At 43.3% G+C, this 288,358-nt stretch overlaps 1 protein-coding gene across 3 annotated transcripts; it reads left to right on the top strand.

Moving 5' to 3' along the window:
• The first annotated feature begins 62,594 nt into the window (after nt 1-62,594).
• On the top strand, nt 62,595-287,056 carry LOC129818807 (contactin-associated protein-like 4). Of its 3 annotated transcripts, XM_055875057.1 has the most exons (24): nt 62,599-62,962; nt 102,601-102,711; nt 128,648-128,841; nt 131,748-131,895; nt 167,328-167,537; nt 179,186-179,367; nt 180,551-180,691; nt 185,025-185,325; nt 185,548-185,697; nt 186,638-186,809; nt 219,470-219,576; nt 224,338-224,457; nt 229,131-229,328; nt 230,308-230,464; nt 233,035-233,162; nt 234,116-234,286; nt 238,846-239,067; nt 267,436-267,675; nt 268,674-268,904; nt 273,681-273,814; nt 276,793-276,880; nt 282,007-282,225; nt 282,698-282,769; nt 285,077-287,056. In XM_055875057.1, exons 1-24 carry the CDS (start codon nt 62,878-62,880, stop codon nt 285,274-285,276), a joined length of 3,981 nt encoding a protein of 1,326 aa, XP_055731032.1. In that variant the 5' UTR covers nt 62,599-62,877; the 3' UTR covers nt 285,277-287,056. The 3 variants fall into 3 exon arrangements, with proteins under 3 accessions (XP_055731033.1, XP_055731032.1, XP_055731034.1); XM_055875058.1 differs by lacking the exon at nt 282,698-282,769 and having other exon boundaries at nt 62,595-62,962; XM_055875059.1 differs by lacking the exons at nt 62,599-62,962; nt 102,601-102,711 and adding an exon at nt 124,609-124,785.
• Nucleotides 287,057-288,358: the final 1,302 nt, after the last annotated feature.

The raw sequence follows: 288,358 nt of genomic DNA, 5'->3' as shown, positions 1-288,358 counted from the left end.
AAAATATATAAAAACACATGAGGGAGGAGGATGTCTTCCCTGTAATACCCAGTGTTAAGATTGCTGCAATGACAACAAGCTCAGTCTGATGATGCTGTGACACACTGCCCCAGACCATGATGGACCCTCCACCTCCAAATTGATGATGGACCCTGATGATGGACCCTCCATGATGGACCCTCCACCTCCTACTCCAGGCCTCGGTGTAACGCTCATTCCTTCAACGATAAACGAGAATCTGACCGTCACCTCTGGTGAGACAAAACCGTGACTCATCAGTGAAGAGCACTTTTTGCCAGTCCTGTCTGAGCTAGCGACGGTGATTTGTGCCCATAGGTGACGTTGTTGCTGGTGATGTCTGGTGAAGACCTGCCTTACAACAGGCCTACAAGCCCTCAGTCCAGCCTCTCTCAGCCTATTGCGGACAGTCTGAGCACTGATGGAGGGATTGTGCGTTCCTGGTGTAACTCGGGGAGTTGTTGTTGCCATCCTGTACCTGTCCCGCAGGTGTTGTTACACATGGTCTGCCACTGCGAGGACGATTAGTTGTCCATCCTGTCTCCCTGTAGCGCTGTCTTAGGCGTCTCACAGCACGGACATTGCAATGTATTGCCCTGGCCACATCTGCAGTCCTCATGCCTCCTTGCAGCATGCCTAAGGCACGTTCATGCAGATGAGCAGGGACCCTGGGCATCTTTCTTTTGGTGTTTTTCAGAGTCAGTAGAAAGGCCTCTTTAGTGTCCTAAGTTTTCATATCTGTGACGTTAATTGCATACCGTCTGTAAGCTGTTAGTGTCTTAACGATTGTTCCACAGGTGCATGTTCATTAATTGTTTATGGTTCATTGAACAAGCATGGGAAACAGTGTTTAAACCCTTTACAATGAAGATCTGTGAAGTTATTTGGATTTTTACGAATTATCTTTGAAAGACAGGGTCCTGAAAAAGGGATGTTTCTTTTTTTGCTGAGTATATATCCCCTATTAACGCGCAAACAAGGAGCAAACTCCACACAAACATCACACAATGGGATAAGTGATCTGATGCATTCCTAGTGTTTTTTGTTGTTGTAGTTTATCTCTTTTATGACCAATTGTAACATTACACATATTACTTTCACTACATTGGCCTCACCAAACACGAATGGTTAGACGGCTAACCCTGAAAGCTAAGGCCCAATATTAGGATCGCTAATACATGTGCATGCATAGAGAAATGGTATATGTAAATCATTCTCCTACAGTTTACTCAGTTAGCAGACAATCTTATCCAGAGCGACTTACAGTTAGTCTTACAGGAATATGCAATAGGCCTACTTGCTAAGCAAGCAGCTTGACCTTAGTTTATACATGTGTAGTCCTTCATGCAGTAAAAACCTGTAACCATCAGCTAACACAATATGAACCCATAGCCCACACAATTGGCACAGTTCATGCTATGTAGCTCCATGTTCTTTAACATTTGCTGAAAATGAGATAGTGCCCTCAGAGACCAAAAAATGAATTTATTGGCTACAAGGAATATGGGAGGGAAGTCACTCCAGCAAAGTTGCACCAATCAAATTCCACTTAAAACAAACCGATCCACAAAATGACAATTGTGGCAATTGTTGGCACCCCATAGGGATTCTCACTTATGAAAAAGGGAACTGTATTTTGGCCTTCCATGGCTCCCGTTAACTGGGGTATAAAAAATAAGGCATTTTTCATCAATCACAATGTGGAATGGCAAAAACACTCACAAATTCAAAAATAAAAATGATTTCCACTATTTAACAATAGGTACACTAGTAGGGCAATAATTAAGAAGTTCAAACCCAGACTCAAACCCACACAACAGTACATGTGCACCGGAGGCAGTTGCACAGACCACTGATTTGACTTCTTGGTTCTGACTTGAAAGTTAAGACAATGTAATGAATTGTAGTTAATATAACATGTCATGTTTTGTCAACGCAACTGGGATCTTGTTTTAGTTAATTTGACTTATTAGTTTTGATATGAAAGTTGACTGAACAAAGTGTTCTTAGCGGATTCAAATTGATTTTGTAGGTTAAGACAGTGAAATTAATTGTAGTTATCATAACTTGAAATGTTTAGTAAACACAACTGTTATGTTGGTGTTGTTGATTTGACTTATTGGTCCTGACTTGAAAGTTAAATTAACACTCAGGTCTTAGCTGATTTAACTTAATTTTGTAGGTAAAGTTCATGTCAAGATTTGTAGTTATCCTAACTTGACATTTAAAGTCAAAGCAACTGTTGTCTTAATTTATTTCATTTGACTTATTGGATCTAATTTGAAAAAGTTATTAAATAAGTTATTTTGACTTAATCACAACAACAAAAAATGTACAATGTGTTACGGTCCTCATGAGAGCCAGTATCACCATAGCGCTTGATGGTTTTTGTGACTGCACTTGAAGAAACTTTCAAAGTTCTTGAAATGTTCCATATTGACTGACCTTCATGTCTTAAAGTAATGATGGGATGTCGTTTCTCTTTGCTTATTTGAGCTGTTCTTGCTATAATATGGACTTGGTCTTATACCAGATAGGGCTATCTTCTGTATAACTCCCCTACCTTGTCACAACACAACTGATTCGCTCAAACACATTAACCTCTTTGGGCTAGGGGGCAGTATTTTGACGTCCTGGCGACAAGCGTGCCCAAAGTAAACTGCCTGTTACTCAGGCCCAGAAGCTAGGATATGCATATAATTGGTAGATCTGGATAGAAAACACTCTAATGTTTCCAAAACTGTTAAAATAATGTCTGTGAGTATAACAGAACTGAAAACCCGAAGACTAAGCATCCAGAGAAAAAAATAAATCAGCCCACCATTGATCCCTATGGCTGTCATTTTTAATGGCTGCAAACCCGATGTCGGTACACATATGACAACAGCCAGCTCAGGTGCAGGGCGCGAAATTGAAAATATATTTTTTAGATGTAACGGCGTTCCTCTCTCTCTTCATAAGAAGAGGAGGTGTAGTGATCGAGCCAAGGCGCAGCGGGTTGTGAATACATGATTATTTATTAAATAAACAAAACAGACCAAACTAAGACGAAAACGAACCATACTTGATATAACTAACAAAATAACAAAACGATGTAGACAGACCTGAACAAACGAACTTACAAATACACGAAGCACGCCGACACAGGAACAGACTACATAAACGCACGAACAAACCGAAACAATCCCGTATGGTGTAACATTGACACAGAAACAGGAGACAATCACCCACAAACAAACAGTGAGAACCCCCTACCTAAATATGACTCTTAATTAGAGGAGAACGCAAAACACCTGCCTCTAATTAAGAGCCATACCAGGCAACCAAAACCAACATAGAAACAGATAACATAGACTGCCCACCCAAAACACATGCCCTGACCTAAACACATACAAAAACAACATAAAACAGGTCAGGACCGTTACAGAACCCCCCCCTCAAGGTGCGAACGCCGGGCGCACCAGCACAAAGTCCAGGGGAGGGTCTGGGTGGGCAGTTGACCACGGTGGTGGCTCCGGCTCTGGACGCTGTCCCCACACCACCATAGTCACCCAACGCTTCTGTCTACCCCTCCCAATGACCATCCTAAAACTCACATCCCCTAAATAAACGGCCAGCACCAGGAGAAGGGGCAGCACCGGGACAAGGGGCAGCACCGGGACAAGGGGCAGCACCGGGACAAGGAGCAGCACCGGGACAAGGGGCAGCACCGGGACAAGGGGCAGCACCGGGACAAGGGGCAGCACCGGGACAAGGGGCAGCACCGGGACAAGGGGCAGCACCGGGACAAGGGGCAGCACCGGGACAAGGGGCAGCACCGGGACAAGGGGCAGCACCGGGACAAGGGGCAACACCGGGACAAGGGGCAGGTCCCGGCTGATATACTCTGGCAGATCCTGGCTGAGGGACTCTGGCAGGTCTATGCAGGCTGACGGCTCTCGACGCTCATGGCAGGCTGACGGCTCTCGACGCTCATGGCAGGCTGACGGCTCTCGACGCTCATGGCAGGCTGACGGCTCTCGACGCTCATGGCCCTCTGACTGCTCTGGCTGCTCATGGCTTGCTGGCGGCTCTGGCAGATCCTGTCTGGTTGGCGGCTCTGGCAGATCCTGTCTGGTTGGCGGCTCTGGCAGATCCTGTCTGGTTGGCGGCTCTGGCAGATCCTGTCTGGTTGGCGGCTCTGGCAGATCCTGTCTGGTTGGCGGCTCTGGCAGATCCTGTCTGGCGGACGGCTCTAGCGGCTCCTGTCTGGCGGACGGCTCTAGCGGCTCCTGTCTGGCGGACGGCTCTGTAGGCTCATGGCAGACGGGCGGCTTTGCAGGCTCATGGCAGACGGGCGGCTTTGCAGGCTCATGGCAGACGGATGGCTCAGACGGCGCTGGGGAGACGGATGGCTCAGATGGCGCTGGGGAGACGGATGGCTCAGATGGCGCTGGGGAGACGGATGGCTCAGATGGCGCTGGGGAGACGGATGGCTCTGGCCGGATACGGCGCACTGTAGACCTGGTGCGTGGTGCCGGAACTGGAGGCACCGTGCTAAGGATAAGCACCTTGCTACTAGTGCGGGGAGCAGGGACAGGGCACACTGTATTCTCAAAGCCCACTCTATACCTGATGCGAGGTACCGGCACTGGTGACACCGGGCTGAGGACAAGCACATCAGGATTAGTAGGGGGAGAAGATACAGTGTGTTCAGGGCTCTGGAGACGCACAGGAGGCTTTGTGCGTGGTGCCGGAACTGGAGGCACCGAACTGGATACACGCACTACAGAGAGAGTGCGTGGAGGAGGAACTGGGCTCAGGAGACGCACTGATAGCCTAGTGCGTAGTGTAGGCACTGTAGGTACTAGGCTGGGGCGGGGAGGTGGCTCCGGAAATACCGGACCGTGGAGGCGTACTGGCACTCTTGAGCATTGAGCCTGCCCAACCTTACCTGGTTGAATACTCCCGGTTGCCCGACCAGTGCGGGGAGGTGGAATAACCCGCACCGGGCTATGTAGGCGAACCGGGGAAACCATGCGTAAGGCAGTTGCCATGTATGCCGGCCCGAGGAGACGCACTGGAGACCAGACGCGTTGAGCCGGCCTCATGACACCTGGCTCAATACCCAATCTAGCCCTACCAGTGCAGGGAGGTGGAATAACCCGCACTGGGCTATGCACTCGTACAGGAGACACCGTGCGCTCTACTGCGTAACACGGCGCCTGCCCGTACTCCCGCTCTCCACGGTAAGCCTGGGAAGTGGGCGCAGGTCTCCTACCTGCCCTTGGCCCACTACCTCCTAGCCTCCCCCCAAGAAATTTTTGGGAATTACTTACGGGCTTTTTGGGCTTCCGTGCCAGACGCGTTCCCTCATAGCTCCGGTTCCTCTCTCCGGTAGCCTCTGCTCTCCCCAGTGCCTCCAGCTGCTCCCATGGCTTTTCGGGCTTCCAGCCACGTCTCCTTGCTGCCTCCTCAAACCACCGCTCCTGGGCTTTAGCTGCCTCCCTCTCTTCCTGAGAGCGACGATTCTCTCCTGCCTTAGCCCAGGGACCTTCTCCATTCAATATCTGCTCCCAAGTCCAGAAATCCTTGTTTTCCTGTCCTTTACTCCAATTACTCCGCTGCTTGGCTCTGGAATGGTGGGTGATTCTGTAACGGCGGTCCTCCTTCTCTTCATCAGAAAAGGAGGAGTATTTATCGAACCAAGGCGCAGTGGAGTTTGAACACATATTTATTAAACGAAAACACGAACTTGAATAAACTATCAAAAATAACAAACGGTGTAGACAGATCTAGACGACGAACTTACATGAAACAAGAAGAACGCACGAATAGAGAAAACAGGCTACACAAAAACAACGATGAACAAAACAAACCGAAAACAGTCCCGTGTGGTGCAACGACATACACAAACACGGAAGACAATCACCCACAACGAACACTGTGACAACGCCTACCTAAATATGACTCTTAATTAGAGGAACGCCAAACACCTGCCTCTAATTAAGAGCCATACCAGGCAACCCAAAACAGAAACAGATAACATAGACTGCCCACCCAAAACACATGCCCTGACCTAAACACATACAAAAACAACATAAAACAACAGGTCAGGACCGTTACATTAGAAATATTTAACTTTCACACATTAACAAGTCCAATACAGCAAATGAAAGATAAACATCTTGTGAATCCAGCCAACATGTCCGATTTTTAAAATGTTTTACAGCGAAAACACCACGTATATTTATGTTAGCTCACCACCAAATACAAAAAAGCACAGACATTTTTCACAGCACAGGTAGCTTGCACAAAACCAACCAAACTAACCAAGAACCAACCAAACTAACCAAGAAACAACTTCATCAGATGACAGTCTTATAACATGTTATACAATAAATCTATGTTTTGTTCGAAAAATGTGCATATTTGAGGTATAAATCAGTTTTACATTGCAGCTACCATCACAACTACCATCACAAATAGCACCGAAGCAGCCAGAGTAATTACAGACACCAATGTGAAATACCCAAATACTCATCATAAAACATTTCTGAAAAATACATGGTATACAGCAAATGAAAGACAAACATCTTGTGAATGCAGCCAATATTTCAAATTTTTTAAGTGTTTTACAGCGAAAACACAATATAGCGTTATATTAGCTTACTACAATAGCCAACCACACAACAGCATTGATTCAAGGCAAACGGTAGTGATAGCGACAAAACCAGCAAAAGATATTAATTATTTCACTAACCTTCATAAACCTCATCAGATGACAGTCCTATAACATCATATTACACAATACATATATGGTTTGTTCGAAAATGTGCATATTTAGAGCTGAAATTCGTGGTTATACATTGTGCTAACGTAGCATCTTTTTCCCAGAATGTCCGGGTATATTTATGACACTCACCTATTCTGAAAAAATAACTATTCATAAACTTTACAAAAAAATACATGTTGTATAGGAAATGATAGATACACTAGTTCTTAATGCAATCGCCGTGTTAGAATTCTAAAAAGAACTTCAGTACGACATCCAGCTTACGTTATAGCGAGAGAGCGCACAAAATCTGGGCGCAAACTAATAGTAAACATGTTCGACAGATATATGAAATAACATCATAAATGGGTCCTACTTTTGATGATCTTCCATCAGAATGTTGTACAAGGGGTCCTTTGTCGGGAACAATCGTTGTTTGGTTTTAGAATGGCCTTTTTCCCTCTTGAATTAGCAAGCAGACTAGCCAAGTGGCGCGAAGCTCTCCTTCCTGAACAAATGCAGAGAACGCAACACGCCTAACCTCCCGAAAAAATTTCAATAATATGATTAAACTATATTGAAAAAACATACTTTACGATGATATTGTCACATGTATCAAATAAAATCAAAGCCGGAGATAGTAGCCGTCTATAACGACAGCTTTTCAGAAGGCAATCCCCGGTTCTTTCTCGCGCCTTCCTGAAAACAGGAAATTGGTGTCACGTCATGCCAAGAGCTCTTATTCGACCTCAGATCAAGCTATACACTCCATTTCTTCTCACAAAGCCCTGACCTCAAACCTATAGTAAATTTGTGGGCAGAACTGAAAAAGCGTGTGTGAGCAAGGAGGCCTAACGAACCTGACTCAGTTACACCAGCTCTGTCAGGAGGAATGGGCCAAAATTCACTCAACTTTTTGTGGTAAGCTTGTGGAATTCTACCCGAAACATTTGACCCAAGTTAAACAATTTAACGGCAATGCTACCAAATACTAATTGAATGTATGTAAACTTCTGACCCAGTGGGAATGTGATGAAAGAAATAAAAGCTGAAATAAATCATTCTCTCAACTATTATTCTGACATTTCACATTCTTAAAATAAAGTGGTGATCCTAACTGACCTAAGACAGGGCATTTTTACTAGGATTAAATGTCAGGAATTGTAAAAAACTGAGTTTAAATGTATTTGACTAAGGTGTATGTAAACTTCCGACTTCAACTGTACATGTACATATTACCTCAAATACCTCGACTAACCGGTGCCCCCGCACATTGACTCTGTACCGGTTCCCCCTGTACATAGCCTTGCTATTATTATTTTACTGCTACTAATTATTTGTAACTTTTATTTCTTATTCTTATTTATCTGCATTGTTTGTTAGGGATTGTAGGTAAGCATTTCACTGTAAGGTCTATGTACACCTGTTGTTTTTGGCGCATGTGACAAATAAAATTGGATTTCTATTTTTTAAAGGTTTCAAATTCTTCTTGGGGGTGTATATGAACAGATGTTAATACGATTTCATGTTGCTAAAAGGCTGTCGGTTCCACTTTAAAATGCATGCAATTCCCAATACATGAGTTTCTCATAGCTGTCATTACAGTAGATTTGTTTTATTTTTTTGTGGTTATGTCTATGTCTATACGGTCAGTATCAGAGTGCAAACTGTTGGTCAGGCTAGGGCCGTGGCGGTCATAACATTTTGTCAGACGGTTATTGTCATGTAAAAGTCTGCCGGTCTCACAGTAAGTGAATGTTAATTAACATAAACCCGTTTAGCATCTCCAGGCCTCTACACATACAAGGCGCTAATCGACACCTTTGGAACATCTACATTTTAAAAAGTCAAATAAATCAATTTCATATACACTTTCACAATAAATCCATTGTTTATTTTAGGCATATCTAAAAGAAACAGAAAATGTATTTCAGATGAACAGAATATGAGTTGGCCTACTGTACATTGTCTGGCAATGTGCCATGCCAAAGGCTGAATGCTTGTTCATTTAGCAGACAAGATATGCTTATAAGTCCTGTGCCGTTATTTTACATTATATCATTTTGTACTAATAATATAATTGAACATAAATTAATAAAACAGAAAGGATATTTTTCCCATTACGGATTGCCGGTTGTGGAGGCGTGTGTGTGTGTGATTGTGCTTTCGTGTGTGTATGTTTCACTATGTGTGTGCAATGGCGACGCTGTGGAACAGCTGTAATTTCGTTCCAAAATGTAATCAAAGATTTCCTTGAAGAGCTTTGATTGAGATGGAATAGAAATTACACGGCACATCCGCTGTCTCCGGAACAAAAAGAAAGAAAAGAATACTCAAAATCTGTGATGAAATGACTGCCTGAAGCTGACAGAGAGACATTTTACATTTCCTTATCAGCATTTGCAAGCATCAAACTGAAATGCTTCGAATCGCAAATGTACCAAGAGATAGGAATACATTGGCTTTGAAATAAGAATTCCTTTCGTGTGTCAACGCTTTGTGACGAGAGGCCATGCTTTGCACTCTATTGATAATGACAAAATGGTAAATAAAAAAACAATTTGAACAGTTCTGTCAATATTTTTTTTTTGTCAATATAAGCATCTTTGCTGCCAATTCTTCTTCTGATTACTAGTGTGCAATGTTTTTTTTAAACTATTATCCATTACTTTGCCTTTTAAAAGGGAAGTCTTACACTTAGGCAGAATGGTTGTCGTTTTCTTCCCAAGCAGAAGCAATGCAGATTCATTATAGTATGTTCTGGATATTCTACAGTTCTAAGTATTCCAATTGATTGCCCTCTGACTGCAGCTAATCATCCATACTGCAAGTGACTTAGGGTCCTTGAAAAGCACTAAATAAGTACCTTATACAGTATTATTATTATTATTATGCTTTCTTTGCCTGCAATATGGCAAAAAGGATGTCTGAAATTACAAATATCTACACTGCGTGTACAACACCTTCCTAATATTGAGTTGCACCCGTTTGTCACCAGAACAGCCTCAAGTCGTTGGGGCTGTGTCAAATGCACTCTACAGGGATGCTGGCTCATGTTGACTAATTTACATTTAAGTCATTTAGCAGACGCTCTTACCCAGAGTAGTGAGTGGATACATTTTCATATTTTTTCATACGGGTTCCTCGTGGGAATCGAACCCACAACCCTGGCGTTGCAAGTGCCATGCTCTACCAACTGAGCCACACAGGACTCCAATGTATCTACAGTTGTGTCAAGTTGGCTGGATGTTCTTTGGGTGGTGGACCATTTTTGATATACGAGAAACTGTTGAGCGTGAAAAGCCCAGCAGCGTTTGCAGTTCTTGACACACTTAAACCTGGCACCTACTACCATACCCTGTTCAAAGGCACTTACATCTTTTGTCTTGCCCATTCACCCTCTGAATAGCACACATACACAATCCATGTCTCATACGTCTCCAGGCTTAAATTCTTCTTTAACCTGTCTCCTTCCCTTCATCTACACTCATTTGAAGTGGATTTAACAAGTGACTTCAACAAGGGATCATAGCCTTCAGCTGGTCAGTCTGTCGTGGAAAGAGCAGGTGTTCCTAATGTTTTGGACATCAGTGTATATGTTTTATGGGTGCAGTGAAATGTGTTGTTTTAAAGGGTGAGCCAAAGTACTGTCGTACAGCGCCCCGTAGCAAATTGTCTTGCTCAAGGGCACAGACAGATGTTTCACCTGTTGGATCAGGTATTCAAAACAGTAACATTTCAGTTACTGGCCCAATGCTCTAGTCGATAGGCTACCTGCCACCCTATCAACAACTGAACTCAAACGAGTGAGATAAGAACGTCTCATGAGAACACTGCACTTCTTGGTAAGCTAGTGAAGTTTTCGAAAGAAATAACAAGATGTTGAACTTGTTGAATGAGCTATAATAACGGCAGCCTATAGATGTTATATATGCTACTGCACACTCTTTCAGGCAAGCTACAGTAGCATCAGGCTACAGTATCACCAAAGCAAAATCCTTTTCTGAGGTAAGGTGAAGAAAGAATCACTGCAGTATGCTGTTGTGTGGACTGGATAGCAGTGGTCAACGTAAATCATTTGAAGGGCTGATTCTACAAGTGTTTGTCAAACATGACTCTGGAGACCAATTCTGAAAATACTGCAAAGTACATCTGAGATTGATTTCTTTCTCTTTTTTTCATTGATCTTTTAAATTATTCCGCCTGAGTTAAACTTATTGCTCCCAAAAGGTAGAACTTTGCCCAAGCCTTGGAACACTCAGCCTTCCCATTGTGTTGTGAATACCTGCAGGAAACCCAAGGAGACTTTTCAGACTTGTATGGGAATCGATCCCATCATCTCTAAACTAAGTGCAAAGTAATAGAACAACCCAAAATCCCTCACGCCATTTCAGTGGGATGGGCGGTGAAGGAGGAATGATTGTCGGGAAAGTGCCTGAAAACATGTCATTCCTATAAAGAAAAAAGGATGTTGATTCTTTGCTCTTTAATCCAGACATGCTCTGACCCATGCGTCTGCCCTAAAATGTGAGCGGCCCTTCATTCCTTACATCTGATCGAATTATTTTTCTCAGCCCAACCAATGACCAGCCAGTCCTCATTTCTTCCATCTAAAGATATAGGGTATGTTTGATGTAGTACCAAAATTCAACGTTTCTGATTCTGAAATGTAGGAATTGCCTATGATTGGCTTTGTAATCCTGGCTTAAGAAGTGAATGACAGATAAACACTTATATCTGTGCTGTTATGTAAAACTAACGACTAAATCAATAGAGTCAATGGTGATGATAAATATGCACAATATAGAGAGAGCTTTATACTACTACTGACATGGTGATTAATGGCTTGGGAACTGTAGTACAGCTAGCCTGAGTCCTAAATGGCACTTTATTCCTTACATAGTGCACTAGTTTTATGCCCTGATCAAAAGAAGTGCACTACAGCACACACAAAAAAAATCCTCATCAATCTACACAAAATACCCCAACATGACAAAGTGAAAACAGGTTTAGCAATTTTTGCTAATGTATTTCAAATAAAAAACAGAACTACCTTATTTACATAAGTATTCAGACCCTTTGCTGTGAGACTCGAAATTGAGCTCAGGTGCATCCTGTTTCCATTGATCATCCTTGAGATGTTTCTACAACTTGATTGGAGTCAACCTGTGGTAAATTCAGTTGATTGGACATGACTTGGAAAGGCACACACCGGTCTATATAAGGTCCCACAGTTGACAGTGCATGTCAGAGCAAAAACCAAACCATGAGGTCGAAGTAATTGTCCGAAGAGCTCAGAGACAGGATTGTGTCGAGGCACAGATCTGGGGAAGGGTACCAAAAAATGTCTGCAGCATTGAAGGTCTATCTACTGTATATAAGGTCCCACAGCTGCAACATCGAGAGCATCCTGACCGGTTGCATCACTGCCTGGTACGGCAATTGCTCGGCCTCCGACCGCAAGCCACTTCAGAGGGTAGTGCGTACGGCCCAGTACATCACTGGGGCAAAGCAGCCTACCATCCAGGACCTCTAGACCAGGCGGTGTCAGAGGAAGGCTCTAAGAATTGTCAAAGACCCCAGCCACCCCAGTCATAGACTGTTCTCTCTACTACCGCATGGCAAGCGGTACCGGAGTGCCAAGTCTAGGACAAAAAGACTTCTCAACAGTTTTTACCCCCAAGCGATAAGACTTCTGAACAGGTAACCAATGGTTACCCGGACTATTTGCATTGTGTGCTCCCCCCCAACCCCTCTTTTACGCTGCTGCTACTCTCTGTTTATCTTATATGCATAGTCACTTTAACCATACATCCATGTACATACTACCTCAATTGGCCCGACCAACCAGTGCTCCCCCACATTGGCTAACTGGTCTATCTGCATTGTGTCCCACCTCCCGCCAACCCCTCCTTTTACGCTACTGCTACTCTCTGTTCATCATATATGCATAGTCACTTTAACCATACCTACATGTACATACTACCTCAATAAGCCTGACTAACCGGTGTCTGTATATAGCCTTGCTACTCTTATTTTCAAATGTATTTTTTTACTGTTGTAAAAATACATACCTTTTTTTCGCACTATTGGTTAGAGCCTGTAAGTAAGCATTTCACTGTAAGGTCTACACCTGTTGTATGCGGTGCACCTGACAAATAAACGTTGATTTGATTTGACAGTTGACAGTGCATGTCAAAGCAAAAACCAAGCCATGATGTCAAAGGAATTTTCCGTACAGCTCCGAGTCAGGATTGTGTCAAGGCACAGATCTGGAGAAGGGAACCAAAACATTTGTGCAGTATTGAAGTTTCCCAAGAACACAGTGGCCTCCATCATTCTTAAATGGAGGAAGTTTGGAACCACCAAGACACTTCTAAGTGCTGGCCGCCTGGCTAAACTGAGCAATCGGGGGAGAAGGGCCTTGGTCAGGGAGGTGACCAAGAACCCGATGGTGACTTAGACAGAGCTTCAGAGTTCCTCTGTGGAGATGGGAGAACCTTCCAGAAGGACAACTATCTCTGCAACACTCCACCAATCAGGCATTTATGGTAGAGTGGCCAGACGGAAGCCACTCCTCAGTAAAAGACACATGACAGCCCACTTGGAGTTTGCCAAAAGGCATCTAAAGACTCCCAGACCATGAGAAACAAGATTCTCTGGTCTGATGAAATCAAGATTGAACTCTTTGGCCTGAATGCCAAGCGTCACGTCTGGAGGAAACCTGGCACCATCCCCACGATGAAGCACAGCATCATGCTGTGGGAATGTTTTTCAGCGGCAGGGACTGGGAGACTAGTCAAATCAAATGTGCCGAATACAACAGGTGTAAACCTTACAGTGAAATGCTTACTTACAAGCCCTTAACCAACAATGCTTTAAGAGGTTGTTTTTTTTTATAAAAAAAGGTTTTAAGTAAAACATTTAAATCAAAAGTAACAAATAATTAAGCAAATAATTAAACAGCAGCAGAAGAATAACAATAGCAAGGCTATATACAGGGGGTACTGGTACAGAGTCAGGATCGAGGGAAAGAAACTGAGCAAAGTACAGAGAGATCCTTGACGAAAATCTGCTCCAGAGTGATCAGGATCTCAGACTGCAGAGACCTGAAAATAGCTGTGCAGCGGCGCTCCCCATCCAACCTGACAGAGCTTGAGAGGCTCTGCAGAGAATAATGGGAGAAACCCTCCAAATACAGGTGTGCCAAGCTTGTAGCGTCAAACCCAAGAATACTTGAGGCTGTAATCGCTTCCAATGGTGCTTCAACAAAGTACTGAGTAAAGAGTCTGAATACTTATGTAAATGTATTATTTAGTTTTTTTTCTTCATAAATTTGCAAAAATGTCTCAAAACCTATTTTTGCTTTGTCATTATGGGGTATTGTGTGTAGATTGATGAGGGGGGAAAAACATTTTAGAATAAGGGTGTAACATAACTATAACGACACAGAACAAGACCCAAATGCAGACACAGGAGGCAGATGGTTTGAGTCTCTGATATTATTAATAAACAAGGGGCAGGCAAGAGGCAAGTCGAGGACAGGCAGATGTTCGTAAACCAGGTCAGATTCAGATGGGTACAGGACGGCAGGCAGGCTCGAGGTCAGGGCAGAAAAGGGAGGACTAGAAAACCTCAGTACCTCCAGGCTCTGATCAGGCCCTACACCCAAACAAGGGCACTGCGTTCATCCACCTCTGGCCTGCTCGCCTCCCTACCACTGAGGAAGTACAGTTCCCGCTCAGCCCAGTCAAAACTGTTCGCTGCTCTGGCCCCCCAATGGTGGAACAAACTCCCTCACGACGCCAGGACAGCGGAGTCAATCACCACCTTCCGGAGACACCTGAAACCCCACCTCTTTAAGGAATACCTAGGATAGGATAAAGTAATCCTTCTGACCCCCCCCCCCCCCCCCCCCCCTTAAAAGATTTAGATGCACTGTTTGTAAAGTGGCTGTTCCACTGGATGTCATAAGGTGAACGCACCAATTTGTAAGTCTCTGGATAAGAGCGTCTGCTAAATGACTTAAATGTAAATGTAAATGTAAAACAGGGACTAGTAAACCAGGAGTATGGGGGAAAAAAACATGCTGGTAGGCTTGATGAGACAAGATGAACCAGCGACTGACAAACAGAAACCACCGGTAAAAATGCACAGGGGTTAATGAGAACAAATGGGAGACACCTGGTGGGGGGTGGAGACATGCACAACACAGTTGAAACAGATCAGGGTGTGACAGTAACAAAATGTGGAAAAAGTCAAGGGATACTTCCCGAATAGGGTATCATTTGGAACGTAGTCCAAAGCTCCCCTCTGTATTGTGTCTCACCCAGGCAGCTGTGTACGGACTATTTCACTCAGGATGCTTAGGACACCTGCCAATGCCAGTTAGCCAGTGGGTCTATTGTTTGAATGAGTTTACCAAGGACACTGATTCATGTCAATAGGCCTCTTAAAACAACTTTTTGAAGTATAGCGGCCAAAAAGACTCCTTAAAGTTACATGGTTATTTTCAATAAGGTATCACTGAAAAAAGGATTGGTGTTTCTTTGGTCACATATTAGGGTTAAGGTCTTTGTAGAGGATTTCCAAAGATACCTTTGGACAAGGCCTAGTTAGCCTTAATTATAATTTTTTTAAGGAGGGGTAAGGCTAAAGAGGATCCTTTAAACTCTTTAATTCAACTGTTGTTTTCACCAAAGGTCAGTGCACAGAAAGTAGTGACAAATTGCTTGAGGCTTGACCTTCCCATTCTCTAATTACCATGAGCAAGACCATGGTAAAGCTGGTGTTAGCCTGAGTCCCAGATCTGTTTGTGATGTTTTGCCAACTCCACTGCTCTACGAGGTGACAAGACAACACACACACACACACACACACACACACACACACACACACACACACACACACACACACACACACACACACACACACACACACACACACACACACACACACACACACACACACACACACACACAACAGAACACACACACAACAGAACACACAGATCTGGGACTCAGGCTAGGTATTAGCTATAAGGGCTAGCTCAGAGTATAGAGGGCTGAGTTGTCTGAGGTATGAATTCCGGCCTACATGCCATAATACCTTAAAGAGGCCTAAATACAAAGAGGGTTATTTAGAGATGCAGTATATTTGCAGTAGCTGGAATTTTGTCTCTCAAATTAAATGAGCTGTGAGGAGGCGCCTGCAAGTGTTCAGAAATAATTGGCCCACTTGCAAAGCTTAGCTAGTACATTGATGTGAATTGAGACATTCATAATGCTTTCAGGTACAAGCCCTATGAGCTGATGTTTTTGTCTTCTCGTTCGTTCATATTCAAGATGGAGCACGTAAACTTTCAAATGAAGTTAATTCAGAATTACACACCGGCAAGCCCAGCTTCAAGGCCTGTGTGATCTTACTGAACCCAACTGAGCTGTGCTAGCAATGACGCAGAGGAATGTTTTGCTACTGCCAAAACCAATGGCCATGGAGTCTGTATAAATCTATTTCACAGTGAAACGGAGACTACAAAGAAAATACTTTCAACTTCTGCACTAATGAACCTATATTTTCATGGGTTCAAAATTGTATAGGTCTATTACTTCATCCTCAGCTTGCAGGTTTGTTATTTGTCTCAAAGATTCTACGGGAAATTACCCATATTTAATTTTAGTTGACCAATGTATATGACTGAAGATAAGAAAAAAGTTTTAATATGCAAAAAAAAAAGGGCTTGCTAACATATAAAAAATGGCCCTATGGTGTATTCTGATCATAGAAATAGAATAATGTGATTATTTTTATGTGGTTCTGTTGTCCTCAGGTTGTTCTAGAATGGCAGAGGCAGTCTAAATGTGTTTTTAATTACTTTAGAGTCATGTAGACAATATACATTAACACATCATAGCTTAGGTTATGAACTGCAGAATGTGAATGCTCAACTGTCATGACTAATTAGTCAAGTTATACATGACCACTTAAAAAAAAATAAAGGAAGAATACTATACTGCTATTATTTGACCAAGCCACAGCATTATTTAAATACCATGACAAAAGGGACACTTTTATTTGAATTTAGTCTTGGGAGGACTACTGAATTAGCATGTTTTAACAAATTGACTTATGAATAATTGTAATAATGCAAAGCAGGTGGAGGAGTAGGTATTGCGATGCCATGTTGTGCTATTGTTCACCCTTGAGTAAATGGAGCAGATTGACTGATCAATGTTAGATTCCCTCTCCTCTCTGTGCTCATTTGTGGTTCACATCACAATCCTCACAGTCATTGGCTAATTTACATTTCTCAAGCTCTTGCTTTCTTTCCCTGGGTAATTTGTGGTTGTATTTCCTTGTTTTCCTTGATTTCTTGCCTCTGAGAGCACAAATAGATCAAGACTCTCCTGCATATGCTTTGCTTTAGTGCCTCCTCTCCCTCATCATCCTCCCCCTCTTTCTCGTCCTCCTCCTCCTTGGACATTTACAGCAGCACTACTTGGCTCTACCGACGTACACGGAAATTACATCATTAACCTTTTGACTATGAATCCAGTGGTGCACATAGGTAGATTTACTACCTCTGTAAAGTCGTAAAGAATCACAATTAATGTATCACCTCTCCTGTCATTAAGGCAATATGAGTCAACACACGTGTTAATTTGCCTTGCCTGTGGTCAGAATCACTGGCGTAACACCCAGTGATTCCCGTAACATCCGGACTCATTATTAACACCCGGACTCACCCGGACTCACCCGTAACACCCGGACTCATTATTTCAGTAATGAGTCCGGACTCATTACTGAAATAAATAAACATTCAGGTTTTCATAATGTGTGTCCTAAGATAGGAGATGTTGTATTACACTGTGAGGAATGATTGTGAAACCCATCGAGGTGGCTGAAATTAACAAAATTGTATCTCTGCTTTCATGGCCTTTTACAGAAACTTAGGACATTAAATGCTTAACCTGGAGTCTGTTTTGACATGCTCTTAAGAGGTAGCCACTTTAAAAGCATTAAAGCAATTTGAGACGATTAATGTCAGTCACGATTCTTAGCAGTGCAGCAGCTGGTTTTAAATGAATTAAATGTTTTGACAGGTCGCCGTGTGGATGGAAAGGTTTCAGCTCAAGCACACAATGTCGGGCTCGACTTTACAGCATGTCATCGTACAGTATGTCGTCCGTTAATCTATTTGATCTTATATCACACTATCAGGCAATGCCAGGGGACGGCAATGGGCATGTACAGTGCCTTCAGAAAGTATGCACACCCCTTGACTTTTCCCACATTTTGTTGCGTTACAGCGTGAATTGAACATTTATTAAATTTAGATGTTTTGTCACTGGCCTACACACAATAAATACCCCATAATGTCAAAGTGGAATTATGTTTAGACATTTTTACAAATTAATAAAAAATTAAAAGCTGAAATATCTTGTCAATAAATATTCAGCCCATTTGTTATGGCAAGCCTAAATAAGTTCAGGTAAAAACGTGCTTAACAAGTCACATAATAAGTTGCATGGACTCACTCTGTGTGCATTAATAGAGTTTAACATGATTTTTGAATGACTACCTCGTCTCTGCACCCCACACATACATTCATCTGTAAGGTCTCTCAGTCGAGCAGTGAATTTCAAACACAGATTCAACCACAAAGACAATGACGGTTTTCCAATGGCGCTATGCACAGGCAAAAAGCTGTGCTGGTTCAGTCTGCTTTCCACCAGACACTGGGAGATAAATTTACCTTTCAACAGGACAATAAATTAAAACATAGGCCAAATATACACTTGAGTTGCTTACCAAGAAGACCGAGAATGCTCCTGAGTGGCTGAGTTACAGTTTTGACTTAAATCTACTTGAAAATCTATGGCAAGACCTGAAAATGGTTGTCTAGCAATGATAAACATTCAATTTGACAGAGCTTGAAGAATTTGGAAAGAATAATGGGCAAATGTTGCACAATCCAGGTGTGGAAAGCTCTTAGAGACTTACCCAGAAAGACTCACAGCTGTAATCACTGCCAAAGGTGATTCTAACATGTATTGACTCAGGGGGTTGAATACTTATGTAAATGACATATTTCTGTATTTAATTTTCTATATATTTGCAACAATTTGTAAACACAGGTATTCACTTTGGCATTATGGGGTATTTTGTGTAGATGGGTGGGGGAAAAAAATCGATTTAATCCATTTTTGTAACACAACAAAATGTGGAATAAGGGGTATGCATTCTTTCTGAAGGCGCTGTAACTGAGATGTTGCATCCAAAAGTTAATTTGACAGGTCATTTGTGGATATAAAGGCTTATGTTAAAGAACAGGCGGGATGGGCGGAGGGTAAGATAGGCCCCTAATTGGCAGGTAAATCCGAGAAAGAAAAAAAGTAGTCGGCCAGTAGGATGCAGAAAACGTAAGTAAACTATTTACAGATAATATTTACAAAGAACACATGGGCAGGTGCTGATCAGTCTATGGTAACATAAGAAAAGCGCAACTGCAATGTTTCGACTGTAAGACTCTTCTTCAGGCAGCCTTTACTACATTTTTTGTACTAGCAGCCCAGTTCTTCTCTTTCTTCAGTTGAAGCACACAATGTCATTGGCCACAATACTTTTACTACAGCATGTCACCATACAGTATGTCGTCAATAAATCTATTTGATCTAATATTGTATACAGTGAATTGTACTGTGACACTATCAAACAATGTCAGGGGACACGCAACTTGCATGTTGTATCCCACAGGTTACAGTTGTGACAGTCAGCAGTGTTGTGTTGAGGAAATGGCCAACGCAGTTTGACAAGCCAGGCTGGGCTGGGAGGGATGCAAGATGTGCACAGCACAGGGCCCACAGAGTAAAAAAGGAAAAGAGAGAGGAGGAAATTGTGTTGGAGAGTTGAAAAAGAATTCAAATCAGATAATATACCCTTGGGTAGTGTTAAAGGGATACTTCGGGATTTGGAAATGAAGCCCTTTCTCTACTTCACCAGAGTCAGATGAACTCGTGGATAGCATTCTTATGTCTCTGCATCCAGTATGAAGGAAGTTAGAGGTTGTTTCACGAGCCAATGCTAGCGTTAGCGCAATGACTGGACGTCTATGGTATCTACTAGTATGCTAGCAGTTACCATAGAGCAGTTGCGCTAACGCTAGTTAGCAACTTCCTTCAAACTGCACGCCGAGATAAAAATGGTATCCACAAATTCATCTGACTCTGGGGATAAAGATACTGTAGATAAAGGGCTTCATTGCCAAAATCCTGAATTATTCATCATTTAAGAGTTACTCAAGAGTGAGAAATATGTTATTAAAAATGACTAAATGTCAAAATCACATGAACAAGACCAATTTCCTTTTTATAGGTATCAGGCAAATCTACATTTAAATTCACCACCATTTTGTGAATTGCTGCAACTACAGAATTCTTTAACATGAAGCAAAGTCGTTACAGAAACCCAATGGAAGTGATGAGGGCATGTGAGCATATTTTCATTTTTTAAATGGCCAAATCAAATCAGCTTAAAGTAACATCAAACCAAATAATGGAGTTGATTTCTGGTGATTTGGACATTATTTGCTCCCATCACTTCCATGGATTTTTAGCTAGCGGTGGCTAAAGATGGCTGAAGTTTGTAATGGCCGTTAAAGAAAACTGACCCATGGATTATAGTTTCTCCTGGCCCATAGACTACTTTCACGGTGAGGAACCATCTTTCAGGGTGAGGAACCATCTAACATAAAGTTATAAAATAGTGAACAACTCCCTTAACAGTGCATCTCCAAGCAGTACCACTACTGTTATGTATTGAGGTCAGTTTCTCCTGTGGGGGTCAGTCCTTTCCTCCGTATTATTCTGCCCATTGATCCACAGATGGCCCCCTGACGGAGGTTTGTATCACTGCCACCCCCTCCTTCCCTCACGTTAAACATATTGAAATTCCCCCAACTGGACCTCCTAGCTGCTCTAACAATGCCAACATCCCAAATGGCACACTATTCCCTTTATAGTGCACTACTTTGGGCCAGGGACCTATATAGGGAACAGGGTGCTATTTGGGATGCAGTCAATGTTCCACCTGAAGAGCCCTATCTGTCACTCACAAGCTGATACTGAGGAGATGACCAGGGGTCAATACGGCGCTGGAGCCCTGTGGTGTGTACCGTTTCGCTTAATATCATGCTCCATATCACACTTAATATCACACGGCCTCGTCAAACTCAACCTAAGTGCCGCTCACAACACAAAGTACACACACTCCAATCTAATTCTATGGTTGTCATTACCCTAAAGGAGTTGTTCTTTTATTGTGTTAATATATCCTTTTTTTCCAATTTATTTAATATATTTACTGTTTAAATCTGCATTGTTGGGAATAGGCTCATAAGTAAGCATTTCACGGTAAAGTCTACACCTCTTGTATTCGGCGAACGTGACCAATAAAATGTGATTGATTTGATTATGAATCAGTCGCAGAGACACACCACCATTTGGAAAACACTGATCTAGAAGTCACACTTGAATAATTCTGAACACCTCTCCCATCTTCTCACTATTTCCCATTGAATTATACTAAGTCCCAAATGTGGTTAAGGATAATTGAACCCTGACATAATTACTGTATCGATGTGTTTCAATTATCACAGACTTTTATGTATCCCAGCACCTATCCTGCATTGTCAATATGCTGACTATCCTCAAAATCGTACAGTTATGAACATAACTACTGTTCCCTGAAGGAGTAAACGAGGTTTAACCTGATGAGGACAGGGGGGTGCTGTTTTCACTTTTTTTGGAAAACGTCTCCAATTTAAACGGCGTCGTACTCAATTCTTGCTCGTACAATATGCATATTATTATTATTATTGGATAGAAAACACTCTCTAGTTTCTATAACCGTTGGAATTATGTCTCTGAGTGAAACAGAACTCATTCTACAGCACTTTTCCTGACAGGGAGTGAGATTTCAGAAATCTTGGCCTCTGCTCCCAGGTCAGTTTTTAGGTCCCTGTGAATGCTATGGGGATACAAACAATGCCTACGCATTCCTATAGATGTCAGTAAGTGGTGACAATTTGAATGGAGTCGATTGCGCAATCTGGGACTGTATAAAACACCAAAGGGCGGAAGTACGTTTCTTTTCCTCCCTGCGCCTGACGCACGATGGACGTCGGACTGGCCTCCTTCCAAGCTTTGGTTTAGCCAGTAATATATCTCCAGTCATGTTTTTACTCGTTATAGGTGTTAAAAACATCATAAGGTAGTTAATTTAAACCGTTTTATAGCAATTTATGTCCGTTTAGTGCGATTTTCTGGCATTTCTTTGTGACGCACGTCCAAGAGTTGGGCACTTTTCCAGTACATGCCGAACGTTAGTGGCCATTTCGACAGGACAAGAGGACATCTTTCGACCAAAAGACGATTAGACCGGAGAAAGGATACATTGCCCAAGATTCTGATGGAAGTTCAGCTAATAGTAAGAACTATTTATGATGATAAATCGTTGTTCTGTTGAAAAATGTTAAACGCATATTCCGCCATTTTCTTTGGGGTAGCTTCGCTTTGGCGCAACCTGTATTGCACAGTAAGGATAATTAAAAAAATGTAATTCCGCGATTGCATTAAGAACTAATTTGTCTTTCAATTGCTGTCCACCCTGTATTTTTTTGTCAAGTTTATGATTATTTATTCATTAGACTAGATCACTGTCCAAGATGGCGCCCGACATTTTCTGACCAGCTTGGCTACTTTTCTCATTGTATAACCACGATTTTTGTGGCTAAATATGCACATTTTCGAACAAACTCTATATGTATGTTGTAATATGATGTTACAGGAGTGTCATCTGAAGAATTCTGAGAAGGTTAGTGAAAAAATTTATATATTTTGGTGGTGATAACGTTATCGCTATTTTTGCCTTGAATCAATGCTGGGGTAATGTTTGCACATATGGTATGCTAATATAACGATATATTGTGTTTTCGCTGTAAAACACTTAGACAATCTGAAATATTGTCTGGATTTACAAGATCTGTGTTTCAATTACTGTACGCTGTGTATTTTTAAGAAATGTTTTATGATGAGTAATTAGGTAATACACGTTGGTCTCTATAATTGCTGTGGCTGCTTCGGTGCTATTTTTGACGGTAGCTCTGATGGTAGCTGCAATGTAAAACTGATTTATACCTCAAATATGCACATTTTTCGAACAAAACATAGATTTATTGTGTAACATGTTATAAGACTGTCATCTGATTAAGTTGTTTCTTAGTTTGTTTGGTTGGTTCTTGGTTAGTTAGGTTGGCTTTGTGCATGCTACCTGTGCTGTGAAAAATGTCTGTCCTTCTTTGTATTTGGTGGTGAGCTAACATAAATATACGTGCTGTTTTCGCTGTAAAACATTAAAAAAATCGGACATGTTGACTAGATTCACAAGATGGGTACCTTTCATTTGCTGTATTGGACTTGTTAATGTGTGAAAGTTAAATATTTCTAAAAAATATTTTTTGAATTTCGCGCTCTGCCTTTTCAGTGGAATGTGGGGGGGAGTTCCGCTAGCGGAACCCCGGGGCTAGACAGGATAACATCCTATGGGGACATACAATCACGCCCCAAGCCGGCTCTGAGGGTACCAAACTAAGAGGCCCACGTTAGACCAAGCACACACAGGTTCCAACTCCTTTTTCCCCAACACTGACCAAAGAAGCATGAACTGTCAGACCCTCATGAGGGCTGAACTGTCAGAGCCCCATATAGGGAACCAGAATCTGCTGCAACTTGGCTATGTGCACTGACACACTGCCCCTGCAGCCCAAGTCCATTGATCAAATAGGACTCACCTTGCTAACCTGAAATGTCAGAACTCTACAAGGAGCCGCAAGTCCAAAACAACAGAACACCTGTAAAGCACACACGGGGGCTATATAGAGGCGATGAACAATGGCAGCCCGAAACTTAAACCCACAGGATTTCGATTATTTTTTATTTTCACCTTTATTTAACCCTTTCATGCGTGAGTTCCAAATATCTCTAACGGTCTCCTCAGCGTGAGTTTTTTTATGCACGTGATGTTAGAACGTTCTCTCCATTCCAGAATGTGATTGTTACTCAACAGTACATTTAATCCACGCTGCCCTCAAACCATTGGCTGTTTTCAACATGTCAATTTCAAGTTATTTCAATTTTTAGTTTCTAAGAACAGTTTGAATTGAAGTGTGTTCCGCCTCCTTCATTCACATAAAAGTAGTCATTTTTACGGACCAATAAAAAAAAAGAAATTTCTGACCCGGACAAAATTCCCCAAGCACTTCCCAATTGTTTGTGCAGTATGCTCATCTCCCATCCTGCAAACACGTGTTCACATGTTCCATATGTTACCTGCATCGCAGTCATAGTTGTTTTTGTTACCAATAATACCTTTGGAAATGTGTGCGTTTCTATCAAAGTAAGTGCCTTATTACGTTATAAACGCTTCTGCATGTCTTGTTATGTCATTTCTACTGTAGCATAATATTTTTGTGTATATTCCTTATAACCACGGACATGCGAAGTAACGTAACTCATTTCATAACCTTTATGGTGTTATACTCAATGCTTATGTAGTTAGCTACATTCTTCTATTAGCTCTGGAAAACAATACTAATTGCGTCAGATAAGTATTAGCATGTTTTGTATTTTGAAGCTAACCTGGCCTTATGATTCCCAAGTGGCGCAGCTGTCTAAAGCACAGCATCTCAGTGATAGAGGCGTCACTACAGACACCCTGGTTCAAATCCCGAATGCATTTCTATCAAAGTAAGTGCCTTATTACGTTATAATAGTTTCTTTATGTCGTGTTACACCGTTTCTACTGCAGCTCACTGTATGTATGGAGCATAATATATTTGTGTATATTCCTTATAACCCGCGGACAAGCGAGGTAACGTTACTCATTTCATAACCTTTATGATGTTATATTCAACCGTGCTTATGGAGCTAGCTACATTCTTCTATTAGCTCTGTAAAACAATGCTAATTGCATCCTTAGCTTGTGTTGTATTTTGAAGCTACCCTGGCATGATGACTCCCAAGTGGAGCAGCGAGGCACAGCATCTGAGTGCTTGTGGTGTTACTACAGACACCCTGGTTCAAATGCAGGCTGCATTTCTATCAAAGTAAGTGTGTTAATAGTTTCTGCATGTGAACTGTATGTCCAATTACAAAAAATCCCTTGTTTGGTAATCTTCTCACCTGTTAGTTGGTGGTGAACTATGTGGCAAATGAGGGCTGCTGTCACGTTCGTCTTCCTCCTCGTCTGAGGAGGAGTAGTTGAAAGGATCGGAGGACCAAAATGCAGCGTGGTATATGTCCATCATGAATTTAATGAACAGAGAAAACTGAACAAACTATACAAAACAATAAACTAACAACGAACGTGAAGCTATATAAGAAATGTGCTGACACAAGCAACTAACATAGACAGTCACCCACAATGACAAAACAGGCTACCTAAATATGGTTCCCAATCAGAGACAACAACTAACACCTGCCTCTGATTGAGAACCATATCAGGCCAAACACAGAAACAGACAAACTAGACATACAACATAGAATGCCCACTCAGATCACACACTGACCAAACAAAAACATACAAACATACAAAGCAAACTATGGTCAGGACGTGACAGTACAAACCCCCCTCGCCACCCCCCCCCACCAAGGTGCAGACTCTGGCCGCAAAACCTGAACCTATAAGGGAGAGTCTGGATGGGCATCTGTCCGCGGTGGCGGCTCTGGCGCTGGACGTGGACCCCACTCCATCATAGTCTTAGTCCACTTTAGTAGCGTCCTTTGTGCGGCGACCCTCGCCGCCGACCTAGGACTGGCAACCCTACTAAAGGGCCCCACTGGACTGAGGGGCAGCTCCGGACGGAGGGGCGGCTCCGGACGGAGGGGCGGCTCCGGACGGAGGGGCGGCTCCGGACAGAGGGGCGGCTCCGGACAGAGGGGCGGCTCCGGACAGAGGGGCGGCTCCGGACTGAGGGGCGGCTCCGGACTGAGGGGCGGCTCCGGACTGAGGGGCGGCTCCGGACTGAGGGGCGGCTCCGGACTGAAGGGCGACTCCGGACTGAAGGGCGACTCCGGACTGAAGGGCGACTCCGGACTGAAGGGCGACTCCGGACTGAAGGGCGACTCCGGACTGAAGGGCGACTCTGGCAGCTCCTGGCTGACTGACGGCTCTGGAGGCTCCTGACTGATGGACGGCTCTGGAGGCTCCTGACTGATGGACGGCTCTGGCGGCTCCTGACTGACGGGCGGCTCTAGCGGCTCAGGACAGACGGGCGGCTCAGACGGCGCTGGACAGACGGGCGGCTCAGACTGCGCTGGACAGACGGGCGGCTCAGACGGCGCTGGACAGACGGGCGGCTCAGACGGCGCTGGACAGACGAGAGACTCAGGCGGAGCTGGACAGACGGGAGACTCAGGCGGAGCTGGACAGACGGGAGACTCTGGCGGCCCTGGACAGACAGGCGCACCTGTGGGGAGGAGATGGAGAGACAGCCTGGTGCGTGGGGCTGCCACAGGACCCACCAGACTGGGGAGACCTACAGGAGGCCTGGTGTTTGGAGGAGGCACCGGAAGGACCGGGCTGTGGGGGAGCACTGGAGCTCTGGTGCGCAGCCTTGGCACCACTCCCCCAGGCTGGATAACTACTCTAGCCCGGACCCTCCAGAGTGCAGGCACAGGTTGAACCGGGCTGTGGGTGCGCACTGGAGATCTGGTGCCTACTACGCGCACCTTTCCCTTGGGCTCCACTCCCACATTAGCCCGGCACGAGCGGAGGACGCACTGCACCCTCCCAGCGCCCCGGAGACACAGCACGCAGAGCCGGCGCAGGATACCCTGGACCGAAACGGCGTACCGGAGACCAGACACGCTGAGCAGGCACAATGCGCCCTGGCTGGATGCCCACACTCGCATGACACTTTCGGGGAGCTGCCCTATAGCGCACCGGGCTATGGGCACGTACTGGTGACACCGTGCACTTAACCGCACAACACGGTGCCTGACCAGTAACGCGCTGCTTATAATAAGCACGAGGAGTGAGCTCAGGTCTCCAACCTGACTGCCACACTCCCTGTGTGCCCCCCGCCAAATTTTTTGGAGGGCTGCCTCTCGTACCTGTCGCGCTGCCGTGCTACCTCCTCATATCGCCGCCTCTCAGCTTTTGCTGCCTCCAGTTCTGCCTTGGGGCGGTGATATTCCCCAGCCTGTGCCCAGGGTCTTTTACCATCCAAAAGCTCCTCCCGTGTCCAGGAGTCCAGAACTCGCTGTTGCCCGATACCACGTTGCTTGGTCCGGTTGTGGTGGGTGATTCTATCACGTACGTCTTCCTCCTCGTCTGAGGAGGAGTAGTTGGAAGGATCGAAGGACCAAAATGCAGCGTGGTATGTGTTCATCATGAATTTAATAAACAGAGAACACTGAACAAACTATACAAAACAATAAACGAACAACGAACGTGAAGCTATATAAGAAATGTGCTGACACAAGCAACTAACATAGACAATCACCCACAACCCACAATGACAAAACAGGCTACCTAAATATGGTTCCCAATCAGAGACAACGACTAACACCTGCCTCTGATTGAGAACCATATCAGGCCAAACACAGAGACAGACATACTAGACATACAACATAGAATGCACACTCAGATCACACCCTGACCAAACAAAACATAGAAACATACAAAGCAAACTATGGTCAGGGCGTGACAGCTGCGTTGATCAGATGGAAAAACATCTTCTTATACCACTTGGTCGTCAGGTGGTCCACCTTCCCTGTGGCCAACATGGTTGCTGTATGGACAGTGGAGAGGACATGGATGTCTTGTTTGTCATGCCACTTTACTGCCAGCTGTTGACTGTTCCCCTTGAACTCCACCTCCCCTCTCGGCATGTTCCTGCATCCGAATGCCAGCATCCCCTTCCTGTTTGACCTGACTGTGCCACAGGCTCCTGTGCTGTTGGAGAGCAGATGCTGGAAGAGTGTGGGATTGCTGTAACAATTTTCCACATACAAAGTGTGTCCCTTGCTGAGATGAGGAGCCAGCATGGTCGTCACCATGGACCCGGACACCCGGGTAAATGCATAGGTCCTTGTATGGCACAAAAACTCAACCAAATGCTATTGTCAGGCTGGTAAGAACATTTCTTATTTTGTATAATGGGTCATTTAGGATGGCAGTAGCATTGTTGACGAAATGCAGTCATTGAGGCAGAACTAGGAAGCAGTCTTGGGAAAAGAGGGTGGCAAAGAAGGGAGGTGCAAACATAGGATCTGTGCTCCAGCATTCTCTTAGGGAGTTCTTCTTTACTATCCCCATTAGAAGTACTGTCACCAGCAAGGTATACATTTCACTAATTGTGGTTGTTCCCTCCCACTCCTGGCTCTCTCTTCTTCTGTAGCTCCAAGGCATAGCAATTGGTCTCTACTATGTCTCCCACCAGCTCCTCTGTCAGAAACAACTTGAAGCACTCTGCCTCAGATGGAAATGACAAGGGGCGTGGAACTCCAGACTGGGACTCAAAGCAAACAGCAGGGCCAGGAGGGGTGAAATAGCTGGCAGCCTTCCAGCTACCACAGAACTCCTGTACTTCATCCACTGTCGGTCTGCCTCCATCACCACCAGCATCTTCAAAGGGAACTGGGACTTTGTCAGTGGACAAGGGGTCCTCAGATACAGGGTTCTCAATGGCTGGGGGGCAGCTCCTCACTGTCAGAATCTGATTCCTGACTTTCATACTCAGACTCATTGTCAGAATTTTAAAAAATCTTCAGAATTTCCGCATTTGTGAGTTGTCCCCTTCTGAAAGACATTGCTAATGCTACAGCTTAGCTCACTAGCTACATACATAAACAACAGCACTGAATGGCTCAGAGTGGGAGTGAGAGGTTACGTAATTGACTGCCGGCACACTCCATTTGTATCAATAAATCCCTATCAGTGACTCAGCCCCTGTAATAGGGTTTGAGGCAGAGAATCCCAGTGGAGAGAGGGGAACCGGCCAGGCAGAGACAGCAAGGGCGGTTCGTTGCTCCAGAGCCTTTCCGTTCACCTTCACACTCCTGGGCCAGACTACACTCAATCATATGACCCACTGAAGAGATGAGTCTTCAGTAAAGACTTAAAGGTTGAGACCTAGTCTGCGTCTCTCACATGGGTAGGCAGACGATTCCATAAAAATGGAGCTCGATAGGAGAAAGCCCTGCCTCGAGCTGTTTGCTTAGAAATTCTAGGGACAATTAGGAGGCCTGCATCTTGTGACCGTAGCGTATGTGTAGGTATGTACAGCAGGACCAAATCGGACAGATAGGTAGTAGCAAAATCATGTAATGCTTTGTAGGTTAGCAGTAAAACTTTGAAATCAACCCTTGCCTGAACAGGAAGCCAGTGTAGGGAGGCTAGCACTGGAGTAATATGATCACATTTTTTGGTTCTAGTCAGGATTCTAGCAGCCGTATTTAGCACTAACTGAAGTTAATTTAGTGCTTTATCCGGGTAGCCGGAAAGTAGAGCATTGCAGTAGTCTAACCTAGAAGTCACAAAACCATGGATAAATTTTTCTGCATCATTTTTGGACAGAAGTTTCTGATTTTTGCAATGGTACGTAGATGGAAAAAAGCTGTCCTTGAAACAGTCTTGATATGTTCGTCAAAAGAGAGATCAGGTTCAAGAGTAACGCCGAGGTCCTTCACAGTTTTATTTGAGATGACTTTACAACCATCAAGATTAATTGTCAGATTCAACAGAAGATCTCTTTGTTTCTTGGGACCTAGAACAAGCATCTTTGTTTTGTCCGAGTTTAAAAGTAGAACGTTTGCAGCCATCCACTTCCTTATGTCTGAAACACAGGCTTCTAGGGAGGGTAATTTTGGGGCTTCACCATGTTTCATTGAAATGTACAGCTGTGTGTCATCCGCATAGCAGGGAAAGTTAACATTATTTTTTCGAATGACATCCCCAAGAGGTAAAATAAATAGTGAAAAAAATAGTGGTCCTAAAACGGAACCTTGAAGAACACCGAAATGTACAGTTGATTTGTCAGAGGACAAGCCATTCACAGAGACAAACTGATATCTTTCCGACAGATAAGACCTAAATCTCTCCAAAAGAATGTGGTGATCGATGGTATCAAAGGCAGCACTAAGGTCTAGGAGCACGAGGACAGATGCAGAGCCTCGGTCTGACGCCATTAAAAAGGTATTTACCACCTTCACAAGTGCAGTCTCAGTGCTATGATGGGGTCTAAAACCAGACTGAAGCATTTGGTATACATTGTTTGTCTTCAGGAAGGCAGTGAGTTGCTGCGCAACAGCTTTTTCTGAAATTTTGAGAGGAATGGAAGATTCGATATAGGCCGATGAATTTATTTCAATTGACTGATTTACTTATATGAACTGTAACTCATCAACATCTTTGAAATTGTTGCATGTTGCGTTTATATTTTTGTTCAGCACTTTTGATACCCTTCCACTTATTCCGTTCCAGCCATTACCACGAGCCCAACCTCCCCAATGATGATACTTTGATATTTTTAAATCCCTGATGAATGATCTTGAGACTGATTCCCTGACCTGTCAATGTTTTTATTTAGCTGTTTTTGATTTTGTTATAGTCTTGTAAATTGTATGGTTTTTAATAGATTACCTATAGTTTTCATGTTGTTTGTCTGTAATTTTAGTAAAGACTTGGTGCTGCCTATCTTGGCCAGGACGCTCTTGAAAAATAGATTTGAAATCTCAATGAGCCCTTACCGGTTAAATAAAGGTAACATTTTTAATAAAACCACCAAGCTCCTGTGATCCAAATACAGTCGAAGACTGAAGTGTACATACACTTAGGTTGGAGTCATTAAAACTCGCTTTTCAACCACTCCACAAATTTCTTGTTAACAATCTATAGTTTTGGCAAGTCAGTTAGGACATCTACTTTGTGCATGACACAATTAATTGTTCCAACAATTGCTTACAGACAGATTATTTCACTTATAATTCACTGCATCACAATTCCAGTGGGCCAGAAGTTTACATTCATTAAGATGACTGTGCCTTTAAACAGCTTGTAAAATTCCGGAAAATGATGTCATGGCTTTAGAAGCTTCTGATAGGCTAATTCAATTCAGTGCACCTTTGCTTGACACCATGGGAAAATCAAAAGAAATCAGCCAAGACCTCAAAAAGCAACTTGTAGACCCCCACAAGTCTGATTCATCCTTGTGACCAATTTCCAAAAGCCTGAAGGTACCACATTCATCTGTACAAACAATAGTACGCAAGTATAAACACCATGGGACCACGCAGCTGTCATACCGCTCAGGAAGGAGACGCGTTCTATTATTGATGAATGTACTTTGGTGTGAAAAGTATAAATCAATCCCAGAACAACAGCAAAGGACCTTGTGAAGATGCTGGAGGAAACAGGTAAAAACGTATCTATAGCCACAGTAAAACAAGTCCTATATCGACATAACCTGAAAGGCTGCTCAGTAAGGAAGAAGCCACTGCTCCAAAACCGCCATAAAAAAGCCAGACTACGTTGTGCAAATGTTCTGGTCTCATGAAACAAAAATAGAACTGTTTGGCCATAATGACCATTGTTGGGTTTGGAGGAAAAAGGGGGAGGCCTGCAAGCCGAAGAACACCATCACAACTGTGAATCATGGGGGTGGCAGCATCATGTTGTGGGGGTGCTTTGCTGCAGGAGGGACTGGTGCACTTCAAAATAGATGGCATCACGAGGTAGGAAAATTACGTGGATATATTGAAGCAACATCTCATGACATCAGTCAGGAAGTTAAAGCTTGGTCGCACATGAGTCTTCCAAATGGACAATGACCCAAAGCATACTTCCAAAGTTGTGGCAAAATGGCTTAAGGACAACAAAGTCAAGGTATTGGAGTGGCCATCACAAAGCCCTGACCTCAATCCCATAGAAAATTTGTGGGCAGAACTGAAAAAGCGTGTGCGAGCAAGAAGTCCTACAAACCTGACTCACTTACACCAGCTCTGTCAGGAGGAATGGGCCAAAATTCACTCAACTTATTGTGGGAAGCTTGTGGAAGGCTACCCGAACCGCTTGACCCAACTTAAACCATGTAAAGGCAATGCTACCAAATACCAATTGAGTGTATGTAAACCTCTGACCCATTGGGAATGAGAAATAAAAAGAAATGAAAGCTGAAATAAATCATTCTCTCTACAAGTAATCTGACATTTCACATTCTTAAAATAAACTGGTGATCCTAACTGACCTGGAATTTTTACTAGGATTAAATGTCAGGAATTGTGAAAAACTGAGTTGAAATGTATTTGGCTAAGGTGTATGTAAACTTCCGACTTAAACTGTACATCCACCCGTCCCGCTCAGGAATCTGGGACAACGTCAGAACGTGCTTAAGGGCGTTGACTCCTTGCCACTCCCAATAGGGTCTGTGGTGCAACATCTAGAGCCCTAGCCCCTCTCCATAGGGTTTCTGTTCGCCTCAGAGGCTATCAGTAGGTTGCGGTGTGCACCTAGCCCTTCTCAGTAGGTTCCGTGTGGTGTGCCCCTCAGAGTACCTGGAACACTGGAATGAGGTCACAGTGGGTTAGTCGCTCTGCTGACCGGGCCGCTGGCTGTGATGAATTACTGGTCCGGAGGGCCAATGCCATTTTTCCCTTCATGTCAAGGCCTGTCAAGTCACAGACGCTTCTCTGGGACACAGGCTGTTTATTTAGCACCCCTCAAACAGTCTGGAAGGTGGATTGTGGCTTAGCTGACCTGAGGCTAAGCTGTGGGAATGACTGAAACTGGCTGCTAACAGGGTGTTCTCATGATCAGAGCTCACTAAATCTCCTAGACAGGCCGTTCAGAATGGTTATAGAGATCAATATCTTTATCGACTATTATTGTATGCTGTTTTTTTACTTTTTAAAAAAATAACAGCTTCCATCCACAAACACAATATTTCTCCAAATATTGGTACTCTGACACAATACTAAGGCTTTTTAGTAAAGGGAAGTGTAGGGTAACACTGTATATTAGCTTAATGCATAATACATTTGAAACACCTGCATTTCTTGTAAATGGCTCCTTGCGGTACAGTACATTCACAAAAGTGAAAAAGCATGTATATTCCAGTATCTACTGTGGGATGAGGCCGTCACTGTAGGCCATCCTTGTAAATAAGAATTTGTTCTTAACTTCCTAGTTTAATAAAGGTTAAATATATATATATATATATATATATATATATATATATATATATATTTAACCTGAATGGCCCACTGTTTTCGTAATTTTGACAGTACCTAGACTCAATAATTATTCAAATGACAAAAATAGTGGCAAAATTAACAATGCATTTAACTTCAATGATAAAAATAGTCAGGTTGATATAGTCTTATGGGAACCCTACTAATAGTTGTTTTTCTCAATTTTAGCAGGTATTAATTATGACAGCGATAACGAGCACTACTAAGTACAGTATATACTGTGCCAATGAAGTGCAGTACACAACCTCCATTGAGTAATACAATATCCTCACAAAGGTATCCTATTGATCTTTAAAGATATATATATATATATATTTAACCTTTATTAAACTAGGAAGTTAAGAACAAATTCTTATTTACATATATATATATATATATTATATTATATATATATATATATATATATATATCTTTAAAGATCAATAGGATACCTTTGTGAGGATATTGTATTACTCAATGGAGGTTGTGTACTGCACTTCATTGGCACAGTATATACTGTACTTAGTAGTGCTCGTTATCGCTGTCATAATTAATACCTGCTAAAATTGAGAAAAACAACTATTAGTAGGGTTCCCATAAGACTATATCAACCTGACTATTTTTATCATTGAAGTTAAATGCATTGTTAATTTTGCCACTATTTTTGTCATTTGAATAATTATTGAGTCTAGGTACTGTCAAAATTACGAAAACAGTGGGCCATTTACTACTGTAAATGCCCTTTCTTTTTAGTCATATTTTAGTCACATTTTTATGGCCTCATTAACCTATATTACATGTAAATCACAGACTTCCATGTGCACTAACATACATTGCCTTGTCCCATCAACATATTTTTGCATAACATCCTATCGCAAGATTTTCTTCCCAACAGCCACACTCGCAGAAGAACACATTACGCTATAGCAGATAAAAAATCACACCCTTGACAGGTCTCCAGACAAACATTTTCCCAAGTGCCACCAACATTTTCAGTGGCACCTATTCAACACTTTTATAAGCCATAAAATGTGTGTTCTGCCTACTTCCACTAGCGCTACAACCAGCACTGCATCTGCAATGAATGAGTTGGAAAGTGTATCGATAGGCTTGCGTTGTTGTTATTAGCGGCTTGGGTCTTTTTAATACCAAGGAATATTTCACTCTCTCTGGTCATAGGAGTAACAACATGAATTTGTGCATGAGGCAGAAATTGAGTTTTGCCATCAGCTGGAAGATGGTGTCCCTTTTTGGTCAGTGTCTGCTGCCCTCTACCTCCGCTGAGACTGACTATCAGATGCAGGTTCCATCAGCGCAGAAGAAAAAAGCGAATTATTTAAATGTATGCTCACTCAGCTGTGCCTCACAAGTAATATAACAACTGACCAGTGTGATCATATAGCCTGAGAAGAAAAACAATACATTGGCAAGGCAATTCAAGCAAATCCAACGATTTGTTTTGGGCCTACTGCACAAACCTCGTTACAAAAGTACTGTTTTAAACAGGTTAATTTTGCACATTCTTACATTCTTTTTTTAAAAGTCTTGTTAAAAAAAATCTGAAGCTTAGATCTCAGCTTGCATTTTGACTCAGAAAGTGATCTCGACTCAAAAGGTTGGTGACCACTGCTTTAGACTGTGTAATAGACCAATGAGATGGTAGCCTGTTCAAAAAATACACTATTTATACAAAGTATGTGGACACCCCATCAAATTTGTGGATTCGGCTATTTCAGCCACACCCGTTGCCGACAGGTGTATAAAATCGAGCACGCAGCCATGCAATCACCATAGACAAACATTGGCAGTAGACTGAACTTACTAAAGAGCTCAGTGACTTTCAACGTGGCAGCGTCATAGGATACCACCTTTCCAACAAGTCAGTTCGTGTCAGAGGAAGGCCATAAAAATTGTCAAGACTCCAGCCACCCTCATCATAGACTGTTCTCTCTGTTACCGCACGGCAAGCGGCACCGGAGCACCAAGTCTAGGTCCAAGAGGCTTCTAAACAGCTTCTACCCCCAAGCCATAATACTCATGAACAGCTAATCAAATGGCTACCCAGACTGTTTGCATTGCCCCCCCCCCCCCCCCCCCGTGCTGCTGCTACTCTCTGTTATTATCGATGCATAGCCACTTTAATAACTCTACCTACATGTACATATTTACCTCAATTACCTCGACACCGGTGCCCCCCGCACATTGAAACATTGACTCTGTAGCGGTACCCCCTGTATATAGCCCCACTATTGTTATTTACTGCTGCTCTTCAATTATTTGTTATTCTTATCTCTTAATTTTTTAGGGATTTTCTTAAAATTGCGTTGTTGGTTAAGGGCTTGTAAGTAAGCATTTCACTGAAACCTGTTGTATTCAGCGAATGTGACAAATACAATTTGATTTGAATTGTAAAGCTCGCTGCCATTGGACTCTGGAGCAGTGGAAACGTGTTCTCTGGAGGGATGAATCACGCTTCACCATCTGGCAGTCGACGGACAAATCTGGGTTTGGAGGATGCCAGGAGATTGTGCAACATTTGCCGATAATTTTTTTCAAATGTCTTCAATCTCTGTCAAATTGGTTGTTGATTGTGGCTAGACAACCATTTTCAGGTTTTGCCATAGATTTTCAAGTAGATTTAAGTCAAACTGTAACTTGGCCACTCAGGAACATTCACTGTCTTCTTGATAAGATACTCCTGTGTAGACTTGGCTTTGTGTTTTAGGTTATTGTCCTGCTGAAAGGTGAATTCATCTCCCAGTGTCTGGTGGAAAGCAGACTTCCGGGATTTGCTCTAAGATTTTGGTTGCACTTAGCTCTATTCCATTTATTTTTTATCCTAAAAAACTCCGGTGTCCTTAACGATTACAAGCATACCCATAACATGATGCAGCCACCACTATGCTTGAACATATGGAGAGTGGTACTCAGTAATGTACATTGTGCCCTTGGCCTGAGAGGATGGAATTTCAATATGTAGCTAGATGTAGAATGCTAATGTTCAATTCATGCATTTAGCTGTTGAAATTCCTTTTTGGCGGCGGGGGAGAAAGCCATTGGCTTTCGGCTAAGCAACCAATATCTTCATATCCTAGAAACGCCCTTGGTGTTTCACAAATATTTTCATCACTATTTTAGTTGATGAAATTAACACTGAAACAACACAGTATTTCTGTACTGTAGGTCTGTGCTCTTAGTAAGTGCACTACATTTGACCTGGGCCCATGGGATCTGGGGCTCTGGTTGAAAGTAATTCACTAGGGAATAGGGTGCCATTTGGGATTCACTTACATCTGTCCATACTATACAGCTGTTCTCCATGTTGTTCCTATTCTTGGCTGATCCCTCCAAAATATTCTCTACTTGTCTCTTACAAGAGTAATGTTCACATTGCAGTGTTCTAGCCTGGTCCAAGGTATGTTTGTGCAGTTGGCAATAAAATAACATAACAATGACCACAGTAGTTGGCAAGACAGTACAAACAGATCTTGGACCAGGCTATGTTAGTTCACTGTAGGAATAGGAAACTCCAGGTAGATACTGCAATCTACTTCTATTCAAAATACCTTTGTGATGAAAAGTTTATTTCCTATGCTGTTGCTGTTTTCATCTGTGAGGAAAGAGAGTTAGTAGTCATGGACCAGAGTGAGGCTCAGTCTCGCACTGGTGTCGGCTAATCCACGCTTTAAGAGTGCTAATCCTTGACATGGAGAGTTATGCTGGCCTCTTTGGCGTGTTGAATCAACAAGTAATAACATTGTTGAAGGGCTTATATGATTCTGCCTGTTTGTTGAACTCCTGCTAGAAAAGTCAAGGGAAAATAGGAAAGTAAGAGACCCCTAGCAACACAAACAAATAGGATTAACTAGAGGTGTTATTTTGGGGGTAAATATCACGGTTGACTAGTTACTGTGACTTATGTTTTCAAAGTAGAGTTCTCTAGACAAACTCTTAAGGATATCAAGGTGGTTAAATGAGAAGCTGGGAAGGGGGGTTGTTGGTTGTCGGGTATCATGAATACAGATTTCCCTTTTGTAACAGGCTGTAACCCCATAAGTGTGTTTTTTTTTCTTTCAGAATTAAATCTTATCATTGTTGTGCTATTGCTGTCGATTGCTATTTTGTTACTGTTATTCATCTGACAACCTTTTTACTGGTCAAGCATTTAAATCATGGAGAGGTATCTGTTTTGGGTGATTTAAATATTGACTAGCTTTCATCAGGCTGCCAACTCAAGAGAAAGCTTCAAACTGTAACTGATAACTGCAACCTGGTTTGGATTCTCAGTCAACCTACCAGGGTAGTTACAATGCATTTGAAAAGTATTCAGGCCCCTTCACTTTTTCCACATTTTGTTACGTTACAGCCTTATTCTAAAATTGATTAAAATTCAATTTTTCCTCATCAATCTAAACACAATACCCCATAATGACGAAGTGAAAACAGGTTTAAAAAAATTGTTGCACATTAATTACAAATAAAAAACAGATACCTAATTTACCTAAGTATTCAGACCCTTTGCTATGAGACTTTAAATTGAGCTCAGGTGCATCCTGTTTCCATTGATCATCCTTGAGATGTTTCTACAACTTGATTGGAGTCCACCTGTGGTAAATTCAATTGATTGGACAGGATTTGGAAAGGCACACACCTGTCTATATAAGGTACCACAGTTGACAGTACATGTCAGTGCAAAAACCAAGCCATGAGGTTGAAGGAATAGTCCATAAAGCTCAGATGCAGGATTGTGTTGAGGCACAGATCTGGGGAAGGGTACCAAAAACATTTGTGCAGTATTGAAGGTCCCCAAGAATACAGTGGCTTCCATCATTCCTAAATGGAAGAAGTTTGGAACCACCAATACTCTTACTATTGCTGGCCGCCTGGCCAAACTGGGCAATCAGGGGAGAAGGGCCTTGGTCAGGGAGGTGACCAAGAAACGGATGGTCTCTGATAGAGGACAAACCTTTCTGAAGCACTCCACCAATCAGGCCTTTATGGTAGAGTGGCCAGACGGAAGCCACTCCTCAGTAAAAGGCACATGACAGTACGCTTGGAGTTTGCCAAAAGGCACCTAAACAAGATTTTCTGGTCTGATGAAACCAATATTGAACTCTTTGGCCTGAATGCTAAGTGTCACATCTGGAAGAAACCAGGCACTACCCATCACCTGGCCAATACCATCCCTATGGTGAAGCATAGTGGTGGCAGCATCATGCTCTGGGGAAATTTTTAAACGACAGGGACTGGGAGACTGGTCAGGATTGAGGGAAAGATGAACCGAGCAAAGTACAGAGATCCTTGATGAAAACCTGCTCCAGAGCTTTCAGGACCTCAGACTGGGGCTAAGGTTCACCTTCCAACAGGACATCGACCCTAAGCACACAGCCACGACAACACAGGAGGGGCTTAAGTGGCCTAGCCAGAGCCCAGACTTAAACCTGATCGAACATCTCTAAAGAGACCTGAAAATAGCTGCGCAGCGACGCTCCCCATCCAACCGATCTTGAGAGTATCTGCAGAGAATAATGGGAGAAACACTCCAAATACAGGTGTGCCAAGCTTGTAGGGTCATACCCAAGAAGACTCGAGGCTGTAATCGTTGCCAAAGGTGGTTCAACAAAGTACTGAGTAAAGGGTCAGAATACTTATGTAAATGTCATATTTCAATCTTTATTTTTTTATAAATTTACAAAAAAATCTAAAACCTATTTTCGCTTTGTCAATATGAGGTATTGTGTGTAGATTGATGAGGATTTAAAAAATATATATTTTAGAATAAGTAATGTAATAGTAATGTAGTAACGTAACAAAATGTGGAAAAAGTGAAGGGCTCTGAATACTTTCCAAATGCACTGCACCAACAGCACAGTAATGAAATCATCAACATGTATTGACCACATATTTTCTAATGCTGCACAAGTTTGCTTTAAAGCAGTATCCAAATACATTGGATGTAGTGATCACAATATAGTAGCCATATCTAGGAAAACCGACGTTCCGAAGCCTGGGCCTAATGTAGTGTATAAGAGATCACAAAATAAGTTTTGAAGTGAATTCTATGTTGTTGGTGTAAATACATTTTTTGACATATTTATGAAAGTGCTTGTCCCAGTTACTAATAAGCATGCACCAATTACGTGGATTGTTGAGGAATTGAACAATTGTATGGTTGAGAGGGATGAGGCAAAAGAAATGGGAAATAAGTCTTGCTGCGCAACCAATTGGCAAACACACTGCAAATTGAGAAATCATGTGACTAAACTGAATAAAAGAAGAAGGAACTACTCTATGAAACAAAGAGAAATAACAAATAATGATAGTAAAAAGCTTTGGAGCACCTTAAAGGAAATCAACAATTTTTCATTGGCAAGATTAGCAAACATAGGCATGACATGCCAGCAAAATATTCTGACACTACACATCCAAGTATAACTGATAAAATTAGGAAAGATAAACGTTACCATTTTGAATTTGAAGTGAGTGTTGTAGAAGTGAAAAAAATATTGTTCTCTATCATAAATGACAAGCCACCCGGGGTCTGACAACTTGGATGGAAAATTACTCCGAATAATAGCGGATGATATTGCCACTCCTATATGCCATATCTTCAATCTAAGCGTACTAGAAAGTGTGTGCCCTCAGGCCCGGAGTGAAGCAAAAGTAATACCGTTACCAAAGAATAGAAATTGCCTCCTTTACTACTCAAATAGCCAACCAATCAGCCTGTTACCAACCTCTCGTAAACTTTTAGAAAAAATTGCGTTTGACCAGAGACAGTGCCTTTTTACTGTAAACAAATTAACAGACTTTCAGCATGCTTATAGGAAGGACATTCAACAAGCACAGCACTTACACAAATGACTGATGATAGGCTGAGAGAAATCGATGATAAAAAGATTGTGGGAGCTGTTTAGTTAGACTTTAGTGCAGCTTTTGACATTATCTATCAAAATATTTATGTGTTACGGCTTAACACCCGTTCCTTTTATAGTGGATAAAGAGTTACCTGTCTAACAGAACACAGAGGGTGAATATGTAATGGAAGCCTCTCCAAAATAATCCAGGTAGAATCAGGAATTCCCCAGGGCAGCTGTCTAGGCCATTTACTTTTTTCAATCTTTACTAATGACATGCCACTGGCCTTCAGTAAAGCCAGTGTGGCTTGTATGTGGATGACTTATCACAATACATGTCAGCTACTACAGCGAGTGTAATCGTTGCACCACTTAAAAAAGACCTGCAACTAGTTTCAGAATGGGTGGAATAAGGAATAAGTTAGTCCTACATATTTCAAAAACTTAAAGCATTGTATTTGGGACAAATCATTCACTAAACCATAAACCTCAACTAAATCTTGTTATAAATAATGTGGAAATTAGCAAGTTGAGGTGACTAAACTGCTTGGAGTAACCCTGGAGTGTAAACTGTCATGGTAAAAACATGTTGATACAACAGTAGCTAAAATGTCCATATTAAAGCGCTGCCCTGCCTTTTTAACAAAACTATCAACAAGGCAGGTCCTACAGGCTCTAGTTTTGTCACATCTGGACTACTGTTCAGTCGTGTGGTCAGGTGCCACAGAGAACTCGCAAAATTACAATTGGCTCAGAACTGGACAGCACGGCTGGCATTTAAATGTACACGAAGAGCTAACATGAATAATATGCACCGAGGTGTCTGTTTAAACTACTAGCACACAGCTCGGACACCCATGCCACCAAAGGTCCCAATCCCCAAGTCAAGAACAGACTATGGGAGGCGCACAGTACTACATAGAGCCATGGCAACATGGAACTATAAGTCACATCCGGTAACTGATGCAAGCAGTAGAATCAGATTTTAAAAACAGATGAAAATACACCTAATGGAACAGCGGGGACTGTGAAGAGACACACACAGTCATATATACACATGATAAGACACTAACTCTACACACACGTACACATGGATGTGTATTGTAAATATGCGGTGGTGGAGTTGTGGTCTGAGGGAACACATTGAATGTGTTGGGTAAGGTGTTATGAAATGTAATGTCATGTAATATTTGAAACTGTATGTAATTGTCTTATGTTTCTGGACCCCATGAAGAGTAGCTGCTGCCTTGGCAGCAACTAATGTGGATCCATAATAAATACAAATTGTTCATAAGCTGACCAACCTCACTGGAAAAGAAAGACCCCCTAGCTGTATCGGTGGATCTATCTCCTATGTTGAGTTATTGATACCTTAACACAATGATGTGGAGGCAACAAATTCAGTCATATGGACAATATCCCGTTAAAACTCAAAAACCTTTTACAGTGGCCTACAGCACCATCATCTAACAACTATACCACCAAGATCTCTGGACCGCCTAGGTCAGACATGTCCAATTCAATTCCTACTGTTTTGTCATGACTTCTGTGAGGATCCCGAAGGATCGGGTTACAGTGGGTCCGCGCTACAGTGCCCTCTCTCCCACACAGATGGGGAGAGGAAACACTTTGAAGTTTGTGGAAATATTAGATTAATTTAGGAGAAGGTAACACATTAGATTGGGTAAAAGATCATTTTCATCATCTTTGAAATGCAAGAGAAAGGCCATAATATAATATTGCAGTTTAGGCGCAATTTAGATGTTGGCCACTAGATGGCAGCAGTGTGTGTGCAAAGTTTCAGATTGATCCAGTGAAGCATTGCAATACTGCACAGTATTTTATATCAAGTCGGCCCAAATGTGCTGAATTGGTCATTTGATACATTTTCAAGTACATAACCATAGAGAACATACAACAATGATATGGTACTAAAACATTTAAGTTTACACACTACCAGGAATGTCATACATGATGGATCGTTAGCTTATACACTAACTTCCACACATCTATATGGCCAGGTGGGGTGGGTGTGGAGCCAGAGACAGCAGGGGTTCAAACTGTAGAACCCAGTTCCTACATTTGAATATAAAAATGAATTTTGTCAAACAAAAATATGCAACATTTTATCTCTGGGACCCTCAGGATGACAAATCAGAGCAAGATTACTGAATGTAAGTACATTATTTACCTTCAGAGGTGAATGTATCCAACCAGTTGGCGTGATACATTTTTTTTAAATGTATTTTTCACTGTAATAGCTACTGTGAATTGGACAGTGCAGTTAGAATAATTAACAAAATGTAAGCTTTCTGCCCATATAAGACATGTCTATGTCCTGGAAAGTTTGCTGTTACTCACACCGTCATTCTAGTCATATTAGCGCAAGTTAGTGCACGTTAGCATCAACCGTCCCGGTATAGAGTAACCAATCTCGTAGAGGCTAGCTAGCTGTGTTTGCTGTACCTAAAATGTACTGTAGTCTAGCGTTATAGCTAGCTAACTACCCTAGCGAGCCTCAGTGCCTCTCATTAGGAGAAAAACTGGATAAATGTTTTGATGATGGCAGAGTAAAGGACTGACATAGGAATGATTACTCATTAATCTTAGAGTAACTATACCTTTGTGTTGTAAATATTTAGCTAGCTAACATGTGTCTGTGAAATGTCTCATATTCTACACCATGCTGCTACAATTCACTGCACACTTTTCAGTTGCTAGTTTTGATAGCTATATCTCTTAAAGTAAACAACAAAAGAACTTGGAAGATGGCGAATGGTGAAGCTTCTTTGGTTTTGTTCAAATGTAAGTAGTTTGCTCTCCTTAAAATAATCACAACTATTTCATCGTACATCTTTGAAAACAGATTTGCAGCCTGCTGGCGTGCCTTTAGCTAGCTATGTGCTTTAGTAGGACTAGAAGTTATAACTGTTAGAACAGTTCCGTTATCTACGGGGTTACTTCCTCTTGATCGACAACTTCATATTTAACATTACCCTCGTTAGCAAGCTAGCTAGGTTTATTGCAACATAACCTTTTAATGTGAAAGTAATGGTAAGCTGCGCTCATTACTGTTTCACTTTGGCACTACAATTTGATAAAGTATGTGGCAGTCCAGCTACAGAAAGTTCACACAACTCTACTTTGGTCATGTTTTGGTTAATGTTGTCCTTCATCTTGTGTCTTTTCAGGATCTACGTGTAGAAGTGTGAGCAGGAGGGGCAGCTGTCACCTGCAAAAGAAGTGAGAGATGTTTAAGCATAAATACACAGTGCTCTACTGTATGTTATCTTGATATTTATCGCTGTGCTTACATCCATTTCCTATGCTTCACCGGCACATCCATGTAAGTGTGAACATATACATGTTAGAAAGGTACAGCTATTCCAGATACATTTACTGCAATTGGCATAATACCTTTAATAGGGCTTTACATGTAGTAGGTGTGGTGCTGACAACTATCCGTTTCCTTATTTTTTCAACAGTTGAAAGCTCCCCCCACCAGAGTCAGCAAGGAGAGAGGGGAGGCCACAGCCACATCCTGGAAGTGGTATGCCGTGATGGATGAGGCGCTGCAAGGGCTGCCACTCCATCACACCACTAGTCATTATCTCCTCATCCTCCCAAGGTGCAGCTGTGGGCTCCTCTCCCTCCCAGAACGGTCAAGATGTGGATGGGAGAAGGAGGTGACTGCCACATTGAAAAGTGTTTCTTTTTTGTAATGAACCTTTCAAACCAAGAAGTTTTTCCACCAACTTTAGCATTCGGCAAACTTTTTGCAGACTTTTCTTTACATAGGAAAGGTATTGCCGGCGACAAAGCCTATACTTTAATTTCCAACAACTGACCTAGTAACGACTGCGGTAAAGTTCTGCCTACGGCTTAGTATGAAATGTAGCCGTAATGCTGAGGCGGCATTGGCACACACAACGCTCTTAAGCACTTGATGGTCGCGCCCATCACTACTATCCTCCTGGCAGTTCTAAAATTCACAGTTCTCAACCACAACTGGATGGATCCATAAAGAATAACTGAGGGAATAAATTAAGAAAATATTGAATGCATCAAATTGTTGCTTTCTGGTACTCCCAAAGTCGTCCTTTTGATATTGACATTTGAAGCAATAGCTTATCCGCATGTGCTCAACTATTTCAGCACTGTTTTGCGCTGCTTTGAGACAAGTGTGAGGACTTCATTGATAAATCAATCAATGTCAGATATTTCTTGGATATAATCTCTGTTTGGATATAGATTAGGTTACAATTAGGTTGTGGAAATGCTAGCTAAATTGAGGGGAGTGCTGCTCATGATCATCTTGTCTAGTTGGCTCGTTTATTAGCACTGATCAGAACATTTGTCCAGCATGTTATGTATCTTGGCAAATGGATTATTTTGCTCTTTACTCGTAGTTGCTTAGTAGCCTAGAACTACTCTCGACCAAAAGCCTGTGACTTGTTTTAATCAATCAATATGATTTGGTTTCACTGAATCTCTGTCTGTATACAGTGTAAACAATTTTTCCACGTTTTGTTACGTTACAGCCTTATTCTGAAATTGATTAAATTATTTTCCCCCCTCATCAATCTACACGCAATACTCCATAATGACTAAGCAAAAACAGGTTAATATCTTTAGTATTCAGACCTACAGCCTCGAGTCTTCTTGGGTATTATGCTACAAACTTGTCATTAATTAAGATGGCGCCGAAGAGGATGGCTGACGTTTTGCATGATCCTAACCAACGGTGCTATTTTGTTAGTTTTATTGCATTATTTTTAACTTATTTTGTACATAATGTTGCTGCTACCATCTCTTATGACCGAAAATATCTTCTGGACATCAGAACTGGGATTACTCACCTCGAACTGGAAGAAGCTTTTTCCTTTAACGAGTCCGACGAGAAGGATATACTGCTTTCCTGGGAACAGGCCCAAATGAAGGAAAGACGGAGAAAAATGGGGCGGAGATCGGGCTGCCTTCTGAGAATGTGCAGGCGCGCGAGTAAACTCCCACTGCTATCCGTTCCATTGGCTAACGTGCAATCATTGGAAAATAAAGTTGATGATCTAGATTAAGATTATCCTACCAACAGGACATTAAAAACTGTAATATCTTATGTTTCACCGAGGCGTGGCTGAAAGACGACACAGATAATATAGAGCTGGCGGGATTTTCCATGTACCGGCAGAACAGAGAAGCTACGTCTGGTAAGACAAGGAGTGGGGGTGTGTGTCTAACAGCTGGGGCGCGATGTCTAATATTAAAGAAGTCTCTAATATTAAAGAAGTCATAAGGTAGAATACCTTATGATAAGGTGTAGACCACACTATCTACCAAAAGAGTTCTCATCTATATTATTCGTAGCCATCTATTTGCCACCACAGACCGATGCTGGAACTAAGACCACACTCAACCAACTCTATAAGGCCATAGTGAACAAGATAATGCTCACCCAGAAGCGGCACTCCTAGTGGCCGGGGTCTTTAATGCATTCAAACTTAAATCAGATTTACCAAATTTTTACCAGCATGTCATGTGCAACCAGAGGGGAAAAAAACTCGAGACCACCTTTACTCCACACAAAGAGATGCATAAAAAGCTCTCCCCGTCTTCCATTTGGCAAATCTGACCATAATTCTATCCTCCTGATTCCTGCTTACAAGCAAAAACTAAAGCAGGAAGTACAAGTGACTCGCTCAGTACGGAAGTGGTCAGATGGTGTGGATGCTATGCTACAGGACTGTTTCGCTAACACAGATTGGAATATGTTCCGGGATTCAACCAATGGCATTGAGGAGTATACCACCTCAGTCACCGGCTTCATCAATAAGTGCATCAACGATGTCGTCCCCACAGTGACTGTACGTACATGTCCCAACCAGAAGCCATTGAGCTAAAGGCTAGAGCTGCCGCTTTCAAGGAGCGGGACACTAATCAAGACACTTATAAGAAATCCCGCTATGCCCTCAGACGAACCATCAAACAAGCAAAGCGTCAATATATGGTCACCGGACTATTTACATTGACACTCCCCCAGTTTATAGCCTCATTATTGTTATTTTATTGTTACCTTTTATTATTTTTTGCTTTTAGTTTATTTGGTAAATATGTTCTTAACTCATCTTGAACTGCACTGTTGGTTAAGGGCTTGTAAGTAAGCATTTCATGGTAAGGTATTCGGCGCATGTGACAAATAAAATTTGACTTGATTTGATACCTGAATTTGGGGAGTTTCTCCCATTACTCTCTGCAGATCCTCTCAAGCTCTCTCAGGTTGGACAGGGAGCATCACTGCACAGCTATTTTCAGGTCTCTCCAGAGATGTTAGATCGGGTTCAAGTCTGGGCTCTGGCTGGGCCACTCAAGGACATACAGAGACTTGTCCCGAAGCCACTCCTGCATTGTCTTGTCTGTGTGCTTAGGGCTGTTGTGCTGTTGCAATGTGAACCTTCGCCCCAGTCTGAGGTCCTGAGCGCTCTGGAGCAGGTTTTCATCAAGGATCTCTATGTACTTTGCTCCCTTTATCTTTCCCTTGATCCTGGCTAGTCTCCCAGTCCCTCCCACTGAAAAACATCCCCACAGTCCTTTAGGTGCCTTTTGGCAAACTCCAAGAGGGCTGTCATGCGCCTTTTACTGAGGAGTGGCTTCCGTCTGACAACTCTACCATAAAGGCCTGATTGGTGGAGTGCTGCAGAGATGGTTGTCCTTCTGGAAGGTTCTCCCATCTCCAAAGAGGAACTCTGGAGCTCTGTCAGAGTAACCATCTGGATTTTGGTCACCTCCCTGACCAAGGCCCTTCTGCCCCGATTGCTCCTTTTGGCCAGGCGGCCAGCTCTAGGAAGAGTCTTGGTGGTTCCAAACTTCTTCCATTTAAGAATGATGGAGGCCACTGTGTTCTTGGGGACCTTCAATGCTGCAGAAATGTTTTGGGTACCCTTCCCCAGATCTGTGCCTTGACGCAGTCCTGTCTCGGAACTAACGATTAAATTTTCACTTACTTTTTGAAAATCTTCCTCTGATTTGTCATTCAAAGGGTCCCAGCTATAACATGTAGTGTCATTGTGTTAGATAAAATCCTTCTTTATATCCCAAAAAGTCAGTTTAGTTGGTGCCACCGATTTGAGTAATCCACTCGATCAACGTGCAGAGAAAATAATCCGAAAATCTACGCCTAAACTTTGTTTCAACAAATCAAAATATGTTTATATTTACTCCTCAGATACCCTAAAATGTAATCAAAATATAATTTTTCTTATGGAAAGGAGTATGTTCAATAGGAAACCGATTTTAGCAGGTGCGTCCTGTTTTCATCGCGTGCGCACACACACATTTCCAAGACTGTCCCTGTACTAAAACTGATATTTGTTATTCCTTTTGGAAGTTACAAGCCTGAAACCTTGAACATAGACTGCTGACACCCTGTGGAAGCCATAGGAATTGCATCCTGGAAGCTAGAATTCAGTATGCCCCTATACTTTCCATTGTAAGAGCATGGGCTATCTCCCCCCAAAAATTCTGGTTGGTTTTTCTTTGGATTTTCTACTACCATATCTATTGTGTTATATCATCCTACATTATTTTAACATTTCTACAAACTTCAAAGTGTTTTCTTTCCAATGGTACCAATTATATGTATATCCTGACTTCATGGCCTGAGCAACAGCAGTTTACTTTGGGCACGTCATTCAGGCGGAATATGAGAAAAGGGAGCCTAGTCCTAAATAAGTTTTAAGGGGAAACATTTAAATGTCTTGGAATGGCCTAGTCAAAACCCAGACCTCAAACCATTTGAGAAGCTGTGGTATGACTTAAAGATTGCTGTACACCAGTGGAACCCATCCAACTTGAAGGAGCTGGAGCAGTTTTGCCTTGAAGAATGGGCAAAAATCCCAGTGGCTAGATGTGCCAAGCTTATAGAGACATACCACAAGAGACTTCCAGGTTGTAAGGCAACAAAATAGGAAAACTGCCAAGGGGGTGAATACTTTTGCACGCCACTGTACGAACATGAGACTCACATGCTTTTAAAAATATAGATTTCTATTATTTCTATCAGTATCATGATGTAGATACTAACAATGTAAGACTCAAAGCCTGCTCTGTAACAAAGCGGAGTGGGGGTGGAAAAGAGATGAAACATTGATCAGAAAGGCATGGGCTGGCCTTGGGCTCTGTTTCAAAACATCACTTTTTTATATGACAGCTGTTCCACAAGTTGCCGTGACAAATGTTTTGTGACATAATATTTTATTATATTTCATTATATTCTAGTCAGGGTGTGTCTTGTCTGTTTAATTAACAAAATAACTATCCATTTCATGTGCATGGCACAGCCATGTATCCTAAAACAAAAAAGTTTTATTAGTCTAACAATGTTTCTAAGGACCTAACAATCAACAATAGATATCTTTGTGATGGTGTATAGTCAATGGATTTATTTAGATAGATGTCCTCGGTCTCCCGAGTGGCACAGTGTCACAGTGTTGCTGGTTCACTAGAGCCTGGGGTTCGATCCCAGGCTGTGCCATTACTTGGCTCATTGCGCTCTAGCGACTCCTTGTGGTGGGCTGGGCGCCTGCAGTCTGACTTTGGTCATCAACTGAAAGCTGTTTCCTCCAACACATTGGTTAAGTGGGCGGGTGTTAAGAAGAGCGGTTTGGCGGGTCATGTTTCGGAGGACGTTAGACTCGACCTTTGCCTTTCCCGAGCCTGTTTGGGAGTTGCAGCGATGAGACAAGTTTGTAATCACGAAATTAAGGGAAAAAAATATTTTTAAATTATCATAATAATAGATGTGCTCCCACATCAGCCTACGTCTTCTCCCACTCCTAAACTTGCCAGCATGTGCACGGGAGATATAAAAGGCGTATCCTGGCAACAATGTGGTGAAAATTGGACTCTTTGAATTGGGTTTTATAAAACATTGGCACGTTTTTTGTCAGGAAACATATACCGTAAAGTCTTTCTGTAAAGGGTTTAATAAAATAAAATATTTGATACCGGCTACAGCCAGTAGAGGCCAAGTCTTGCATCCTCCAAAGATGGAGAGGGAGACTTCATGGTTTGATCAGAGGAAGGAGGTCAGGGAGATGTTCAATGAAGATATAGTCTAGTGACAGTCTTGTAGATGCCTAGCTACTCTGGGAACCAGCCTCTGGGAACCAGCCTCTCCTTCACAATTTATGGCACCACTTGGGTGATGCCTCAGCAGCTCTGGGCACCAGAAAGCTCTTCATTACGACCCCTCTGCCCTTAGCACTGCATTCCTCTACTGCATCACTCATTCCTCTCAAGCCTCAGGTGACTCTTCAATCAATACATGCTTAGGTCCACGGTACAGTCAAGTTTACTCATAACATGTCGTTCCAAATGCTAGCTACTTAGCTCATGTTAGCCCAAAACAACAAATAGAAAGGTCACTGGGTTGGGCTACGGATGATCCTTTCCGGTTCATATGTGAAGCCGTAACTGATGGTGTGTTCAAGAAAACAGGGAACTCTGGGGGAAAAAAACATTTTCAACGATCACCCAACTCGGAATTACAAATCAGAAACTGGGGCATCATCCTAGAGCTCTGACTTCTCAGGCCTGAAGATCACCAATGGCACAATTTTTCCCAGTCTGAGCTCTTTTTGTTTCCGAATTCCCAGTTGTCTTGAACGCACCAAAAGTAATACGTTTCGGCCGTGTCATACTGCATACTTTTTCTAAACAGTACATTCTAAATAGTATGTAGTACGATTAGTACACAGTGTAGAGTTTAAGTAAGTAGTAGGCAAACCAGATTTCGGACACGGACAGATAGTCATCATTATGAGATAAGTTTAAGCGATCTGTATTGAGACTGATCACTAGAAATAGACAGCGATTTCGTACATTTGATAAGGTCCACAAAACGTTGATATATGCCTTCCTCCGCTCCAAAACAAGTATGTTTACCCAGAACTGGAACTCGTGATGCTCGGAGCCAGAGTGCATTCATTACAGAACTGCTCTACTGCACTTTTCACAATGGTCTAGCTAGCCGCGAGAATACTTGATGTTACTTGATGCTAATAGCAGGTCGTTTTTAATTATTTAGTTTTTAGCCTTCCCCAAACCCTAGGCCTAACCTTAACCACTCAGAACGAATACATCAACTTAACCCTTTGAGTTGTGTCTCTTTCAACTCTGTAACCATGCAGAAAAATGCGTAAAAAAATAGACGTTCATCCATAATACATCGAATTTCGAAGGGAATCTATGAGATCATGTTGCTGTATCACATGAATCCAATGTGCACTTTGTGTAAGGCCCTTTTCAACTTTCAAAGATAACCTTGTATATCCTACAAGGTTTGATTGATATTGTCAATCACACATTGTGTGTTTTTGTGCGTTTGCATTTGAGAGAGAGAGAGAGTTTGTGGTGATATTGTTCCATGTGGATTGGATTTTTCCCTTAAATAATGTACAGTCCACATAAGTACTATAAAGCCGATTTGCCATCATTTTATTGTAACATAATTTCATTTTTAGAATGTTGAAGTAAATACAAATTCAGTCACTTATGTGGTAAAACCATTTGTAATTTAAAGATGCGGTACATCAACATTTTAAATATACTTCATTTTGTTGACAAAAAGTGATTCATCCATTGATCCTTATTATGTTATTAGATGTTCGAAAGTGGAGAGGGGTGTAATCCCATCAGCTGGTGATATGTGTTAGTATTGTGGCTTAAGGCACATTCATTCTACGGTCTTTTAAAGTGTGTGTTTTGGCAGTGACATCAAAAGGGGGCACAGCATTTTTCAGAGAACCATGTTTCAAAATAAATCAAACGAATAATTAGATTAGTATCTTTCAATGTAGTAATGGACCTACTCAAGATGTTGTATTTGAACAATAGTTGTATTTAAACAAAAATCATTGATTTTTGAAGTTAAGGAGTCAGGGTTTGGGACAGCCACCTGTCAAATAGAAATAGGTGTATAAACAAAGACTTTGAACTATATTAATTAAAAAAAATATGTTTGTTATTGCCTTGGATTGAATTAGAAAATATCACGTAAATAAATCTCCTAATTTGGAGACTTAACTGTTTTTTAAAATACTTTTTTTGTGGGTGGAACAGCAATTTACACCCCTTCTATAGAATCACCTGTACAACATTTCCTGTAGAATAACATTTTTTTTATAGAACACACACCAATACAGCACTATGTGTACATAATACAGATGTTTCTGTATTACAGGTCTACCAAGTATTCATACCACTGATATACTTTTAGGAGCTGTTTTGACTGAAAATAAGCATATAAGTAAGGTCATTTTGATTTTGTACACGGTCATACCTAGTTAGAACCAGTTAGAACCATATACGAGTACATAAGGTGCTTCATTTCTGCAGGTCATCTGTCTTTCTGGTCCAAAAAATTACATAAGGTAATTTTGCTTCTGTACACAGTCATACAATACGTGTTATAGAAAATTACAATCTTAGATGAGTACATGGGGAGCTATATTTGGTCAAAATCACTGATACAGATCCCGCTCCACCCTCTGGTGGTATGTAAAACTTGTTATTATGTCTCCAGAGAAACCTGGATTCAAATAAAAGGTCCTATCTATCAAATTACTATAGGATGAATTAGGTGTTTTTGGCTGCGGTCAAAATGACACTAAAGGACACCATTTTTAAGAAAAAGTATATATTGATACAGAAACAATAAACAATAATTTATATTTATTAGGAACCATTTGATTGATGAAGCCAAGAAAAATGTGAAGAATTGAATAAACCACCTTTGGGCTATGATCAAAAATATGCAGTCGATAGTATGTGTCACACCCTGATCTGTTTCACCTGTCCTTGTGATTGTCTCCACCCCTCCAGGTGTCACCCATCGTCCCCATTATCCCCTGGCAATCCTCCAAAAGTCGTCACTCACTGTGCGTGCAGATGCACTCACACCTGCCTGCTGCCATTCCTGAGCAAGCTCTGTTCTGGTGGTGCCCCGATCCCGCAGCTGAATCAACTTTAGGAGACGGTCCTGGCGCTTGCTGGACTTTCCCACCCTGAAGCCTTCTTCACAACAATTGAACCGCTCTCCTTGAAGTCCTTGATTATCCGATAAATGGTTGATTTAGGTGCAATCTTACTGGCAGCAATACCCTTGCCTGTGAAGCCCTTTTGGTGCAAACAATGATGATGGCACGTGTTTCCTTGCAGGTAACCATGATTGACAGAAGAAGAACAATGATTCCAAGCACCACCCTCCTTTTGAAGCTTCCAGTCTGCTATTCGAACTCAATCAGCATGACAGAGTGATCTCCAGCAGTGATCTCCAGCCTTGTCCTCGTCAACACTCACACCTGTGTTAACGAGAGAATCACTGACATGATGTCAGCTGGTCCTTTTGTGGCAGGGCTGAAATGCAGTGGAAATGTTTTTGGGGGATTCAGTTCATTTGCATGACAAAGAGGGGCTTTGCAATTAATTGCAATTCATTTTATCACACTTCATAACATTCTGGAGTATATTCAAATATCCATCATACAAACTGAGGCAGCAGACTTTGTGAAAATTCATATTTGGGTCATTCTCAAAACTTTTGGCCACGACTGTAGATACTTTCCCACAGAGAGATCTACATGGAACCCAAAAGGGTTCTACTTGGAACCAAAAGGGTACTTTTATGGGGACAGTTAAAGAACCCTTTAGGAACTATTTTTTTCTGTGTACTGTATACTGTAACCTTAGCTATTGAACTTCACTATAAACCATTTAGCCCGCCATTTAGGTCTATCTTAGATAAGGAAAGTAAATGAAATTGAGTACATTTGAATATACAGCCTCATTTAGAGTGAGCCTTCAGTAGAGTTTGAGGGGGAAGTTTGTCAGGGCTCGTTGCTGTAAACCAACTGGACCCCACTGCTCTAGCTAAGTATCAGCTGCTCAGCTACCTAATCTCACACCACCCTCTCCTTGAACAGCAAAGTAGCATCATAAATTACTCTATTACTTTCCTCTGGCTTTATTTCCTTTCATTGTGTTCCCTGAATTGTGGTCCCATGAATTTATTAAGCCTGTAAAAGGCCACATTCAGTTAGTCTACAAATTACAGACAGTCTCCTTCTCGCCATACATTTAGTGGTTCTCTGCCCCTGACTCTCTCTTATCAGGTCACATCACAATGACCTCCCCTGTTGAAATAAAGCAGTTAATTTACAGTACGTTGGGTAAAAACACAAAGGACCTTCGCTCTCCCAACCCATGATTTACTCCTTATTGTTTCTGAGTTCCGGCATGCCAAGTAGAGGTGCTAGAAACGCCTTGATCTCTGAAACGCTACGCTCTTACAGAAATGGATACTTTCAGCTAACTGGCTAAGCACATTCTTCTATGTCAGTTCATAAATATAAAACACAGTAAGAACACAGACAACAAAAACACAACTCTACACAGCACAGCACAGACCAGCTGGTACAGAGAGGGGATATGAAGCAGAATAAGTGTGCATCGATCGCCATCGATTATAGAGTGGTTCAATTTAGTACGCAAACAAAGACAAGGTTGAAACCAGTGGACCGCTTTAGAACAGCTGCCAAGCCAAATGACTCATTCACTAAAGGAAACAACCTAACTAACTAATGGCAAAACTTGCGTCTCTACACTGCGTGAGCCTAATGTCCGCTTAATTATTCCATAACGAAGAACTCCTTCAAATTGTTGTGCTGGAAAATGTTACAGCAGCACACTGGACAAGTTGTACCTTTTGTTGATTTTCTTTACATGAATTCGCGTTTCATATGTGAAAAGACCTTAGATCCGAAACATTTGAATTCATCACACAAAGGACTTAAACCGAATCATAACATATTTAGAGTTCTGATAGCACACTAAATGAGGAAGGTTCTGATTGGAGGTTTTGCACTGAGGAAACGTCTGATGTGCATTTTTTGCACTCTGAGCAAGATTATGAGTATTTTTATTGTTATTCGCAAAAACTACCAGCATAATCAAGCAGACGGGATTACTTCTAAATTTGTAAAGATTAGCAAGTACTGTACGCTGTATTTTTTGAGTTTGAAGGCGTTTTGTCCAAATGGCTTAGCTGAAGAGCTTCTTTAAAGATTAACAATGTTCTATTGAAGAAGATTTTGAGGCACAACACTACCAACAAATCCTGAGTAAATGTTTTCTGAATGAGTATGAATATTCAAATTTCATATGCAAACTATCCCCAAGTTTACATTTATTAAACTTGTGTGAAATATAAATGAGTAGAGATGAATGTAGGCATACCAAATGTAGATCAAAGACAACCTTTGGATGTATACATATGCATTAGCTACTGTATGTTTTCTCAGAGATTTCTCCAATGCTATTTTAGAGATATTTTCTGTCTTTGTTGTCCAACTTATTTTACAGAGCAAAGCTGTTTCTCATAGCAACCAGTTTTCCTTCCATTCCACTGAGCTTGGTTAAACAAAACTGCTCCGTACTCCTTGTTACGAAACCATTTAGCCTCAATTACTAGCACTCCTAAAACTAAAAGTGTGTGTATATTGTCCACTATAACACTCCATCTTGCCCACTCTTATGCAGAGAGCCCTTTACGAATTCACATTCTACTCACATCTCTCTTTTTTAGGACCCTTTTCAACATCTCTGTTCTATGGGATGGGGAGTTACCATGGGAAATGGGCATCTGAAAGTGAAGAAACAGCAACCTTGATGCCGAAACAAAGATAGGCAACCCAGCAGGTATGTATTGTTACAGGACTCCCTTATTTTAATTCAACCAGTAACTCTGACTGTTTGAGTAGGAAACTCCTCCATTTCAACGTTTGTACGAGTGTGCATTGCAAGTACACACTGTGATACATTCGCAGTGTGGCTTAAGGCATGCAAATAGATATCGATAAAAGAGATTTGATACTGCTGTTTGTACAAAAATGAGCCTTGTTGTTCTCTGAATCACCTTAGCATTTGGTGTAGTGATTGATTTATTACTAAATCAACTACAGGCAAACGATTAGGAACTCAATGTAAATATCAAAATCAATGCAACAACACAATACCCAACAGGCTGAGACACAATATCTTAGAAATGTCCTGGATATTGTCGACACAGGAGGCTGGTATAGGTTTGGATTTAATCTTGTTGAAAAATAGAAAATGAAATGTGTATTGAGCTGTATACAAAAATGTTATACATTCTACACATGAGTAGAGAGGTTTTCAGCTACAATATCTTGAAGGAAAAATCGAACCCTTTGGGCTTCCCAGCCTTAGATTAGGTCACGGCCGTCGTAAGAACTGGACCAAAGCGCAGCGTGGTGAGCGTACATATTCCTTTTTTATTAGAAAATACGCCAACAAAAACAATAAACAACACAAAACAACCGTGAAGCTTAAGGGCTATGTGCCACAAACAAAGTCAACTTCCCACACTGAAAGGAGGGAAAAGGGCTACCTAAGTATGGTTCCCAATCAGAGACAACGATAGACAGCTGTCCCTGATTGAGAACCATACCCGGCCAAAACATAGAAATACAAAATCATAGAAAACTAAAACATAGAATGCCCACCCCAAATCACACCCTGACCAAACCAAATAGAGACATAAAAAGGCTCTCTAAGGTCAGGGCGTGACAGATTAGAAATAGTGGGTGCATCCAAAATGGCACCCTCTACGCTAAGTAGTGCACTACTTTTGACCAGGGCCAATAGGGATGCATTCAGTGACTTATACTCACACCCACAAACATATAGTCTACACAGAATCGTTATGTTAACCTATATTGCAAATACAGCCAATGAGGTGTGCTGCTAGTCACATACAAGGTAATATGAAACTAGAAAAGGGAATATCCTCTACCTCCAAAGCTGATTTTATATCTCCCCAACATTCTTTCCCAGGTCATATAAAGGAAATCCTACATGGGGAAACAAGATTTACATGGGGTTGAATCAAGAGAGTGGAATGTGAAAATATTTTCGAGGCGTATTTATCCAAAGATAAAGTACTAGTTCCAAATAGATAGACGGAGCTGCATCATGAAAGAAGAGACACAAACATTAATCGTCAAGTGATTTCCCACAACATGGTAATAATAAGGAAAGTTCTGTCTGTGAATTTACAAAGTTGGTCAGTAGAAAGGCGTTTTGGTATTGTGGAGGCACGTCACTCAACACAGTGATGCGTTTCCATTGACAGAATTCAGTCTTTAGTAAGTACAGCAAATGGCTGGAAGCTCAGGTTCTCCATGTCCGTCAGTCAGAATCCCATGTATTGTACAAAAGCCTTTTACCTGCCAGGACATCCGATACGGCAATTAAATAGCCCAGTGATTCCTGTATGTAAGTGTAGTCTGTCAGTGGTGCACTGGGGTGTGATGATGAGGGCTAGTGCGTGTGTGTGTGTGTGTTTGAAATCCATCCCTCCTAGGCAGCGCCCTCAATACAAAAGGTATATTATTCCGTGTCGTCTTTGTCTCAGTGAGCTCTCGACATAACGGTTTATTGGCCTGTATTATAATTAGTTAGTCTATAAATACGTTATGAGTCCGTGTAACTCCTTTGTGTGTGATGAATTCAAATGTTTTGAATGCAAGCCCTTTATACCTTTTACCCTCTTAACATATGAACTGTGGAATCATGTGAAGGAAATCTGGGGGTAAAAAATGGTTCAATGGTGGAAGCAACAGGCTTGACCTAAAGTACAATACTACAAATTGCCTTCATCCCAACAATACAGTGTGATCTCTTTTATGTCTGTGGGTGTAAGGCATATACAGTTTGTGGGCTACTGTCTGTCTGTATGTGTCCACGGGGGTTGGCTCTAAGGCACATTCGCACAGCTAATATTCCATACGTCGTCTTTCAGTATGTCTCCAAAAGAATATGCTGGAGGTCTTTCTCAGATGATGGATGAACTATGTGGCAGCAAAGCAGTGTCTTTACCATTATTACCATAGAAATGCTACATGATAACACCTCTCCCACCAGTGGAATTGTTGGAATTGTTGTTTTTATGTTAGATGTGATATGACAGGGGTGGAGTTGTTGCTTTACAAAGAGATGGAATATATATTATAACCAAAGGGCGACATAAGTGCTATTGCTGTGTGTGTGTGTGTGTGTTTGTGTGCTTGTGTGTGTGTGTGTGTGTGTGTGTGTGTGTGTGTGTGTGTGTGTGTGTGTGTGTGTGTGTGTGTGTGTGTGTGTGTGTGTGTGTGTGTGTGTGTGTGTGTGTGTGTGTGCGTGCGTGCGTGCGTGCGTGCGTGCGTGCGTGCGTGCGTGCGTGCGTGCGTGCGTGCGTGCGTGTGTGTGTGTCAAAGTTTTGGTGCACGTGGCCAAAAAACGCATTAAAAGCTATTATGGAAACATTATGGATGACTCAGCTAGGACATTGCTTTTTTTTGAGCTGGCTGCAGCAATGCATTATGTCACTGAACTATTCTTTATGTCGTACAAATTAACGGTAAAATTAAACAAAAGAAATGTAACTACTTACTTTGTTTGTCCTTACAGTTTTAGAGGTGTTCATGTTTCCTGGTTTAGTTGGAGAGTGAGAGGATTTGATTAAGCTATCCGATTAAGCCGCTCGGTTATGTTGTGCAGCATGGTGCATCGTTCAGAAAGATTTTTTCCATAAAACACACTGAACAAAATATACACTCAACATGAGAAGTGTTAGTCTGTAATGGCTGTCTTCGTCCTCCTCGTCTGAGGAGGAGTAGGAGATATCGGACCAAGATGCAGCGTGGTGAGTATTCATATTTATTTAGAATGCTTGAAACTAACAAAACAAAATAACGAATAAACTAACGAACACGAAACAGTCCCGTATGGTGAACAAACACAGAAACAGGAACAATCACCCACAACCCACAATACAAAACAGGCTACCTATATATGGCTCCCAATCAGAGACAACGACACACACCTGCCTCTGATTGAGAACCATATCAGGCCATACACATAGAAATAGACAAACTAGATAAACAACAAAGAATGCCCACTCAGATCACCCCCCCAAGGTGCGGACTCCGGCCGCAAAAACCTAAACCTATAGGGGAGGGTCAGGGTGGGCATCTGTCCGCGGTGGCGGCTCTGGCGCGGGACGTGGACCCCACTCCACCATAGTCATTACCCGCTTCAGTGTACTCTTTGGAGCGGCGACCCTAACCGCCGACCTTGAACTGGGAACCCTAATAAAGGGCCCCACTGGACTGAGGAGCGCCTCTGGACTGAGGGGCGCCTCTGGACTGAGGGGCGCCTCTGGACTGAGGGGCGCCTCTGGACTGAGGGGCGCCTCTGGACTGAGGGGCAGCTCCGGACTGAGGGGCAGCTCCGGACTGAGGGGCAGCTCCGGACTGAGGGGCAGCTCCGGACTGAGGGGCAGCTCCGGACTGAAGGGCAGCTCAAGACTGAGGGGCAGCTCCGGACTGAGGGGCAGCTCCGGACTGAGGGGCAGCTCAGGACTGAGGGGCAGCTCAGGACTGAGGGGCAGCTCCGGACTGAAGGGCAGCTCCGGACTGAAGGGCAGCTCCGGACTGAAGGGCAGCTCCGGACTGAAGGGCAGCTCCGGACTGAAGGGCAGCTCCGGACTGAAGGGCAGCTCCGGACTGAAGGGTAGCTCCGGCGGCACAGGCGCCTCTGGACTGAAGGGCGGCTCAGGCACCTCTGGACTGAAAGGCGGCTCATGCGGCTCCTGACTGAAGGGCGGCTCAGGCGGCTCCTGACTGAAGGGCGGCTCAGGCGGCTCCAGACTGAAGAGCGACTCAGGCGGCTCCTGACTGAAGGGCGGCTCAAGCGGCTCAGGACAGACGGGCGGCTCAGGCGGCTCAGGACAGACGGGCGGCTCAGGACAGACGGGCGGCTCAGGCGGCTCAGGACAGACGGGCGGCTCAGGCGGCGCTGGACAGGAGGGCGGCTCAGGCCTGCCGAGGCGCACTGTAGGCCTGGTGCGTGGTGCCAGAACTGGTGGTACCGGGCTGGGGACACGCACCTCTGGGCGAGTGCGGGGAGCAGGAATAGGGCATACTGGACCCTGGAGGCGCACTGTAGGCCTGGTGCGTGGTGCCGGAACTGGTGGTACCGGGCTAGGGACACGCACCCCAGGGCGAGTGCCGGGTGCTGGAACTGGAGGCCTGGTACGTGGTACCGCCACCGGAGGGCTGGTGCGTGGGGCTGCCACAGGAGAGCTGGTATGTGGGGCTGCCACAGGAGAGCTGGTGCGTGGAGAAGGCACCGGATAGATCGGACCGTGGAGGCGCACTACAGGTCTCGAGCACAGATCCTGCCCAACCCTACCTGGCTGAATGCTCACCGTAGCCTTGTCAGTGCGGCGAGGTGGAATAGGCTGCACTGGTCTATGCACACGTACTGGAGACACCATGCGTAGGGCTGGTGCCATGTACACTGGCCCGAGGAGACGCACTGGAGACCAGAGGCGTAGAGCCGGCCTCATGGCACCTGGCCCGATGCCCACTCTAGCCCGGCCGATACGAGGCGCTGCTATGTACCGCACCGGGCTGTGCACACGTACTGGAGACACCGTGCGTATCTCTGCATAACACGGTGCCTGCCCGGACCATCTCTCTCCACGGTAAGCACGGGAAGTTGGCTCAGGTCTCCTACCTGACTTAGCCACATTCCCCGTGTTCCCCCCCAATACATTTTTGGGGCTGCATCTCTGGCTTCCAGCCGCGCTTTCGTGCTGCTTCCTCATACCACCGCCTCTCGGCTTTAGCTGCCTCCAGCTCTTCACGAGGGCGGCGATATTCTCCAGCCTGTGCCCAGGGTCCCTTGCCGTCCAGAATCTCCCCCCTGGTCCAGAAGTCCTGCGATCGCTGCTGCTGCTGCCCGTTACCACGCTGCTTGGTCCTTTGATGGTGGGTGATTCTGTAACGGCTGTCTTCGTCCTCCTCGTCTGAGGAGGAGTAGGAGATATCGGACAAAGATGCAGCGTGGTGAGTATTCATATTTATTTAGAATGCTTGAAACAAACAAAACAAAATAACGAATAAACTAATGAACACGAAACAGTCCCGTATGGTGAACAAACACAGAAACAGGAACAATCACCCACAACCCACAATACAAAACAGGCTACCTAAATATGGCTCCCAATCAGAGACGACACACACCTGCCTCTGATTGAGAACCATATCAGGCCAAACACATAGAAATAGATAAACTAGACAAACAACACAGAATGCCCACTCAGATCACACCCTGATCAAACAAAACATAAAAACATACACAGCATACTATGGTCAGGGCGTGACATAGTCTCATGTTTCATGAGTTGAAATAAAAGATCACAGAAATGTTCCATGCACACAAAAAGCTAATTTCTCAAAAATGTGTTTACATCCCTGTTAGTGAGCATTTTAGAGAATTTGGCAGTATGTCCAACTGGCCTCACAACCGCAGACCATGTGTACCCACGCCAGCCAAGGATGTCAATGTTGTGAACGGACTGACCCATGGTGGCGGTGGGGTTATGGTATGGGCAGGCAAAAGCTAAGGACAACGAACACAATTGCATTTTATCGATGGCAATTTAAATGCACAGAGATACCGTGACTAGATCCTGAGGCCCATTGTCGTGCCTTTTATCTGCCGCCATCACCTAATGTTTCAGCATGATCAGTGTTGTAAAGAACTTAAGTATAAATACTTTAAAGTAATACTTGTGTCATATTTTGTGGTATCTGTACAACTTTTACTTTAATGTACTTTTTACTCCATACATTCTCCCTGACACCCAAAAGTACTTGTTACATTTTGAATGGCTAGCGGGACAGGAAAATGGTCCAATTCATGCACTTATCAAGAGAACATCCCTGGTCATCCCTATTGCCTCTGATCTGGCGGACTCACTAAACACAAATGCTTCTTTTAGAAATTATGTCTGAGTGTTGAAGTGTGCCCCTGGTTATCCGTTAAAAAAAAACTATAAAATGGTGCCATCTGGTTTGTTTAATATAGGGAATTTGAAGTGATTTATAATTTTACTTTTACTTTCAATACTTAAATATATTTTAGCAATCACATTTACTTTTGATACTTAATTATATTTAAATCGAAATACTTTTAGATTTTTACTGAGGTAGTATTTTACTGGGTGACTTTCACTTTTACTTGAGTAATTTTCTATTGCGTTATCTTTACTTTTACTCAAGTATGACAATTGGATACTTTTTCCACCACTGAGCATGATAATGCATGGCCCCATGTCACAAAGATCTCTACACAATTACTGGAAGCTGAACATATCCAGTTCTTCCATGGCCTACTTTACTCACCAGACATATCACCCATTGAGCATGTTTGGAATGCTCTGGATCGACATGTAAGACACTGTGTTCCAGTTCCCGCCAATATCCAGCAACTTCGCACAGCCATTGAAGAGGAGAGGGAGAACGTTCCACAGGCCACAATCAACAGCCTGATCAACTCTATGCGAAGGAGATGTGTTGCGCTGCATGATGCAAATGGTGGTCACACCAGATACTGACTGGTTTTCTGATCCACTCCCATACCTTTTGTTTTTAAAGGTGTCTCTGACCAACAGATGCATATCTGTGTTCCTAGTCATATGGAACCCATAGATTACGACCTAAAGAATACATTTCAATTTCAATCGACTGATTTCCATATATGAACTGTAACTCAGTCAAATCTTTGAAATTGTTGCAGGTTGCGTTTATATTTTAGTTTGTGTTTATGTTCGAATTTTCTAACTTATTTTCATTGGGAAGGTAGATAAAGGGGTTTTATGAAAAGCAATTACTTTTGCATGTGAAAACACCGAATCCTACGTTACTCCACGTGCTTAACCCAACGTCACTTATGTTTTGAGCCGACTTCACCTTCCGCCAGAACTGGGCACTCGGCTCACCCGCAGGAGGTAGCTCGAAGGCATACATTTGTTTTATGCCCGAGCTACGTAAGGCAATATCGGACCGCTAATACAGGACTAGTAAAGGCCCAATGCACTACTTTTGTCAACAATATTTGTATTTATTTATTGTGATTTCTTTTTTATTCCTACCAAGACAACATTGAATTTTCCTGAGTGGCCTAGTTACATTTTTGTCTTAAATCGGTTAGAAACATCTATGGCAAGACTTGAAAATGGCTGTCTAGCGACGATCAACGACTACCTTGACAGAGGTTGAGGATTTTTTTTTAAGGATTTGCAGATATTGTACAATCCAGGTGTGCAGAGCTCTTTGAGACTTACCCAGAAAGACACACAGCTGTAATCACTGACAAAGGGTGATTCTACTGTAGTACGTATTGACTCAGGGGGGGTGAATGCTTATCTAACAAAGATATATTAGTGTGTTATTTTTTACATTTTTTTTCTGGGTAATTTGTGTGGGTCATTGACAACAAAAAAAGACAAATTAAATCCATGTTAATCCCACTTTGTAACACAACAAAAATTGGGAAAAAGTAAAGGGGTGTGAATACTTTCTGAAGGAAATGTATACAAAAACCATCCTCCATGCGTCCTCACAGCAACCGCCTACCTCATTAAAATATCAACTCATACAGTAGTTCAGGCTAAATGTTGGGCTAAATGATGTAACAATACCTGTAACTGAGACGCAGCGCCAGAAGTTAGTTATATAGAAGACTAAATTCAGCCTAGGAATTTTTGGTCTTGAAGGCATTGCTTAGTGGACACAAAAAGTCTGCTGACTTAACGCCAACGGAGGCTGGGGCTGTAGAGGTGTGTCTCAGCCTGCTCTCTCACTCTCTCTGAGCACTCCACAAAGAATGCATTCAATTGTTCCTCCTCGAGTCGGACTCGGCAGCAGTTGGATGGCGTGAGCAGCAGAGCACTGCACAGGACAGAGCAGACGCACAGGCAGCACACAGAGGCGCGCGATTAATTGACGGATCTAGAGGACACCCTGTCCTCCAGTAGCATCCTTTCGTTTCGAACATGGATTTGGAGACCAGAAGACACACTGGAATGCTTTTACAGCTAGCAGTCCTTTTCTGCTGTTCATATGGGGCACTTGGAAAAGGTGAGCGCCGTGTGTTTTCTCCACACACGCACACACCGTTGCGGACCTGCTGCTTGAGTGCATGGAAAGGGATGGAGTGGAATTTGCAGTATTGACATTTTAAAGACAAGTTTTTTTCAGCTTTGTGTAGCCTACTTTGCTTGTATGTAGTCCGGGTGATTTAATATAGTGGCTTATGTTTTACTTTCAGTATGTCTACCTTGACGGGGGATATTCGCCTAGACGACTTTTTTTGACAGATTGCCACTGTCAGTAGTGACATTATTGCTATGTATTCGTTTGGACACCCACAATCCTCTGTAGTTAATGTGTTTAAACCTCTTTTGCGGAGTGCTTAAATATGTTTTCCAGAATCCTTTATTGCCCACCCCTGTCATTGGTTAAACTGAGCTTTCCCCTTAGCCATGTGTGTAGGATACCGGCCGTTGATGATGACGCTTTCACTTGACAGAAATGCGCAGCAAGCACATCCAGTGTGTCAGAGCGAAACATGGACTGGGCTATCCGAGTTTGCAGTGCAGGGCAGAGCAGTGCACTACAATGTAGCAGCTGTTGTTATTGTTATAATCCTGTGGTTAAGTGGAATGGTTATGGTATCAGTGCTTAGTCCCGCAAATTGTACTTGCTACAACAAATACGCCAGTGTAAACAACGGGTAGACTACAATTAGACAGTTCAAGATATACCAGTCGATAAAGACTCATTTCACAAACATGGCAAATGCACATAATAGCCTATAGTTTGAGTTAACCAACATCCAGATGGGAAAATGTATGTATTATTTCCGTCCACTTTATAGGCTGGATTTTCCACATACTGCGTAAAATGCACTGAAGAAGCTCTTCTGAACGGGGTTCCACGGAATGGTGTGTGTGTGAATAAGAACGAACTGGTCTAGTAAGCTGGTGCGTAAACTAACCCTCTCTGGACATCAGTGCGGTGCACAGCACAATGTGTTTCCTGCTGATTCCCATCAAAGGTGGATGACTTCACTGAAGCCAGTGTTTTGGTTTTAAGGGCATGATCCACGAAATCTCTCTCTCTCTCTCTCTCTCTCTCTCTCTCTCTCTCTCTCTCTCTCTCTCTCTCTCTCTCTCTCTCTCTGTGTGTGTGTATGTGTTTGTGTGTGTATACGAGATTAAGGGAGGGAGACATGTTCTTTGCATCAATCATAATGCATTACAGGATGTAGGCAACTACAGATGTCAAGAAAACAGAATTTCAGAGACAGTGGAAAATACGAAAACATTTGTGTGTGTGTGTGTGTGTTTGTGTCTGTGTGTTTCCGTGCACACACGTGTGTGTATGAGAGAGAGAGAGAGAGAGAGAGAGAGAGAGAGAGAGAGAGACAGACAGAGAGAGAGAGACAGAGAGAGAGACAGAGAGAGAGAGAGAGAGAGAGAGGTTTGGTGGTTGGAACTGTAATGAGATGCATCTGTATTGTAATTGGAGCAGATGGTTGTAAACTTTGCAAGCCCCTGGCCCTCCACTTCACTGCCTGCACTGCTCTGCTACTCAGTGCCCTCATGTCCCAAATAGCACCCTACTCCCTATATAGTGTGTTACTTTTGACCAGGGCTCATAGGCCTCTGGTCAAAAGTAGTGCAGTATGTAGGAAATAGGGTGCCGTTGGGGACATAGTCTGCTGCTGTTTCACGGACACTGCCTGATTCTCCATATCCAGTCAAACACATTACACACACACACACACACACACACACACACACACACACACACACACACACACACACACACACACACACACACACACACAGGCCTATTTTAAGGGGTCAGACATAAATTACAAAACTGCGTTTTTTTATGCTTACACGTCAGAATGTATTATATACAAATCGGCACATTTACAAAACATAAATATTCGTGACATTCTAATTTATCGGAAATACACTTTATAGTGATATGCAACTTTGTTCTGCCTGACAAGTGCATATGTTGATGCTAATTACTCAATTTTCTGTCCTCATTTCACCTCATGCTTTGCTTACAGTTGAAGTCGGAAGTTTACCTACACTTAGGTTGGAGTCATTAAAACTAGTTTTTCAACCACTCCACAAATTTCTTGCTAACAAACTATAGTTTTGTTAAGTCGGTTAGGACATCTACTTTGTGCATGACAAAAGTATTTTTTCCAACAATTGTTTACAGACAAATTATTTCACTTATAATTCACTGTATCACAAATCCAGTGGGTCAGAAGTTTACATACACTAAGTTGACTGCCTTTAAACAGCTTGGAAAATTCCAGAAAATTATGTCATGGCTTTAGAAGCTTCTGATAGGCTAATTGACATAATTTGAGTCAATTGGAGGTGTACCTGTGGATGTGTTTCAAGGCCTACCTTCCTGCCTCTTTGCTTGACATCATGGGAAACTCAAAAGAAATCAGCCAAGACCTCAGAAAGAAAATTGTAGACCTCCACAAGTCTGGTTCATCCTTGGGAGCAATTTCCAAATGCCTGAAGGTACCACGTTCATCGGTATAAGCAATTGTACGCAAGTATGAACACCATGGGACCACGCAGCCGTCATACCACTCAGGAAGGAGACACGTTCTGTCTCCTAGAGATTAATGTACTTTGGTGCGAAAAGTATAAATCAGTCCCAGAACAACAGCAGAGGATCTTGTGAAGATGCTGGAGGAAACAGGCACAAAAGTATCTATATCCACAGTAAAATTAGTCCTATATCTACATAACCTGAAAGGCCGCTCAGCAAGGAAGAAACCACTGCTCCAAAACTGCCATAAAAAAGCCAGACTTTTTGTAGAAATGTCCTCTGGTCTGATGAAACAAAAATAGAACTGTTTGGCAATAATGACCATCACTCTGTTTTGACGAACAAGGGGGAGGCCTGCAAGCCAAAGAACACCATCACAACCGTGAAGCACGGGGGTGGCAGAATCATGTTGTGGGGGTGCTTTGCTGCAGGAGGGACTGGTGCACTTCACAAAATAGATGGCATCATGAGGCAGGAAAGTTATGTGGATATATTGAAACTACATCTCATGACATCAGTCAGGGAGTTAAAGCTTGGTCGCAAATGGGTCTTCCAAATGGACAATGACCCCAAGCATACTTCCAAAGTTGTGGCAAAAGGGCTTAAGGACAACAAAGTCAAGGTATTGGAGTGGCCATCACAAAGCCCTGACCTCAATCCCGTAGAAAATGTGTGGGCAGAACTGAAAAAGCGTGTGCTTTTATCACCTGGCTGTATCACCTGGCTGCTTCAGTCCATGGCCATCTGCAGATGGAGAAGACATTTGCGTCACAAGGGCACCCTGTAGTGCACTGCTTTTGACCAGGGCCCATTGGGCTCCGGTCAAAAGTAGTGCACTATGTAGGGAATAGAGTGCCATTTGGGACGTAGCCCAGGACTTTGATGTTTGATGCCTATTGACAGAATGTATCATCAAACGACTTGCTGACTCATCATACTCTGCCTGCGTATGGCTGAGTAGTCCGTTCAGTCGTCTGTCGTTTTCATGAGAGGGCCGGCCCTCCACTGTGAATTTAAGGCCCTGTGTGGCTCAGTTGGGAAGAGTGGGTTGCTCGCAATGCAAATGTTTTGGGTTAAATTCTCGTAGCGATCACATACACATATTGCGTAGCTGTTCGTTTCATCAGAAGGTCTGTATACTGTACTGCCTGTTGTGTAAGGACGCGTATCCCTAATATATTCGGAGGTTATTTCATGAGAGCGTCTGCCCTCGCCCTCCGCTGTCAGGTTAAGGTCTACCATATGCGGTTTGTGAGGTTGTCCATATTATACCGTATGTTGCAGAAGATGCGTATCTCTAAAATATGCGGAGGCTATTTCATGAGAGCATCTGCACTCGACCTCCACTATCAGGTGAAGGTCTCCCTGGTTGGTTATGCTGTTCATAGGGAAGATGGGGGGGGGGGGGGGGGGGTACTGCACAGTGTGCTGTGTATTGTATAAGGACTAGAGTATCCCTGGATTATTCCGAGGCCACCCTCTTATCTGTGGAGGGTCTATGAGAGCATCAGGCTTAATCAGAGCTCTGCAGTGTTTTGATAGAAACCCCAAGACGAGAGAGAACACTACAGAAGCAGAGCTGTAGCCGGGGGTAGAACCTCAGTAGTTCTCAGCTGGCGACCCACAGTCAACTGTTTATAGTTCACTCGTTCGAGTGACCCACTTTTCACTGGTGATTTTTTTCATGCATGTACCCAGCGTCCTTTACAATTAAGAGCCCAAAACCCAGCTATGTGAATCACTTCTATTCCATATGGGATGAATAATTAATGAAGTTGATGCACAACTCAAGTTTTTTTTTTATATGACCCAATATATAATACAGTAAACACGAGACAAGTTTATATAATCAAAATAATGAGTTGAGAAGTAGGCTACTCTGCATTGACCTGGTGATAAACCATGTAACGAGCCTCTTGTAGAAGCATTGCTCTGTTAGCAGTGGTGGTACAGTACAGTAGTTTACCATCTGTGTGTGTATGTGTGAGAGACAGAGAGACATAGATAAAGAAAGAGAGAGATGGGGAGAGAGAGAGAGAGACGGAGGGAAAGAAAGAGACCGGGTGGGAGGGACAGAGAAGAGGTAGGGAGAGAGCGAGCGAGAGAGAGGACAATATCTCCTAATCTCCTTAACAGCTCACAGTAAACAGACAGAAAGTGATTGAGAGTCGATAATCCTGCATCTCTCCACTCTCGTTAACACAAAACTCATATGAGCCCCATCATTTTGTCATGGACAGATATAAAGGAGAGATGAAGGAGAATGTGCTAGTCACTCTGCAGTGCTGAAAGGACAGCACCGCTATCCTGCCAGCTATGGAGTTGTCATGTTTGTTGGCAGTGGAACAGTTTGTCACATAGGTTGTGGGAAAATAGTAGTGATGGGGGGGAAAAAAATCGATACAGAGTCCGTCCGTCCCCCCTTCCCCCCCGTGGATCTGGAGTCAGTGGAGCACTCCTTCTAATCATGGCCCAGTGGCAGATAACAACATCTCACTTGCCAGACTCATGTCGCTCCAGGGTCTTTATTAAGCTTCATAACTGTGATGTCGGTAGGCTTTTTAGTCAGACTACACAGGCAACATAATGAATTACAGTGGACCAGCGAGGGCAGGAGCAAACCAACCGCGGAGATGCCCACTTTGGCTGTGAGTCAGCTGAATGTGTCCCCAAGGTGTTTAGGAACAAGCAGAGAGGTTGGCTTGTGATTGAGGCTGCAGGGAAACTTTTTATTCCTCTAATTTAGACTGTTAGCATCCCAAATGCTACCCTATTCCCTATATTGCATTACTTTTTACCAGGGCCCATAAGGCTCTAGTCAAAAGTAGTGCACTATGTAGGGAATAGGGTGCCATTTGCGACACAGCCTTAGCCTTCAGGCAATGACACCCTCCCCATCCACTCTACCTCGACTATTTCCCACAGACAGGGGTTATTAATCAAGTAAATAAATATGCCTGGACTGGAAATTATGTATATTTGGCCAGTAAACCGACCAACTGGGTGCTTGCTTGAAATGCACCACACAGCTCCCTGCCTCATCAGAATTGATTCACTTTTCAATGAGCTGGTTGCTTGTATTGTGAAGAACATAAAGCAGTGAATAAAAACAATTTGGGGCAACTGTCTGTGTGACGTACATATTTCCCCGCAAAGCCCATTGTCCATTATGATTCATGAGAGAGGTGGCGTCTTATAGAGGCTGAATGACGGAAGGGGAAAGTGGATCGCGAGGAGAGGATAAATCGGCCTCGTATTTTCTTCTTTACTGTAATTTATGAAAATGCGTGTTGGAGAAGTCGAGGCATGAATTGGATCTTATGAAGTCAAGGTTGCACAATGGTAGCGGCGGGTAGCGCCGGCCGTTTTTACTGTGTGAACTTGAGGCGGGCTCCGGCAGTCATGAATCTAGATTATTAACGGAGAGAGCCGTGTTTAAGCAAGGAAATTGACATGAAACGGCAGTCCATCTATCTTTGAGTCTGACCCATGCAATTCTCTAATAGCTCAAGGCAAAAATTATTTTAAAAAATCGGGAACCCTCAAAATGGACACATTCATCACACAGCCCTCATCATCGTAGATGAGTTGGTACTGGACCAAATATCTGTCATGGTGGCACTGTTCATAGTGTGTCCAACTGTGCTCTCACCTTATGTTAGCTTCAGTTCTACTTTGCTGTCATAACTAGAATATTCAACCTTGTTTCTACAGATTAGGCTGGATTTAATTCACATTCATACAGTCATCATTCAACACTTGATTTGCTTGGGCTTATTTGACCATTTTCACTCATCTATGTTACAGCTGTGACATTTGCCAGGGTATGCTTTTCTAAATGGCACCCTATTCCCTATTTAGTGCACTATTTTTGAACTGGGCCCACGGGAATAGGGTGCTATTTGGGATTGGGACTCGGAGACAGGGATAAAGCGTGGGTGTGCTTCCTCCAATTCAGCCATTTGCTATCATTCACCTACCGCTCACCCAGCAGCTATCAGTACTACACTTCTGTATATGCAGTTGAGCTAGGTGATGTCATTTGTGAAAGCGAACCACTGTAACTATAATGAACCTGTGACCAGAAAAATCGTGTGTTCAACAACACCAGGGCTGTTGTTACATAGCTGATATTGTCCTTGTTGCCGGCTGTTGTTTGCAATGATTAAAGCATTGACCCTAAATGTCATGTCCAAGTCACCTGGCAGAAAGACATAGAATCATTAGCGTAATGATCAGATTGACAGATACGTTCCTGACACAGTATCTGTTCTGTCATTTCTATTCATTATGGTAGATAATTCCCACTGCCAATGGTGCTGTTCCACTGTTATCACATCTCACACCTCACTCCACACATTCTCTGACATTGGCAGAGAGACTGAGGGATCATAAATTGTGTCCCCAAAACTCCCAGTGACCTCTGTGACCTGGCCACTGATAGGTTGCTAGGGTCAGGTGGTTGCTGGGAGCCGGACAACCGACAGTACTCTTACCTGCTCAGGTCACACAGCCTCCTCAGTTTCTCTCCAAGTGAACATGTGTGACGGAGTAGCGTGGACAGAAGTGAGTGGTGTAACTATTGTAACTCGTGTGTCCATTGTTTGCTGTTGTAACTATTATTAGTTGGTCATATTGTGCTTTGTGCTATACAGTCCTTGCTTATGCTATAGTGTTATACAGTCCTTCATTTGTCAATACCCTCATTGCTCTCATTGTGCTATCATATTGTGTACAGCCTATGCATTGCATTCATGTCTGTTTATACAGAACCACATCCATTCTCATATGTCCTCTGGAAATAAAGTTTCTTAATGTCTGTAACTCTCTGCGAAGTTGCCTTATTCCTCTGACCGGGAAACGTGCCAGTGAGTCACAGACCAGCCCAACTGGAGAGCCGCTCTCTTTCAATGATTTAGTTCAGTCATTCGTGTTAAAGGCTACAGTCAGGAGCCTTATGTAGAGAACAGAGTTTGACGTCTGAGGAGGTGTAGTGGAAAGACAATTTCGCAACTCTAGCAGGACAATGGAAGATAAAAGAAAGGCTTCTTTATTGTTAAAAGCATTGGTTTTAACATGAAATAAGCATTTTATGAAGTTCCACTGTTGGAAGGGTTGTTGAATTTCATAATATCATATATGTCATGTAGCAGGTGCTTTGATCCAAAGCAAAGCGACTTAAAGGCGCTGCATAGTCAATCTGACGTCTGCATTGACCATGGAGCGTTTGCGGGGATACGGCCTCTGCAGAAGTCAGGGCACCCGTGCTTCTTGCTCTTCGCTGACCAGTGCGGTTCTGTTGAGCAGAGTTGTTGAGCAGAGCTGTCGTGAAGGAATTTGTCAAGGAAGTGTGTTTGTGTGTATACAGGACCTCCCATGTCAATGAGGAGCTATACGGAGCCCTCCGCATTGTTACAACATTTGTGAGGCGCTCGGCGATGCGGTACAGAGCTCAATTTGTCTTCTGCGCACACAACCCTTATGGCGCCTCCGACCATGTTTTCAGATCAAGCAGTCATGCGTGCAAACATTTTACGCACAGGTGGTCTCGGGAATCAAACCTACTATCCTTGCGTTGCAAATGCGATGCCATTTTGAAGTTGATAAAAACGTGTTTTTGGTAAAACCAACACGTTTCGGGTCCAAGGTAGCGGCACTGTTCCTTTCCCATTGAGCAGTTGGAGTGGAAAGGGCAGAGAAGAAGGAGAATCGGCAGGGTGTGAATTACAGGGAGGCCAGGTGGGGGGGGGGGGGGGGGGGAGGGATAAACCCCCCTGAATGAGAGATGAGCTCCCCTAAATGCAACAAAAATTTAACTTATCTCTAAATAATGTTATTATTTACCCTGTTTGTTTGAAATGCAATTTGTACTGCTACAGTGGTACATATGAAAATTAAAAGCTTATTCCAAATTAAACGAAAACCACCCACCTCTGTGTCATGTGTCTGCACTTGTCATCCCCGGACAGTCCCATATTTCAGCTCCTTTTCAGGTGTCCGGACTTTTCTTTCTACAAAAAAGGTCCTTTTGTCAGCAAGACGCGTCAATTCATTCAGGCTACAAGAGTGCAGACCCAATGACAACTGCCAAATGTCATTACATTTTTTGGTGTTTTGTAACAGATTTCTCTTTCCATTTTTCAAACGGTGTGAGTGCAAAGTGCACTGTCTGGATGATGGAATTATTTTGGAGTGTACGAACAGGCTAATTCAAAAAATTTTAAGGGATTTGTTTGACAATAAGATGAAAACGTCCTGACTGACAGTGTTCATACCAAATTAAAAGGTCATTGTCACGCCCTGACCATAGTTTGAGTTGTATGTTTCTATGTTTTGTTTGGTCAGGGTGTGATATGAGTGGGCATTCTATGTTGTATGTCTAGTTTGTCTGTTTCTATATGTTTGGCCTGATATGGTTCTCAATCAGAGGCAGGTGTTAGTCGTTGTCTTTGATTGGGAGCCATATTTAGGTAGCCTGTTTTGTCTTTGTGGGTTGTGGGTGATTGTTCCTGTTTCTGTGTATTTTTTGTATGTCACGGGACTGTTGCGTTTTCGTTCATTTGTCCGTTTATTGTTTTCTTCGTTGGTTTCAAGTTTTCTAATTAAAATGGATAATCATCACGCTGCATTTTGGTCCTCCGATCCTTCTTACTCCTCCTCCTCAGATGAGGAGGATGACGAACGTGACAGTCATGCATTTTTTTACCGGTAAATTGCATGTCTTTACTATAAGGCCCATAATTCTTTGGTTGTAGGTCCCTTTAAATAAATATAGTTAATTTGCACTCTGAGAATCGGTCAGCGCATCTTGCCCTGCCTGGTGGTCACCCTCCAGCTCCCGGCCCTTCACTGACACATTCTGTGCTCGTACCCCCATTTCACTCCCCAGTGGTTTCCTCGGGAAGGCCAGGCAGAAAGGCTGACCCAGTGCCAAATCTAGGTCAGAACTTTAAAAAAGGAACCCTCTTCTTCCAGCTCTGTTCTCTTCTTTTGAGTGCTCTACAAGCTCCTGGTGCCAAAAAAGTCAGGGGACTTCCAGATACATGGGGCCCTGGCTACCAACAGTTGGTTAGGGCTGTCGATTCTGCTCATTGCCTGAAACTGTTCAGCATGTATTCTCTGTGTACGCTGATGTGATACCTTTACTGTCTTTGTTGGACCGTCTGGGTGAGAGGTTGGAGGTTGGTAATGTGGTTTAGTACAATGAGTGTTGGCTCATTAAAGAGAGAGTCACATATTGTCTCCCTCCCCTACTCTCATCTGCTCAATTCTGAGCATTCTATAAACCGTACCTGAACACTCCAAGCCCAGGTGTACCACTGCTCCGTGTGGAGGGCAGGCACCTAAATCTTTTATGAGTTACCTCAGGCTCCCCAAAAGACTTCATTTGTAAACATAGCACATCCAGGGGACCTTCTGTTTTAATGAAAGGCTTGTTCTGGATTGGCAAATAAATAATAATAATCACCTGAAGCAGTATGGGCCTAAATACTCACTCCATTTTACTGTCTCAAGTGGCTCCTTCTTAGCAGTAGAATAATATAGTACCTATAGTGTAATAATATAGTAGTACCAGCTCATCATCTAACACCATAGTACCCTCCAAACTTGTCATCAAGCTCGAGACCCTGGGTCTCGACCCCGCCCTGTGCAACTGGGTCCTGGACTTCCTGACGGGCCGCCAACAGGTGGTGAGGGTAGGTAACAACATCTCCACCCCGCTGATCCTCAACACTGGGGCCCCACAAGGGTCCATTCTGAGCCCTCTCCTGTACTCCCTGTTCACCCACGACTGCGTGGCCATGCACGCCTCCAACTCAATCATCAAGTTTGCGGACGACACTACAGTGGTAGGCTTTATTACCAACAACGACGAGACGGCCTACAGGGAGGAGGTGAGGGCCCTCGGAGTGTGGTGTCAGGAAAATAATCTCACACTCAACGTCAACAAAACAAAGGAGATGATTGTGGACTTCAGGAAACAGCAGAGGGAGCACACCCCTATCCAAATCGACGGGACAGTAGTGGAGAAGGTGGAAAGTTTTAAGTTCCTCGGTGTACACATCACGGACAAACTGAATTGGTCCACCCACACAGACAGCGTTGTGAAGAAGGCGCAGCAGCGCCTCTTCAACCTCAGGAGGCTGAAGAAATTCGGCTTGTCACCAAAAGCACTCACAAACTTCTACAGATGCACAATCGAGAGCATCCTGTCGGGCTGTATCACCGCCTGGTACGGCAACTGCTCCGCCCACAACCGTAAGGCTCTCCAGAGGGTAGTGAGATCTGCACAACGCATCACCGGGGGCAAACTACCTGCCCTCCGGGACACCTATAGCACCCGATGTCACAGGAAGGCCATAAAGATCATCAAGGACAACAACCACCCGAGCCACTGCCTGTTCACCCCGCTATCATCCAGAAGGCGAGGTCAGTACAGGTGCATCAAAGCAGTGACCGAGAGACTGAAAAACAGCTTCTATCTCAAGGCCATCAGACTGTTAAACAGCCACCACTAACATTTAGTGGCCGCTGCCAACATACTGACTCAACTCCAGCCACTTTAATAATGGGAATTGATGGAAATTATGTAAAAATGTATCACTAGCCACTTTAAACAATGCCACTTAATATAATGTTTACATACCCTACATTACTCATCTCATATGTATATGTATATACTGTACTGTATATCATCCACTGCATCTTGCCATCTTTATGTAACACATGTATCACTAGCCACTTTAAACTATGGCACTTTATGTTTACATACCCTACATTACTCATCTCATATGTATAGACTGTACACTATACCATCTACTGCATCTTGCCTATGCCGTTCCGTACCATCACTCATTCATATATCTTTATGTACATATTCTTTATCCCTTTACACTTGTGTGTATAAGGTAGTAGTTGTGGAATTGTTAGGTTAGATTACTTGTTGGTTATTACTGCATTGTCGGAACTAGAAGCACAAGTATTTCGCTACACTCGCATTAACATCTGCTAACCATGTGTATGTGACAAATACAATTTGTTTTGATTTGATTTAGTGCACTACTTTTGAATGGGGTGCTATTTGGGACACATATAACTGTTTAATGGAGTACAGGCTGCCACTGACTATCAGAGTCATATTTCACTTCATGTATGTTATGACAAAATCCCAATGAGTATGGTTAAAATAAGCGATTTATTTACAGCATGTGTGTGAATTGATATGCTGCTGCTAAGTTGTGCACAAACTAATTCTAGTGTACATAGTAAACCATTCTGTGTACGATGGGTCTTCTGGAAGTGTAGCAGCGTCTGTGTCTGTTTCAGGCTTGGGCACAATGTTGGTTATACTGTATACCAGGGTATTTAGAAATATAGTATGATTTCACGGTATGATTTTCAATACCGTTTAATATTATAGTTAGTTATAAGCAGTGGCTCGTGCAAGGCGGGGGTGCCTCCAACCATTAAAACACACACACATATATATATATGTATATATAGAACACCTACTCATTCAAGTGTTTTTCTTTATTTTTTACTATTTTCTACATTGTGGAATAATAGTGAAGACATCAAAACTATGGAATAATGTAGTAACCAAGAAAGTGTTAAACAAATCCAAATATATTTTATATTTGAGATTCTTCAAAGTAGCCACCCTTTGCCTTGTTGACAGCTTTGCACACTCTTGGCATTCTCTCAACCAGCTTCATGAGGTACTCACCTGGAATGCATTTCAATTAACAGGTGTGCCTTGTTAAAAGTACATTTGTGGAATTTCTTTCCTTCTTAATGTGTTTGAGTCAATCCATTTTGTTGTGACAAGGTAGGGGTGGTAGACAGATGATAGCCCTATTTGGCTTTACTTTATTTAAGACATGAAGGTCAGTCAATTCAGAAATTTTCTGTGCTGTCGCAAAAACCATCAAGCGCTATGATGAAAACTGGCTCTCATGAGGACCGCCACAGGAAAGGAAAACCTAGAGTTACCTCTGCTGCAGAGGATAAGTTCGTTAGAGTTAACTGCACCTCAGATTGCAACCCAAATAAAATTATTCAGAGTTCAAGTAAAAGACATATCTCAACATCAACTGAGACCACGTGAATCAGGCCTTCATGGTCCAATTGCTGCAAAGAAACCACTAATAAAGGACACCAATAATAACAAAAGACTTGCGTGGGCCAAAAAACACAAGCAATGGACATGGTGGAAATCTGTCCGTTGGTCTGATGAGTCCAAATTTTAGATTTTTGGTTCCAACCACCATGTCTTTGTGAGATGCAGAGTAGGTGAACGGATGATCTCCACATGTGTTTTTCCCACATGAAGCATGGATGTCACGATCGTCGTAAAGATGAGACCAAGGCGCAGCGTGAGTAGAGTTCCACATATTTTTAATAAATCGAAACTCACCAAAACAAAACAAATAAAGAACAAACGAAACGAGAAGCTACTGGTATGCACTCAGGCAATTCAATGTGGGACAAGATCCCACAACACAAACGAGGAAAATGGCTACCTAAATATGATCCCCAATCAGAGACAACAATAAACAGCTGTCTCTGATTGGGATCCATATCAGGCCAACATAGACATACAACACCCCTAGACATACAAAAACCCTAGACATACAAAACTAGCGTACCCACCCTAGTCACACCCTGACCTAACCAAAATATATAGAAAAACAGAGATATCTAAGGTCAGGGCGTGACAGTACCCCCCACCCCAAAGGTGTGGATTCCCGGCCGCAAACCTGAACCTATAGGGGAGGGTCCAGGTGAGCATCTACCTTTGGTGGCGGCTCTGCTTCTGGACGCAGCTCTGGAAGCTCCGGACCGTGGGTCGTCTCTGGAGGCCCCGGCCCGTGGATCGTCGCCGGAAGCTCCGGACCGTGGGTCGTCTCTGGAGGCCCCGGACCGTGGATCATCGCCGTAGGCACCGGACCGTGGATTGTCGCCGGAGGAACCGGACCGTCGATCATCGCAGGAGGCTCTGGACTGAGAACCCCTGCTGAAGGCTCTGGACCGCCGACCGTCGCTGGAGGCTCTGGACCGCCGGAGGCTCTGAACTGGGAACCACCACTGGAGGCTCCGGACTGCAGATCGTCGCTGGAGGCTCTGGATTGCAGCTCGTCACCGAAGACTCCGGACTGCGGACCGTCGCAGGAGGCTCCGGACCGTCGCTGGAGGCTCCGGACTGGGGACCGTCGCTTGAGGCTCCGGACTGGGGACCGTCGCTTGAGGCTCCGGACTGGGGACCGTCGCTTGAGGCTCCGGACTGTGGACCGTCTCAGGAGGCTCCGGACTGTGGACCGTCTCAGGAGGTTCCGGACAGTAGCACATCTCAGGAGGTTCCGGACCGTAAACCGTCTCAGATGGTTCTGGACCGTGGACCGCCTCAGGAGGTTCCGGACCGTAGACCGTCGTCGGAGGTTCCAGACTGTGGAACGTCACCGGAAGCTCTGGACTGGGAACTGTCGCCGAAGCTCTGGACTGGGAACTGTCGCCGGAAGGCGCTCTGGAGGCCTGATGCGTGGGACCGGTACCGGTGGCACCGGGCTGATGACACGCACCTCAGGGCAAGTGCGGGGAAGAGGCACAGGACGTACTGGACTGTGGACACGCACTTGAGGGAGAGTATGAGGAGCAGGAACAGGACACACCTGACTGGGAAAGCGCACTTGAGGGAGAGTGCGAGGAGTTGGCACAGGATGCACTGGGTTGTGAAGAGAATTCAGACTGCCAGAGGTCCGGACAACAGGCCCTCCGATTTGACATACTGAACTCTATCGGAGAAGTAGTTGATGAACCAAGTGTGGCAATCATTTGAGAAACAAAGGCTGTTGAGTCTGCCAATAAGAATGTTGTGATTGACAGAGTCGAAAGCCTTGGCCAGATCGATCAATACGGCGGCGCAGTAATGTCTCTTATCGATGACGGTTATGATATCGTTTAGGACCTTGAGCGTGGCTGAGGTGCACCCATGACCAGCTCTGAAACCAGATTGCATAGCGGAGAAGGTACGGTGAGATTCGAAATGGTCGGTAATCTGTTTGTTAACTTGGCTTTCAAAGACCTTAGAAAGGCAGTGTAGAATATATATAGGCCTGTTGCAGTTTGGTTCTAGAGTGTCTCCCCCTTTGAAGAGGGGGATGACCGCGGCAGCTTTCCAATCTATGGGAATCTCGGACGATACGAAAGAGAGGATTGTACAGGCTAGTAATAGGGGTTGCAACAATTTCGGCAAATAATTTTAGAAAGAGAGGGTCCAGATTGTCTAGCCCGGCTGATTTGTAGGGGTCCAGATTTTGCAGCTCTTTCAGAACATCAGCTATCTGGATTTGGGTGAAGGAGAAGTGGGGGAGGTTTGGGCGAGTTGCTGTGGGGAGTGCAGGGCTGTTGACCAGGGTAGGGGTAGCAAGGTGAAAAGCATGGCCAGCCGTAGAAAAATGCTTTTTAAAATTCACGATTATCGTGGATTTATCGGTGGTGACAGTGTTTCCTAGCCTCAGTGCAGTGGGCAGCTGGGAGGAGGTGCTCTTATTCTCCATGGCCTTTACAGTGTCCCAAAACCTTTTTGAGTTTGTTCTACAGGTTGCTAATTTCTGTTTGATGAAGCTAGCCTTTGCTTTCCACACTGACTGTCTATATTGGTTCCTAACTTCCCTGAAAAGTTACATATCGCAGAGGCTATTCGATGCTAATGCAGTACGCCACAGGATGTTTTTGTGTTGGTCAAGTGCAGTCAATTCTAGAGTGAACCATTGGCTATATGTGTTCTTAGTTCTACATTTTCTGAATGGGGCATGCTTATTTAAGATGGTGAGGAAAGCACTTTTAAAGAATACCCAGGCATCCTCTACTGACGGTATGAGGTCAATATTCCATTATTTCTGCCTCATGCACCAATTCATGTTGTTACTCCTATGACAAGAGAAAGTTAAATTTTCCTCAATATTAAAAAAGACACAAGCCAGTAATAATAACAACGCAAGCTTATCGGAACACTGCTATACTCAGTCATTGAAGTGTGAGTGGAAGAATGGAGAAGGTGCATTTTATGGCGTATAAAAGTGTTGAACAGTGTTGACAGCGCTGAATAACAACAAAAACATGAACGTACTCATAAAAACAGCATCTCGTTGCTGTATTCGTTGAGTCTCTCGCTTGTTACGATTTTAAACGTTTTGAAATCTCATAATATCAACTTTGCTGTGCATTCAAGGTTTCGTTTTACAGTCAACGGCTTGAGGAAACTGTGCACACACGGTGATCTGAGCTATCGGATTGACCAGCACTCGGCCTATAGGTGCACTTGATTTGCTCTCTGGGCCTGCCGGGTTGGCAGAGGTCTACCTTCAGACACATGAAATGCACATTCCTTCCCGGCGCAAGGGCCGCTGAACAGCGCGAAACAAATAAAAATAAATAGGAATGCAAAGCTTTATCGTTCTTTTTTTCACAGAAATGTTTGGTGATCGACTAGGAATGGATCGACTGGTTGGTGACCACTGGTATAGTGTGTCCTGAGGAATAGACCTATACCTATCGCCTGGATCAGGGCTGGGTGGCTATAAAGCTGTCACTCTTTTATGCTCACTCTGGAGAAAGTACACTGTTCACCCACACACCAGACCACAGTGCTGAGGATGGACATTGAAGGCTTATGTAAAATGTAATCCTCACCGCTATAGTGGGATAATGACTACATATCACAAGACAGGTGTATCTTCATGTCTTCTTCATGTCCAAGCAAGGCCCATCTGTCACACCCTGGCCTTAGTTATCTTTGTTTTCTTTATTATTTTAGTTAGGTCAGGGTGTGACATGGGGGATGTATGTGTTTTGTATTGTCTAGGGGTATTTGTATGTTTATGGGGCAGTGTTCAGTCTAGGTGTATGTATGTCTATGTGTAAGTTGCCTGTGTCTGCACTTATTGTTTATATAGCTTCACGTTCGTCGGTTCGTTGTTTTGTTTAGTTTGTCAGTTTCATTTCGTCTTCAAATAAAGAGATGTATTGTTATCCCGCTGCGCCTTGGTCCTCCTCTCTTCAAAGTTACGACGAGCATGACAGAATCACCCACCAAGATCGGACCAAGCAGCGTGAAACAGAGGAACAGCGCGTTGTGGGAAAACAGACTTGGGAGAAGGATCTGGGCTATACAACCTGGGAGGAAATAGAGCACTGGTCGATGATCCAGAGAGAGTGCCGGAGCCCGCCTGGGATTTAATGGAACAGTGCGAGGAGGGATACAGGAGAATGGAGGAACGGAGACGTTATAAAGGTACGAGGTTAGCACGGAAGCCCAAGAAGCAGCCCCAAGATTTTTTTTGGGGGGGGGGCCACACGAGGAGATTGGCTGAGTCAGGTAGGAGACCTAAGCCAACTCCTCGTGCTTACCGTGGGGAGCGTGTAACTGGTCAGGCACCGTGTTATGCAGAGATGCGCACGGTGTCTCCAGTGCGCTATTCTAGCCCGGTGCGCTCTATTCCAGCTCCTCGCATTGGCCCGGGCTAGAATGGGCATCCAGCCAGGTAGGAGAGTGCCAGCTCAGCGCTCCTGGTCTCCAGTGTACCTCCTTGGACCAGGATATCCTGCGCCGGCTCTGCGTACTGTGAGTCTGCACAGCCCTGTGTGTCCTGTGCCAGCGCCCTGCATTTGCAGGGCAAGTAGAAACATCCAGCCACGCCAGACCTCCAGTACGCCTCCACAGCCCAGTACGTCCTGTGCCTGCTCCCCGCACTCGCCTTGAGGTGTGTCTCCCCAGCCCAGTACCACCAGTGCCAACACCACGCACCAGGCTTCCTGTGCGTCTCCAGAGTCCAGTATGCCCTGTTCCTCCTCCCCGCACTCGCCCTGAGGTGCGTGTTCCCAGCCCGGTACCACCAGTTCCGGCACCACGCACCAGGCCTACAGTGCGCCTCCAGGGTCCAGTATGCCTTGTTCCTTCTCCCCGCACTAGCCTTGAGGTGCGTGTCCTTAGCCCGGTACCACCAGTTCCGGCACCACGCACCAGGCCTACTGTGCGCCTCAGCAGGCCAGAGTCTGCCGTCTGCCCAGCGCCGCCTGCGCTGCCCGTCTGCCCAGCGCCGTCTGAGCTGCCCGTCTGCCCAGCGCCGTCTGAGCTGCCCATCTGCCCAGCGCCGTCTGAGCTGCCCGTCTGCCCAGCACCGTCTGAGCTGCCCGTCTGCCCAACGCCGTCTGAGCTGCCCGTCTGTCCCGAGCTTTCAAAGCCGCCTGTCTCTCCTGAGCCTTCAAAGCCGCCCGTCTGTCCTGAGCCTTCAAAGCCGCCCATCTGACCTGAGCCTTCAAAGCCGTCCGTCAGTCAGGAGCCGCTAGAGCCGTCAGTCAGGAGCCGCTAGAGTCGCCCGCCAGTCAGGAGCTGCCAGAGCCGCCCTCCAGTCAGGAGCTGCCAGAGCTGCCCTTAAATCATGAGCTGCCCCTCAGTCCGGAGCTGCCCCTCAGTCCGGAGACGCCCATCAGTCCAGTGGGGTTAATTTGGAGGATAGCCGTTAAGAGGAGGCCATGAAAGCGGGGATTGACTATGGTGGGGTGGGGTCCACGTCCCGCACCCGAGCCGCCGCCGTGAGAAGGCCCACCGGACCCTCCCTTCTGTGTCAGGTTTTGCGGCCGGAGTCCGCACCTTTGGGGGGGGTGGGGGGGTGGGGGAGTACTGTCACACCCTGGCCTTTCTTTGTTATCTTTATTATTTTAGTTAGGTCAGGGTGTGACATGGGGGATGTATGTGTTTTGTATTGTCTAGGGTTTTTTGTATGTTTATGGGGCAGTGTTCAGTCGAGGTGTATGTATGTCTATGTGTAAGTTGCCTGTGTCTGCACTTATTGTTTATATAGCTTCACGTTCGTCGGTTCGTTGTTTTGTTTAGTTTGTCAGTGTCGTTTCGTTTCGTCTTCAAATAAAGAGAAGATGTATTGTTATCACGCTGTGCCTTGGTCCTCCTCTCTTCAAAGTTACGATGAGCGTGACACCATCACAGAGGAGTAGAGGTGAAGGGAGGGCAGGACCCTGCTGGCTGCAGTAATGGTTGAAAACATCTTAGAGCGTATCCCAAATGGCACCCTATTCTCTGCACTACTTTTGACCCGGGCCTAGGGCACTAAAGGGAAAAGGGTGTCATCTGGGCCAAATCCTTAGTCTCGTCGCTGGGTTATAGAGCATCTTAGTTTCTTTTTGATGACCCATCATTGGTAACTATTAGCAGTGGTGTGTATTCATTGATGCCAAGGGAAGGCAGGCTTCCCCAAAATATTGACCCCCAAAAAATGTGGAATTTCATCCCTTTATGTTTCATAATTTTCCTTGAATTCGCAAGAGGCTTAATGTATCTCACAGGAGAAAGCATCTGAGCGAGCGAAACAGCGCCCCTCTGTCTCTCTATGTGTAGGCCATCTATCTGATGCTGTCTGGTCCAAACTAGTATTACATTGTTGCTCCCTGTAGCATTGAAAGCAAGGGAAGCCAGTGAATATTTGGCCTCCCTTGATAAAAAAAAAAGTATAAAAAATGTGCCAATCAGCATTGAGCTAAACTGAGCGAGCTCAACTGTGAATGGTCCTGGCGCACCAAAGGAAGTGTCAAGCCAGCTTGCATTGTTGAATTGTTGTGTCTCGTTGTGTTGTTGTCCTCTGGTGTCTAGCTAGCTAAAATGATCCCTTTCCTAAATTAGCCATGGATGGAGATAGGGACTTGGACTTGTGGTTATACTTAATTATCCGTACTGGCTAATGATTGTAACGGCGATTCTGATCCAACCATGAATTTATACATTGTTGTGGCCCTGGCCTGAAAGGATGGAAGTTCAATATGTAGCTAGATGTAGAAGGCTAATGTTAACTAGATAACTTTGCCCATGAATCAAAGTTAGGCTAGCGAGCAAGCATTTTAGCCAGCTAGCCTAGGACAACAAAAATAAAAGTGTACCGTATGACAGAGTGATAGACCGTTTCGTTAAGACCTCTTGGCGCACGGATCCCTTTAACGGGATCATTTTTGGAAAAAAACGCTGAATTGCAGAGCGCCAAATATATATGTATATATTTTTTAAATATTTATTTTCATGAAATCACAAGTGAAATATACCAAAACACAGTTCAGCTTGTTGTTAATCCACCTATCGTGTCAGATTTTGAAAATATGCTTTACAGCGACAGCAATCCAAGCGTTTGTGAGCAATGTAAGCAATGTAAACTGGGAGTCTCGTGAGTGCAAACATCCAAAGATCATCAAAGGTAATTTGATTGCTTTCTGACTTTCGTGACAACAATGTTTGCACTCACGAGACTCCCAGTTACACAATGAATATTCCTTTTGTTCGATAAATATTATTTTTATATCCAAAAACCTCCATTTGGTTGGTGCGTTATGTTCAGAAATCCACAGCCTCGAGCAGTCAGGAACGGCAGACAAAAATTCCAAATAGTATCCGTAAAGTTTGTAGAAACATGTCAAACGTTTTTTATAATCAATCCTCAGGTTGTTTTTAACATAAATAATCGATAATATTTCAATGGTATGGTAAACTATTCAATAAAAGAGATAAAGAAAATGTCAAGCTACAACTTTCGCGCGCATTAACTAATCGAAGGACATTCAGCTATCCACTGATGCATTTAGATAAATCTTATTCATTTTTCAGAATAAAAGCTTGAAACTATGTCTAAAGACTGTTCACACCCTGAGGAGGCCATGGGAAAAGGAATCTGGTTGATATCCCTTTAAATGAAGGAAAGGCAGGCAATGGAACAGGGATTTTTCATAATAAGAGGCACTTCCGGGTTGGATTTCCTCAGGTTTTTGCCTGCAAAATCAGTTCTGTTATACTCACAGACAATATTTTGACAGTTTTGGAAACTTTAGAGTGTTTTCTATCCTAATATGTCAATTATATGCATATTCTAGCATCTGGGCCTGAGAAATAGGCAGCTTACATTGGGAACGTTATTTTTTCCAAACATAAACATTCTGCCCCCTAGCTTCAAGAAGTTTGAAAGAGAGGAGGATGGCATTGGCATTCCTCTACAAGTAGGGTGAGTCAACATCTTTTTGTACTTGCACGAACACGCACGCACCCACACACACAGAAATCAGAACCATGGACCCAGATCATATTTAGCTTACTTTGATTGGACTCAATTGTTTTTGGTATCTTTTAGGTCTCAATGTATTAGACTAAGCAGAGGTGATTTGATGATGTTGAAATGTTGAAGTTGAAATGGTGGTGGAATAGCGGAGGCTGCTCCTGATTTCTTTGCGACTTGCGGTAACTCTCTGTGGTTCTAAATCAATAGTTGCTTAGTTGTCCAAAAATGTCGGAAACATGAACTTGCTTGACATTACATTACATTTACATTTAAGTCATTTAGCAGACGCTCTTATCCAGAGCGACTTACAAATTGGTGCATTCACCTTATGACATCCAGTGGAACAGCCACTTTACAATAGTGCATCTAAATCTTTTAAGGGGGGGGGGGGGGGGCAGAAGGATTGCTTTATCCTATCCTAGGTATTCCTTGAAGAGGTGGGGTTTCAGGTGTCTCCGGAAGGTGGTGATTGACTCCGCTGTCCTGGCGACGTGAGGGAGTTTGTTCCACCATTGGGGTGCCAGAGCAGCGAACAGTTTTGACTGGGCTGAGCGGGAACTGTACTTCCTCAGTGGTAGGGAGGCGAGCAGGCCAGAGGTGGATGAACGCAGTGCCCTTGTTTGGGTGTAGGGCCTGATCAGAGCCTGAAGGTACTGAGGTGCCGTTCCCCTCACAGCTCCGTAGGCAAGCACCATGGTCTTGTAGCGGATGCGAGCTTCAACTGGAAGCCAGTGGAGAGAGCGGAGGAGCGGGGTGACGTGAGAGAACTTGGGAAGGTTGAACACCAGACGGGCTGCGGCGTTCTGGATGAGTTGTAGGGGTTTAATGGCACAGGCAGGGAGCCCAGCCAACAGCGAGTTGCAGTAATCCAGACGGGAGATGACAAGTGCCTGGATTAGGACCTGCGCCGCTTCCTGTGTGAGGCAGGGTCGTACTCTGCGGATGTTGTAGAGCATGAACCTACAGGAACGGGCCACCGCCTTGATGTTAGTTGAGAACGACAGGGTGTTGTCCAGGATCACGCCAAGGTTCTTAGCGCTCTGGGAGGAGGACACAATGGAGTTGTCAACCGTGATGGCGAGATCATGGAACGGGCAGTCCTTCCCCGGGAGGAAGAGCAGCTCCGTCTTGCCGAGGTTCAGCTTGAGGTGGTGATCCGTCATCCACACTGATATGTCTGCCAGACATGCAGAGATGCGATTCGCCACCTGGTCATCAGAAGGGGGAAAGGAGAAGATTAATTGTGTGTCGTCTGCGTAGCAATGATAGGAGAGACCATGTGAGGTTATGACAGAGCCAAGTGACTTGGTGTATAGCGAGAATAGGAGAGGGCCTAGAACAGAGCCCTGGGGGACACCAGTGGTGAGAGCGCGTGGTGAGGAGACAGATTCTCGCCACGCCACCTGGTAGGAGCGACCTGTCAGGTAGGACGCAATCCAAGCGTGGGCCGCGCCGGAGATGCCCAACTCGGAGAGGGTGGAGAGGAGGATCTGATGGTTCACAGTATCGAAGGCAGCCGATAGGTCTAGAAGGATGAGAGCAGAGGAGAGAGAGTTAGCTTTAGCAGTGCGGAGCGCCTCCGTGATACAGAGAAGAGCAGTCTCAGTTGAGTGACTAGTCTTGAAACCTGACTGATTTGGATCAAGAAGGTCATTCTGAGAGAGATAGCAGGAGAGCTGGCCAAGGACGGCACGTTCAAGAGTTTTGGAGAGAAAAGAAAGAAGGGATACTGGTCTGTAGTTGTTGACATCGGAGGGATCGAGTGTAGGTTTTTTCAGAAGGGGTGCAACTCTCGCTCTCTTGAAGACGGAAGGGACGTAGCCAGCGGTCAAGGATGAGTTGATGAGCGAGGTGAGGTAAGGGAGAAGGTCTCCGGAAATGGTCTGGAGAAGAGAGGAGGGGATAGGGTCAAGCGGGCAGGTTGTTGGGCGGCCGGCCGTCACAAGACGCGAGATTTCATCTGGAGAGAGAGGGGAGAAAGAGGTCAGAGCACAGGGTAGGGCAGTGTGAGCAGAACCAGCGGTGTCGTTTGACTTAGCAAACGAGGATCGGATGTCGTCGACCTTCTTTTCGAAATGGTTGACGAAGTCGTCTGCAGAGAGGGAGGAGGGGGGGGGGGGAGGGGGAGGAGGATTCAGGAGGGAGGAGAAGGTGGCAAAGAGCTTCCTAGGGTTAGAGGCAGATGCTTGGAATTTAGAGTGGTAGAAAGTGGCTTTAGCAGCAGAGACAGAAGAGGAAAATGTAGAGAGGAGGGAGTGAAGGATGCCAGGTCCGCAGGGAGGCGAGTTTTCCTCCATTTCCGCTCGGCTGCCCGGAGCCCTGTTCTGTGAGCTCGCAATGAGTGGTCGAGCCACGGAGCGGGAGGGGAGGACCGAGCCGGCCTGGAGGATAGGGGACATAGAGAGTCAAAAGATGCAGAAAGGGAGGAGAGGAGGGTTGAGGAGGCAGAATCAGGAGATAGGTTGGAGAAGGTTTGGGCAGAGGGAAGAGATGATAGGATGGAAGAGGAGAGAGTAGCGGGGGAGAGAGAGCGAAGGTTGGGACGGCGCGAAACCATCCGAGTAGGGGCAGTGTGGGAAGTGTTGGATGAGAGCGAGAGGGAAAAGGATACAAGGTAGTGGTCGGAGACTTGGAGGGGAGTTGCAATGAGGTTAGTGGAAGAACAGCATCTAGTAAAGATGAGGTCAAGCGTATTGCCTGCCTTGTGAGTAGGGGGGGAAGGTGAGAGGGTGAGGTCAAAAGAGGAGAGGAGTGGAAAGAAGGAGGCAGAGAGGAATGAGTCAAAGGTAGACATGGGGAGGTTAAAGTCACCCAGAACTGTGAGAGGTGAGCCGTCCTCAGGAAAGGAGCTTATCAAGCTTGACCATGCTTTGTAGGTCATGCAACTGTCTGTTACATGCAATATGCTTTGTGGACTTCACTAGACAGAGGTTGCTATCCGGTTTTGTGATAAAACAAAGGTGTGGTTGAATTTATTCTTATTGTCTCGGCTGCAAGGCATATGAAGTAACAGGTTTTGTATTAACGGGAATGGTGTGGGGGCTTGGCTTCCCCAGTGATTTTACTCACACACCTCTACTGACTATTAGTATAAGTGAAGTTACCTGAAGGATTTATTTTGCTGTAATCGTCATTAGCATGATAGCAAGGCAAAGTGTTGCAGTCAGTGAATGTTCCTTAGTGTGGCTGTCCTCTAATAATAAACGTGTTTGAAGTCGGTTACGTGAGTGACATCCTCACAGCTGCTGTCTGCTTGTTTCAACTCTGTGTCTGCGTGGTATTGTAAAGAGAGTTAAGACTGGGCAGACTGACAGATTCAGGATAAAGAGTTGTTTATTCATCCTCCCTTTGAACGTAGCCTCCTCTGATTACATGTGACTTGGCTGTGGTCAACCTTGGTGCTACAGTATGTTGTTATTGTAAAGTACAAATTGTTGTTTTCATATCATTTCAAAGACAGAAGATAGTTTGTTTGGTGAGCTGAGCGCGATTTATCCATGGACGAGGATAGCTATTGTCAGCTATTGTTAACTATTGTCTTGCTGCATTGTTTAACTGGATCATTTTGGTGGAAGCTGAAGTTATGAGGCGTCACAAGGATGCCAGGTGTGTTTGCTGAAGGCCACAGCGATGAGGATCAAACACCTCTCTCTTTGTGTTTGTTTTCGCATCAGTACACGCACACGCACACGCACACGCACACACACACACACACACACACACACACACACACACACACACACACACACACACACACACACACACACACACACACACACAGTTTGTTAGCGCAGTAGCAGAGCTTAAGCTTGCCATTTGACGGCTTCCAGAAAGGAAAGTGAGAGAGGGGGAGAGAGAGGGAGACAGAGAGACTGCTGGGAGAGGTATCTGACTGAGCAGCAGTAAATGAGAAGTTAGAGGAGAGCTAGCGAACATTTCTGTCTATTAGTGCCAGTAACAACAACATCAGAGAGAGAGAGAGAGAGCCCTGTTTGCTTGCTCACAGTTACAGACACTCTGATTATGCGTCGGTAGTCTAGTGCAGCTATCCTCCTGTGTGTGTGTGTGTGTGTGTGTGTGTGTGTGTGTGTGTGTGTGTGTGTGTGTGTGTGTGTGTGTGTGTGTGTGTGTGTGTGTGTGTGTGTGTGTGTGTGTGTGTGTGTGTGTGTGTGTGTGTGTGTGTGTGTGTGTGTGTGTGTGTGTGTGTGTGTGTGTGTGTGCGTAACTGCTGCAAAGCAAATGACCTCTGAAACATAGCAGGGTTCCAATACAGATTGGAGAATTGGGGCTTGATAATGCCCCATTACAGGCTGCAGCTATCATAACCTCTCAGTGATTGGATAGTTTTGCTCTGGAGAGCCAGATCTTGCTTTTGTGTAATAGCAGTCAATGACAGTTCACAGATCACACTACAAGGCAGTTTGCAGGCCCATTAGTACATTATTTAATGCTCACTCACCACTATTTCTGCAGAGCCATCCTGTGCTCATGTAACAGTATTACTTCTGTCCCTCTCCTCGACCCAACCTGGGCTTGAAACAGGGACCCTCTGCACACATTGACAACAGTCACCCTATAAGCATCGTTACTTATCACTCCACAAAAGCCACGGTCTTTGCAAAGCAAGGGAAACAACCACAGTACTTCAAGGTCTCAGAGTGAGTGATGTCACCGATTTAACTAGCTAGCTAGCCTTTTCACACTGGTCACACTCACATGCTGCAAAGAAAGGAAATGGTCACTCCTTCAAAAGACTGGCTCACAAATCGTCTTCAAAAGCCATAGACGGGACTAAAGTTGATTATCCATGTTTTTGACTGACTTGACGTTTGTGAACTTTTTCCCTTTGACCTATGCTCTAGGTCATTCACAAACTTCCTCCATCGGTTCCATATTCAGGCGTATTTTGTTAGAAATTGACTTCCGGAATTTTGTATTATTGTAGATGCGTAGATGTAGATGTGTTCAACGGTGGTAGATGTGCAGAGTATCTTTTGGGGCCAATATGAAATATGAAAAACAAGGTCTAGTAAGTACATTTTATTATTTATCTATTATTATTTACATTTACATTTAACATTTACATTTAAGTCATTTAGCAGACGCTCTTATCCAGAGCGACTTACAAATTGGTGCATTCACCAAATGACATCCAGTGGAACAGCCACTTTACAATAGTGCATCTAAATCTTTTAAGGGGGGGGGGGGGGGCAGAAGGATTGCTTTATCCTATCCTAGGTATTCCTTGAAGAGGTGGGGTTTCAGGTGTCTCCGGAAGGTGGTGATTGACTCCGCTGTCCTGGCGTCGTGAGGGAGTTTGTTCCACCATTGGGGTGCCAGAGCAGCGAACAGTTTTGACTGGGCTGAGCGGGAACTGTACTTCCTCAGTGGTAGGGAGGCGAGCAGGCCAGAGGTGGATGCACGCAGTGCCCTTGTTTGGGTGTAGGGCCTGATCAGAGCCTGAAGGTACTGAGGTGCCGTTCCCCTCACAGCTCCGTAGGCAAGCACCATGGTCTTGTAGCGGATGCGAGCTTCAACTGGAAGCCAGTGGAGAGAGCGGAGGAGCGGGGTGACGTGAGAGAACTTGGGAAGGTTGAACACCAGACGGGCTGCGGCGTTCTGGATGAGTTGTAGGGGTTTGATGGCACAGGCAGGGAGCCCAGCCAACAGCGAGTTGCAGTAATCCAGACGGGAGATGACAAGTGCCTGGATTAGGACCTGCGCCGCTTCCTGTGTGAGGCAGGGTCGTACTCTGCGGATGTTGTAGAGCATGAACCTACAGGAACGGGCCACCGCCTTGATGTTAGTTGAGAACGACAGGGTGTTGTCCAGGATCACGCCAAGGTTCTTAGCGCTCTGGGAGGAGGACACAATGGAGTTGTCAACCGTGATGGCGAGATCATGGAACGGGCAGTCCTTCCCCGGGAGGAAGAGCAGCTCCGTCTTGCCGAGGTTCAGCTTGAGGTGGTGATCCGTCATCCACACTGATATGTCTGCCAGACATGCAGAGATGCGATTCGCCACCTGGTCATCAGAAGGGGGAAAGGAGAAGATTAGTTGTGTGTCGTCTGCATAGCAATGATAGGAGAGACCATGTGAGGTTATGACAGAGCCAAGTGACTTGGTGTATAGCGAGAATAGGAGAGGGCCTAGAACAGAGCCCTGGGGGACACCAGTGGTGAGAGCGCGTGGTGAGGAGACAGATTCTCGCCACGCCACCTGGTAGGAGCGACCTGTCAGGTAGGACGCAATCCAAGCGTGGGCCGCGCCGGAGATGCCCAACTCGGAGAGGGTGGAGAGGAGGATCTGATGGTTCACAGTATCGAAGGCAGCCGATAGGTCTAGAAGGATGAGAGCAGAGGAAAGAGAGTTAGCTTTAGCAGTGCGGAGCGCCTCCGTGATACAGAGAAGAGCAGTCTCAGTTGAGTGACTAGTCTTGAAACCTGACTGATTTGGATCAAGAAGGTCATTCTGAGAGAGATAGCAGGAGAGCTGGCCAAGGACGGCACGTTCAAGAGTTTTGGAGAGAAAAGAAAGAAGGGATACTGGTCTGTAGTTGTTGACATCGGAGGGATCGAGTGTAGGTTTTTTCAGAAGGGGTGCAACTCTCGCTCTCTTGAAGACGGAAGGGACGTAGCCAGCGGTCAGGGATGAGTTGATGAGCGAGGTGAGGTAAGGGAGAAGGTCTCCGGAAATGGTCTGGAGAAGAGAGGAGGGGATAGGGTCAAGCGGGCAGGTTGTTGGGCGGCCGGCCGTCACAAGACGCGAGATTTCGTCTGGAGTGAGAGGAGAGAAAGAGGTCAAAGCACAGGGTAGGGCAGTGTGAGCAGAACCAGCGGTGTCGTTTGACTTAGCAAACGAGGATCGGATGTCGTCGACCTTCTTTTCAAAATGGTTGACGAAGTCGTCTGCAGAGAGGGAGGAGGGGGGGGGGGGGGGAGGAGGATTCAGGAGGGAGGAGAAGGTGGCAAAGAGCTTCCTAGGGTTAGAGGCAGATGCTTGGAATTTAGAGTGGTAGAAAGTGGCTTTAGCAGCAGAGACAGAAGAGGAAAATGTAGAGAGGAGGGAGTGAAAGGATGCCAGGTCCGCAGGGAGGCGAGTTTTCCTCCATTTCCGCTCGGCTGCCCGGAGCCCTGTTCTGTGAGCTCGCAATGAGTCGTCGAGCCACGGAGCGGGAGGGGAGGACCGAGCCGGCCTGGAGGATAGGGGACATAGAGAGTCAAAGGATGCAGAAAGGGAGGAGAGGAGGGTTGAGGAGGCAGAATCAGGAGATAGGTTGGAGAAGGTTTGGGCAGAGGGAAGAGATGATAGGATGGAAGAGGAGAGAGTAGCGGGGGAGAGAGAGCGAAGGTTGGGACGGCGCGATACCATCCGAGTAGGGGCAGTGTGGGAAGTGTTGGATGAGAGCGAGAGGGAAAAGGATACAAGGTAGTGGTCGGAGACTTGGAGGGGAGTTGCAATGAGGTTAGTGGAAGAACAGCATCTAGTAAAGATGAGGTCAAGCGTATTGCCTGCCTTGTGAGTAGGGGGGGAAGGTGAGAGGGTGAGGTCAAAAGAGGAGAGGAGTGGAAAGAAGGAGGCGGAGAGGAATGAGTCAAAGGTAGACATGGGGAGGTTAAAGTCACCCAGAACTGTGAGAGGTGAGCCGTCCTCAGGAAAGGAGCTTATCAAGGCATCAAGCTCATTGATGAACTCTCCAAGGGAACCTGGAGGGCGATAAATGATAAGGATGTTAAGCTTGAAAGGGCTGGTAACTGTGACAGCATGGAATTCAAAGGAGGCGATAGACAGATGGGTAAGGGGAGAAAGAGAGAATGACCACTTGGGAGAGATGAGGATCCCGGTGCCACCACCCCGCTGACCAGAAGCTCTCGGGGTGTGCGAGAACACGTGGGCAGACGAAGAGAGAGCAGTAGGAGTAGCAGTGTTATCTGTGGTGAGCCATGTTTCCGTCAGTGCCAAGAAGTCGAGGGACTGGAGGGACGCATAGGCTGAGATGAGCTCTGCCTTGTTGGCCGCGGATCGGCAGTTCCAGAGGCTACCGGAGACCTGGAACTCCACGTGGGTCGTGCGGGCTGGGACCACCAGGTTAGGGTGGGCGCGGCCACGCGGTGTGAGGCGTTTGTATGGTCTGTGCAGAGAGGAGAGAACAGGGATAGACAGACACATATTTGACAGGCTACAGAAGAGGCTACGCTAAAGCAAAGGAGATTAGAATGACAAGTGGGCTACACGTCTCGAATGTTCAGAAAGTTAAGCTTACGTAGCAAAAAATCAATAAAATTAAAAATCTTATTGACTAAAATGATATAGTACTGCTGGCTGGTGAAGTAGCCTGGCTAGCAGTAGCTGCGTTGTTGAAAGTGAAGCTGGCTAGGTGACCTCGACAGTTTCTCTAAGTTTCTCTAAACTACACAATTATCATGGATACAAGGACAGCAAAGACAACTAGCTAACACTACGCTAATCAAGTCGTTCCGTTGTAATGTAAGTTTCTACAGTGCTGCTATTCGGTAGAAGTTGGCTAGCTAGCAGTGTTAGCTAGCAGTGTTGGCTAGGTAGGAGGACGGCAGCGCGGCAGGCGAAACTAGCTGGCTAGCTAACCGATAATTACTCAAAGTTACACAATTATCTTAGATACAAAGCTAGCAAAGAAAACTATGTAGCTAGCTAACACTACACAAAACAAGTCGTTCCGTTGTATTGTAATCGTTTCTACAATGCTCTTCGGTGGCAAGCTGGCTAGCTAGCAGTGTTGGCTACGTTGCGTTAATTTCGAACGAAAATAGCTCGCTAGCGAACCTCAATAACGACGCAATTATGTTTGATAAAAGACGGCTATGTAGCTAGCTAAGATCAAACAAATCAAACCGTTGTACTGTAATGAAAATGAAAATCAGACCGTTGTACTATAATGAAATGTAATGAAAAGTTATACTACTATTCGGTATACGGTGGACGTTTGCTAGCTGCTGGGCAGATAGCAGTGGACAACGAGACGACGAAATACGATAATTACGCAGTTATCTTTGATACACAGACGGCTATGTAGCTAGTTAAGAAGAAATTGCTAAGGTTGGACAAATTAAATCGTTGTACTATAATGAAATGTAATGAAAAGTTATAAAAGTTATACTACCTGCAGAGCGAATGCAAATGCGACCGCTCGCCCCAAACCGGATGTTTGGGGCGAGCGGATGTTATATTTAGATATTTTTATTTGGGACATTTCTTTCCCTGTGGAGGTTGGTTATGCATGTATTTCACTCTACAGAAGCTTCTGGCTGCTCTACTTCCTGTGGCAGTCAGTGCAAATGTTATAGGATGTCTTCCGAATGGCACTCTCTTCCCTATATAGTGCACTACTTTTGACTAGAGCCTATAGGGAATAGGGTGCCATTTGAGATGCAAATACCGCTAACCACATTGTGCTAGCTGGCCACAAGCACAATCTGTCTCTCCCTCTCTCTGTCTGGCCAATTAATCCCCTGCCAGAGGAACAAGCTAATTTACTGAAGCACCCCTGAAAAGTCACTACATTCAGTTAACAAAGGGGTCTTCAAACATTTCTTGCCCAGGGACCCCCACCCAGGTAAATCAGCGACCCTGTATTTAGATATTTTTTTAAGTACAAGACATCTTATTACCAGGTGAATGATAATGGCAAGGAGAATGAATCAACATTTGGTAGATAGTTTTTCATAATTTTTACCTCCCTATTTAATCATTGGAAGAGGAAGTGTTAACTCTAACATAGCCTATTAGCTAGAAATGTAACTCCTAACACATTTTTGTTAGTAACTTTAGCTGGATAAACAAAGGTTAGCTGTCACACCCTGATCAGTTTAACCCCTGTTCTTGTTACTTTCTCCACCCCCTCGATGTGTTGCTTGTTTACCCCAGTGTATTTATCCCTGTGTTTTCTGTCTCTCTGTGCCAGTTCGTCTTGTATGTCCAAGTCAACCAGCGTTTTTTTTCCTGTTCTCCTGCTTTTGCTATTTCTCCTTTTTTCTAGTCCCCCTGGTTTTGACCCTTGCCTGTTTCTGGACTTTGTACCTACCTGCCTGACCATTCTGCCTGCCTTAACCTCGAGCATGCCTGCCACTCTGTACCTCCTGGACTCTGATCTGGTTTTGACCTTTTTGCCTGTCCACGACCATTCTCTTGCCTACCCCTTTGGATTAATAAACATCTAAGACTCCAACCATCTGCCCCCTGTGTCTGCATCTGGGTCTCGCCTTGAGTTATGATAGTTAGCCATGTGTTGGGAAAATATATGTCCAAGTCAAGAAAGCTTAACAGCAGCCAGTGGCACTTGCAGCGATTTGTACTCCCGGGTGCTTTTTCAAAGCCTATGTCAAGGACTCCAGTGAGTGTATTTAGCTCCAATTAGGGTAATTTGCTCAATATTAGGAGTTGAGAAATAAAATCATTAGAAAGAAGATATTCTCCTCCTTTCTACTGTTGGTGTGTATACTGAACAAAAATATAAACATATGAGGAAATCAGTCAATTGAAATACATTTATTAGGCCCTAATCTATGGATTTCACAAGACTGGGAATACAGATGTGCATATGTTGGTCACAGATACCTTTTTTTTTTAAAGGTAGAGGTGTGGATCAGAAAACCGCTCAGTATCTGGTGTGACCACCATTTGCCTCATGCAACGCGACACATCTCCTTCGCAGAGTTGATCAAGCTGTTAATTGTGGCCTGTGGAATGTTGTCCCACTCCACTTCGCACAGCACAGGCTGTGCGAAGTTGCTGGATATTCACGGGACCTGGAAGACACTGTCGTACGCGTCGATCCAGAGTATCCCAAACATTCTCAATGGGTGACACGTCTGGCGAGTATGAAGGCCATGGAAGAACTGGGACATTTTCAACTTCCAGGAATTTGTCTACAGAGCCTTGCGAGATGGGGCCATAAAGGCGGCGGATGAATGGCATAACAACGGGCCTCAGGATCTCGTCACGGTATCTCTGTGCAGTCAAATTGCCATCGATAAAAGGCAATAGCTTATGCCTGCCCATACCATAACCCCACCGCCACCATAAGGCACTCTGTTTGACAACTTTGACAGCAAACTGCTTGCACACACAACGCCATACACGTGGTCTGCTGTTTTGAGGCCGGTTGAACATATTCTCTAAAACGACGTTGGAGGCAACTTAAGGTAGAGGCATGAACAGAAGATTATCTGGCAACAGCTCTAGTGGACATTCTTGCAGTCAGCATACCAATTTCACTCTCCCTCAAAACTTGAAACATCTGTGGCGTTGTGTTATGTGACAAAACTGCACAGTTTAGAGTGGCCTTTTATTGTTCCCAGCACAAGGTGCAACTGTGTAATGATCATGCTGTTTAATTGGCTTCTTCGTATGCCACACCTGTCTGGTGGATGGATAATCTTGGCAAAGGATAAATGCTCACTAACAAGGATGTTAAAAAAAGTTGAAAAAAATAAGCTTTTTGTGTGTATGGAAAATTTATGGGATCTTTTATTTCAGCTCATGAAGCATGGGACAAGCACTTTACATGTTGCGTTTATATTTTTGGTCAGTGTAATTCAAATTCATTTTCTGTTGTTGCTAGCGATATTTATACAAACATTTGTGGAAAAATTTACTTTAAGAGAAATAAAAAATAATAATCGCAGACCCCCTGCAGTAGGGGTCAGCGGACTCCAGGTTGAATACCCCTGAGATAGCACATTAGGTTGGGTGTGCTCTTCAGTCTGTCTGGAGACTGAGACTATAGGCCCCATGGGTCAAAATAGATTGGAGCCAAGTTGTACAGAATAGTACGGAAAAACAGAGTACTGCGGCTTAGTTTGAATGGTTAGTGTTCCATGACATAGTTCCGTTCCACAAACAAGCATTTTATTGGCCCTCATTAGGGTATATGTCTGCTGAATGCAGCATGGTCTGAATTGTTTTACATATCCAAAATACATACAGTGAATATGACTGAACTCTTGGAGTTCAGTCCAGTGCCTTGCCCAGGGTATGGCTTCTTATCCATACTGTATTTATATGTGTTGCTTGTGAAGGTGATGCATCATCTTCATCAGTAGTCACTCTCCACTTCCATCATCTGGACTGTGGGCAGATTGTTATTTCAGCAAAATGTGAAATGGCACACAGTAGATGGACAGTAGCTTGTCTCACTCTATCGGCTGGAGCTCCTGCCAAGGATCAGTCCTTCATCAATAATGATTAAACACTTCTGGTGGGTTCTGAGGCCACTGACACTCCCTGAGAAGTACTCCTTTGAACGAGGTAATGACTGCATCCCAACTGGCACTCTGTTCCCTATACGACTTTTGAGCAGGTCCCATAGCCCACTATATAGAGAATAGGCTGCCATATTGGGACGCACCCAATATCTAAGGTATAGTAGTATTATGCAGCGAAGCGTTATAGAGAATCCAGCTAATTATGACATATATTGTGTTCCTAAAACGAAACAAAACATGACCTTGGTATTGAAGTGTTGTTTTGGGATAGAGCTAGCTGAAGGAAATAGGTGCAGTAGCTAGGTGGCTCTAGCACAAGGAAAGGTGAGTTTTCCACCAAGGTTCAGTGGATGCGAACAACCAGATATTCAGCATTTACCTCCAATTTCTGCCTCCGCACAACGGACGTCTGTGCACGACTGATCACGGAGTCAGTCAGAGACGTGGGTACCCGGCACTGAAATGCCAAACTGAACGCCGATAAATGGCTCTTGTGCTTTCAAACGCTCTGCTCTTTCTGTCAAGTAGTTTTCAACGAGAACTCTCATTAGTGATTATCAACTTAGCTTTTACTCCTCTGCTCTGTTTTTGGAGTGCACTTTCCCTTTTCCCACTCTAAAACACTATAATTGAAAAGCTTTTCACACTGAATACTCAACAAACAACCCTAATCTAGTCATTGAGAGACAGAGGATGTAGTTTGGTCATGAGGAGAGGATGTGTGCACTACTGATAAGAGGTTCGGCAAGCTGGTTTTTATAGCATTATCTAGTTGAAATGTCATCATCTAAAATGCTATTTGGAGAATAGCAAAAACAAGCAAAACTTACCTCAGCCATTATCACACTGGTTGCTGTAGCTTCACACCTCAATCAATCTACAAAAACAAAGACTATTAGCCGTACAATTAGCCGCTACACATTAACTCACATTAACTCAGCATCGGGTTTGAAAACTATAATTTAATAAGTACGTACATTATGGTAAACAAATACGTTTGCTGTACATAACTTTTTGTTGTTGCAGTTTTATAGCTAATTTCCTGCAATTCTACATATTTGTGTCTGACCGGCTCAGATCTGTCTTATCTTCTACTTCATCACAATCCCGGATCCGGGAGCACCCCCATCAGTAAAAAAGCTGACTAGCATAGCCTAGCATAGCGTCACAAGTAAATACTAGCATCTAAATATCATTAAATCACAAGTCCAAGACACAAGATGAAAGATACACATCTTGTGAATCCAGCCATCATTTCTGATTTTTAAAATGTTTTACAGGGAAGACACAATATGTAAATCTATTAGCTAACCACGATAGCAAAAGACACAACTTTTTTTTACCACCATTTTTTTCCTGCATAGGTAGCTATCACAATTTCGACCAAATAAAGATATAAATAGCCACTAACCAAGAAACAACTTAATCAGATGATAGTCTGATAACATATTTATTGTTATAATATATTTATTGTTAGGTATATTTCAGGTATACATCATAGTTTACCATTGCAGCCACCATCACAACTCTCACCAAAGCAACTAGAATAACTACAGAGACCATCGTGTATTACCTAAATACTCATCATAAAACATTTCTGAAAAATACACAGCGTACAGCAAATGAAAGACAAAGATCTTGTGAATCCAGCCAATATTTCAGATTTTTTAAGTGTTTTACAGCGAATACACAATATAGCATTACATTAGCTTACTACAATAGCCAACCACACAACAGCATTGATTCAGGCCAACAATAGCGATAACGAATAAACCAAAATACAGGTTGGTCAGCAAATGAAAGATACATTAGTTCTTAATGCAATCGCTGTGTTAGAGTTTTAAAATTAACGTTACTACGACATACAGCATGCGTTAAAGCAAGACCGCACCGAGATTAATGGCGGAATATGAGTTTAACATTTTTCAACAGAACAACGAATTAAGATCATAAATAGTTCTTACTATTTGATGAGCTTCCATCAGAATCTTGGGCAAGTTGTCCTTTTTCCAAAAGAATCGTTGCTCGGTTGTAGATTGTCGTCTTCAACGTTCGAATTAGCAGTAAACAATAGCCATGTGGCAAAGACGTGTCCAACTCACTAAAACGCAGCACTAATAAATATCCGAAAATCGCAATATACTGATATAAACTGATATAACTCGGTTTAAAATAACAACATTATGATGTCTTTAACACCTATATCGAATAAAAACAGAGACGGATATATCTAAGGGCTATAACGGGAGCTTTCTAGAATGACATCCAGAGGTCCTTTTTACGTCATGGCGAAGAGAAGAAAGGACGGACCCCACGTTGCCAGCCCATTTATAAGCTCTCAGATCTGCCTAGCAACACCATTTCAATTCTCACTATTCGCTGACATCCAGGGGAAGGCGTATGCAGTGCATCTCAACCAATAGAAGACAGGCAAATTAATAAACTGATCTCAGAACAGCCTGCAGATTTCAGCATTCTCACATCCTCATAGGAAAATTGCTCTAACTCCAGTTCTGTTTTACTCACAGATATAATTCAAACGGTTTTAGAAACTAGAGAGTGTTTTCTATCCAATAGTAATAATAATATGCATATTGTACGAGCAAGAATTGAGTACGAGGCAGTTTAATTTGGGAACGAAATTATTACAAAGTGCCAACAGCACCCCCTATTGAGAAGAGGTTATGTAACAACATTTGAAATTGTGTTTTTTACATTGGATAAAAGTAGAGACTCAGAGCTAGAAAATGGTATATCATACACTGCAGTTGAGGAACAATGGGAAAGTAATTATGCTTTGAAAGTTGATCAACTTGTAACCCAACTTTTCAGAAAATGTCCCTTGAATTCTTTGGTACACCTACTGGAGAGCTCTTGTTTGATTACTCCCATTCAGCATTGTGCACACCCTCTTAAGCCTTAGCCCCACCCATCCCTTTAAGGAGTCACATGTGAGGCCATGTGCTAAACAGAGTGAGTACACTGTTGTAGATGCACTGTTGTAAAGTGGCTGTTCCACTGGATGTCATAAGGTGAATGCACCAATTTGTAAGTCGCTCTGGATAAGAGCGTCTGCTAAATTACTTAAATGTAAATGTAAAAGTACGGTAGTGTACTAAACAACCAGTTTTTAAGACTAAAGGCTGGTTTATACTACGTCTATCGACATGCCTGCATGAGTTGTTGCAGTGACATTATTGTCATTATGAAGAAGTATAAACACAAAAACAACAGATTGCATGATATCAGCAGCTTGACGGTTCAAAATAGCATAACTGGTGTATTTGAACACCAATAAACTGTTTAAAAATAAATGTAGTATGTGTCAATCTAGAAAACGAGGCAACTAAACGCAACTTTCTAAACAATGTTTTGGTTTGTTTCTAGCTTGTTAGCTAGCTAACGTTAAGTCCAAACACACCAAGACAGTTGCGAAGAGGGCATGACAAAACCTATTCCCCCTCAGGAGACTGAAAAGATTTGGCATGGGTCCTCAGATCCTCAAAGGTTCTACAGCTGCACCATCGAGAGCATCCTGACGGGTTGAATCACTGCCTGGTATGGCAACTGCTCGGCCTCCGACCGCAAGGCACTACAGAGGGTAGTGCGTACGGCCCAGTACATCACTGGGGCCAAGCTTCCTGCCATCCAGGACCTCTATATCAGGCGATTGTCTATGCATAGTCACTTTAATAACTCTACATACATGTACATATTTCCTTAATTACCTCGACTAACCGGTGCCCCCGCACATTGACTCTTTACCGGTTCCCCCTGTATATAGCCTCACTATTGTTATTTTACTAGTGCTCTTTAATTTTTTGTTACTCTTATATCTTATTTTTGAAAAGTGCATTGTTGATTAATAAGGGCTTGTAAGTAATCATTTCACTCTAAGGTCTACACCTGTTGTATTCAGTGCATGTGACAAATACAATTTGATTTGATTTGACTCAGTTCCATTGATTCCATTTCACAATGAGCCCTTCCTCCTACCAGCCTCCTCTGGTGTATTCGCATGTGAATGTGCGTTTGCATGTGCCAGCCAGTTCACCCGTGATTCAAGTCAGTATTCGATGTCCATCCATGTCTGAGGTAGACGTGAGATGACGTGGATACCAGCCACTAGGGGAAACCTTCAAGTAGGTTTCGTGAGCAGTGAGCTACATTCAAGTAGGTTTCGGTTTTGCTACGCCGTTGTGGATGGGGATGGTGGATGTGCGTAAGCCTCTGCCTCTGATTCCAAAGGTTGCAAGTTAATAATTAATATGTTGGATTCACGTCTCCTTCGCAACCAAAAATCTGAGTTAAAGAAAAGGACTAAATCAAATCATACTTTAAATGCACTTTAAATAAAGTTTGACTAGATTTTGTCCTTCGCTTTAACTTAGACATGAATCCAACATGTACATCTTTAATTTGTAGAAATTAAATGGAATTTAAACCAGACTAAAGTCAGTGGCACAAAATATGCATCTCCTTCAAATTTGGATAATCAAACACAATTAAATATCACTGTTGCAATACAGCAAATAACAAATGATATGTTGGATTCAGGTCTCCAACTAAACCAAAAATAAAAAATGAGGGTTTATTTGTTTATTTAGATCCCCGTTAGCTTTAGCAGAAGCAGCAGCTGCTCTTCCTGGGGTACACCAAAAACACAAAACATGACAAGTAGCAAAACATTGATAGACTGATAGACAAGGACAGTCACACAAATGTAAAATACAACGATATGAAAAACGGAAAATATTACAAATAATACAACTAAAAAATAATGTGTGTGTTTGTGTCTCTGTGTGTTTGTGTCCCTTCACAGTCCCCGTCGTTCCATGAGATGTAGTTTAATTTGTTTTTAAAGGTCATTTTTCTGTCTGCTTGAGTAATTGGAGAGGGAAGGGAGTTCCGTGTGATCATGGCTCTGTACAATACTGTGCGTTGCTGTGAGTTCTTTTAGAATTTGGGGACTGTGAAGAGACCCCTGGTGGCGTGTCTTGTGGTGTATGTATGAGTGTCTGAGCTGAATGTTATTTGATTATACAGAATCTGGAATTTTTAACACAGTAATATTTCTCATAAAAACTGGAAGAGAAGCAGCTCATCACCCGTCAATCCTCAACCAGGAAAGACTGGCATGTTGTTGATGTTGTTCCGTATGTGCTGTAAAGGTCAGGGCGTGCCGCTTCGTTTTGAAGCAGCTGCTTCTTTGCTAGGTCTTTCTTTGCTGCACTTGACCATATTACCGGACAGCAATCAAGATGGGACAAGATCAGAGACAGAGCCTGAACAACTGGTACAGTTGTCAAACACGCAGAACATCTTTTTTATAACAGATGTACCCCTCCCCGTCTTCACAACAACTTTGTCAATATGACTTGACCATGATAATCGACCATCCAATGTTATACCTAGGAGTTTAACTTCCTCAACTTGCTCAATGGTCACACCCCCTTTATGCACAACTCCAGGTTAAGCCAGTGGCTCAGATTAAACTATCCAAGCATTAGATACATCTCCTTTAAATGCTGATATCTGGTTGTCAACCAAACACTATTTATTATTACTTATCTAATACAGTAAATAGCCTAAAGTTAAGGCTATCTTTCAAACAAATGTGAAAGTATTTATTCCACCTTAATTAACATGAGAAACACATCTGTGGCCACATGTTGAGGTTACTTTAAGTATACTGTAAATGTGTTCTTATGTAACCATAGGAAGTGTGCATGTTCGAGATAGCATGCAAAGTTCGCAGGTCCGTGGAGATCTTCACAATTGCTATAATCTGTACAGAATCTCGAACAACGTTGATCACTTGCGCTATGTACTCTTAATGTAATCTCAACTGCAATCCATGTTTTTTTGTTGTTGCGCTATTAGATGAAGCACAAAGATAACACATTAAGTTGTTGTATAAATCCAACATATCTGGGTTTGTATTCCCATTTGAACTTGTGCTTTTAAATGGTTGAACGTGCAGTGATAGCACATTTATATGAAAACTAAGGGCTCGATTCAATCCGTATCACCAAGGTTCAGCGCTATCACGCGATTGAGATTTAGGGGCGACATTCCCACATTTGTGGCGACCACATTCATTGCAAACACTACATATGTCAGCTCAATCGAAAATTGCCTTTACATTTCAAGCGCGCTATTGCGCGCAGAATTTTGGCAAACCGAGCCCTAGATCCCGAATCAGACATTGTTTCCCCATTGGAATTTGGTTGTGCTTTTAGATCGTTGAAAGCGTAGTGATAACACATTGAGAATTCAACAAACATCTGGCTGTCTTTTTGACTGGGTGAATAAAGGTTGAAATCTCATTGATCAACATCTCAAACAAATATTACCCACATTTCCACATTGAAGTGACGTGGTGTGACCAGTGGGACGGTACTCATGCACACAACATTTGTGAAGGTGTTGGAACATAACAATGTGATCTGCACTCTAGCGATTTTAGTTATTATTAGCATATTGATATCCTGTGACATCACCTCAATCGTGTCCTTGGCGGATAGTATTGCTGCTGACAGAGAGCAGTAACAGCGTGTTAAATGGTGGTCGACATGGTGATCAAATTGTGACAAAATGGAAAATAGTGTCTCTGAAATTGCTTTAAACATGGTCCCTCCCTGATGATGTTTTAGACTACATCTCTGAATAATTTGGAAATACTGCACTAATAATAATGTTACTAATAGTTCACCTGTGATTGTAAAGCATAACCCTGTCCTTTGTTGTTTTCCTGTTTGCTTGACAGACAGCTGTGATGGCCCACTGGTGTCCAGCCTGCCCCAGTCCTCCTTCAGAAGCTCATCACAGTTATCCAACAGCCATGGACCCGGCTTTGCCAAAGTCAACAGGAGAGATGGTGAGTACTGGACATTGGACACATTTGCCTGATATGGACACTGTATTGATTGTAGGATTCCTTAGTATCTCCACTGTTATTTCGAGCCTGTATTCCGGCCGTACACAGTGGGCTGCTGTGTTGTGGTGCTCAGATGCTCAATGCGGAGAGGGAGAGAGAGGGTTGGATTCCCCACAGGACTGTGCATAGAGAACATCAAAGGCAGGTTTCGTTTCAGTAGCAGCAGTAGCGCAGGAACCAGATCCCTTTTTTTTACTGAATTCCCTTGCTGGTGACAGAGAGCTGCTGTTACCTCATCCCCAGCTGGTCGCCTACAGTGGGTAGATATTGGAATACTCCATTACAAGCACCAGTGCAAGGTCGCCCTTCTTTACCTTCGCAATGCATCTGAATTCATCCATAAAAAAAATTCAAAAAGGGATTGGATGGTTTGTTGTTTGGTTTGGATGCTGAATGCTGATCGAAGGGTATCCTTGCATTGCTTAGAGGGGGAAATGCTATCACGGTGGTTCTTTGTATGAATGTTTTAAAACGGGTAGGGTTGATCTATTTCGTGGTTTCTACAACCTGGAAAGCAGAAACTCAGATGGGAATAGGAGGGATTTTTAGCAGCCACATAACAGGATCTTGTGCACATGATTTTCTTCGACTGTGAGACCAAAGCAATCTAAGCTTGCTGGATGCTTCTTCCAAGCTGTCTTTGATGGCTGTAGCAGTAAGCACACTGTTGGTTTTTCACTATTCCCATCTGAGTTGATCTGAGTGAAGTGGATCAATAGGTGTCTAAAACTGTCTATGGTATTATCAGTTTGGTATACTGTATTTCTCTGTGTTTGACCATGATGAAGTTGTATCAGTCAGGTTAAGTGTTTTTTTTATATCAGATAATATATGCACCAGAGCAAAGCTGGATGAAATGACTATATGTTGCTACACAATAAAACAGGTGGTTCTGTGCCAAATTAAGTTTCTATAAGAGCTATGCTCATACAGTTTTAAATGAAACCTCTATTGTGCTATAAAGAACCGTTTCCTAATCCTCTTAAGGAGCCGACCCTTTTTTCAATTTTCGCCTAAAATGACATACCTAAATCTAACTGCCTGTAGCTCAGGATCTGAAGCAAGGATATGCATATTCTTGATACCATTTGAAAGGTAAAAGTTTGAAGTTTGTGGAAATGTGAAAGTAATGTAGGAGAATATAACACATTAGATCTGGTAAAAGATAATACAATGAAAAAAACATGCGTTCTTTTGTATTGTTTCTGTACCATCTTTGAAATGCAAGAGAAAGGCCATAATGTATTATTCTAGGACAGGCACAATTTAGGTTTTGGCCACTAGATGGCAGCAGTGTATTTGCAAAGTTTCAGACTGATCCAATGAACAATCGCATATCTTTTCAAAAGGCACATTTGGGCAAAAGACTACACAAATGTGCATTTTTTATTTATTTAACCTTTATTTAACTAGGCAAGTCATTTAAGAACAAATTCTTATTTACAATGACGAGCTACCAAATCGCAAAAGGCCTCCTTTGGGGACAGGGGCTGGGATTAACAAAAGAGACAACACAACACTACATAAAGAGAGACCTAAGTTAACATAGCAAGGCAGCGACACATGACAAACAGCATGTTAGCAACACAACATGACAACAACATGGTAGCAACACAACATGATAGCAGCACAAAACATGGTACAAACATTATTGGGCACAGATAACAGCACAAAGGGCAAGAAAGTAGAGACAACAATGCATCACGCAAATCAGCCACAACTGTCAGTAAGAGTGTCCATGATTGAGTCTTTAAATGAAGAGATTGATATAAAATTGTCCGGTTTGAGTGTTTGTTGCAGCTCATTCCAATCGCTAGCTGCAGCAAACTGAAAAGACGAGCTACCCAGGGATGTGTGTGCTTTGGGGATCTTTAACAGAATGTGACTGGCAGAACGGATGTTGTATGTGGACAATGAGGGCTGCAGTAGATATCTCAGATGGGGGGAGTGAGGCCTAAGAGGGTTTCATAAATAAGCATCAACCAGTGGGTCTTGCGACGGGTATACAGAGATGACCCGTTTACAGAGGGGTATAGAGTGCAGTGATGTGTCCTATAAGGAACATTGGTGGCACATCTGATGGCCGAATGGTAAAGAACATCTAGCCGCTCGAGAGCACCCTTACCTGCGATCTATAAATGATGTCTCCGTAATCAAGCATGGGTAGGATGGTCATCTGAATCAGGGTTAGTTTGGCAGCTGGGGTGAAAGTGGAGCGATTACGATAGAGGAAACCAAGTCTAGATTTAACTTTAGCTTGCAGCTTTGATATGTGCCGAGAGAAGGACAGTGTACTGTCTAGCCATACATAAGTACTTGTATGAGGTGACCACCTCAAGCTCTAAACTCTAAGAGTGTAACGGTCGTCGTCGTCTGATAAGGAAGAATCGGACCAAAGCGCAGCGTGGTAAGTGTTCATGATTTTTATTTAAACTGAACAAAATAACAAAGTGAATAAACGAAACAGAAACAGTCCTGTCAGGTGCAGAACACTAAACAGAAAACAACTACCCACAAAACACAGGTGGGAAAAAGCTACATAAGTATGGTTCCCAATCAGAGACAATGGTAGACAGCTGTCCCTGATTGAGAACCAGACCCGGCCAAAACAACACATAGAAAAATGAACATAGAATGCCCACCCAAATCACACCCTGACCAAACCTAAATAGAGACATACTGTAAAAAGCTCTCTAAGGTCAGGGCGTGACAGTACCCCCCCTTCCCCCCCAAAGGTGCGGACTATGGCAGCAAAACCTGAACCTATAGGGGAGGGTCTGGGTGGGCATTTCTCCACGGTGGCGGCTCTGGTGCGGGACGTAGCCCCCGCTCCACTTCTGGCTTGGCCCACTTAGGTGGCGCCTTTAGTGCGAGGACCCTCGCTGCCGACCCCGGACCGGGCACCCCCGTTGCGGGCCCCGGACTGGGCACCCTCGTTGCGGGCCCCGGACTGGGCACCCTCGTTGCGGGCCCCGGACTGGGCACCCTCGTTGCGGGCCCCGGACTGGGCACGCTCGTTGCGGGCCCCGGACTGGGCACGCTCGTTGCGGGCCCCGGACTGGGCACCCTCGTTGCGGGCCCCAGACTGGGCACCCTTGTTGGAGGCTCCGAACTGGAGTGCGTCGCTGGAGGCTCCGGACTGGAGGGCGCTGGAGGGAGGAGACGCAGAGACAGCCTGGTGCGTGGGGCTGCCACAGGGCCCACCAGGCTGGGGAGACCTACAGGAGGCCTGGTGCGTAGAGGAGGCACAGGATGAACCAGGCTGTGGGGGGGCACTGGAGCTCGTGTGTGCAGCCTTGGCACCACTCCTCCAGGCTGAATGCCCACTTTAGCCCGCCCCTCCAGAGTGCAGGCACAGGTCGAACCGGGCTGTGGGGGAGCACTGGAGATCTGGTGCTTACCACTCGCACCTCTCCACTTGGCTCAATGCCCACTTTAGCCCGGCACGGGCGGAGCGCAGGCATAGGACGAACTGAACGGTCCCAGCGCACCGGAGACACAGTGTGCAGAGCCGGCGCAGGATACTCTGGGCCGAAACGGCGCACCGGAGACCAAGCGCGCTGAGCTGCCACAATCCGCCCTGGCTGGATGCCCACTCTCGCATGGCACTTGCGGAGGGCTGGCATATAGCGCACCAGGCTATGAGCGAGCCCTGTAGACCCTTTGCGCTTTAACGCATAACACGGTGCCTGACCAGTACCACGCTGCTTCCGGTAAGCACGGGGAGTTGGCTCAGGTCTATAGCCTAACTCTGCCAATCTCCCCGTGTGCTGCCTCTCGTGCCTGCTTCGCTCACTTACCTCATATCGCCGACTCTCAGTTTTAGCTCCTTCCAGTTCCTTTTTCGAGCGGCGATATTCCCCAGCCTGTCTCCAGGGCCCCTTTCCATCCAGTATCTCCTCCCATGTCCAGGAGTCCTGAACCCTCTGCTCCTCCATAGCATGCTGCTTGGTCCGCTTGGTCCGCTGGACAGCGATCCTGTAGAGGTTTTAAGAACTATTAAAAAAAGGTTCTGGTATGGTTACAACCCGTTTTGGTGCTGTATAGAACCATTAATGGTTCTTTATAGAACCTTAATGGATGATGGTTCTATAAAGAACCTTTCACAGTCTCAAAGGTTCTACAAATAACTCGCTGGGTGTACCATGTTTCAGGTAAGACCCAAGTGCAGACTGTGTAGAAGTAACAATTTTTATTGTAACAACTGGGGCAGGCAAACGACAGGTCAAGGCAGGCAGAGTAGTCCAGAGTCGTGGGCCAAGGTACAGGACGGCAGACAAGCCCAGGGGTCAGGTCAGGCAGAGGTCTGCAATCCAGAGTTGGGGCAAAGGTACAGGACGGCAGGCAGAGTGGTCAGGCAGGCGGGCTCCAAGTCAGGACAGGCGAGGGTCCAAACCAGGAGGGCGGGAAAAGAGATACTGGACAAAGCAGGCGCTGAGACACAAACCGCTGGTAGGCTTGAACAAACAAGACGAACTGGCACAGACAGACAGAAAACACAGGTATAAATACCCAGAGTATCAGTGGGGAAGATGGGCGACACCTGGAGGGGGGTGGAGACAAGCAGAAGGAGAGGTGAAACAGATCAGGGCGTGACAGGGTGAACATTTCTCCCTTTCATGTAATGATGGAGTATGTAATCAGTTGATTACATGGCAGAGGTTACATGGTTGTTTACTCGATTGCCTCTCAACAACCACTCTTCTATTTGACCTTTGACCACTTTTTAAGGTCGCACTCTGTTCTTTTATGTGACTGGAGGAGGATCTAACATGGCATCACAAAGGATTGAAACAGTGATGTTAATTACAAAATGGACTAGATGACAATATCCCAGTTGTTCTAAGCAGAAATCAATGAATCAATTAATGGATTCATCTAATTTACATCTCTGCCTGGAAAATGTAACACTCAGCATCCTCTAGTGTTTCTCAGAGGATATTCACATTACTGATTCAGTTTGCTGACTAAATGAACAGTGGTAACTGTCAAAAGCGTCATCATTTTGTCCTCTGTTCAGTTCTACTGGTATACTATCTTCTCACCAGCCTTGTTTATTATTAAGAATGGTCTTTTGTGATCTGACAACTAAGTTGATTGAAATAGTGAATGAAATACTTCCATTCACTAATTATAATCAGAGAACAGCAACATGAGAACAGTGGTGATAGGATTGCATACAGTATATAGTCTGTAAGATCATTGTGTAAGAACATATCAAAATGGCCTACAAATTATATTGTTTGTCCTCAGACTGTGCTCAGAGTCGATTGGTTGGTTCCCCTCTCTAGTCAATAATATAATATAAAAATACATTTAATTTAGCAGACGCTTGTATTCAAAGCGACTTCCTGTCATGCGTGCCTACATTTTACATATGGGTGGTCCAGGAATGGAACGCACTACCCTGGCGTTACAAGCCTCATGCTCTACCATCTGAGCTTCAAATTAGAATTAGAATGCTATTCAGGCCCACCATTCTGCACTTTCACTTACACACACCAACCCACCAACTATTCTACACAGGCTGTGATCAGATGTGCGCCATGTCCAAGCAATCCAAGGTTGTGTAGAAACATGAAAAACCCATTGAAATCCAGTCAGGATCAGATCTGGTTAAACCCTCTCCCTAGGGGGACAATAACACATTATGGCAGGCCAGGTTTTGATCTCCCTTTGACTTATATTTTCTCTCTGTCACGCTCTCGTTCTCTCCTCCAATAAAACATAATTAGTTTACTTAGTTCAACCCAGTTTCTCTCTCGTTTTACTCCCCCTCTCCCTATCTCTCTCCCGCTTTCCTTTTCTCTCTATCTATCCCACCCTCCCTCTCCCCTTTCTCTCATTACCTTTCCATTCCATTCCCTCCCTCCTCTTCTCGCTTTCATACCTATTCTGCGCTCTCTCTTCCCCACCCCTTCTCTCTTTCTAATAACTTCTCTCTCTCCTTTTCCCTTTTCTCATTCCCTCCCTCTCATCATCAATGCCCTGTCCCCTTGAATACAGAAACGGTGTGTTTAATTCTAATTATGAGTTACTCTGTCTCCAGTTTAAAGGGAAACTTCATCTCTAGACACTATTTGGGATGTTTTTCCAGGCTCCCTACATAGTTATGACTGATGAGAGGTGTTTCAGACATAATTATGTACCATAGAGGCATTATTTTATTTTTGCGGTGCGAGATCGCAAAATGAATGGAGTCATGTTTTGTAGCAATTATTGTGGCCTTTGTGTTTCACCGATTGCACGATCACGCTAGAAGTGAGTAGATATGGTTGTCCTTGTTCAATCGAACCATTGCTATCTGCCACGACATTGCAACGTATCTAGGTTCACTCATGTTCCCTTGTAAAGACTACACTCTGATGGGAGTTTTCCAATTGTGTTCCCACCCCCGAAGGCAGGCTTATCAAAACGGGGTCGGTACTAGTTTCACAGGTTCATAGTTTCACAGCTACAGTGGGGCAAATAAGTATTTAGTCAGCCACCAATTGTGCAAGTTCTCCCACTTAAAAATATGAGAGAGGCCTGTCATTTTCATCATAGGTACACTTCAACTATGACAGACAAAATGAGAAAAAAAAATCCAGAAAATCACATTGTAGGATTTTTTATGAATTTATTTGCAAATGATGGTGGAAAATAAGTATTTGGTGACCTACAAACAAGCAAGATTTCTGGCTCTCACAGACCTGTAACTTCTTCTTTAAGAGGCTCCTCTGTCCTCCACTCGTTACCTGTATTAATGGCACCTGTTTGAACTTGTTATCAGTATAAAAGACACCTGTCCACAACCTCAAACAGTCACACTCCAAACTCCACTATGGCCAAGACCAAAGAGCTGTCAAAGGACACCAGAAACAAAATTGTAGACCTGCACCAGGCTGGGAAGAATGAATCTGCAATAGGTAAGCAGCTTGGTTCGAATAACTCAACTGTGGGAGCAATTATTAGGAAATGGAAGACATACAAGACCACTGATAATCTCCCTCGATCTGGGGCTCCACGCAAGATCTCACCCTGTGGGGTCAAAATGATCACAAGAACGGTGAGCAAAAATCTCAGAACCACACGGGGGGACCTAGTGAATGACCTGCAGAGAGCTGGGAGCTAAGTAACAAAGCCTACCATTAGTAACACACTACGCCGCCAGGGACTCAAATCTTGCAGTGCCAGACGTGTCCCCCTGCTTAAGCCAGTACATGTCCAGGCCCGTCTGAAGTTTGTTAGAGAGCATTTGGATGATCCAGAAGAAGATTGGGAGAATGTCATATGGTAAGATGAAACCAAAATAGAACTTTTTGGTAAAAACTCAACTCGTCGTGTTTGGAGGACAAAGAAAGCTGAGTTGCATCCAAAGAACACCATACCTACTGTGAAGCATGGGGGTGGAAACATCATGCTTTGGGGCTGTTTTTCTGCAAAGGGACCAGGACGACTGATCCGTGTAAAGGAAAGAATGAATGGGGCCATGTATCGTGAGATTTTGAGTGAAAACCTCCTTCCATCAGCAAGGGCATTGAAGATGAGAGGGCGAGCGGGTGCAGGCGTGACAGAATCCCCCCCCCCCCCCTTAGGGGCACCACCCGGCGGCCCACCAGGGCGAGCCTGACGAGCCGGCCGAGGTGTGGGAGCCCGACGAGCCGGCGATGCAAGAAAACCTCTCGAGCCAGCTAAGGCATGGAAGCCTGACGAGCCAGCTGAGGCACTCCCGGTTCCTTCGGCAGTGGCACCCGGACGCAACGTCACCAACAAAAAACAAAAAAACTCCCTGATGCTTCAAATTGGGGTGTCAGCGTTCTGTAAGGACAGACACTGGGAGGCGAGAAGCAAGTACAGGGTGTGAATATTTAATAAATAACAAAACAAGAACAGCGCCTGGACAGGGGGAACAAAATGAGAAATGCTGACATGGGGAGGAAACTGAGGAATAGACAGATATAGGGGAGGCAATCAATAAGTGATGGAGGCTAGGTGAGTCCAATGGTGCGCTGATATGTGTAACAATGCTGACAGGTGTGCGTAATGACGGGCCGCCTGGCGCTCTTGAGCGCCAGAGAGGGGGAGCGGGGGCAGGCGTGACACCTACAACATCAGTCTAACTGAATGTGGATATTATGTTGGTTGAATGTTTTAGGCAGGGTCCTGAATGTTCTTCAGCTGGTCTGGCAGACCTTCATGAGCTCCATTGTCCATGGACTCACAGACTATACACTTTGGCTCTTGCCAGCATTGTGCAGTCAAAGGTGATTTAAACTAGTTCCTGGTGCTGCAGATGTCGATGGGATTGGACTCTGTAAATAGAACACACAGGCCAGTCACTTGCGGTAGTTCGCTAGCTAACGGTTAGATACGGTCCGGCAGGCTGTAGCTAACGAAACCTAACGTAGCTATCGTTAGCTTGCAAAGAAACCAATGAAATGTTACCTCAGCAGCCTGCAAACTTGCTTGAAGTTTTCACATCCAAGTACTGAACACCATACCATGAATAACCTTTACAGTTGTTAAATAGTTCTTCGCAAGCTGATGTTCTATGAACGAGTGGCTGGTCCAGTAAGTAACATTAGCTACCTGTTGACTCTCAATCTCAACTGGAACCATCTCGACAGGGGCTGTAGTACATCCTGAAATCACTATGAATTCTGGATATTGTGGTTTGCTAACAAGCAGGAAATGTAGAGGGTCCATTTCTACCGGAAATGTAGATGTTAATAATATATTAATAGAGATATACAGTGTAGAAGAATTTCGGACAACTTCAGTTCATGCCGTCGCCAAATATCCCCTCGTCAGGTAATCACTTTCTAAAAAGATCAAATTAGATTTCAAAGTGAAATTAAAATCCATTCATTGAAAATAACTCTATAAAGAACTATTGGCTAATCACATATTGATCTATTTCCCACTCCTGTTTCATGGTCTGATTGGTCTCTCCATGTATTTGGTCTGGTGAACATTTACCTTTAACTGGCAGCTCAGCCAGATGCCAGCTTGGAAAGGCCTATCAGCGTTGCATTGGCCTAATTATGTTGCAATTAAACCTCCCTAATTCCGCCCGGTGTTTTCCCTCTGACGATCTGCCGTGCTATTCATATGGCCATTATTGGAGGGTTTATGTCACCCAAGACCCCGCACCCTAAACGGCTCTCTATTTCTCATTAATTTGCTAGCAGGTGGAAAAACAGTACATTATTGATGAGAGAGTCGCCCGTTCATTAGACACGCATCTGTTCTTCGCTAAAAAGCTGGTACAACTTGCCAAAGTCATGTCGGCCATGATTTCCCCATCTCTTCCCTTAAAGAGAGAGAGAACAGCACACACCGGGCCTGAAATAGGTTCTTAACAGAGCTGTGTGCATACCAAATGGTATCCTACTCCCTAAACAGTGCACTACTCCCTATACAGTTCACCATAGGGCTCTGGTCAAAAGTAGTGCGCTATGTAGGGAATAGGGTGCTGCCCATGTTGCTGGGTATCAGAAGTGCCCGTTGCGAGAGAGGCAGGTTGAGGTTTCCATGGTCAGGGTTGTACAGAAGGCGTTGTATGCTTAGGCAGTGAAGAAAGTAGAGGATGGGTCAAGGATGAGGGATCCTAAGAGGTTCCCGGTGAGTAGTAAATGTATTTTGCCAGTACAAAGTGATAGGCCTACGAATGAAATGTGCTTCAGTAAGAGTGGCTTTTAGCATTCAATGCCATGGTTACCAACTGTACTGCAGAAATGGAACATAATTCACAGAAAAGGTGTTGTGATGGCAGCTGCAGAGAAGTACTTTGGTTTATGAGATTATACAGCAGACGAGTTACAGGGTGAGTTGAACGGTAGCGTCCCGTCCTCCCAGGCCGTTGACCTGGTGTAGGATCAGGTAAGGTCAACGTAGTGGAACGGGATGGTGGGTTTTTAATGAGTGTAGGGTTAGTTGGCAGAGTACTTTTCTTCATTTTCTCTTTTTCCCGTTTTTGTTTCACAAAGTGTAAAGGATTTACACTCCAGTCCAGTTGGTGGCGGTAATGTACCTTTTTGGTTGCAAACGGCTATTTAAAAATCACAGAAGAAGATGCAAATAGGTTGTCATTTTGGAATCATCCCATAACAGGAAGAGAATGATTTGAACTTCCTGGTTGGAAGGCCTGTCATACACAACATGACCAAATCTAAAGAGAAAAGTATGAAGTGGAGGGAGAACAGGGCTTAGCATGTCTTTTGAAGAGGCTAAAAATAGATCTGGGCTTGGAAAAGTTTAATATTTTCAGAAGGAGTTAAGGGAGGAGGATGGAGGGACAGAGAGAGGAGGTTGAAAAGACTGAGGGAGGTAGCGGATGGGTTTGAATCTGTTGAAGCTAGCAATAACAATGTTCAAACAGAGTTAGCCGGTCGTCAGTTTGAGTTCAGGAGGTGAAATAGAAGGGGTAGAAGGTGTTGTGAGGAGTTTGAGCCTTGCATTGATGGACATGGTTGTGATGAAGATACGTTTGGTCCAGTTGGAGTGACATTTTTGGATTTGGGTCCTTTCCTTTTGGCAAATCCATTTGTGGTTTCAGTGTGTGTGGGAAAGGAGTTGGGTGCACCTGTAGTGGACTTGTGATATTTGTTTGTGTTTCTTCTGACCAGAGGGAGCAGGCGCTCCAGAGGGAGCAGGGACCAGAGGGAGCAGGCTTGGGTCAAGATCTGTTTCTTGCTTGGCTTTTAGGAACACTGCACCATTGAAAGGAGTGATGTCTGGGTTAGCGTTAAGTGTGGAGGTGGGGCAATTGAAGTTGAAGATTCCTGGTGTTTGTGACGCCTGCCGTTTGGTGCGTCGCAGACCCGGTGGTGAGCGTGGTGAAACAGAGGAGTCACTATCAGTCCTTTTGAGTTTTGAGTCAGTCTTTACCCGATAAAGTCATGTTAGGATATATCATTATCCTGTTGTCAGAGCTTTTGTGGCAAATCCACTGCATTGTTTTAGGTGCAACATGTATGGGTATGTTGCAGCAGTGTCTAGGAGGGAGATTCCAAGATCTGGAAAGTGTGCAGGAGTGCATGGGATAGAGGATTATGTAATTTTGGGGGATACAGTTGTGGCTGTTGCGAGAGAGGCAGGTTGAGGTTTCTAGAGTCAGAGTAGTGCAGAAGGTGTCGTATGCTGAGACAGTGAAGAAAGTAGAGGAGGATGGGTCAAGGGTGAGGGATTCTGAGAGGATCCCTGTGAGTAGTAGATCTGTGCCAGCAAAGAAGGATAGGCCAATGAGTGATAAACGCTTAAGGTTGGCTTTTTAGCGTTCATGGAAATTGTTATCAAATGTACCGCAGAAATGGAACATAAATCTGAGAAAATATATGTTGTGGTGGCAGCTGCAGAGAAGTACTTGGGGGTACGAGATTTGACTTCAGAAGAGTTACAGCGTGTGTTGCGTGGTGGTGTCTCGTCCTCTCAGTCCGTTGGCCTGGGGTAGGATAAGACAGGGTTAAAGTAGTTGAATAAGGTGATGGGTTTTAATGAGTATAGGGTTAGTTGGTAATGTAATAAAAATATATGGATCTTTTTTATTGATTTATTTTTTATTTTTACCAGTTCCCCTTTCTCATTTTGTATCACAAAGTGTAATGGAGCTATACTGTAGTTCAGTTGGGGGCGGTAATACAACATATTGGATGCCAACCACCATTGAAGAGGAGAAAGAGATGTATTGCAACAGAGAGGAAAGGCGTGATTCAATTTAGAAACCCGACAGATACATTGGTCAGTCTTAGTGGAATTCACCACTGATCTCTGAAGGAAAATAGTTTTTCTGTAGAACCTTGGAGGATATAGTGTTTGCAGTAGGGGACAGTGGGGTGCATGTAAGTTGAGCCAAAGGTGTAAGTTGAGCCACCCTTGTTTCTAGGAAACCATACACAACATGAATTATTTGACCAAATATTTAGGAATATGTCAACATTTATGTTAAGGTAGAAACCAAATGGAACAAGTGGTAAGCGATTTTAGAAATTTCACGATCCTTATATTGAAACCGAAGTAGATCATTTGTGACCCACCACCTGGATTCGGTCCTATGCAGCAAAATTAGAAATTGTGTTTTTTTACAATAAAAGTAGAGATTTAGAGCTTGAAAGTTGTGTATCATAAGGAACAATGGGAAAGTGATTCTGCTTTTAAAGTTGATCAACTTGTAACCCAACGTTTGAGAAAATGGTCCTTAAATGTTTTGGTACACCTACTGGAAAGCTCTTCATTGTCTACACCCAATCAGCATTATTCACACCCTCTGATTGCAGAATTCAAATGTGAAGCCATGTGCTAAACAGAGTGAGTAATGTTCTAGACAAAGTGGTGAAAGTAATAGGAAAAATACACTATAGTCCTTGGCCTTAATCATAATCTGACTTTGGTGCAAGTCATGTTGTTCTTCACTTTACAGTCTCTGGTAAACACACACTATATTAAATAAAATCTACGTTTATGTGTCACATGCACAGGATACAGAAGGTGTAAACAGTACAGTGAAATGGTTATTTGCATAGCAGCAATATCAAAAATATAAAGTATCCAGATAAATATTGTATAAATATTCCATAATGATGATGCTTACCCAGACACACGTGTTGAAATTGATGGGTCATGTGAAAGAAATGCTGAAACCACCTCCCAGTCACATCTAGCTAAGTGGATGGGTCACTATTGTCTAGACATGTACACATACTCATGAGATACAATAGATGATCGTAATCACCCTCAAACACACCTGGCTAACTTGATGGGTCATGTAATTTTGTTTAGACATGTTTAGACATAGCTAGCTAGCTAAACAATGAACCTGATGATGCTTTCAAGACAACTGGGAACTTGGAAAAATACGAGGTCAAATCATGACGCCACTGATCTTCAGGTCTGAAAGTTGGTTCCCGAGTTGGGTGACAGTTGATTTTTCCCAGTTAGAGCAAATTTCTTTCCCAGAGTTCCCAGCTAACAGTACGTTTTAACTTGCAATAAAAAATAGTTTCGGCCAAGATTTTATACGTATAATATCTGAAAATGTTGCTAGCTTGACTTTTAGCCATATACATGGATGAATGCTTCTCCCTATCCGCCATGAATGCCATGGTTGCCCTTAGTTTGAAGATGTAATCCGGAGACTGGTGTTTTATACAACAGCCTTTTGTATGTCCTCTTTTCAACTGCCTCTGCATATTTGCAATCAAACGCCTGCATTTACTCCCTCTCCTTAGCTGCCATACTCTGCTTCCACCGGGCATTACACTGATTTCTAAACTCGGTCGACTTCTTCTGTGACAACAACACTGTTGATCGCCGTTTCTTCACCATCACTGTCATCAGAAGGGTCATCAGATGCAACGCTTTAGCAGTTCTTCATGATATATATTTTTTAATGCGGTAGAAAGGATTATCTACACATGCTGATCAGCTCATTTTATAGCATGAAGCATGCTACATGGCAGACCAATCTGAACTCATCTCTCGGCATGTCCAACCCATCCATTATCTCAGCCGATCATGGCTAGTGATCCTACCTTTTTTCCCTATCTTTTTCCGTGGCTAAACCAATTAGGCTCGTAATTTAACAATTGTATTTGTATTTACAGATGGCACACAAGAATACAAAACGGTGTATATAATCCGGGTAGCCTCAGATAATAATATTGACATGAACACTGATTTGGTGAGTGAGTTTTTATAAGGAAGTGCATTGGAGATGTTGTACCCACTGTGACTATTAAAAGCTACCCTAACCAGAAACCGTGGATGGATGGCGGCATTCGCGCAAAACTGAAAGTGCGAACCACTGCATTTGACAATGGAAAGGTGACAGGGATTATGGCCGAATACAAACAGTGTAGTTAATCCCTCCACAAGGCAATCAAACAAGTAAAATGTCAGTATAGAGACAAAGTGGAGTCGCAATTCAACGGCTCAGACACGAGACTTATGTGGCAGGGTCTACAGACAATCACGGACTACAAAAGGAAAACCAGCCACGTCACGGACACCAACGTCTTGCTTCCAGACAAACTAAACACCTTCTTTACCCACTTTGAGGATAATACAGTGCCACCGACGTGGCCCGCTACCAAGGACTGTGGGCTCTTCTTCTCCGTGGCCGACGTGAGTAAGATATTTAGATGTGTTAACCCTTGCAAGGTTGCCAGCACAGATGGAATTCAGACCAGCTGGCTGGTGTGTTTACAGACATATTCAATCTCTCCCTATCCCAATCTGTTGTTCCCACATGCTTCAAGATGGCCACCATTGTTCCTGTACCCAAGAAGGCAAAGGTAACTGAACTAAATGACTATCGCCCATAGCACTCAATTCTGTCATCATGAAGTGCTTTGAGAGGCTCGTCAAGGATCATATCACCTCTACCTTACCTGCCGTCCTAGACCCACTTCAATTTGCTTACCACCCCAATAGGTCTACAGACAATGCAATCGCCATCACATTGCACACTGCACCATCCCATCTGAACAAGAGGAATACCTATGTAAGAATGCTGTTCATTGACTATAGCTCAGCATTCAACACCATAGTACCCTCAAAGCTCATCATTAAGCTAAAGGCCCTGGGTCTCAACCCCGCCCTGTGCAATTGGGTCCTGGACTTCCTGACGGGCCACCTCAGGTGCTGAAGGTAGGAAACATCTCCACTTCGCTGATGCTCAACACTGGGGCACCACAAGGGTGCGTGCTCAGCCCCCTTCTGTACGCCCTGTTCAACCATGACTGCGTGGCCGTGCACGCCTCCAGCTCAATCATCAAGTTTGCAGACGACACTACAGTAGTACGCTTGATTACCAACAACGACGAGACAGGCTACAGGGAGGAGGTGAGGGCACTTGGAGTGGGGTGTCAGCAAAATGACCACTCACTCAATATGAACAAATCAAAGGAGATGATAGTGGGCTTCAGGAAACAGCAGAGGGAGCAGCCCCCATATCCACATAGACGGGACAGCAGTGGAGAAGGTGGAAATTTCCTTGGCATACACATCACGGACAAACTGAAACGGTCCACCCACACAGACAGTGTGGTGAAGAAGGCACAACAGCGCCTCTTCAACCACAGGAGGCTAAATAAATGTGGCTTGTCACCTAAAACCCTCACAAACTTTTACAGATGCACAATTGAGAGCATCCTGTCAGGCTGCATCACCGCCTGGTACGGCAACTGCACAACGCATCACCGGGGGCAAACTACCTGCAATCCAGGACACCTACAGCACCCAATGTCACAGGAAGGCCAAAAAGATAATCAAGGACAACAACCACCCGAGCCACTGCCTATTCACCCCGCTACCATCCAGAAGGCGAGGTCAGTACAAATGCATCAAAGCTGGGACCGAGAGACTGAGAAACAGCTTCTTTCTCAAGGCCATCAGACTGTTAAATAGCCATCCCTAACGCAGAGAGGCTTCTACCTACATACAGACTTGAAATCATTGGCCACTTTAATAAACGGATCACTAGTCACTTTAATAATGCCACTTTAATAATGTTTACACTTCTTGCATTACTCATCTCATAAGTGTATACTGTATTTTATACCATCTATTGCATCTTGCCTATGCCACTCTGTCATTGCTCATGTTAGATTACATGTTTAGATATTGTCGGAACTTGAAGCACAAGCATTTCGTTACGCTAGCAATACAATTTGATTTGATTTAAAAGTTCACATGTTCCAGAAAGCTTTTTTTTTTTTTTCTCCTGTGAAGTAGTTACGTGCAACATACTGTATACCGCACGGCAAGCAGTACCGGATCGCCAAGTCTAGGTCCAAGAGGCTTCTAAACAGCTTCTACCCCCAAGCCATAAGACTCCTGAACATCTAATCAAATGGCTACCCAGGTTATTTGCATCCCCCCCCCCCCCCACCCCTTTACGCCGTGCTACTCTCTGTTGTTGTCATCTATGCATAGTCACTTCAGTAACTCTACCTACATGTACGTACTACCACAAACTAACCGGTGCCCCCGCACATTGACTCTGTACCGGTACCCCCCTGTATATAGTCTCGCTATTGTTGTTTTCCTGCTGCTCTTCAATTACTTGTTACTTTTGTCTCTTATTCTTGTCCGTGTTTTTTTCAGCTGCATTGCTGGTTGGGGGCTCGTAAATAAGCATTTCATTGTAAGGTCAACACCTGTTGTATTAGGCGCATGTGACTAATAAAATTTGATTTGATTTTTGATTTGAGATTGGCATTAGAGAAATGTTACACTGTTTGGCTACAGCAAGTGCTGATTTCATACGAGGATAAAATATTACACTTGTCGCTGATCATTTTTTTCAGACTTGCTCACGGAAAACTGTTATGGTTAATTTAAGTTTTGATTTGAGAGAAAATATCATTTCCTACTGATGTTGTTACTATTAACAGGAATATCATGTGTTGATGTAAATGGGCAGCAGCACAGCGGTGGTTTAATAATGCCCACGTCCATGACACTTTAACCCTAATAACCATGCACAGCAGTGGCGGTCGGTGCCGTTTAAGATGAGGGAGGACGATAATATGTTTGATGAGCATGGCCTTATTTCTATTACAGTATATTGGATGACTGCCATTCATATTCCATTCACCCAGCTCAATGTAACATCGATAGGTTTAGGCTACTACATGATACTCAAATTTTCCTTATACCCATCATAAGATTGCTACAATCTAGCCTATGAATGAAAGTTTATAACTTAGGTGCACATTTGAGTAATCAAGCTGACAGACATTGACAAAATCTTGCCTGCATCTAGCTGATCTATGGTGTAATCATTAGTCCAACAGTTGCAAACGAGAGTTCTATTGGACAAATTCCGGTGTGTTTATCCCCGTTTCATTCTGTTTGCTTCCATTTAAGAAACGTTTTTCAACAGAATCAGCGGAATGAATACACCCTTGTTCACATGCAAACACAGATAACTTTCAAAACAGCCATATACAAACAGCATGATCCCTTTAATCGCTGGATAATTCCATATCGCATCTATGCACTCTCCTCCTCTCACCTTTTCCCTTTGCTTGTGGATTTCAGTGCAGAACACATCAGCTGTCTGTGACCAGTCGAAAAAACCTTTCCAAGCCAAACCTTCATATCATAACCGCTAACCCTTACACACAGTCTACATAGTTGTCACTATATTAGCTAATGTCAAGTCAGCATAGCTACTAGAACTAACGCATTAGTAAACCCGCTACAATCATGCATTACAGTGTACAGTTAGCAAGCAGTTTAGCAGTTACACCAGTAGGCCCTGGTGGCAATAAATTAATCAAACCAAAAGCTTACCTTGACCTGGAAGAGCTCCCGTGTTGGATAGCCATAGCCAGCTAGGTAACATAGCATCTATTTTGAGCCGGGTGTTTCAGTAGGCTAAACTGCATTCGCTAGCTAAGTACACTACCGTTCAAAAGTTTGGGGTCACTTAGAAATGTCCTTGTTTTTGAAAGAAAAGCACATTTATTGTCTATTAAATAACATCAGATTGATAAGAAATACCGACGATTGTACCTGGAGGAGGCTGATTTTTTTATGGAATATCTACATAGGCGTACAGAGGCCCATTATCAGCAACCATCACTCCTGTGTTCCAATGGCACATTCTGTTAGCTAATCCAAGTTTATCATTTTATCATTAAATCATTCAAATGTATCATTAAAAGGCTAATTAACCATTAGCAAACCCTTTTGCAATTATGTTAGCACAGCTGAAAACTGTTGTCTGATTAAAGAAGCAATAAAACTGGCCTTCTTTAGACTAGTTGAGTATCTGGAGCATCAGCATTTGTGGGTTCGATTACAGGCTCAAAATGGCCAGAAGCAAATAGTTTTCTTCTGAAACTCATCAGTCTATTCTTGTTCTGAGAAATTAAGTCTGTTCCATGCGAGAAATTGCCAAGACACTGAAGATCTCATACAACGATGTGTACTACTCCCTTCACAGAACACTGCAAACTGGCCCTAACCAGAATAGAAAGAGGAGTGGGATGCCCCGGTGCACAACTGAGAAAGAGGACAAGTACATTAGAGTGTCTAGTTTGAGAAATAGACGCCTCACAAGTCCTCAACTGGCAGCTTCATTAAACAGTACCCAAAAAACACCAGTCTCAATGTCAGCAGTGAAGAGGCGGCTCCGGGGTGCTGGCCTTCCAGGCAGAGTTCCTCTGTCTGTGTTTTTTTGCCCATCTTAATCTTTTCTTGTTATTGGCCAGTCTGAGATATGGCTTTTTCTTTGCATCTCTGCCTAGAAGGCCAGCATCCCGGAGTCGCCTCTTCACTGTTGATGTTGAGACTGGTGTTTTTCGGGTACTATTAAATGAAGCTGCCAATTGAGGACATGTGAGGCATCTGTTTCTTAAACTAGACACTAGACACACAGTTACACTTGACATCAAGTTCCTATACATCTGTAGTAATGTTGATTATGACAATAGCAACATTGTTGTTACATAGGACTTTGGAAATTGCTTTATAATTGCATAATAATGGAGGAATTACATAAGTGGAATAAGGAACAGTCACTATCAGCTCATTGCTTTGCAATTAAAATGCAATTACCAAAGTATTATGTAACAACAAGCTAATAAACTTTTTCTCAAAGTAATTCCAGTTTTATTTCACAGGCACAAGCACAGTTTAATGTTAAGTGTTACTGAGAATTCTAACAGTTACAAAATACGGCTATTAAGTGTCGACAGGAAACTAAATACCCCAAAACTGCCTTCTTGAATCAACTGCAGCCAATGTAGGTGGAAAATCATGTTAGTTTTGTATTCTGAGTAAAAATTCCCTTTAAAGACGGTATAGTGTGTGTTTGAAACAAGAGCACTTACCCTCAGATGGACAAGATGTTCAAAGTTGTTTTTCTACGCATCCAACTTGCTCTTTGTAATGTTTGCAAATGGCTTTGAATTACTCTGCAGTATGTTCAGGGATTATAAAATGTATTGCAGCTTTTGACCTTTTTCAGTGGCATGTTGAAAGAGTCATACAGTAGTTGAGCATCAAAACGTATTTATATACTCAACTAAAATATCAATGCAACATGTAAAGTGTTGGTCCAATTTTTCATGAGCTGAAATAAAAGATCTCAGAAATGTTCCACACGCACAAAAATATAATTTATCTCAAATTCCGTGCACAAATTTGTTAACATCCTTATTATAATCCCTATTAGTGAGCATTTCTCATTTGCCAAGATAATCCATCCACCTGACGTGTGGCAAATCAAGAAAATGATTAAACAGCATGATCATTACACAGTTGCCGCTTATGCTGGGGACAATAAAAGGCCACTTAAAATGTGCAGTTTTGTTACACAACACAATGCCACAGATGTCTCAAGTTTTGAGGGAGCGTGCAATTGGCATGCTGACTTCAGTAATGTCCAACAGAGCTGTTGCCAGATAATTTTATGTTAATTTCTCTACTATAAGCCGCCTGCAACGTTGTTTTAGAGCATTTGGCAGTACATCCAAATGTCCATACCAGACCACGTGTAACCAGGACCTCCACATACGGCTTTCTCACCTGCGGGATCGTCTGAAGAGGGGGAGGGGGTGTGCTGAGGATTATTTCTGTCTGTAATAAAGCACTTTTGTGAGAAAAAACATATTCTGATTGGCTGGGCCTGGCTCCCCAGTGGATGGGACTATGCCCTCCCAGGCCCACCCATGGCTGCACCCTGCCCAGTCATGTGAAATCCATAGATTAGGCGCTAATTAATTTATTGACTGATTTCCTTCTATGAACTGTAACTCGGTAAAATCTTTGAAATTGTTGCATGTTGAGTTTATATTTTTGTTCAGTATACTTATCTTTACAAAATATCATTGGCTAATTAGTTTGACTTGATGTTGTACACCTGGGGCAATGGACATTAAAACCTCTTAAGGATCCATCCCATTTTTCAATTTTCGCCTAAAATGACATACCCAAATCTAACTGTCTGTAGCTCAGGACCTGAAGCAAGGATATGCATATTCTTGATACTATTTGAAAGGAAACACTTTGAAGTTTGTGGAAATGTGAAATGAATGTGTCCTAAGACATGTTCATGTTACTTACAACCTCATGCTAATCACATTAGCCTACGTTGGCTTAACCGTCCCTTGGTGGGGGACACCTATCCTGTAGAGGTTGTTTAAGGAGAATTTATAAAATGTACAGATTGAAATGTATTGTGTAGCTCAAATATGAATATCAGATAGATTGGAAAAGTTTAGGAGATTATGTGTGCTCTATTAATTATATTTCTATCTTCAACATGACGTTCCAGATACAGCCCTGCCATTAATTGAAGGAAGCCAATCCAATAGTTTCAGTGAAGTAGTCCCTTCCTGAGATATGTATTCAAATACTTTTTTGTTGTTGTTCATTTCTGAGATCTGTATTCCAATAGTTTTAAAAAGTAGTAATTTTTGGGCGATCTGTATTAAAATATTTGTTGTCACCTCCAAAATAACTATTTGTTCCCCTGCAAATTAGTTTTACTTTTCACAAAGTACAATTAAAAGTATAGTTATCCCAGTTCTGCTTCCCAGCAGCCATAAATAGACATGTTAAAAATGGCCAATTTTTAAGACAGAATAAAACACATGAATGTGTTAATTGCTTGTGAGAATGAGAGATAAAAGCTGATAAACGTGCTTCATACAACCTATTTCTGTATTTGGATGCATCCCAAATTGCATTCTGTCCCCTATAGAGTGCTCTACTGTTGGTACCCTATACACTACTTTTGACTTGGGCCAGGGCCCATTTGGGATGAATACTCTTTTTTTGTCTTCTGTCTTTGTAGGTGGATTCCTTCCTGGTATTGTGTACTCTTCTACTCTTTGTTCCCCCTGCATGTTGTCTATTCCATCGCCAGTATTGAGCAAAGGTCAATGTGTTTGCTCTCTCCCTCTCATCGCTGTGTCAATGGCAGCATCTGTCTGCTACTAAAGTTAAGTACTTATTCAACCTGGCCTTTCGCTGCCTCTCGTCCTAAATGCCAACACATACGGGCAGCGTGTTGTCTTGCCCCTGAACAGACCAGACAGTATGAGTGGAACCAATAGGCGGTTATATAAACAATAAAGTAGGATAATGAATATAAATAACTACCAACTCATTCACTTCGAATTCAGATAAGGAATGAAACATAGCTTAGTGTACAACATCTAAACATTTACATGTGTATGTAGTATGTCCTAGATTATCTTTATCTTTATTATTTAGTTTGGTGCAGGTGTTGAGGTGCTGAAGGATGTAATTCAATAGAACCTTACATGTAGTGTACATAGTATGGGTAGAAGTGTGGAGAATCAGGATAATCTGGTCCCTAAGTCTCTGTGGGATTCCTACCAGTTCCTGGAGAGTTTTTGCGTCAGCTTAGTTAGATGACATCACTTTTGCAAATGTTAAGTGGCCTTTAACCTCAGTGTTTTTGTGTTGGTTACTTCAAAGGCTCTGTGTGTCTCTCTGTATAGAGTAAGGCCCACTGCAGCTTATTGGGACATTTCTATTCCCAGCTGCGGTGTGACTAGTTTCGGTCCTCTAGCTGTGTTGTGTCTTTGGGCCGGCCCTGCTGGAAGCCTGGGTACCTCCTCTAGACTCCTCTCTGCTCCCACTCCGTCCATCTGGTGTCCGGGGCCCTGGGGGGGGTGCTTTTGCCCGACTCAGCACTTTCTACTTCCCCTCTGTCACAGACATTAGCACACCTCTCATCCTGTGGTCCCTTCTTTCTCACGATGGTGTCTCCATTCGACAGTGCTATTTCATCACTTCTCCTCCTCCTCCTCCTCCTCCTCCTCCTCCTCCTCCTCCTCCTCCTCCTCCTCATGTCTCTCTTTGGCTACCCCCTCTCTCTCCCTCCTCCTGGCTCCTGCAGAAGCCAAAGACCTGTTCCTGTTCAACAGCCTGTTGTGTGGTTTCATGGAACAGGACACTTTGCTGATTCGATTGCTCTATTTTTTTCTATCTACATTTACATTTGGTCATTCAGCAGATGCTCTTATCCAGAACGTGCATTCAACTAAGGTAGGTAAGGTAACCATATATCACAGTCATTGCAAGTAGGGGATTGTCATTACATCTAGGGGATTGACTCTACACCCTACTGCAGTCATATCCAGAGTTCCAGTTTGAGTGGTTATTTTATTTTGAATCCGATTAGTGACTTGAAATGTCACGGAGGACCTTTCCGCACATTTAAACCAGTCTGCTGCATTATTGGAGATGCTCTGCTTTGTCATATGAATATAATTGTACCATGTGTTTGCTAGTGGCAAATGGAGAGTGACTGCTTGCTCATATATGAGCCTTGAATACCAATGATACCTGAGAAGAATGTATCCCATGTGTTTGTATGTATTGAAAGAAACATTAAGTTGTGTGTGTACATCACCTGATGTTGGATCATTCTTCCTCGTTTTGCTACCAGCTCTGTAGTGGATGTTGATGTGTTTAGGTTCAATTTCGTTGTACAAGGCTGCTATATTCCCAGAGATGATATACAGTGCACTGTACAGAATCTGTTAATTGATTATGTACAGTGAGTATACAAATCATTCATTGACATAGACAGACCAGGTGAATCCAGGTGAAAGCTATGATCCCTTATTGATGTCACTTGTTAAATCCACTTCAATCAGTGTAGATGAAGGGGAGGACCCTTTCCTGCAGTCAAATGACCAAATCGCTCTCTAGTGGCCTCGTGGATGGAATGTTAATTGGAAAATCAAAGGGTTTTGCTATATTTCAGTCATCTGTGATGTATATAAAGTGTAATATTGGGATGCAAACTCAAAATGGAATACATTTCAACTCTATATCTGACATGCTACAAGTGTCTCCTTCTTTTCTAAGCCCAACCATGTGTGTGAGGTGTATACTTTTGTTTTAAAGAAGATTTGTTCATTAAGACTACCAAGAAACACTCTATGACCCTAATTTAGCCCACTGCAGTAAATGGTTATTAAAGTAGGATTTTTAAGCCTTGAGACAATTGAGACATGGATTGTGTATGTGTGCCATTCAGAGGGTGAATGGGAAAGGCAAAATGTTTCAGTGCCATTGAACGGGGTATGGTAATAGATGCCAGGCTCATTGGTGCATTTTAATATTAGGAAGGTGTTCCTAATGTTTGGTTAATTCAGTGTATGTCATATGTGCTACATTACTATAGGATACTAGACTGCTACCAAACTAGAGTATGCACAAGCTTATCGTATGCTGTTTGTGTTGACAGGTTTGTTTGTCGAAAGCCCATTTGTTTCTTTAAAAAAATGAAATTCCATCCCCTTGAACTATAAGGTCACCCATATGTTAAAACTTTTTACGCTAGCCAAACATCCGCTGAAAAGGCAGAGAGCAAAATTAAAAAATATTTTTTTGAAATATTTAACTTTCATACATTCACAAGTGCAATACACCAAATTAAATCTTAACTTCATGTTAATCTACCCATCGTGTCCGATTTCAAAAAGGCTTTACAGCGAAATCACACCATATGATTATGTTAGGTCAGAGCCTAGTCACAAAAACACATACAGCCATTTTCCAGCCAAAGAGAGGAGTCACAAAAAGCAGAAATAGAGATAAAATTAATCACTAACCTTTGTTGATCTTCATCAGATGGCACTCATAGGACTTCATGTTACACAGTACATTTATGTTTTGTTCGATAAAGTTCATATTTATATGCAAAAATCTCAGTTTACATTGGCACGTTATGGTCAGTAATGTTGTGCCTCGAAAACATCCGGCGAATTTTCAGAGAGCCACATCAATTTACAGAAATACTCATCATAAACTTTGATAAAAGATACATATGTTATGCACATAATTAAATATATACTTCTCCTTAATGCAACCGCTAGGTCAGATTTCAAAAAAACTTTACGGAAAAAGCACACCATGCAATAATCTGAGTACGGCGCTCAGACACAAAAGCCATACAGGTACCCGCCATGTTGTGGAGTCAACAGAAGTCAGAAATCCAGCAGCATACCACCCTGCATACCACTACTGGCTTGCTTCTGAAGCTAAGCAGGGTTGGTTCTGGTCAGTTCCTGGATGGGAGACCAGATGCTGCTGGAAGTGGTGTTGGAGGGCCAGTAGGAGGCACTCTTTCCTCTGGTCTAAAAACAATAATATCCCAATGCCCCAGGGCAGTGATTGGGGACATTGCCCTGTGTAGGGTGCTGTCTTTCGGATGGGACGTTAAACGGGTGTCCTGACTCTCTGAGGTCATTAAAGATCCCATGGCACTTATCGTAAGAGTAGGGGTGTTAACCCCGGTGTCCTGGCTAAATTCCCAATCTCGCTCTCAAACCATCATGAACACCTAATAATCCCCAGTTTACAATTGGCTCATTCATCCCCCTCCTCTCCCCTGTAACTATTCCCCAGGTCGTTGCTGCAAATGAGAATGTGTTCTCAGTCAACTTACCTGGTAAAATAATGGATAATAAATAAATAGCATTATAAATATTCACTTACCTTTGTTGATCTTCATCAGAATGCACTCCCAGGAATCCCAGTTCCACAATAAATATTTGTTTTGTTCGATAAAGTCCATCATTTATGTCCAAATACCTCCTTTTTGTTAGCGCGTTTAGTTCACAATCCAAACTCACGAGGCGCGGGCTAGTGAAAGTTCAGACGGAATGTCCAAAAAGTTATATAACAGTTCGTAGAAACATGTCAAACGATGTATAGAATCAATATTTAGGATGTTTTTAACATAAATCTTCAATAATGTTCCAACCGGAGAATTCCTTTATCTTTAGAAATGCAATGGAATGCAGGTCGCTCTCACGGCCAAACGCATGACAAGCACACGGCACTCTGCCAGACATCTGGTTGAAACAGCTCTCATTCTCGCCTCCTTCAGAGTAGAAGCGTCAAACAAGGTTCTAAAGACTGTTGACATCTAGTGGAAGCCTTAGGAAGTGCAATTTGATTCCATAGACACTGTATATTAGAAAGGCAATGAGTTGAAAAACTACAAACCTCAGATTTCCCACTTCCTGGTTGGATATTTCTCAGGTTTCCGTCTGCCATATGAGTTATGTTATACTCACAGACATCATTCAAACAGTTTTAGAAACTTCAGAGTGTTTCCTATCCAAATCTACTAATAATATGAGTATATTAGCTTCTGGGCCTGAGTAGCAGGAGGTTTACTCTGGACACGCTTTTCATCCGAACGTGAAAATGCTGCCCCCTATCCCAAACAGGTGAAAAACACACTTTCCCAAACATTCCACTCAAAAGTGGATTTTTCCTCTCCTAGAGTTAAAATATAATGATGGGTACCATCAGCGGGGTACCTGGCCTATTCACAGGGGGTCCTTGGGAAGACTCATAAGAATATAGGCCTAATGATCAGTTGCACATGAGGGGGTACTTCTAGCAGAGCAAAATGTGGATGAGGTAAAATGACCAAAAAAGGTTGAGAACCGTTGAGGTATGTAATACGTTATACAGGGTCACTCATAAACAAATACACGTTATCACACTATCCTCCTAAAAGTTCATGCCTGTTCTTATAGGGTTTGTGATAACACTTTATTTTGAGATGCCCCCGATGCTCAACAAACTATCAATAGACTATCATTAACAATAAGTTACATGATGTTGGATATGTAACTATGTCTGTGCGTGTTCCTTCTGTCATAAGGCCGGTTTCCCAGACAGAGATTAAGCCTAGTCTTGGACTGAAACCCATTCTCAATGGAGAATCACCATTGGAAATGCTTTTAATGTCCAAGATTAGGCTTAAACGTTGTCCGGGAAACTGCCCCTTTGTGTCTGTGTGTGTCTGTTCCTCTTCTTATAGTTAGTTTATAATGTAAAGAGTTATAATATGTGGGATCCCTGTGTGTTTCTCCTTCAGGTGCCGGAGGCTGGGCTCCTGTAGAGTCTAATAAGTACCAGTGGTTGGAGGTGGACCTGGGGGAGCGGACAGAGATCACAGCCGTGGCCACGCAGGGTCGCTACGGCAGCTCAGACTGGGTCTCCTCCTTCCTCCTCATGTTCAGCGACACGGGACGCAACTGGAAACAGTACCGCCAGGAGGACAGCATCGGGGTAAGTCTCAGTGGGCAACCTTGACTAGTGTACATTGTAGGTAATCATACCTGGAAGACAGTGTCAGGGTCAGTGGGCAACCTTGACTGGTTGTAGTCCTTTAAACCTGCAAGACAGCATTGGGGTGAGTCACTGAGGAAAGACCAAATGGCTGCATCTGTTTTTTGCACCCTGTGGCTCCCTTGTGCTCCGTTTGACCAGGGCTAGCCTCTGCTCCTAGGCTTCGCTCACGTTGTGGTGAGGTGAAAGCCTGTAGCAGAGGCTAGACCAGGGCCCATGGACTATGGTCAAAAGTAGTGCACCATATAGGAATAGGGTGCCATTTCAGACGCTGCCAAGTACACCATGTAGCCAAACTCTCAAATAGTCTCATAAGTGTCCTTTCACTATCAATGAATAATAGATGAATCACTGGAAGGCAGGAAAAGCCCAGCTTAGCTCTATACTGTTGGCTGAGAGAATTGTTGGATATAGCTGCATTTTAGTGTGTTGCCATCCTTGTTACTTGCTTTTGGTACTAAATAACATTCTGTTAATTTTAGCTGACGCCAGGAAGAGAGAAATTAGAAAGATTGTCAATAAGAAAATTCTGATTTCACAACATATGTGCATACAGTTCTCTTCTGTACTCACAGTTTGACCACGCATATTTTTAAGTACTTGGCATCAAATTTCTGCACATATTCTCATCAATCCTAAGAACCTCTTAGAGGGTTTTTCAACTCCAATTAACAGCAGGAGTCTACTCTCAGTACCAGTCACAAGTCCTGGTATGTGTTTCTTCTTTCCTCAGACCGGGCTTAATACGTTGGAGTTTAAGGGATGGGTGTTGTTCTTTCTTTCTCTTCTATGAGCGAAGGCTTGTCAGACAGGGAGCAGGCGTTGGAGGGATTTGCACCTTGACTCAGGCATATTTCAAAGGGACACCTCCCTCCCGGAGCAAATGAGATGCAGCTTCCTGAGCTTCCTCATAAGCACGCACCTATGGGAACACACACACACACACACAAATGAGATGCAGCTTACTGAGCTTCCTTAGCGGAAAACAGTGGAATTTGTTGGGCTTAACACTTTGCTTCACCAGAAGCACGGCTCATCCTCTCTCTTCAAAGAGGATGAGGATGCTTCTCAGCCCTCCAAATTATGCAACAACACTAAGAAAGTCAATTTCGGTGTGGGACAAACATCAAATGTAATATTATAAACGCAGATTTTCGACACAAAACCAAGATGGAAGTCTTTGGCCTGAATGCCAAGTGTCACATCTGGAGGAAACCTGGCACCATCCAAAAGGTGAAGCATTGTGGTGGCAGCATCATATTGTGGAGATGTTTTTCTGCGTCAGGGACTGGGAGACTAGTTAGGATCGAGGGAAAGATGAACGGAGCAAAGTATAGAGTGATGAAAACCTTCTCCAGAGTGCTCAGGACCTCAGACTGGTTCACCTTCGAACAGGACAACGACACTAAGCACACAGCCAAGACACCGCAGGAGTGGCTTCGGGACAGGTCTCTGAATGTCCTGGCGTGGCCCAGCCAGAGCCCGGACTTGAACCCGATCGAACATCTCTGGAAAGACCTGAAAGTAGCTGTGCAGCGATGCTCCCCATACAACCTGACAGAGCTTGAGAAGATCTGCAGAGAAGAATGGGAGAAACTTGTCACACCAAATACAGGTGTGACAAGCTTGTAGCGTCATACCCAAGAACACTTGAGGCTGTAATTGCTGCCAAAGGTGCTTCAAGAAAGTACTGAGTAAAGGGTCTGAATACTTATGTAAATGTGATATTTCAGTTTAAGGCTGTAAACGCAACAAAATGTGGAAAAAGTCAAGGGGTCTGAATACTTTCTGAATGCACTTTATCATCTCCCCTAGCCAACATGAAAGGGAGCTACTGGCCTGGCTCTTGTCTATCTCACAATGATAGTTAGGACGTTAACAGTGTTAATTGGGTATTTCACCCTTATTTTAGCGTGTGAACCACCAATTAACTGGAGTGTCAACTTCAAAGGTAGGATGGAATTCTTCAAAGGTAGGATGGAAAACTCCTAGGGGATGAACCCATTATTTATCCATCTTAATGAGAGACAAGGGCAGTGTCCCAAATGGTACCATGTTCCGTATTTAGTGCACTACTTTTGACCAGGGCCCATACAGAGCACTAGTCAAAAGTAGTACACTAAATAGGTAATATCATTCCATTTGGGACACAGCCAGGGAACAGGAGGAGAGGACAAATAATAGAACACAATACTGCTATGTAATATGTGCATGTCTTATTAGAAACATAAGTTAGGATCAGAGAGGTTAACGACGCTCATTACTCAAATAGTAGACCTAAGTATTTACCAGCAAACATGAGACCGAAAGAGCATCAGTATTACATTTCTTATTAATCTCATCAGTAACAAACCCCTTTCAGAACCCACTTTATCAATGTGGCCACATGCTCTTCGTAATAAGTGGAGGCAAAGCTATTGGGAGCATTCATCAGTGTGGGAGTATCTATTTTTATTTAATGAAAAAAAGTGGGTTTGTCAAAGCAGTGGAGGCAAGTGGAAGGAGCTGTAGGAGGACAGAATTATTGTAATGGCTGGAATGGAATGGCATCAAACACGTCAAACATATGGAAACCACATGTTTGACTCAGTTCCATGAATTCCATTCCAGCCATTACAAGTTGCCCGTCCTCCTAGATCTCTTCCTACCGACCTCCTCTGACCCAAAGAAGAAAAACAATCATATCATACAGTGGTAAATCAGGTAGTGCATATGGTAACTCTTTATTTGGAGAGTCCCAAATAGACGGTTTGTAGATGTTCAACTAACTGTCAACAACATTTCCATGAACTCTCCATCAACCCTAACCCTCTCTGTATATGTGTGCCCTCTGTGTGTTTCTCCAGGCGTTCACTGGAAACAGCAATGCAGACAGTGTGGTGCAGTTCAAACTGCAGCAGCCAGTCTTTGCCAGGTTCCTACGGTTACTTCCTCTCGACTGGAACCCTAACGGGAGGATAGGCCTGAGGCTGGAGGCCTATGGATGCCCTTACAGTAAGTACAACCAGGGGGGTTGGACAGGACATCATTTCCTTATTGCAATGAGATTACTCTAATCTGGTTATATTGATGTCATTGCAACCAGTTTTGCCCCCTGGGTATTTTTTTCTATTATTAAACTAGGAAAGAAACTACTGTAGGTGTACATGTACTAACTGCTTTTTTCTTAAGATGAGCCAACAAACAATATGCAAAAGCTGAATCTATTTTATTTTCACTGTTGTCATTTCTGTCTCACACAGACATATACTGCATATTCTTTCTCGTACTCTGGCAGCTAGGCCTCTGTTTCTCCCTCAGTCCAACAACCTATCCCTGGATTGTTTTTTAATCAGTCCACCAGGTAGAGTGATGATTTATGAGTTGTATTACATTAATATATGAATCGTTTTTTTGTTCTTTTTGTAGGTGGCACTAGTGGGAGGAAATGTATTATGAGACAAATGAGAGAGGACAGAGTGGATGTGTTTTGATATGTTATATTGTGTTTTGAATGATTATAGGTGAGAACAGATGGTTTCACTCTCAAAACAATTAGTGTCCAGGGTTTGTTTATACTTATTTATAGGGAATTTATCTGACTTTTGGGGATGGAATTACAATCTGGAAGTTTTTGTTTTAAACACTCAGTGAGTGCTACCAGTGCTATAATTGTTCAACAGCCCAATTCAAATAAATAGTTGTATTTGGTAATTTTTCTGTAATGACCATGTAATCAGTAACCATGTAAAGTAAATGCCAGGGAAGTAGCCTTGTAAAACAGTGTTACCCAAATTACAATAAATATACACTGAGTTTACCAAACATTAGGAACACCTTCCTATTGAGTTGCAACCCCAACTTTTGCCCTCAGAACATCCTCAATTTGTCGGGGCATGGACTCTACAAGGTGTAGATAGCGTTCCACAGGGATGCTGGCCCATGTTGACTCCAATGCTTCCCACAGTTGTCAAGTTGGTTTGATGTCCTTTTGGTGGTGGACTTTTCTTGATACACACGGGAAACTGTTGAGCGGGAAAAACCCAGCAGGGTTTGCAGTTGTTGACACAAACCAGTGCGCTTGGCAGCTACTACCATACCCTGTTCAAATGCACTTAAATGTTTTGCCTTGCCCATTCACCCTCTAAACGGCACACATACACAATCCATGTCTCAATTAACTCAAGGCTTAAAAATCCTTCTTTATTAAACTGCCTCATCCCCTTCATCAACACTGACTGAAGTGGATTTGACAAGTGCCATCAATAAGGGATTATAGATTTAACCTGGATTCATCTGGTCAGTCAATGACATGAAAGATCAAGTGTTAATGTTTACAGTGGTATACTCAGTGTATATTAGAGTATGTATGGCAGTGATTTGAAGGCCCCAGCCAGAGGCCATTCTGAGCCCCCCCACCTCAAAATAATAGGGATTTATTTATAGTAAAGACATGTCATTGAACTGTAATGTGCCATAAACATAACCAGTCATGATGTTCTCGTCTGATTGTCAAACAAATCACTTCAGAAAGTAGGTTACCTTCGCACGTTCATCCAAAATAATTCCAGCATCCGAACAGGACACCCGCCAAGTTTCGTTCAATTCGCAAGTGGTTAAAAATATCTCAACGTAGAAAGCAACCGAGCAAGCGAAACAGCGCCCCTCTGTCTTACTATATGTATTTCTTTTTACATTTTTTGTCATTTAGCAGACACTCTTATCCAGAGCGACTTACAGTAGAGTGCATACATTTTTATTACATTTTACATACTGAGACAAGGATATCCCTCCCGGCCAAACCCTCCCTAACCCAGACGACGCTATGCCAATTGTGCGTCGCCCCACGGACCTCCCGGTTGCGGCCGGCTGCGACAGAGCCTGGGCGCGAACCCAGCCCAGCCTGGGCGCGAACCCAGAGACTCTGGACCACTGCTCCACCCGGGAGGTTATCTGATGTATCTGATACTGGCTGGCCAAAAAAAGTATGACATGCATCATTTTTGGCCAGACAGCATCCGATACATGGGCTACGCCAGGGTTCCCCAAACTCGATCCCCGGGACCCGAAGTGCTTGAAGAATTTAAAAAATAATAATATACAAATATTGTACAATCCAGGTATGCAAAGAAAGACTCACATCTATAATCACTGCCGAAGGTGAATAACTTGTATTGACTCATGGGGTTGAATACTTATCTAATCAAAATATATTCCTTTTATTTTTCATTTATTTTTTACAAATGTTTTTTTCCCCCACTTTTACATTACTGTAACGGTCCTGACCTGTTTTATGTTGTTTTTGTATGTGTTTTTGGTCAGGGCGTGTGTTTTGGGTGGGCAGTCTATGTTTTGTATTTCTAGGTTGGTTTTTGTGTTCGGCCTGGTATGATTCTCAATTAGAGACAGGTGTGTATCGTTTGTCTCTAATTGAGAGTCATACTAAGGCAGCCAGGGTTTCACTGGGGTTTTGTGGGTGTTTGTTTCCTGTGTTAGTGTTTGGGCCACACAGGACGGTTTCGGTTTTGTCACGTTGGTTGTTTTTGTATTTTGTATTGTTTTGTTCACTTTCATTAAAAGAATGAACACTAACCACTCTGCGTTTTGGTCCACACCTTCTGTCAGCGAGGACAGCCGTAACAGAAACACCCACCACAAGAGGACCAAGCGGAGTGGAGAAGGGCAGCGACAGCAGCAGAGACAGAAGGAGGAATGGACATGGGAAGACGTTTTGGACGGCAAGGGTTGCTACACATGGGAGGAGATCCTGGCTGGAAGGGATCGCCTCCCATGGGAGCAGCTGGAGGCAGTTAGGAGAGCAGAGGCATCCGGAGAGAGGAACCGGAGTTATGAAGGTACGCGGCTAGCACGGAAACCCGAGAGTCTCACCCAAAAATTTCTTGGGGGGTGGCTAAAGGGGAGTGTGGCGAAGCCGGGTTGGATACCTGAGCCAACTCCCCGGGCTTGCCGTGGAGTAAGAGGGCGTCGTACTGGTCAGACACCGTGTTATGCGGTAAAGCGCACGGTGTCCCCAGTACGCGTGCTTAGCCCAGTGCGGGCTATTCCACCTTGCCGCACTGGGAGGGCTAGGTTGGGCATCGAGCCGAGTGCATGGCGTACATGGCACCAGCCTTACAGGTGGTGTCCCCGGTTCGCCTGCATAGCCCAGTGCGGGCTATTCCACCTCGCCGCACTGGCAGGGCTACGGGGTCCATTCAACCTGGTAAGGTTGGGGAGGCTCGGTGCTCAAGAGCACGTGTCCTCCTTCACGGTCCGGTATATCCGGCGCCACCTTCCCACCCCAGCTCAGTACCACCAGTGCCTACACCACGCACCAGGCTTCCAGTGCATCTCCAGAGCCCTGTTCCTCTTCCACGCACTCTCCCTATGGTGCGTGTCTCCAGCCCAGTGCCTCCAGTTCCGGCACCACGCACCAAGCCTCCTGTGCGTCTCCAGAGCCCTGGACGCACTGTTCCTTCTCCCCGCACTCGCCCTGAGGTGCGTGCCCTCAGCCCGGTACCTCCAGTTCCGGTACCACGCACCAGGCCTATAGTGCGTCTCAGCCGGCCAGAGTCTGCCGTCTGCCCAGCGGTGCCTGAACGGCCCGTCTGCCCAGCGCCGTCTGAGCCATCTGTCTGCCCAGCGCCGTCTGAGCCATCTGTCTGCCCAGCGCCGTCTGAGCCATCTGTCTGCCCAGCGCCGTCTGAGCCATCTGTCTGCCCAGCGCCGTCTGAGTCATCCGTCTGCCACGAGCCAGTAGAGCCGCCCGTCTGTCCCGAGCCAGTAGAGCCGTCCGTCAGTCAGGAGCCGCTAGAGCCGTCCGTCAGTCAGGAGCCGCCAGAGACGCCCGCCAGTCAGGCGCCGCCAGAGACGCCCGCCAGTCAGGAGCTGCCAGAGACGCCCGCCAGTCAGGAGCTGCCAGAGACGCCCGCCAGTCAGGAGCTGCCAGAGACGCCCGCCAGTCAGGAGCTGCCAGAGACGCCCGCCAGTCAGGAGCTGCCAGAGACGCCCGCCAGTCAGGAGCTGCCAGAGACGTCCGACAGTCCGGAGCTGCCCTACAGTCCGGAGCTGCCCTACAGTCCGGAGCTGCCCTACAGTCCGGAGCTGCCACTCAGCCCGGACCTGCCGGAGTCCCTCAGCCCGGACCTGCCGGAGTCCCTCAGCCCGGACCTGCCGGAGTCCCTCAGCCCGGACCTGCCGGAGTCCCTCAGCCCGGACCTGCCGGAGTCCCTCAGCCCGGACCTGCCGGAGTCCCTCAGCCCGGCCATGCCGGAGTCCCTACGCCCGGACCTGCCGGAGTCCCTCAGCCCGGACCTGCCGGAGTCCCTCAGCCAGGACCTGCCGGAGTCCCTCAGCCAGGACCTGCCGGAGTCCCTCAGCCAGGACCTGCCGGAGTCCCTCAGCCAGGACCTGCCGGAGTCCCTCAGCCAGGACCTGCCGGAGTCCCTCAGCCAGGACCTGCCGGAGTCCCTCATCCAGGACCTGCCGGAGTCCCTCAGCCAGGACCTGCCGCCCCTTATCCCGGTGCTGCCCCTTATCCCGGTGCTGCCCCTTATCCCGGTGCTGCCCCTTATCCCGGTGCTGCCCCTTCATTTAGGTGGGGTTAGTGGGAGGGTGGTCATTGGGAGGGGGATAAAGAAGCGGGGATTGATTATGGTGGGGTGGGGACCTCGTCCACCGCCAGAGCCTCCACCGTGGTCAACTGCCCACCCAGACCCTCCCCTGGACTTTGTGCTGGTGCGCCCGGCGTTCGCACCTTGAGGGGGGGGTTCTGTAACGGTCCTGACCTGTTTTATGTTGTTTTTGTATGTGTTTTTGGTCAGGGCGTGTGTTTTGGGTGGGCAGTCTATGTTTTGTATTTCTAGGTTGGTTTTTGTGTTCGGCCTGGTATGATTCTCAATTAGAGACAGGTGTGTATCGTTTGTCTCTAATTGAGAGTCATACTAAGGCAGCCAGGGTTTCACTGGGGTTTTGTGGGTGTTTGTTTCCTGTGTTAGTGTTTGGGCCACACAGGACGGTTTCGGTTTTGTCACGTTGGTTGTTTTTGTATTTTGTATTGTTTTGTTCACTTTCATTAAAAGAATGAACACTAACCACTCTGCGTTTTGGTCCACACCTTCTGTCAGCGAGGACAGCCGTAACAATTACAGCGTATTTTGTATAGATCGTTGACAAAAAAAATACAATTAAGTCAATTTTAATCCCACAGTTGTAACACAACAAAATGTGGAAAAAGTCAAGGGGTGTTTTTTATTTTTTTTTATTTATTTAACCTTTATTTAACCAGGTAGGCAAATTGAGAACACGTTCTCATTTACAATTGCGACCTGGCCAAGATAAAGCAAAGCAGTTCGACACATACAACAACACATAGTTACACATGGAGTAAAAACAAACATATAGTCAATAATACAGTGAAAAAAATAAAAAAAATAAGTCTATATACAATGTGAGCAAGTGAGGTGAGATAAGGGAGGTGAAGGCAAACAGATATATGTATAAATAAATAAAAATATAAAAAGGCCATGGAGTCGAAGTGAGTACAACACAGCAAGTAAAATAAAAACTAAAAAAAACACTGGAATGGTTGGTTTGCATTGGAAGAAAGTGCAAAGTAGAGACAGAAATAATGGGGTGCAAAGGAGCAAAATAAATTAATAAATAAATACAGTAGGTAAAGAGGTAGTTGTTTGGGCTAAATTGTAGATGGGTTATGTACAGGTGCAGTAATCTATGAGCTGCTCTGACAGCTGGTGCTTAAAGCTAGTGAGGGAGATAGGTGTTTCCAGTTTCAGAGATTTTTGTAGTTCGTTCCAGTCATTGGCAGCAGAGAACTGGAAGGAGAGGCGTCCAAAGGAAGAATTGGTTTTGGGGGTGACTAGAGAGATATACCTGCTGGAGCGCGTGCTACGGGTAGGTGCTGCTATGGTGACCAGCGAGCTGAGATAAGGGGGGACTTTACCTAGCAGGGTCTTGTAGATGACCTGGAACCAGTGGGTTTGGCGACGAGTATGAAGCGAGGGCCAGCCAACGAGAGTGTACAGGTCGCAGTGGTGGGTAGTATATGGGGCTTTGGTGACAAAACGGATGGCACTGTGATAGACTGCATCCAATTTATTGAGTAGGGTTTTGGAGGCTATTTTGTAAATGACATCACCGAAGTCGAGGATTGGTAGGATGGTCAGTTTTACAAGGGTATGTTTGGCAGCATGAGTAAAGGATGCTTTGTTGCGGAATAGGAAGCCAATTCTAGATTTGACTTTGGATTGGAGATGTTTGATGTGGGTCTGGAAGGAGAGTTTACAGTCTAACCAGACACCTAGGTATTTGTAGTTGTCCACATATTCTAAGTCAGAGCCGTCCAAAGTAGTGATGTTGGACAGGCGGGCAGGAGCAGGCAGCGATCGGTTGAAGAGCATGCATTTGGTTTTACTTGTATTTAAGAGCAGTTGGAGGCCACGGAAGGAGAGTTGTATGGCATTGAAGCTCGCCTGGAGGCTTGTTAACACAGTGTCAAAAGAAGGGCCAGAAGTATACAGAATAGTGTCGTCTGCGTAGAGGTGGATCAGAGAATCACCAGCAGCAAGAGCGACATCATTGATGTAAACAGAGAAGAGAGTCGGTCCAAGAATTGAACCCTGTGGCACCCCCATAGAGACTGCCAGAGGCCCGGACAACAGACCCTCCGATTTGACACACTGAACTCTATCAGAGAAGTAGTTGGTGAACCAGGCGAGGCAATCATTAGAGAAACCAAGGCTGTCGAGTCTGCCAATGAGGATGTGGTGATTGACAGAGTCAAAAGCCTTGGCCAGGTCAATGAATACGGCTGCACAGTATTGTTTCCTATCGATGGCGGTTACGATATCGTTTATGACCTTGAGCGTGGCTGAGGTGCACCCATGACCAGCTCTGAAACCAGATTGCATAGCGGAGAAGGTGTGGTGTGATTCGAAATGGTCGGTAATCTGTTTGTTGACTTGGCTTTCGAAGACCTTAGAAAGGCAGGGTAGGATAGATATAGGTCTGTAGCAGTTAGGGTCAAGGGTGTCCCCCCCTTTGAAGAGGGGAATAACCGCAGCTGCTTTCCAATCTTTGGGGATCTCAGACGACACGAAAGAGAAGTTGAAGAGGCTAGTAATAGGGGTGGCAACAATTTCAGCAGATAGTTTTAGAAAGAAAGGGTCCAGATTATCTAGCCCGGCTGATTTGTAAGGGTCCAGATTTTGCAGCTCATTAAGAACATCAGCTGACTGTATTTGGGAGAAAGAGAAATGGGGAAGGCTTGGGCGAGTAGCAGAGGGGAGGGCAGTGCTGTTGTCCGGGGTAGGGGTAGCCAGGTGGAAAGCATGGCCAGCCGTAGAAAAATGCTTATTGAAATTCTCAATTATAGTGGATTTGTCGGTGGTGACAGTGTTTCCTATCTTCAGGGCGGTTGGAAGCTGGGAGGAGGTGTTCTTATTCTCCATGGACTTTACGGTGTCCCAGAACTTTTTTGAATTTGTGTTGCAGGAAGCAAATTTCTGCTTGAAAAAGCTAGCCTTGGCTGTTCTAACTGCCTGTGTATATTGGTTTCTGGCTTCCCTGAAAAGTTGCATATCACGGGGGCTGTTCGATGCTAATGCAGAACGCCATAGGATGTTTTTCTGTTGGTTAAGGGCAGTCAGGTCAGGAGAGAACCAAGGGCTATATCTGTTCCTGGTTCTAAATTTCTTGAATGGGGCATGCTTATTCAAGATGGTGAGGAAGGCATTTAAAAAAAATGACCAGGCATCCTCTACTGACGGGATGAGATCAATATCCTTCCAGGATACCCCGGCCAGGTCAATTAGGAAGGCCTGCTCGCTGAAGTGTTTCAGGGAGCGTTTGACAGTGATGAGTGGAGGTTGTTTGACCGCTGACCCATTACGGATGCAGGCAATGAGGCAGTGATCGCTGAGATCTTGGTTAAAAACAGCAGAGGTGTATTTGGAGGGCAAGTTTGTTAGGATGATATCTATGAGGGTACCCGTGTTTACGGAATTGGGGTGGTACCTGGTAGGTTCATTAATAATTTGTGTGAGATTGAGGGCATCAAGCTTAGATTGTAGGGTGGCTGGGGTGTTGAGCATGTTCAAATTTAGGTCGCCTAGCAGCACGAGCTCTGAAGATAGATGGGGGGCAATCAGTTCACATATAGTGTCCAGAGCACAGCTGGGGGCAGAGGGTGGTCTATAGCAGGCGGCAACGGTGAGAGACTTGTTTTTAGAGAGGTGGATTTTTAAAAGTAGAAGTTCAAATTGTTTGGGAACAGACCTGGATAGTATAACAGAACTCTGCAGGCAGTCTTTGCAGTAGATTGCAACACCGCCCCCTTTGGCCGTTCTATCTTGTCTGCAAATATTGTAATTGGGGATAAAAATGTCTGAATTTTTGGTGGTCTTTCTAAGCCAGGATTCGGACACGGCTAAAACATCCGGGTAGGTAGAGTGTGCTAAAGCAGTGAACAAAACAAACTTAGGGAGGAGGCTCCTAATGTTAACATGCATGAAGCCAAGGCTATTACGGTTACAGAAGTCATCAAAAGAGAGCGCCTGGGGAATAGGAGTGGAGCCAGGTACTGCAGGGCCTGGATTCACCTCTACATCACCAGAGGAACAGAGGAGAAGTAGGATAATGGTACGGCTAAAAGCTATGAGAATTGGTCGCCTAGAGCTACTAGAGCAGAGAGTAAAAGGAAGTTTCTGGGGGCGATAAAATAGTTTAAAGGAATAATGTACAGACAAAGGTATGGTAGGATGTGAATACAGTGGAGGTAAACCTAGGTATTGAGTGATGATGAGAGAGATCTTGTCTCTAGAAACATCATTGAAACCAGGTGATGTCATCGCATATGTGGGTGGTGGAACTGCAGGGTTGGATATGGTATAGAGAGCAGGGCTAGAATCTCTACAGTGAAATAAGCCAATAAACACTAACCAGAACTGCAATGGACAAGGCATATTTACATTAAGGAGAGGCAAGCTTAATCGAGTGATCAATAAGGGTCCAGTGAGTAGAGGTTGGTTGGGGTCGTGGCGATCCAGATAGCTGGCCGGGTATATGGCTATCGGTAGCAGCATAGGATGGAGGTCTGTTTGTAGATACCTCGTGCGTTTCCGTCGGTAGGTTCCGTGTAGTGGGGTTTTGTTCAGATAGCAGCCGATAAGACAGCTAACGATTAGCGGGCCTCAGATGAGCGTTCAGGTAACGCCGGGACGGAGGTGCCGGTTGGATAAATCCCTCGGGCAGATAACGTCGGCAGTCAGTCGTGAAGGCCCGGTGGGGTTCCGTATCTGCAGCAGCAACAAAGAATACTGTGAATACTTTCTGAAGTCACTTTGTCCTTTGCCTGTGCCTTGACAACGATGTCAGTATTATCAGCAGCACCTGTCTTTTTACTGAAGAAATGCGCATTGTATCCCCCTAAAGTCTAATGGCCCAGGGATGGGTTTCTAGTAAGCTAACATAAGGAATTGTTTTAATATACCAAGGATCATTTCGCTATTGAATTTTGAATGTTGGACCCTGTAGGTATACAAACTCTCTCTCTATATAATTCAATTCAATTTAAGGGGCTTTATTGGCATGGGAAACATATGTTTACAAAGCAAGTGAAATAGATAATAAACACAAGTGGAAAAAAAGAACAGTAAATCTTGCTGCTGTGATTGCACAGTGTGGTATTTCACCCAATAGATATGGCAGTTTATCAAAATTGGATTTGTTTTCAAATTCTTTTGTGGGTCTGTGTAATCTGAGGGAAATATGTGACCGACCGTCTTGATTCGGTCTTATGTAGTAACATTTGAAGTGGTGTTTTTTTACATTGGATAAAAGCAGAGACACAGAGCTACAAAATGGTTATATCATACACTGCATTTGAGGAACAGTGGGAAAGTAATTCTACTTTGAAAGTTGATAAAATTGTAACCTCACTTTCCACTTCCAGAAAGTGGAGAGCAACACAGTTTTACTACGCGATTCATTCAAAAAAGCTGCGTTTTCACAGGATTACCAACACATACTGACCAGCTCAAATAGACAGAAGTGTGCTATATGGCTGACCAATCCAAACTCATCTCTCGGCATGTCCAGCCCACTCATTACCTCAGCCAATCATGGCTAGCGGGAAGATTTCTTCCTTTTTCTGTGGATAAACCAACTAGGCTCGTAATTTAACAATTTACAGATGGCATACAAGTTTGTTATTAAGGCACATGAAAGTTCACATGTTCGAGAAGGCATTTCTGCCCAAAAATTGCACTTGGATTTAAAAAAAATCTCCAGGTTCATTTCTCTGTAGGTGATGGCTTTTGGTTAAAAAAAAATCTGGATTTTTATAATTAGCGGGTATCGGCCTAATTCTACTCTGCATGCATTATTTGGTGTTTTACGTTGTACATGGAGGATATTTTCGTAGTCTCAATTTGGTGTTTGTCTCATTTTGTAAAATCTTGGTTGGTGAGTGGACCCCAGACCTCTCAACAATAAAGGGCAATGGGTTCTATAACTGATTCAAGTATTTTTGTCAAATTTTATGTTCCTTTTGATGGTATAGAAGGCCCTTCTTGCCTTGTCTTTCAGATCGTTCACAGCTTTGTGGAAGTTACCTGTGGCGCTGATGTTTAGGCCGACATAGGTATCGTTTTTTTTTGTGTGTTCTAGGGCAACGGTGTCTAGATGGAATTTGTATTCGTGGTCCTGGCAACTGGACCTTTTTTGGAATGCCATTATTTTTGTCTTAATGAGATTTACTGTCAGGTCTGACAGAAACTGTGCCGAAGATCTAGATGCTGCATTCTTTGGTTGGGGACAGAAGCAACAGATCATCAGCAAACAGAAGACATTTGACTTTAGATTCTAGTAGGGTGAGGCTGGGTGCTGCAGACTGTTCTAGTGCCCTCGCCAATTCTTTGATATATATGTTGAAGAGGGTGGGGCTTAAGCTGCATCCCTGTGTCCCCCCCCCCCCGGCCCTGTGGAAAGAAATGTGTGTTTTTTGCCAATTTTAACTGCACACTTGTTATTTGTGTACATGGATTTTATAATGTCGTATGATTTCCCCCAATACCACTTTCCATCAATTTGTATAGCAGACCCTCATGCCAAATTGAGTTGAAAGCTTTTTTTAAATCAACAAAGCATGTGAAGTGTCACGCCCTGGCCATAGAGAGGCTTTTATTCTCTATTTTGGGTAGGCCAGGGTGTGACTAGGGTATGCATTCTAGTTTCTTTATTTCTATGTTTTCTGTTTCTATGTTTTGGCCGGGTATGGTTCTCAATCAGGGATAGCTGTCTATGATTCCCAATCAGAGACAACGATACTTAGGCAGCCTTTTTAACACCTGTGTTTTGTGGGTAGTTGTTTTCTGTATAGTTTATGCACCTTACAAAACTGTTTCGTTTTTCCCTCTTGTTTATTTTGTTCGAGTGTTTTGTGATCAAATAAAATCATGAACACTTACCACGCTGCGCTTTGGTCCGATCCTCATTACGACGAGAGCCGTGACAAGAAGACTTTGCCTTTGTTTTGGTTTGTTTGTTTGTCAATTCGGATGTGCAAGATGAAAACGTGGTCTGTCGTACAGTAATTTGTTAAAATGCCAATTTGTTTCCACTTTTGTGGATTGGGGTGATCAGTTCTTGGTTCCAAATATTGGGGAAGATACCAGAGCTGAGGATGATGTTATAGCCAATTAGAATTTGTGGTCTGCTTATTTTATAATTTAATTTAGGATACCATCAGCCAGCAGCATACCACCCTGCATACCACTGCTGGCTTGCTTCTGAAGCTAAGCAGGGTTGGTCCTGGTCAGTCCCTGGATGGGAGACCAGATGCTGCTGGAAGTGGTGTTGGAGGGCCAGTAGGAGGCACTCTTTCCTCTGGTCTAAAAAATATCCCAATGCCCCAGGGCAGTGATTGGGGACACTGCCCTGTGTAGGGTGCCGTCTTTTGGATGGGACGTTAAACGGGTGTCCTGACTCTCTGAGGTCATTAAAGATCCCATGGCACTTATCGTAAGAGTAGGGGTGTTAACCCCGGTGTCCTGGCTAAATTCCCAATCTCGCTCTCAAACCATCATGAACACCTAATAATCCCCAGTTTACAATTGGCTCATTCATCCCCCTCCTCTCCCCTGTAACTATTCCCCAGGTCGTTGCTGCAAATGAGAACGTGTTCTCAGTCAACTTACCTGGTAAAATAACGGTAAAATAAAAAATAAATAAAAAAATAAACCCCACAGGCCTCTTTGGGTTGAAGGGTTTATATTTTGTCCTGCAGTTCATTCAATGAAATTGGAGAATCAAGTGGGTTCTGGTAGTTTTTAATAGTTGATTCTAAGTCTTGTATTTGATCATGATGTGGTTTATCCATACATTTGGATAAATAACTATTCGTGTTGTTTGTTTAGAGTTTTCAAATTTTCCCAGAAGTGTTTAGATTCTATGGATTCTTCCATTACATTGACCTGATTTCTGACGTGCTGTTCCTTCTTTTTCCATGGTGTATTTCTGTATTGTTTTAGTAGTTCACAATAGTGAAGGCCTAGGCTCAGGTTTTATGGGTCTCTATGTCAAATCATATCAAATTGTATTGGTTACATGCAGATGTTATTGCGAGTGTAGCGAAATGCTTGTGCTTCTAGTTCCGACAGTGCAGCAATATCTAACATGTAATCTAACAATTCCACAACAACTACCGAGTACACACAAATCTAAGTAAAATAATGGAATAAGAATATATACATATAAATATATGGATAAGCAATGACAGAGCGGCATAGGCATGATGCAATAGATGGTATATAAAATACAGTAAATACACTTCTGATCAAAGTTTGGGGTCACTTACAAATATCCTTGTTTTTGAAAGAAAAGCTAATTTTTTGTCCAATAATGACATCAAATTGATCGGAAATAGAGAGTAGACATTGTTAATGTTGTAAATGACTATTGTAGCTGGAAATGGCAGATATTTTATGGAATGTCTACATAGGCATACAGAGGCCCATTATCATCAACATCACTCCTGTGTTCCAATGGCATGTTGTGTTAGCTAATCCAAGTTTATCATTTTAAAAGCCTAATTTATCATTAGAAAACCCTTTTGTAATTATGTTAGCACAGCTGAAAACTGTTGTCCTGATTAAAGAAGCAATAAAACTGGCCTTTAGACTAGTTGTGACCGCTAACCGCTAACCCTTACACACAGCCTACATAGTTGTCACTATATTAGCTAACGTCAAGTCAGCATAGCTACTAGAACTAACGCATTAGTAAACCCACTACAATCATGCATTACAGTGTACAGTTAGCAAGCAGTTTAGCAGTTACACCAGTAGGCCCTGGTGGCAATAAATTAATCAAACCAAAAGCTTACCTTGACCTGGAAGAGTTCCCGTGTTGGATAGCCATAGCCAGCTAGGTAACATAGCATCTGTTTTGAGCCGGGTGTTTCAGTAGGCTAAACTGCATTCACTAGCTAAGTACACTACCGTTCAAAACTTTGGGGTCACTTAGAAATGTCCTTGTTTTTGAAAGAAAAGCACATTTATTGTCCATTAAATAACATCAGATTGATCAGAAATACAGTGTAGACATTGTTAATGTTGTAAATGACGATTGTACCTGGAGGAGGCAGATTTTTTTTATGGAATATCTACATAGGTGTACAGAGGCCCATTATCAGCAACCATCACTCCTGTGTTCCAATGGCACACTCTGTTAGCTAATCCAAGTTTATCATTTTAAAAGGCTAATTGATCATTAGCAAACCCTTTTGAAATTATGTTAGCACAGCTGAAAACTGTTGTCTGATTAAAGAAGCAATAAAACTGGCCTTCTTTAGACTAGTTGAGTATCTGGAGCATCAGCATTTGTGGGTTCGATTACAGGCTCAAAATGGCTAGAAACAAAGTACTTTCTTCTGAAACTCGACAGTCTATTCTTGTTCTGAGAAATGAAGGCTATTCCATGTGAGAAATTTCCAAGAAACTGAATATCTCGTACAACGCTGTGTACTATTCCCTTCACAGAACAGTGCAAACTGGCTCAAACCAGAATAGAAAGAGGAGTGCGATGCCCCGGTGCACAACTGAGCAAGAGAACAAGTACATTAGAGTATCTGGTTTGAGAAACAGATGCCTCACAAGTCCTCAACTGGCAGCTTCATTAAATAGTACCCGCAAAACATCAGTCTCAATGTCAACAGTGAAGAGGTGACTCCGGGATGCTGGCCTTCTAGGTTTTTTGTGTTTTTTTCCCCATCTTAATCTTTTATTTTTTTGGCAAGTCTGAGATATGGCTTTTTCTTTGCATCTCTGCCTAGAAAGTTGTCCTTGATGATCTTTTGGCCTCACTGACATTGGTGCTGTAGGTGTCCTGGAGGCCAGGTAGTTTACCCCCGGTGATGCGTTTTGCTGACCGCACCACCCTCTGGAGAACCTTGCGGTTGTGGGCGGTGCAGTTGCCGTACCAGGCGGTTATACAGCCCGACAGGATGCTCTCAATTGTGAATCGGTAAAGGTTTTTGAGGGTTTAGGTGTAAAGCCAAATTTTTTCAGCCTCCTGAGGTTCACCACACTATCTGTGTGGGTGGACCATTTAAGTTTTTCCGTGATGTGTACCCCGAGAAACTTAAAACTTTCCACCTTCTCCACTGCTGTCCTGTTGATGTGGATAGGGGGGTGCTCCCTCTGCTGTTTCCTGAAGTCCACGATCATCTCCTTTGTGTTGTTTACATTGAGTGAGAGGTTGTTTTCCTGACACCACACTCCGAGTGCCCTCACCTCCTCTCTGTAGGCTGTCTCGTCGTTGTTTGTAATCAAGCCTACTACTGTTGTGTCGTCTGAAAACTTGATGATTGAGTTGGCCATGCATTCACCATTGTACAGCCCCAGTGTTGAAGATCAGTGAAGTGGAGATGTTGTTTCCTACCTTTACCACCTTGGGGCGGCCCGTCAGGAAGTCCAGGACGCAATTGCACAGGGCGGGGTCGAGACCCAGGGCCTCAAGCGTAATGATGAGTTTGGAGGGTACTGTGGTGTTGAATGCTAAGCAAAAGTCAATGAACAGCATTCTTACATAGGTATTCCTCTTGTCCAGGTGGGATAGGGCAGTGTGCAGTGTGATGGCGATTGCATCGTCTTTGGGGGTGTAAGCAAATTGAAGTGGGTGGAGGGTGAAATGTAAGTTGGAGGTGATATGATCCTTGCCTAGTCTCTCAAAGCACTTCATGATGACAGAAGTGAGTGCTACGGGGCGGTAGTCATTTAGTTGTTACCTTTTCCTTCTTGGGTACAGGAACAATGCTGGCCATCTTGAAGCATGTGGGAACAGCAGACTGGTATAGGGAGAGATTGAATATGTACGTAAACATACCAGCCAGCTGGTCTGCGCATGCTTTGAAGACACGACTAGGGATGCCGTCTGGGCTGCAGCCTTGTGAGGGTTAACATGTCTGCTACGGAGAAGGAGAGCCTACAGACCATGGTAGCCAGCCGCGTCTGTGGCACTGTATTATCCTCAAAGTGGGCAAAGAATGTGTTTAGTTTGTCTCGAACCAAGACGTTGGTGTCCGTGATGTGGCTGGTTTTCCTTTTGTAGTCCATGATTCTCTGTAGGACATGCCAAATACGTCTCATGTCTGGGCCATTGAATTGCGACTCCACTTTGTTTCTATACTGACATTTCACTTGTTTGATTGCCTTTCGGAGGGAATAACTATTTGTATTCAGACATATTCCCAGTTACCTTTCCATGTTTAAATGCGATGGTTTGCTCTTTCAGTTTTGTGTGAATGCCGCCATCTATCAACGGTTTCTGGTTAAGGTATGTTTTAATAGTCACAGTAGGTACAACATTTCCAATACACTTCCTTATAAACTCACTCACCGATTCAGCGTATACTTCGATATAATTCTCTGAGGCTACCCGGAACATGTCCCAGTCCGTTTGATCAAAACAATCTTGAAGCGTGGATTCCGATTGGTCAGACCAGTGTTGAATAGCATCCAGTTTGAGTTTCTGCCTATAGGAAGGGAGAAGCAAAGTGGAATCGTGGTTAGATTTTCCAAAAGGAGGGCGGGAGAAGGCCTTGTATGCATCGCGGAAGTTAGAGTAGCAGTGATCCAGTGTTTTACCAGCACGAGTGCTAAAGTCAATATGCTGACAGAATTTAGGTAGCCTTGTTTTCCTATTTGCTTTGTTAAAATCCCCAACTACAATAAATGCAGCCTCAGGATATATGGTTTCCAGGTTTGCATAAGTCCAGTGAAGTTCCTTGAGGGCATGGTATCAGCTTGAGGGGGGATATACACGGCTGTGACAATAACCGAGGAGAATTCCCTTGGGAGATAATATGGTCGGCATTTGATTGTGAGGAATTCTATGTCAGGTGAACAAAAGGACTTGAGTTCCTGTATGTTGTTACAATTACACCATGAGGCGTTAAATCATGAAACATACACCCCCATCCTTCTTCCCGAGAGATGATTATTCCTGTCGGCGTGACGCACAAAGAATCCAGGTGGCTGTACCGACTCCGACAGAATATACCGAGAGAGCCATGTTTCCGTGAAATAGAGTATGTTACAATCCATTTTGTCTCTCTGGAAAGCAACCTTTGTCCTAATTTCGTCTACCTTGTTATCTAGAGACTGGACAGTAACGAGTAATATACTCGGAAGAGGTGGGTGGTGTTCGGCGCATCCGAAGTCTGACCGGAAGACCGCTGCATCTACTTCTTCTCTGGCGGCGTTGTTTTGGGTCAGCTTCTGGAATCAGGTCAAATGTCCTAGGTGGTTCGGACAAAGGATCTTCTTCGGGAAAGTCGAATTCCTGGTTGTAGTGCTGGTAAGTTGACGTCACGCTGATATACAATACTTCTTCCCGGCTGAATATAATAACACTTAAGATTTTCTGGGCTAACAATGTAAGAAATAATCTATAAAAAAAACTAAATACTGCAAAGTATCCTAAAGGCTAGAAGTGAGGCAGCGCTCTCTCTGTTGGTGCCATCTTTTTGGTTGGATAGGTTTCTCAATTTCTTTCTTAGGATTTTGCATTCTTCATCAAACCATTTGTCATTGTTGTTGATTTTCTTAGGTTGTCTGCTTGAAATTTTGGGATTTGATAGGGAATCTGAGAGGTCAAATATGCTGTTTAGGTTTTCTACTGCCAAGTTTACAACTTCACTATTACAGTTAAAACTTTTGTCCAGGAAATTGTTTAGAAATTGTCTGTTGTTGCCTCCTAGTTTTTTTGGTAGATTTCCACACTGTTTTCCTTCCATCTAAAGCATTTCTTAATATTATTCAGTTCCTTTGGCTTTGATACCTCATGATTGAGGATAGCTCTGTTCAAGTAGAACGTGATTTGCTGTGATCTGATAGGGGTGTCAGTGGACTGATTGTGAACGCTTTAAGAGACGCTGAGTTGAGGTCAGGGATAAAGTAGTCTACCATACTACTGCCAAGAGATGAGCTATATGTGTACCTACCATAGGAGTCCCCTCGAAGCCTACCATTGACTATGCACATACCCAGTGTCCGACAGAGCTGCAGGAGTTGTGAACCGTTTTTGTTGTTTGTGTTTTCGTAGTTGTGTCAAGGGGGGCATGTGGGGGGGATCAAAATCAAATCAAATTGTATTTGTCACATGCGCTGAATACAACAGCTTACTTACACGCCCTTAACCAACAATGCAGTTTTAAGAAAATACTAACAAAATAAAGTAAGAGATAAGAATAACAAATGATCAAAGAGCAGCAGTAAATAACAATAGCGGGGATATATACAGGGAATACTGGTATAGAGTCAATCTGCGAGGGCACCGGTATTGAGGTAATATGTACTTGTAGGTAGAGTTTTTAAAGTGACTATGCATAGCTAATATTAGAGAGTAGCAGCAGTGTTCCAGAAGGGGGGTAGGGGGGAATACAAATAGTCTGGGTTGCCATTTCATTAGATGTTCAGGAGTCTTATGGCTTTGGGGGTAGAAGCTATTTAGGAGCCTCTTGGACCTAGACTTGGCACTCCGGTACTGCTTGCCGTGCGGATGCAGTCTATTACTAGGATGGCTGGAGTCTTTGACAATTTGTAGGGCTTTCCTCTGACACCGCCTGGTATAGAGATCCTGGATGGCAGGAACCTTGGTCGCAGGGATGTACTGGGCCATATGCACTACCCTCTGTAGTCCCTTGCGGTCGGAGGTCGAGCAGTTGCCATACCAAGCAGTGATGCAACCAGTCAGGATGCTCTTGATGGTGCAGCTGTAAAACCTTTTGTTTATCTGAGGACCCATGCCAAATCTTTTCAGTCTCCTGAGGGGGAAAAGGTTTTGTCATGCCCTCTTCACGACTGTCTTGGTGTGCTTGGACCATGTTAGTTTGTTGGTGATGTGGACACTAAGAAACTTAAAGCTCTCAACCTGCTCCTCTACAGCCCTGCCAATGAGAATGGGGGCGTGTCCGGTCCTCATTTGCCTGTAGTCCACAATCATCTCCTTTGTCTTGATCACGTTGAGGGAGAAGTTGTTGTCCTTGCACCACTCAGTCAGATCTCTGACCTCCTCCCTATAGACTGTCTCATCATTATCAGTGATCAGGCCTACCACTGTTGTGTCATCAGCAAACTAAATGATGGTGTTGGAGTCGTGCCTGGCCGTGCAGTCATGAGTGAACAGGGAGTGCAGGAGGGTACTGAGCATGCACCCCTGAGGGGCCCCTGTGTTGATGTTCAGCATGGTGGATCTGTTGTTACCTACCCTTACCACCTGCAGGCGGCCCGTCAGGATTCCAGGATCCATTTTCAGAGGGAGGTGTTTAGTCCCAGGGTCCTTAGCTTAGCGATGAGCTTTGAGGACACTATGGTGTTGAACGCTGACCTGTAGTCAATGAATAGCATTCGCACATAGGTGTTCCTTTTGTCCAGGTGTGAAAATGCAGTGTGGAGTGCGTCATCTGTGGATCTGTTGGTGCGGTATGCAAATTGGAGTGGGTCTAGAGTTTCTGGGATAATGGTGTTGATGTGAGTCATGACCAGCCTTTCAAAGCATTTCATGGCTACAGACATGACCTTAGTGTTCTTGGGAACAGGGACTATGGTGGTCTGCTTGAAACATGTTGGTATTACAGACTCAGACAGGGAGAGTGTTGAAAATGTCAGTGAAGACACTTGCCAGTTGGTCAGCGAATGCTCGGCGTACACATCCTGGTAATCCGTCTGGCCCTGCGGCCTTGTGAATGTTGACCTGTTTAAAGGTCTTACTCACATCGGCTGCGGAGAGCGTGATCACACAGTCGATGCTCCCATGTATGTTTCAGTGTTACTTGCCTCGAAGCGAGCATAGAAGTAATTTAGCTCATCTGGTAAGCTTGTGTCTCTGGGCAGCTCTCGGCTGTGCTGTGTAGTCTGTAATAGTTTGCAGGCCCTGATACATCCAACGAGCTTTGGAGCCGGTGTAGTACGTTTCAATCTTAGTCCTGTATTGATGCTTTGCGTGTTTGATGGTTCGTTGGAGGGCATAGCGGTATTTCTTATAAGCTTCCGGGTTAGAGTCCCTCTCCTTGAAAGCTGTATCTCTACCCTTTAGTTCAGTGCTAATGTTGCCTGTAATCCATGGTTTCTGGTTGGGGTATGTACGTACAGTGACTGTGGGGACGATGTCCTCGATGCACTTATTGATAAAACAAGTGACTGATGTGGCGTACTCCTCAATGCCATCGGAAGAATCCCGGGAACATATTCCAGTCTGTGCAAGCAAAACAGTCCTGTAGTTTAGCATCTGCGTCATCTGACCACTTTTTTATAGACCGAGTCACTGGTGCTTCCTGATTTAATTTTAGCTTGAAAGCAGGAATCAGGAGGATAGAATTATGGTCAGATTTGCCAAATGGAGGGAGAGGGAGAGCTTTGTACGCATCTCTGTGTGTGGTGTAATGGTGGTCAAGAATTGTTTTCCCTCTGGATGCACATTTAACATGCTGTTCCCCTGCATTAAAGTCCCCGGCCACTAGGAGCGAAGCCTCTGGATGAGTGTTTTCCTGTTTGCTTATGGCGGTATACATCTCATTGAGTGTGGTTTTAGTGCCAGCATCAGTCTGTGGTGGTATGTAGAAAGCTACGAAAAATACAAATTAAAACTCTCTGGGTAGATAGTGTGGTCTACAGCTTATCATGAGATCCTCTACCTCAGGCGAACAAAACCTCGAGACTTCCTTAGATATCATGCACCAGCTGTTGTTTACATAAATGCATAGACCCCCGCCCCGTGTCTTACCAGAGGCTGCTGTTCTGTCCTGCCGATAGAGTGTATAACCCGCCAGCTGTATGTTCTTAATGTCGTCGATCAGCCACGACAGTGAAACATAAGACATTACAGTTTTTAATGCCCCATTGGTAGGATTAACATGCTTTCAGTTTGTCCCATTTATTAGGTCCCACAGTAGGTGTGAGCAGATTGTGTTGAGCATCTTAGGTCACAGGATGGGGCTTGGGCGGAAGTAATAGTGGGGGTTGGGCCTGTTGCTCTGCTTTCGGCCTGGGCATATGTTCTGGTGTCATATTGAGGTCTTGCCGCAGGGGCGGGGGTCATGGGGTGGGCAGAAGGGGCATTGGTCTGATATGGGGGGCTTATATAGGGTGTGGCTAGGGTTTGCTTGGGGTGGTCGTAGCTGGTTTTGGATGTGGCTGGTGATGCTGGGGTCTGGGTGTAGGTCCTCTTGGCGTGGGTTCTCTCGATGCAAGTCCTTCAGGAGGGGGTCTGGCAGGGTGTCTCGCTGGTTTGGGCGGGGTGTCCGTTGCTCTGTTGCTCCTGTGTGAGGTGCTGGGGCTAGGGTTGAGGGTGACTTCCTTCAGTGTCCTGGCAAAAGTTGGGATTCCTGCTTTGTAGAGGTGGACTTGGTCGTAAAGGCTGTTCAAGTCAAGGGTAGAGTGTTGGGCCAGGTAACATTAGGTGTTGAGGCAGTCTCGCAAAATGTTTACGTTCACTCGCTGTATGGTGGCAGGGTGAAAGTATTTTCGTGGTAGCAGGGTGGAGATTGTCCACTTGTGCATTGGGGAAAGTGGAAGAAACTTTTTCAATCACTCCCTTGAGTGCGTTTGCATCAATTTCCTGCTGGGCCCTCAAGTCATTTGTGCCCGTGTGAATTATGATGTGGCTCGGGGACCCTAGTCTGTCCTCTAACAACAGCTCCAGGCCATGTCTAGTGTTTGGGCACCAGAGTTTAGCCACTTTGTGTTTGGGAAAAGGTGTATCCTCTTGAATGTATTTGCCTTTTGAATCAATGAGGAGCACAATCTCTGGCTTTTGAGTGTCCTCAGTGGATTTATTTTTGTTTAACTTCTTACGGCCGAGATCCCGTTAACGGGATCGACTTGACAACAGCCAGCGAAAGTGCAGGGCGCCAAATTCAAACAACAGAAATCCCATAATTAAAATTCCTCAAACATACAAGTATTTTACACCATTTTAAGATAAACTTGTTGTTAATCCCACCACAGTGTCCGATTTCAAAAAGGCTTTACGACGAAAGCACACCATCTGATTATGTTAGGTCAGTACCTAGTCACAGAAAAACACAGCCATTTTTCCAGCCAAAGAGAAGAGTCACAAAAAGCAGAAATAGAGATAAAATGAATCACTAACCTTTGATGATCTTCATCAGATGACACTCATAGGACTTCATGTTACACAATACATGTATGTTTTGTTCGATAAAGTTCATATTTATATCCCAAAATCTTAGTTTACATTGGCGCGTTATGTTCAGTAATGTTTTGCCTCAAACCTCCAGTGATTTTGCAGAGAGCCACATCAATTTACAGAAATACTCATCATAAACATTGATAAAAGATACAAGTGTTTTACATGGAACTTTAGATAAACGTCTCCTTGATGCAACCGCTGTGTCAGATTTCAAAAACACTTTACGGAAGAAGCACACCATGCAATAATCTGAGTATGGCACTCAGACACACAAACAAGCAATGCAGGTACCCGCCAATTTGTGGAGTCAACAGAAGTCAGAAATAGCATTATAAATATTCACTTACCTTTGATGATCTTCATCAGAATGCACTCCCAGGAATCCCAGTTCCACAATAAATGTTTGTTTTTTTCGATAAAGTCCATAATTTATGTCCAAATAGCTCCTTTTTGTTCGCGCGTTTAGTTCAAAAATCCAAATTCATGACGCGCAGGCCAGACGAAAAGTAAAAAGAAATCCATTACAGTTCGTAGAAACATGTCAAACGATGTATAGAATCAATCTTTAGGATGTTTTTAACATAAAACTTCAATAATGTTTCAACCGGAGAATTCCTTTGTCTTTAGAAACTTAAAGGAACTTAGCTACCTCTCACGGGGGCGCGCCTGAGTGAGCTCGTGCCACTCTGCCAGACCCCTGACTCAATCAGCTCTCATTCCCTCATCCTTCACAGTAGAAGCCTGAAACAAGGTTCTAAAGACTGTTAACATCTAGTGGAAGCCTTAGGAATTGTAATATGACCCCATAGACACTGAATATTGGATAGGCAAACCTACAAACCTCAGATTTCCCACTTCCTGGTTGGATTTTTTCTCAGGTTTTTGCCCACCATATGAGTTCTGTTATACTCACAGACATCATTCAAACAGTTTTAGAAACGTCAGAGTGTTTTCTATCCAAATCTACCAATAATATCCATATCTTAGCTTCTGGGACTGAGTATCAGGCAGTTTACTCTGGGCACCTTATTCATCCAAGCTACTCAATACTGCCCACAGCCATAAGAATTTATTATATTTTTTTATTGAACCTTTATTTAACTAGACAAGTCAGATAAGAACAAACCCTAACCCAGGTGACGCTGTTCCAATTGTGCAACGCCCTATGGGACTCCCAATCACATCCGGTTGTGATACAGCCTGGAATCAATCCAGGGTCTGTAGTGACATCTCTAGCACTGAGAGACAGTGCCTTATACCGCTGCGCTATTCGGGAGCCCAATCAGGATGCGGGGGGGTTGTCAGGAGGGCTATCGGGGGAGCTGACAGGGGGGCTGTTAGGAGGTGGTTGGGTCTGTTGGGTTGGCGGATCCTATGTTGTCTGTCCCATTGTGGTGTTGAGGTTGTGGTCCAGGTCTGAGGTGGGCTGTTCTGCTGGCTTGTCTGGGGGAAGTGTCCTGCTCTCTTGTCTGGGGGAAGTGTCCTGCTCTCCGTCACACCTCAGCTTTCTGACCTCGTCCTTCGGTGCCATGTGTGCCTCTTTAAGTTCTCTTACCTCAGTCCGTAGAGCAGCCATCTCTCTCAGACAGCCGTCCATCTCCACCTTCTGCCCTCCGGGTCTTGTTGGGGGGTGTTGTTGTGATGGCCTGTTTTGTGGGCTTGTTCTGTTTGGATTGTGTGTAATAGCTCTCTGAGCTCCACCATGTCTCTCTCCAGCTCTGTGAATTTATCCCTCTCAATGATGGAGGAGCAGTGCAGTTGTGGGACCTGGGTGTGTTCAGTGCTGGGGGGATGACTATCCTCGTCTACAAGACAGTTTGAAGAGGTGTGATCAGACTCACTCAGGATGGGGGAGTCGTCACAGAGAGAGAGTTTTTCCTGCTGTGCTCTCTCTTTGATCCCATAAAAGTTCTGCAGGAACTGCATGAGGATGCCCTGCACCATTACTGTCCCAGACTTATACACATTGACAGAGGTTGTTTCAATTTCCTCAATACCCTCTTTCTTGACATATGGGTAGTGTGCTCTTATAGCACTGTGCCATGGAAGGGGATGGTCTGTGTGGGAAATTAAGTTACTTACGTTCCCTTCTTTGTAGCAGTCAGCAAATAGTGTCTGGATTGTCCTTGAGGAGCATTTTTTTTGCAGGGATATTTTTAATTTCCATGAGGTACTGCATTGTAATGACCTCTGGACATGGATAAGCCATTGGAGCTTCAAAGGCCTCTACATTTGGGCAGGGGAGGGGCTAAGAAACTCTCCTGCCATTGTGGGGCTCAAGAGTTTACACAACGGACTTCACACTTCAGTGCTAATTGAAATTGCCGCTGGGTCTGTTCTGTCCTAGCAGCTTGGTAGCTTAGTATACTTATTTGCTTAGCTTTATGTAACACAATTACCTACAGACTATTGTCTTTAACTTTTTGGCTTCAGAAGTAGCTTCAGACTGAATATTACTCACTCAGTTTTGTGTTGGACGGTATTTCCAGGTACTGCTGTGTTTCTTCTACAGTTTATGGTTTGTTCGAAGTTTTTTCTTGATAGTCCTTGGTAGTAATAGTCAATTTCGCACATTTAAAAAAAAATCAAGGTTTTAGTAATGGAATTTTAATATGGATTAAAGGTTTTAATGTTGAGGTTAGTATCCTGTATAAGTCCTTCTAAAAAATGCATGTTTATCTACATTTATCCAACTCTAATTCTCTCTTCTTTGCAGAAGAACTCAGGCGCTCTCTCTCTCTCTCTCTCTCTCTATTCAATTTGCATGATGTAACAATGTACATTTTGCCAAAGCTCTCTGTGTCCTCCCCCAAAAGGACGGGTAGCCTATTCTCATCAGAGAGGTCTTTGAAACCTTGAATAAGGGTTTCAAATTTGGGGAAATGACACTCTCTAATTGTTTTACATTTCTGACATTTTGTCAGGAAATGAAGCTCTGTCTCAGGATCTACTGTGGTGCAGTGGTTACACAGTCTTTCCTCTACAGGTAGCCAGGTTTTCCTGTCTCTACCCTTTTCAATGGCAAGGCTGTGCTCACTGAGCCTGTACTTTGTCAAGGTTTTTCTAAGGTTTTGATCAGTAACGATAGTCAAATAGTTGTGTACTGTCGATTTAGGGCCAGATAACACTGCATTTAGCTTTGTACTTGTGTTTCCCAAAAGCAATATAGTTTTGTTTTGACTGTGTTGTAATTTGGTGTATTCTGAATGATTGGATGTTTTGGTCCTGAGGCTTCAGAGTGTTAGTTGAACAGGTTTGTTAACTCAGCCCCAGGACCAACTGGAAGAGGGGACTCTTTTCTTTGCTCAGCTCTTGGCATTGCTAATGATATGAGATGGGGTCACTGTATTTTAAACCTTTCCAAAACATAATTGCTCTTTTATGAGTTTTTATTATTAGTGGATATTGGCCTAATTCTGCCCTGCATGCATTGTTTGTAGTTTTCCTCTGGACATGTAGGAGCATCTTACAGAATTCTGCATGCAGGGTTTCAATGGGGTGTTTGTCCCATTTGGTGAAATATTATTTTGCAAGTGGACCCAACGCCTCTCTGCCATGAAAATCCATTGGTTCAATGATACATTCAGTTCGTTTAAGCCAAATTTGAATAGGTATTTCAAATAGTTTTTTTTTAATGGCGTAGAATGCCCTGCGTGCTTTCTCTCTCAGTTCATTCATTGCATCATTGAGGTGTCCAGTTGAGCTTATTTTTAAACCTACAGTAAGTAATTGTAGTGTGTGCAGTACTCTATATGTCTTGTACCAATTGAGAACTTTGGTCTAATTCCCTTAGATCTGGATCTTCTCTAGAAAATAATTATTTGAGTCTTTTTGGGATTTACTGCCAGCACCCAAGTCTGGCAGTATTGCTCTAGCAGGTCCAGCCTCTGCTGTCGGCCATGTGCTGTGAGTGACTACAGTCATAGGTCATCTGCAAAGAGCAGGCATTTAACCTCTGAATTGTGGAGACTAACACAAGGGACTGAGGATCTTTGGTGGTCAACCAGAGTGGTCAATTCGTTTATGTACATTTTTAAGAATGCAGGGCTCAGATTGCAACCCTGTCGAAGGCCCCGCCTCTGGTTAAAGAATTCTGTTCTTTTCTTGCCAATTTTCATGCTGCGCGTATTGCCAGTATACATTGATACAATTATGTTGTATGTTTTACCCCCTACATCACTTTCAATAACTTTGTAGAACAGTTTGTATGCCAAATAGAATCAAATGCTTTTTGGAAGTCGATTAAGCAAGCGTACATTTTGGGATTATTTTGGTGGACATGTTTATCTATCAGGGTGGGTAGGGTGTAAATAAACTCAGCAAAAAAAGAAACGTCCTCTCACTATTTTCCGCAAACTTAACATGTGTAAATATTTGTATGAACATAACAAGATTGTAAAACAGAAATAAACTGATCAAGTTCCACATATATTTGACTAACAGAAATGGAATAACTTGTCCCTGAACAAAGGGGGAAGGGGTCAAAATCAAAAGTAACAATCAGTATCTGGTCGGGCCACCAGCTGCATTAAATACTGCAGTGCATCTCCTCCTCATGTACTGCACCAGATTTGCCAGTTCTTGCTGTGATATGTTACCCCACTCCTCCACCAAGGCAGCTGCAAGTTCCCGGACATTTCTGGGTGGAATGGCCCTAGCCCTCACCCTCCGATCCAACAGGTTCCAGACGTGCTCAATGGGATTGAGATCCGGGCTCTTCGCTGGCCATGGCAGCACTGACATTCCTGTCTTGCAGGAAATCACACACAGAACGAGCAGTATGGCTGCTGGCATTGTCATGTGGGAGGGTCATGCCAGGATGAGCCTGCAGGAAGGGTATCACATGAGGGAGGAGGATGTCTTCCCTGTAACGCACAGCGTTGAGATTGCCTGCAATGACAACAAGCTTAGTCCGATGATGCTGTGACACACCGACCCAGACCATGCCGGACCCTCCACCTCCAAATCGATCCTGCTCCACTGTACAGGCCTTGGTGTAACGCTCATTCCTTCGACGATAAACTCGAATCCGACCATCACCCCTGTTGAGACAAAACCGTGACTTGTCAGTGAAGAGCACTTTTTGCCATTCCTGTCTGGTCCAGCGACGGTGGGTTTGTGCCCATAGGCGACGTTATTTCCGGTGATGTCTGGTGAGGACCTGCCTTACAACAGGCCTACAAGCCCTCAGTCCAGCCTCTCTCAGCCTATTGCGGACAGTCTGAGCACTGACGGCGGGATTGTGCATTCCTGGTGTAACTCGGGCAGTTGTTGTTGCCATCCTGTACCTGTCCTGCAGGTGTGATGTTCAGATGTACCGATCCTGTGCAGGTGTTGTTACACGTGGTCTGCCACTGCGAGGACGATCAGCTGTCCGTTCTGTCTCCATGTTGCGCTGTCTTAGGCGTCTCACAGCACGGACATTGCAATTTATTGCCCTGGCCACATCTGCAGTCCTCATGCCTCCTTGCAGCATGCCTAAGGCACGTTCACGCAGATGAGCAGGTACCCTGGGCATTTTTCTTTTGGTGTTTTTCAGAGTCAGTAGAAAGGCCTCTTTATTGTTCTAAGTTTTCATAACTTTGACCTTAATTGCCTACCGTCTGAAAGCTGTTAGACGGTTCCACAGGTGCATGTTCATTTGTTTATACAGTGTTTAAACCCTTTACAATGAAGATCTGTGAAGTTATTTGGATTTTTAAGAATTACCTTTGAAAGACAGGGTCCTTAAAAAGGGACGCTTCTTTTATTGCTGAGTTTATGAGTGCTGAGTTTTGCTGAGTTTATTTCTTACATTGTTAGCCCAGAGTTTATGATCGAGCATGCGATGTTTTAGTATAAATCCAATTTGGCTTTTACTCAAGACATTGTACTTTCAAGGAAGTTGAAAGTTACCGTTCACACAAATGCCTCTGTAATTGTTAAGGTCAAATTTGTCTCCATTCTTAAAGATTGGGTTTATGAGTTCTTGATTCCAGATGTCAGGGAAATAACCTACTCTCAGGATCAAATTAAACAGTTTTAATATAGCCAATTGACATTTTGCGCTAGTGAATTTGAGCATCTCATTTAGGATGCCATCAGGTCTGCATGCTATTTCACATTTAGGGGCCTGAAGTTTCTTTTAGAGCTCCTGGTCAGTAATCCAATGGATTTTGATTGCCCTTTATAGCATTTTCTAATCCATTCAACTTCTCATGCATTTGCCGTTGTTCTACGTTTGTGTCACTTTGAACTGTGTTGTAGAGTGTTTTTAAAATGGGTTGTCCATATGTCACTATTTTGTATCGCTAATTCCTCTTGTTTTGATTTTTAGATTTTTTCAAATGTTGCCAGAAGTTGTTTGTTTATGGACTCGTCAGCTGCTTGTTGTTGTACTGTGCTTTTTTGGTTCTGATTGTACATTTCTCGAGTTTAAAAGTCTCACAGTAATGAAGGCGTACTTCACCATTATTTGGGTCTCTGTGCTTATGGTTTGATAGTGTCCTAAGTTCTTTCCTTATAATTTTACAATCTGATTCAAACCAGTTGTTATCTGTGGTCTTTTTTGTTATCAATTTCAGTTGTGCTTCTTTTGCCGTTTGCCTGAATATATAGTTGATGTTTTTACTGCTAGATTGATGCCTTCTTTACTGTGAGTGGATGTGGTATCCAGAAAGCTATCTAAGAGTGTTTGGATATGTTGGTTACTGATTGCTTTCTGGTATTCTTCTGTGCTGCTTTGGGCCCATCTGTATGAATTTATGATGTTGCACAGCTTACTGGGCTGTGACTGTGTGGTTGTTTCCATGTCTGTTCTTTTGAGGAACAACGTAATTTGGCTGTGATCAGACAGAGGTGTTAGTGGCTTGACCGTGAGAGAGCTGAGAGAGAAAGGGTCAATATCTGTAATCATATAGTCTACTGTGCTGTGGCCAAGAGGTCAGCAGTTGGTGAATCTCCCCAAAGAGTCCCCCCGTGACCTACCATTGACAAAGTACAAACCCAGGTTTCGACAGAGCTGCAACAGATCCCTTCCGTTTTTGTTGACGGTGCTGTCACTGTTGTTTCTATGGGGGAGATTAAGACAGTTAGAAACAGTATGGCCTGTAATAAAGCTGTCCTCTCGTGTGGTCGTTAGATCAGGTAGTGTTCCTGAGCGCGCATTTGTGTGCCCACAGATGAGCACATTTCTCTGGGCCTGGAAATGGGACTTCTCTTCCTCAAGGATGGGGAAGATCTCCTCTGAGTAATATGGGGATTCTGAGGGGGGGATATATATTGCGCAAAGGAACACTTTTTTTTCTGTCAGTACAAATAATTTTTTCAGTTTGATCCAAATGTGATATTTACCAATTTTGAGGGGATCAATTCGATTTTGTAGTCGGATTTGTACCAAATGATCAATCCTCCAGAGTCTCTGCCTCTATTGACAGAGCTGTGTTTCTGTGACGACTCAATTACCTTGTATCCTGTGATTGACAATGTCTGCTTTACACCATGTCTCCTGCAGAACGATGACGTCAACAAGGTTGATGAGTTTAGGCCCTGAATGTTCCACATGCTAACTGATAGCGATTTCATGTTGCAAAAAGATAGAATAGCACAGTCAGAAATACAGTGTGATGAACAGGATAACAGCAAACAGCTGTTCAGTTATATATATATATATATACTCATTGAACAAGTCAACTTTTAGTACAACTGGTGTGTGTGTGTGTGTGTGTGTGTGTGTGTGTGTGTGTGTGTGTGTGTGTGTGTGTGTGTGTGTGTGTGTGTGTGTGTGTGTGTGTGTGTGTGTGTGTGTGTGTGTGTGTGTGTGTGTGTGTGTGTGTGTGTGTGTGTGTGTGTGTGTGCGTTTAGTGCAGATGTACTGTTTAATCTCACTCAATCCTACAGGGTTCTCTTGTCCTTTGAGGACCTACACATAGCTGCGCTGGTCCTGCTGTTGGGCCCTGTGGAGTGGAGGAGGGCCAGGTCTGGGCCAGGGGGATTCCTGTCTGGTCTGGTAGAGGTGGTGGTCTGGTGCAGGATAGTAGGCTGGGCCCGGTCCAGTCTAGCTAAGCCGATGGAAGTGGTGATGCTCTGGTGGTGGATGGGGCCTGTGGGGTGCGCTGGGTCTGGTGGGCCGTTGAAGTGGCCTGGGGCTCCTTGGTGGTGCAGTGGTCTGGTATGGTTCTCTGGGGGGGTCCTCTGTTCAGTGCGGCATGGGGTGTTTGTCTACCAAGTGTCACGCCCTTTAGAGACGTGGCAAACATTCCTACTGTCTGCTTCCTCAGGTAGGAGTGGTCGTGCAGATGCTCTGAGGTGACTGTTGGGTAGTGAGCAATGTGCACGTTCGGGAGTAGGCCACACCCTCTGATGATGTCAGCGTTGACTTTCTGAATGGTATGGGAATTAAAGTCTTTGCAGGGCAGCAGAGTGGAGATGGTGATGTGGGAGTTGGGGAACCACTCAAAGGCCCTCTCTGCTACTCTGTTGACCAGGCTGTCTACTCTCTCCTGCTCCTCTCGCAGGTTGTTGGTGCCGGTGTGCCAAAGTCAGGCTGGGACCGGATGTGGAGTGCATCCTGTGTATTTGGGCACCATATTTTGGACACCTTGCGGTGCGGGAAGAGTTTAACCTCTTGGATGAATTTCCCATTTGAGTCAATGAGGATGGCCACCTCAGTGGGTTTTACCAGAGTAGTGGGTTTACGGTGTGGGGCTTGGAAACACAGTGCCTGTGTACAAGGAGGGGTGTGTGGGGGTGTGTCAGGGGGGCCCAGAAAGCTTCTCTCTGTAGTAGGTGTCCCTGTGTGAGCCTCCTTGTTGACTGGGGGTGTGAGTAAAGGGTGGTTGGTATGGGAAGGGGTTGTGGATGAGGGTGGGTCAGTGGGGGTGTTAGGGGTGATGAAGGGCTGCAGCTTAGGCTCTATAGTCTGTTCTCTATGCGGCAGCACCCTCTTGATGACAGACAACTCCTTTGCCATCTCCTCCTTTACCAGCACTAGTTCTCTCCTCATGGTGGCCTTTACCTCCTCAAGCGCTGTGGTAAGGCTCTCTCTCAGCTCCTGGACAGAGTTCTTCAGCTGGGTCCTGCACTGGTTGATCTGGCCACGAAGAAGCTCTGTGTCTGGGCTGGAGGTGGTGTAGCTGGGGGGCTGCTCCTTCAGCTCAGTAACCTATACCTCTAACAGAGCCAGCCTGTCTCTCAGCAGGCTGATGGTGGTGTGATCTTGGCTCTGGTGGTTGTAGGCAGGCAGGGGGGAGGATAGACCTGTTGTGTGGGTCTGGGCCTGGGCTCCTGCTGTTGGAGAGCCTGACGTGAGGGGAGAGGTCGGGGTTCTGTCCTTGTCTTTTTTGTTTTCCGTTATCCTCCTTAGTGTGGAGAAGTCCTGCACAAAATAGCTAAGTGCAGCCTCACTGCCCTGGACAATGACAGTTCCGTTATGGTACATGTTTACCGTCAGAAACCTGTTTTCCTGGTCCTTCTTGCTTGTCTTCTCTTGCAGATGCCTTTCTTTGTCGTGTAGCTGAAATGCCTGGTCACAGCTGTATGCCAGGCAGTAGGGTGGTCTGTGTAAAATAACAGGTTTGTAACAGTCCTGTTGCATGAGCAGTTGGCAAACAAAGTTTCCCTCAGAATTCTGTGTTTAAAATGGATTCTTCCCTTCTCTGATTTGATTTCTGCTGGAAATTATTAAAAATGGGGGGAAAGTTGCTCAGTCACTGTTGCTGCTGGGGCTGCTAGCGCTGCCTCATTGGCCATGTTGATATGGGTACCACCAGCAAACAGTTGGAGCTAGACGGTAAGCTAGCTGACACATTTATATTTGGCTAGCTAGCGCAATTAAGATTGGTCTTTAAAACTCACTCTCGTGTCAATCTTTTCCTCCTGTTATGGTCTTCAGTTGTACAATTTGATTGCCTATACATTTGTTGCTAATTTAGTCTTGTTAATATCACTCTTAACAACCAGAAAGTTATAAAAAGTCAGGAGCTGTTCTTCTGCATGACTTCTCTCGTTCTCTCGCTGTCTCTCTCTCTCTCTCTAGTGAAAACATCCAAACTATGACATATTTGAGATTCTTCAAAGTAGCCACCCTTTGCCTTGATGACAGCTTTGCACACTCTTGGCATTCTCTCAATCAGCTTCATGACATAGTGACCTGGAATGCATTGTTAAAAGTTCATTTCTTCTTAATGCGTATGAGCCAATCAGTTGTGTTTTGACATGGTAGGAGTGGATACAGAAGATAGCTCTATCTGGTAAAAGACAAAGTCCATGTTATGACAAGAACAGATCAAATAAGCAAAGAGAAACGACAGTCCATCATTACTTTAAGACATGAAGGTCAGTCAATCCAGAACATTTTAAGAACTTTGAAAGTTTCTTCAAGTGCAGTCGCAAAAACCATGAAGCGCTATGATGAAACTGGCTCTCATGAGGACCGCCACAGGAAAGGAAGACCCAGAGTTACCTCTGCTACAGAGGAAAAGATCCTTAGAGGTACCAGGCTCAGAAATTGCAGCCCAAATCAATGCTTCACAGAGTTCAAGTAGCCGACACATCTCAACATCAACTGTTCAGAGGAGACTGCATGAATCAGGCCTTCGTGGTTGAATTGCTGCAAAGAAACCACTACTAAAGGACACCAATAAGAAGAAGAGACTTGCATGGACCAAGAAACACAACCAATGGACATTAGACCGGTGAAAATCTGTCCTTCATCTGATGAGTCCAAATTTGAGATTTTTGGTTCCAACCGCTGAGTAGGTGAATGGATGTTCTCCACATGTGTGGTTCACACCATGAAGCATGGACAAGGAGGTTTGATGGTGTGGGGGTGCTTTGCTGTGTAAGGGCTATTTTTCCAAGGAGAGTGATGGATGCTGCATCAGTTGACCTGGCCTCCACAATCACCCGATCTCAACCTAATTTAGATGGTTTGGGATTAGTTGAACCGCGGAGTGAAGGAAATGTAGCCAACAAGTGCTCAGCATATATGGGAACTCATTCAAGACTGTTGGAAGAGTATTCCTCATGAAGCTGGTTGAGAGAATGCCATATACATGTATGTATATGTGTGTGTGTGTATGTATGTATATATGTGTGTATGTATGTATATATATATATGTGTGTATGTATGTATGTATGTATGTATGTATGTATGTATGTATGTATGTATGTATGTATGTATGTATGTATGTATGTATGTATGTATGTATGTATGTATGTATATACACACTACCATTCAAAAGTTTGGGGTCACTTAGAAATGTCCTTGTTTTTGAAAGAAAAGCACGGTGAAGAGGCGACTCTGGGATGCTAGCCTTCTAGGCAGAGTTGCAAAGAAAAAGCCATATCTCAGACTGGCCAATAAAAATAAAAGATTAAGATCGGCGAAATAACACGGACACTGGACAGAGGAACTCTGCCTAGAAGGCCAGGATCCCGGAGTCGCCTCTTCTCTGTTGACGTTGAGACTGGTGTTTTGTGGGTACTATTTAAAGAAGCTGCCAGTTGAGGACTTGTGAGTCATCTGTTTCTCAAACTAGACACTCTAATGTACTTGTCCTCTTGCTCAGTTGTGCACCTGGGCATCCCACTCCTCTTTCTATTCTGGTTAGAGACAGTTTGTGCTGTTCTGTGAAGGGAGTGGTACACAGCATTGTACGAGATTTTCAGTTTCTTGGAAATTTCTCACATGGAATAGCCTTCATTTCTTAGAACAAGAATAGACTGATGAGTTTCAGAAGAAAGTTATTTGTTTCTGGCCATGTTGGGCCTGTAATCGAACCCACAAATGCTGATGCTCCAGATACTCAACTAGTCTAAAGAAGGCCAATTTTATTGCTTCTTTAATCAGGACAACAGTTTTCAGCTGTGCTAACATAATTGCAAAAGGGTTTTCTAATGATCAAGTAGCCTTTTAAAATGATAAACTTGGATTAGTTAACACAACGTTCCATTGGAACACAGGAGTGATGCTTGCTGATAATGGGCCTCTGTACGCCTATGTAGATATTCCATAAAAAATCTGCCGTTTCCAGCTACAATAGTCATTTACAACATTAACAATGTCTACACAGTATTTCTGATCAATTTGATGCAATTTGAATCGACAAAAAAAATGGCTTTTCTTTCAAAAACAAGGACATTTCTTAGTGATCTCAAACTTTTGAACGGTAGTGTACATCTGATTAAACATTGAATTTGTCCTTAATTGTATTAGCCCATAGAAACACATTGAATAACAGATTCAAACATGAAAAAACTGTCAAAGATGAAATCAAAAGGAAGTATGTTTTGATAATATATATATTTTTTAAAGTAATTTATTCGAGGAATTACCAGTATACCTCTTGACGTGGAAACGCCCTACTCATCATACATTCGGTACCCGAGTTACCTTTGGCTGAGTCCCGTGACACTTATGGGGGTTGTAGATCAAAATAGAGAACACGTTGTGTTCACAAAAGCCTTGCCTTTCCATGGAGGGTCATTGTCACGACTTCCGCCGAAGTCGGGTCCTCTCCTTATTCGGGCGGCGCTCGGTGGTCGGTGTCGCCGGTCTTCTAGCCATCATCGATCCACTTTTCATTTTCCATGCGTTTTGTCTTGTTTTTCCTCACACCTGGTTTCAATTCCCTCAATTACTTGTTGTGTATTTAACCCTCTGTTCCCCCCATGTCTTTGTGTGGGATTGTTTATTGTAGTGCTTCGCACGTTCCCCGTGAGCGCACGACGGGTTATTTTTGTGCCTATTTATCTTGTTGTTCTGGATGCCGTTGGTTTTGCCTAATAAATCTCCGGCTATCACCCAATTCTGCTCTCCTGCGCCTGACTTCTCTGTCGCCAATTACGCTACAGTCATATTAGTGTGTAGCCCAAACCGCTCTTATGCTAAAGACGTTTTTGTGAGAAGACCGATTTTCTGTATGTGTTCTTGTCTGACAAACACCACTGTAGCTCAGCCACCTTCTATCTCAGATATGGAAGACCAACATTGGCGAATGCGTTGGATTTAGACGCAGCCTATACAAAAACAGATGTCTCTACTTAAACAGACGGATTTCGACTGAGATTTTATTTTATGTTATTATGCCTCAAGCTGGACATGGGGGGGCCTCAAGCGGAGAAATAATTTTTACACATAAATATATATAATAATAAATATGCCCAGCTCATTGATGATGTGAGGCCTCTTTTGCCTAATGGTATATCCGCCACTGTACATTACCAACAATATAAATAAGATAAAATATAAGATAAATTATCAAATGTGTCAGTACCCTCATATTAAAGTGTTTTTAATCACAGGTCTTCAATCATTGAAGTGGTTTGATGCGTGAGGGACAAAGGCTACCCCGCTTCATTAGAAGCAGTTAAGTACGGAGAAATGAGCTTCTTATCTGAATCTCACTCAACGAGCACACACTGGAGTCTATAATGTATAGCTAATAGCTAATGAAAATACTGAACACTCTGAATGACCACCACTTTGAGACTGAATCGCCTCCTCATGCCTCTACTATTCTCTTAAGTGGTTTAAATTCAGTTATTCCAGCTGGTTTACAACTAGAACTGAAAAGAATGTATGCATTTGTCTTTCTGCTGAATATGAGGGTTGTGATATGCATTTCTACTCTCCTAGTGCAGAATCGTACTGTAATGTAATCTCTTGTTTGCAGAGTCTGATTGTTCTACTACATCCTACTGTAGAATCTTTACTAATGAATATGTTTTGTTTGCAGAGTCTGATGTGGCAAGTTTCGACGGCAGCGGCTGCTTGCTCTACAGGTTCAGCCCCAACACAACACCAATTCTAACAGCCAAAGACAGCATCTCTCTGAAGTTCAAAACCCTGCAGAACTCTGGGACACTGATACACACAGAGGGACAACACGATCGCAGCCTCACGCTGGAGTTACACAAAGGAAAACTTTTACTCCACTTCAGAAAAGGTACAGTACTAATTACAGTAGCGTCCCATAGTCTCCTACAGCGTTTACTCTACTTTTATGTGATGTATGGTTTTCACAGTTAGGCATGTGTTTAGTGCCGACTCAGCGATTCCGGAGATTAGCGTACTGTAGTAAAAATGATACATTGACTACTTACTACGTACAGCACAGCAGAGCCGGAAAAGAAAGTTTGAAATGGGGCTGAACTTCAAGTGGGTACTGTGTTGTCTGGGAGCCAGCTTGTCGAAAGCGTCGACATATGCTACACCTCTTAGCAGGACCATCTGTCTATTGCGTACTACACCTCCCAGCTTGCCCTTCTCCTGGCCCTCCTCCCAGCCTTGCTCAGCTTAGCGCTCCACTGGGATGGAAGGAGGGCAGGAGAGACACCTCTCTCTCTGTCTCCACAGGGAGGTTAGTGCTTAGTGCAGAGCTACTTTACTCTAATTTTACGGAGCGTACAAGACACACACACACACACACGTGCACACGCAGAGCACATGGAGCACACAGAGCACACGCATGCAAGCACGCACACTATAGTGCAGATGTACTGTCAGCACACTTAGCATGTCTAATACTCTTATTATTGAGACGGTTAAGATAATTTAGGGGCATGACAATATACCTACTGAATTATTTAGGCCAGGATACCTCGTTGCTGGATATTGTAGTTTGCTTTATACTGTAGTTGGTTAGGATATCTAATCCCAAAACCCAATAAAGGGTCTTTACAAAGATGCTCTGCTATTCATTAGTAGTGGAAGACCTACAATTAAACTGGCCAATCTGTTTCTGGACTAACATGATTTTCAAAATAGAAGGATGGGGAACAGAGAAAGCAAGTGACAGTGGATCTGTGTCAAAAACAGAATAAAAGGTCAAAACCAATCATCGTATATCAAACTAGTTGAGAGGATCAAATTGTCTGCTGGACTAAATCAATCAAAATGGCCATAGGCTACAGTACCTATCATCGTGATTTTTTTTTTTTTCAAAATACATTTTACAGTGTATGATGACTGAGGCCTAACTGAAGACGGTTGTGAGACAAATCTATTTGAGTGACAAAGATGTTAGAGCATTTCATTTTTGGTGGAAGTAGATACTTATACATCTGGATAGGCAGGCACCCTTGTCTGAGCATGGTGTGTACATTTCAACATGATTCAATATGGCCCTTGGAATCATGCTCAGATCACAAAAAGAATTGGCGATAGTAAAGTTTAGGAAAATGTATTGGTTATTCAAATTAAAAGCCCAAATGAATACTCGCCTTTGTGTAATGTTTTAACTCCCACCGCTTGTGGGACATTTATTTTGAAGGCCCATATAAATAACAACTGCACGAGGACAGACAGTGACTGACAGGCTGACGCACGCGTCAAAGTTACAAATAGTAGCTAGCTAGAATTTGTGCAAAAGATTTCAAAGAAAAGGAAAGTAGACAATGAATGTAGGGTGTTCCAGAAAGAGTGGACATCGAACTATTTATTTATTGAGGTATCAGGGAAGGCTGTGTGCTTAGTGTGCAAAGAGAGCACCGCTGTCTTGAAAGACTACAACTTGTCAAGACACTTCCAGACGAAGCATACAGAGAAATATAGGAATAGGTCTTCTGAGCAGAGGGCAAGTGCATCGAAAGAGTTGCTTTCTCAGTTGCAAAAGCAGCAAGGACTTTTCACAAAACTGCATTGAGCAGACAACGGAATTGCGAGAGCTAGCTACGTACATGACGACGGAATTGCGAGAGCTAGCTGTGTCCCACCAAATTGCTAAACATAGCAAGCCATTCGCTGAGCGCGAATTAATTTAAGAATGTTTAATTGACTCTGCAGCAATACTTTGCCCCGACAAGAAAGAGCTGTTTGAAAATGTTTCCCTGTCAAGACTAACATTGACACGGCGTGTTGAGCACATCGTAGAGAATATGGAACAACAGTTGAAAGACAAGGTAAAGGATTTCTCCTATTTCTCCTTGGCCCTGGATGAGAGCAGTGATGCACGTGACACGGCGCAGTTGTTGATATTCTTCCGAGGCATAACCCCAGACTTTGGAATTACAGAGGAGCTTGCTTCAGTGCAGTCAATGAAGAGCACAACCACAGAGAAATATTTGTTGGAGGAGCTTAATAAGTCTGTGGCAAAGCTGGGACTGAGTTTTGAAAAGTTATCCAGTGTGACCACTGATAGGTGCCTAACCTTGACAGGAAAAAACATTGGCTTTTTGAAAAGGATACAAGATCAAGTAGCTGAGCTGAACCCAGATCAGAAAATTATTTTTCCTGCATTGCATTATTCATCAGGAGGTGCTCTGTAAATGTGTTCTGAAAATAAGCCATGTTGTGGATACAGTCACTAAAGTGATACACTTCATAAGAGCAAAATCTTTAAACCACGGGCAGTTTGTCTCACTGTTTGAAGAGACAGAGTCGGGTGATGCAGATCTCCCCTACCACACAAACATGAGATGGCTGAGTTTGAGGAAGGTGCTTAAAAAGTGTGTGGGACATGAAGTCGGAAATTGCTGAGTTTTTGCAAATGAAAAGAAAATATGTGGATTTCCCTCAACTGCAAGATAAAGAATGGTTGGTTGATTTAGCCTTCTCCGTGGACATCATGGCCCTCGTGAATGAACAGAATTCCAAACTACAAGTGAAGGGCCTTTTTGCACATCAGATGCACAGCCTTGTCAAAGCCTTCATGGGAAAATGACCTGCAACTTGAGCTTATCGATCTTCAGTCTGATGCAGTGATTGGAGAACTATTCAAAACAATGTCACTGACGAGGCTCTATGCATCTCTCGATGAACAAAACTTTCCAAAGATTAGGAGTCATGCTCAGAAGATGTTTGTACTGTTTGGGTCAACCTATGCATGTGAACAGACATGTTGAGTGAGGAAATATAACAAGTCAAGACACAGATCATCTCTTACTGACTCTCACCTATCCTGCGCATAGCGACGTCAGAAACTATACCTGACTTCAATGCTCTAGTCAATGTCCATCAGAGACTTCACTCCTCACACTGATTGAGTGGTTTAAATGTAATGTTGAGCTCTCTATCTCTTGTGTTTTTGTGCATACCCGTTAACAAGAGTGCTGTCCGTGGTGCTGAATGCACCGTGTACCTTTCCCTCTGTAATACCTACCAAAAGGAGAACACTGATGTGGTTTATTTCTGTGCTTGTTAAAAAAAGTAAAATAAGTAGCATATCTGGACGTGATTTCCAGTAGATACAGTATATCTGTCAACACAGTCATACACATGATGTATAATCCTGTAATATGATTCTGGCCCGCGATGGCAAAAATATATTCTAATGTGGCCCTCCATGGAAAATAATTGCCCAGGCCTGCTCTAGAGCCTAGAGTCTACATACTGCCTTTTCTGTTCTATCTTAGAGCCCTGCCACCTGCTCGCCCCTTACACCTCTCCAACAAACCGAATTCAAACTGAATTCCCTCAACAGCAGTTTCATTTCCCCTGCAATAGCTGTTTTCCGCTCCACAATGTGATCGAATCGAGCTGATTGTCAATGTGCTGACAGTAAACCGCAGTTCAGCTCTGTCATTTGAAAGGGAAGCTCAGAGGGAGAAAATTAAAACCATCCGTCGTTATGACGGACGAGAGATTACATGTTATTCTGCTTATCCTGATATGGACCGGCGCTGACAAAAGAAATGCGTCTCCAACTCAATCAAAGTGCTTGTCTGAACGCTCTCCCTCTCCGTATTTGACATCACTTCACTGTTTTCCTCTTTCCCTCTTGTTATTTATCAGGCTTTTTCACATTTTTTATCCCAATCCTCACCCCTCTCTCCCTCCCCCTCTCTTTCCAATTTGCTTCTCGTGCAGTAATTTGCAATTTGCAGTTGTATCCTCTCTGTCTGTCTCTTCCGCTCTTTCTCTCCATGCCACCGCATCTCTGACATAAATGTAACGTTGTGTCTATTTCATCAGTGTGCTTCTTCCTCTGTTTGATATCGATGCTGGATCAAATTGGCATGATCTCTTGAAATACAGCATGATTTCATTTGACACAGGCGCTCTCTTCTTTTCTCTGTCTGTATCTGTGTCTGTCTATCTGCCCCCCCCCCCCCCCCCCTAACCATCTCTCTCTGGGCCTTGCAGTTTGTAGACTGTGTAATTTAGGTCAGTACCCCTGACTGTGTATTAGCCCTGAAGCTATGGTTCAAACAGACATTTTACGCGAGTTAAATCCTGAAAAGAAACAGTCCCAATACAGGGAAGCATTGCGATTGAGTCCTCTATACAGGATGGTAAAAGTGCCTTGAAAGCACCAGACATCCAATATAGCATTAGTAACTGGAGCATACTGTACCTCTCGTACCCACAACGTTGATGTATGTCACAATATTACAATAACAATGTAGAGGAGACAGAGATGGTTATCTGGGGGATTGTCCTCTCCTCTCTCTACTATTATAACTGGTGTCATTCCCCTGTCAAGAAGCTTTCTCTGCACAGTTTCTGTTATCGTGATGGCTAGCTTGAAGTGAAACGCTAGTCTCCTTGTGGTGTCCCCAAAATGGCACCCTATTCCCTATAGTGCACACTGCCCAATGGGTTCTGGTCAAAAGTAGTGCACTATATAGGGGATAGGGTGCCATTTGAGACGCACGCCCCTGTTCTTTCTCTTTGAGGTAATCAGCGAGTGCCGTTTGTCAGAGTAGTTTTCACCACAAAGGGCCTTGTCATGGCTGTGTGAGGTAGTGTGAGGAGGGATGGCAGGCCATTCTTCCTCCGTCCACTCCTCGGTGGATTGGGAAAGGAGAGATTTACAGTGCTGTAGGGGCACACTGCACTTTAAAGCTGTTACTAAACTGGCTCTGGCAGAAACCCGCATAGAGAACTTGTAAAAGACATGTACTACTACTATAGCACCAACTTCATCTGCTCTGTGAGTTACATTCAAACGCACACTCAAACAAACACATACGTACATGTGCATACTGTACAGCTTCATTGTGAAATTCCATAAATCCCTACATACCTATTGTTGAGGAAAACAACAAAACCACTGCAGCACGTACATCATGCCCATACAGACATCATAACACTCAAATACAGTACCCAATGTACGAGCGCACACATACACACAGTGTCAACAAAGCTCTGGTCCAAGGCTTTTCATGAGTCAACACTGTGCAACCCATATGAACCAAGGCTGCAGTGCTCACATTGGAAAAACATAGGGAGTCCCAGTACCAAGGAACAGACAGACAGTCACAAGCTGTTTGCAGCAACTTCGGAGCCCGCGCGTGAAAATGAATGAAATGAATGGGCTTGCCAAGATTTATGTCCAGTATCCAAAACCATTCCTTTTCCGTTGTAGTTTACATTCATCAAAATGCCGGTCTATATTGTGCCCCACTGGCTCATATTTCATCCCAAATCTTAACTGCCAACTGTCATTTTTTTGGGATGCAAATATACGAGGGTCATTGTGACCTGCTCCAGTGCATTCTGGATGTGGGGTGGTAATTGTATCCAACAGAGTTAAGAATATGTCAGCCGTAAATATTGTAAGGGTACATACTGTAAATGCATAGAGGTATATTAACGGTTGTTTTGTCAACTAAAATCTAAAAGTGTTTTGCTCTGGCCAATTTAAGGAGTCTTTGGTACATTATTGGTCTAGCCTATACTCCCAAATTAAACACTTTTGAGTAATCCCCTTTGAGTGTGGACTGTCTTATTATGCATACTGGATGGATTGGTTACCTTATGTTAGCTAAAAAATGTATTTCTATCCACCAGTCTGGGACAGAACGTACAGCTCTAGGTCACGTGTCAAACTCATTCCACTGAGGGTCGAATGGCGGCAGGTTTTTGCCCCACACTTGTACTTGATTGATTAATTAAGGTCACAAATTAGTAAGGAAATCCCCCCGCCTACATGTCTAGGTCTTAATTGAAAGGAAAAAGCAAAAACCTGCAGACACTCAGCCCTCCGTGGAATGAGTTTGAGATTTCAGGTATCCCAAATTAAACACTGGGCAGCAGCAGGAACAGGGTTGGAGAGCCCACGGCATATAGAGTTTGAGCGGAATATCACCTGACCTGTCGCTTAGCGAGAGCATGCTCCTCAAACAGCGGTTGATGCATGGAGTGAAATAAGTGTTGTTATATTCATTTCTCTGCTGCTCATATCAAGCACATGCTCCGCTATAAAACCCAAGTCGCCTACCCAGCATCATTGAAAAACGGACCGGGAAAGTGTCCATCCATTCCCTATTCGAGTGCATACAGATGACATGTAATTTCTTTCCCCTGCCTCTGTTCCTGCCCATTTGATAATGATACTTTCTAAATTTAAACTAATTTGACATATTACTAAAGACAATATTAAATTGAGGATAGTCTGAAGGATGAAAATATGTTCACTTGATGAGAGAACAGCTGTGCCGCCTGAGGCAAGGGACATTGTGCAAGCTTTTTGTTGTTGATTTTCTCAAATGATCAATAGCCTATAGTCGGATGATGCCCGTATATGTTTTGAATTCTAAGACATTGTCACGACTTGCTCTGAAGTCGGTCCCTCTGCTTGTTCGGGCGACGTTCGGCTGTCGACGCCACCGGTCTTCTAGCCATGTCAATGGTGTATTGGAGGCGAAGTCAGGTGCAGGAGGGCAGAGTATAAGGAACAGGCGCACTTTTATTAAAGTTCCAAAAACGAGTCCACTACATAAATCAAACGCGCTCAAAAAACGGAACATAAAAGTAAAGCACTAACACCACATAACATGAAACAATTACACACAAAACATGATGGGAAACAGAGGGTTAAATACAAGTAGCTTGATTGGGGAAATGAAAACCAGTTGTGTATGGAAACAAGACAAGACAAATGGATATATGAAAAATGGAGCGGTGATGGCTAGAAAGCCGGTGACGTCGATCGCCGAACGCCGCCCAAACAAGGAGAGGAGCCGACTTCGGCGGAAGTCATGACAAGCCATCGCTGATCCACTTTTCATTTTCCATTTGTTTTGTCTTGTCTTCCCACACACCTGGTTTCAATTCCATCAATTACATGTTGTGTATTTAACCCTATGTTCTTCCCACACACCTGGTTTTTATTTATTAAACTGCGCCGTTGGAAAAACAGTTTTTGCTCTCCTGAGTCTGACTTCTCTGCCGCCAGTACGCACCCCTTCCAGACATTCTGTAAATATCTCTAAATCTAGTATATAGGACCTGTTTCAAATTATCACTTTTATGTTCAAAATAGCCACTATATATGCAAACTCGCTCCGGACTGGGGAAAAATGTCCTTTTTATTTTATTCAGCTAAGTTAAATTCTAATCTTCTTACTATAAAATCATATAATATAAAATAATGGCATCTTGTCAGCTAAATGAACAATCCTACATCCTATGGCATGGAGCATAGCCAGATAACATATAGTAGGCCAACTCATATTTTGTTCATCTGAACAGGGGCGCAACTTTCACTGGGGATGGGGGGACATGTCCCCCTCCCACATTCGGAAATTGCATGTTTGTCCCCCCCAGTTTTATCATTGGAATGTGATACAAAACTAGGCAACTGTGTGCTTTAGTACCATGTGGATGCCTCCGAGCGGTCGGGTAGGTTGTCTAGTGTGTGTTTATCCGACAAAAAAAATAAATTTATAAAAATTATATCAATGTAATTGTCTGCATAATTTCCAATCCCCCATATATGTCATGCCCTGATCCATTTCACCTGTCCTTGTGATTGTCTCCACCCCCTCCAGGTGTTGCTTCTTTTCCCCAGTGTATTTATCCCTGTGTTTCCTGTCTCTCTGTGCCAGTTCGTCTTGTATGTTTCCAAGTCAACCAGCGGTTTTCCCCATTCTCCTGCTTTTTGCATTCTCCTTTTTCTAGTCCTCCCGGTTTTGACCCTTGCCTGTTTCTCGACATTGTACCCGCCTGCCTGACCATTCTGCCTGCCTTGACCACGAGCCTGTCTGCCACACTGTACCTCCTGGACTCTGATCTGGTTTTGACCTTTTGCCTGTCCACGACCATTCTCTTGCCTACCCCTTTGGATTAATAAACATTGTAAGACTCCAACCATCTGCCTCCTGTGTCTGCATTTGGGTCTCGCCTTGTGCCTTGATAATATATTTGCTTTTGTAAATCTATATATTATTTAAAATATATTTTACCTAATTATTTTCCCCTAATCCTAGCTCAGTATCTGCTGTATCGCCCATATGATGTTTTGTAAATATATTTTAGTTTATTATTTTTCCCCTAACCCTACCACCCCTCCCCTAATTGGAGTAAATGAATGGATAAACAATTCTTAGGCTTCTACATCCAGCTTATACATACTCTATACATTTTACAGACAGGATATTTTACATTAGTTATATTTTGTTTGTTTTTAGTCCCAGACTTCAGATACCCTCAACACCTCCCATCTATCTCTGAAGACCATCCAGTTTTGAGTTCTGAGCCTTTCTATTCTCATAGTTTCTACTGATTGTAAATTAGAGACAATATTTTTGCTAAGAGTATTATATTATTGATCGATTGACTTTGACTTTTCAAATCACCCAGCAGTGCCATTTGCAAAGTTAGCTCCAAGTAAATGTTGCAGTTTTTCAGCCATTCCTGAACCTGCGACTAACACAAGTTACAAATGGGAAGTACCAAAACAAGTGATCTAATGATTCTGCAGAGCTGCGATGGTTGTATCCTTCATATATTCTATTGGTTGCAAGAATTTTGTAGACTTCAAGTTTTGAATCCGGCGTGGTTTTGTGGTACATCGAAAATCTATTCACCAAACTATTTTGCAACCTGTATGGTGCAGCTGGCAATTTTTTGGTCCTTAAATAAAACTGGTATACTTTTTATTTTTCACAATTTTCTATAGCCAATTTTGGTATTTAATGCAGGGCCGACAGAAAAGTGCCTTACATTTTTCCCCTTTCCACTTGCCTCCTCCATTTTTGCGGTAATGCTGCCATCAGTTGGTTGTAATTTTGAGACCGGCAGTCTATAAACCTAAGTCAGAGCAATTATATGGCAAAAAGCCTTGCCCTCATCATTCTTAATGACTTTAACCTTTCTGTCAATGATACATGTAGACCAGAGGAGGCTGGTGGGAGGAGCCCCTCCTCCTATAGCTCCTTCCACCAGTTTCTGATGTAGACCTGCAGGATTATTTTCCTGCTGTAGCAAACTGTCTCAAATTAAGATCCTACATCTGAATTTGAGCCAATTTGCTACAGCAGGAAAATAATCATGCAGCAACGGGAAATTTGAATTATTATGTGGATTACAATTAATGGACATTTGTGTAGGTGTTGATACATTTTTAGTTAGGGCAAATCAAGTCTGACATTTCTAAGTGGAAATTACAAACTTTAGAAGCCTTTTTGAAACACAAATACACCACAAGTTTGCATTTCCTGCTTTGCAGGACCATTCTCAGCAACAAAATATCAAATTAAGATCCTACATCTGTAGATATGATTATTTATTGCCCTAATTGGTAATCTGAGTTATAGTTGCAGCAAACGACGGTAACATAATTGCATAAATACAAATTAAATTATGCTCTTTTCAGGCTGTCCCCCTGAGTATTCCAGTTTATTCTCCAGCAAATATAATGACATTATATGAACCAGATGTTTTAGACACAAAGTATTCGCTACCCCATCAACGGAGAGTTATGGCTTTTATGGTTGCCTCTTTAAATAAGACCTCTGCATTTCCTTGGTCAACAGCAGACATATACAGGTAACTGATAAAATAATGGAAACACGTGAATAAATGAGGGATACAAAGTATATTGAATGCAGGTGCTTCCACACAGGTGTGGTTCCTGAGTTAATTAAGCAATTAACATCCCATTATGCTTAGGGTTATTATTTTGGCCATTATTTTGGCTACCATGGCTATGCCCCCATAGGATGACAATGCCCCCATCCACAGGACACGAGGGGTACCCGAATGATTTGATGAGCAGGAAAACGATGTTAACCAATAAAACAATTTAACCCTTACGGGACATTCTGGAGCAGCGTTTTCCCATCAACAAAATGAATTCTGGAATTTCTCTGCGAAAAATGATTTCTCATCCCCCCAATAGAGTTCCAGACACTTGTAGAATCTACACCAATGTGCATTTAAGCTTTTCTGGCTTGTGGGGGCCCAACACCCTATTAAGACACTGTATCTTGATGTCTCCTTTATTTTGGCACTTACCTGAACATAAAAAGGCTGGTTTCAGATGGCCGTCTCAACAAATGACTTTGTGTAGAATATATAATATGTATAAAGATGTTGTATCTTGCTGTGTGCTCGTTGTCATCTATTATTCTATTTCTATTCCCAAAATGTCTTCTTTAACATCACTGTACCCGAGCAGATGTTCACCAGCATGGTTTATGTTGTGTCTCAAATGGGTCTTGGTCAAAAGTAGTGCACTATATAGGGTACCATTTGGGATGTATCCTGAGTTTTGGAAGTCCTGTTTATAACAACACTGCTCTTAATTACAAAGTCATCCGTGCTTAGATCTTGACACTGTGAGATAGCGACGACCTCGTCCAATCTTACCCTCGGAAAGATTGATCACGAGGAGAGTTGTTCAAGTTTGACACCAGAGCAAAAGAATGTGTTTTTAAGACTCTAACTCTGCCACGAGACTCCTCCCTCACATCTGCTCATGGGGATCAGGTGTGGGCCTTAGAGCACCCTAGTCCCTATGTACAGTAGTGCACTACTTTTGAGCAGAGCTCTATTGGCCCTGGTCAAAAGTAGTGCTCTAAATAGTGAATAGGGCTATTTGGGAGGCACCCTAGGTATAGGCCAAACTGCCTTGGTGACGGAATAAGTGTGCAGCTCAGTTAATCAATACCAATAAACTGATATTTATTTGTTTGTGAGGCTCGCCCTCAAAACCTCTTAATCGTGCCCCATCCCCATCTCTTCTCAACTAATCTGACATCATACAAATAACATCTACATAATTCATGTGTTAAAGTGACACACATTCCTATTTTCTTGAGGTCCGTGCAGCATGCAATCTCTGGTAATGATGTTGTTGCCTCTGTATGATTCTCAAATGGCACCCTATTCCCTATGTAGTACACTTGTTTTGACCAGGGCCCTGTGTAGGGACTAGGGTGCCATTTGGGATGCAAACGCATCTCCTGTCTGAGGTTCAATTAACGATCTATTGTAGTTTGAAACATTGAAAACACTGAGCCCTCAAGACTTTTGCACTATTCAACTGTTTTTCCCTGATTCACTTCAGTTGACTGCTTGGAAGTCATGTTGCTTGATGGATTGAGTGGTTGACTGGCGCCTCTCTTACTGCTATTTGTATCTCTTGAATATTTCAGTATGTGGTGACCTAAACACTGAAAACCAGTTGTTGCTTGTGGCACTTTACCTGGGAGGACGAGCTCATATTAATAGCTGGAATGGAATGGTATCAAACACATCAAAAACATGAGTTCCATGTGTACGATACCATTCTGTTTGTTCCATTCCAGTCATAACTATGAACCATCCTCCCCTCACCAGCCCCCAGTGCTGGAAACATTCCTTCTTCTAGCATTGCTTGTCCTAGAAAGGAAAACACTTTCCCTTCTACTCTCTGTTGTATTCTAGGTAAAAGTGCCTCTCCTGGTCCTGAGAGCCACACGGTCGTGTCACTGGGTAGTCTTCTAGATGACCTGCACTGGCACCATGTAGCCATCGAGCGCGTTAGAGGCCATGTCAACTTCACTGTGGATAAAAGCACTCAGCAGATCCAGGTCCCTGCAGAACTCAGTCCTTTTGAGATAAACGAGGTGTGTTGTATGTGACCTCTTCCTCAAATCATTCCACAGATACATAGACACACACACACACACACACACACACACACACACACACACACACACACACACACACACACACACACACACACACACACACACACACACACACACACACACACACACACACACACACACACACACACACACACACACACACACAACCATTCCTGCATTCTCTCATGCTCTCCCAAATAGCATGCTCCATTTGTCTCTAACAGATGTGTTCACAGATACTGTACAACGTACATACACAGGAGACACACACACACACACACACAAACAATAAACCCTATATGTTTTAGTAATAGAGTTATAGCTTTCTATAACGGATGTCTAATAGCCACTGAATTCCCTACAAGAGTGATTCATCCAAGGCCGTAGAAAATAATATTCTAATCAATAACAGTCAAATTACCAAATTGCCCTCAAGTGGCCTCATGGGAGGAATGTTAACATTTTTCATAATTTCATTAATACATTTTATTTTATCTTTACGCCCAAAATCCCCTATTTCTATGTCAAACGGTTTGGTTATATTTGTCCTCTGTGATGTATATGAAGTGTAATATTGGGATTCAAACTCAAGGTTGAATACATTTCAACTCTATCTGACATGGTGCAGGTGTCTTCTTTCTTTAAGCCCATAACCATGTGTGTGAGGTGTATTTTTTGGTTTCAAAGTAGATTTGTTTAAGACTAAAAAGAAACACTCTGCGTGCCCTTGATTTTGCCCATTTCAGTAAAAGGATAACCCGACCTCCATACAATATTTCTAGACTGTTTTTAGTAAATGGGTGTTGGAAATCATTTTCTATTGAAATTGAAACACAATTCACTTCTGGTCATAGTCTACGTAAGACCTACTGAGACAGTTATGTGTACAGTGCCATTGTTGACCCTACCTGAAGACACAAAATGTGATAATTACTTCCCTTTACTTTAATGTGATAATTACTTAGTTTACTTTAAGGTGATAGTGACTTACTTTACTTGGCCTTTTATTACTTCCTAAATATAGGTCATTGATGAACCACTTCCAATCCTATTCTATCACCACTAGTTCAAACATGTTACTATGTCATAGTCACGTGTCATGATAATGTAGGTAAGAACATTTCAGAATGTTAACATTGGCTGGATGTTCTTTCACAAGATAACCTTTGGCGCCGTCCAGTGCCATGGAACACAGAAGGTTCTGTCCCGGAGGAACTTCCATGGGTGTCTTGAGAACCTTCTCTGGAATGAGGTGAACGTGAATGATCTGGCCAAGCAGCACCAGGAGGTCTCCATCACGGTATGTTACCTCAGCCTTGGTCGTATAGTGCAGTGTTTCCCAACTCCAGTCCTCCAGGACCCCCAACAGCACACATTTTTGTTATAGCCCCGGACAAGCACAGCTGATTCAATTTGTCAACTAATCATCAAGCTCTCATTGAGTTGTAGCAGGTGAGTTTGTCTGGGGCTACAACAAAAATGTGTGCTGTTGGAGGTTTTGGTATAGTGCACATCGGAAAAGGTTTTCAGGTGTGCACTAGTTCAGGTAGTCCCTTCCCGTTTAAAATCAGTTTTCATCTGTTTGGTGTTTAGAGAATATGACCCTGGGGAACTTTGGATGGTTTGTACTGTGCGTATCCTCTGACCTGGTTTCAAGTAGTATTTGTTTTCTTTCAAATACAGTAGTTGACCTTGATTGAGCTTGACTGGCTGTGACAATGGAACAAGTGGAATAGTCCAAAACTGCAAAATGTATCTAAAAAAGAAGGGATATTTGAACCCAGGTCAGTTTCTGTGTGATGATGTGTATGTTGAGCTGTATTTTTTGGAGTTGCCTTGGAAAATAACAAACATCCTCAACTATTTATGAGGTTTGGATGGTGCTTCCACCCTGCTTTAACCTGACGAAGAATTGTGTATATACTGGACAGCTGTTGTAGTCAATACTAGGGCTGGCACCTCCCAAAAAAACGAACAGCTGACTGAAGACGGGACAGTCGGGCATTTTTGCGGTTAAGTCTATTTCTGGACTCTTAACATGAAGAACTTTGTTACTTACTTTCTGAAACAAGCAAACAAGTCTTTGATTTCTCCCACAATGCAGTAGCGCACAGAAATAGAATGATTAAAATTGGCTTGATACCTCTAACCATGACAATTTGACTGGTAAACTCATGGGTACACTCGCAATGGATGCCTCGATTTGTGATGCAATAATTTCCATGGTCATGTAGAATGTTTTTTCAAATGATGTTAACTAATGCATTGAATTAGGAGTTAGAATACTTACATTTTATTTAACCTTTAATTACATAAATGACCGAAATTAAACACATCAAAATGAAAGCAGGTAGAAAACACAAACACATTCATCCATAATAAGGTCCTTAATCAGCGTTCTGAATTGCCCTAGAGGCACCAGAACATCAAATTTAACAACAGTTTGAAGATTGTTCCACAAATAAGGTGGAAAAAAACAAAAAGCTGATTTACCTAACTCAGTAGAGACAAAAGTAATTTCCAGAGTTAGCCATCCATGAGACTGGTGTGGTATGTCTGAAGTTTAGTAATGATATTATGGGACTATTTGTAAAAGGGCATTATTAAAAATTATAGTGTATCAACCTATGTGACATCAAAGAGGGCTTTTCTGATATAGAATTCCATGATGATATAGAATTCTAAAATTGTTGCTCGTAATAAAGCGCAGTGCGCTGTGATAAACAGCATCTAACGGCTTTAATGACGTGGCAGCTGCGTTCATATAGATGATGTCGCCGTAGTCTAGGACCATCGACTGAATAATCTGCTTTCGACTATTTAACACGATTTCTATAGAAGCCCATTTTAATTCTCAGCTTCTTAACTAAGTCATCAATATGCTTTTTAAAGACAGCTTTTCATCTATCCAGACGCTCAGATATTTGTAAGCAGGGACACGATCAATATGTACACCATCCAAACTACATATGCTTAAATCATCGGACTTATTTTTATGTGCTCTAGAGAATAACATATACTTCGTTTTACTGGCATTCAGTACTAATTTCAGGTCAATAACGTTTTTCTGTAATACAATGAAGGCAGACTGTAGTTCAGATAGAGCCTAGTCAACCGTGGGGGAAATAGCATACAAAACAGTATCATCGGCATACAATGCAGGTTACAATTTTTTAGAGACAAGTCGATATTGTTAATGTAAACATTAAGAACTACAGGACCCAGAATTGATCCCTGCGGGACACCTTTCATAATATCCAGGAAACCTGATTTAACACCTTCAGTAGATATACACTGAGTTCCTTCTGTCAAGTCATTTTTAAACCAGTTATGTGCAGGCTGATCTAGGCCAATTGAGGAAAGCCTCTGAATTAGCAGTGACAGTATCAACAGTATCGAAAGGCCTTTGACAGGTCAATGAATAGGGCAAAATGTTGCCTTTTATCCAGACAGTTAAACACATAATTTGTAACTAGGGATGCAGCAGAGATAGTGCTATGACCTGGTCTAAAACCCGACTGATATTCATTTAGAATAGATTTCAAAGATAAGAAAGTTCTTAGCTGAGAATTAAACAAGGATTCTAATAATGTTTAGAAATAGGCCAATAATTATTTAGTACCAGATATATTCTTCAGGTAAAAAATATGGGTTAATGATTCAGCAATCAGGGGGGCAGAGAGCTGCAGCAAAAATGGATCAAACATATCAGCCCCAGTGGATTTTTTTTTTTACGTCACTCTTAAGCAAGGCATCTAACACATCACTGTAGTAAGTTGTTGAAATTAAAATAAAGATTAACTAGAAGTTGATGGGTTAACTGTTGAGTCAGCTAGAGGCTGATTGACTGACCAGGGTCAATTAAACCACTCTTTTCTCTTAAATAAAAAGCCTGCCGAAATAAAATGATGATTAATAGCCTCACTTATCCCATTCTTCTCAGTTATGATACCAGAGTAAGACAGAACTTGCTTATGCAGGGAAGAAGATGAATTTGTAAACTTCAGTTCATTTACTGTTTTCTATAATTTTAGAAAGATCACCAGCAGAGTCGAAGATGGAGCTGAAAAAGTAGAGAATGCCAAGAGTGTTGAGGTCAGGGCTCTGCGCAGGCCAGTCAAGTTCTTCCACAACGGTGCAAAGCTGTCCTCAAGGCAAAGGATGGCTACTTTGAAGAATCTCAAATATAACATATATTTTGATTTGTTTAACACTTTTTTGGTTACTACATGATTCCATATGTTATTTAATAGTTTTGATGTCTTCACTATTATTCTACAATCTAGAAAATAGTAAAAAAATAAATAAATAAAAAACCATGAATGAGTATGTGTCCAAACCATTTTCTTAAACGAGATAGTACATCTGTTTCTCAATTGTGGAGTAAAAATAAAGTAAATAAACATAAAAAATGCTATTCATACAGTTATTACGGTGACCTTGTTCATTTGCTAGCCAAATACCGTCATCTAAAATGCTATGACCCTACTATGACCCTAATGCTATGACCCTACTATGACCCTAATGCTATGACCCTACTCAATACAGAAATTGGTTATTTTCATATTGATTGGTCCATTAATTAATTCAACAAATCCACGATGAGAAAGGAGCAGAGCGTCTTCTTTTGTGGAGCTAAATCCCTCTAGATGGTATTTAGCTCTCTCCTGAACACATTTCCATCTTGTAAATGATTACCTTAACCACTCCAACATGAAGTAGGGAGAAATGAGAAATAATCCATGTGGAAAAGAGTTTTAGGTTTTGCATCGAAATGAATAAACACCCTCAAACTAAAAAAGAGATGATCAGTAGCCAGAGATGAGACATTACCACGTGTTTAAATGTAATAAGGACGTTAATGAGGGAAATGATTTCATAAAAAACTAAAGAAAAACAGCCAGCCAAAGGATTATACTTTAAGAACATAACATTTTCTTTGTCATTTTTCTGGGCCTGAAGTTTCTGTTCACTACTGTAGCACACTGTAAGCGCTTTATGTGTTGCTGTATATCACTTTGACTGCTACTGTTTCCCTCTTGGAGTTACTGAACAGCAAAGCCAAACTGCTATAAAGATACCTCCCTGATATCCCTTTGGGCTAGACAGTACTGTAATACATCACTTTTGCTGCCTCAGCAAGGGACCATGAAACCTTCCTTTCTACCAGTATCCAACAATAATGGCCAACATACTAGATGTCCAAACCGTACTCTCAGACACGCAGACAGCCTGCAGTCGTTACTTCAGAAATGTGCATTTGACTAACCTGTTTAAATCATAACTGAACGCTGTGCTCAACGTTGTTTTAACTGAAGCAAAACAATGATTGAGCGCAGCGCTCAGTATGGCTCAGCCAGTTTAGCTTTTGACACCAGTCCTCTTCGTTTGCTCTGCTAATGTCCTGAGACCATGTCACTATAAGTTTGAGGACTGTCATTATGATAATATGTATTATGAATGTTCTCCTTGAGGAAATGTAGCTGATTAGCTAGATCTCTTCTATTGCAATTCCCGATATACTCAGGTCAGATGCCCCTTAGCTTTATTTCACCTTCTCGCTGAGGTCTAATTAATATTTATGTTTTTCATATTTCGATATTATTATCGTTTTTTTTTTTCTTCTTCTTCAGGGCAATGTGACCTTTACTTGTGCTGAGCCGGTCTCCGTCCCAGTGACGTTCGCTGGCGCCCAGAGTTTCCTCCAGTTGCCGGGTGCAGCTCTACAGCAGAGAGACGGCGGTGGCGGCGGAGTTGCCTTGGTGGCGGTTGGTGTGGCGATCAGCCTGCAGTTCCGGACCTGGAACAGAGCGGGCCTTCTGTTAACCTTTGACCTCCAGCAGCAGGTGGGGAGCCTGTGGCTCTACCTGAGCGAGACCAGAGTCAGGCTGCAGATACACAAGGCTGGCAGGATCCTACTGGACGTTGTCACAGGTCAGATCAATAGTAACATCTGGTTGTTGTTTTATGTTTGTGTTCCATGTGCTGTTTTTATTTCAGAGAATAACACGGTCTTATTACCCGAGATAGCTAATCACTGGAAAAGTAAAACAACCCTAAGACTTTGTTATGCGGAATATCGAGTTATCTGAGAGCAGCTTACTGTTGTGAAACGCTGACTCTGACCCATTGTTGTTGTGTCTGCTCTGTCTATAGGGTTTAGTCTGAACGACGGCCAGTGGCATTCAGTAGACCTGACTGCAAGAAGAGGTCGTCTGACCATCACTGTGGATAAAGAGGAAAGCTCCACGGCTCATGCCAGCCCATCTTTTCCTGTGGTATCAGGAAACAACCTCTTCTTTGGAGGTAAGAGAGAGCAACACACTTACATCAGACATTGGACCCCAAGTTTTTCCTGACTGTGTCACATGACCAGGAAAAACTCTGGGCCTTAAGTGTAAATACTGCTTGGATTTCCAGGGACTAATCCTAATTGTAGTTAGATAGGCAAGTGTAACTTGACTACTGTTGGTGCATAAATGTATCAAGATTTGAATTGGACCAGTAGCATTTGATCTCTGGGCTTAGTGCAAAGAAGCATATAACTTCTTAACCAGACTGCAGGATCTGTCCTCCTCCAATTTAGCTTCCTTTAGAGCAGTGTTTCTCTGTTTGCCTTCTGAGCTGCTCTCTCCTTCCCCCTCTCCTCTCTCCTCTCCTCCTCCTAATCCTCCTCTTCCATCTCTTTAGCTCTTCTCAGTTCTCTCTGTTCTGCTTCTGAGCTGGTCTCTCTGTCCTCCTCTCTTCTCGCCTCCCCTCCCCTCATCTTTCTGCTCCTCATCCTCCGTCTCATCTTTAGCGCCCTTCATTTCTCAATCAGTTCTGCTTCTGAGCTGTTCTTTCTGTCCCTCTCCTTGCCTCCTCTCCTCTCAGCAAAGGCTCTTCAGCAGGCTTGTCATGCCATTTAATTACCTTTAGCCAGCAGTGTAACCAGAGAGCCAGGCAGGCAGGCAGCACCAGCTCGGTGTCCACGGTGTAAACACACTCAAAACCAGGCAGAATAACACTTATGCTTAGAAAATCTCCTGCGTTCAACACTTGGCCTTGAGCTTGAGTTGCACTATATGGTATTTTTTCTAGACAATCATGAATATACTCTGCTTCGCTACTGTATGAACAATGTACATTCATATAAGATATCACATATCTACGCAATTCTTTATAATGGGGTAATGCCCTTAATTGCCTACTTAAGTCCTACTAGGGAATGGCTATTGATTGATGGCTATCGTTTGGTCTAACACAGGTTGCCCGGATAGCAAGACTAACCAGGAGTGCAGAAACCCTTTCAACGTGTTCCAAGGCTGTATGAGACACATCCATGTGGATAATAATGCTGTGGACCTGATCAAGGTGCAACAGATGCTGATAGGAAACTACAGCGACCTGCAGATTGACATGTGTGGAATCATCGACAGGTCAGTACAACAAAAACCACTCCCTGATTAGATTGTTACTAGGGTTTCAAGACGTTCCCAAAATGTCGAGGTTTTCCTGAAATTCTGGTTGAAGGATTCACAGATTTCCTGTTTATTCGCTCCTGATTGCAGGAATCTTCTAACCGGGATTCTGGAAAACCTTCGGCATTTTGGGAAAAGTATCGGCTTTTTGCAACCTTAAAAAGACTTTTACCTATGCTTTATCTTCCTGGGTTCACACACATACACCCAAACTTAGCCTGATACAACTCGTACAAGGTACACTGACAAACTCAGCGTGTGGACTATTGGATGAACTTATCGTATTATGAAAGCTCCTGATTCAACTTTGTGAGTGTGTACATTTTGTAGATACTCTATGTGCTAGATGTAGTTCTGTGTTGATTTTAAGATTGTTTTTCTTCAATAAAGTGATTAGGTTACAGGTTTGGTTTTGCTAGACAGAGAACTCCGCGTGCATTGTTTGCTTGTCACTCGAGCGCTTACTTATTAAATCCTAAGATCTTCCCCTCTGCTTCTCTTGATTGTTTTCTCACCTAACTTTATATGAAGTGGAACCTTTTTTGAGATGAGATGTGCTATTTTGACAATACAATTTATTTACAATACAACAGTGGAAAGTGAACGGGAGAGATTACACCACCAGGTTGTGTCACACAGATGAGGAATCAGCAGAAGTTACAAGATGGGTCCCATATGAAATATGGAAAAATGGAAATATAGACAAACTATGGAAACATAGTTTGGAAATAAGCACTGTTATGTTCCCTGCAGAATACGATTTGTTACAATTATGTCATCGCTTCGGCTGCCCTGTCAACTTTATGCTGTAGTTTAGTTTAGAGAGATTGGTTTGTTTCTTATTCCCGTCTCTTCTCTTGTCTTTCCTTGGCTTTACATTGCTATCCGTTTAGTCAGTACCTCCCATCGCCTTCCTCTGATATTGTCATTGCCGTTACGGCCATTATCATCAAAGTCATCATCATCGAAGTCATCATCCTTTTTATCCCCCATTATCATTCTTATCATCACCACCATCATTACAAGTCATCACCATCACTGCAATCACCCCTCCACTATCACCATCTGTCAGGATTGTTATTGAGTGCATCCCAAATGGCACCCTTTTCCCTATATAGTGCACTACTTTTGACCATAGGCCCTGGCCTGGCCACTATATAGGGAATAGGGTGAGTGCCATTTGGGATGCAGACATTGTTATCTTCATCTTTGCCGTAGTTCTTCCCGTTATCCACCATCTATTCCAGATCGCATTTGATATGAAAGAGACAGCGAGTCAGAGCCACCAAAGAGCAGAGCTAATGGATCACTGTCGGCTTCCTCCACGCCCAAATAGGAAAACAATTAATGGGACAATTATCTACTCTCCTTGTGGCCATACATACACTCACACACCGCACAGAGTTTTAGCTAAGTCTGTCTGTACTGCTTGTACATAGTCATCAGAGAGAGAGAGAGAGAGAAATATCTCCTGCTTCACTGATTTTAATTGAATATCTGCACGTTTGTAAATGTATCCTATTATTTCATTGTCCCCCACAATGAAATCAGGGAAGGGACTGTGGACCTGTCTCCACGAAAACTTGGGGGAATGATGTATCTTGCCATAGAGATCTGGCATTTACAAAATTACTCTGATTGGCCCAATGTGTGTGCGTGTTTGTGGGAGGGTGGGCACTTTTTAAGGAATGTCAAGTGCATTCAGAAAGTTTTCACACCCCTTGAATTTTTCCACATTTTGTTGTGTTACAGCCTGAATTTAAAATGGAGTAAATTACGATTATTTCAGTTGCCTAGGCACAATACTCTCTTATAAAACGATATACAGTATATTACAGGGATGTGGTAGCCTAGCCTACTGGTGATGTTAAACAGTTGAGATCTGATATTCTGCGCAACGCAAGACGAGATGTAGGCCAATGTCATAGGCCAGGGATGGGCAACTTTGATAGGGGTAGGGCCCACAACAAATCACAACTCCTCATGAGGGGCAGCAGTTGCTCACGTACTGCATACCCAACCAGATATTCCGAGATTTTCATAAAACAACCTCACATATGTGATCTCTCGTTTCTGCGCCACGAAATTTTGCGCAAGGCAAAAGAGTAGATTAGGTGTTACTCATTCAGGGCAGCAGACTGCAGGTGTGTAGAGTTACCTGAGCGCACCGGAGCTTCGCTCTGCCACTTCTCACAATGGTGCTTGTTTGCTAAAGTTAGATCAAAGCTGAATCAATGTCTTGGAAGATCACATAACCAAATATACAGTGTTTTCTGAAAGTATTCAGACCCCTTGACTTCTTCCACATGTTGTTATGTTACAACCTTATTCTAAAATGTATTAAACCATTTTTTCCCCTCATCAATCTACACACAATACCCCATAATGACAAAGCAAAAACAGGTTTTTAGAAATGTCAGTAAATTTATAAAAAATATTGCATTTACATAGGTAATCAGACCCTTTACTCAGTACTTTGTTGAAGCACCTTTGTCAGCGATTACAGCCTCGAGTCTTCTTGGATACAGCTTGGCACACCTGTATTTGGGGAGTTTCTCCCATTCTTCTCTGCAGATCCTCTCAAGCTCTCCCAGGTTGGATGGGGAACATCACTGCACAGCTATTTTCAGGTCTCTCCAGAGATGTTAGATCGGGTTCAAGTCCGGGCCACTCAATGACATTCAGAGACGTGTCCCGAAGCCACTCATGCGTTGTCTTGGCTGTGTGCCAGGTTTCCTCCAGACCTCACGCTTGGCATTCAGGCCAAAGAGCTCATTCTTGGTTTCAACCCGCCCAGATAATCTTATTTCTCATGTCTGAGAATCCTTTAGGTGCCATTTGGTAAACTCCAAGAGGCTTCCATCTGACCACTCTACCATAAAGGCCTGATTGGTGGAGTGCTGCAGAGATGGTTGTCCTTCTGGAAGGTTCTCCCATCTCCACAGACGAACTTTGGAGCTCTGTCAGAGTGACCGTCGGGTTCTTGGTCATGTCCCTTACTAAGGTCCTTTTCTCCCGATTGCTCAGTGTGGCCGGGCGGCCAGCTCTAGGAAGAGTCTTGGTGGTTCCAAACTTCTTCCATTAAAGAATGATGGCGGCCACTGTGTTCTTGGAGACCTTCCATGCTGCAGAAATCTTTTGGTACCCTTCCCCAGATCTGTGCCTCAACATAATCCTGTCTCGGAGCTCTTAAAACATCTCCTTCGACCTCATGGCTTGGTTTTTCCTCTGACGTGCACTGTAAACTGTGGGACCTTATATAGACAGGTGTGTGCCTTTCCAAATCATATCCAATCAGTTGAATTTACCACAGGTGGACTCCAATCAAGTTGTAAAAACATCTCAAGGATGATCAATGGAAACATGATGCACCTGAGCTCAATTTCGAGTCTCATAGCAAAGGGTCTGAATACTTATGTCAATGTAATATATCAGGGTTTTTTTAAATAGATTTGTAAAAATTTCTAAAAACACATTTTTGATTTGTCATTATGAGGTATTGTGTGTAGATTGATGTGGAAAAACATTTAGCGCTGTAACGTAACGGGTTTGAATACTTTCTGAAATCACTGACAGCCCTTCAAATGATTGGACTCGGTTATTTCAGCCACACCCGTTGCTGACAAGTGTATAAAATCGAGCACAAAGCCTTGCAATCTCCACAGACAGACAATGGCAGTAGAATGGCCTTACTGAAGAGCTCAGTGACTTTCAACATGGCACCGTCATAGGATGCCTCCTTTCCAACGAGTCAGTTTGTTAAATTTCTTCTCTGCAAGAGTTTCCCCAGTCAACTGTAAGTGCTGTTATTGTGAAGTGGAAATGTCTGGGAGCAACAACCGCTCAGCTGCGAAGTGGTGCCACACAAGCTCACAGAACGCTACCACCGAGTGGTGTAAAGCTCACCACCGAGTGGTGTAAAGCTCACCACCATTGTAATCTGGAGCAGTGGAAAAGCCTTCTCTGGAGTGATGAATCACGCTTCACCACCTGGCAATCCGACGGACGAATCTGGGTTTGCGGATATTAGGAGAGCGCTACCTGCCCCAATGCATAGTGCCAACTGTACAGTTTGGTGGAGGAAGAATACTGGTCTGGGGCTGTTTTTCATGGTTCAGGCTAGGCCCCTTAATTCCAGTGAAGGGAAATCTTAACGCTACAGCATAAAATTACATTTTAGATGACTCTGTGCTTCCAACTTTGTGGCAATAGTTTCCTGTTTCAGCATGACAATGCCCCTGTTTACAAAGAGAGGCCCATACAGAAATGGTTTGTCGAGATTGGTGTACTTGACTGGCCTGCACAGAGCCCTGACCTCAACCCCATCGAACACCTTTGGGATGAATTGGAACGCCGACTGCAAGTCAGGCCTAATCGCCCAACATCAGTGCTCGGCCTAACTTATGCTCTTGTGGCTGAATGCAAGCATGTCCCCGCAGCAATGTTCTTACATTTAGTGGAAAGCCTTCCCAGAAGAGTGGAGGCTGTTATAGCAGCGAAGGGGGAGACCAACTCAATATTAATGCCCATGATTTTGGAATGAGATGTTTGACGAGCAGGTGTTCACACACAATGGCAACCATGCACAACATACTTGTATGACTGTGTATTTTCATATACCACTCAGTGAAATACCTGTACGATATTTATAGTAAGTTGTACTTGGAGAAAATCAGAACTCACTAAAATGAAAATGGATTGCCCTCCTTTCAGTAAAATGTATTTTATCTGACCATCCCTGAACACTTGGGGAAAAAGTGACCGTCCCCTATACCCAAAATAATAATTAAAACATAAAGTGGATAGCAGAGAACATGCCTACCATTTACCCTCACTTCTTGGACCAGAGCCCTAGATATGCTGTTTTAAAAATGACATGACAACGTGAAAACATTACATGGCAAAGTGACAATTTGTACAGTGCTTAGAGCTGCTGGCCAGAAGGTTGTGGGTTTGCAGAGTAAAAATATCTCCTTTAAAAAAAACATTGCATGAATCTATCATTGCATTTGTGGGTCCGAGAAAAAGTAGCCTTTTATAAACGAATTATATATCTCCTTGACTATAAAAGGTTGTAACTCAACATCTGAATGTCATAGAGATGGCCCAAATATATCCCCATATGCATCAGAGTCACGTCTTCCCTCAGGTACTTTGTTTATTGCAAAAAAGCATTGCGGACTAAAGCGCTGTTATAGATTGCTTTGTATAATCTGCTCCTTTTTTATTTTCTAAAATGTTATGCTAACAAGTGGTAGGCCTATGCTTTTTGCCATTTTATTTTAACAAAAGGTATGGCGTACCCTCACATACCCCCTTCAATTTGAGCCCTGGTTTTAACTTAACACACCAAGCCCTTCACTGACATATAGATATTTAAAGAGTACACGGTGGGTGGAGGAATTGGCTGACAAATCTATGGATAGCAGCCTATAATTTTGTCTGTCAAACGGGTGGGCCTACCTCTTACTTCTTAAATAGGAAGAAATCAGCTCCAACACAAAGTGCTCGTGTTGTTAGTAAAGCCTAATTAAAATGAACACTCTTCAAATGAATTACACCTTCTCTAATTAGCGTCCACGTTCTGTAAATTCCAAACCGTCCCTTATGTGTTAGTAAACAGGCAGTCAGAGAGGGTTTGGGATTTTCCTTTTTCACTGGACAGAATCACATAGTAAAACATTTTTACATTTTAAAGTTAAAGTTGTCACCTTCTAACTCCTCCATTTAACAGACATCACTGTGGTGGAATGTTAGGGAGGATGAAACAATTCTTTGATTCTCCTCAGCATTCTTCTCATTTCAGTGCAACTTATTACATCTGCAGGCGTGTGTGTGTGTTGGCACGTGCGAATGTGTTCATGTTTGTGTGTCGGCTGTAGAGAAACCGACAGTCTAACAGATAGGTAGAAAAAATGACAACATGCAACGGTACTGTGCATATCAATCAAATTATGTTCAACCATATTTAATGAGCGCCACACATTTCAGTACTATATATTAAACATGAGGAAAATTGTTAGATTCAAACACCAAGGACCGCTTTCCCAGAAAACAGACTACACTTACAGTGTTACCTTAAAAGCATTTTCAATGGACCTTCTCAGCTGAGCATCAGTCCAAGAGGAAGCTTAGGCCTGGATTTAATCAGATCGAGCATTAACCAGCGTTGGCCGACCTCCGCATAGCAGATGTTTGGCGGTGTTGGAGGTGCAACTGCTGTACAAACGAACATATCGGTGAGCGGCTGCTCTTGTGTGTCACAAACCACTCCCTTTACTTATTATCCCTTATTGCGTTAAAAGTTCCTAAACGGCACTATCGATTTTCGAAATAGCCTAACGACTCTCAAATGTCGAAACATAATTCATGTTGATTATGATCGGTGGATGTATGCATGTTAGTTTAATTCGAGTGTTTGAAGGTCTAACATGGCTGCATGGGATTTGTCAGATTATACTCGGGTGCGGTTTCGCTGCATCCAATGGCAGTGTCTGTGGTAAGGCAACACAAGGAGCCGATTGTGGATTTGGCAGCACTGACGCAGTTCCACCTCTGATTCTGCCAAAACAACGCAATGCACATGTCAATCTGATTGAATCCAGCACTTAATCTGCGTTCAGAAACCCGGCCTGAAAACCTGAAAAATTGTGTGTGCTAAAATAAAAATATAATGTTTGACAAGCCTGCTGACTAGGTAATATTCTAGAAGTGAATTTCAGGGAGGTGGAAGGGGGAAATTCTGCATAGTCCACACTTTTTTTCTTTAAATCTTGATACATGTGTTCTTGGATCGCTCTACCCCAGTGGTGTCAAAAATATGTTCTGCGAGGGATTCCAATTTGGCCCGCAGGTGGTTTGAGTAAAAAACATTCCTGGGGGGGACAAACTCAACATGCTTTAAAATTACTAAAACCAAATCGGAAATGTATAGAAATGATAATGGATCAGTGGAGGCTCCTCAGAGGAGGAAGGGAAGATCCTCCTCTTTGAATTTCATAAAAATAAAAATAGTGAAACAATAAAAAAGTTTGCCTTTTTACATACAACTATACTAAATATATTCACGTTACCAAATAATTGATTAATAAACTCCATCAAAATGCATAATTTTAAGCTAGAGATATCTGCATTGGATGTGTCTCTATCCATCGCATCCGCCGATGTCGCACTTCCGCATCTGCGGTGAAAGGTGGCAGAGCTAGAGCAGTGATTGTCAGAACATAAGACGTGCCGAAAATCGATCTTCTAACGAAAATGTCTGTACTGTCCAAGCGGATTGACCTACAAACTTATGACCACTCTATGGAAAGGGGAGCCTCTCACGAACACGATGGTGGTCTCCATTTTGCTCTACGACCCCCCACAAGTGTCTGAGGACTCGTCTGAAGTTGGTACTTTTGATGTGCCAACTTCTGTTTTATAGCGCACCAAACCATTTGGGCTACAAACTAATGTGACCCAAATGTGAAAAGGGGAGATTCTCACAAAAACGATGTTCTCAGTTTTGCTCTATGACCCCGACAGAGCTTTTCCAACAGTCTTAAAGGAGTTCCCACATATGCTGAGCACTTGTTGGCTGCTTTTCCTTCACTCTGCGGTCCAACTCATCCCAAACCATCTCAATTGGGTTGAGTTTGGGTGATTGTGGAGGGTATCACTCTCCTTGGTCAAATAGCCCTTACACAGCCTGCAGGTGTGTTTTGGGTCCTTTTCCTGATGAAAAACAAATGATAGTCCCAGATGGGATGGTGTATCGCTGCAGAATGGTGTAGTAGCCATGCTGGTTAAGTGTGCCTTGAATTCTAAATAAATAACTGACAGTGTCACCAACAAAGCACCCCCACACCATCACACCTCCTCCTCCATGCTTCACAGTGGGAACCACACATATGGAGGTCATCCGTTCACCTACTCTGCATCTCACAAAGAGACAGCGGTTGCAACCAAAAATCTCAAATTTGGACTAATCAGACCAAAGGACAGACCTCCACCGGTCTAATGTCCAATGCTTGTGTTTCTTGGCTCAAGCAAGTCTCTTCTTGTTATTGGTGTCCTTTAGTAGTGATTTCTATGCAGCAATTTGACCATGAAGGCCTGATTCACGTAGTCTCCTCTAACCTGTCTAGGATCAGCGTGGCGCTAGCGGCACACCCCCCCCCCCCCCCACTGAAAAACCAGTGCCGCGAAATTCAAAAAAAATATTTTTTTTAAATATTTAACTTTCACACATTAAAGTCCAATACAGCTAATGAAAGACACAGATCTTGTGAATCCAGTCAACATTTCCGATTTTTAAAATGTTTTACAGGGAAGACACAATATGTAAAGATGTACATCTATTACCTAAAAACACATTAGCATAATCCACCATCTTTTATTTGTCCACCAACACCAGTAGCCATCACCAATTCGGCTAAACTAAGATATTTATAGCCCCTAACCAACAAAAAAACTCATTAGATGACAGTCTGATAACATATTTATGGTATGGGATAGGTTTTGTTAGAAAAAAGTGCATATTTCAGGTAGATGGCATAGTTTACAATTGCACCCACCATCACAAATGGACTAGAATAATTACAATGAGCAACGTGTTTACCTAACTACTAATCATCAAACATTTCGTAAAAATACACAGCATACACGAATCGAAAGACACAGATCCTGTGAATACAGACAATATTTCAGATTTTCTAAGTGTCTTACAGCGAAAACACAATAAATCGTTATATTAGCTTAGCACATAGCAATTAGCAGCCCAGCATTGATTCTAGCCAAAGTGAGCGATAAAAGTCAACATCGCCAAAAGATATTAATTTTTTCACTAACCTTCTCAGAATTCTTCCGATGACACTCCTGTAACATCACATTACAACATGCATATACAGTTTGATCGAAAATGTTTATATTTAGCCCCCAAAATCATGGTTAGACAATGTGAAATGTAGCTCAGTTGGTCAGAAAATGTCCTTGCGCCACTTAGACAGTGATCTACTCTTATACATAAATACTCATAAACGTGACTAAAAAATACAGGGTGGACAGGGATTGATAGACAATTTAATTCTTAATACAATTGCGTTATTACATTTTTTAATTTATCCTTACTTTTCAATACAGTTTGCGCCAAGCGAAGCTACGTCAAAAAACATGGCGTCCTAAGCCACTAAAATGTTTCGACAGAAACACGATTTATCATAATAAAAATGTCCTACCTTGAGCTGTTCTTCCATCAGTATCTTGGGCAAAGGATCCTTTCTTGGGAGAAATCGTCTTTTGGTGGAAAGCTGTCCTCTTGCCATGTGGAAATGTCAACTGCGTTCGGGATGAACTGAAAAGCGTGCCCAACTTTTCACATCGTTGCAAAAATAAATGTCCCAAAATCGCACTAAACGGATATAAATTGCTATAAAACGCTTTAAATTAACTACCTTATGATGTTTTTAACTCCTATAACGAGTGAAAAGATGACCGGAGAAATATAACAGGCTAAACTAACGCTTGGAACAAGTGCGCGCCGGTGTCCTCTTGGCTCATGACGCAGCTCCCAAAGAATGACTAGCTTCAGGGTTTTTTCATTTGTAGGGCCTGTGAACGCGCAATCGACCCCGTTGGAATCGTCATCACGTAAAGGCATCCAGGGGAAGACGTAAGAAGTGTCCGTATAGTCATAGCAACGACAGTGCCCTTTTAAATGACTTCAGAACAGTGGCCAACATTTCTCAAATCTGACTCCATGTCAGGGAAATTGCTGTAGAATGGGCTCTGTTCCACTTAGAGACAAAATTTCAACTCCTATAGAAACTATAGACTGTTTTCTATCCAATAATAATAATAATATGCATATTGTACGATCAAGGATTTTGTGGGAAGCCGTTTAAAAAATTAGCCAAATTAGCATAAGTAGTCTAAACAGCGCCCCCATCCCCAACAGGCTAAACAGTTGATGTTGAGATGTGTCGGTTACTTGAACTCTCTGAAGTATTTATTTGGGCTGCAATCTGAAGGACAGTTAACCCTAACCCTAATTAACTTATCCTCTGCAGCAGAGGTAACTCTGGGTCTTCCTTTCCTGTGGCGGTCCTCATACGAGCCGGTTTCGCCATAGCTCTAGATGGTTTTTGCGACTGCACTTGAAGAAACTTTCAAAGATCTTGAAATTTTCCAGATTGACTGTCATTTCTCTTTGCTTTTTTGAGCTGTTCTTGCCATAATATGGACTTGCTCTTTTACCAAATAGGGCTATCTTCTGTATATCACCCCTAGCTTTTCACAGCACAACTGATTGGCTCAAACGCATTAAGAAGAAAAGAAAATCCACAAATGGACTTTTAACTTCTTTGTGATAGGGGGCAGCATTTTCACTTTTGGATGAATAGCGTGCCCAGAGTGAACTGCCTTCTACTCTGTCCCAGATGCTAATATATGCATATTATTACTATTGGATAGGAAACACTCTGAAGTTTCTAAAACTGTTTGAATGATGTCTGTGAGTATAACAGAACTCATATGGCAGGCAAAAACCTGAGAAAAAATCCAAACAGGAAGTGAGAATTCTGAAGCTGGTCGATTTTCAACTCATCGCCTATTCAAATCCCAGTAAGATCTGTTTGCACTTCCTACGCCTTCCACTAGATGTCAACAGTCTGTAGAACGTTGAATGAAGCCTCTACTGTGATGTGGGGCCGGATGAGAGGTGTTTCAGTCAGTGGTCTGGCAGAGTGCCAGTTCTTGGTCACGCGCATTCCAAATGATATCGCCTTGCGTTCCATTACTTCTGTAGACACAAAGGAATTCTCCGGTTGGAACGTTATTTCATATTTATGATAACAACATCCTGAAGATTGATTCTCTACTTAGTTTGACAAGTTTATTCGACCTATAATATAACCTTTTGAAGTTTTCGTCCGACGTTCGCCTGGATCTGCGCGAGTGTTTGGACATGTGTACTAAACATGCTAGCAAAAGTAGCTACTTGGACATAAGTAATGGACATTATCGAACAAAACAACGATTTATTGTGGAACTAGAATTCCTGGGAGTGCATTCTGATGAAGATCATCAAAGATAAGGGAATATTTATGATGTCATTTCGTATTTCTGTTGACTCCAACATTGCGGAGAAATGTTGTTATATCTGAGCGCCGTCTCAGATTATGTCATGGTGTGCTTTTTCCGTAAAGGTTTTTTGAAATCTGACACAGCGGTTGCACTAAGAACAAGTGTATCTTTAATTATATGTAAAACATGTATCTTTCATCAAAGTTTATGATGAGGATTTCTGTTATTTGACGTGGCTCTCTGCAATTTCTCTGGATATTTTGGAGGCATTTCTGAACATGGCGCCAATGTAAACCGAGATTTGTGGATATAAATATGCACATTATCGAACAAAACATACATGTATTGTGTAACATGATGTCCTGTGAGTGTCATCTGATGAAGATCATCAAAGGTTAGTGATTAACTTTATCTCTATTTCTGCTTTTTGTGACTCCTATCTTTGGCTGGGAAAATTTCTGTGGCTATGTACTGACCTAACATAATCGTTTGGTGTGCTTTCGCCGAAAAGCCTATTTGAAATCAGACATGTTGGCTGGATTCACAACATGTGTAGCTTTAATTTGGTATCTTTCATGTGTGATTTAACTTCTCTAGGATAGTTGGGACGCTAGCGTCCCAACTGACAAGCACCCCCAACCCCCCCCTCACTGATTAGCACAATGAAAAGGAAAATCTAAATATCATAAAATCACAAGTCCAAGACACCAAATGAAAGATACAGATCTTGTGAATAAAGCCACCATTTCAGATTTTTAAAATGTTTTACAGGGAAGACAAAATATGTAAATCTATTAGCTAACCACGTTAGCAAAAGACACCATTTTTCTTTGTCCACCATTTTTTCTCTCCACCAGTAGCTATCACCAATTCGGCCAAATAAAGATATTGATAGCCACTAACCAAGAAAAAACCTCATCAGATGACAGTCTGATAACATATTTATTGTATAGGATAGGTTTTGTTAGAAAAATGTGCATATTTCAGGTATAAATCATAGTTTACAATTGCACCCACCATCACAACTCGACTAGAATAAATACAGAGAGCAACGTGTATTACCTAATTACTAATCATAAAACATTTCTTAAAAATATACAGCGCACAGCAATGGAAAGACACAGATCTTGTGAATTCAGACAATATTTCAGATGTTCTAAGTGTTTTACAGCGAAAACACAATAAATCGTTATATTAGCATACCACATATGCAAACGTTACCCGAGCATTGATTCAAGCCAAAGAGAGCGAATATATATAAAATATATAAACATTTTCACTAACCTTCTCAGAATTCTTCCGATGACACTCCTGTAACATCATATTACAACATACATATAGAGTTTGTTCGAAAATGTGCATATTTAGCCACAAAAGAACGTGGTTATACAATGAGAATAGTAGCCAACCTGGGCTGAAAATGTCGGGCGCCATTTTGGACAGTGATCTCGCGTAATGAATAACTAATCATAAACTTTACTAAAAAATATAGGGTGGACAGCAATCGAGAGACAAATTAGTTCTTAATGCAATCGCTGAATTACATTTTTTTAATTATCCTTACTTTTCAATACAGGTTGCGCCAAACGAAGCTACACCAAACAAAATGGCGGCATAAGCGTTTAACATTTTTCGACAGAAACACGATTTATCATCATAAATAGTTCTTACTATGAGCTGTTCTTCCATCAGAATCTTGGGCAATGAATCCTTTCTCCGGTCTAATCGTCTTTTGGTCGAAAGATGTCCTCTTGTCCTGTCGAAATGGCCACTAACGTTCGACCGGTACTGGAAACGTGCCCAGCGCTTCAAAGTGCATCACTAAGAAATGCCTCAAAATCGCACTAAACGGATATAAATTGCTATAAAACGGTTTAAATTAACTACCTTATGATGTCTTTAACACCTATAACGAATAAAAACATGACCGGCGATATATAAGTGGCTAAACCAAAGCTTGGAAGGAGGCCAGTCCGACGACCACTCTGCGTCGAGCGCACTGTTGAAAAGGATGTTCTTTCCGCTCCAGGGTCTATTTATATAGCCCGGATTGCGCAATCCACTCCATTCAAAATCTCCCCGCTTACTGACATCTAGAGGAAGGCGTAGGCAGTGTTTGTAGCATCATAGCATTCACAGGGACTTATGAACTGACCTGGGAGCAGGGGCCAAGATTTCTGAAATCTCACTCCCTGGCAGGAAAAGTGCTGTAGAATGAGTTCTGTTTCACTCAGAGACATAATTCCAGCGGTTATAGAAACTAGAGAGTGTTTTCTATCCAATAATAACAATAATATGCATATTGTACGAGCAAGAATTGAGTACTAGGCAGTTTAATTTGGAGACCAATTTTCCCTAAGTCGAAACAGCACCCCCTATATCCCAGAGAGGTTAATGGAAGTTTGATTTTTATAGTATTTTATTTGAATTTGGCACGCTGCATTGTCTCTGGCTTTTGGCCAAGTGAGACAGTAGCGTCCCGCCTAAACTCAGATTTTTGGATATAAATATGAACTTTACCGAACAAAACATACATGTATTGTGTAACATGAAGTCCTATGAGGGTCATCTGATGAAGATCATCAAAGGTTAGTGATTCATTTTAACTCTATTTCTGCTTTTTGTTACTCCTCTCTTTGGCTGGAAAAATTGCTGTTTTTCTGTTGCTATGTACTGAGCTAACATAATCGCAAGGTATGCTTTCGCTGTTAATCCTTTTTGAAATCAGACACTTTGGCTATCAGACACTTTGGCTGGATTAACGAGACGTTTATCTTTAAAATGGTGTATAATACTTGTATGTTTGAGGAATTTTAATTATTAGATTTCTGTTTGAATTTGGCGCCCTGCAATTTCACTGGCTGTTGGTTAGGTGGGACACGACCGTCCAACATATCCCAGAGAAGTTTAACAAGGCACCCCTGCTATTTGAAATGCATTCCAGGTGACTACCTTATGAAGCTGGTTCAGAGAATGCCAAGAGTCTGCAATGCTGATTATCTTTTTGGACTGTCTTTTTTGCCATTCATGAATGTTTTATTCAATGCGTTTCTCCGGGCTATAGTAGTAAAGGCCAAACTTCAGTATTTCATCCCCAACATTTTTTTAAAGCATGTGATACCTAAAGGGGTCCTAAAATTCAACATCAAATAGCTAAATAATCCATAATATGACCATCATAAAACAATTCCATATGTCAGTTTAGAACCGCCACCTAGTTTCCATCCTCCTCTGGGTACATTGAATTCAATACAAAACCTAGGAGGCTCATGGTTCTCACCCATTACCATAGACTTACACAGTAATTATGACAACTTCCGGAGGACGTCCTCCAACCTATCAAAGCTCTTGCATTATGAACTGACATGTTGTCATCCCAATCAAAGGATCCGAGAATGAATCTAGTACGGAAAGCATAAGCTACTGCATTGCATAAATTGTTGTGAGTAATTGACTCAAAGAGAGAGAAAGACAATAATTGAACAGTTTTGAACAAATAAACATTTTCAAAAATGAAGGAGAAGCAAGACAGAGAGAGAGCTATCTATATATATTTTTTTACTTACCCAGCTAGCAAATGCAGCTAGCTAGTTTAGCATACTCAAACACCTGGCTCAAACAGAGAGGGATGCTATGTTACCTAGCTGGCTATGGCTATCCAACAGTGGAACTCTACCAACTGAAGGTACGTTTTTGGTTTTATTAATTTATTGCCACACATTACTGCATGATTGTAGCCTATTTACTAACGTGTTACATCTAGTACCTATGTTTGCTTGAGGTCAGCTAATATGGTGACACGGATGTAGGCTGTGTGTAGCAGTTATTATATGAAGGTTTGGCTTGGAAAGGTTTTTCCACCTCGTCACAGACAGCTGATGTGTTGTGCACTGAAGTCCACAAGCAAAGTGAAAGGAATGGTGAGAGGAGGAGAGCGTGTAGATGCGAGAAGGAATTATCTTCTTCAGGCTGCAGGGTGAATATTGAAAAAACTGGAAAATATGCGCACATTTTCAAACGGCCTCTTAAGAAATTTTTGATATTCCAATATGCATATATTTACTATTATTGGATAGAAAACAGTCTATAGTTTCTAAAAACGTTTGAATTATTTCTCTAAGTTGAACAGAACTATTTTTACAGCCCATTTCCTATCCAGAATTGAGATTTCCAAAATGCTATGTCTCTCTTTAAGACCTTGTCTATATAAGGTCATGTCACTTAGGACCGTAGAAACACGTCACACGCCTTCATCTGGGTGTAATGCGGAAGTGAGAGAAGAAAGGAGTCGAATATCTCTTTCAGGGGCTGAACACCACAACTTCTTGTGAGACCTACGCAGTTTAATTTTTTTTCCGGGCGCGAGTCAGAACCTGGACTCGGCTCCTGGAATACGCTCGTTAAAGGTGAATATGACCTCCTCCTACGATATTATTTGATACATGTCACAAAATCATCCTAAAGTATGTTTTTTCAATATACTTTAATTATATTATTGCAATTTATTCTGGACTTTAGACGTGATGCTTTGGAAGAATTTTTTGAAGAAAGACAGATTAGCGCCGCACGGCCATTGTGCTTTCTAACCAAAGAGGGAAATATTTCGATCTGGAACCCAACTAAAGACTGTACTGGACAATGGACCCCGTTACAACATTCTGAAGGAATATCAATAAAGATAAGGACCCAATTTGGGATGCTTTTTCATATATCTGTCGAACTGTGCTATGCTAGCGCTTGACTAGAATCAATGCTGCCGTATGCTAGCTAATGTTGTAAGCTAATATAACGATATATTGTGTTTTCGCTGTAAAACACTTCAAAAATCGGAAATATTGGCTCTATTCACACGATATTTGTCTTTCATTAGCTATCCACCATATGTTTTTCTGAAATGTTTTATGAGGTGTAATTAGTAGTTGACGTTGGTGTCTGTATTTTCTCTGGCTACTCCCGGTCGATTTCAGACTGTAGCTAGGATGTAGCTATGATGGGAGCAGTAATGTAAAACTGATTTACAAAACATAGATTTATTGTGTAACATGTTATAGGACTGTCATCTGAGGTAGTTTTTTCTAGGTTCTTTAGGTTGGTTCTAGGTTATTTCGGTTGGCTTGTGCATGCTACTTGAATCATAATTCATACATCATAATCATAATCATACGTGTCTGTCCACTTTTTTATTTGGTGGTGAGCTAACATAAATATAGGTGGTGTTTTCTCTGTAAAACATTTAAAAAATCGGACATGTTGGCTGGATTGACAAGATGTTTATCTTTCAAATGCTGTATTGGACTTGTTAATGTGTGAAAGTTAAATATTTAAAAAAAATAGATTTTGAATTTCGCGCCCTACAATTGAGTTGGATGTTGTCACAGTTGTACCGATATCGGGACAGCCCGCCTAACAGGTTAAACAATGATCAAATGGATCATGCTGTTTGTATGTGGCTGCTATGAAAGTGAACTGTGTTTGCGTGATCAGGGGTGTATTCATTCTGCCGATTCTGTTGAAAAACGTTTCTTAAACGGAACGAAACAGGGATAAACATACTTGAATTTGTCCAATAGAAACTCTCGTTTGCAACTTTTGGACTAATGATTACACCCTAGATCAGGGGTGTCAAACTCATTCCACGGAGGGCCTAGTGTCTGCAGGTTTTTGGTTTTTCCTTTCAATAAAGCCCTAGACAACCAGGTGTGGGGAGTTCCTAACTAATTAGTGATGTTAATTCATCAATCAAGTATAAGGGAGGAGCGAAAACCCGCAGACACTCGGCCCCCCGTGGAATGAGTTTGACACCTGTGCCCTAGATCAGCTAGATGCAGGCAAGAGTGTGCATTGCGGTATTGAACGTGTCCGTCACGATCATCGTAATGAGGCAGAGTGGACCAAGGCGCAGCGTGATAGAAAGACATCTTCTTTATTATGAAGATGAAACAAACGAACAAAAACAACAAACAGACGACCGTGAAGCTGTTCAAACAAATATTGCTGACACTAAACACTACACATAGACATAGACAATTACCCACAAAAGCCTACTGCCTATGGCTGCCTTAAATATGGCTCCCAATCAGAGACAATGAATGACAGCTGTCTCTGATTGAGAACCATTCAGGCAACCATAGACTTACCTAGACACCTACACTCAACACAAACCCATACACTCTCCCAAAACCCCCTATACCATACAACCACCCCAGACGAGACAACTATACACAAACATCCTGTCACACCCTGACCTAACCAAAATATTACAGAAAACAAAGATAACTAAGGCAAGGGCGTGACAGTGTCACTGTCTGTCACCTTGATTACTCAGATTTTCCTATCGATCTGTGCCCATAAGTTGTTAACTTTCACTTGTAGGCTATGTTGAAGCAACCTCATGATGGGTATAAGGCAAATTTGAGTATCATGTAGTAGCCTAAACTTATCGATGTTACATTGAGCTGGGTGAATGGAATATGAATGACAGTCCTCCAATATGCTGTAATAGAAATAAGGCAAAGCTCATCTTAAACAGCCCCAACCGCCACTGTAATGGACCTATATTTACACCGTTTCTTGACTGTTCAGTTAGCTAACAATCACTGGACAGTCAGGGAGCATAGAAAATTCCAAAAACGAGGAATAGAGGACAGTTTTTTTGCAAATTGTGACTACAAGGAAATTATAAGCAATTGTCAGTTCGGCCCTCCGGGACGTTATTGAAGACCGAATGCTGCTCCCAGGGCAAAATGAGTATGACACTCCTGCTCTGCCCTCTACTGCTGTTACGTAACTTCAGTCTCTCCACATTGTACATGTGAATGCCTGTGTGATGCTGTTGCTCTGCTGCTTGTCAGGAAGGATGAAGAAATTCAGACGAGAAAAGCCTCACCCTAGGGGAGTAGTGTGTGTGTGTGTGTGTGTGTGTGTGTGTGTGTGTGTGTGTGTGTGTGTGTGTGTGTGTGTGTGTGTGTGTGTGTGTGTGTGTGTGTGTGTGTGTGTGCGTGCGTGCGTGCGTGCGTGCGTGCGTGCGTGCGTGTGTGTGTGTGTGTTTGTGTTAGTGTGTGTGTGTGAGAGAGGGGAAGGGGGACAGGGAGTTAATTTGTAAGGGGTGTGTGTGTGTGTGTGTGTGTGTGTGTGTGTGTGTGTGTGTGTGTGTGTGTGTGTGTGTGTGTGTGTGTGTGTGTGTGTGTGTGTGTGTGTGCGCGTGCCTTTGTGCGTGCATGTGGACGCTAGAGGGGGAGCGCTGTTTTTAGCTGACTCCATGTCCCTGTGGTCTGTGTGACACCTTGGCATCAGGCATGAGGCGTGTTGAAAGTGCTCCTTCGATAAATTAACAGACATAAACAGTGCATAGAGTATATACTGAAATAATGACGCCAAGGTTGACATGTCAGGCAGGCATGCTGCACACACCGTTACTTTAAGACACAGAGCGGTGTGCATGTGTGTGTGTGCATGACAAAGGGAATAAGGCGGTAGCACAAAGCTAGTAGCTAAGCCTGATGAGTGGATAGGGGAAATGAATAATTAATAATGCACAGAGATTTTAGTCTGCACTCTCTCTAGGTTTGCAAGATACCTAAATCTATAAAAAGACCAAGTTTCTCAGGAACAGAGAACAGGCACGATCAGGTCCATAGCCACCTCACCTTATACAGTAAGAATCGGACATGTGTTGATGTCACTAATATACACTGCAAACATTATTATCTTAAGATCTTAATCACCATAATGATTACCATTCTGGTAGATTTTCAAGATTTCCACCCCATAATTGTCACACTTAATTGTATTTTATTATGTAGTGAAAATTACTTCCACTCTATTGTATAGTTATTCCACTCTTACCGATTACTAGCTAATTGCCTATAATTCCCCATAGCGTTCGCTCGTATTGCCATTCACGTATATTATTTCACCCCCTGCAGTGCTGATTTTGTTTTCCCATTGGCTCTGCAGCAGATGCTACTGCAGTGTATAGCCAGGTTATCTATGGCTGCTGTGAGTTTTGGATGACATTTGCTGTAACCAGACATGCCCTTACACAGTGGTGGAAAAAAATCCTAATTTTCCTACTTGAGTAAAAGTAAATAAATCTCTACATTTATGCTCATTTTTTGCGCGGTCTTGCAGGCCTTCTCATGCAGCTGCAACTGCAAGTACATTTGTAAATCATGACCCATCTTGAGTTAGGCTCTGGGATGGTGCAATTGTTGAGAGGGTGAGCTTATGGTTGTGTGGGGGTAAGGGCTGAATGTGTGTGGGTGTATGTGTGTATCCCACAACTGTTGCGAAGGAAGAAGTAAAAGATGTTAGGGACTATAGAGGATGATTCACAGCAATATGTAATAAAAATCGAGGTGAGGGCGATGGAAATGCATTTGGCAATGGATCTGCTTCGGTTCGGTGGATGGTGCTGTGTGCACTTTTCGAACGATGGATCCCAGTCGGTCCGGGGCTGTGCGATGCGGTGGGTCGGGGGTGGTCTGCCGGGCATTGGGATGACAACCCAACTCGAGATGGGGGCTTTTGGCGGGTGGAATAGTGGGGACCAATTGGAGGTTTGCTTAGTGGAGATGCAAAGGTCATGGTACAACTATATAGACACTCAATCATTATGTTACTTTTTAATAGGACGTTTACAAACATATATTTTGATAAAAATAATTGAAAGGTGTGTCTCATTATGGTAAGTGGTGAAATAAGTATAGCCAGTTACAATTGTAATGGCTTAGCAGATAATAAGAAAAGACGATCAGTATTTACCTGGCTAAAAGAGAAGGATTATAATATCTACTGTTTACAGGAAACCCATTCGACAGTTTTAGATTAAGTTTTGTGGAAAAAGAACTGGGGGGGCAAATATATATTTCTCCCATGGGCAAAGAAATTCAAAAGGGGTGATGGTTTTAATTAATAATAACTTTGATCCAAATGTGCAACTTGTCCAAACAGATCCTCAAGGTAGATGGATTATTTTAAATATGTTATTGGACAATAAACATATATGGCTTATTAACCTATACGGTCCGAATAATGATGATCCAAGCTTCTTTGACAATATATATAAGAATGTATCAACTCTACAAGCAACACTAGACTCTATTATTATAGTGGGAGATTTTAATACGGTCTTAAATACCTCTATGGACCGGAAAGGAAATCACACTACAAACTATCACCCTCAGGCACTTAAGGAAATCAGGAATGTCATGGATGTATTGGAATTAGTGGATATATGGAGACTTAAATACCCTGACCTAGTGAGATATACATGGCGGAGGCTTAATCAAGCTAGTCGCCTTGACTACTTTCTTATATCATTCTCTCTGGCACCAAAAGTTAAAAAGTGTTTGATAGGGGACAGAATGCGGTCGGACCATCACATAATTGGCATATATATTACTCTTACAGAATTTCCACGTGGGCGAGGATATTGGAAATTTAATCAAAGCCTACTAGATGATAAATTGTTTAGAACTAGGACAGAAGAATTTATAACTGACTTTTTTAGACATAACATAGGTACAGCAGATCCCCATATTGTATGGGACACTTTTAAGTGTGCCTTTAGAGGCCATGCAATTCAGTACTCATCTATAAAACAAAAGCAATTTCGATCAAAAGAGTCCATATTAACAAAGGAAATTGAAGGACTAACAGTACAGTTAGATAACAATAAAAACGGTATCATAGAGGCACAGAATAAGTTAGTGGAAAAACAAAAAGAAATGGAGGAACTTATTCAAGAAAGATCCAGTGTAATATATTACAAAAATAAAGCGAACTGGATGGAATATGGGGAAAAATGCACCAAATTCTTTTTCAATCGTCAATATAGAAATGCTACCAAAAAAAACGTATTAAAACTTGTTACAAATGATGGAGTCACGCATGATTCACCAAATTATATTTTGAAAGAGGAAGTAAAGTACTTTAAGAATATATTCTCGTTTCAGGCTCCTCCATCTCCACTAACTGAAACTAATTGTATGGATTTTTTCCCTAATAATAATGTAAAATTAACATCTGTACAGAAAGACTCATGTGAAGGCCTAATTACAGAGGAGGAACTACTTGATGCAATTGGGGCCTTTAAGGATGGGAAAACTCCAGGACTGGATGGCATACCAGTGGAAGTATACAAACATTTTTTTGATATACTCAAAGGACCATTATTAGCTTGTTTTAACCACTCCTATATAAATGATAGATTATCAGACACGCAACAAGAAGGTGTGATATCATTATTACTGAAACAGGACCCAAGTGGTATATATAAAGATCCAGTCCATTTAAAAAATTGGAGACCTCTTACACTTCAGTGTTGTGATGCAAAAATCCTAGCAAAATGCTTGGCGCATAGAATAAAAAAGGTTTTGTCAGATATTATTCATCCTAATCAGACAGGTTTTTTACATGGACGATACATTGGAGATAATATAAGGCAAGTACTGGAAACAATGGAACACTATGAAATATCGGGGACACCAGGCCTGGTTTTCATAGCTGATTTTGAAAAGGCTTTTGATAAAGTACGACTGGAGTGTATATATAAATGCCTAGAATATTTCAATTTTGGGGAATCTCTTATAAAATGGGTAAAAATTATGTATAGTAACCCTAGGTGTAAAATATTAAATAATGGCTACATCTCAGAAAGTTTTAAACTATCTAGAGGAGTAAAACAAGGTTGTCCACTATCGGCATATCTATTTATTATTGCCATCGAAATGTTAGCTGTTAAAATTAGATCAAACATTAATATTAAGGGATTAGAAATCCAGGGCCTAAAAACTAAGGTGTCATTGTACGCTGATGATTCATGTTTTCTTTTAAAACCACAACTAGAAACTCTCCACGGCCTCTTAGAGGATCTAGATACATTTGCTATCCTCTCTGGATTAAAACCAAATTATGATAAATGTACCATATTACGTATTGGATCACTAAAAAATACACATTTTACATTGCCATGTAGTTTACCAATTAAATGGTCTGACGGTGATGTGGACATACTCAGTATACAAATCCCAAAAGAAAGAAATGATCTCACTCCAATAATTTGTTATAGAAAGTTAGCAAAAATAGATAAGATCTTGCTACCATGGAAAGGAAAATACCTGTCTATTTGTGGGAAAATCACCCTGATTAACTCTTTAATCATATCACAGTTTACCTATTTGCTTATGGTTTTGCCTACACCTAGTGACCTGCTTTTTAAATTATATGAACAAAAAATATTCAATTTTATTTGGAACGGCAAGCCAGATAAAATTAAAAGGGCCTATTTATATAACGAATATGAATTCGGAGGGCAGAAATTATAAAATATTAAAGCATTAGACCTCTCACTAAAGGCATCAGTCATACAAAAGTTATACTTAAATCCAAACTGGTTCTCTAGTAGATTGGTACGAATGTCTCATCCTATGTTCAAGAAGGGCCTTTTTCCCTTTATTCAGATTACACCTGCTCACTTTCGGTTGCTTGAAAAGGAAATAATTTCCAAAATATCTTTATTTTTTAAACAAGCCTTAGAAAGTTGGTTGCAATTTCAGTTTAATCCACCTGAAAGGATGGAACAAATAGTACAACAAATCTTGTGGTTAAATTCAAATATAGTAATTGATAAAAAAAACTGTATTTATCGAAGAAATGTTTAAAAAAGGTATAATTTTTGTGAATGATATCATAAATAGGACTGGTGGAGTAATGTCACACATGCAGCTAACACAGACATATGGAAATGTCTGCTCTACCCAAAATTACAACCAATTAATTGCGGCATTACCACAAAAATGGAAGAGGCAGGTGGAAGGGGATAAAAGTAAGGAACTTGTATGTCGGCCTTTTATTAAAGAACATAAATGGTTAAAGAAAAGTGTGATAAATAAAAACATATACCAATTTCATTTAAGGACCAAAAAACTTACAGCTGTGCCATATAAATTGCAAAATAGTTGGGAAGAGATTTTCGATGTACCCATTCCATGGCACATGGTTTATGAATTGATACGCAAAACAACGCCGGATTCAAAACTTCGAATTTTTCAATTTAAATTATTGTACAAAATTCTTGCAACTAATAGAATGTTATATATATGGGGGATACAATCTTCCCAGCTCTGTAGATTCTGCTGTGAGGAGGCAGAGTCATTAGACCATTTATTTTAGTATTGTCCGCATGTAGCTCGTTTTTGGTCACGGGTCCAGGAATGGTTGAAGAATTGCAACATTTGCGTAGAACTAACGCTACAGATAGCAATACTGGGGGATTTGAAAAGCCATAGTCAATCAATCAATAATATAATAATTATTTTAGCAAAAATGTTTATTTTTAATTTACAATCCGTGGAAGCTATGAGAATAGGAAGATTCAAATCTTTTGTGAAGCATCACAGCACAGTTGAAAAATATATGGCAAATAAAAATCCGAAATGGATGATGTTGGAAGATAGATGGGAAAGGTTGAGTGGAGCTGAAGGGTGGGACTAATAACAAGATAAACAATGTAGGGCATACGGGATCTGTGAAATGTGTATAGGTGCGGAGCTATTGTGAAATAGCACAGTTACAAGTGGAAATCAAACTGGATGGACAACAGAAATAGAGGAAGGACTAAGAACAAACAAGAGAGAACTATTATAAAGTAGACTGTGTCTGTAAAATGTGTATAAGATGTATAAATTGAAGGTAAAAACAGAAATGTTTATCAGTTTACTCCAATTGGGGGATCGGTGGTAGGGTTTGCGGGGAATAATAATAAAGGTATACTCTTTAAAAAAAAGTATGTATGTCTATGTAGGTATGTGTATGTTTATATGTGTATATGTATGCATACGTGAATGGATATATATATTTACCCCAAAAAATATGGGGGATTGGAAATGATGCAGACAATTACATTGGAAGCAACATTCTTTCTGCAATATTAAGCTGATCCACCCAACAACAAAAAAAAGAAAGAAAAAAAAATATATATATATAATAATAATTACGAAAGTAAAAGTGAAAGTCACCCAGTGAAATATTTCTTGAGTAAAAGTCTAAAAGTATTTGGTTTTAAATATACCTAAGTATCAAAATTAAATGTAATTGCTCAAATATAATATAAAAAAGTAAAAGTAAAAGTATAAATCACTTCACATTCCTTATATTAAGCAAACCAGACAGGATAATTAAAAAATATATATAATTTAAGGATAGCCAGGGGCACACTCATACACTCAGACATAATTTACAAGCAAAGCATTTATGTTTAGTCAGTCCATAAGATCAGAGGCATTAGGGATGACTAGCGATGTTCTCTTCAGAAGTGTGTGAATTGGACCATTTTTCTGTCCTGCTAAGCATTCGAAATGTAACAAGTACTTTTGGGTGTCAGGGAAAATGTATTCAGTAAAAAGTACATCATTTTCTTTGGGAATGTAGTGAAGTAAAAGTTGTCATAAATGTAAAGTACCAATACCCCCAAAAACGACTTAAGTATTTGTACTTATGTACTTTACACCACTGCCCTTACAACAAAAAGACATGAAAAAATCACATGAAAAAAAAACACGTGGTTTTCAGACACATGACTTGTTTCAACAAATCACAGCACAGATTGATGGGTACACTTCCTGCTTTTACTTCCTGTTTTGGTCCTATGGGAACACTCGCAATGGCCGCAAGTCCACCCATTATGCCATCATTGACTTGAATAGGGACGCCTGTTCTATTCATTCTATTTCTATGGCAGCACATGCAGTCAGGAGCGAAAGAAAGGAAAAAATATTTGTCAAAACATAGATATATTTTATTACGGAGACCGCAGTCGTTTAGCTGGCCAATTACCATCACCCTAATTTGAACCCAGGTCTGGCTGTATTTTGATGCATCGAGGAGTGTTGGACCAGTGAGTTTGGCCTCTGTCAGCTTGCAGAGATCACACCCCCCACCCAAACCCCCAGGATGCACAACTATCTCACCCTTAATATGCATTTAGATTTTCTTGAATTAGCAAATTAGAACTAGAGAGAGTATGCTAAACTTCAGGGGCCCAACCTTTCTAAGGGCCTAAGGCCTCCAATAATTGTCTGTGTCTTAGGCAGTCAGGACTGAAATGGTTCTAGGGAGACAATATAGACTTGCTGTATTTTGTTTCAATCAAAGTAATTTCTGCCTTGTGGTGCACGCTGTTGAGTTTTGGATGCATTATATACAAATATTTGTTTACTTTTCAGCTACCATCCTTAAATCTAACTTAAAAAAGTTTTGGGTGTAACAGTAACGTTATACTATCCTATTACAGTGCATTCGGAAAGTATTCAGACCCCTTGACTTCTTCCACATTTTGTTACATTACAGCCTTATTCTAAAATTGATTAAATAGTTTTTTCCCCTCATCAATCTGCACACAGTACCCCATAATGACAAATCAGAAACAGGTTTGCCAAGCGTCACGTCTGGAGGAAACCTGGCACTCTCCCGACGGTGAAGCATGGTGGTGGCAGCATCATGCTGTGGGGATGTTTTTCAGCGGCAGGAACTGGGAGACTAGTCAGGATTTATAGAAAGATGAATGGAGCAAAGTACAGAGAGATCCTTTATGAAAACCTGATCCAGAGCGCTCAGGACCTCAGACTGGGGTGAAGGTTCACCTTCCAGCAGGACAATGACACTAAGCACACAGCCAAGACAACGCAGGAGTGGCTTCGGGACAAGTCTCTGACAAGTCTCTGACCTGAAAATAGCTGTGCAACGACACTCCCCATGCAACCTGAGAGAGCTTGAGAGGATCTGCAGAGAAGAATGGGAGAAACTCCCCAAATACAGGTGTGCCAAGATTGTAGTCATACCTAAAAAGACTTGAGGCTGTAATCGCTGACGAAAACCTGGTTTTGCTCCTATCATTATGGGGTATTTATTATGTGTAGATTGATAGATGGGAAAAATGGTTTAATCCATTTTAGAATAAGGCAGTAACGGTACAACATGTGGATAAAAGTCAATGGGTCTGAATACTTTCCGAAAGCACTGTATATTTGGTTATGTGAAGTCGAATGCTAATTCATCATTATGTGATTTTCCGAGACGTTGATTCAGCTAACTTTAGTAAACAAGCACCATTGTGAGAAGTGGCAGAGCGAAGCTCCGGTGTGCTCAGGCAGCACTACATGCCTGCAGCCTGCTGCCCTTTTATGAGCAATTGAAACACACCTAGCCTACTCTTTTGCCTCATGCAACATTTGGTGATGCAGAAATGAGCGACCACATACATCTGTGGATTTTTAGGAAAATCTTGGATTTTTGGGGTGGTTATGCAGACCCGCGAGCAACTGCTGCCTCTCATGATGAGTTCTGATTTATTTTTATTTTTTGGGCCACCACCCCTATCAAAGTTGCCCATCCCTGGCATATGACATTGGCCTACGTCTCGTCTTGCGCTGCAGAGAATATCAGATCTCAACAACGATTGGAGAAGTGTGTAACATCACCAGCAGGATAGGCTATCACAGTCATTAGCGCAAAATACAGGTCGAAATGTCTGACTTTAATACTGGGCAAATTAAATCAACCTTTTTTTCTTATTTAGTGGTGTTTGAATGTGTTGATAGAGGGCTGGACATGATTGTTTGATTGGGACAAAGGGCCAAATGCGGGACTGTCCCGCATAATCCTTGACGTGTGGTCACTCTACCTGTCTCCTTCAGGGCCCTTGTCAGGCTCAGCCGCCTCTTGAAGACAAACTACAGTTCAGACACCAGTGATGACGACTAAGGAAACAACACCGTAGCCTACACTGTTCTTTCTCCTGGCCTGCTGTGCCTGTCTCTCAGCCGGTGACTTTTCCGCCCTGTGACACGGCTATATTTGTGACCTCTCTGTGATTGGGGTCACGATGCAAGAGGCTTAGCCTGCCGAGGGCTGGGGGTGGCATCAGGGCCAGGGAGAGAGGGGGTTATAAGTAGCGGAGGGTGCCTAGCTGTGCCAACCTCCTGTCACCCTGTCTGTGAGCTCCTGTGGCATACTGTCCTGGAGCAGGTTCTCTCTCGTTCTCTCCCTCTCTCCAGAAGGGGATACAAATATATACTTTCTCGGGTCCCATCACACTGTTCAGGGGAATGAGGTTATTTACTTTGTAGCTCGTTGAAGTCCTTTGTAGGACATTCTAGCAAACCTTAAGGTTCTTTATCGGGGGGGTTCAGTGACATGGCTGTGAACTGTAATGACTTGGAGTCATGTTGAGTACAGTTGGATGGACACACCGCGTGATGATATACAGTGAAATGATATACACCAGCCAAGTGTCTCTTTGTATTGGTTAAACCAGCCAGAACCCATTCGTTCAGCATCAGACCCCGCGCTTGTCTTGCAGATGAAGACAGACATCCCTAACCTCATTCCCACTTTCCAAATACATTTCAACAATCTCCTCAACCCCTGGCACCGTTCTATCGTAGGGTGTTTCATCTGCTGTACCCATCACCCATCACTCTTCACATTCCATAAACGTTTCATTGCAACATTTAACAACGCAACAGCGCCTCTTCAACCTCAGGAGGCTGAAGAAATTTGGCTTGGCCCCCTGCGCAACGGCCTGTTCACCCCGCTACTATCTAGAAGGCGGAGACAGTACAGGTGCATCATAGCTGGGACCAGGAGACTGATAAACAGGTTATATCCCCAGGCAATCAGCTGTTAAACAGCTGGCCTCCACCCGGTACCCTGCCCTGATCCTTATACACTGTCACTAGCCGGTCACCACCCGGTACCCTGCTCTGATCCTTCGACACTGTCACTAGCCGGTCACCACCCGGTACCCTGCCCTGATCCTTAGACACTGTCACTAGCCGGTCACCACCCGGTACCCTGCCCTGATCCTTAGATACTGTCACTAGCCGGTCACCACCCGGTACCCTGCCCTGATCCTTAGACACTGTCACTACCCGGTCACCACCTGGTACTCTACCCTGCACCTTAGAGATTGTTCCCCTATATTCATAGAGTCATTGAACACTGTTCATTTTAATAATGTTTACATACTGTTCTACCCTCTTCATATGTATAGTATATACTGTATTCTAACCATGGCTCATCCTACTACTACTATATACAGTATATATATTCCGGACTCGTTGTATGATGGCTCACTGATATTTCTTAATTTCTTGTTTTATTTCTTCTTTGAAATTTTTGGATTATACTATATGTGTTTTGTTATTTTTAGATATTACTGCACTGCTGGAGCATAAGCATCTGAAAATTGGTGTATGTGTAAGTCTATGTAAACTTTGATTTGATTTGAATTTGATTTGTTTGTGAACCGGGCATTGTCAGCCCTGTGTTGTGACACCATTCCGTCATATGATTCTGACTTGACACAGCTATCATTCAGTCAGTGATGGTTGGTTGCTCCCTCTGGAGGACAGACAGGTGTGCGCGTGTCTGTGTGTCTGACTGTCTCCAAGTCTCAGAGCTCCGAGCAGTTGACCACCTGAACGTCATAAAGGGACTGTTATGAACAAGAGAATGTTACCTGCCTGCAGGCATTTACTTGTGTGCCTGAGAAGAAAGCGTGCCATGTGAACAGCAGGCTGCAGTGAGAGATATAGTGTGTGTGTGTGCGTTTGAGAGAGAGAAAGATAATGTGTGCATGAGGCAGCAGGCAGCAGTGAGAGCGTGAGGCAGCCTGTGAAATCCTGTGTTTCAGCTCAGTGGCTGTCCTGGAATCAATTCCAGTCAGGCCAGGCAGACGAATGTGTCTCAGGCAGGGCTGCTGGGTTGAGGATGATGGGGACGGCTGGCAGGATGTCCTCCCTCCTTCACATGCCATTTTAAATCTTTATCTGTGAGAGAACAGTGTTAGAAGGCAACCGTTTCCTTCTCAGCCTGAAATATGTTCTCACGTTCCGTTCTTGTCGGGAAGGGCTCAAAATCCGTACCCATGCTGCGTTTAGAGCCTACAGCTACAAAATGCACACACATACGCTACCGTTCAAAAGTTTGGGGTCATTTAGAAGTGTCCTTGTTTTCCATGAAATCATACACGAAATGATTCGCAAAATGAATGGGAAATATAGTCAAGACGTTGACAAGGTTATAAAATAATGATTTTTAATTGAAATAATAATTGTGTCCTTCAAGCTTTGCTTTCGTCAAAGAATCCTCCATTTGCAGCAATTACAGCCTTGCAGACCTTTGGCATTCTAGTTATCAATTTGTTGAGGTATTCTGAAGAGATTTCACCTCATACTTCCTGAAGCACCTCCCGCAAGTTGGATTGGCTTGATGGGCACTTCTCACGGTCAAGCTGCTCCCACAACAGCTCAATAGGGTTGAGATCCGGTGACTGTGATGGCCACTCCATTATAGACAAAATACCAGCTGACTGCGTCTTCCCTAAATAGTTGTTGCATAGATTGGAGCTGTGCTTTGGGTCATTGTCCTGTTGTATGAGGAAATTGGCTCCAATTAAGTGCCGTCCACAGGGTATGGCATGGCATTGCAAAATGGAGTGATAGCATTCCTTCTTCAAGATCCCTTTAACCATGTACAGATTCGTCTGTCCATAACACTTTTTTCCAATCTTTGTCTATCCAGTGTCTGTGTTCTTTTGCACATCTTAATTATTGGCCAGTCTGAGATATGGCTTTTTCTTTGCAACTCTGTCTAGAAGGTTAGCATCTCAGAGTCGCCTCTTCACTGTTGACGTTGAGACTGGTGTTTTGCGGGTACTATTTAATGAAGCTGCCAGTTGAGAACTTGTGAGACATCTGTTTCTCAAACTAGACACTCTAATGTACTTGTCCTCTTGCTCAGTTGTGCACCGGGGCATCCCACTCCTCTTTCTATTCTGGTTCGAGACAGTTTGCGTTGTTCTGTGAAGGGAGTAGTACACAGCGTTGTACGAGATCTTCAGTTTCTTGGCAATTTCTTGCATGGATTAGCCTTCATTTCTCAGAACAAGAATAGACTGATGAGTTTCAGAAGAAAGTACTTTGTTTCTGGCATTTTGAGCCTGTAATCGAACCCATAAATGCTGATGCTCCAGACTCAACTAGTCTAAAGAAGGCCAGTTTTATTTCTTATTTAGTTAGCACAACAGTTTTCAGCTGTGCTAACTTAATTGCAAAAGGGTTTTCTAATGATCAATTAGGCTTTTAAAATGATAAACTTGGATTAGCTAACACAACGTTCCATTGGAACACAGGAGAGATGTGTCACGCACTGACCTCAGAGAGCCTTTTTTATGTCTCTATTTGGTTTGGTCAGGGTGTGATTTGGGTGGGCATTCTATATCCTTTATTTCTATGATTTGTGTTTCTATGTTTTGGCCGGGTATGGTTCTCAATCAGGGACAGCTGTCTATCGTTGTCTCTGATTGGGAATCATACTTAGGCAGCCCTTTTTTCCCCACCTGTGATTGTGGGTAGTTATCTTTGTTAGTGGCACTTAGCCCTGTTAAATTTCACGGTCATTTTTTTGTTTCTTGTTTTGTTGGCGACATTAACCTCTCTCGGGTACGTGAGACGTTAGCGTCCCACCTCTTCAACAGCCAGTGAAACTGCTGGGCGCCAAATTCAAATACAGAAATACTCATTATAAAAATTCAGAAAACCAAACATATTTTACATAGGTTTAAAGATAAACTTGTTTTGAGTCCAACCACGGTGTCAAAAAATGCTTTACGGCGAAAGCATACCTTACGATTATTTGAGAACATAGCCCAGCAGACAAATCATTACAAACAGTAACCAGCCAAGTAGAAGAGTTACACAAGTCAGAAATAGAGATAAAATGAATCCCTTACCTTTGATGATCTTCATATGGTTGCACTCAGCAGACATTCATTTACTCAATAAATGTTCCTTTTGTTCGATAAAGTCTCTTTATATCCAAAAACCTCAGTTTTGTTCACGTGTTTTCTTCAGTAATCCACAGTCAAAACAGGCAGACAAAAAATCCAAATTGTGTCCGTAAAGTTCATAGAAACATGTCATTGAATTTATATCCAATCCTCAGGTTGTTTTTAGCCTAAATAATCGATAATATTTCAACCGGACAATAACGTTGTCAATATAAAAGGTAAACAAGAAAAGCACTCTCTTGGTCGTGCGCATGAAAAAGCTCTGTGACACTTTAGGGTCCACTCATTCAGACTGCTCTTACTTCCTCATTTTTCAGAATACAAGCCTGAAACCATTTCTAAAAACGGTTGACATCTAGTGGAAGGCATAGGAACTGCAATTTGAGTCCTAAATCAATGGATACTGTAATGGCATTGAGTAGAAAACTGAAAAACAAAATAAAATCGTACTTCCTGAAGGAATTTTTATCAGAATTTCGCCTGCCAAATCAGTTCTGTTATACTCACAGACACTATTTTAACAGTTTTGGAAACTTTAGAGTGTTTTCTATCCAGATCTTCCAGTTACATGCATATCATATCTTCTGGGCCCGAGAAGCAGGCAGTTTAATTTAGGCATGCTTTTCATCCAAAATGCCGAATGCTGCACCCTACCATAGAGAAGTTAAAATAAAAGTAAAATGTACGCTGACCACGCTGCACCTTGGTCTCCTTCCGACAACGGCCGTGACAAGATGGTTGCTGACAATGGGCCTCTGTACGCCTATGTTGATATTCCATCAAAAATCTGCCGTTTCTAGCTACAATAGTCATTTACAACATTAACAATGTCTACACTGTATTTCTGATCAATTTGATGTTATTTGAATGGACATAAAATTTGCTTTTCTTTCAAAAACAAGTACATTTCTAAGTGACCCAAAACTTTAAAACGGTAGTGTATATGGTAAAATAGGCTACGAAAAGGTACGCATCATGAAACACGTACATCTCCACACATGTGGCTTAAAAAAAAAAAGATTATTAGAATGTAATTATAATGGTGCCCATTATTAATTTTCAGAACTGACCCTTTCAAAGGAGAACATTCTCTTCATGTCATGAATGGACATTCTAATAATATCCACCTGCGCTGAACAGTTCTTGAGGATACTTTAGAAAGGTCTAGAGCAGCTCAAGTAAAAGGACATTGAACCGAAAGCTGATGCACTTATCTTAAGGACAGTATTATAAAGAACATACAGACACAGTTATTCCTAGACATTCACAGCACGTCAAACAATGGTTGTATTTAGTCAGATGTGCCTTTCTGAGAAAATAGTTTGCGGTGACCGTACAGCATTTACTGTGATACGGCCTCTGCAGAAGTCAGGGCGCTTATGCTCCTTGCACTTTGCGGAGCAGAGCCGAGCTGTTATGAAGGAAGATGCCCCCACCTACCGTCAACCAATCATGTCAATACGGAGCTATACGGAGCCTTCCGCATTGTTACAACATTTGGGAGGCACATGGCGATGCAGTACGGAGCTCGATTTGGCCTCTGCAAGCCTCCAGAGGCTCCGCAATTGCATCCACACCCTCCACAGCAAGCATAAATGGGCTTTTACTCTTGAAAGTGTACTTCAATCCTTGAAAAATATACATGCAGATTTTGGACCTTTTGATAATCTGTGGTGAATAAATATCTATCTTCTCTTTTCAGATGCTCTCCAAGCCATTGTGAACACGGTGGGAGATGCACTCAGTCTTGGAGTACCTTCCATTGCAATTGCTCTAACACAGGCTACAGTGGAGCAACGTGTCACAGCTGTAAGAGGCCTTTTCTGTATCTTCTGTGTTGGTTTTTGTATCTGAAGAATATCTACAGTACATGCCTGCATGTGGCTGTGTGACTAAACGGAACTAAGCAGAAATAATGTCAAGAGGATAATGTGTTTGTTCCGTACACATGCACAGTGAAACAGTCCGTTGAATTTGAGGTCAAACGCCTTGTCTGGGATGCAGCAATAGCCTGCAGCAACGCCAGAACCTCTTGACAAAGCCACACCATAGATAAGGAATAGGACAGAGCCTTTACTGATGCTTCTCTCTCTCGCTGCAACCCGGGTCATCATAAATTGTGTGGAAGAAGATTAAAACTTGAAATTAAGCCATTTGTCAGTCAAACATAATCACCTCACCATTTAACACGTTCACACTAGAGTTACGCTGAAAGTGAGGTGGTGGAGGAAATAAAGAAAGGACTTGCAGCGATTGCCTCTGTGTGCATAATTAGATTTGAGCTGAGACCCAGATCAATCACAGGAAGTGTTTCAGGTGAGGAGGAAATAAGACATTTACGAGATTGGAGGTGTCATGTGTGACTAAACTGTTAAAAGGATGTTACTTATTCTGTTCTGTCTAGCACATGATTTCCATGTGTTTGATACCATTCCATTCGCTCCGTTCCGGACATTATTATGAGCCGCCCTCCCCTCAGCAGCCTCCTGTGCTGGACGGGTATCTATGCTTTATTTCATGAGGGTCTGTACTATGCCCAGGTCAATGTGTTCTAGTTACAGAACAGAAGGGTTTCGTAGTGCTGTTCATGGCGACCAACCACAGGGTGCACATTTCGTTCCTGTCCAGAACTAACAAATCTTATTCAACGAATCACCTCGATTCGTTGATTCAACAATTATCAAGCCCTTGATTAGCTGCAAGTGTGTGTGTTGGGCAAGAACAAAGGATCAACTACGGAACCCAGCTGGTTAGTGTAACAGTGAAAGAGGGGGAAGAGCAACTTCTTTAGTGAAGAAGAACACTCACCTGGATGCATCCCCCTGTTACCATTGTTATTATTATAGCCTTGTATTCATTATTTATCAGTCAGCCAGGCCCACTAGCCATTATCCAGGAGCTATTCAGAATTGTATGGACTGGGATACACAGTGGCTGTGTCTGAAATGGCATCCTATTCCCTATATAGTGCACTTTTTTTGAGCAGGATCCATAGGACTCTGTTCAAAAGTAGTGCGTTATGCAAGAAGTAGGGTACCATTATGGACGCAGTCAGAGAAACAGCAACATCTGCAGTGATGGGGCCTGCGTTCCTTAGGGACACCAGCTAGCACCCTTTATTCTGGCATGCAATGGTTTTCTGTGCGTTTTCTTTCAAATAATGACGGTGAGCACATCAATAATGTAACAACATCCGCAACAACAGAACAGACATCTGGCACACAAAGCTACTGTAGAGGGTAAAGCAGAGTGGAAAGAGAGATGGCCCAAGATAAAGAGCGCCTTTTGCGGTTCTGTGTCTTTGGCAGCATTGCTGTTTGGCAAACACCAACATGCCTCGGTACAGTAGTGTCTTGGAATATAAAAGTTTGTCTTTGTGTATAAGTGTGTTGTGTTGGCACGCCCAATATGCCTAGGTGTCTTAGATTAGAATATGAAGAAAAATATATATAATAAGGATTTGTGCATGTTATGTATTCTGTAAGTTAGTTAGTTATTCATTCACAAATGTGAATGCGTTATGGACTATCATTGGACAGTCCTTGCCACCCAAAAGCCTGAAGTATGTTCCTCAGCTGAAAACTGTGTTGAGGTTTTGATATACAGTAAGGTCCCAATTTTCCATTTCATGCCAAATTGTGTCCAAATCATCCTGAAGTATAAGAAAATGACTGTGTAACTCAACTAGGTTACTTGAAAATGATTTGGACAGCATTCTCATATACAGTTGAAGTCGGAAGTTCACATACACTTAGGTTGGAGTCATTAAAACTTGTTTTTCAACCACTCCACAAATTTCCAAACTATAGTTTTGGCAAGTCGGTTAGGACATCTACTTTGTGCATGACACAAGTCATTTTTCCAACAATTGTTTACAGACAGATTTTTCACTTGTAATTCACTGTTTCACAATTCCAGTGGGTCAGAAGTTTACATACACTAAGTTGACTGTGCCTTTAAACAGCTTGGAAAATTCCCGAAAACTATGTCATGGCTTTAGAAGCTTCTGATAGGCTAATTTACATAATTTGAGTCAATTGGAGGCGTACCTGTGGATGTATTTCAAGGCCTACCTTCAAACTCAGTGCCTCTTTGCCTGACATCATGGGAAAATCAACAGAAATCAGCCAAGGCTTCAGAAAACAAATTGTAGATCTCCACAAGTCTGGTTCATCCTTGGGAGCAATTTCCAAACACCTGTAGGTACCACGTTCATCTGTACAAACAATAGTACGCAAGTATAAACACCATGGGACCATGCAGTCGTCATACCGCTCAGGAAGGAGACGTGTTCTGTCTCATAGAGATGAACGTACTTTGGTGCGAAAAGTGAATATCAATCCCAGAACAATAGCAAAGGACCTTGTGAAGATGCTGGAGGAAACAGGTACAAAAGTATCTATATCCACAGTAAACCGCATCCTATATCGACATAACCTGAAAGCCGGCTCAGCAAGGAAGAAGCCACTGCTCCAAAACCACCATAAAAAAAGCCAGACTACGGTTTGCAACTGCACATGGAGACAAAAAAAGGGGAAGTATCTATATCCACAGTAAACCGAGTCCTATATCGACATAACCTGAAAGCCGGCTCAGCAAGGAAGAAGCCACTGCTCCAAAACCACCATAAAAAAAGCCAGACTACGGTTTGCAACTGCACATGGAGACAAAAATTGTACTTTTTGGAGAAAAGTCCTCTGGTCTGATGAAACAAAAATAGAACTGTTTGGCCATAATGACCATCGTTATGTTTGGAGGAAAAAGGGGGAGGCCTGCAAGCCGAAGAACACCATCCCAACCGTGAAGCATGGGGGTGGCAGGATCATGTTGTGGGGGTGCTTTTCTGCATTAGGGACTGGTGCACTTCACAAAATAGATGTCAGGAAAATGCTGTGGATATATTGAAGCAACATCTCAAGACATCAGTCAGGAAGTTAAAGCTTGGTCGCAAATGGGACTTCCAAATGGACATTGACCCCAAGCATACTTCCAAAGTTGTGGCAAAATGGCTTCAGGACAACAAAGTCAAGGTATTGGAGTGGCCATCACAAAGCCCTGACCTCAATCCTGTCCTCAAGATTTGTGGGCAGAACTGAAAAAGCATGCGTGAGCTAGAAGGAATGGGCCAACTTATTGTGGGAAGCTTGTGGAAGGCTACCCAAAACGTTTGACCCAAGTTAAACAATATAAAGGCAGCGCTACCACATACTAATTGAGTGTATGTAAACTTCTGACCCACTGGGAATGTGATGAAAGAAATTAAAGCTGAAATAAATCATTCTCTCTACAATTATTATTTCACATTCTTAAAATAAAGTGGTGATCCTAACTGAACTAAGACAGGGAATTTTTACTGGGATTAAATGTCAGGAATTGTGAAAAACTGAGTTGAAATGTATTTAGCTAAAGTGTATGTAAACTTCCGACTTCAACTGTAGGTATTCCTCTTATCTAGGTGGGTGAGGGCAGTGTGGAGGGCAATTGAGATTGCGTTGTCTATGGATCTGTTGGGGTGGTACGCAAATTGGAGTGGCTCTAAGTTATCTGGGATGATAGAGTTGATGTGTGCCATAACCAATCTTTCAAAGCACCTAATGATTACAGATGTGAGTGCTACAGGGCAGTAGTCATTGTGGCATGAAGCCTTAGAATTATTGGGGACAGGAATAATGGTAGTTATCTTAAGGATTAAAGACTGGGACAAGGAGAGGGTGAAAATAACCGTGAATGTGCCTTCCAGCTGATCTGCACATGCTCTGAGAATGCACCCTGGAATACCATCCAGCCCTGCTGCCGTGCAAGTAGCACCAGTCCTCTGGGTTGGTAGGTGTTCTCACGCACGTTCCGGTGTTGTATTGTCGAAGTGTGCATAAAATATATTGAGTTCGTCTGGAAGAGAGGCATCGTTTGGCTGATCGTGCCTGGGTCTTCCTTTGTATTCCGTAATGGACTGTAGCCCCTGCCACACAAGGCGGGCGTCAGGGCCTGTGTAGTATGATTCCACCTTATTCCTATATTGTCCTTTTGCTCGTTGGATGACTCTGAGGTTGTAGTGTGACTTATTGATGCTGTCCTCAGTTGTAGCCTCAGGTTTGTCTGCGATAACCCTGTGCGCGGTAGCCCTGTCCTTTAGTCTAGCGCCAATATCTGCGTTAATCCAGGGCTTTTGATTGGGGAAGCAGCGAACTTTCACTGTGGTGACAACGTTGCTGATGCATTTCCTTATGAAGCCGGTGACAGATGTGGTTAGCCCGTCGACGTTATCGGCGGAGTCCCGGAACATATTCCAATCAGCCATGCAAAGCATTCCTGTAGCATAATCTCAGATTCTGATGACCATTTCTCAACGGAGCGAGTCACAGGCATTTCCTGTTTGAGCTTCCCCTTGTATACAGTAAGCAGGAGTACCAAGTCATGATCTTATTGGCCGGATAGCGGACAAGGGAGGGCCTTGTATGCTTGCTGTGGGTAGAGTGTGTGTGTGTACGCATTTTTGTTAATCATTTCAGTCAGTACTCCTTTCAGTTAGGATTCAGCAGTAAGTAACCTGAGTAATTGTTTTCTCCTCAGCCGTCTATGAGCAGTCATGTGAAGTGTACAAACACAAGGGCAACACAACAGGGCTGTATCACATAGACGTGGATGGAAGCGGCCTGATCAAACCACAGCTGATTTATTGCAACATGACTGGTAAGCCACACGCACAGACACACACACACACACACACCACACACTCCCACAAGGCGTGGGGACCCACGGGCTATATCAACTCAGCAAAAAAAGAAACGTCTGTGTAGATAAACTGTGTTTATTTTCATGTGTAAGTATTTGCATGAACATAACAAGATTCAACAACTGAGACATGAACTGAACAGCTTCCACAGACATGTGACTAACAGAAATGGAATAATGTGTCCCTGAACAAATGGGGGACGAAAATCAAAAGTAACAGTCAGTATCTGGTGTGGCCACCAGCTGCATTAAGTACTGCAGTGCATCTCCTCCTCATGGACTGCACCAGATTTGCCAGTTCTTGCTGTGAGATGTTACCCCACTCTTCCACCAAGGCACCTGCAAGTTCCCGGACATTTCTGGGGGGAATGGCCCTAGCCCTCACCCTCCGATCCAACAGGTCCCAGACGTGCTCAATGGGATTGAGATCCAGGCTCTTCGCTGGCCATGGCAGAACACTGACATTCCAGTCTTGCAGGAAATCATGCACAGAATGAGCAGTATGGCTGGTGGCATTGTCATGCTGGAGGGTCATGCCAGGATGAGCGTGCAGGAAGGGTATCACATGAGGGAGGAGGATGTCTTCCCTGTAATGCACAGGGTTGAGATTGCCTGCAATGACAACAAGCTCAGTCCGATGATGCTGTGACACACCGACCCAGACCATGACGGACCCTCCACCTCCAAATCGATCCCGCTCCAGAGTACAGGCCTCGGTGTAACTGCATTCCTTCGACGATAAACGCGAATCCAACCATCACCCCTGGTGAGACAAAACCGCGACTCGTCAGTGAAGAGCACTTTTTTTCAGTACTGCCTGGTCCAGCAACGGTGGGTTTGTGCCCATGGGCGACGTTGTTGCCGGTGATGTCTGGTGAATACCTGCCTTACAACAGGCCTACAAGTCCTCAGTCCAGCCTCTCTCAGCCTATTGCGGACAGTCTGAGCACTGATGGAGGGATTGTGTGTTCCTGGTGTAACTCGGGCAGTTGTTGTTGCCAACCTGTACCTGTCTCGCAAGTGTGATGTTCGGATGTACCGATCCTGTGCAGGTGTTGTTACACGTGGTCTGCTACTGCGAGGACGACCAGCTGTCCGTCCTGTCTTCCTGTAGCGCTGTCTTAGGCGTCTCACAGTATGAACATTGTAATTTATTGCCCTGGCAACATCTGCAGTCCTCATGCCTCCTTGCAGCATGCCTAAGGCACGTTCACGCAGATGAGCAGGGACCCTGTGGGTATTTCTTTTGGTGTTTTTCAGAGTTAGTAGAAAGGCCTTTTAGTGTCCTAAGTTTTCATAACTGTGACCCTAATTGCCTACCGTCTGTAAGCTATTAGTTTCTTGATGACCGTTCCACAGGTGCATGCTATTTAATTGTTTATGGTTCATTGAACAATTATGGGAAACAGTGTTTAAACCCTTTACAATGAAGATATGTGAAGTTATTTGGATTTTTACAAATTATCTTTGAAAGACAGGGTCCTGAAAAGGGAAGTGTCTTTATTTGCTGAGTTTATATACTATATACATATATATATATTGTTATAATTTTGGTTTCGGAGATTTGGGGTCCCCCTGTTCCAGATAGCATATAAACATGTTGTGGTGATGTGACTATCATTAATTAATGTGATGACTGCTATTTATCAAATAATTACCTACTATGTTTAATTGATACTCGATTAAATTAATCATGTAACAATTAACTCATTAGGAATTTGGGGCACAACGGGAAAAGTTCTTTAACGAGTTACTATCTCCCGACTTAAACTCTAAGAATATCTCTTACGTCAATAACAGTATATTTTTTATTATCATTAGTCTCATTCTGAACATTGCACAATTCTTGGATATCTGCACAAACCCTAACCTAAGTGATGAATCAGAAATACACAAATTGGCTTGATTAAATATTTACTAACTAACTAAATCATCACACAGAATACGTAAACACACAGCATAGGATATTGATTACATACATAATACAATGAAAACATTTCCCTAGTGGACTAACAAAAGCATGACTGTTTGGTTACACAATGGAAAGGGAGGGGTATGTAAGGAGAGGGGGAGACAAAGATAACTCAACGTATCATACATACACTTAGAAGCTACGCCCATGGGAATATGAATGCTTTGCACATGAACGACCGCTCATTCTGAAATTAAATGCAATGTATATATTTACTCATAGATGTCTTTGTCGTCTCTCTGTTGAACTCGATGGTTACACGCCGGTTCTATGGGAAGTGGTTTGATGTAAGTCTCTGGTTGTCCACCAGAGGTCACAATTTCCTTCTTAGTTGAAGGCTTCTTTTGTTTTTGAGTGTTCGTTAGAATAGATACTTCAGATGTACCACACGGTGGTGAGAGGGATCTGTCGTCCCTCTCGTCTTTGGTCAAATGTCCGAGACTACTTTACATGCACGGCTGCAGACTGTGAATGTTTGGTCTAATCTTTTTAACCATTTCAACTTCTCTGGGGTCAATAGTTGATTATTTAGGGTACAGCTAGGACCACTTTACACGCCGGCAGCAATCCGGCATGTTTTGGTCTAATGTTAATTTTGTTAGCGAGGCCTATTTTATACAGATGTTGGATCTTAATTTGAGCCAGTTTGCTAGCAGGAAAATAATCCTGCAGCAACAGGACATTTGAATTATTCTGTTGGTTATAATTAATACATTTTTTGTTGGGGTTGATACATACAAATCAAGTCTGAAATTTCAAAGTGGAAATTACAAAATTCGGAAACCTGTTTAAACTTCAAATACACTATATATACAAAAGTATGTGGACACCCAATGGGTGTGGCTATTTCAGTAGAAATGTAATTGGAGCACACAGCCACGCAATCTCAATCAACAAACATTGGCATTAGAATAACCTTACTGAAGAGAAGAACTTGACTTGCCTGCACAGAGCCCTGACCTCAGCCCTATCAAACACCTTTGGGATGAATTGGAACGCCGACTGCTAGACTGGCCTAATCGGCCAACATCAGTGCCCGACCACAGTAAAGCTAGTGGCTGAATGGAAGCAAGTCCCCGCAGCAATGTTCCAACATCTAGTAGAACGCCTTCCCAGAAGAGTGGAGGCTGTTATAGCAGCAAAGTGGGGTACAACTAAATGCCCACCTACACTGGCGTATGGTACTGGCTTATTGCCAGCCAGTGGTGCTTTAGCTATCTCTCTCACTGATGGAAACAGACCGACACATTTAGGGTGCAGTTGATGGCTCTCAGTAAGTAACTGAGCTGTGAGCTGTAGCTTCAGGGGGTGTGTGCCTGCCTTCCCTACAGGACACCTACACCAGGTGTTACAGGAAGGCCAAAAAGATCATCAGGGACCCCAGTCACCCAACTCATGCTCTGTTCTCCTCGTTTCAATCACTGAGACGCGGGCAGTATGTAACGTTCGTCATATTCCTCCTCCTCGGACGAGGAGGAGCATGGATCGGGCCAACACGCAGCGAGGTATGTAGACATAATGAATTTAATAAACAAGACGAACACTGACACGTAATACACTAGAAAAAACTATAAAACAACAAACAACGTTAAACAGACCTGAACATGAGAACTACACAAAACGAAGAACGCACGAACAGGAAAAACGAATAAACGAACGAGACAGTACTGCATGGTGCAACAAAACACAGACACAGCGACAATCACCCACAAACAAACAGTGAGAACAGCCTACCTTAATATGGTTCTCAATCAGAGGAAACGTCAAACACCTGCCCCTAATTGAGAACCATATCAGGCAACACATTTAACCGAACATAGAAACACATAACATAGAATGCCCACCCCAACTCACGCCCTGACCAACTAAACACATACAAAAACAACAGAAAACGGGTCAGGAACGTGACACAGTACAGGAGCATCATGGCAAAAACTTGAAGACTGGCCAATAGTTTCTACCCTCAGACCAACAGGTTGCTGAATAGCCACGCTACTCCACCGAGTGAAAACGTTTGGGAACCCCTAACTTACCTTACCTGCTGCTCCTCCTAGGGACCCCCTAGGACCCCCACTTTTACTCTGCCCCCACCCCAACAACATTAATCACTGATGCGGGTGTCAATATGTATAGTTTTGATTTAAAAAAAAAAAATTGTTATTGTTTTTATTTCACTTGGTCCCCACACCCCCTCAATGGTCATGCTGCTCCCCCTATGGTAATTCCTCCACACGCCCTCAACAGTCTTTAATCTGCCTCCACCCCAATGGACATTTATTTATTCATCACTGCTACAGTTGTTATGATGTACGTATATAGGGCTATTTCTATTTCCATTGTTGTTTACTATTAGTATTTTCATTATTTTATTTCACTTAGTCCTGCATGATGTACCCTGCAATCACACCTGCAACCAATTACATGTGACTATTAAACACTCTGAAACTGGATCTGAATCTCTGGGTGGGATCCCAGATCATCTGACAGGATTCCAATCCTTCAGGGCTGGCACCAGCAGCTATCGGAATCATCTCATCTTCCCACCCACCCCATCCCTATTTTTCAGAGTGTCTTTGTTATCATTAACATTTGCATAATGATGTAAAATGATCTTCGGGGTTCCCTCCATTTCTCTGTCTCTCTCTCTATTCTCCTCCAGATAAAACATGGATGGTGATCCAACACAATAACACGGAGCTAACCAAATTAAAGGCCTCCTCTGGGATAAATCAGCATTTAGCCTATTTTAACTATTCGGCCGATGTGGAACAGCTCGGGGCCATAATTACCCAGGCAGAGCACTGCGAGCAGGAAGTCTTCTACCACTGTAGAAAGTCACGCCTCTTAAACACACCAGGTAAGCCCTTTTATTAACAGTATTGATCCCAGCCAGCCATAAAGGTCAGGATGATTAAAAAGCTGCTCACTCGGTCGGCTGTGAGTCAGTGCATGTGTCCCAAATGGCACCCTATTCCTTATTTCCCTATCAGGGCCCATAGGTCTCTGGCCAAAAGTACTGCACTATATAGGAAATAGGGTGCCATTTGAGAGACACCCTGTGAGAGGGAGTGCTGCACGCCACACGCAGAGCTTAAGCAGACGTCACAATTTGATTATTATTCTCTTTGTTGCAAACTAATCTCGGTTTGGAGGGGAGATCGATTATCCTCGAGTAATGTATGTAGGCCGAACACCGTGGTGTTGTGATCGAATATTCACCATTTCTGGAAATGTTACATGTTCATGCACTGAGTGAGTTAGCTTTTAAGTGTGTTTTTTTGGGGGGGGGGTCGTTGGTGTTTGCCATGTGGTATTCATTTGTAGTTTTGTCAACCTTGTAATTACTATTTTAGACCTGCAAATGAACATGAAACAAGGCAACGCACAGCTTCACAGAGTAATTGCTGTCCATTAGCTGTCTCGTTACTGTAGAGGCTGACTGAGAGAAGAGGAAAACAATGTCAAAGCTAAATAAATCATGCTGGAAAATGTCAAATGAAGAATAATGAGGGGAGCGTGATCAGACAAGTGTTGGAAGCACTTTGGAGTCTATATTACTTTTTTTGTGGAGGTCCGAAACTGGTGAATTAACCATTCTCTATTAAACACTCTCGCTCTCCTCTTGTTCCTCTTGTCTTTTTGTGGAAAGTGTATCTGTTATATATCATCAGTGTTGCCATTGCAAATAGCACTTATTGGTCTCTAGGTAAAACACATCTTGTCCGATCTGTTTAGAAGACATTCGCAATACCTCGAGCTTTATGTTTTTACAGTAGAGCCCGAAGAGTTTTGGAGTCTGTAGGGTTTTTGAATAAGTGTGTATGTGTGTGTCTCAGATGGATCTCCGTTCACTTGGTGGGTGGGACGTACAGACGAGCCCCAAACGTACTGGGGCGGGGCGGTACCAGGGAGCCAGCAGTGTGGCTGCGGCCTTCAGGGGAACTGCATCGACTCAGACCACTACTGCAATTGTGACGCTGACCGCAAAGAATGGTACAACACCATCACCAATACGACTCTCATTCTCTATATTTTTTCCCTTGTTCCTTCGCTCTCTCTCTTTTTTCCTCGTTCTTTCCCTCTCTTCTTCTCTCTCGCTCACTTTGCTTATTTCTTCCTCCTCTTCTGAATGGCAATCACCACTACTCTTCAGCTCCTTTACCCCATCCTTTCCTATGTCTTTTCCTCCCTTACCCTCTTTCCTATATACTGTTTGGTTCCCTGCCCAAACAGGCTGTAGTATACCATGCAGTTATACTCTATATGAACTCTACTGACTGAGATTCACCATTCAATATTTAATCTTATTTAGAAAAGGCCTTGTTCTCTCACCGGCATTTATATTTTTAGATATCATTTGTATAGCCCCCGCAACAGTGTTATAAGCCTGCAAGAACTTAAACAGCATCTGAAAGTAAAAATAAACATAATCTGGATGATGGTGGTTAGTATTTGCACAATTTCCTTTTCTATTTCCTATTCTAAAGTTGTTATGGACTGCAGACATGGGTTAAAATCAGTGGAGGCTGGTGAGGGGAGGACGGCTCATAATAATGGCTGGAACGAAGCAAATGGAATGGCATCAAACACGTGGAAACCATGTATTTGACACCATTTCACTCTTTCCGCTCCAGCCATTACCACAAGCCCGTCCTCCCCAATTAAGGTGCCACCAACCTCTTGTAGTTCAAATAATTATTTGTTTTCTTTCAAATACTTTGAGTGCTTGATTGAGCCTGCCTGGTGGTGCCAGATGTGCAAGGTTTGCACTCTGGGACTATTTCATTGGTTCCATTAAACCAGGTCAATCAGTTGCATCTAAAGTATACAAAAAAATATATAAACGCAACATGTAAACTATTGGTCTCATGTTTCATGACGTGAAATAAAAGATGCCACAAATGTTCCATACACACAAAAAGCTTCTTTCTCTCAAATATTGTGCATATTTTCTAGGTGTGGCATATCAAGAAGCTGATTAAACATCATGATCATTACAAAGGTGCACCTTGTGTTGGGGACAATAAAAGGCCTCTCTAAAATGTGCAGTTTTGTCACACAACACAATGCCACATGTGTCTGCAGTTTTGAAATTGGCATGCTGACTACAGGAATGTTTAACAGAGCTGTTGCCCAAAAATGTAACGTTAATTTCTCTATCATAAGCCGCCTCTGATGTCGTTTTGGAGAATTTGGCAGTGTAACCACGCCAGCCCAGGACCTCCCTATCCGGCTTCTTCACCGGCTGGATGGTCTGAGACAAGGCACCCGGACAGCTGACTACACTGTGGGTTTGCACAACCAAAACATTTCTGCACAAACTGTCAGAAACCATCTCAGGGAAGCTTATCTGCATGCTCGTCATCCTTACTAGGGTCAAGACCTGACTGCAGTTCGGCGTCGTAACCGATTTCAGTAGACAACTGGTCAACTTCGATGGCCACTGGCACATTGGAGAAGTGTGCTCTTCATGTATGAATCCCGGTTTCAACTATACCAGGCAGATGGCAGACAGTGTGTATGGTGTCGTCTGGGCGAGCGGTTTGCTGATGTCAACGTTGTGAACAGAGTGCCCCATGGTGGCGGTGGGGTTATGGTATGGGCAGGCATAAGCTACGGACAACGAACACAAATGCATTTTATCGATGGCAATTTGAATGCACAGAGATACAAGATCTTGAAGACCATTGTTGTGCCATTCATCCACCGCCATCACCTCATGTTTCAGAATGATAATGCACAGCCCCATGTCACAAGGGTCTGTACACAATTCCTGGAAGCTGAAAATGTCCCTGTTCTTCGATGGCCTGTATGCTCACCAGACGTCACCCATTGAGCATGTTTGGAATGCTCTGAATCGACATGTACGACAGCGTGTTCCAGTTCCAGCCAATATCCAGCAACTTCGCACAGCCATTGAAGAGGAGGCACAGGCAACAGTTAACAGCCTGATCAACTCTATACGAGGAGATGTGTCGCACTGCATGAGGCAAATCGTGGTCACACCAGATATTGACTGGTATTCTGATCCACGCCACTACTTTTTTTTTTTAAAGGTATCTGTATTCCCAGTCATGTGAAATCCATAGATTACAGCCTAATTTATTCATTTCAATTGACTGATTTCTTTATATGAACTGTAAAATCTTTGAAATTGTTGCATTTTGTGTTTGTTCAGTGTATTTAAAAGATACGAGATAAAAGTACTATTTGAACACAGGTCTGATGGACCAACATTTTTTTTTTACGTTGTACGTTGTTACTGTTGTTGTAAGGCATCCCTCCTCTCTTATTTCACAAGTTTACGTTTATTATGCTGGAGGGTGAACTAAGCGATTTTCCCTTAGATAGGCCAGCTGCAAAGTCAAAATTGCCTATACTGTAAAAATTCAGGAAAACAAAAATTCGGTTAGTATTAGGTATTAAGGTTAGCAGTGTGGTTAAGGTTATGGTTAGGTTTAAAATCAGACTTTATGACTTTGTGCTTGTGCCAGCTAGTGACCACTCTACCTGCGGAACAAGATTGATGATGAAAAACGCTAACCTGCTCTGATTTCCAACAGGGCTGCTGACTCTGGCCTGCTCATCCATAAGGAGAATCTACCAGTCAGATGGGTGGTGGTGGGGGATATACAGAGACCTGAATCAGAGGCAGCCTATAGAGTCAGCCCACTTAGATGTCATGGCGATAGTAAGTACCAAGTGATAAAATAATAAAGATAGAGTGTGTGACTATCTATACTCCCAATGATCTATTGGATAGCACAAACATTGTGGCACTCAGTGCCTTACTGTGTGTGGGTTAGATAGTAAGTATAATGTCAATCAGTCATTTTACTGTATCAGTCTATTATTTACTCCGTTGCTGACCCTCCCCAGATACATTGGCTGGGTCATACTGAGTACTGTATGCTTGCTTTTGATATGTCAGTCTATCAGTTAATCTATCTGTCCATTATGTCCTATATGGGAAATGGAGTATGTGCAGTACACACAGGCTGTGACTCAAACAAATGCAGATAAACGACCTGTGCACAGCAATAGACGACCAGCTGCTTTACTCTGAGTACTCAGCTCAGTCATTCGTTCCACACCTGTTTGATGGCAACGCGGCGTTCTCTTCCTCTCGCACTCTGGTTATGCACGTAATCTAATTATGTGTAGGGAAATACCACATTAGCAGAAATGTTACAAAAACAATCATGTTCTCTCTTTTATGTTGTTATGCTGATGGCAGTAGGTAGTCGTTGTTGTTAATCACACAATAATGAAGTAATCCCCATCTCTTTGTGATTCCTAATTGCAGCCTTGGTTACCTACAAATATTTCTCTTAGTAAAGTAGACATAAATGGGGAAAACGATGGTGGAAATATTATTAAGACTAATTAGTAGAAACGGTTGGCTTGTTTATGTGCCTGACAGTCTCAATGGATCATTATAATGGACTGAGTTGGGGACAGTATACTCTTATTTCATTCTCAGTCTATTAAGACCCTTTTTTACAATTAACAACCTTTTGCTCAAGGATTGGTACATACAATATGTGCAACAACATAGAAGGCAAAAAAACTGATAACTGTATAAAAGTATAAACAGTATAAATTGTAATTAATATGTATTATTTGCCTCGTTTTTTTTTTTAGAGAACTTCTGGAACGCAGCGTTCTTCAACAAAGAGACGTCGTACCTGCACTTCCCCACGTTCCACGGAGAGCTGAGTGCAGACATCTCCTTCCTGTTCAAAACCACCGCCTCTTCAGGGGTCTTCCTGGAAAACCTGGGCATTAAAGACTTCATACGGGTTGAACTCAGCTGTAAGTAAAGTGGATGATAGCACTGTGGAGGGAATGCTTGACTCTATGGTTCATGATCAAGTGTTTCGGTGCGGGGTTCAAAAGGCATATAGACCGGGAAAGGAAAAGCTGCACTCACTAAAATTCACTGAACTTCTGTGGAGAGACCTGGCCATGGCATTCATCTTGAATGTAATAGGTCCTGAATTTGGCTTACAATTGCTTGAGTGCAATACACATCTTCCAAAGGTGTTAGGCACAAGTTAGCTTGAATGCAATAAGGCCTTAACATCTTGGAATGGTGTTAGCTTGATTTAGTTTCAACGCAATGCACATCCTCTTCGACCATGATGTTAGAAAATGACTAAGCTTGAATGCAATACACATCTCCGAATATTCTTACAATATTATTTGGCTTGAATGCAGCACATCATCTTTCTCCATGGCATTGAACATGATTTGGCTTATTAGGCCAGCTCATTGTCAGAGATATTTGCAGTTGCAGAGTTGTAAAGCTCTGATACTCTGAACGGTGCTTTTTAAAGATAAAATATTGGTCTATTTGTAAAGCAGCGGTAAAGCGTGAAACTCCTTTTCTGAGACGACATATGATAGAGAGAGTCTGTGGAGCTACACAGACATCATGAGCATACTCTCCTTGGGGAAATTATGGGACTGCCATTGTTAAAGCGAAACACAGACTTTGGCGCTGATATACTTAATTTATGTTGACTCCTGTTTAGATAGAACTGCATTATTATGGGTCCGGAGTAAGAAGTTTTGTCTCTAAATTATGGTCTGGCGCTGTGACTGTTATTGTTTCATATGCCTTCTCCTGGTCCCATGACAACTAATCCACACTCTGGTAGAATCCCCATGAGCCTTTGAGATTGGAGGATGCCGACTTAGGAGGGAAGAAGCCTTTTCTATTCTGTATTGTCAGGACTGATTTTTTTGGACATCTGTAGCGGAATGTTAACATTGTTTTTGCGGTGCTAGATGTTATTGTCTATAGAGACAATAGCCAGGGGTGATGGATGGGAGGCCTGCATAGAGAGACCTTCCAGGGTGTAGGGGTATGTTCCTGCTGTAATGACCCATTCTTCAGATGTAGGATCTTAATTTGAGCCAGTTTTCTACAGCAGAATAATTATCCCGCAGAAAATGTTAATTATTATGTGGATAATAATGAATGTGGATTATTGATACATTTTCGTAAGTGAAAATCAAGCCTGAAATGTCAATATGGGAATTAAACTTCAGAAGCCTTTTTAAACCTCAAATACACTACAAGTTTAACATTTCCTGCATTGCATGATTGTTTTCCTGCGACAGGGTGATCAAATTACGATCCTATATCTGTACACATCACTGACTTCACAGAGCTTGATTAAAGCCCCTGAATCCCACTATACTGAATTACTGGGGACACGGCATGACATGTACCTATTGTACAGAGAGACGTGTCTATTGTTGTGAGGTCACAGCCATACCATGTTATCGATTGAGCATCCATGTAGACTAGTAAAGTTTGCACAGCTGACTCTTCAGGCTTAATCAAAGTATATCCTATGGAAATAGAACAATTTATATACACTGCTCAAAAAAATAAAGGGAACACTTAAACAACACAATGTAACTCCAAGTCAATCACACTTCTATGAAATCAAACTGTCCACTTAGGAAGCAACACTGATTGACAATAAATTTCACATGCTGTTGTGCAAATGGAATAGACAAAAGGTGGAAATTATAGGCAATTAGCAAGACACCCCCAAAAAAGGAGTGATTCTGCAGGTGGTGACCACAGACCACTTCTCAGTTCCTATGCTTCCTGGCTGATGTTTTGGTCACTTTTGCATGCTGGCGGTGCTCTCACTCTAGTGGCAGCATGAGACGGAGTCTACAACCCACACAAGTGGCTCAAGTAGTGCAGTTCATCCAGGATGGCACATCAATGCGAGCTGTGGCAAAAAGTTTGCTGTGTCTGTCAGCGTAGTGTCCAGAGCATGGAGGCGCTACCAGGAGACAGGCCAGTACATCAGGAGACGTGGAGGAGGCCGTAGGATGGCAACAACCCAGCAGCAGGACCGCTACCTCCGCCTTTGTGCAAGGAGGTGCACTGCCAGAGCCCTGCAAAATGACCTCCAGCAGGCCACAAATGTGCATGTGTCAGCATATGGTCTCACAAGTGGTCTGAGGATCTCATCTCGGTACCTAATGGCAGTCAGGCTACCTCTGGCGAGCACATGGAGGGCTGTGCGGCCCCACAAAGAAATGCCACCCCACACCATGACTGACCCACCACCAAAACGGTCATGCTGGAGGATGTTGCAGGCAGCAGAACGTTCTCCACGCGTCTCCAGACTCTGTCACGTCTGTCACATGTGCTCAGTGTGAACCTGCTTTCATCAGTGAAGAGCACAGGGCGCCAGTGGCGAATTTGCCAATCTTGGTGTTCTCTGGCAAATGCCAAACGTCCTGCACGGTGTTGGGCTGTAAGCACAACCCCCACCTGTGGACGTCGGGCCCTCAAACCACCCTCATGGAGTCTGTTTCTGACCGTTTGAGCAGACACATGCACATTTGTGGCCTGCTGGAGGTCATTTTGCAGGGCTCTGGCAGTGCACCTCCTTGCACAAAGGCGGAGGTAGCGGTCCTTCTGCTGGGTTGTTGCCCTCCTACGGCCTCCTCCACGTCTCCTGATGTACTGGCCTGTCTCCTGGTAGCGCCTCCATGCTCTGGACACTACGCTGACAGACACAGCAAACCTTCTTGCCACAGCTCGCATTGATGTGCCATCCTGGATGAGCTGCACTACCTGAGCCACTTGTGTGGGTTGTAGACTCCGTCTCATGCTACCACTAGAGTGAAAGCACTGCCAGCATTCAAAAGTGACCAAAACATCAGCCAGGAAGCATAGGAACTGAGAAGTGGTGTGTGGTCACCACCTGCAGAACCATTCCTTTTTGAGGGTGTGTCTCACTAATTGCCTATAATTTCCACCTTTTGTATATTCCATTTGCACAACAGCATGTGAAATTTATTGTCAATCAGTGTTGCTTCCTAAGTGGACAGTTTGATTTCACAGAAGTGTGATTGAGTTGGAGTTACATTGTGTTGTTTAAGTGTTCCCTTTATTTTTTTGAGCAGTGTATATATATACATTCACCCCCTAATTTATTGAACTGTGCATGTGGATGCTGTTTTTAACCTTACCGTTGCCATCACATTCCCTCAGACAAGGTGTGTGCTTGTGGGTGCGTTGGCATTGGTGTGTATGTGTGTGTGTCATCTTAAGAGGCAGAAAGGGAAGCTAGCAGTGCAGTGAATACTAAAGAGATCAGAATAGATGATTCGCTTTTTCACAGAGTCTTTGTCACCGCCATGCAGACCAGGGAAGTGTTTGATGACAAACTCTGGCCCTGGCCTCAGCTTCCTATGAACAGTGGTGTGTGTGTTTGTGTGCTGCCCTGAGCTCTTCCAAAATCCTATTCATTAACATGATCCATTCAGATAAGATCCCATCATCCTACAGATGGGCAGACAGGAGGAGCATCAATTACACAGCCCTGTATGAACATATGCGCTGAATGAATGAAAAATGCCTGACAAATGTTTAAGGGGGGAAAAAGACAGACAGCTACTGCATAGTGGAGCCAACTGCCAGGTCAGCAATGGATGTTTTTGTTGTAAATTATGATTTGGATGTCCGTGTTGTACACAACATCAGGAGCACCTGCTCTTTCCATGACTGACCAGGTGAATCCAGGTGAAAGCTATGATCCCTTATTGTTGTCACGTGAAATCCACTTCAATCAGTGTAGATGAAGGGGAGGAGACAGGTTAAAGAATGATTTTTAAGCCTTGAGACAATTGACACATGGATGACTTTGTGTGACTTTGAACGGGGTATGATAGTAGGTGCCAGACGCACCGGTTTAAGTGTGTCAAGAACTGCAACGCTGCTGGGCATTTTACGCTCAATAGTTTTCGTTGTGTATCAAGAATGGTCCACTACCCAAAGAACATCCAACCATCTTGAGACAACTGTGGGAATTATTGGAGTCTACATGGGTCATTATCCCTGTGGAATGCTTTCGACACCTTGTAGTCTATGCTCCGATGAATTGAGGCTGTTCTGAGGACATGTTCCTAATGTTTTGTACACTCAGTGTATACATGTGATGATAGATCTCGGTAGAACTGGAAGACAATGTTGTCAGGCCACTTTGTACTGGTATTGGCATGACAACACCTCATATTTCTTTATTCTGTTGATACTCAAGGTCAAAGCAACCACCACATTCAATCAACAACGCTTCACAGAAAAAAATGAAATAAAAGAAAGTCATATGATCTTGTCTGAGCAGTGAAAGTTATGTTGTCAGGTTTCCCTCGCAGGGGCCAGTTGAGGATTTTTATAGACATCGGAAATGTCCAGGGGTGTTAGTTTTGGTGTCATTTGATAGTTATTTGGCTGTAAAAATCTCTGCTAGTGGGATATTTAACCACCCATCCAAATGCTACTCATCTGGTGTGTCTGACCATCTCTCCTCCTCTCTCCCTCCCTCCCACAGCTTCGATGGAGGTCGCCTTCTCGTTTGACGTGGGCAATGGCCCCTTTGAGGTGCGCGTGGAGACGGGCGGCATGGCGCTAAACGACGACAGGTGGCACCGCGTCCGAGCGGAGCGGAACGTGAAAGAGGCTTCACTGTGTGTGGACGCTTTCCCGTGCGCCACACAGAAGGCCCCCGCCGACGGTCACATCCATCTGCAACTCAACAGCCAATTATTTATAGGTAGGAAAACCCAGCTGCTTCAGACTGCTACTTCTCCCTCATTAGAGGAAGGGAAAAACACCAGACCTGGGTTGAAATGCCATTCAAAATGTTTCAAATACTTTTGAGTGTTTGCTCTTGCCTAATCTCTCGTGGACAGACTATGTAAACATAAATTGTACTGTAGATCTGTCATGATACAATGGAATGCGTGAGATAACGAGCAGCATTTGATCCAGTGCTTTGGACAAATCACGATTTCGCAGACGTTAGTATCTTTGAATTCCGGAAGGGGAAGGGACATTTGGCACATAGACTTACCCGTAATTTGAAAAAATAAAGGGGGGTGGAGCTCTTCGTCCCGGTTCAGATCCTCGTTCTCTCTGTTCTCTTAACATGTATGGATCCAGAACTTAACCAAGATTATCTTTAGCCTGCCCTGGGAGTGCCAGATAGGGGGGGTTTACAGTTTGGAGGTTATTCTATTGGTCCATTAAACCAGGCAAGCTAAATCAAGCACATACAGATCATTCGGAAACTATTCAGACCCCCTCACTTTTCCCACATTTTGTTACAGCTTTATTCAAAAATGAAATTGTTTTTCCCCCCTCATCAATCTATACACAGTACCCCATAATGACAAAGCAAAAACTGTTTATTTTTTATTTTTTGCAAATTTATAAAAATGATTCAGACCCTTTACTCAGTATTTTGTTGAAGCACCTTTACGATTACAGCCTTGAGACTTCTTGGGTATGATGCTACAAGCTTGGCACAACTGTATTTGGGGAGTTTCTTACATTCTTCTCTGCAGATCCTCTCAAGCTCTGTCAGGTTGGATGGGGAGTGTCTTTCCAGAGATGTTCGATCAGGTTCAAGTCCGGGCCCTGGCTGGGCCACTCAAGGACATTCAGAGACATGTCCCGAAGCCACTCCTGCGTTGTCTTGGTTGTGTGCTTAGGGTCGTTGTCCTTTTGGAAGTTGAGGTGAGTCTGAGGTCCTGAGCGCTCTGGAGCATGTTTTCATCAATGTTCACTCTGTACTTTGCTCCGTTCATCTTTTCCTCGATCCTGACTAGTCTCCCAGTCCCTGTTGCTGAAAAACATCCCCACAGCATGATGCTGCCACCACCATGCTTCACCGTAGGGATGGTGCCAGGTTTACTCCAGACGTGATGCTAGGCCTTCAAGCCAAGGTGTTAAATCTTGTTTTCATTACACCAGAGAATCTTTTTTCTCATGGTCTGAGAGTCCTTTAGGTGCCTTTTGGCAAACTCCAACCGGGCTATCATGTGCTTTTTATGGAGGAGTGGCTTCTGTCTGGCCACTCTACCACAGACGCCTGATTGGTGGAGTTCTGCAGAGATGGTTGTCCTTTTGGAAGGTTCTTCCATCTCCACAGAGGAACTCTGGAATTGTGTCAGAGACCATCGGTTCTTGGTCACCTCCCTGTCTTGGTGGTTCCAAACTTCTTCCATTTAAGAATGATAGAAGCCACTGAATTCTTGGGGACCTTCAAGAGCCCGGACCTTTCTTGCCCATTCACCCTCTGAATGGCACACATTTAAAAATCCTTCTCTGACGTGTCTCCGCTCCTCCCCATCATCTACACTGATTGAAGTGTATTTACAAGAGACATCAATAAGGGATCATAGCTTTCACCTGGATTCACCTGGTCAGTCTATGTAATGGAGAGAGCAGGTGTTCATAATGTTTTGTACACTCAGTGTAAATGCCTCAGTCAGAGCTACTAGCCTTTCCACATCCACCAGCCTTACCCACACTTAGAATCAAAGGGAGGGGGACGTCAGTCATCTGTAAGCCGATGGACGTCTACTTTATCAGTCTCCCAAATGGCACCCTATTCCCTAGAGTGTACCCATTGGCCTTGGTCAAAATAAGTGCACTACATAGGGAATAGGGTGTCATTTGGGACACAAACTTTGATTTGGGGCACCATGTGATTCTGTTCGCTCTGCCAGTGGTGAACAGAGACTCTGAATCCATAGCTTCCAAATATAAATAACGGTAATTCCAGATTAATTTGGTGTGTGAAATATTGTGCAATTTCTCTCCTTTTTCGGGTTTTTTAGTACTGTACAGCATAGTTCATATGTGAAGTGAGTACTTAGGAGAAGAACGCCAAGCTTCTAATAGTAAGATGCAGTGGATTGTTGAAATTTTATTTTACCTTTATTTAACTAGGCAAGTCAGTTTAAGAACAAATTCTTATTTACAATGATGGCCTAGGAACTGCTTCGTTCCAGGGCAGAACGACAGATTTTTACCTTGTCAGCTCGGGGGTTAGAACTAGAAACCTTTCAGTTACTGGCCCAATGCTCTAACCACTAGGTTACCTGCCACTTATCGAGCAGCCTCCATCACATGATTGGCAAAATGAAATGCCATTCCTCTGTGGTTTCCTATTCGATGTGCAGTTGCTGAGCCGACTGTTTCCTGAACAATAATCACATTCAATAAATAACCATGAATCACGCTACTGATGGGCTTTGGATCATGCGGTTCTACAGTAGGAGAATGTGTGTGTGTGTGTGTGTGTGTGTGTGTGTGTGTGTGTGTGTGTGTGTGTGTGTGTGTGTGTGTGTGTGTGTGTGTGTGTGTGTGTGTGTGTGTGTGTGTGTGTGTGTGTGTGTGTGCGTGTGCACATGTGTGCAACCCCTCCAATTAGTTTATGCATAATTTTTTACACAAAACTTTATCAGATCTTCAACCAAAACCTAATTTTAGATAAAGGGAACCTGAGTGAACAAATAACACATGTGGTACTTATTTCATTTATTTAATGAACAAAGTTATGCAATGCCCCTGTGTAAAAAGGTCCCCCTTACACTCGATAACTGGTTGTGCCATCTTTAGCTGTTATGACTACAACCAAATGCTTCCTGTAGTTGGCGGTGCCAGAGAAAGGTCCTAAATATTGTCAAAGACTTCAGCCACCCAAGTCATAGACTGTTCTCGGCAAAATGACACTTGACTAACTTGACTAATCTCAACTAGAAACAATAATGTGTAGACTATCACATCAGAAGCTCTATTTTCCCCAAAATGCTCCTGAATAACTTCTACCCCTTCGAAGACTGTTGAACAGTTTATCAAATGGCTAGCTGGACTATTTTCGTTGACCCACTTTTTCTTGTTGCACAGACTCTGCACACTCACTGGACTCTACCGACACACATACTACACTGACTCTCCAACACACACACACACACACACACACACACACACACACACACACACACACACACACACACACACACACACACACACACACACACACACACACACACACACACACACACACACACACACACACAACCAGTCAGTTGGACACACCTACTCATTCAAGGGATTTTCTTTATTTACTCTTTTCTACATGGTAGAATAATAGTGAAGACATCAAACCTATAAAATAACACATATGGAATCATGTAGTAACCAAAAAAGTGTTAAACAAATCAAAATGTATGTGAGATTCTTCAAAATAGCCACCCTTTGCCTTGATGACAGCTTTACACTATCAGGTTTCAGGTATGACCCAGATGCAGACAGTGTCGAAGAAACAAAGTTTATTTCTAATACAGGGGCAGACAAACAACAGGTCAAAGGCAGGCAAGGGTCAGTAATTCAAAGAGGGTGCAAAGAGTCCAGAACGGCAGGCAGTATCAGGGTCAGTGCAGGCAGGGGTCAATAATCCAGTTAGGTGGGGCAAGGTATAGATTGGTGCTCAGACTGTCCGCAATAGGCTGGGAGAGGCTGGACTGAGGGCTTGTAGCCCTGTTGTAAGGCAGGTCCTCACCAGACATCACCGGCAACAATGTCGCCTATGGGCACAAACCCACCGTCGCTAGACCAGACAGGACTGGCAAAAAGTGCTCATCACTGACGAGTCGCGGTTTTGTCTCACCTGGGGTGATGGTCGGATTTGCGTTTATCGTCGAAGGAATGAGCGTTACACCGAGGCCTGTACTCTGGAGCGGGATCAATTTGGAGGTGGAGGGTCCGTCATGGTCTGGGGCGGTGTGTCACAGCATCATCAGACTGAGCTTGTTGTCATTGCAGGCAATCTCAACGCTGTGCGTTACAGGGAAGACATCCTCCTCCCTCATGTGGTATCTTTCCTGCAGGCTCATCCTGACATGACACTCCAGCATGACAATGCCACCAGCCATACTGCTCGTTCTGTGTATGATTCCATGCAAGACAGGAATGTCAGTGTTCTGCCATGGCCAGCGAAGAGCCCGGATCTCAATCCCATGGAGCACGTCTGGGACCTGTTGGATCGGAGGGTGAGAGCTAGGGCCATTCCCCTCAGAAATGTCCGGTAACTTGCAAGTGCCTTGGTGGAAGAGTGGGGTAACATCTCACAGCAAGAACTGGCAAATCTGGTGCAGTCCATGAGGAGGAGATGCACTGCAGTACTTAATGCAGCTGGTGGCCACACCAGATACTGACTTTTGATTTTGACCCCCCCTTTGTTCAGGGACACATTATTCCATTTCTGTTAGTCACATGTCTGTGGAACTTGTTCAGTTTGTCTCAGTTGTTGAATCTTATGTTCATACAAATATTTACACATGTTAAGTTTGCTGAAAATAAACGCAGTTGACAGTGCGAGGATGTTTATTTTTTTGCTGAGTTTGTATACTACCACTGGTGGAATATGTCTGTCTGTTCAGCTGTTCGATCCTTTGGGTGAATAAACTTGGTTGGAGCTTTAATAGTTGTTGAAAATGTCTTACTGTGTCCATACCACATTAAGAGACTGGAATCTTGCTGGTGCTGCCAGTTATGAACTGACCTGTATTTTGTTTAAAATAAGTATTTTTTCCTCACGGAAATGTTTGAATATACAGTGCCATTAGAAACTATTCATACCCTTTCACTTATTCCACATTACAGCCTGAATTCAAAATGGATTGAAAATCTGTTTCTTTACTCACCCATCTACACACAATACCCCATAATGACAGTAAAAACATGCTATTAGAATTTTGGAAGATTTATTGAAACTGAAATACAGTCATATGGCATTTAAACAAGCAGTCACACCCCTTTGCCATGATATTTTTCTACATTAAATTGACATGATTGGACATGATTTGGAAAGGCACACACACACGTCTATTTAAGGTCCCAAAGTTGACAGTGCATGTCAGAGCAGAAACCAAACAATGACATCGAAGGAATTGTCCGTAGAGCTCCAAGACAACATTGTGTGTCACAATGGCGTGTATAAGTGGCAGAGGAAGTCAGGCGCAGGAGAGTCAAAATAGAGTGTAGCATGGAGTACTTTAATTAAAGTCCCAGTAATTTGCTCCATAACACTCACGGAAAAATATAATACAAATCTGGGTACGAAGACCCATCGCACACCTATACACAAAACACACAACACTTGACAACGAACAATCTCTGACAAACACATGAAGGGAAACAGAGGGTTAAATACACAACAGGTAATGAATGGAATTGACAACAGGTGTGTGGGAAGACAAGACAAAACCAATGGAAAATGAAAAGTGGATCGATGATGGCTAGAAGGCCGGTGAAGTCGACCGCCGAACACCGCCCGGACAAGGAGAGGTAACGACTTCAGTAGAAGTCGTGACATTACCCCCCCCCTGACGCGCGGCTCCAGCAGCGCGTCGACACCGACCTCGGGGACGACCCGGAGGGCGAGGTGCAGGGCGATCCGGATGGAGGCGGTGGAATTCTTTTAACATAGAAGGATCTAAAACGTCCTCCACCGGAACCCAGCATCTCTCCTCCGGCCCGTACCCCTCCCAGTCCACGAGGTACTGAAGGCCCCTCGCCCGACGTCTCGAATCCAAAATGGATCGAACAGAGTACGCCGGGACCCCCTCGATGTCTAGAGGAGGCGGAGGAACTTCACGCACTTCAGCCTCCTGGAGCGGGCCAGCCACCACCGGCCTGAGGAGAGACACATGGAACGAGGGGTTAATACGGTAATTAGTGGGCAGTTGTAACCTATAACATACCTCGTTCACTCTCCTCAGGACTTTAAACGGCCCCACAAACCGCGGACCCAGCTTCCGGCAGAGCAGGCGGAGGGGCAGGTTTCGGGTCGAGAGCCAGACCCTGTCCCCTGGTGCGAACACCGGGGCCTCACTGCGGCGACGGTCTGCGCCAATTTTCTGGAGCCTTATGGCACGCTGAAGGTGGACGTGGCCTGCCTCCCAGGTTTCCTCAGCGTGCCGAAACCAATTGTCCACCGCAGGAGCCTCGGTCTGACTCTGATGCCAAGGAGCCAGAACCGGCTGATACCCTAATACACATTGAAAAGGAGTAAGGTTAGTGGAGGAGTGACGTAGCGAGTTCTGGGCCATCTCTGCCCAGGGCACGAACTTCGCCCACTCCCCCGGCCGGTCCTGGCAATAGGACCGCAGAAACCTGCCCACATCCTGGTTAACTCTCTCCACCTGCCCATTACTCTCGGGGTGAAAACCTGAGGTAAGACTAACCGAGATCCCCAGACGTTCCATGAACGCCTTCCAGACCCTTGATGTGAACTGGGGACCCCGATCAGACACTATATCCTCAGGCACCCCATAGTGCCGGAAAACGTGTGTAAACAGGGCCTCTGCAGTTTGTAAGGCCGTAGGGAGACCGGGCAAAGGGAGGAGACGACAGGACTTCGAAAACCGATCCACAACGACCAAGATCGTGGTGTAACCCTGTGAAGGTGGAAGATCAGTCAAAAAATCCACCGACAGGTGCGACCACGGCCGTTGAGGAACAGGTAAAGGTTGAAGCTTACCTCTAGGCAGGTGTCTAGGAGCCTTGCACTGGGCGCACACCGAGCAGGAGGAAACATAAATCCTCACGTCCTTAGCTAAAGTGGGCCACCAGTACCTCCCATCAAGACAGCGCATCGTCCGACCTATCCCAGGATGACCAGAGGAGGGTGACGTGTGAGCCCAATAGATCAATCGGTCGCGGACAGCAGACGGAACGTACAGACGACCAGCTGGACACTCAGGAGGAGAGGGCTCTGCACGTGACGCCCGCTCAATGTCCGCGTCCAGCTCCCACACTACTGGCGCCACCAAACACGAAGCTGGGATATGGGAGTGGGATCCATGGACCGCTCCTCTGTGTCATACAGCCGAGACAATGCGTCTGCCTTGACGTTCTGGGAGCCTGGTCTGTAAGTAAGAGTAAACACAAAACGAGTGAAAAACATGGCCCACCTTGCCTGGCGAGGATTCATTCTCTTCGCCTGCCGGATGTACTCCAGATTGCGGTGGTCAGTCCAGATGAGAAAAGGGTGTTTAGCCCCCTCAAGCCAGTGCCTCCACACCTTCAAGGCCTCTACGACAGCTAACAGCTCTCGGTCCCCCACATCATAGTTTCGCTCCGCCGGGCTGAGCTTCTTCGAAAAAAAAAGCACAGGGGCGAAGCTTCAGTGGCACACCCGAACGCTGAGAGAGCACTGCTCCTATCCCAGCTTCGGATGCGTCCACCTCTACCATGAATGGCAAAGAGGGATCCGGATGAGCCAACACAGGCGCCGAGGTAAACAGAGTCTTCAGGTGTCCAAAAGCCCTGTTCGCCTCAGCCGACCACTGCAAGCGCACCGGGCCCCCCTTTAGCAGTGAGGTAATGGGAGCCGCAACCTGACCAAAACCCCGGATAAATCTCCGGTAGTAATTGGCAAACCCCAAAAAACGCTGCACCTCCTTTACCGTGGTTGGAGTCGGCCAATTACGCACGGCTGTAATGCGGTCGCTCTCCATTTCCACTCCTGAAGTGGAAATCCGATGCCCTAGGAAGGAGATGGATTGTTGGAAGAACAAGCATTTCTCAGCCTTGACATATAGATCATGCTCCAACAGGCGACCAAGCACCCTGCGCACCAGGGACACATGCTCGGCGCGGGTAGCGGAGTATATCAGAATATCATCTATATACACCACTACACCCTGCCCGTGCAGGTCCCTGAAGATCTCATCTACAAATGATTGGAAGACTGATGGAGCATTCATCAACCCATATGGCATGACCAGGTACTCATAATGACCTGAGGTGGTGCTAAATGCCGTCTTCCACTCATCACCCTTCCGAATACGCACCAGATTATACGCACTCCTGAGATCCAATTTTGTGAAGAAGCGTGCCCCGCGCATTGATTCCATAACTGTATTTATCAGAGGTAGCGGGTAACTATATTTCACCGTGATTTTATTGAGACCTCGATAATCAATGCACGGGCGTAAACCACCATCCTTCTTCTTCACAAAAAAGAAACTCGAAGAAGCGGGTGAAATGGATGGCTGAATGAACCCCTGACGCAGGGATTCAGAGATATATGAATCCATAGCCACCGTCTCCGCTTGCGACAGGGGATACACGTGACTCCTGGGATATGCAGCGTCTACCAGGAGATCTATCGCACAATCCCCCTGTCGATGGGGTGGTAATTGAGTCGCCTTCTTTTTACAGAAGGCGAGTGCCAAATCGGCATATTCAGGGGGAATGCGCACGGTGGAGACCTGGTCTGGACTTTCCACCGTAGTAGCACCAACGGAAACCCCTAAACACCTACCTGAGCACTCTCGCGACCACCCCGTGAGAGCCCTCTGTGGCCAAGAAACAGTGGGGTTATGACACGCTAACCAGGGTAGACCTAGCACCACAGAATACGCAGGGGAATCAATAAGGAAAAGACTAATCTTCTCCTTGTGACCCTCCTGCGTTATCATATTCAACGGTGCGGTGACCTCCCTGATAAAACCTGACCCTAATGGTCGACTATCTAAGGCATGAATAGGAACAGGCATATCCACAGACACAATAGGAAGCCCTAAACTATGAGCTAAATTTTTATTAATGAAATTTCCAGCCGCGCCTGAATCTACTAGCGCCTTATACTGGGACTGCAGGGAAAAATCCGGAAAAGTGACAGAGACAAACATAAGTGCAACAGAGGGCTCTGGATGAGAATGGTGCCTACTCACCTGGGGTGATGCCAGAGTGCCCTGCCTGCCTTCTCTATTCCCAGAGGAACCAACCCGGCACCGACCAGCAGTGTGATCTCTGCGACCATAGATGGTGCTCGAGCGGGAACCCCCTCCGGTCTCCCGGCGCACCGTCCCTCCCAATTCCATTGGTTCGGGAGAGAGGGTGCGGGAGGATGGAACAACCAGACCCCGATCTAGACGTCCACGAGTAGCCAGCATGTTGTCCAGCCTGATGGACATGTCCACCAGCTGGTCGAAGTTAAGGGTGGTGTCTCTACAGGCCAGCTCCCGACGGACGTCCTCGCGTAGGCTACAATGGTAATGGTCGATCAGGGCCCTGTCGCTCCATCCAGCGCCGGCAGCCAAGGTCCTAAACTCCAAAGCAAACTCCTGGGCACTCCTCGTCCCCTGCCTCAGATGATAGAGGAGCTCACCCGCCGTTTTTCCTTCGGGAGGATGGTCGAATACTCTCCTGAAATAAAGGGTGAACTCCTCAAAATGGTCCAACGCCGCATTCTCCTCCCTACACACAGCGCTGGCCCACTCCCGGGCTTTCCCGGTGAGGCATGAGACGAGGGCGGAACTCTTCTCCCGGTCGGATGGTACTGGGGAGACCGTGGCCAGATATAAGTTCAGTTTAAGGAGGAAACCCTGGCAGCCAGCAGTATCTCCGTTGTAACCCGTGGGTAGGGGTAAACGGATTTTGTTAGGTTCAGGTGGGGAAAACGCGTTAACGGTAAATCCCAGTTGTGGCAGTGGAGGCGCTGGAGAAACTCCCTGTCTCTCCCAGCGATCCATATTCTGGACAATACGATCCATGAGGGCGCTCAAACAGTCAATCTCCTTTGCTTGTTCCATAACGCGCTTTTCCACCTCCATGGCCGTCGTGTCCTCTCCTGCTGACTTCATATATTATATGGTCAGAGATTCTGTCACAATGGCGTGTATAAGTGGCAGAGGAAGTCAGGCGCAGGAGAGTCAAAATAGAGTGTAGCATGGAGTACTTTAATTAAAGTCCCAGTAATTTGCTCCATAACACTCACGGAAAAATATAATACAAATCTGGGTACGAAGACCCATCGCACACCTATACACAAAACACACAACACTTGACAACGAACAATCTCTGACAAACACATGAAGGGAAACAGAGGGTTAAATACACAACAGGTAATGAATGGGATTGACAACAGGTGTGTGGGAAGACAAGACAAAACCAATGGAAAATGAAAAGTGGATCGATGATGGCTAGAAGGCCGGTGAAGTCGACCGCCGAAGACCGCCCGGACAAGGAGAGGTAACGACTTCGGTAGAAGTCGTGACATTGTGTCAAGGTACAGATCTGGGGAAGGGTACCAAATCATTTCTGCAGCATTGAAGGTCCCCAAGAACACAGTGGCCTCCATCATTCTTAAATGGAAGACGTTTGGAACCACCAAGACTCTTCCTAGAGCTGGCCGCCCGGTCAAACTGAGCATTGGGGGAGAAGGGCCTTGGTCATGGAGGTGACTTTGATAGAGCTCCAGAAATCCTCTGTGGAGATGGGAGAACCTTCCAGAAGGACAACCATCTCTGCAGCACTCCACCAATCAGCAGGCCTTTATGGTAGAGTGACCAAGAAAGCTAAGGTAACTGACATAAACGACTACCGCCCCGTAGCACTCACTTCCGTCATCATGAAGTGCTTTGAGAGACTAGTCAAGGACCATATCACCTCCACCCTACCAGACACCCTAGACCCACTCCAATTTGCTTACCGACCCAATAGGTCCACAGACGACGCAATCGCAACCACACTGCACACTGCCCTAACCCATCTGGACAAGAGGAATACCTATGTGAGAATGCTGTTCATCGACTACAGCTCAGCATTTAATACCATAGTACCCTCCAAACTCGTCATCAAGCTCGAGACCCTGGGTCTCGACCCCGCCCTGTGCAACTGGGTCCTGGACTTCCTGACGGGCCGCCCCCAGGTGGTGAGGGTAGGTAACAACATCTCCACCCCGCTGATCCTCAACACTGGGGCCCCACAAGGGTGCGTTCTGAGCCCTCTCCTGTACTCCCTGTTCACCCACGACTGCGTGGCCATGCACGCCTCCAACTCAATCATCAAGTTTGCGGATGACACTACAGTGGTAGGCTTGATTACCAACAACGACGAGACGGCCTACAGGGAGGAGGTGAGGGCCCTCGGAGTGTGGTGTCAGGAAAATAACCTCACACTCAACGTCAACAAAACAAAGGAGATGATTGTGGACTTCAGGAAACAGCAGAGGGAGCATCCCCCTATCCACATCGACGGGACAGTAGTGGAGGAGGTGGAAAGTTTTAAGTTCCTCGGTGTACACATCACGGACAAACTGAATTGGTCCACCCACACAGACAGCGTTGTGAAGAAGGCGCAGCAGCGCCTCTTCAACCTCAGGAGGCTGAAGAAATTTGGCTTGTCACCAAAAGCAGTCACAAACTTCTACAGATGCACAATCGAGAGCATCCTGTCGGGCTGTATCACCGCCTGGTACGGCAACTGCTTCGCCCACAACCGTAAGGCTCTCCAGAGGGTAGTGAGGTCTGTACAACGCATCACCGGGGGCAAACTACCTGCCCTCCAGGACACCTACACCACCCGATGTCACAGGAAGGCCATAAAGATCATCAAGGACAACAACCACCCAAGCCACTGGCAGTTCACCCCGCTATCATCCAGAAGGCGAAGTCAGTACAGGTGCATCAAAGCAGGGACTGAGAGACTGAAAAACAGCTTCTATCTCAAGGCCATCAGACTGTTAAACAGCCACCACTAACATTTAGCGGCCGCTGCCAACATACTGACTCAACTCCAGCCACTTTAATAATGGGAATTGATGGAAATGATGTAAAAATTTACCACTAGCCACTTTAAACAATGCCACTTAATATAATGTTTACATACCCTACATTACTCATCTCATATGTATATGTATATACTATACTCTATATCATCTACTGCATCTTGCCATCTTTATGTAATACATGTATCACTAGCCACTTTCAACTATGCCACTTTATGTTTACATACCCTACATTACTCATCTCATATGTATATATTGTACTCTATACCATCTACTGCATCTTGCCTATGCCGTTCTGTACCATCACTCATTCATATATCTTTATGTACATATTCTTTATCCCTTTACACTTGTGTGTATAAGGTAGTAGTTGTGGAATTGTTAGGTTAGATTACTTGTTGGTTATTACTGCATTGTCGGAAGTAGAAGCACAAGCATTTCGCTACACTCGCATTAACATCTGCTAACCATGTGTATGTGACAAATAAAATTTGATTTGATTTGATTTGACCAGACAGAAGCCACTCCTCAGTAAAAGGCACATGATAGCCTACTTGGAGTTTACAAAAAAGGTACCTAAAGGACTCTGACTATGAGAAAAAGATTCTGGTCTGATGAAAAAAAGATTGAACTCTTTGGCCTGAATGCCAAGCGTCACGTCTGGAGGAAACCTGGCACCATCCTTACAGGTGGTGGCAGCATCATGCTGTGGGGATGTGGGGACTGGGAGACTAGTCAGGATTGAGGCAAAGATGGAGCAAAGTACAGAGAGATCCTTAATGAAAGCATGCTCCAAAGCACTCAGGACCTCAGACTGGGGGCGAAGGATCACCTTCCAACAGGACAATGACCCTAAGCACACAGCGAAGACAACGCAAGAGTGATTTCAGGACACGTTTCTGAATGTCCTTGAGTGGCCCAGCCAGAGCCCGGACTTTAACCTGATCGAACATCTCTGGAGAGACCTGAAGACAGCTGTGCAGCAACGCTCCCTGTCCAACCTGACAGAGCTTGAGAGGATCTGCAGAGAAGAATGGGAGAAACTCCAAATACAGGTGTGCCAAGCTTGTAGCGTCATACGCAAGAAGACTAGGCTGTAATCGCTGCCAATGGTGTTTCAACAAAGTACTGAGTAACTTGTCTGATTTACTTATATCAATGTGATATTTCCTTTTTTTATTCTAAAAACCTGTTTTGCTTTATTATTATGTGGTCTAGTTTTGTAGATTTGATGAGGAAAGAATAAGGCTGTAACCTAACAAAATGTGTAAAAACTCAAGGTGCCTGAAATCTTTCCGAAGACACTGTATATTGGGGGAAGGGTATAAAAACATTTCTAGGGTGCTGAAAGTTTCCAAGAGCACATTGTTCCCCATTATTGGGAAATGGATCAAATATGGAACTATCCAGACTCTGCCTAGTGCATGGCCGACCTACCCAAACTGAGTAACCGGACAATAAGAACATTGGTCTGGGAGGTGACCACTCTGACAGAACTACTCTCTTTATGGAAGAGTGGCCAGACGGAAGCCATCCCTGAGAAAAAGGCATATAACAGCATGCCTGGAGTTCACAAAAAATCACGTGAGAGCATAAGGCAAAATATTATATATTCTGATGAGAAAAAAATTCAACTATTTGGCCTGAATACAAAGTGTGATGTCTGGAGAAGTCAAGGCACAGCTCAAAATATATCTAACACCATCCCTACCGTGAACCATGGTGGTGGCAGCATCATGCTATGATGCTTTTCAGTGGCAGGGAATGGGTGACTGGTAAGGATAGAGGGAACAATGAATGGAGACAAATACAGGCAAATCCTTGAAGAGAACCTGCTTCAGAGTGCAAACGACCTGGGGCAAAGATTTACGTTCCAACAGGACAATGACCCCAAGCCTATGGCCAAAACAATGCTGGAATGGCTTCATAACAAGAATGTGAAAGTCCTTGAGTGGCCAAGATTTGAATCCCATTGGAAATATGTGGAAAGACTTGAAGATTGCTGTTTACTGACTTGAAGATTGCTGTTCAGAGCTTGAGAAGATCTGCAAGGAAAAATGGGAGAAAATCCTAAAATCCAGATGTGCAAATATGCTACAGCCATACCCAAGAAGACAACTCAATGCTGTAATTGCTACCAAAGGTGCTTCTACAAAGTATTGCCTTTTAATTTTCAATATATATATATATTTTCTAATTCTAAAAACATATTTTCACTTTGTCATTATGGGGTAGATAGTTGAGAATAATTTTTTGTATCAATTTTGAATTCAGGCTGTAACACAACAACATTTTCTAAAGTCACTGTATATGAAAGTATAACATATGTGATTTGAATATTTTGTAAAGTACATATGACACTTCAACCTAAAACATGTGAATTGAATATGTCTTAATTACACATGACAGTAAGCCTATAACATATGTGAATTTAATATTTTGTCAAGTACATGACAGTAAGCCACATAAAAATGTGGTTGAATATTTTGTAAAGAACACTTCAAATCTGCGGTATCATCAAACATACAGGTAACTGCCAAAATAAAGGAAACACAAAGTGTACAAAACTGTATTGGAGGGATGTGACACCATTCTTCCACAAGAAATTGCATCATTTGGTGTTTTTTTGATGGTGGTGGAAAACGCTGTCACAGACACCGCTCCAGAATCTCCCATAAGTATTCAATTTGGTTGAGATCGAGTTACTGAAACGGCCATGGCATATGGTTTACATCGTTTTAACGTTTATAAAAACGTTTAGTGACCACTCGTGCCCTGTGGATGTGGGCATGGCCATGGTAGCCAAAATAATGTGCAACTGGTTCTGCCCAGAATTTTTATACATGACCCTAAGCATGATGTGATATTAATTGCTTAGGAATTGCTCAGGAACCACACCAGTGTGGAAGCACCTGCATTCAATATATTTTGCATCTCTCATTTACTGAAGTGTTTCCTTTATTTTGGCAATTACGTGTATATGGTGTTTGCATAGCTACAGTGCCTTCAGAAAGTATTTATACCCCATGACTTATTCCACATTTTGTTGTATTAGTCTGAATTTAAAAAACAAAAGTTCAACCATCTACACACAATACCCCATAATGACAAAGCAACAGATATACATAAAAAATATATAAGATGTCTTATCAAACACAAACTTGGTACATACGTGTCCTTCACTAAAAAAGGTGCAAAACTAGAAATAAGCTGAACTATTTACAAATGGCATTCGTGTTTTGTGCATGTCATGATAATCTTTGAAGCAATAAATCCAAGATGGCGTAGCAGTCAGGTGTCTTTTGTCTTCATCTTGTCGTGTATATCTTTTTATATATTTTTTCTTTACATATATTTTTTATATTTTTCTTAACCCCCAACTTCAACATACTCTCCTGCAACCCGCCTCACCCAGTGTGGTATGGATCTGCTATTTTCTTTACTTTAGAACCGGAACCCCCAACAGCAGCTAGCCAGCTAACTAGCTAGTAGTCAGCTAGCCACTGCTAGCGGTCATCAGCTAACCTTTAGCCAGGACAACTCCTGCCAGTCTGTACAGCGTGTTTCAACCCAGAGCTTATTGGACTCCATTTTCTCCATATCACCGGATTCCTACCGCAAGCTCTGAACCTTTCCACCTGGATCATCACAGCTAGCTAGCTGCTATCTGATTGGCTTCTCCTGGCTAACGTCTCTGTCCCGGAGCAAGCACCAATTAGCCTGGAGTTAGCCTATGCTAGGCCCATTTCCCGGCTAGCTGAAGAGGTCCATCAGCCACTCCTTGGGCTACAATACCTATTTTGCCAATTGGACTGGACCCCTTTTATTGCCGATACAGAGCCCCGCCGATTCATCACAACTGGACTACCAACGTAATCCGCCCGAGGGGTTTTTCAACAGGCTCCTTCGTCGCGACGTCCTCTGAATGCCCATCTGCTAGCCTGCTAGCCGCAGCCCGCTAGCTGTCTAGAGCATACCGGATTGTTAGCTGAAGTGGTCCATCAGTTAATTTCTTTGGCTACTATACTTATTTTGCTAATTGGCCTGGACCCTTTTACTACACAGACCTCTGCTGATCCATCACGCCTGGTCTACCGACGTAACCGCACAAGGGGTTTACAACAGACTTCTTCCGTCGCGACGTCCCTCTAAAGCCCTTCTGCCAGCCTGCTAGCTCCAGCCCGCTAGCTGTCTGAATCGCTGTGTCTCCAACCCGTCCAGCTACTCAGTGGACCCTATGATCACTCGGCTACGCATGCCTCTCCCTAATGTCAACATGCCTTGTCCATTGCTGTTTTGGTTAGTGATTATTGTCTTATTTCACAGTACAGCCTCCAGCCGTGCTCAATATGCCTCAGCTAACCCTCTTGTCCCACGTCCCACACATGCGACCTCACTTGGTTTAATTGATGTCCCTAGAGACAATACCTCTCTCATCGTCACTCAATGCCTAGCTTTACCTCAACTGTATTCACATCCTACCATACCATTGTCTGTACATTGAATCTATTCTTCCGTGCCCAGAAACCTGCTCCTTTTACTCTCTGTTCAGAACGTACTAGATGACCAGTTCTTATAGCCCTTAGCCGTACCCTTATCCTACTCCTCCTCTGGTGATGTAGAGGTTAATCCAGGCCCTACAGTGCCTTGATCCACTCCCATTCCCCAGGCCCTCTCATTTGTTGACTTCTGTAACCGTAGAAGCCTCGGTTTCATGCATGCTAACATCAGAAGCCTCCTCCCTAAGTTTGTTTTATTCACTGCTTTAGCACACTCTGCCAAACCCGATGTCCTGGCTGTGTCTGAATCCTGGCTTAGGAAGGCCACCAAAAACCCTGACATTTCCATCCCTAACTATAACATTTTCTGACAAGATAGAACTGCCAAAGGGGGCGGAGTTGCAATCTACTGCAGAGATAGCTTGCAGAGTTCTGTCTTAGTATCCAGGTCTGTGCCCAAACAATTTGAGCTTCTACTTTTAAAAATCTACCTTCCTCAAAGAAGTCTCACCGTTGCCGCTTGCTATAGACGACCTTTTGCCCCCAGCTGTGCCCTGGACACCATATGTGAATTGATTGACCCCATCTATCTTCAGAGCTCGTGATTTTAGGTGACCTAAACTGGGACATGCTTAACAGCCATCCTACAATCTAAGCTTGATGCCCACAATCTTACACAAATTATCAATGAACCTACCAGGTACAACCCCAAATCCGTAAACACAGGCTCCCTCATAGAAATCATCCTAACCAACCTGCCCTCAGAATGCACCTCTGCTGTCTTCAACCAGGATCTCAGCGATCACTGCCTCATTGCTTGCGTCCGTAATGGGTCTCCGGTCAAAGGACCACCCCTCATCACTGTCAATCGCTCCCTAAAACACTTCAGTGAGCTTCTAATCGACCTGGCCCGGGTACCCTGGAAGGATTTTGCTTTCCTCACAATTTTAAATAAGCATGCACCATTCAGAAAATGTTGAACCAGGAACAGATATAGCCTGTGGTTCACTCCAGACCTGACTGCCCTTGACCAGCACAAAAACATCCTGTGGCGTACGTTATTAGCATCAAATAGCCCCCACGATATGCAACTTTTCAGGGAAGTCAGGAACCAATATACACAGGCAGATAGGAAAGCAAAGGCTAGCTTTTTCAAACAGAAATTTGCATCCTGCCGCACAAACTCCAGGGACACTGTAAAACTGTCACGTTCCTGACCTATTTATGTTAGTTTTTGTGTGTTAGTTGGTCAGGACGTGAGGTTGGGTGGGCATTCTATGTTATCTGTTTCTATGTTGGTTTTGGTTTGCCTGGTATGGCTCTTGATTAGAGGCAGGTGGTTTGCGTTTGCCTCTAATTAAGAGTCATATTTAGGTAGGGCATTCTCACTGTTTGTTTGTGGATGATTGTCTCCTGTGTCAGTATGTTTGTTCGTACCACACTGGACTGTAGCGTTTGTTTGTTTCGTTTTCGTTTCGATGTCGTCTGTTACCTGTACGTAAGTTTATGTTTAGTTATGTAAGTTTAGGTTCAGGTCTCGTCAACGTCGTTTTGTTATTTTGTAGTTTTGCAAGTGTTTGTTTCGTTTCGTGTTGCCATCTTTATCGTTGTGTTAATAAAGATGGCTTATTTCCCAAAGCCTGCGTTTTGGTCTGAGGATCCTTCTCTCCTCACCTCATCTGAGGATGAGGAGAGCGTCACCCGTTACAAAAATCCATGGAGAATAAGAGCACCTCCTCTCAGCTGCCTACTGCACTGAGGCTAGGAAACACTGTCACCACCGATAAATCTACGATAATTGAGAATTTCAATAAGCATTTTTCTACGGCTGGCCATGCTTTCCACCTGGCCACCCTTAACCTGGTCAACAGCCCTACACCCCTCACAGCAACTTGCCCAAGCCTCCCCCATTTCGCCTTCACCCAAATCCAGATAGCTAATGTTCTGAAAGAGCTGCAAAATCTGGACCCCTACAAATCAGCAGGGCTAGACAATTTCTTTCTAAAATTATCAGCCGGAATTGTTGCAAACCCTATTACTAGCCTGTTCAACCTCTCTTTCGTAATCGTCTAAGATCCCCAGATTGGAAAGCTGCTGCGGTCATCCCCCTCTTCAAAGGGGGAGACACTCTAGACCCAAACAGCTACATACCTATATCTATCCTACCCTGCCTTTCTAAGGTCTTCAAAAGCCAAGTTAGTAAACAGATCACCGACCATTTCAAATCAAATTGTATTTGTCACATACACATGGTTAGCAGATGTTAATGCGAGTGTAGCGAAATGCTTATGCTTCTAGTTCCGACCATGCAGTAATATCTAACAAGTGATCTAACCTAACAATTTCACAACAACTACCTTATACACACAAGTGTAAAGGAATGAATAAGAATATGTATATGAATGAGTGATGGCCGAACGGCATAGGCAAGATGCAGTAGATGGAATAAACTACAGTATATACATATGAGATGAGTAATGTAGGGTATGCAAACACTATTTAAAGTGGCATTGTTTAAATGGGCTAGTGATACATTTATTACATACATTTTTCCATTATTAAAGTGGCTAGAGTTGAGTCCGTATGTTGGCAGCAGCCACTCAATGTTAGTGATGGCTGTTTAACAGTCTGATGGCCTTGAGATAGAAGCTGTTTTTCAGTCTCTCGGTCCCCGCTTTGATGCATCTGTACTGACCTCGCCTTCTGGATGATAGCGGGGGGAACAGGCAGTGGCTTGGGTGGTTGTTGTCCTTGATGATCTTTTTGGCATTCCTGTGACATTGGGTGGTGTAGGTGTCTTGGAGGGCAGGTAGTTTGCCCCCGGTGATGCGTTGTGCAGACCTCACTACCCTCTGGAGAGCCTTACGGTTATGGGCAGAGCAGTTGCCGTACCAGGCGGTGATACAGCCCGACAGGAATCTCTCGATTGTGCATCTGTAAAAGTTTGCGAGTGTTTTTGGTGACAAGCCAAATTTCTTCAGCCTCCTGAGGTTGAAGAGGCGCTGCTGCGCCTTCTTCACAACGCTGTCTGTGTGGGTGGACCAATTCAGTTTGTCCGTGATGTGTACGCCGAAGAACTTAAAACTTTCCACCCTCTCCACTACTGTCTCGTTGATGTGGATAGGGGGCTGCTCCCTCTGCTGTTTCCTGAAGTCCACAATCATCTCCTTTGTTTTGTTGACATTGAGTGTGAGGTTATTTTCCTGACACCACACTCCGAGGGCCCTCACCTCCTCCCTGTAGGCCGTCTCGTCGTTGTTGGTAATCAAGCCTACCACTGTAGTGGCGTCTGCAAACTTGATGATTGAGTTGGAGGCGTGCGTGGCCACGTAGTCGTGGGTGAACAGGGAGTACAGGAGAGGGCTGAGAACACACCCTTGTGGTGCCCCAGTGTTGAGGATCAGCAGGGTGGAGATGTTGTTACCTACCCTCACCACCTGGGGGAGGCCCGTCAGGAAGTCCAGGACCCAGTTGCACGGGGCGGGGTCGAGACCCAGGGTCTCGAGCTTAATGACGAGTTTGGAGGGTACTATGGTGTTAAATGCTGAGCTGTAGTCGATGAACAGCATTCTTACATAGGTATTCCTCTTGTCCAGATGGGTTAGGGCAGTGGGCAGTGTGATTCCGATTGCGTCGTCTGTGGACCTATTGGGGCGGTAAGCAAATTGGAGTGGGTCTAGGGTGTCAGGCAGGGTGGAGGTGATATGATCCTTGACTAATCTCTCAAAGCACTTCATGATGACGGAAGTGAGTGCTACAGGGTGGTAGTTATTTAGCTCAGTTACCTTAGATTTCTTGGCAACAGGAACAATGGTGGCCCTCTTGAAGCATGTGGGAACAGCAGACTGGGATAAGGATTGATTGAAAATGTCCGTAAACACAACACGTTTAAATGTTTTACTCATGTTGGCTGCAGTGAAGGAGAGCCCGGAGGTTTTGGTAGCGTCCGTGTCAGTGGCACTGTAGTGTCCTCAAAGCGAGCAAAGAAGTTGTTTAGTCTGTCTGGGAGCAAGACATCGTGGTCCGCGACGGGCTGGTTTTTCTTTTGTAGTCCGTGATTGACTGTAGACCCTGCCACATACCTCTCGAGTCTGAGCCGTTGAATTGCGACTCTACTTTGTTTCTATACTGACGCTTAGCTTGTTTGATTGCCTTGCGGAGGGAATAGCTACACTGTTTGTATTCGTTCATGTTTCTGGTCACCTGGCCGTGATTAAAAGCAATGGTTCGCTCTTTCAGTTTTGATTGAATGCTGCCATCAATCCACGGTTTCTGGTTGGGGAAGGTTTTAATAGACGCTGTGGGTACAACATCACCAATGCACTTGCTAATAAACTCGCACCCCGAATCAGCATATTCATCAATGTTGTTGTTCGACGCTAAGGGGAACAAAACAAAATGATAGAAGCAATCTTGGTCGGACCAGTGTTGAACAGACCTGAGCGCGGGTGCTTCCTGTTTTAGTTTCTGTCTATAGGCTGGGAGCAACAAAATGGAGTCGTGGTCAGCTTTTCCGAAAATAGGGTGGGGGAGGGCCTTATATACGTCGCGGAAGTTAGAATAACAATGATCTAGGGTTTTGCCAGCCCGGGTCGCGCAATTGATATGCTGATAGAATTTAGGTAGCCTTGTTTTCAGATTAGCCTTGTTAAAATCCCCAGCTACAATAAATGCAGCCTCAGGAGCCTTTCGAATCCCACCGTACCTTCTCTGCTATGCAATCTGGTTTCCGAGCTGGTCATGGGTGCACCTCAGCCACGCTCAAGGTCCTAAACGATATCATAACCGCCATCGATAAGAGACAATACTATGCAGCTGTATTCTTTGACCTGGCCAAGGCTTTCGACTCTGTCAATCATCACATTCTTATCAGCAGACTCAACCGCCTTGGTTTCTCAAATGACTGCCTCGCCTGGTTCACCAACTACTTCTGAGACAGAGTTCAGTGTGTCAAATCGGAGGGCCTGTTGTCCGGACCTCTGGCAGTCTCTATGGGGGTGCCACAGGGTTCAATTCTCGGGCCGACTCTCTTCTCTGTATACATCAATGATGTCGCTCATGCTGCTGGTAATTCTCTGAACCACCTCTACGCAGACGACACCATTCTGTATACTTCTGGCCCTTCTTTGTAAATTGTGTTAATTAACCTCCAGACGCGCTTCAATGCCATACAACTCTCCTTCCGTGGACTCCAACTGCTCTTAAATGCAAGTAAAACTAAATGCATGCTCTTTAACCGATTGCTGCCCGCACCTGCCCGCCCGTCCAGCATCACCACTCTGGACGGTTCTGACTTAGGATATGTGGACAACTACAAATACCTAGGTGTCTGGTTAGACTGTAAACTCTCCTTTCCAGACTCACATTAAGCATCTCCAAACCAAAATAAAATCTAGAATCGGCTTCCTATTTCACAACAAAGCATCCTTCATTCATGCTGCCAAACATACCCTCGTAAAACTGACTATCCTGCCGATCCTTGACTTTGGCGATGTCATTTGCAAAATAGCCTCCAACTCTCTACTCAGCAAATTGGATTCAGTCTATCACAGTGCCATCTGTTTTGTCACCAAAGCCCCATATACTACCCACCACTGCAACCTGTATGCTCTCGTTGGCTGGTCCTCGCTTCATATTCGTCGCCAAACCCACTGGTTTCAGGTCATCTATAAGTATTTGCTAGGTAAAGCCCTGCCTTATCTCAGCTCACTGGTCACCATAGCTGCACCCACCCATAGCACGCGCTCCAGCAGGTATATTTCACTGGTCACCCCCAAAGCCAATTCCTCCTTTGGTTCCAGTTCTCTGCTGCCAATGACTGGAACGAGTTGCAAAAATCACTGAAGCTGGAGACTCATATATCCCTCACTAACTTTAAGTTCCAGCTGTCAGAGCAGCTCACAGATCACTGCACCTGTACATAGCCCATCTGTAAATAGCACATCCAACTACCCCATCCCCATGCTGTTATTTATTTTTTTGCTCCTTTGCACCCCAGTATCTCTACTTGCACATTCATCTTCTGCACATCTATCACTCCAGTGTTTAATTGCTAAATAGTAATTATTTATTCACTATGGCCTATTTATTGCCTTACCTCCCTAATCTTACCTCATTTGCACTCACTGTATATAGACTTTTTTACTCTATTGTGTTATTGACTGTATGTTTGTTTATTCCATGTGTAACTCTGTGTTGTTGTTTGTGTCACACTGCTTTGCTTTATCTTGGCCAGGTCGCAGTTGTAAATGAGAACTTGTTCTCAACTAGCCTACCTGGTTAAATAAAGGTGAAATAAATAAATGAAATAAAAGTCCCTCTGTGCCAGGAAACAAAAACTGAACTGGAATTTCGGACAGAAAATTTTCCCCTTTTTCCCCTTGTGTTTTGTGCAATGCTTACAGTTCTTCCTTTTGTCGTTTGGCATGTGTGTGTGGTGAGCATGGTTACTTCCCTAGTGTCCTTCCATTTAACAAAAAGCAGCTTGTTAGTCCTGATCCAACGTAAGGTCCCCCTCTCCACTGTCTTTGTCATGTCGTCTACCTTGGTCTTGGGGAAACCGATTCTGTTAGGACGAATGGTGCCACAAGCACTATGAAAAACATGGGACTATAGTACCAGTCAAAAGCTTTGACACACCTACTCATTCAAGGGTTTGTCCTTTTACTATTTTCTACACTGTAGAATAATAATTAAGACGTCAACTCTATCTGTTATGCGCAAAGAAAGTCACTCAGTGGACATTTGATGTTTCCATTAAGTCATACATCATCAGATAACATGGCAATATGCTAGATTTGTTCCTACCAACCTAAGGATTCATTTGATACCCCCCATGTAGCTATAGCTCAATCACAGACCAAATCGAAGTTTACCTTCTAAGATGTTTGGTGAAAACGTTGTGTAAAATAAACATTTTGACTCTCGGGCTGTTGATCAATAACGGTAGGTCACATCCAATCAGATACGATTAACCTCATGATCTGCGGAGTCCCAGCTTTCGATGTGTATCAATGTATTCCGTGTTTATTTTGTTTATGCTTCACAACGCTAAACGGAATGTAGGTGGCAGCCATCTTGAAATGAGGTCATCTCGGGCTGCCTTTGTAAATACGTATGCACATATATGGTAGTAAGTCACACCAAAAATTTGAAGCCACCGATCAATAGCCAACATACTCAGCGTTTCGGAAACGCCCTGCTTTTACAGATAGGGGCTACCGTTCTCATACTATACTGAATTAAAACATATTTTTTAATCTAACAGAGTCCCCAAATATGGGGAATTTACATGTAAGAGGTTTTTAGCTTCCTAGGAACACCAAGAGGTTTTCTTCCCCCATAGGGCATCTTGATATGGTCCCCCACCGGTAACCATTCTCTAGGATTACTGGCTAAAGACATTCTTCACATAAATATTCATTCAAATACCCGGTCTCTGTCTCTTCCCCGAAGCCACTGTTTGTTCTTCCTCCAAAGTGGGTGTTTGCAGATATAACAAGAAAAAAGAAAACATATTTGCTTAGTGATAAAGTATTCTACTGCAGCCTGGTTTTCCTTGTGTTTCCTTTCTTTAATCATTAGAATATGGTCTCGGGCGAAAACAGACTGAAGACCAGCACAATGACACTGATAGGCTCAATATGAGGTTGCGTAAAGGTTTATCAGAGCCTGTTAGAAGGCAATAGGACGTTATGAAATGAAATCCTACATTTGCTTAGAGATAACAGTCTGTGTATTGAAAAAGTATTTGCTCCATTTCTGATTTTCTAAACGTTTGCGTATTTTTGACCAGGGCCGGCGCTAGAACATATCCCTTGGGCAGACATTTGATTTCCATATGGGGCGTTTATTTTTTTTTTACCTTAAATTTGACTAGGCAAGTAAGTTAAGAACACATTCCTATTTACATGACGCCCTACTGGGGAACTGCTTTGTTCAGGGGCAGAACGACAGATTTTTTCCTTGTCAGCTCGAGGATTCGATCCAGCAACCACTAGGCTACCTGCTGCCCCTTGCGGTACATCCTATATTATTAAGTGTTTAATAAATTGTATTCGTGGAGTGCCTATGTTACAACTATGAAACAGAAAGCATTGGTGTTGGAACCTGGTAGGCTATACGCTTATTTTTTATAATGACTAAATAAAAATAAATACCCCAACCACTAAGATGCATGGTCAAAGGACGAAAACATCCGTAGCCTAAATATCATTACAAGCGCCAAGTGTGCTTGATAATAGTGAAAAGTATCACAATATAAATAATGGCATTATGAATATGTGTTGATATGACAGTCAAAAAGTTAATTATAAGTTGGCGCATGTCCATGTCACAACAACGAAAGCTGTTGAGTTGCGGAGCTGATTTTACGTCTTGCTTGAGACGTAGGGACTGCTTATAAGTGATGACATTTGGTGCTGATAATAGTTCATAGAATTCTCAACGGCTTGTTCTATTCCCAAACAGTGCCTTTGGTGGTGGCCTGGGCACCAACTCAGTGCGCACAGTTCTGTCTTTTTTTTGCGTTAGGGCTCGGAGGCGTCGGTTCCGGTTGAGGCTTAGAATCAGAAGAATTCTCATCAGAGATGTCATCGTGATTTATTTATTCCCCACCATCAGAGTCGTTTTCATTCAGATTTTTTAGCAACGCTAACGAGTGCATCCATTTGTCTTGGTCTTCTTACCATTGTAAATTACGCACGCTCTCACTGTGTGTTCCAATTAAGCCAGAGTAGACTGATTAGAATAGATGAATACAATAGAATGGCCCGCCCTGTTCTTCATTCACAATTGGTGATTACATAATTATGAATCGTTCGCTTCCCCTCGCTCATCAACTCATCCATTCTCCCCATCATACTTTAGCCTACTTCATTTATTTTATCTCTTATTATAGGCCTATGTCTGAAATTAGTCACTTTCGGTTCAATTTCGAGGCAATTATCGGAGTGATTTTCAACTGGGCACGACATCTTTAACTATCGGGAGAAGAGGGGAGCAGGTTCTACTTTCGTGAGACAGAGGTGCAATGGGAAAAACCATGTACAAAATGACATGCCCTCCTAAAACTGTCGATAACACCAGTTCTGTTTGTGATATTAAGATTCTAACAATGACAGAATTTACATAACCAGTCAAAAGTTTTAGAACACCTACTCCAGGGTTTTTCTTTATTTTTACTATTTTTTAGATTGTAGAATAATAGTGAAGACATCAAAACTATGAAATAACACATAGGGAATCATGTAGTAACCAAAAAAGTGTTAAACAAATCAAAATATTTTATATTTGAGATTCTTCAAAGTAGCCACCCTTTGCCTTGATGACAGCTCTGCACACTCTTGACATTCTCTCAATCAGCTTCATGAGGTAGTCATCTGGTATGCATTTCAATTAACAGGTGTGCCTTGTTAAAAGTTGATTTGTGGAATTTCTTTCCTTCTTAATGCATTTCAGCCAAGTTGTGTTGTGACAAGGTAGGGGTGGTACACAGAAGATAGCCCTATTTGCTAAAGTCCATATTATGACAAGAACAGCTCAAATAAGCAAAGAGACACGACAGTCCATCATTACTTTAAGACATGAAGGTCAGCCAGTCTGGGAAATTTCAAGAACTTTGAAACTTTCTTCAAGTGCATTTGCAAAAATCATCAAGTGCCATGATGAAACTGGCTCTCATGAGCACCGCCACAGGAAAGGAAGACCCAGAGTTACCTCTGCTGCAGAGGATGAGTTCATTAGAATAACTTTGACTCAGAAATTGCTGCCCAAATAAATGTTTCACAGAGTTCAAGTAACAGACACATCTCAACATCAATTGTTCAGAGGAGACTGCATGAATCAGGCCTTCATGTTTGAATTTCTGAAAAGAAACCATTACTTAAGGACACCAATAAGAAAGAAGAGACTTGCTTTTGCCAAGAAACACGAGCAATGGACATTAGACCGGTGGAAATCTGTCCTTTTGTCTGAATAGTCCAAATTTGAGATTTTTGGTTCCAACCACCATGTCTGTGCCGTGAAGCAATGAGGAGGAGGTGTGGGGGTGATTTGCTGGTGACACTGTCAGTGATTAATTTAGAATTCAAGGCACAGTTAACCAGCATGGCTACCACAACATTCTGCAACGATACGCCATCCCACCTGGTTTGCGCTTAGTGGGACTATCGTTTGTGTTTCAAAAGAACAATTTCCCCACACACCTCCAGGCTGTGTAAGGGCTATTTGACCAAGAAGGAGAGTTATGGAGTGCTGCATCAGATGACCTGGCCTCCACAATCACCCGACCTCAACCCAATTGGGATTAATTGTACCGCAGAGTGAAAAGCAGTCATCAAGTGCTCAGCATATGTGGGAAGTCCTTCAAGACTGTTTGGACAAGCATTCCAGGTGGAGCTGGTTGAGAGAATGCCAATAGTGCGCAAAGCTGTCATCAAGGAAAAGTGTAGCTACTTTGAATAATCTCATTTGTTTAACACCTTTTTGGTTACTATATGATTTCCTATGTGTTATTTAATAGTTTTCATGTCTTCACTATTATTCTACGATGTAGAAAATTGTAAAAAATAAAGAAAAACCCTTGAATAAGTAGGTGTCCAAATTTTTGACTGGTACTGCATATTATAGATTTGCCAAGGAAAAGTCAAAGATTCTCTTTAAAAATGGCATAGTAATACATTTTTTTAAATTCATGAGCAGTCCAAATGACTGATTTAGTGGTTCTATTGTGGCTCTTATAGTAATGACATGTAGCCTAAGTTAACTGTGAAACTGTATTAGCCTACCTTTTAAACACACTGACTTTCACCTGAGGTTCCTAATGTCATGTTTTCCTTTTAAGTGTTTTTATTCTCTGACAGCTTTTCTCTCCACACTTACACTTACACTCTCTCTCACTCTTTCTCTCTCCCTCTCCGCCAGTTTTTGTCTCTCTTTCTCTCTCGCTCTCATCCCCCCTCGCTCTCTCTCTCTTTCTCTCACTCGTACTCTCTCTCTCTCAAATCAAATCTCTCTCTCTCTTTCTGTCTGTGACAGCATTTCTCTCCTTTTCCTGCTCCAGTGGCCCAAACGCACCGGCTTCTCCTCTCCTCAGGGATTTGTCTCGGCTCACTGTTCCACTTTCCCGGAATCATGAGCTCATTCTGATGCACAATTACCCAAACATGATTAAATCCCACCAGACAGTTACCCAAAGTCTGCTCTGAGATGACCAAATGACAGTTTATTCCAACTCAACTAGCTTAAGAGTGTTCAATAACATTTGATTTGACAACTACCTTAGAAACGCTTTAACATTGTAGTGTAAGTTTGCTTTAAAAAATCCACGTTTTCAGTTTCAGCATCAGTTAATGTTCCGTCTACAATGACCAAGTGACATTTTATTCAACAGTTTATAGAAGGAAATATTTTTTACATTCCATTTGACCAAGAACTTGACAATACAGTACCTAAGAAATGGATTGTAGTGCTGATTTGCTTCAAAAAAAGCTTTCAATTATATTTGACCAAAGGGTTGACACAGCCCCCTAAAGAAAAAAATAACATTTAACACAGTGCTGCTTAAAAAAACATTATAATCAGGTTTTCAGTTTGAATCAGAATGCCAATTGTACTCGCAGACTGAGAGCCAGAGTGCCTTGCAGGGGGAAAGGCTCATTGATTCTTTGTTGTGAAAAGCCTTGCATGAACTCCAAGAACAATTTGAGCTGCCAGCTCTGAAGGATGGGGGGATGCCAGACAGAAGAGAGAGAGAAGAAAAGGAGAGGGGGGTTAGCAGCCAGAGCAGTGGCAGCAGACAGACAGCTGATCAAATTCAACTCCCTGGATGTGTTTTCCACTCTCAACTTTGTTTTCATCGCCCTGTCGTCTTTTAATTGACTTCTGTTCTTTAAAAAAAGTGTTGACAAATTTACGCTCCCGGGAGCGACTGGCGGGTGACATGTCAAATAACTCTGGTACTGTAGCCCTGCGTGCCCCATCACACAGAAGAAGATAAAAGAACAGATTTTTAAAAAACAGGAACAATGCATTTTGTGTTGTTTCTTGGCAGGTGGCACTGCTTCCAGAATGAAAGGTTTCCTGGGGTGTATCCGCTCGCTGCAACTAAACGGGAGGACTCTGGACCTAGAGGAGAGGGCTAAGATCACGCCCGGGGTGAGTCCGGGCTGCCCGGGACACTGCAGCAGCTACGGGCATCTGTGCCAGAACCAGGCGAGGTGTGTGGAGAGCTACAATGGCTTCTCCTGCGACTGTGGCCTCTCCGCCTACGCAGGCCCCTTCTGCCAGAGAGGTAAATAGACTATGAGCATCACCTCGACCTCAGCCTCTGAGCTCTGAGGTTCTTCTGATCAACTCACTTGCCCTTGGGGCGATCAGCCATGTGAGAGGATGTACGTCGGTCCCAATTCACTCCATAATCCTCCTCTTTGGCCCCAACCCTTTCGATTTTTGCAGATAAGGTGGAAGCAATGTGGAGGAAGCTTCAGCACTTTACTGCGTATACAGTACCTGTCTCTGACACCTTTAGATCTAGCTGCATACATCTAACAAGGGTTAGGGGGAGGATAGGAACGATTTGGGACCAACTGGTGGAGCTCATATTTGTGCACTCAACAAAAACACAGGACATACTGTATTACAGTACAAGACTAATATTAGAACTGTTGTTAGATTCTAAAGCCATATGTTTATTTAATTCCTTTATTATAAGGCTAATAGATACGGTTACCCTCACGGACCCTCATATTGAGCTTGAGGTCAAGCATTACTTTACAAGTTCTTACCAGCTGTGTGGATTAGCTATATCAAGGAGCTTGATATAGGAGTGTTTCTGGACATCCTTTGATGTCTCTGAGTCATCGCCATCAGCGGGTCACCTGTGTGATGCAGGCAGGCCGATTTGTACATTTTCAATCATTCATAAGAATGACTTGGACCACTTCCTGGTTAGAACATCAGCGGGCAGTCGCCATGGTGCTGATTGACACAATGCCACAGTGGTAGACTGTTGAGCATTAAATAAGAGTATTGTTCTGTAAGTAGCATGCTGATTGTATGGTTTTATTTACAGTACGTCTGTTAAAAATAAATTGCAAATATAACAAAGGCGTAGATTGTTAAATACATGAACGTTTTTAAGTGGTTAATAGAGTTTACTCATGGACAGAATGTTAACAGATGTGTAACAAAGTGAAAAACTGTTCTATCACAATGTGGAACTATTGGCCTATTCAATTCAACCCCAAAAAATAACCACCGACTCCTCTATTCTGCTTTCCCAACCTCCAGAGGTCTCTGCTTACTTCAAACCTGGGACATCCGTCCAGTACACATTCAAGGAGCCGTACGAGCTGACTAGAAACACCAGCACTCAGTCCCAGTCCTCCTCCATCTACTCTGACCTGACGCTACGAGGAGAGAATGTCTCGTTTAGCTTTAGAACCACACAGAGCCCTGCGTTACTGCTCTACATCTGCTCCTACTACAGAGAGTACCTGGCTGTGCTGCTCAACAGGAATGGTAAGAAGCAGAGAGATAAAAAAAAAAAAAATGTAAAAGTATTTTCTGCCATTTATAAACATTTCTGTGATTCAAAGTAACACACCTTTATTTAGCATTTACTGTACAGAGTGAATACAAATCTCTGTATCAGCTTGTAGGGTCTATAAAAATCGGAAAAATAACGGACATATCAAGTAACGCGAAGGTGTACATCTATTGTCATTTTGGAACTAAACATTACTACATCTAGAAAGGTTATTAACAGCAACTGTAAGAGAGAGAGAGAGATCATCGTTAGAAAGCAGGTCCTAATCTGGCTGCTCCTTTCCTTCCACTAGCACCTTTAACAGAATTCATTCGGATTCATTTGAGTCTCCAAGTCCCCGTAGACACCAGGCCTGTCAGACACTATTGCCTCTCAATTCATGCACAGTAAATTGTTAAGGCTTTGTCTGTCTTTCTAGGAGAGCACAAACAAGACCTCTCAGGAGCAGTGAGAGGATAGTACAAAAATATATATTTTTTAAAGGGGCAATCAGCAGTTGCTGTATTCATGTTTGGACTTGTAAATCAATGATATGTAACCATTTATTCTTGAAGAACATAAATGCCTCATGAGCTTAGTTCAACGGTTGCACCCCATCAGATTTGCTACCAATGCTCCTTATAGGACACATCACTGCGCTCTATTCTCCTCTGTAAACTGGTAATGTCTGTGTACCCGTCGCAATACCCACTGGTTGATGCTTATTTATAAAACCCTCTTAGGCCTCACTCCCCCCTATCTGAGATACCTACTGCAGCCCTCATCCTCCACATACAGCACCCATTCGCATTCTGTTAAAGGTCCCCAAAGCATACACATCACTGGGTCGCTCCACTTTTCAGTTCGCTGCAGCTAGCGACTGGACCAAGCTGCAAAAAATACTCAAACTGGACAGTTTTATCTCCATCTCTTCATTCAAAGACTCAATCATGGACACTCTTACTGACAGTTGGGGCTGCTTCGTGTGATGTATTGCTGTCTCTAACTTCTTGCCTTTGTGCTGTTGTCTGTGCCCAATAATGTTTGTACCATGTTTGTGCTGCTACCATGTTTTGCTGCTGCCATGTTGTGTTGCTAACATCTTGTTGTCATGGTGTGTTGCTACCATGCTGTGTTGTCATGTGTTGCTGTCCTTCTATGTTGTCGTCTTAGGTCTCTCTTTATGTAGTGTTGTGGTGTCTCTCTTGTCGTGATGTGTGTTTTGTCCTATATTTTAATTTTAATTACATTTTTAATCCCAACCACTGTCCCCGCAGGGGGCATTTTGGTAAGCCGTCATTGTAAATAAGAATTTGTTCTTAACTTACCTAGTTAAATGAAGGTTAAATAAAAAATAAAACAATCTGAACGGTCCCTCTCCAGTTATATAATAGTTTCTTAGTCCTATGGTACAAATCATGTCATGGCTCAAATACTTCTAACCTTACAGTGCCTCAGTAATTGTGAACTATCTGATACGATTGACCTCTGCCTAAATCTAAAAATGGGTCCTTCACACTTATTTAATAGAATTGTTTCATGTGTCCTATTGCGCAAATCGTTTGTCTATTCTAGCCCTTACAAATATTTGTTTTTCTACTGGATGTGTGTAAAAAAAAATATGTATATATTCAAATAACAAATACATTGTCTGCTTAAAGTGTACAATTCCACCTTTGTATGAAGTGATCATTTGTGTGCAGCAGCGTCAACGAGGGTGTGTTCTCTTAAGAGGCGCAAGACATTTCCAATCTCCCCATTCATTTGAATGTGAATGTGAATGTTTGTTTTTCTGAGATGACTGACGCCCCCACCAACACAGCCGTGCATTACTCAGAGCCCCTCGGATACCTAATTCCTTCCAAATTACAAAAATACATTTGATTTAATATCTCTGTTATTGATAGGGAATTAGAGATTCATCCTCTTAGTAGCTGAATGCTTTGTTGGCTTATGTTATGAAATCAGTCACTGTAGCCTTGAACATTGAGGAAATTTCCTTGAAATGCTACAGTATGAACAACAATTTGCCGGGTACGTCGTAAATGCTCCCCACATGGTAGCGATATTGTTCAGTGGCTGTCTGCATTTTAATGACATTGATGGTGTTACATGTCTGTCACTGTCTGCATTTAACCTTTTACTGCAGTGGGCTAAATCCGGGTCACATAGATTGTTTCTTAGAAGTCTTAAACAAATCTCCTTTGACACAAAAGTATACACCACACGCACATGGTAATAGACTTAAAAAAAGAAGACTTGTATCATGTCAGATAAAGAGTTGAAATGTATAAAATTCTGAGTTTGCATCCCAATATTACACTTTATATACATCACAGAAGACTATAATATACAAAAACCGCTTGACATAGAAACACCAGATTTTCAGCAGGTTTTGGAGATAATGTTTATTAATTATGACATTTAGAAATATATTAATAACATCCCACCCATGAGGGCCACGAGGTAATTTGACAGCAGGAAAGGGCCACGTGGTTTTGATTGTTACGGTATACAAGTTATATCTCTATATAATTCGGAAGGTTACCTGGGTGTTATAATGAAGTGATATTAAACGTGTCTCTACACTGAGTGTACAAAACATTGGGAACACCTACCTAATATTGGGCCGCACTCCCTTTTGCCCTCAGAACAGCTTTAATTTGTCGGGGCATGGACTCTACAAGGTGTCGAAAGTGTTCCACCGGGATGCTGGCCCAAGTTGACTTCAATGCGTCCCACAGTTGTGTCAAGATGGCTGGATGTCCTTTGGGTGGTGGATACACACAGGAAACTCTTGAGCGTAAAAAACCCCAGTAGTGTTGCAGTTCTTGACACACTCAAACCGATGTCCCTGGCACCTAGTACCATACGTATGCTCAAAATTGTTCAAGTTGTACATTTGGTGGGCAATCATTAATGGACAGCAATATTCAAATGTTGTCTCTGATTTTCAAGGAAATGTTAAGACTAAACCACTCAGGAACATTCAAATTGTTGCTAAGAAGGCAGCAAAATGAGAAAATGTTTAGGGGTGTGTAGACTTTCACTAGCGACTGTATCACTCGAAGGTTACCTACCTGGATGTTTTATAGATGTGATGTTAAAGTTATAAACTCAGCAAAAAAAGAAACGTCCCTTTTTCAGGACCCTGTCTTTCAAAGATAATTTGTAAAAATCTAAATAACTTCACAGATCTTCATTGTAAAGGGTTTTAAACACTGTTTCCCATGCTTGTTCAATGACCCATAAACAATTAATGAACATGCACCTGTGGAACGGTCGTTAAGACAGTAACAGCTTCATTACGGTAGGCAAATAAGGTCACAGTTATGAAAACTTAGGACACTAAAGAGGCCTTTCTACTGACTCTGAAAAACACCAAAAGAAAGGGTCCCTGCTCATTTCGGCATGAACATGCCTTAGGCATACTGCAAGGAGGCATGAGGACTGCAGATTTGGCCAGGGCAATAAATTGCAATGTCCATACAGTGAGACGCCTAAGACAGCGCTACAGGGAGAAAAAATGGACAGCTGATCGTCCTCGCAATGGCAGACCATGTGTAACACCACCTGCACAGGATCTGTACATCCGAACATCACACCTGCGGGACAGGCACAGGATGGCAACAACAACTGCCCGAGTTACACCAGGAACACCGGCAACAATGTCGTCTATGGGCAGAAACCCACTGTCGCTGGACCAGAAAGGACTGGAAAATAGTGCTCTTCACTGACGAGTCTCGGTTTTGTCTCACCAGGGATGATGGTCGGATTCGCATTTATCGTCGAAGGATTGAGCGTTACACCGAGGCCGGTACTCTGGAGTGGGATCAATTTGGAGGTGGAGGGTCCATCATGGTCTGGGGCAGTGTATCACAGCATCATCGGACTGAGCTTGTTGTCATTGCAGGCAATCTCAACGCTGTGCGTTACAGGGAAGACATCCTCTTCCCTCATCCTGACATGACCCTCCCACATGACAATGCCACCAGCCATACTGCTCGTACTGTGCGTGATTTCCTGCAAGACAGTGTTCTGCCATGGCCAGCGAAGAGCTCGGATCTCAATCCCATTGAGCACGTCTGGGACCTGTTGGATTGGAGGGTGAGGGCTAGGGCCATTCCCCCCAGAAATGTCCAGGAACTTGCAAGGGCCTTGGTGGAAGAGTGGGGTAACATCTCACAGCAAGAACTGGCAAATCTGGTATAATCCATGAGGAGGAGATACACTGCAGTACTTAATGCAGGTGTGGCCACCAGCTGCATTAAGTACTGCAGTGTATCTCCTCCTCATGGATTATACCAGATTTGCCAGCTGATACTGACTGTTACTTTTGGCCACAGATACTGACTGTTACTTTTGAACCCTAACCCTAACCCTAACTCCCCCTCCCCCTTGTTCAGGGACACATTATTCCACTTATGTTCGTCACATGTCTGTGGAACTTGTTCAGTTTATGTCTCAGTTGTTGAATCTTGTTCATACAAATATTTACACTTGTTAAGTTTGCTGAAAATAAATGCAGTTGACAGCGAGAGGACGTTTATTTTTTTGCTGAGTTGATCTTGATATATCTCTTGAAAGGTACCTGGATGTTATGTATAAGTGATATTAAAGTTATGTCTTCACATATCTCTCGAAGGTTACCTGGACGTTAAATATAAGATCCTGTATATTAAAGTTGTGTCTCTATATCTCCTGAAGGTTACCTGGACGTTAAATAGAAGTTACTGTATATTCAAGTTGTGTCTCTATATCTCCTGAAGGTTACCTGGATGTTAAATATAAGCTGCAGAACAGTAGAGATGCTGAGGTATTCAGGACCAGCATAAGGAACTTGGCCAATGGACAACTTCACAGAGTCTCCATCAGGAGGATATCAGAGACTGTCAGCGTTCAGGTAATTTATTTTGTCACTATTAATGTAACTTATTCTCATTCAAAACAAAGACATACTCAGCAGTTACAGTGCATTCGGAAAGTATTCAGACCCCTTTACTTTTTCAGCATTTTGTTACATTACAGCCTTATTCTAAAATCTATCTACATATAATACCCCATAACGACAAAACAAAAATAGGTTTTTAGATTTTTTTTTTTACTGAATATCACATTTACATAAGACCCTTTACTCAGTCCTTTGTTGAAGCACCTTTGGCAGTGATTACAGCCTTGAGTCTTCTTGGGTATGACGCTACAAGATTGGCACACCTGAATTTGGGGAGTTTCTCCCATTCTTCTCTGCAAATCCTCTCATGCTCTTTTTTGTTGGATGGGGAGCGTTGCTGCACAGCTATTTTCAGATCTCTCCAGAGATGTTCGATCGGGTTCAAGTCCAGGCCCTGGCTGGGCCACTCAAGGACATTCAGAGACTTGTCCCAAAGCTACTCCTCCCCCGATTGATCAGTTTGACCAGGCGGACAGCTCTAGGAAGAGACTTGGTGGTTCCAATCTTCTTCCATTTGAGAATGATGGAGGCCACGGTGTTCTTGGAGACCTTCAATGCTGCAGAAATGTTTTGGTACCATTCCCCAGATCTGCGCCTCGACACAATCCTGTCTCAGAGCATTTCTTAGTGACCCCAAACTTTTGAACGGTAGTGTCTGTAAATAAGGGTTTCTGTTTTTTATTTGTAATACATTTGCAAAAATGTCTAATAACCTGTTTTCACTTTGTCATTATGGGAGATTGTGTGTATATTGATGAGGGATAAAATATATTTGATTCATTTTAGAATAAGGCTGTAACGTAACAAAATTTGGATAAAGGGATAGGGTCTGAATGCTTTCCGAATGCACTGTACCTTAGTGCAATGGTTCTCTCGCAGGGTGCTAGTACTTGGGATACCTGACCTGTCCACAAGGGGTACTTGGGAAGATTCATAAGAGCATATCCTGATGATTGGTTGCCCATGAAGAGGTAATGCAAGCAGAGCAAAATGTAATAGAATGTAGCATAACCTACAAAGATTCAGAACCACTTTCTTTTTGAAAGTCAGCAAGAGGCAAGTACAGACAAGTATGTCTATATGCACAATGTCTAAACTGCTGAGGTGTAAATGTAAGTGTATACATGTTAGCAGTGTGGGATCTGTGTCGTGGTCAGTAAAAGTAATTAAGAAATAACAGAACATCACTCCCAACAGATTTAGATATACAGTGAGATGTGATACAACGTGAGTATAGTGGATGAAGAGTGCTGCAGGTTTTGCATACAGTAGTTCTGCTTCTTAAGACTGCAGCTATCATGAAGTCAAAGTCCTTTGTCAACATCACAGTAAGCGAAAACCCTAGGCTGTGCTGCAGAGCTGTACTTATTCAGAATGCGCAGACACATTCCAACTCTCAGCCATTAAGCGGGCACACTCATTCACAATATAAAGACATTTCAGGCAACATGAATGACTCTGAAGAAGAAAGGGAGGAGAAAAAGGAATAGGAAAGAGAAGAGTATAGAGAAATCATTAGAAGTTTAAACGTACAGTAGTCTTCCCGAGGGGTTGAAATCTGTGAGGAGACTGGCAGAGTATGTTTTTAAATTTCATGAGTTGTAACACCAAAGTTGGTCACCATTCTTCTCAGCAATTCTTCGAAAGACACATTTGGACGGCAAATTGAGTTTTTTTCCCCCATATATAGTAAACATGATTAATTAGATCATTCCAAAGTTCTGTTCGTTCTTGCCCTGATGTGATCGGAACATGCCACTCTAGTTAACATGATATTAACCCCACTGCAGCACCCGTAGCTATTTTTAATTACAGTGTAATGTTCTTAACTAAGTACTCTTCATTACAAATTGAAGATCATGGCTTGCTGGGTATTTTCTGAAACAATCCAGGTAAAGTGTTTTTAAAACCAGGGATCAACCCTTCTGTGAGGATTTGAACTACAGTACAGAAATCCAACTGTAACGGCAAGACCATACAAACACGCATATTTAGACACCCCATTTATACACCTCGTAATGAAAGAGTGCAAGTCCAATATGTGGGAATATTGTAATGCACTAGACTTCCATACTATTGTCACGTTCGTTGTATGGAGGAAGAGAGGAGGACCAAGGCGCAGCGTGATAGTAATACATTCTTCTATTTATTTACCGAAACGAAGAACACTTGACAAACTATACAAAAAAACAACAAAACGAACGTGAAGCTATATACGAAAAGTGCAGACACAGGCAACTTACACATAGACAATAACCCACGAAATCCCTAAAGAATATGGCTGCCTAAATATGGTTCCCAATCAGAGACAATGATAAACAGCTGCCTCTAATTGAGAACCAATCTAGGCAACCATAGACATACAAACACCTAGACAAGAAAACACCCCATAAACATACAAAACCCCTAGACAAGACAAACACATAAATCCCCCATGTCACACCCTGACCTAACCAAAATAATAAAGAAAACAAAGATAGCTAAGGCCAGGGCGTGACAACTATTCTCATAGTGGACAACACTCGTAAGTGTTTACTTCCATGCTTCTGACCACCCAACAACATGTTCGAGTCTGACTACTTCAACAAAAAAATCTATTTTGTTAAGCTACTGTCTGGCATTCTTAGCTAAACTGCATCAATTAGTGTAAGCTTTGAGTAGTAATCACATTTTCAATAATGTAAGTTCAACTCGAAAATCTGTCCAAGCTCTAGCACTATTTTCCTTCTTTAATTGAATGGCAGAGACTGAACAGCCAAGCGATGATGTGTTTAAAGTACTTTGAAGAGCAGGGTTTAATTAAAACCCTCTAAATGGAAGAGTACATTCTCCATCATCTGAAACATGAAAGTGTAAATTGTCTTTTTTTTAATCCCCAATTTGACTATTCAACAAAGTGTTTACAGGTTTTATTTTGCTTTTTTTTATAGATTGACCAGCACAGAAGGGAAGACTTCAATCTCACATCTGATACAGAATTCAATGCTATCAAGTCAGTTGTCCTTGGGAAAGTGCAAGGTGAGAACTATACAGATGTAGGATCTTAATTTGATCACTCTTTTGTTGCTGAGAATTTTCCTGCACGGCAGGAAATGCAAACTTCTAGTGTATTCGAAGTTTAAAAAAGGCTTCAAATGTTTGTCATTTCCACTTTAAAATGTCAGACTTCATGAAAACCCTTACAAAATAATGTCATTAATTACAATCCACATAATAATTCACATTTCCTGTTGCTGCATGATTATTTTTATGCTGTAGAAAACTGGCTCAAATTAATATCCTACATCTGTACGACAGGATTATTAAAATGATGAAGGAGAAAGCCATTGAATAAAGAATGTTAAAAGGTGTGTGGTCCGTGTCTCTCGAACACAGAACTAAAGAGCTGGTTACAATCCCACTCACCAGAAGCTTTTATATCAAATAAAAATATGGATGGAGTCATTATGTATTATTATGTGCATTTTAGTGCTATATAGGAGGATGATAAACTGCTGGGGCAAATGCACATGTATTACAGTATTGCTTGTTCAGTCAGGCAATCAAAATTCGATTTCATGATTGGTGCAAAATTCATGATTGGTGCATGTCTGTTTACTTAAAGTCTGAATAATATCGGTTTGATGCATTGATGTTGTCTATCCCCTGCTTCAGAAATAGGGCACTTTATGCAGGTCTAATGCCAATGTATTTGCTTCAAAGTAGGACGTCTGTTTTCAATAGTAATGAGGAATGATTGAAAGGAGCAGATGAAAAACATACAGCAGATACAGTCAAGTGCATTCTGAAACATTTTAACAAACAAAACAAGTAAAACAATGCTCTCATACTTGGCCAACCTACAGTATATGTCAGATGCAAACCATTTCAATTCATCTGTGACAATGTCAAGAATGTCACAATAACAAAGTCATGCAGTAGCTACTGTGACATTGTTCTTGACTTCTTTCTGACCTTTCAAGACGCTCCATTAGTCTAAAATCGGAATAATCCAGTATAGCTCTGGGCTATGATGACATGTGGGGCTAAGGGGTCTGCTCTCTGGAACACACACACACCACACACGCGCACTCACACACAGCTCAGTGTTTAACACCGTAGTGCCCACAAAGCTCATCACTAAGCTAAGGACCCTGGAACTGAACACCTCCCTGCACAACTGGATCCTGGACTTCCTGACAGGCTGCCGCCGGGTGGTAAGGGTAGGCTGTAACACATCTGCCACGCTGATCCTCAACACGGGAGCCCCTCAGGGGTGCGTGCCTAATCCCCTCCTGTACTCCCTGTTTACCCACGACTGTGTGGCCAAGCACGACCCCAAAAGCATCATTAAATTTGCCGATGACACAACGGTGGTAGGCCTGATCACCGACAACGATGAGACAGCCTATAGGGAGGAGGTCAAAGACCTGACAGTGTGGTTCCAGGACAACAACCTCTCCCTCAATGTGGTCAAGACAAAGGAGATGATCGTAGACTACAGGAATAGGAGGGCCGAGCACTCCCCCATTCACATCGACGTGGCTGTAGTGGAGCAGGTCGAGAGCTTCAAGTTCCTTGGTGTCCAAATCATCAACAAGCTAACATGGCCCAAGGACATGGGTCCTTAGATCCTCAAAAAGTTATACAGCTGCACCATCGAGAGCATCCTGACTGGTTGCATCACTGCCTGGTATGGCAACTGCTCGGCATCCGACTACAAGGCGCTACAGAGGGTAGTGCGTATGGCCAAGCTTCCTGCCATCCAGGACCTCTATAACAGTGGGTGACAGAGGAAGGCGCAAACATTTTCAAAGACTCCAGTCACCCAAATCACAGACCGTTAACTATGCTACCTCGCGGCAAGCGGTACCGGTAGCGCCAAGTCTAGGTCCAAAATGCTCCTTACAGCTTCTACTGTACACCCAAGCCATAAGACTGTTGACCAATTCATCAAATGGCTACCCGGACTATTTGCATTAATGCCTGCATTAGCTGCTGCTACTTGCTGTTTATTATCTATGAATAGTCACTTTACCCCTCCCTACAGTACCAGTCAAAAGTTTGGACACACCTACTCATTCAAGGGTTTTTCTTTATTTGACTATTTTCTACATTGTAGCATAATAGTGAAGACATCAAAACTATGAAATAACACATGAAATAGCACTTATGGAATCATGTAGTAACCAAGAAAGTGTTAAACAAATCAAAATATATTTTATATTCTTCAAAGTAGCCACCCTTTGCCTTAAAGACAGCTCAACCAGCTTCACCTGTAATGCTTTTCCAACAGTCTTGAAGGAGTTCCCACATATGCTGAACACTTGTTGGCTGCTTATCCTTCACTCTGCAAACCAACTCATCCCAAACCATCTCAATTGGGTTGAGGTCGGGTGATTGTGGAGGCCAGGTCATCTGATGCAGCGCTCCATCACTCTCCCTCGTGGTCAAATAGCCATTACACAGGCTGGAGGTGTGATTTGGGTCATTGTCCTGTTGAAAAACAAATGATAGTGGGACTAAGCGCCAACCAGATGGGATGGTGTATTGCTGCAGAATGCTGTGATAGCCATGCTGGTTAAGTGTGCCTTGAATACTAAATGAATCACTAACAGTGTCACCTGCAAAACACCCCCACACCATCATATCTCCTCCTCCATGCTTCATGGTGGGAACCACACGTGCAGAGATCATCCATTCACTCACTCTGCGTCTCACAAAGACACAGTGGTTGGAACCAAAAATGTAACATTTTAAACACCGGTTTAATGTCCATTGCTCGTGTTTCTTGGCCCAAACAAGTCTCTTCTTATTATTGGTGTCCTTTAGTAGTGGTTTCTTTGCAGAAATTCGACCATGAAGACTGATTCATGCAGTCCCCTCTGAACAGTTGATGTTGAGATGTGTATGTTACTTGAACTCTGTGAAGCATTTATTTGGGCTGCAATTTCTGAGGCTTGTAACTCTAAGAAATGTATCCTCTGCAGCAGAGGTAACTCTGGGTCTTCCTTTCCTGTGGCGGTCCTCATGAGAGCCAGTTTCATCAAATCGCTTGATGGTTTTTGCGACTGCACTTGAAGAAACTTTAAAAGTTTCCAGATTGACTGACCTTCATGTCTAATGATGGACTTTTGTTTCTCTTTGCTTATTTGAGCTGTTTTTGCCATAATATGGACTTGGCATTTTACCAAATAGGGCTATCTTCTGTATACCACCCGACCTTGTCACTACACAGCTGTTTGTCTCAAACGCATTAAAAAGGAAATAAATATTTAACTTGAACAAGGCACACCTGTTAATTGAATTGCATTCCAATTGACTACCTCATGAAGCTGGTTGAGAGAATGCCAAGGTTGCAAAGCTGTCATCAAGGCAAAGGGTGGCTACTTTTAAGAATCTCAACCCAAAAAATATTTGTTTACACTTTTTTGGTTACTAGATGATTCCATATGTGCTATTTCATAGTTTTGATGTCTTCGCTATTATTTTTCAATGTAGAAAATAGTAAAAATAAAGATAACCCCTTGAATGAGTATGTGTGTCCAAACTTTTGACTGTTACTGTACATGTACATATTATCTCAGTTACCTTGACTTACCTGTACCCCTGTACATTGACTCGGTACTGGTACCCCCGTATATAGCCTTGTTATTGTAATTTTATTGTGTTACTTTTTTAAACTTTAGTTGACAAAGTAAATGTTTTCTTAACTGTTGTTTTTCTTAAAACTGCATTGTTGGTTCAGGGATTGTAAGTAAGAATTTCATGGTAAGGTATACAACTGTTATTTGATTTGACACACACACACACACACACACACACACACACACACACACACACACACAGAGCTCTGTGGGAGTGTAGTGTATCTCAGATGACCTGAACCATGTTAACACGTGACCAGGTCCTCGCTCTTCTCTAACCCCTCCACCCCTGCTGCAGTCTGTGTGTCATATCAGGATCAAAGAGCTGGCATGAAAGTGGTTTCAGTGTCCTTCCCAGCAACACCTGTCATCAATCACGCTAACAAATTGACCTGTAATGAATGCAGAGGGGAGGGTGAGAGGAGTAGGAGAGGGGGAAAGGTAGAGAGAGAGGAGTAGACGGGAGAGTCACAGAGAGACTAAGAGAGAGAGGGGAGGGGAAAGGGAGAGAGATAGGGAGAGATAAAGAGAGAATCACTCAGAGAGTAAAAGAGCGAGAGAGGGGATAAAGGCAGAGAGAGAAGGACAGAGAAAGATGAGAGAATATCGATGAGGTCTGACTGAGAAGAAATAGCTATCTGCCTGTTGTAAGAAAGGAGGATACCTTCAGGATACAGTAGCAGTGTGATACAACGTGATGCTGTACAATGCCAGCAGCTCACTGCCTTCCATCCCATTCATTTTAAGCGCACTTATAACCATGCAAATTCCCATCATTAAATTCCTAGTCATTGGTCATTTGGAAGAGACAGTGACCCAGTTTCCCTGGCAAACATAGGGTTTCACTGGATCCAAATCAGTCAAATGGGGGGCAGTGTTTCTGGGGTCTCTCATTATCTTCTTCGTGTCTAGATTCAGATTCACAGTGTTTAATAGTCTCATGTGCAGAGTTGCATGTGTGATTGCAGTGTCCAGTGAAATTCTTAGGCTCTGAGCTCGAACATGCAGGACTAAGTGAGTTAAAATAATACATCATAACAACTGTGGCAGTGATTAATAAATAAATGTCCATTGGGGTGGAGGCAGATTAAAGACTGTTGTGGGGGGGGGGGGGGGTGACCATAAAGGGAGCAGCATGACCATTGAGGGTGTGTGGGGACCAACTGAAAGAAAAACATCCATAATATACATATTAACAACTGCAACAGTGAAGAGTATCGTTGGGGTGGGGGCAGAGAAAAAGTCAGTTGGGGGGGGGTGTGGGGGGAGGATGTCCCTAGGAGGAGCGGCATGTAAGGTAAGTGACCGTTGGGGGGGGTGTGGGGGGAACATGTCCATAGGGTGAGTAGCAGCTATTGTTAGCTGTCAATGAAGTAGACTATCTGCCACATCAATCAATAATACGCTGAGAGAGCAGTGAATCCTACTACTTTTACCCTAGACTGATCACTATACCCGATCTCACTGACTGTTTCTGCTTTTTTGTGTGCGTGCATGCGTATGTGTTTGTGTGTTAAGAGTCTGGTGAGCTGGATCCGGAGATTGCCAGGCTGAACTCCCTGGGTTTCAGTGGCTGTCTGTCGGTGGTCCAGTTTAACTCCATCACTCCACTGAAGGCAGCGCTACTCTACCCAAACACCAGCCCAGTCATAGTGACAGGACCCCTAGCTGAGTCCACCTGTGGTTCCTCATCTCCAGCCAATCCTTACCCAGCCGAAACCACACACCCCCTATCAGGTAACAGGGGAGGATTCAAGTTCTCCCTAGCTATTCTGGTGGGTGGAGTCTTTGGTGAAGGGCAGGACTCTCTCTCTCGCTTTCTGTTTGAGGGCTTTTTGTTTCGCTATAACTCCACTTGAGAATCGACACTTTTTTTCTGAACTGCTTTTCAAACTTTATCAAGGGCCCATTTAATACGTACACCATCTTCCTTGATCATTAACTGAGAATGAAACTGATTACACTGTGGCAGATTAGTTCATTCATTTGTACGAGAGAGATTTCTCATTTGGTCATCCTCATGCAGTTTATGACTGAGGGCGTAGTATTAAATGAACCCTGCATGGACTGACGACGACTTCTGTTACTGATTCCCTCTCTCTCTCTCTTTTGTCTTTTTTATCCTTTCTTTTCTCCTCTATTTCTTTTTCTGCTGTCTCTCGCTCTCTATTCCTCTGTCTCTCTTTCTGTGTATCTCTCTCTGCTGTAGATCATTCAGGTACAGTAGGTACTGGTGAGCCTATAGTTAATGCAATCAAGAGTGACTCTGCATTGATTGGAGGTAACAGGAACGTGTTTCTCATGTCATAATAAACCATAGTTGTATTTAGTGAAACAACATAAATAGAGAACGTTGGACCTCCCGGGTGGCGCAGTGGTCTAAGGCACTGCATCGCAGTGCTAGCTGTGCCACCTGAGATACTGGGTTCGAGTCACGGCTCTGTCGCAGCCGGCCGTGACTGTGATGCCCGTGGGGCGGCGCACAATTGGCCCAGCGTCGTCTGGGTTAAGGAGGGTTTGGCCGGCAGGGCTATCCTTGTCTCATCGCGCACTAGCGACTCCTGTGGCGGGCCGGGCGCAGTGCACGCTGACCAGGTCGCCAGGTGTACGGTGTTCCCTCCGACACATTGGTGCGGCTGGCTTCCGGGTTGGGTGGGCATTGTGTCAAGAAGCAGTGCGGCTTGGTTGGGTTGTGTTTCGGAGGACGCATGGCTCTCGACCTTCGCCTCTCCCGAGTCCGTACAGGCGTTGCAGCGATGAGACAAGACTGTAATTGGATACCACGAAATTGGATAAAAAATGAAAAATGTAAAATAGAGAATGTTGATGATACAGGGCTCATTTTTGGGACAATGAAGCATTTCTTTCTTCTTTTGACTATATATTTGAAAAGTGAAATCAAACAATGACTAACGTTAAAGTGTCAGATTTAATTTGAGTGTGTTTTCATCCACATTTGGTGAACCGTTTAGAAATTACATCATGCGTGAGAAAGTTACAGATGGACAAATATCATACCCCTCAAAAAATGCTAACCTACATTGTTATTGTAATGGTGCGAGGTTCGCATGTCTTGGGGGTATGATATTTGTGCGACTGTAACTTTCTAACTCATCACTATTCACGATTCATCCAGGATGATCTGTGATCATGATAGCCTCCACATTAATGTAGAAGTGTTTATAAACACATAAAAACAATAAACACATATAAACAATAAAAGTTACTCCAAAATGACACTACATTATTTATCATTAATTTCTATTGGGGACAAAATAATCTGAAACACAACCAAAATAAAAAGCAAATGCATCCAAAAAATGTGTAGAGTGACAAGCTTGATGTAGTGATTGGGTGCTATGAATATTGGAACAAATACTTAATTCTTTACGACTTGAATACACATATAAGTGAATTTGTCCCAATGCTTTTGCTCCCCTAAAATGGGGGCACTATGCACAAAAAAGTGCTGTAATTTCTATACCCGAAATGGATGAAAATATCCTCAAATTAAAGCTGACAGTCTGCACTTTCAACACAAATCATGTTTTGAGTTCAAATCCAAACTTTTGGAGTATAGAGCCAAAATAAGAAAAAAATGCTTCGCTGTCCCAATAATTACAGAGGGCACTGTATTTGTTTTTCTCAGAGACAACACTGTATAATTCCAATTTTAATTAAATAAATGAAATATTTCAGCAATTGATATGGCATATTTGCAGCATCACATCACAAAACTTTTAAGCGACTATCGCCACAGATTCAAAGTCAAGGTTGATTAATTCCCATCCGTTACAATTGCTGGAATGTAGAAAGCAGTTCAAAGTCGTCCTTATACAGGCTGATTCAGTGCCAAATGCACAAAGGACACCAAAACTAATTAAACGTTTAAATAAATTATTTGCTGATTAAGGAACTTTTTACCGCTATCTTCAAATACTTTGTCATTTTAAAACCACTGTAATATACCATTAAATTGGGTCTGGCCGTATTCTGGCTTCCTAATAAGATATATCATTTTCTCTTGATAATGAAATGCACCATGCATAGCATAGCAGTGTACAAGGACTGTAGCTAAGGTTTATGAAATGAATGCCTGCTACGTTTGCGAGAATTGAACTGGATGTCTTTGTGCCGTGCCTTGCACAGAGATGAACTACGGCTTTCAGAAGCTTGTGTAATGCCTTTTAGAGTTTAGATTAGCAACAGAAATCAGAGAGGCTGGGTAATAGCAATGAAATACCCACAGGATAAATTGGCATATTCTTTCTGTTAAGGCTCCCATGCCATAGACAGATTTCACAGATCAAAAGTTGGAGTTGAGAAAGGCATTCATGTGGTCTCAAAGCCACTGTGCTTTCTCTGTCTTTGCTTCTGAAACCCATGCAGATGTCACAGTTAGACAATGTGAAATTATCATAATTGGTTGCTAGTTAGAATTCTTTAGTGTTCTCCAAAAAAACCTCTTCTCTTGTCTATGTGCATTTTTTCTGTAACAACATAAAGAATAGTGAATGTGAATTCATTTTTATTTGAAATAAGTGCCCTTTTCTTGTTTCCTAACTCAATGTTTTGTACTCCTCTGCAGGTGTGATTGCTGTGGTGATATTTGTGCTTCTGTCTGCGCTGGCAATAATGGTAAGGTTCCTGTATCGACGGAAAGAGACGTTCCACAGCCAAGAACCAAAAAGCATCAAACCTGAGGCAGACAGTCCTGAGTACCCTTTCCACAGCGAGCCCACCTCACAGAACGTACTAAGTGAAAACCAAAAGGAGTATTTCATATAGCTCCATCTGTCCACCCCCGGACCTTCTCAATGTTGGACTTATCCAGTGAATCTGATTAAGGAAGTACAGAAATGCCTTCCGAGCCCTAGAGACAGTAATTACATTCACAGTGCATTACACACACATGCAGTAAAAGACCCTCAGCAACTGTCAAAACAAGATGGCTGACCAAAATGTGGAGAAGATAAAAAAATATTCTATCAATTCGTCCATGTATTGTTTTTTCTTGTTTTACTGGGTGTTGTTTTTTATATACTACACTGAACAAAAATATAAACACAATGTGTAAAGTGTTGGTCCCATGTTTCATGAGCTGAAATAAGAGCCCATAAATGTTCCATATGCACAAAAAGCTTGTTTCTCTGAAATGTTGTGCACAAATGTGTTTACTTCCCTGTTAATGAGCATTTCTCATTTGTCAAGATAAACCATCCACCTGACAGGTGTGGCATATCAAGAAGCTGATTAAACCGCATGATCATTACAGAGGTGCACCTTGTGCTGGGGACAATAAAAGGCCACTCTAAGATATGCAGTTTTGTCACACCACACAATGCCACAGATGTCTCAAGTTTTGAGGGAGTGTGCAATTGGCATTGAATGTTAATTTGTCAACAATAAGTTGCCTCCAAAATAACTTTTGAAGAATTTACAGTACGTCCACCCAGCCTCACAGCCGCAGACCATGTGTATGGCATTGTGTGTGCAAGCAGTTTGCTGATGTCAACGTTGTGAACAGAGTGCTCCATGGTGATGGTGGGATTATGGTATAGGCTGGCATAAACTACGGACAACGAACACAATTGTATTTTATCAAATGGCAATTTGAATGCAACAAATTACTGTGAAGAGATCCTGAGGCCCATTGTGAGGCCCATTTTTTGTAAAGGTATTTGACCAAAAGATGCATATCTGTATTCCCGGTCATGTGAAATCCATAGATTAGGGCCGAATGAATTTATTTAAATTGACTGATTTCCTCATATGAACTGTAACTCAGTAGAATCAATGAAATTGTTGCATGTCTTGTTTATATTTTTGTTCAGTATAGGTACTGGTGATATGACACAGACGTGTTAATGATATTGATATTGAAAGGTGTTGATACTGTTATTCATGGGACTGTAAATATTCTTAAAAATGTAAATGTTGAATTAATGAATGTCTTTATAACAATCGCTGTCTAATATTCTTCTCCGGTGATACAATACCTAAAAGATGATAATAAAATACACTAGAGGGATTTATATGTACCTGCAGTATGGTTATGAAGATGAAAATAAATGTTTGGACTATTGAGTTGAAAATATTTTGCTATTATATTGATGAATGTTGGCTTCATGTAGTGTTAACATGTCTGAGCCATGCAGAATCCCTCTAAAGTACACTCCACATATAGTACTGTGTATTTACATATTTACAATATGGCACACCAAGTTTCTCTGGTACTACAGTAAAAGCATCAGATCAAACCAAACTACCAAAATACATATAACCCTTTAGAAATGGGTATGACTCAAGCAGAAGGGGGGAAATCCCCCCATCCCCCCTACAATTTGCACCCTGCATAGCAATGAACATTGAACAAATGAAAATAACGAAAATTTCACTGACAAAACTTGTATGTTAATACTTTATTATGTTCCAAACAGTATGTATGATTTTTCATTTTGGGGGGGGGCTTTTCTGTACTTCAGACAGTTCCTTTGCAAGCATTACCTGTAATTTTATGTGCTTTCTCTGCATTATCCTGGACAAAAATAAAGCATTACCATTTAAACACCGCTTCCTTACCTCCCGCAAGTAGACCCCTTTAACAGATCGAGTTCTCAGAAAATCTTTGACCAGAACTCAAAACACAAGGCTCGCTCTAAAATGTTCTGTCTGATTGTTACCTTCCTTTTAATGATGATGCAGGAGAAGTATTTCATATTTTTTTTATATGCTAATCTTTATGAAAATATATGGTTTGGTTTGCCTGACAGACAGACAGACAGACAGACAGGTCAGCTGGCATAGTGATTCACAGGTAGCAAGGGGATAATCAGAGGAAAATAATCTGTGAGACGCTGACAGAGAAGAAGAGAAGACATCTGATGAAAGTCGAACTGTCGAGATAAAATTGAAAATATAAAACACTAGTGTGTCTTCATTTGGCTCAGGCTCGAACAATGGCACAGAGTAAAGCAGGGAGGTAAAGAGGAGAGGATTGCCTGTTCTGCTCGCAATGTTAGCTGGACTCGGTAGCACTTCAGTTTACAGTGCTGAAATAACGGTAAAGTCTGAACAACAAGGGAATAAGACTGCAATGAACAGGTAAGAACACGTTAATAATCTGTTAGTAGTTTGTATGTAGCTGCTAAATACTAATGTAAAGTGATATAGCTAGTAGCTAGTAACTCGGGTCCATGCTAGCTCTGGTCTAGGGCATAGCTTGTAGCTAGCTAGCTCTGGTTCGCAATAACTAGCTCTGACCCAGGGTGTAGCCAGTAGCTAGCTAGATAGCTCTGATCCGCACTAACTAGCTCTGGTCCAGAGTGTTGCTAGTAGCTTAAGAGCGCTCGTCTGCACTAGCTCTGATCCAGGGTGTATCTAATAGCTAGCTAGCTAGCTTTGGTCCAGCTCTCATACAAAATGTAGCTAGTAGTTAGCTAGCTCTGGTCCGCACTAATTAGCTCTGGTCTAGCTCTGGTCTGCACTAATTAGCTCTGGTCTAGGGCGTAGCTAGTAGCTACCTAGCTCTGGACCGAACTAGCGCTGATCCTCACTAGCTACTTAGCTAGTAGATAGCTAGCTAGTTTGTAACTAGCTAGTAGCTATGCTGGTAGCTATCAAAAATATTACTGTTGATTACTTTTGAATAATAGTACTTAAGATAATGAAATACTTTTCATGTTTTCTAACAAATGTATTATATGAGTATGCTTCGATGCTTGCTGAGGAGAGGTGTGTGCAGCATGGAAAGGCTTGCCATTTAATGTAATTGCTTTGCACTGCATTTATTCACTGTAGGTTTTTAATCTCACCCAGTAATAATAGACCAGAACCACTAGCAGTGTGTCCCGTGTCCAGTCAATCTACA

This window comes from Salvelinus fontinalis, chromosome 21 (assembly GCF_029448725.1).
Source record: "Salvelinus fontinalis isolate EN_2023a chromosome 21, ASM2944872v1, whole genome shotgun sequence".
In the NCBI taxonomy this organism is placed as follows: domain Eukaryota; kingdom Metazoa; phylum Chordata; class Actinopteri; order Salmoniformes; family Salmonidae; genus Salvelinus; species Salvelinus fontinalis.
This window is presented reverse-complemented; position numbering and strand designations above follow the sequence as displayed.

What these genes read in the sequence shown, in the direction of transcription:
- LOC129818807 (XM_055875057.1), top strand. Translation starts at nt 62,878, where the DNA reads ATGGATTTGGAGACCAGAAGACACACTGGAATGCTTTTACAGCTAGCA. An exon ending in GTCCTTTTGAGATAAACGAG is followed by an intron (nt 179,368 to 180,550) that starts GTGTGTTGTATG and finishes TTCTTTCACAAG; the next exon opens with ATAACCTTTGGCGCCGTCCA. An exon ending in CATACGGGTTGAACTCAGCT is followed by an intron (nt 234,287 to 238,845) that starts GTAAGTAAAGTG and finishes TCCCTCCCACAG; the next exon opens with CTTCGATGGAGGTCGCCTTC.